This window comes from Tinamus guttatus, unplaced genomic scaffold (genome assembly GCF_059628265.1).
Source record: "Tinamus guttatus ecotype Peru unplaced genomic scaffold, ASM5962826v1 Tinamus_guttatus_pri_ptg000058l, whole genome shotgun sequence".
NCBI lineage: Eukaryota > Metazoa > Chordata > Aves > Tinamiformes > Tinamidae > Tinamus > Tinamus guttatus.
This window is the reverse complement of record NW_028288592.1, coordinates 4237650-4526007: the sequence shown is the minus strand read 5'-3', so window position 1 is coordinate 4526007 and position 288358 is coordinate 4237650. Positions and strand designations below refer to the sequence as shown.

General features: G+C 37.8%; 5 protein-coding genes across 5 annotated transcripts; 3 read left to right on the top strand and 2 right to left on the bottom strand.

Moving 5' to 3' along the window:
• Positions 1-100474: 100474 nt before the first annotated feature.
• Positions 100475-104882, bottom strand: MZT1 (mitotic spindle organizing protein 1). The gene is made up of 3 exons (XM_010219832.2): positions 104770-104882; positions 101958-102103; positions 100475-101040 (listed from the first exon to the last, which is right to left on the bottom strand). Exons 1-3 carry the CDS (start codon positions 104816-104818, stop codon positions 101017-101019), a joined length of 219 nt encoding a protein of 72 aa, XP_010218134.1. The 5' UTR covers positions 104819-104882; the 3' UTR covers positions 100475-101016.
• Positions 104883-105679: 797 nt separating this feature from the next.
• BORA (BORA aurora kinase A activator) lies at positions 105680-121693 on the top strand. Its single transcript, XM_088540304.1, has 12 exons — positions 105680-105848; positions 106654-106760; positions 108902-108947; positions 110481-110562; positions 111315-111380; positions 112104-112160; positions 115466-115683; positions 116789-116942; positions 117755-118332; positions 118695-118826; positions 119997-120174; positions 121324-121693. The coding sequence occupies exons 1-12, from the start codon at positions 105693-105695 to the stop codon at positions 121407-121409; spliced, it is 1860 nt and encodes a 619-aa protein (XP_088396430.1). The 5' UTR covers positions 105680-105692; the 3' UTR covers positions 121410-121693.
• Positions 121694-124631: 2938 nt separating this feature from the next.
• Positions 124632-143625, bottom strand: DIS3 (DIS3 exosome endoribonuclease and 3'-5' exoribonuclease). Its single transcript, XM_088540283.1, has 21 exons — positions 143367-143625; positions 141950-142107; positions 140398-140591; positions 140159-140232; positions 138846-139013; positions 137738-137902; positions 136522-136635; positions 136304-136441; positions 134988-135134; positions 133677-133793; positions 133252-133353; positions 132540-132604; positions 132372-132456; positions 131448-131575; positions 130909-130995; positions 129963-130119; positions 128157-128371; positions 126896-127064; positions 126320-126478; positions 125818-125940; positions 124632-124724 (listed from the first exon to the last, which is right to left on the bottom strand). The coding sequence occupies exons 1-21, from the start codon at positions 143598-143600 to the stop codon at positions 124635-124637; spliced, it is 2889 nt and encodes a 962-aa protein (XP_088396409.1). The 5' UTR covers positions 143601-143625; the 3' UTR covers positions 124632-124634.
• An 884-nt stretch (positions 143626-144509) lies between these two features.
• Positions 144510-246897, top strand: PIBF1 (progesterone immunomodulatory binding factor 1). Its single transcript, XM_088540284.1, has 17 exons — positions 144510-144887; positions 145735-145835; positions 147656-147854; positions 152155-152274; positions 160731-160864; positions 162854-162962; positions 163935-164116; positions 168036-168161; positions 171958-172056; positions 207684-207849; positions 209337-209487; positions 212484-212574; positions 215658-215760; positions 219482-219612; positions 226489-226573; positions 244598-244777; positions 246450-246897. The coding sequence occupies exons 1-17, from the start codon at positions 144636-144638 to the stop codon at positions 246504-246506; spliced, it is 2286 nt and encodes a 761-aa protein (XP_088396410.1). The 5' UTR covers positions 144510-144635; the 3' UTR covers positions 246507-246897.
• Positions 246898-267634: 20737 nt separating this feature from the next.
• KLF5 (KLF transcription factor 5) lies at positions 267635-286458 on the top strand. Its single transcript, XM_088540278.1, has 4 exons — positions 267635-267890; positions 269625-270495; positions 271637-271696; positions 284521-286458. The coding sequence occupies exons 1-4, from the start codon at positions 267666-267668 to the stop codon at positions 284697-284699; spliced, it is 1335 nt and encodes a 444-aa protein (XP_088396404.1). The 5' UTR covers positions 267635-267665; the 3' UTR covers positions 284700-286458.
• Positions 286459-288358: the final 1900 nt, after the last annotated feature.

The following is a 288358-nucleotide window of genomic DNA, read 5'->3' as shown; positions in this document are numbered from 1 at the left end:
AGCCTCTCAGTCCTTCAAATCTTCTCCAACTAGAGAGATAGCACCAAGCTATCTTTTGCCAATGACACGATGATAAAGTTTTATTATTATTGTATACTTTTCCAATTTAGGATGCTCTCGGAGTCATCTTTGTGTGCAACTTTATGCCAACTGTGCATGTACACACAGTATATGTGTAATTGTTTTGGATGATATAAGTTTCCATCAGAAAGCAGATAAGCAGAAATTACAAAATGCATTTTCATCAACGACCTCCTATTAGGCTCAAGAGTCACTGGGTTAAATGTCAATGATCTGATATCTACCCTGCAGCAAAGCAATCTCTTAATTCACAGAATATCTACCATTTTACTGAGTACAAATCAGAGCAGCCGTTTTTCCATTTATGAGATTTATACAGCCATTTAAAGAAATTTTTCTTGTGAAACCACTGATAATATCGTCCCAATAGTAAAGTGAATGGTTTGCATCAAATTTCCTCCAAGCTAGGCACCAGTCTTGTGGGTCAGCAGGAACTTCCAGAATATGCTGGCTAATAGAAATAAAGACAAATATAGGCATGTTAAACCTGTCTTTTTCCAAAGCATGATTCAAATCTCCAATAAAGATTTCAGGTTACCTTGGAGGAGGGAGAAAAAGGAATAGCTAAAGCAATCACAGCAGAATTGCAGAAGAACATTGTAATCCCTCTGCCCAGTTATCTGTTTTCAGAACTATTCTCACAAGTTCCCAAAGAAAAAAGAGGCAGTCAGGCCTCCCAGCAGCACACCACAGATGGTGAAATGGTTTGACTGGACAGCCAATGATTCCCATTCAATCCAGAGCCTGTTCCCTTCCTCCTGCTGATCACTGCCCCACAAGCATGAGACTCCTGCTGATTGTCACTCCTACCCTCCTATTTAGAAATAGAAAAATGTGCCCCGCCAGTGCCCTTTTGTACTTCTTCTGCCTTTGCTCACCTTCTAGTTGTGGTCTGTGTAGTGGTCTCAGTGACCCCAACTCTTTTGTTTGTTTTTCTTCATCTCTCTTTCAAAGATGTTATGAGAAACACAGAGCACCACATGCATCTGACGTCCTGAACTGCCTCTGCTCCTCTACCTTAAGGATCACATTGTCAAGCTGACAATGGCTCTGCTGGCCTCTCTTTTGCCCCCTGAGACACAGCCCCATTTGAATTTTTTGCATTCATAAGCTTCCTATTACTTGCTCTCCAAAGTTCATCACATACAAAACTCTTCCCATTCTCACTTTGGGAGATATTAATCTTGTTTCACAGAGCAAGTGAGTTCACCTATTACCATATAAAGTAATCCCTTTCCTGAGCACAGCAGATAAATATTCCCAACATTTCTGTTAAAGCTGACAATGAAAATACATTAGATCAGAGTCAACTAACACTCAACAGCACTCTCATTACAGCCTCAGAGTGGAGATGGAAGAGGATGCAGGAGAGGATGGCTAAAAAAACACGGACATTAATAATTAAAGGTCCCAGCTATGTCCCTTGTGCCATATAATGCTTTGTCACTCATTATGTTGTAATCAGAGGCGTGAGGAACATGCTAGCCTACACAAACTGGGATTACAGCCATGAGAGCACAAGGACTTTAATTAGCTCTGGTTCTAATTTTTAGCTATTGCTTTTACAATAATAGAAGGGTTCAATCAGATGTAAAGATATGTTTCCTCCTCCGCCCATTCTGTGTATCCTCAGCACACACGTGCTCGTGGTGTTTATTTCTTTACAGTTCCATTTTCAAATTGTTTTCCATTTGTTTCATTTTCTCTTGACATATCAGAAAGCATCAATCACCTAATTAAAAAAGAGCTGCAAAATAATGATTAATTACTATCCAGAGCAAAAAAATGTGAAAGCTTCACAACAATTGAATACATTCTGCGAAGAGGTGAATAACTCTCCAAGAAACAGGCATAACTGGTCATGCCAGCATCACCCATGTGGAAGGCTAGGTTTAGAGATTTATTTTTCTGATGATAAATTTAACTTCAGGGTTGAAAAGAGGAATCATGAAAATTCAGGAAATAAAAGCTTAAAAAAACTTTTTTGGCATGTTTGTTGTAATGTCTTTAATTATACAATTGCATAATATTTTTTCCATTAGAAAAATTGCCACATTTGTTTATACAAAAGGACAGTGTTTCACAAATGAGGCAGCTGTTCTGTGTTTCCTGTTAGGCTCCTTTTCCAGAACACAGTCCATGCCTCATTTACTGAGAATGAATGATTCAAGCCCAACCTCCAAAATAAGTTTTTTTTTTCCTTGATAGAATTTTATGACATCTAGAAGAGTCAGAAAATCTCACAAAAGTTAATGGAGGTATGCATGCTTACAACACTTTCAGAGACATCTACATTTTCCATTCTTGCTGCATAAAAACACCATGTCTGGTTTATTTCAGATGGTCTTTTTGATAGCAAGTGGAAGGAAGAACCCTCCTTCACAAGGCTGATGCTTCAAGCCCATGCATTTCAGTAGTGAAAGATAAGGTAGATCTTGTGGACCTCCCCAGGTACAGCTTGTGTTTTGAATAGCGAATTTTCAGGAAATCAGAGATCTGCTATAAAAAAAATAGTGGGGAAAAAAGAAAAAAAAAGAACAAAAAATTGTGTTTTGAAAATCCTAAAAAGCCACAAAACATGGCTCATTCATTTCTAAATGTCAGTTCCTACCATCACTTACTGATGTGAGACATTGGACTACACACTTAGATAAAGTACTTTTTCATTCTCTTCCTAAAGACACCTGAACTTACTACACCCCAACAATAAACAAACTTGCCTCTGGGCAAAGAACTAACTTAGCATATTCAAATATAGAAGTCTGATACTAATCAACTTCAAATTCTAAGTCAGATTTGGACCAACATGAAATGTGGAAATAACAGGATTTTCTGGAGTGAAGCATGGGATGTTTAATAATAATTTAATAAAATTTTTGTCTATGGACAAAAGGACTAAGGACTTCTCTAAGGCATTTGGTTTCTGCAAAAGTATGTGAAACTGTTCTCTGAACAGACTTCTTTACAAACTTCAGCCACATACACAGGTCTAGTTACATTAAAATACAAAATCTTAAGAACTGAACTAAGAAGTAGCAGATCCATAGCATAATGAATCTTGCCTCATCCCACAGTCCACAGTGCCTCATTAATTAGTATTTTCAGTCCACTGCCCTTGACTACGCTGTTAATTTTACAGGCTTCTGAGTAACATCCCTGCATCAGTTGTGGACGGCAATGTATCTTCTGAAGAGACACCAGGGTAAAAACCTTGTGTAACCCGGAGTTTCTAAAAGAACCCAGTGCTCTCGGATCAGAAGACAAGTTGTCGTTTGCTCTTCTAAACAAGACTGGGTATTCAAATGACGGGACTAAAGTACTGAGGCTTTCACTGTCTGCTGAAACGACTGTGGTAGTTCAGAGTAGGAAAAAGCTGCTCTCTATTCTACAACCCAAAAGTCAACAACTGACTTGATCTTACAGGAGACTTAAAGGGATGGCCATAAGAAAGGGGACGAGTGAATGGGTATTTGTTTAGGACATCAAAATTATTTGCTATGCTTCTAGATATGATTCCATAAGGAAGTCTTGATTTTCATATAATCCCAACAGCAACTAAGGACAAAATACCTAACTAAATTCCTCAGTGATCTGCACTATCACTATAACCCTTCTTTTAAACTCAATTTACATATAGTATATAAAACATCACCCTGAAGCATATCCTAATTAATTAACACAGCTTTAACTCTACCTGAGCATTGGTATTCCAACTGACAAAATACTCTGTGCCTTAATTTTCATAAATCATCTATAGTTGATTGTCCTCTAGAGTAGTTTTATCAGATCTGAAGTCACCAATTTTGAAATGTCATTTTACATAGTCGTCGTCATCTGTTCCAGACAATCTCATTAAGCTCCAAGGGTTTGTCATACTGGACCCATGTTATACTTAGATTTTAGCTATAGTACAAATGCCATTTTGGTAGAAAATGGCAACATTTCTTTCTTGTGTTTGAACAACTCATACGATTAAAAAAAAAAGCAACCTTCAACCCAAGCAACTCCTTAAAAGCACACTGTGTAGGTTCTCTTACAGTTATACTATAGAAATGAACAATAGAAGATATTCACATATCATTAAAACACGTTGTATCAAAATTCATTGTTTCATTATATTTTAACCTATTTTTTATATTCCCATAGATATTTTAAGGTAATACTGAAAATCAAAGACTAGATACCTAATCTGAATTTATTATAAGGTGTTATTCTTAAATGTATGCAAATGTTAATGTGTTCTGTACATTTCTAAGTGGGGCCTAAATAAATGATAATATAACTAAATTACTTCATTTCATTTATACAATGAGCTCATTGGTTTGTTACGCTATGCAGTTGCAATAGTACTGTATGATATTGTATTAGCCAACTAACCTGACTTTTTTAATCTTTGTGGACTGCATTAAAATTTGCATGTAAACAGTAGAGTCTAATTGTGAGATCTGAGTCTGATATTAGTGTTGTAAATTTGAGGTAATCATTTGAATGACAGTGAAGTTTAAGTGTTTAATGGAGTAACCAATATGGTTGTAAGAAAAAGCCCAATTAAAATAATGAGAAATACGATATAAGTAAAACATGATAAGAACTGGGAAAAGTCCAGCTGCTTAAAGCCCATTTCTCTTCTCCACAGTATTGTTAGAAAAATCTGAGAGTTAATTCCAAAATTTTATCTCACACATCAACTATCTGACTAAAATATATATACGGGCCTTGACAGTTGACTCAAATAAGGCTATTCTTGTACCCTCATGCAGGGAACACAAGCTCCATGGGGGTGCATGTCTAAAATAGAATGGGAAATGAAGTGATCCATCAGTACACGGGCATGGTGCAAGGATGGATAGCCTAATATGAAAGGGTCACGATAACTCCAAAAGTCCTATGTGGATCTATGCAATGAGAGACATGATACATGCCATTAAATAGGGCAGCATTTAAAAGAATACACTGCACAGGGTTCCTCATTATTCATTAGGGCTGAATCCCCATTCAGCCTCCTTTTTAAGCCATCCTGAATCTGCCCTACAGAGTCTTTTACAGAGAAATAACAATAAACTCTCTTATCAACAGCTTGTTGTAACAGATACAATACATGGGGTACTGAGATCAAAAAGAGCATGAAAAGCATTTCTGCCAACATTGTACAAAATATTGAACATCTGCTATATCTGGGATCCTGGGAGCTGTAATTATAATTTTTGAAATCCGCACACAAGAGTTATAAATATTAGAACTGTAGCCTGTGAAAGCCATGAAATATTTAAGTTGTTTGGCAGGCTTAAGAAAAACTCATAAACTTAATTTAAGCAGCCAAACACTGTATTTTTACAGATTTTACATCTTTCATGTCATTAGTCATATAAATTAAAGCAACCATGGAGCAGTGCAGAAGATGCACCAGCAAGTCCTATGGGTAAAAAAAAAAAGGTCAGCCTGTGATTTAAGAGTTTCACCAACATTTCACCCTTCTACTTAGACTGTATTTCAATCCTCGTATTAAATTTGTCATAGATATTTTTAAAGCATCCATTATTCTATTGTCTATTAAGTCCCAAAAGTGTGCTTCATGCTGTACACAAGTATAAAGATAGTGTGCCAGCTTCACCAGGTTTTGACTTCAGCCTAGCAATGCAAAGTAGTCCTTAACCCATCTTATTTATCCTGTTCAGTGAGGTTAACAACTGTTTTGAGCTACGAGTGGGACACTCAGACTCTTGTCCACCATTCCTGCTCTGAGGAACAGAGAAGGAAGGTGTGCAACATCCAAAGGGTGATTTAAATTTAAGGCAGGGCTTACAAACTTACAAAGATCGGTGATGAAAGGCATTGAGGAAGGAGCCTAGGTAGTTTGGCAGGAGACAAGAAAAACACACCACACCTAAAAGTGTATCATGAATAGAAACAAGAGAGGAGGAGGAATAGGAAGAGGAAAGGAATAAAAAGTGGCTCATGGGGACTTTTCAGCTTGCTACAGTCTTCTAAACTTGTTCAGACATATCAGAAATATGCTGGATGAAGATGAATAAAATAACAACTGAGTAAGTGTAGTAAGTGTAACAGCCAAATTCACAGAAGCAAAGTATGAAAAGACCCAAAGGCAAATTCTCACTCCTAGTGTCTCCACCTGTTAGATATCCATATGCTACTAGTGAAAATGTAGCTCAACAAATGGATTCAAGGATTGCTAAGTACACCACCAAGAGTGAAGCAAGAAGTTAACTTGAAAAGAAACACTGAAAACAACCTAAGGATGAGGGGCCAAATTTTCTCCTGTAACATCACAGATGTTGCAGAGGATTAGTGTAGGGGTAACAAAGGAGAGCGTGTGTCAAGGAGCACAAATTTATACAACACATGCACGGAACTTCTCCTTTGAACTACTGAACTATGAGTAAACAAATACAACCCCACCTTTGACTTACCTAATAAAAAATGCATCTAAGTACCCAATGCCATGTTTCTATGAGCTGTTAGGTTAGCTATTAGTTAAGTTAATGAACCTAATTATGATCTCATTTATACATATTTTACACTAGCATAATAACATTACATTCAGTAAAGTCATTCATGAGCTACACCTTTGTGCTGCAGAGCCAGCAGACGCTCTTTGCAAAGGTACTACATCTAGACTGCAATAGGTATACTGTAAGTATTAGAGAGATCACTGTGGCTTAGAAGCTATCATGAAAAGCTTTTTCCTAGTCGCCATTTTATGACCTGAGGAAAAAGGATGTGCCTTGAAATTTCCCCATGCTGCAAAGTTCCAGGCTTCTTGTTTTCAGGCTGATGATTTTGGTAGGGATACTCCTATTATTTAACTTGAGAAACCTAAGTTAGGAGCCTAACTTCTTTTTTAACCGGAGTGGTTCAGAAGTGAGGTAGCTTGAAATGCTCTCTGGAATGCCTATCTTCTACTGATTAACAGGAAACCTGGTGTCTGATTAAGATTCAGAATTTAGTGCAACTTTGTCTTCCACTCCATGAGCAGCCCCAGTTTGCACAGTGTGACTACAAATCCGAACTCCCATTCTCTCTCCAGGATATTCACATGCTGTACAGCAGCCAATATATTAAAGACCACAGTGTGACTAAGCCACACACAAAGTATTTTGCAAGAATTTTGTTGAAACTCACTAATTCAAACCCTTAATTTAAACAAGTGTCATTATCATCTGCTTCATTTTTCATAGTCGTGTTTAACATGTTTTTCTTTGCATTACAGAATACAGAACAAGAATCTTCCATCATTCTAATTTCCATTATGTAAGATGGAAAGAAGTTTTCCTGACATTCTCAGCACGGACAATTTTATGAATAATCATATGGCTGGTATATAACTGTTTAGGAGAACAGGCATGCCCCTGACACACACACATATGTACATCCAAGCAGTGATGAAAGTCACAGTAAGAAGTAATTCATCTTTACCATCATCATTCTCATTCGTTCTTCTTAAGTCCTTTCTCCAATAACTTTCTCCCATTCCAGTTGCAGCTTAGCTGAGAGGGAATGTATGAGAAGAAGAATGCACTTTGCATTTTGTTCTTTCCTACTTTTTCCTCTCTTTTTCTGAGATCTACAACAAAGAGAAATCAAGAGCTGGAAAAGAGAGATACTAACAAAGAGAAGAATGTATAGAGGAATCTAAAAGAACTAGGAGTAATTACAAGGTCTTCGTAGTTCCATATCTCTCTTTCTTGCTTAATTAAGGTTTTCTAAATTAAAAGGTCTCTAGCCATTCTGTGAAGTGGTAGGGAGACAAAGCCATTTAAGACTAAATGTCAAACCAGTATGTCGTATCATTGCATCTGCATAAACATGGACCACTACTGATTTTTACCTTGGCTTTTGTGCTGACCAATGTCTTCAACAAAATTTTGAATAAAAACTAAGATAAAAAATCATATCTCCATTAGATGGGTGGGTTTGAAAGCTGGCAAGGCTGCTGGGCCCAAAGGCTAGTGATCAATGGTGGAACATATTTCTGGCAGGCTGTAACAAGCGAAGTACTCCAAAGGGCAATATTAGGGCCCATATTTTTCAACGTCCTTATTAAAGACCCAGATGATGACACAGATTGCACCCTCAGCAAATATGCAGGTGACACTAAATTTAGAGAAAGTGCCTGACATGATGAAAGGCTGAACTTTAACTCACAGGAACTTTTAGAAACTTGAAGACTGGACCAACCTAAAGCTAATGAAGTAAGGAAAACTGCAAGGTTCTACACGGAGTGGAACAACCACATGCATCAACAGAGGCCAAGATAGAACTGGCTGATGGACAGTCCTGCTGAAGACAGAGAGGGACTTAACTTTTGCAGTAGACACCACTCATACAAGCCGACAGCAAAGTCTCATTGTGAATAAAGCCAATCACGCTCTCAGCTCCTTTTGGAGGAGTGTGCCTGCAGTGTTCCTCTCTGCGGAGCTCCGAGATAGAGATACTACAAAGATTGGTAAATGGGCTTGTTCAATCTGATGAAGAGGAGACCAAGGGGTAATCTAACAGCAGCATGCAATTTCCTGAAAATCAGCTACAAGACAGTAGAGCCAAATACTTTTTGTCAGTGGTTGACTAACAAAGACCAACAGCCACAGACTGTGTCTTGGGAGATTCAAGATGGACATTAGGGAAAGAGAGTACATGTTCTCCAGAGCAGCTGTGGCATCTCCATCAGGATTCAGTCACACAAAGCCACATCTATCCTGTTCCAGCACTGGTGATATAGTCCCATGTTGAGCAGGAGGTTGCACTAGATGACCTCCAGAGCCCCTTTCCAAACGTTTTTATGATTCTGTGACTGTCACAGTTGCTCTTGTGACTGTTGAAAGTGTATATCAGAGGTGAAGATTGCAAACACTCTAAAGAACTTGGTGACAACAACTTCTTAATCTATCCTTAGTTATTAAACACAGAAATGTCAGTTAGAGCTGAGGGAGGTAGGAACAAGAACAGAATGCATTTTCTTCCACGAGCAGGTCCAGATAAAATAATTGTTTATATACTCTGTACCAATAACTTGGAGTCTCTGCAAAGACCATGAGCATATGCACAACATGTCTTTATGCCAGAGATCTCATACTGTAATTCATAGAGACAGACTCTTAGTCATGACACGGCCTCAGGAGTTCAAAATGATCAATCTAGGTAGGACACTGAAGGAGAGAGACAGCAAGTTGAGACGGAAAATTGTTTACACACCCAAGTCTCCTCAAAAGAGCCATTTGTGGCACACAGGAAGCAAAAAAAAACCAACAACAAAAAACACAGGCAAATGCATATGTGACCTTCTGTATGACCAGAAGAGATTGAACAAAGGAAATGGTTTTAAGTGCCCAAACTGCGGGAATCCACAGGGTGCCATCAAAAGCATTTTCGTTTTTATCCAAATCTATGTGACCATTTTTTTTTTCTGTAAAAATCAATATGGAAAATAGAAGCAAGGGTAGGTGGAGATGCAGTTACTTATTTTTGAACCATCACAACAGAGAATTAATGTAGGAACTTCAGATTATTGGCTTCAGCAGCTAAAACATGTCCAAAGACACCCTGCAGATATGCAATATTGAGAACAGATAGAGAAAAACTCTGTTGCTCCATATGGATTAAAACACTGATGTTTCATTTAATTTTATTTATAAACTTTGTTTTCCTCAGCCTTGTATCTAAGTGCCTAATTTCCAGTTTTACCAAATAAATCTTTACTTCATGTTCTCTACCTGCTATTAGACAACAAAGTCACCCTAAGTTAATGTTCAGTGAGACTCTATTCTCTAAGCCCATAAACAGTGAAGCACTTGTTTCCAGACTGCAAAGAGCTAGTGTGAAAGCTTATGTGGCAAAGTTTGGGGAAGGAAGTAGCTGCAGAAAACAGAAAGCTGCTGCACACCCTGCAGACTCACGGATTGATGGAAACACACTCTCAAAATCCATTTTTAAAATATCTTTTCCAAGACATTTGTCTTTGAACAACCTGACCTTCTAATATTTATAGTAGATCTCCTAAGTTAGTCCTCCAGAAAATCCACGTTCTCCATATTGATTTTTTTAGAAAATATTTTAAATCTTTTGGAGAAGAAATCTTGTTGGCACGGGGGTCTCAGACACCACGGACACGATCAATGTGATCAAGCAGTGCCAGTTTATTCAAGCTTCCAAGCGCGCTTATATGCAGTGCCTCCGTGACCATGCGAGTGCTTTACAATTGGTTAAGACCCCGCGTCCACACGTCTAACTATACAGCGCGATAGGCTAACTGGCAATGTCCACACGTCCTTACATTTAATGACTGTCCCCCTCTACTTGTTTATCCCAGCTCTCTTACTTCCTCTGACCTTGGCCCACTTCCCTATCACTTAGCTGGCAGTCCTTCTGTTCCTTCTCTGGGGTCTGGCTCGTCCACAACATTGCAGACGTGCTCTGGCTTGCTCATAACATGGCCACTGGCCTTCAGTAATCCTGCAAAATCTGTATCACCTTCCCTTTGCTAAGGGCTTCCCCTGTGATTTCCAGGAGTCCTCAGTAGAATGAAGATAGATTTACCAAGAACTATCTAGGATCTATAGCTTTCCCCCAGGAAAACTTGCCAATGAAATATACATCCCTAGATAACACCACATAGACACAGCAGTACAGCTACAAAATACCTACAGCTAAATGGGAGCAGTATCAATCCTTTTAAGAAACCCAGTTTGGCTCAATTAAAAGGCAGATTCTTTTTTTCCCATTATAGTAGTAGATCCTCATGGTATTTTTAACAAATTTCAGAGAATCACAGAATCACAGAATGATTAAGATTGGAAGGGACCTCTAGAGATCATCTAGTCCAACTCTCCTGCTCAAGCAAGGACACCTAGAGCACGTGGCACAGGGTGGCATCCAGTCAGGTTTGGAAGATCTCCAGAGAAGGAGACTCTACAACCTCTCTGGGCAGCCTGTTCCAAGGCTCTGTCACCCTCACAGGAAAGAAGTTCTTCCTCATATTGAGATTAAGCTTCCTGTGTTTAAACTTACACCCATTACCCCTCAACCTGTCACCGGCCTCCGCAGAGAAGAGCCTGGCCCCATCCTCCCTACCATCACCCCTCAGGTACCTGAACATGTTAATCAAATCTCCTCTCAGCCTTCTCTTCTCCAGACTAAACAGGCCCAGCTCTCTCAGTCTTTCCTCATAAGATAGATGCTCCAGTCCCTTAATCATCTTTCTGGCTCTGTGCTGGACCCCCTCTAGAAGCTCAATGTCCTTCTTGTAGTGAGGAGCCCAGAACTGCCCACGATACTCCAGGTGTGGCCTCACCAGAGCTGAGGAGAGGGGCGGGATCATCTCCCTTAACTTGCTGGCAACACTCCTCCTGATGCAGGCCAGAGTCCCATTGGCCTTCTTGGCCACGAGGGCACATTGCTGACTCATGGTTAACTTGTTGTCGACCAGGACTCCCAAATCGCTCTATGCGGACCTGCTTTCCTAATCTGTCCTGGTGCCTGGGGTTACTCCTCGCCAGGTGCAGGACCCTGCCCTTCTGCCTGTTGAACCTCCCAAGGTTCCTCTCTGCCCAACTCTCCATCCTGTCTAGGTCCCTCTGAATGGCAGCACAGCTCCTGGGAGTGTCGGCCACTCCTCCTAGTTTTGTGTTATCTGCAAACTTGCTCAGGGTGCACTCTGCACCCTTGTCCAGGTCATTGATGAACAAGGTGAAGAACACCGGCCCACTACTGGCCCTTGTGGGACACCACTGTCCACAGGCTCCAACTAGACTCGGCCGCATTCATCACCTCCCTCTGAGCTCTGCCATGCAGCCAGTCCTCAATCCACTTCACAGTCCACACTTCCAGAGCTTTCCTATGAGGATGTTATGGGAGACTGTGTCGCAAGCCTTGCTGAAATCAAGGCGGACAACACCCATGGCTCTGCAGAGCCCATTCAGCCCTTCCATTCCTGTCCATTCAGACAGTAACCTCATCGTAGAAGGCTATTAGGTTCATCAGACACGGCTTCCCCTTGGTGAATCCATGCTGACTACTCCTGATCACCTTCTTTTCCTTGATATGCCTAGAAGTGGTCTCTAGGATGAGCTGCTCAAATGACTGACTCCGAATATATACCAAAAGATTCAAATCATAAGAAATTTTCCTGTCACATCCCAATGATTCTGAATTGAAATATTCACATGATTTTAGGTTGAGATGCCCAGAAGCAAGTGTGAAAAACAGTTTTCACCATCACTGTCTTGTAGATGATTCAGAAAAGCTTGCTGCAATTTACCTTGTGTCTGACTTTTTGGATGAACTATTGAAATTCTCCAGATAACTTCCCCATTAGCAGGCTGGTGTTGCAAATCTATGTATCTGAATAAGACTATTCAAGAAGCACCACTTTTTGATAACAAAATCCTTTGTGATTATTACCTAATAGCCAGAATTTGTTCAAACACTTTTAATAGACTCTTTTTATCACATGCAAAAAGAATTTCAGTGCTAGTTCAGTCTCCTGTTTCATTCTGTCATGAATCACTTTGTAGAGACATTTAGAAGTCAATAATCCACTGTAGCTTTGATGACAGGTGATTAATTTCTACATTTTAGAGACATAATAAGATTTAGCAATAAAAAGGCCTTGAAGTAACCTACCAAACAGCTTTAATCTCAGCCTTGGGACTGTTGCTAAATATGAATGCTTGTACACAAATGTGGATGATATAAGTTAGTAGGTTTTATTGCAGACTTCTTGCCTTTTCATATTAATCTTGCTTTACAATCAGGCTATCTATACAATCAGTTTATGCTGAATATTGTTTCCAACACAATACTTGGGGGAGGAGAGTCAAATTATGTACCCACAAGGGGTATATTCTACTGAAAACTCGTTTTACATGCTTTCTATTATGTGGCTTACCAACGCTCTCTGCGCAGCAAGATGAGGTGGGTAAAAAAAAATAAACGAGCAGACACAGTTACACAACTAGACAGTACCTGACTGCACAACCACGCAGAGCCCTAAGGGCTTAATCCATCACACAGTGAAACTAGTGGGAGTATTTTGTTGACTTCAGTTGGCAGATCAGTATAACAGACATTCTTGAATAAAAGAAGAAATTCCAACCTCTCCAACCATGTTTTGGGGGAAACTAGCTATATAGTTCCTGATCCAGCTTTCCTGAGCTCTCCAAAATATTGTCTGGATTCTTTTGTTTCTGAAATAGCTTTACACTGAAAATAGTACCCAAGAAAACAGAAATAAAATATACCTTTTAAAATGTCAGCCTCATAATTTTTCTTTATTCATTTTCAGGAATGCTTCATTTTTCTCCTCCAAATACTGCATTCTGTTTTTTTGTGTGTTTGTTTTTTTGATTGTTTGGCCTTTCTTTTCTTTTATCTATAAGGCATTAAATCTTCACTGAAATTCTCTTAGGCAGAAATCTCAAGATAAATTCACAGAACAGTTTATAAGCTATTTCCCTCAGGGAGCAGAAAGGACAAAGCTGCTACAAGTGACTTAGAAAACCCATTTGCTAGTGCTTAATTGTAAAGACTTTCCTAGAGTACATGGGACCCTAAGTTGCCTAGTCTAAATTACTCTTTGCTGGTGATCATATACTTTCCTGTGGGAAAAAAAAAATAAAGCAAACTAAGCAAACTAATAGCACAGCAACTCTGTTAGCTGGGAACACAAATCAAGTCGGGGGCTCTATTGTCCTTGCTTTTTGCCAGCTTTGAAGGGATCAGCACCTGCACTGATAGATGGCAGCGGAAGAACTGATTTTCTCGTATCTGTGGGCAGCATTAAAATATCCAAGAATACTATAAGTATTGCACTGCTGCTCCTGCTGTATACTTTAGGAATGCCAAAACACTATTGAGAATGAATAGGTTCTTCTCAGAGGAAGCCAGCAATCTCTCTTTTTCTCTCTCAACACCTGAAGATGTAAATGGGTAGATCTTCCAGCCTCTGAAAATGCCCCTCTTCAAATACTATTCAGGAAAGTCCTAAAGTTGAAAAAAAAAGAAAAAAGAGAGAGAGAAAAGGAAAAGAGAAAAGACAGCAACAGCACCTCACTCCTATCAGAAGTCTTCAGGAAGGAGGAACAGGAGCGTTAGCAATAATGACAAATGATGTTTTATCAAAGACAAATGGTGGCAATATTGCTGTTCAACAGCATCTATTAAGCAGCTATTTGAATTTTAAACTCATTTAATGTAAAGGAGTTTTCAATGTCAGGACATGTGTGTGAAGGTGCTTAGGACAAGTGCTAGATGTGAGGGCAATTGGTGGGATGGGTGATAGGCATCTGTGGTGATAAGGAAGACAGAAGGAAATCTATGTGGTCATAATCTGGGGCTAAATATAAAATGGCAGATCCAGGAGCACTTCCATGCTTCAATCACATTTCAGCCCTATACAAGGATAAGCCATGAGTACTTACATTTTCTGCTCCCTTTCCCCATGAACCTTTGTCTGTGTTGAAAGGTCACTCAGACACCTTAGTTGGAAGGAGTGCAATATGCTCTGAAATTGTCCCCAATCTAGAGGAGCAGGAGCTAGGACAAAGGTCTAAACAAATGTTTAAATACACCTCCCAAATTTCTCCATAGACTTTCTGGTTTATAAATTATTTTAGTTGTAGTTTTTGGCTTCCCTCTGTACCCATAGCCATTGAAAAAATAGTCTTTAATTTTCTTGCATTTTTCTTTTTAAAAGGAATGAAAACTAAAATCTGCTCATACATGTACAAATACAAGAAACTGATCCTTAAGAAAAGCACATATAGGTTGTGCTAAAAGTTTTTTTTTCCCTTTAAGTTCACTCTTTCGAAACATAATTTTGCAGCACAGGTTTTCCAGTATTTTATGTCAGCAGGGGAAAGAGCTTCTTCTCTATGTAAAGTAGCAAAATTGTGTGTGAGGACAAACACATAGTAAGGAAATGAATCATAGCAAGGGACTGGACAGTTGAGGCAGATTAGACACATCAGACAGCGAATGGCAGGGTGAGGTACTGCAGTGAAGCTGCCAGCGTTACCAAGCACTGGAAGAGTTATGACGTTTATGCATTTTCATTTCTACAGGTGGGGACCTCAAATCATTCCGTATGTTAGGCTTTTCATATCTCTAATCTAGTCTTGCTGAAGCACAGTTGATATACTTCTGACTTGTCAAAAAGAGGCACCAGGCACACTTAAATCTATTCATGCTCCTAACATGAGACATTAAGTAACTACTTGTGAAGCCAACAGTTACTTCAGAATATGTTATGTCCCAAGCAACACATTGTATTTTCAGCTTCCAAAATGAACTTCTCTATATAAACTATGCTCTTTACTTGTTTTGTGTATTTCTTATGTAGAGCTCCAGTATGAAATAGATTATTTGAATTACTGTGAAAGAGTCTTCCTTATCGATTACTCTTCTGAATCAGGTGATTCATGACAAAATTGCCCAAACATTCATTTTTTTTTAGATCTAAGAGATTAAAATCTGTCTTTTGCTCAAGTAAAAAGAGAAAGAAAATATTTTTCTTAGCTGCTAGAAATAGAACATGTCTCATACCACTCTAAGATCTTTCTCTTTTTTTCTTTTTTTTTTCTTCTTTTCCATGCAAAAAGACTAACCATGCAAAATAAACCAACAACCTATTAGTTCATTTTCCCAGGACTTGCAGCGGTTTCTGGAATTCCAACCAGAACCTTAATGCAGATACTCACACCTCAAAGGAACAGACTCTGCTCACTGTCATAGCTCTCTCTCATACCTTCTGCAACCAAATCTGCAGCAGGATCATCAATCTAGTTAAGTTTTTAGAGAATTCTTAGTAAAATAGCGAAACAGCCTTTGCTCAAGCCCTCATAGAAAAATAAGCAGCCAGAAAATAGGTTTCAAAAGATGAAGTGTTAGAGACTGGTCAGCAGCTCAGTTTCCAAAGTCAGCACAAAGGTGTTATCCTCACTGATGTGTTAATTAAGAATACTTGATATCTGGGCTACGAAAACATTGTTAAATACCTGTGTCATCTTAAATAGTTATTTCTACTGAACATTGTCCCTACTAGCCATGCCTCATTGCTGAGCTCAGCACAGCCATTCTGGACTATTTCTGCTATGGACAGCTAGACCACATGCCGTAAGGTCTCAGTACCTCTAATATAGGGACTATGGTATAAACGATTACCTGGTATCTTTGAGGGAAAACAGTGAAATTTACTAATGTACTCGCTCTGTTTTCTTTGACAGAAAAATAAATACAGAATCATCTTTCCTCAGTACTTTTTCAACCCAAATAGGTAAATAATATCAGTTCAGGTATGCTTTGGCATGATGAACAAACTTGGCTTTACCTATGTTATCAGACGTGATAAGGCATGTCGTGTTCCAAGACCGTTGGCGATCTTGCTCTTTCTAATAGAAAATGTCCCAAAATATTTTGAAGCATATGCATTTAAAAAAAGCGTATTTAGGCGTCCCCATTCCACCCCCGGTTACATCTATGTAGTCAGCAAAAGAAAATGACAGTACATTCCTAGTCCTGCAAGCCTGCATTCCTGTTAAGTTTTCAGGGAAACATCATCCTGAGACTTTTCCATCTTCAGACCTAAAGCAATTAGGCTTGCATTTTAAAAGATGCTGCCTAGATAAGAGGCCAAATTCATCCACTGGATCTCAAAAAGATGCATTTTCATTATCTTGTCTTTACCATAAATTACTCTAAGAATATTTTTCGTAATAAAAGGTTACATCACCATAGGAACTTCTGCCTGACTAAATCTTTTTTTACAGAAAATTATTTTTCAGGAAAATTTCCAATCATCTGCATTGCAAAATGTGACTTCTGTTTTGAGAATCATGCAAGCAAGTCCACCCTTGAGGTTGTGCCTTTTCTCTGACACCTTGCATGGAAGAGCTGGGTGTTGCGCAGACGGCGCACTGATCCTGCAGGGCAATTCCATCACTAATAGCTCTATATATGCTCACAAATCAGATGGTATGTCAAGCAGTCCTGCAGCATGCTGATGGCACATCTATCTGGGGAACAAAGCCTAGCTGTGCAGGGCCTTGTTGCTCAGAACAGCACAGGGATGTTCATGCAGCTTCTATATGGCAAAGTAAGTGGCATGCGGAAAGAGGACCAGAAAAAGGCTTCATGGTCATCATGAAGCACACTGCAGTCAGCACGTTGACTTACCAGCCAACTTTTGGGGCAGAACATGAGGTAAATCCCATTTCCGTGAAGAGAAACCCCAAGTCCTCCTTTAGGGGAAGCACAAAGGTGAACCAGCAGACAGGTTTGTGCTTCAGCTGGTGCTGCAAATACTATGGTAGAAAGTACAGATCATAAAAAGGTCAGTGCGGTCCTGACAACTACTATGTTTGGCATATCCGAACTTACTGCCCTGTCACCCATGACAATATGAATCACAAGTACAGAGACCTTATGTTTCTAAACATTCAATTAATACATCAATACTACAGAATGAATGAAGTGACTGAAACAAGAGCTGAAGTGAAATAAGGTACTGCTTACAGAATAACCTATTTTATTTTAGAGTGGATTCTGTAACAAAGGTATTTATGCATGCAACATATCAACCTGCCCATATTAACAAGGTTTTTCAAACAACAACTCCATACTTAATTTATTGCTGCCTGCCTATCCTGGGTCTCCTTGAGTATTATTTGCCAGAGGCAAGTAATGAAAATGAGCTGGTTAAACGGCAAATCTCCAGCAGAATCCAGAATTCTCAGGATTTTATCCAAATCAATTACCCTATCAATTTTCTTATTCTTATTTCTTTTTATCTTTTAATCCAATTTTTCCAAAATGAATTTTATTTAATTTCTGCTGATACTTAAACTACTGTAAGATTCTTAGACTTTGTGTTGGGTAAATATACATATTTTCATAAGGCATCTCAATTTATTATTGTTTGTGGAATTTGTGCATTTTCACACTTTCAGAAGCACCAGAAGTCAAAGGTAAAGGATTTTCTTTTATGGAATATAGTTTATATTCCTTATATTCCTTACAGGAGCTACTATAGCTCATATATGCATTTCACTTGTGAATTACAACCAACAACTAGTTATTAAAAGCTGGATTTCTAGAAGGATATAGTAAAAGAATTTTAAGAATTTCAAAGTTTTTTTTTCAGTTAGATAATAGATTTAGGCTGTCACTAGATCACCTAGAAGAATATAACTTTTGTATGCTGAGATATTGCTTTATGAAGAAACATAATATGTACAACTGCTGCTGATGTAAAAAACAGTAGTTTCTCTGCAGGCCAAGTACAGAAAAGCTAATCTGAGCAAGATGTGCAAGACTAAGTAACAGGCACCAGGGTCATGCATCTTATTAAAATCAGTATTTTAAAAATTGCTTGCTTAAAACATTTACCTTGACACAGTAAATTATCTTTAATACCAAGCCAGCTATTATTCAGGCGACCTCTATTTCAAGCAGCTAAATCCCAGATACATGATTGATTTTTGGTCTTCCTTTTTCAAAGAAAAATATGAGGCAAAAATAAAGTTTCAATATATATAAAATTTATGCTTGCAGAGATAGACTATGGTGAAATTCAGCCAGCTTCATTTTGTCCTGATGTAGAGCAGAAGATTGGTCAGGATATGTTTTGAAGGGACCTTCACCAGCAGATAGCCTGTCTAGATGTAATTAGTGATTTGCTCCCATTTCAGTTTTGCTTACCGCAACTCACAGCTTTAGGGTTATTTCTGACTTATGACAGCATTTAATGCAATACTATTTTCTGTACTTCCTACCTTTGAGATATAGCTATGTTCTAACGTTTTTTTATCAAAGTTAACAATCACAAACAGAGAATATAAGATTCTTGTAGATATCTGTTAATTTAGTAATAAGAATTAGTGATATGAAAATACCTGGATTTCAAATTTTTGGTCACATACTATCTCATTTTTTTCTTAATGAATACAAATGTAATGTAATGAATACAAAACATGCTGTCCCCATCCTAAACCATTTACAATTAATAAGATTCAGAGACCAAAATATGGCTCCCTAAAGTCAGGGAAAGTTTTCATCATGATTTCAATAGTCAAAACAGTACCCCGATTTGGGGCATGCTAGAAACTTAAAAGAAAAATACAGATATTACATAGCCATTACAAAAGAGTATATGTTTAAGAAATGTAGCTGCCCTGAATATTATGTGATAATACAACAACAAAAAATACTCAATTATAACCAAAACAGAACAAAAATTCATCAGCCATGACAGTTACTTGGAAAGGCCAGTTACTTTCCCTTTCCACCCAGGACAAATGATTTAAGTTAAAAAAAAAATCGTGAGAACAAAAGATAGGTGAGCAATCTAAGAATCATTGTATATTTGTCTATTCTAAAAATGTTTATTTTTTTCTCTGGTTGTTAGTTAGTATTGTTCACTAATAAAACTTCAGTAATATCAGCACTAAAGTTTCATTTTACCTGTCAGCGGATAAGTAACAGTTTAGTAATGCCTCAGGGTGATTGATGGCAAGGTAGCAAAAAAATAACTAGTCCTATAAACCCTATTTACAACATCTAAGAAGAACCTTGAAAAGATAATACTATGGATTACCTTTGTGTTATTTTCTATACTCGTTATAAAATTTGTCACAGGGTCTTTAATTGTCTCATTTTCCATTTTTTATGGTCTTTGTCATGACAATAAGTTATCACATAATTCAGCATCTGCTAGATAGCTTCAAACTCTGCAGCATAAGTCCGAATACTTTAGAGGTGCTGTAACAGGATCGTCAGACTCTTCAACCCTTGCTTGCTTAGTGATAAAATTTGTGAAAGAGGAGCTACCGAAGGTTTTACGCCCCCCCAGATGAGCACCCTTTCCCTATTTGCTATTTCCCTATTTGCTATATATACTCAGCCAGGTCTGAGTATCCCCTTTTGTGGCAAGCATGACCCCAACATTTTTTAGAGTAGCCTCCTAAACAGGGATTTTCTCACTAATCAAGTGGATCATAAAGTAATCCCCTTCCTCTTTAATGAAATCTCAGCCCCTTAAAGGAAGCTAAAGAATGGGGAATCACAAAAGAACCTAGAGGCTCGGAAAGACAAGAATTTTTTTTTTTCATCTGTATCATCATTTTTAAGTCAGTTCTGTGTTGTTTTGGGGTCTCTGTTTGATTCATAATTTTTTAATGTCTATGGCTGGCAATGTGGATGATGATTGAAAAGGGTTGATGCTCAAAATCTTGTATTCTGGGGAAGACATTCACGGCTGCTAGTGCAGCCTCAGGGAAGCTTCCTTAGAGCCTGTCTGGCAAAGCTCATCAAAAATGCTTTCTGTCTTCTCCAGCTGGCTCAGTGACTCCGCTTCGTCCCAGAAAATTGTGACTTGCCTCAGCTACTCACATTTGTCACATTTTGCCTACACGATAGCAATGTGCTACTTGGATATAAAATCATTAGTGCTTAAGAAAGTCTAAATGATACATAACAACATACCACATTACTTATACTGATGACTACAAACACATTTAGTTGTTCTGCTTCTTCCTTCCATAGTCAACCAGACATAGACAATCTGGAGTATCACATAAAGCACAAGAATGAAGGAAATTTTGCTCTTTGGCACAATCAAACTTTCCTCAGTACAAGTAAAATTTCAATCAAACTTTCCTCAGTACAAGTAAAATTTGGATTTTCAGGAATCTTGAGGCTCTCACAAAAGCACAAAATGACTTCTACGGAAAGAAGAATCACTACAAGTCTCACTTCTTTTTTCAGTCAGGTGCAAGTTTTTTCCACTAACTTCATTTTTCTGACGTAGACACACTTATAAAATACACAATGAGTATATATGAGTAAAACACACAAACCTTGCAGAACAAAATGTTCCCTTACCTTGACTTCTTATAACAAAAGAGACATATGGTAGCTATTAGTCAGTACCAATTATTGTGCTGAATACTGCAATAAAGAACCTGGACTGAGAACATACCTACAGTAGATTTGCTAATCACTGAAAAAGAAGCCAGTTAAAATAGTGTCTGAAATGATATGTAGAATTATTCCCCAGGAAATCTGGCTGCTGGGTGGAGATTTTCACTAACTGATAGCGTCAATGTTTCTGGTAGGTAGACAATAGGAACAATACTGCAAAGAGAATAAACTCTGGATAAGGCTCTTTTCCTTCCCACTCTATGTCTTCTCCTATGTTTTCGGAGTCAAAGTAAATGGTTGAAATAGATATAATTATTGTGCAAATTCCACTGCTTCTATTATCTCAAGTCACGGAGGCACCACACACATTCTTTGCCTCAGTTTCCAAGATCTTACATGGAAGAAAGCCAGAGGAGAAATTGCAGCTGTGCAGTGAAGTCACAAAATCCATTCCTTTGGAAAAGGCCGAAGACACAAGAACAAGTTGCATTAGCAGACAGAGGTACTTTACTATTCAGTGTAGTGTGTGGCCAACCCACTTGTTAGCCCTTGTATAAATTAAAGTATCAGAGTTCCCACTTTTGAGGAAAAAATTCAAAGAGAGTATGAAAACAAGAAAGTAACATCTCCAGCAATGAAGCACTTCTGTGCTTTATGCACTATTTTCAGCTTAATATGAATATTCCTATGGATATTATGGTAACGATAATAAAATAATATTGCCAAAAAAGAAAGAAAGAAAGAAAGAAAGAAAGAAAGAAAGAAAGAAAGAAAGAAAGAAAGAAAGAAAGAAAGAAAGAAAGAAAGAAAGAAAGAAAGAAAGAAAGAAAGAAAGAAAGAAAGAAGGAAAGAAAGGAAAGAAAGAAAGAAAGAAAGAAAGAAAGAAAGAAAGAAAGAAAGAAAGAAAGAAAGAAAGAAAGAAAGAAAGAAGGAAAGAAGGAAAGAAAGAAAGAAGGAAAGAAGGAAAGAAGGAAAGAAGGAAGGAAAGAAAGAAGGAAAGAAAGAAAGAAAGAAGGAAAGAAGGAAAGAAGGAAAGAAGGAAAGAAAGAAGGAAAGAAGGAAAGAAGGAAAGAAAGAAGGAAAGAAAGAAAGAAGGAAAGAAGGAAAGAAGGAAAGAAGGAAAGAAGGAAAGAAGGAAAGAAAGAAAGAAAGAAGGAAAGAAAGAAGAAGGAAAGAAGGAAAGAAAGAAAGAAAGAAAGAAAGAAAGAAAGAAGAAAGAAAGAAAGAAAGAAAGAAAGAAAGAAAGAAAGAAAGAAAGAAAGAAAGAAAGAAAGAAAGAAAGAAAGAAAGAAAGAAAGAAAGAAAGAAAGAAAGAAAGAAAGAAAGAAAGAAGAAAAAAGAAAGAAAGAAAGAAAGAAAGAAAGATGTGTACCTGACTTTTGCTGCGCATTTTTGTTGCTTGCTAATAGCATAAGTAGAAAGCCCAGTGATGGAATGGATGAAAAGTAAGCCTTTAACAGGAAATATTTTATGTCTCATTTTCATGATCCACTACTTGTATCAAAGTACAGCCAGCTCTTTAAGACACTTACAAGACAGTAGAATAATGTATAAAGTGCACTTTAAATTTTAATTTAAAAGAACCATGAATACTCAGTAAATACACTTTCATGGTATAAATGAGTCAATGAGGTCAATGGGAAATAAGAATGATAAGTCCCCTGAGCAATCAAATAATCATAATTAATATTTTGGATTCCATTTTAATCATTTGTTTTAGTTCCACAATAGAAAGACACTAAATGGCTTTTCTCATTTCCCTCAGCTTACAAATATGAATATGGAGACAGCAAATAACAGCTGTGGCATCACTCTGTTATTAAAGGATGAAGCAGATAAGAAAATATGTTGTTAACTTTGTTTGCATTATGCTGTCTCTTGCATTTCAAGAATATGTGCTTCAGTACAACATGTGCAGCCTGATATACAAATGCTGAAGCCTCAGGAAAAGTCCATAGGGATCTAAGAATCATGCAGTATTTTCAAGGAATATTACTATAAATATAATAAACTCAGAGAATTTGTGAGGATACATCTTGAAAATTAAAATAAACCAAGAATCTCTGTGCTTATCTATCTTCCTATTTATATTACTAGAAGGAAGCAGAAATATAGAGTTATATTGTTATAAAAATAATGTGTATATGGGACGAGAGTCTTATGTACATGTTGATTAAGATGAAGATTGAGAGATGACGATGATATCCACGAGCTATATATACCAAAGAGCACCTGTATTTGTTTTTTTTTTTTGCCAAAATAAAGCAGAAATGTCATGATCTTAAGTCAGCATCTGCTAACAAAAAACTCTGTGAAGGAATTTGTGAAATAGAAAGGAAATGTACAATATTTGGTTGCCAAGAGAAGATAAGAAAACTCCTTCAAAAGGAGGAAGAAGGGGAAGGCTCCTCATCTTTTATTTTTACTCTGTGTTTCCAAATGTTTGCATACTAAACTTGGAAGTTACAAAGATGACAGAAGTCCTTACTCTGACAAGCAACAAAGTACATGAATTTTCTTTCCCAGGAGCTGACTTTAAGAAAAGTTGTGTTGTCTATTTCTTGTCTATCATTACTGTAGAAACTGCACTTGGAATGTCCCCAGATAAAAGGTAAGAAACAATTCAGAAAGACTAATAAAATATTAAAAAAAAAAGGAAAAGAAAAACCTGCAGATAATGAAGTACATATATGCACGTGTCTTGTTCTGAAGTATTAGAAAGCAAATTAAAAAAATAATTACATAGCTTTGTTTTAGTTTATATTTGACATTGTTAGTTTTTTTCTTAGCGATATGCATTCAGCAGTAGTTTATCAAGGCAATTATTCAGCACGCTAATGCCTTATCTTGAGCAGTGCCTCGACTTCTTAGTTCATTATTTTGTTTCCAGAAATAAGGTAGGAGTTTTAGTTCATTGTACATTTTACATTAGCAGGCTTTTACCACACAGTAATAGGTCTGTTTAGCACTGAATGTTTAAGGGAGAAAAAAAAAAAAGAAGGAAAAAAAAACCCCACAATGAAAATGTATTTAAAGTGGTACAATGAAGCATTGTTCTTTTAGTGTCATTGAACATGGGCCAACTATACCAATACAGAGCTCTGACATTTAACTCTGATATTACAGAACGATGTTTCCAGAGTCACATGTTCAGTAACTGCATCACATTTACAATTGTCTTTGAAGTTTTAATCTCAGTTCTTGCTACTAAAGCACCATGAAGGTTTAAAAGCACCATGAAGGTTTATTTTTAACTTGTTATATAAAGTGTTTTTAAAAAAATTCAAGGAAACATCTCTGAGTATGAAATATGTCAAACTGAAAGCTGCTAATTGTATAACTTCAGTATACTGATTTTTAAAATTGGCTTTTTGAAGTTTTATCCAAGAAAGAAATGTTTCTTTTTCCAGCCGTTTTCAGATTTTATTTTTAAATTGTGTTAAAGGAAGTAGGAATTTTAAGTATATCTATTGTGAAATATAAATAAGACTAGAATAGATGGTCCCACAAAGCATAATTTTCCCAATAAAATTCTGAAAAAAAAATATAGTGACATTATAAACATAATGGATAATGTACTATCCTCAAAATTTCTAACACATCCTAGTATCACAGAATATGGTTTAAAAAAATTTGTTTTCCTTAGCAGCATATATGTCTTAGCCCGATGAATTTCACTTTGTTTGCTGTGGGAGCATAGTCTAAACAGAACAAAACCAGTTGCAACCTGACAAGGCTTACTGCGTGTTGCTACTCAAACTTGACCACATCTAACACTTCAATTGAACTGCTTACTGTGTAGTCACCAGTATCACTGCTACTTACTCTTAATTTCTCCCTCCTAATAAAAAAGCCTCCCACTCCTCTCTGCCTGGTGTGGCTTTCTGCTTTCATCTCTGACATCACCAAACAGCATTTACAGTCACCACCTTTTCTTCCAAACCCATGTTAGACCTCTAAATTGCTCTCTGCTGAAACTCTCTCCCCATGCCCTCCCTTTTCTCCTGGCCAAAATTCAGACTCATCCTTTCTTCAACCTTCTTCACACAGTCATGTTTTCTCTTGATCACACATACACTTTCTTCTCCTCATCCTCATTCTTCTTCATCTCTACTATCTGATTTTCAGCATCTTTCACTTTTGAGCTAGAGAAGGGTTATACTGGTACTTGGCCCCTTTTACCAAATTCTATGATGATTCCATACACAGTTCATTTACAGATCTACATCTTGCCAGCAAAACTCCATCTTTTTAATACTGTTTCCTAAATGTCTTGCTGTCAGCTCTGTTCAGCAGTTTTAATCTTTTACTAGTAAAACTAGTAGTTTTACTACTCCTTTTGCAATCTCTCAGAACAGAAATCCAGTCTAAACTCCAAATATCATATTTGTCCCTCAGGTGAAAGTTTTAAGTAAAATTTAGCAGATTTCTGTGCAAATCCTCTCTCTATTCACACATCTGTCAATATTTCCTGATGGACTCACCCTGACAAGCTTTGCATATTGCAGCAGCCCCTTTCCTTCAGAAATGTTAGCCTGCTTAGGCTGTGTTCACTCACAGTGCAAATATCCCTTTTCTAGCCTGTTGTTTTTACCATATCACCTCTTTTTCAAAATCCCTGCCTGAATTCTTTCCTCTCAGACCTGCACTATGATTTCGCTAGCCAGGCCCTTCATGGTCCTAGGCCCCATCTTATTATTTCCCACTCAGTTGCAGAACGTCACCTCCCCGTTCCAGCCAGCAAGCAATGCCCATGCCCATCACTCATTTGTTGCATCCTCAAATGCTTTTTTTTTGTGCTACCCTTCATGGTTGGTAGCTCTCTGTAAACATCCACCTTCAAATCCATTTGCTCCAAGGCCTATGAGAGACCTGACAGCAGTTATGTTGGTAGTGCTGGCAATACTTATCATCATCGTGACTTATTGTTTCCTTCTACTCCCTCATCTGTCTATATCAATCTGTTGTTTTTTCCCTTTGATTCAGAACTTGTTGTACCACTGACGAACTTTCTGTTCTGATTTTGCACAGCACCTAGTGCACCTGGGACATGGCTCACAGCAAGGATTTTAATGCACTACTGTAATTCAAATAATGCTTTTTCACACCTATGGGAATGAGTTTCAGTTTTAATTCTTACGTTGTCTATGAGATTATAAGCATGCTATTTTCAAATTACAAAAGAGACACACTACCATCTCCGTGCAGGAAAACAGATTAAAATATCTCTCTCTCAGTATAACGTTCTATCTTGGCAGACCATCCTACTTGTTAAATCGGTAGGATTGCTAGTGAAAGTTGTGACATACCAAATGGTGCTGATTTAGATGAACAAGTATATCAGTCACTAAGGAATGGGCTCACTGATCTTTATCTCAACATAATTATTTAGTCACAGTATGTTATATAACATATACTGTTAAATGGTTTCCACTGAGCTTGGTGGCAAAACGGATTCTGTGGAAATAGTTTTTCCTGAAACAAATTATGTGCAAGAGCACCACCTAAAGCGGAATTATCAGATTTATTTCACAGTTGATTAGGTCACACTCTCTTAATGGAAATGAGCATCAGTGGGTCATAATGAAAGAACAAATTTTTAAATTTCAAAGATGATAATAGGAGTATTCCTTCTCAATAGTAATGTTAACATGACGGTACACATGCTGCAATATTAACTTGACAATAGACATGCCAGAAACATGGATCCAGGTATGAAAATAAATACTGACTCAGCTCTGTGGAGAGCAATATATTTGAGTTCAGAAATTTGCTGAAGGTCTCCCAAGAAAAAAAGAAAAGTACATGTGTTCCCAGTGTTGACAGGTTCAGAGGAAAAAACAAAGGATTTACTTGACTCATTAAATCATTCAGATTTAATATTTATTTTCACGTAGATTGAGTTGTTATCTTTTCATTAATTCAACATAAGAAACTCCATGGAGGGATGGTCAGGCCCAGGGGCAGGGATCATTTATTCACACAGGACGAAGAAAGAAAAAGCAGCATATTGTCCACACTATTTATATAGAACAAATGTATTAGGATACTTTATTTTTATGAAGAGAGCCCTAACAACATTAAAGTTAACTGTAGTTTCCCAAAGATTTTGATCAGAACTACAGCATTAATATTTTCTCATTTTTTGCCTATAATCTAATAGTGATTTACTATTAGAGGATGTATATGAACAAAACTAATTATATTCCTAATTTTTATTAACATGCATTTACTCTGAAGCATGAGGAGGTGAAGTCTTAGATTTACTTTTTCCAAGTGTGTGATGTATATGAAAATTAAAACAAATGAATGGAAGAAAGGCATTTTCCATTTGAACTTTCTATATTAAAAATTATCAAAAGGAAGCACGTCCAAGGAAATGGTTAATAAAAGTACTGTTACCACAGTATTTTCATTCAGGAGCTCATATCCTGCAGAAAGGTAGACCTAAATAGCAGTAAATCTGACAAGGAAGTTAATTATGAAGGAAAAGGGCCAAAAAGTGAAAAGGAGAAGAAGAAATATCATTGGTTTGACAACGATGGCTGCCAGAAACAGGTTGCAAATCATGGAACTATGCAGGGACGAAAAGTTGACTCTAAATTATGGTGAGACTAGGTCTCTAAATCACTGGGAAGCAAAATGATTTCAGGAGACCTTTAATTTTCAGTTATTGAAAGTCAACATCATGGCAAGAAGCTGCAATGTTTTACAGCAGATCATCATGAAAGTATTTTATTTTTTCATTTCCCAAAAATGTATGAAATTTTCAAACACAAGTGGAAATCAATCATCTCACCAATCATACCAAAAGCAGCTCCCTTCCCAAGTGAGCTATGGGTTAGCAGGATAATGAAGGAGATGCACAAACTTCTCAACACAGAGTATCTTGCACTTCTGTTGCACCTTCTTTTTTAGGCACTCCCCAGTGTTGGGCTGGTCATTAATCCTGGATGATTTAGCAAAGCCAGGAGCAGAATCATAGCAAGCTAAGATTAATTAAAACAAGTGAGCAAGCAAGCAAGCAAGTCTATAAATGCAGGATCACCTTCATAGTCAAGTAAGTACCAACTTTTGCAGTAGAACAAGCAATAGCCACTTGATTAATTCTATATTCTTGCAAGATTTCCCTGTCATAGTCAACAGTAAAAGAGCTGAAGACAGCAGGGCTGTCCATCTTCAAGATCAGCTTGATCCCTGAAATTGTAATTATATCAGTAAATAAAGTATAGCTAACATAAAGGCTATATCCACATGATTTTCAATTTTGTCTGTTACCATACTCCCTGGCAAAGTTCTAGCCTACACCAACTATCTGTCTCCCAGATAAAATGTATGAATAAGAAGCATTTCCTAAGAAGCATTTCCGAAAGTATTTTGGATATGTTCAGCCTTTTTATTCTGAGGCAGAGGAGAAAGGAGAGAAGATGTTAAATGACTTTAATCTTTTGGGATGTTGTATATGGCACTAAAATATAAAAGTTAGATTTAGACAGTAAATCTTGCCGGTCTTGTTCATGTTAACCTGCCAAAATACTCTGCTGGTTTGCTTTAAAAGGACCTTTCAAGCCAAGCTGAAATATAAGCCTTTGTATTCACACAGTCTTTGTCCAGATTGGTTGACCAGATTGGTACAAGAGAATTTTGGAGTCAAATATGCTGCCCAGATTGGAAAACAAACAAACAAACAAACAACAAAAAAAAAAAAAAAAAAAAAAAACAGTGACCTTCTGATGTCTTTGATCATGTCTTTTTTAAATATAAAAACAATTTCTAACAAACACCAAATAGGTTCTAGATTTTGACTTGTGAATAGAGCTGTGTGAGTGATAGTTTTGCTTATGGGTTCAGGCCCTAAGTTTTTACTCTCCTAGTTTTCTTTCTTTTAACTTTTTGTTTGAAGTATTTTCAAAATTGTAAGCAAGTTTTTATTCTAAAAATTTGAAATGTAAAATGATTTATAATAAAGAGCAAAATTTGTTTACGTTTTCTCTTTTAAAAAAAAATTCACATTTTCTCTATTTTTTAGTTTTATTCAACAAATTTAGAAATAAGCTTTGGTTCCTCAAGAAAAATGTATTACTGACTGAAAATTTTGGTTTACTTTTGCATATCCATAGATATACAAGTCCTCTTCTCTCTATATATCTCCAATCACATTCTGATATGGGCATTTGTTGTACTACTGGCAATTAGGCATTGAACACAAAAGGTCTGCTGACAGTTGTCAGTTACTTTCAATGCAATGAGCTTAATTTCTTTACATTATAATTTTCAGTTACACTGAGGGAGAGATTAAATATCTGGTTTTCTGAAAATAATCCTGCATGCAAATATTCAGAAAGGGTGGCAGAAATTCAATATAAAATTCAGCATCTGAATACATAAATAACGATTCTTCTTCTAAATGTGTGTGGGAACCTATAGTCAGGGAAACACATTTACACAATCTGTAGCCTGTGTTTTTTTCTATCAATCAAATCAGAATAGTAGAGTATATTAAAGGGCACAGGTTAATCTCTGTCCAGTTTTAACTTAAATTATAGAGATCTGAACATTTTTTTTTTAGGAATCCTAAAAAATGTGCTAAAGGAATTCAGTAAACCTAAAGAAGGTGAAAAATGACCAAATAAGATATCTAAAATAAAAGCAAAGGCATTACAAGCAAAACTTTTTGTGATTTACCAACTCCCTTCTGTAAAGTGAAACTATAGCAGTCTAATTCCCTCCCTAATTTATCTATAATTATGAAGGACGGATCGCCTTAACAAAATCATTCTTTCAGATTCTTTATCCCTCCACCGGATGTAAGGGCGCTTCAAAGAGGATAACCCTAATGCAAAATGAGGTAATTCTGGATTCAGTTCAAGGGACTGAGATAAGCACAATTAGGACCATAAGGCTGCATCTACAGAACATCTTGTTCAAGCAATATTAGAAATATTAAGTCAGGAAGACACAATATGTACAAGAAAATAAAAGCACAGTGTTTTTAGGGAAGCTAACACTGATGGGAATGAAGTGTAACACAACCTATTGATTTCAATTCCATAACTGTGTTTTGGATGTGCATAATAAAATTTCACAAGTTAAATCCACTTCCTCAGATTTGGAAATCTCTATGAAAGTGACAAAATCCATACTGGAAAAAAAAATCCAGGTAATATTGAAGTTTCCCATAATTTGCAAAAAAATCTTAATATATTCTTTTTAAAATTAACCAATTTAAAAGGGTAAATGTTTAAGGTAAATTAAGAATATTATACATAATAAATGAAGTTTTTATTAGGTTGCATAACTTTGGATATGTCCTTGACAGGATTTATCATAAATAGTGTAATTTGCAAGAAGCCACAGTAGAAAAGATCCCCATTTGCCCTAGTTCACAGTGATGTTCACAGTGTCAAAAGCTAGAGAACATATCTATAAGAAGGCTCCAAATTTACCTAGTAGGAAACTGAGTAAATAATTGGAATTATTTGGTTTTTAAAAAAATGAATTCTTATTTCAGACTAAATGAGTGGCAATTACAACAACTCAGAGACTGACAAAGAAAAATTTAAAGATAAGTTAAATCAAAAGTGTCTCATGTTAATTATGGAAAAAGGTGGGTGTAACACATGTAAAAGGACACTTAGGAGAGACAACAGTCCATACAGCATCCCAGGAAGGATGCTTCTCACCTAACTTTTTCTATGTAGGCATGTAGGCTGGACCTATAATCTGTGCAGAGAAACATCTCAAGAGGACAATTTCTCCTATGCTCAGGTGGCTACAACATGCAGATGGACTCTTCCCTGGGAAGTGTCTTGTTTTCTCCACAGACCCTTAGGCTGGGAAAGTTAGCTCAGATGATCTCACACTCTGCAATCTCTAATTTTTGATATATATGCCCTTTTCACTATGCCTTTTTCTCATCTGAAATTTTACCCATATATCTTATTACCTATAATTTCTGGCCTTTACAGAATCACAGAATCACAGAATGGTTAAGGTTGGAAGGACCTCTAGAGATCATCTAGTCCAACCCCCATGCTCCAGCAGGGTCACCTAGAGCACTTGCCACAGGCAGATTTTGAAGATCTCCAGAGGAGAGCTCTCCACAACCTCTCTGGGCAGCCTGTTTCAGGGCTCTGTCTCCCTCACAGGAAAGAAGTTTTTCCTCATATGGAGATGGAACTTCCTGTGTTTCAATTTATACCCATTACTACTTGTCCTATCGCTGGCCACCACCGAGTTTGGCCCTGTCTTCCTACATTCTCCCTTCAGGTATATCAATATCATATACAGATCTCCTCTCAGTCTTTTCTTCTCTAGGCTATACAGGCCCAGCTCGCTTATTCTTCCCTCATACGATAGATGCTCCAGTCCCTTAATCATCTTTGTGGCTCTACGCTGGACCCTCTCTAGAAGTTCTGTGTCCCTCTCGTACTGAGGAGTCCAGAACTGCACCCAGTACTCCAGGTGCGGCCTCACCAGAGCTGAGCAGAGGGGCAGGATCCCCTCCCTCAACCTGCTGGCAAAGCTCCTCCTGATGCAGGCCAGGATCCCATTGGCCTTCTTGGCCACGAGGGCACATCGCTGACTAACGGTTAACTTAGTGTCAACCAAGACTCCCAAATCCCTCTCCATGGAGGGATTTCCAGCAGGTCAACCCCTTATCTGTACTGGTCCCCAGGTTCAGATCCCTGCACTTCTTGGACCTCCTGAAGTTCCTCTCTGCCCAACTCTCCAACCAGTCTAGGTCCCTCTGAATGGCAGCACAGCCCTCTGAAGAGTCGGTCACTCCACCCGGTTTGGTGTTGTCCGCAAACTTGCTCAGGGTGCACTCTGACCCCTTGTCCAAATCATTGATGAACAAGTTGAACAGCACTGTACTGGGCCCAATATTGATTTACAGATTTACTCATTTACTGATTAACTGATTTAGTGATTTACAGTTACTTTACAGCTCTAATATATCATATATTATACACTGTATATATATACAAACAACAATCCTTATATTGAAACTACCAGAACCTGCGCTTTTATGTATCTTCCTTCAATTTTTACAAATGATACTGTGTCAACATATATATTTTCATGAAGTAAACCTATTAAAAATTAACCTATTGAATGAAAATATTTTCTACATTAAATGTTTAAATAGCCAGTGAAATGAAGTTTAACATTTATGCCAAGATGTTTTTAAAGCTTCAAAGACAAATAATCATAATAAAAAATGTTCTTGTTTAATCTACAAAATAAGTACGTTTGATTTTAATCATCTGGATAATGACCAAGTAAGTACATCAGGCAGATCCCTTCCAAGAGATAATGAAAGGCACAAAGGAGCAAACAATATCCCTGAGAATAGACCAACATATTTTGACTCTAAAGATGACTCCAGTAATGAAATTCTGTCTTTTGCAAATGACTCATCTTCTGAGGACTGCACTGAAGATGTTGAAATTCAGGATGATGCATGTGAAAATAAAATTATCAATATGAAGATGAGGAACAGCAGTCTATCACTAAAGAGCTGTTTGATAATAATGAAACTGAGGAAACAGCTAGCGGTACTGAAAGAAATGGAAGCAGAGGAAATGTCAATGAATCAGTAACTATTTCTCTAAGTGAAAGAGGAAGAGATAGTAGACAGAGAGGAAATACACCAGACAGTGATGTTTCTGACTCACTCATGAAAGGACTAAAAACTAAAAAGATTAAATAATAAATAAAGAAAGAACAAAATAAACTGAAAAAAAATTGCTTATGAACAACTGTTAACACACTATGCTCAGATCCCAGTAACTGTTTATTGGTATTACTACTATACCAACATCATGAGAGAAGCAGAAGAGGATGAGTGGATGGGAGGTGTAGGTGTTTAGAGCCTCCTGGGATTTGGCTCTTCATCTTTCCTAAAATTAAGATTCATGCTGACTATACGAGGAAATAATCTTCTGCTTATCTTAATCTTCACATTAGCTGATGATGCTAGCAGCAGCCCTGATGAAAATGTGCCTGATGTAACACCACCACAGGAAACTAATGATCGTAATGAATCCACTTGCTGCTGAAGTGCAAAGAGGCAAACACATAAATCTGTTTACAAAACAAAAACAAACAAAGAAAAACTAGAGAATAATGAGTTATCAGCTCAAACAAGTGTTTGTGTTATCCTTGTCTTCATACTTCATACATTTATGAAGTGTATGTGGCTTTTTTCCCTTCTCTAAATAAATCAAAATCTTCATAAATTATCTTTAATTTTTTTCAGCTGTTTATGCTCCTTACTGTCATGCCTCCACAGAGATCTCCAGAGATGCACAGTTTCTACTAGCACTGTGCAATTTTCATTGTGCAATTGCAGATTAATCTCTTCCTTTCCATTCTGTCTAAAGATAGTCAGTGGTTAACTGGTATATTATATCAGTTCCTGCAGCAGTTAGTGTTCCGTCACACTTATTTTTAGAATTTTATAAAATGACCATCTCTAACTCGGTTTTTCACTGAAAATATTATTTATAATATTCAAGTCAAGAATTTCAGAACAAAATATCACCCCAATGTATCACTGAACTTTCTAACAAAATGTACCTCATAATTTCAAAGGAACATTTGCCAATTCGTCTGGCAAGGTTTAATCACAGTGCTGAAGCATTGGGGCATTTAAATGTTCAAATATCAGTTTAGTTTGTTTTCAAATGCAATAAATCCAATAAAACATAAATAAATAAGGAATTATTCATTCACACAACACTTAAATTGTGAAAATCACTGATCACCTTGGATATTACAGAAGCCCCAGATTAAAGGGATTTTAAAAGCAATTACATAAAATCATGTAGGAAATGTATTTCAGTATTGTTAAACATTAATGTTGCAAATAAAACTACCAACTCAAGCCCCAGAGCTATCCATTACTTGAAGCCAGGAAGGCTTCTGTTATCCTATACACTTTATTCTCACACTTTTTGCTTTTCTCTAAGGATCTGCAGTAGGTCACTGTCAAGGGAAGGACAGTGATCTAGATGGACACATACTTAGACCCAGGTAGCCACTCTTATGCTCATTTTCATTGTTGTTTCAGAAATCTCCATACTATTGTATGAATTGTACTAATTGTACTAATACTAATTTAATTACTAATACTAATTTAAAATGAACCTTATTTTTTTGATATTTCTTCTGGTATTCAGTACTGGTTGCCAAAAGATACCTCTACTGTGCAAACTAGAGGACAGAGCCCTAGTGTGAGAGGAAACTGCAGACTATTGAATTAAAGTTGCTAGTAATGACTGCAGACAAATTTTTACTGACATTACAATTTCTTCTGTTGGAAGCATGGTTTGGTTGTGTATGATTAATATATTTACATTCCCTCTCACAGAGCCATTGTTTTACCAAAAATTAATTGGCTACTTCTTTATTATCTACTCAAGAGAAGCTAATCACTAATCTTCCAGCTGCAGACCTCAAGAAATGCATTAGGTTTGTCTGTGCCCTGGAAGGAAGCACAGAAGCACTTAGAAAGGGAAAAAAAAAAAAAAAAAAAAGGCATCAGAGCAATATTAGCTTGATACAAGGCAAAACAAAAGGAAGAGAATGACAGGCAAGTAAGGAGGCAAATAATCTAATCCCTAACCTCAGATGACTAGGACACTGAGACAACAGTATCTAGTAGGATGCACTGAAACTGAAAAGGTACCAAAGAGAATTGCAAAGGCAAATTAAAACACTTAAAGATTACTGCTATATCAAGAATTTTATCTGTATGTCAAAAGAGGTTGATCGGGTTGATTATTTTTGTGAAAGGAAAGAGTAGAATTAAAGACTTGAATATTTTAATGTGTTTTGGATACAGAAGTCAAGGATAGGTCTCAGGTTATGCATACAATGAACTAGCAATTTAGAAAGCCAAGAAAGGCCAAGAGTTCTGAAATTACAGATGAGAATGCGGCCAACAATGGTTGAAGCAGCAAAGACGTCCAAGGGTATGAGAGCAGCATAGGAGTTAGTTAAAACTGTAGAGACCATCACAAAAACATGTGCCAAGCTTTATAACTGAAGGCAAAAGCAACGTTACTGGGAGAATCGCATAATGCAAGGAGGACAGAGAAGTAAGGTAGTAGTTCCAAATGTGGTGTTCAACAAGTGTGGCTGTGGAGAAAGGAGAGAGGTGTGCATGTAGTGGATATCAGAAACTTACCTTTCTCCAGTAAAATGAGAGTAAGAGAAAGTAATGGAAATGGTTAATGGACATCATACAAAATTGCTAGAGATGCTGAGAAATGCAGGAAGACAGCCAGCAAAGACACGACCAGGGATTGTAAAGACTGGGAATAAGAATTATAAAAGATGATGGAGAAAGGTAAAAAACACTGCATAAATAAATAAATATATATATTATATACATATATATATATATATATGTATATAAGAAGGGAGAACCTGGAAGGGCTACTGTAGAAACAGAGAAGTGTAGTACCAAAATCTGGAGAGAAAACATCAGACCCATGGTGAAAGAACTGACTGCCTTTGTTCCTCTTCCCGCCCCTCTATATAATAAAAACTTTTATGATAATTATCAACTTCTTTACTCTGTTGTTGGAGGTTTTCAAGGAGGAAAAACATCATATGAAGGCCTTTTTTTCCATTTCCTTAAAAATATCTAGGAACACAAGGAGTCAGGAAAAAAATCTCAGTTAAGTTTTTCAAAATCTGTATGCATTGTGTGAGAATGCAAAAAAATTAAGGCTTAGTGTTTCCTGAGAAGCAAAGAATTAGAGGCATGTGGTCCTTTAAAAAAAAAAAAGAGAGAGAGAAACTTGAACGATCATATGTAACAAAAGCAGTGATGAAAACTGATGCTACCTCATAGCCACATTGAAAAGTTCACTGTACTTGCAAGTATTATCTGTATTTCAGTTCAGGTCAAAACATTTTTAAGGGATCTTCTGTGATTCTTGGACAAACTTAGATGAATAAAGAATGAACTGAGTAGTTTTTGATACTACAGATGTGTAAAAAAATCAAAGGAAAAAAGCTTCTATCCACTCCTTTGAGCTGCTAAAATGCCTCTAGGACTTTCCATTAGAAGACAGATGTCCCTTAGAAGGATCAGAAAACAATATTCCGCTGGGAGTAATTTGATATCTGTATAGAATTGCCCCTTTTTAAAAAAAGTGCTGAGGAACAAGTTTAATATAAAAATGCATAAGATAAAAAGACCATTTGAGATCTATCAGCTTTGCAAAGTCAAGCGCACAGGAATTATGTTTTATTTGAAATGTGGCAAATTATCTTACATTATCTAACCATCTTGGCTGTGTAATCAGGCACTTCCAGGGTTTCCAGGGTTTGTTTGACTATTCCAGGTGGTAAAAAAGAACACAGGAATGGTTACAGCTGCTTTACAGTTTTACAAAAGTACAAACAAGCAAAAAATATTCAGGATGAACTGATGAACACTGCTATTCAAAGTCCTCTCTAACATACAGAAGACTCAAGTCACAACTGCAAAGTGATAAACCTTACGCAAATATAACGTATATTCATATAAATATATATATGTATCAGGAAAGATGCATCAATTCAATGTTCTCAATGATATACATATATTTGTGTGCATAGATATGTATACTTATATATATATATGTATATGTTTAGGAGCAAAGGGCAAGAAGGGACCAGGTGGGTCATCAAGGCCAGACACCTGCAGCTGTGTGCAGCAGATGTTGGGTTCAGAGAGGTCTGCTGAGCATCTGCTCCAGAAGCCACCGCACCCAAAGGGCCATAGAACAGTTCCCTACCCCATGGCATAAACTGCAAAGCTAAAGTGAAATCACAGTTATAATGTGTCACAGAAAGAGGATGAGATCCATGTGTTTCAGCTCTCTCCAGATAGCAAGGACACAGATGATTTAAAAACCTACATGCTCCTAGAAAGTTTGCTATGATACTTGCTAGACAAAAAGACATGAAATGCTGCATTTCTCCCTGAAAAAAAAATATATATATACATATACATATATATTCATGACCAAAAAATAGCATCTAGTAGATCTGAAATCTAGTAGTTGGTTTAGTCCTGAACATTTAAACAAAGCAGTCCAAGCACGGAAGGTATTTTAAAAGTATGAGAACAAGTTTACCCTGCCCAAAAGCTGTGGTAACATTTTTAGAGGTACCAACATTTTTAAATTTGAAGTTTAATTTTTTAAAAAGCATCTCTTTACAATCTCCTGTGATTGTTTATCAGCGGTATCACAGGTACATGAGAAGATGAGTGTCTTCAGGGAGAAGAAGGAAGACCTCACTCCAATTCCTCAGCAGACACATTGCTGTCACTATTTCACCGTCTTTCTTTTCTTCCTTTTCTTCTTTCCTTCCTTTCCTTCACAGCAGTGGCACTTTGCTGATCCGTCTAAGAAAAGTTGTCTCAGCACTACAACTTTGCCTCTCCAGGCTTCCAACTCTTAGAAAGATTTATCCTGGCAAAATTCAGCAATCTAAAAATTAAATATTTAGCCTGAGGTAACCATCCAGAGTCTTCTCATTAGATGTAAAGAAGAAAAGCACCTTCAGAGGGCAAATCATACTAAAATGAATCATAGGACAGGTCAGGCAGGGGAACCCCTGAAAATACCTAATTCTTGCTCCAACCGTAGATAGAGTTCACATTGCTTTCTTAAGTGATCTTATTGTAAGTGTTGTTAGATACAGGCCTCGTTCAAAATATTTCAATATCTGATAAGTGAAATAAAAGCCCCTTACCAAGAAATGGAACCCAAAGCAGATTTCCTGAGTAAAATTAACTTTGTCTAGTATATTTTTTAAGGAAATCATTTCGAGGACCAAATTATTGGCCATTTACTTGATCCTGCTAGTCACTGCCAAATTTGGGGAGAGTGGGGAGATGAGTGATCCAGAGTCCTCTTCTGGAGGGCATGTGGTTTTTTTATGTGCACACACATGCACATACACACGTAGATGCAGTATCCCTGAACGCAGAGGGTAGCTAGTTGCAGTATCTACAGTGCAACAAGCAAATACAAGAGTGCAGACATGTTGGGCCATGTTTTTTGTTCAGCATGGGAGAGGGGGCAATAGGAAGAATTGCTCTAACTGCATTTTACTGGAATTAACAGCTGTCTGTCAAACACCTTTGAAAAGTTGCACAGTCCTCTGAATTTCAGTGAGACAGTATTTACCCCTTCCTCTTCCCTCACATAACAAAAACATTCCACCTTCCCACTCACGGCCTAAGGCCAACGGCTCTTTTTGCCTTCCATGGCATCATGAAATTTGGCATCACGTGGCCAAGAAGCTGCATTGGAGCTCCCTCATTCAGGGCCACTGAAACAGGATTGGAAGGGAAACAGGAATTGCCCTCCAAAGCCTTGCATTAGCAATCCTGCCACCACAGCACTTTAAAGGGAAGCTCTTCCTTCCCCTGCCAGGCCAGAGTCCACCCCCAGCAATACTATGGAGCAGCTGGGCTGATTAAAGGTTTCCCTGAAAGTACAGGAAAGTGCAAAAAGAACCAAATCATGCACTTTATTTATGTATTTTGATGCATGAATTAAAGAATATAGTAATAAGTCTGGTAGATAAGCCAGGCCATGTGAGGAAAAAGAAGCCAGCAAATATTTCCCAGGGAAAGCTGAATGTCCTTTTAGTTCTCCAGATAACAGCTCTTATATTTCGCACCTTCTCTAAAACCTACTTCACAACAGATTCAAGCTAATTTAGATCAAAGCAAAGCTACAAAGAGGAAACTCCTTATAGAGAGGAGCCCAAACCCTTTTTAAAACAACAGGGTTCCACAATTGGACACAAGGCCAACAAAAGAATGCTGCCTCTTTAGACAGCAATTTTAACACGTTCCTCTCTATTTTTTCATGTAAATTAAATTCTACAAGTGTAGAAAAGTTCATAAAAGTTGTACTTATTCATCTTGGAGGGAGATGTGGCATATGAATAGTGTCCATAACCTCAGAAGGTGAAATGTAGAAAATATCACAGGCAACTCCCACTTCAAGTTAACTGAACCAAAAAAAAAAGGGAGAATCCTGATGTGAAGGAGACTTGAAGGAGATCCTCCCTAATTGCCTCTTAATAGACTCATGGCTTTGACACAGGAAACAAATCAGGAAGGCAGAGGACACGCAATTGTTAATCACCTACATTTGCTATCAAATTCAGTAAGATCATAGAAGCACAGAAAATGAGCTTGATCATAGTAGAAAATAAGGTTCATTGCTAAGAATATCTACAGAAGTCTATAATATTCTAGAGCTCCAGACACGGCAAATCCATTGTGCTTCCATAGTTATTTATTTGTCTCCAAAGAAGAGAGGGGAAAAAAATCATTATCAGCCGTAATCAATATATTTCATAAGCAATTTTTTTTTTCTGTAGGATTTAGCAATGCTAGATTTATAGTTCTAACCTGTTCAAAATACTTATTAGATTTTCAAAAGATGAAATGGACCGAGCTTCACTGGGAAAAATAAAAAAAAAGAGAAATGAGAAAGAAAATGAACGAGTAGCCCTTACCACACCACCACACTGTGTGACACAATGAACATTGTGTCAGACTGACATTGCAACTTGGAAAATTGAAGTTTAAAATTTCTTCATATTTTCTCTCCTAGAAAGGAACAATGGAGTTTGCAAACAGGGTAATAGAAGGCAGCAAGAATGTCTGTGAAATAAGCCACATAATTTGATACAAAAATAGCTAAGAGAATGAGGGAAACTCTACTAAGACTAATTAGGAAGGTGTTTATCCACTGCCAAACCAACAGACCCATGCATACCTCCTTTTCCTTAAACCTTTCTGTCCAGGGGCCTGAAAAAACGCTACACTTGGATTTTCTGTGCCCAGAAAATCTGCACTAATAGACACGGTACAAGCCCTCATGAGGTTTCCAGGACATATATGGTTTGCTTTTTTATTCCACTAAGCTTTCCAGTATAAAGGAATGCTGACAAAAGAGTACTTTATCCAGTAAAACTTCTTAAATCAACTCCTCAAACAGAAGCTCGACCGACACAATCGATTTTTCTCCTTGCTGGCATCACTGCCTCTACCCTTTACTTTCTGTTAGAATAGAAATATCATGAAAAGCAAAATCACATTCTCACCAGTGTAAAATACATTCTAGTATAGTACCCACCCTAGTCTGAATACACACTAGTGATACGTGCTCATGTTAATACACATTAGTAATATGTAATTCACTAAAGGGAATTGCAATCAGAATATATCCATATATGCATGTGTGTACCAGCACACTTTAGTTCTTGACAGAATGGAAAGAGGCTACCATGTTATACATATATGTGTCACATTATATATTTTTATATATACTATTTATACACATTCCGTACATGCACGCACACACACACACATAAACCATATGTGTAATTGCATCCATACTTAGACTGCATTGATGTAATTATGTCAGCACGAAGTAAAAAATGACCCTCCACCAAATAACAGAGCTAAACAGATTTTCAGTAGATGTGGAACCTAGTACGACACCAGAATTACAATGTTAGGCAGAGATGAAGGTTCCCAGAAAGAGCTTTACCCTATAATTGGGCCAGTTACTGGTTCCTCTTCAGTGAGTTTCCTGACAGGAGCCCCTATCCTCCAAAGGTTTGTGCTCACAATTGCCTGCTTCAGCCTCTCCCTTCGTCTAATTGCCAGCTTTCTTGCGTTGCAGATGGAAAGGCTGATTGCCAGGTGTGAGGCACGGCAAGGACTTTTCCCATACCATCCAACAGTTGCAGGTTTTCTACCTTTTCTCTACCTGCTACTCGGTGTGCAGCAGGTCTGGTTTTGTTGCTATTTAAATGAACATTGCTGCAACTTTCACTATTTCTACTGTGATGGAGAGGAGAAGGGCTCCGAACACACCATGGCCCAGACTTGCAGGTGAATCCTGAATGTATTTATTATGAGATGAGGAAAACCTCTCTATATCCAGAACTGTTTACGTCTCATTTTGCCTCTTGTCTCAGCACCCCATGGGACAGATCAGCAAAAGTACAGCTGCCACTAAATGCCACATTACAGGTGGTTATTGCCAGGTGACGTTCAGCTTTGCCAGCTACCTTAGCTGGTTTTACACTAGGGACATTGACAGCTGTTGAATGAAGTCACAGCATCCTCTCTTCACCAAGCAGCCACGTGCACACTCAGGGCTGATTCTGCTCACTTCATTGCAATCTTATTCTGAACTGTCAGAGGACAGCAAAGATTTTGTTTCAGTGGCATTGCCATTCTCAGCTAATTTCTAGAAGTTTTATTTAGTTTTTCAGCTTTTAGAAGCAACAAGATATTTCTTCTGCATATGCAGACATAGAGTTCATACAGTAGCATAACCCCCTATGGAGTTCATGTGCTTGTTACTCTGGGGAATCTAGCAGAAACTTGTAAAAAAACTCAGAAGCTTGTTAGTGAAATGCATAAATTCCCTTCCCCATGCTTGATACATTTAACAGACTATTTCAAATTCTTTCAAAATTGAGTTAAATATATCAAGCAGTACCCAAATTAACACAACATACTTTCCCTACGCATAGCTAAGCAGTAAGTCTGAAAGGTCAGCAGTGAAGAAAAGAATTTTCTAACAGTAAAATAATAAAGTATGCCTAATGTGACATATAGTTAACTGCAAAGCTTCACAAAATTTTCTCCAAATATGCTATACATGGTTTCTATTGCATGGATTTATTCTAACATGGTTAGAAGAGACATCAAAACTGGCCTTGCAGCTCAAAGCTAGGAGCAAACTTAACTATGAGAAGACTAGCGTCTCCCCATAATTAGCCCATCAAACAGGGAATACACTTGTCAGCCACCAAATGCATATACAATTATTCAGCAATGTTTAAAGGAGTAAAGGAATAAACATGATCAAAGAGCATCCAAGAATTAGGGATATATCATTTTAATCTCTGAAAATTGCACTACACATCAAATGCATGACAAATAGAATAAATAACAGACAAATTTGATTTATAAAGTTTGAATACCACCTAGGGGTTATGGTGACATCATGCAGCAGAAAAGAACCAGAATTTAAGATTAAATTTCACCTTCACAATTCAGCAATTTTGTTTTCTAGACTGCTGGAAAGTAAATTGAAACAGATCTCAAAAACATGTCTTTTACAGACCTATATTTCATGTCTGTGTTTTCTGTAATATTTCAAATCCCACAGTATGGCTTTTTAAATTCTTACAGGAAGCCATACTCTACCCTTGTAATTACAATGATTTGGTTATCTTCACACTTCTTCATGCGTATTTTTGGTGAATATTAAAGCTAGATATTCTTCCTTCCTGCTGACACTTAGCAACAGCTAACAAAGCTTTTCCTGGAGAATTTAAATACATGCAAATAAAAAGTGTGAATGTTTTCTGTTATGCGCTCCATCATCTGCAGTAAGCAGTTCTTACATGTCCCACTCATCATCTGCTCCAAGTGGCCATCCCTCTCTGCAGGCGGGATGAGCGGGGCAATATCTAAGTGGGCTTCACTATCAGCTTAGAAGTATCAGCTGTATCTATGTGGGTATGGAAGCCTCAGGATGGCTGTCCTTGCTCTCAGGGGTTTGCACCTTGAGCTCTTTGGTTGCCTTAGATCCACTGTGGTATAATCACATCAGCCAGGCATGCTTGTATTTGGTTATTTTTCTGAGTCACAGAAGTCTACGTAGAACAAAGGGAGACATTCTAGACACAATCCAGTTCAGAAGCAGAAACCTGGCACACACTGTCTGCTTGTTGTTACCTGTAAGCTAAAATATAAAGCCAGCAGGAGGAAGCAAGCCTGGGCACTGTCTGGATTTTCTCTCTCGAGCTAAGATGAGAATGGCCCCTTTTCCCAGTCACACAGGGTGACCTGCTTGGAAGAGGCTGGTGCTGCATAGCTCTGGGTGGTAGTAGGAAGGCACGTGCATCTTCAAAAAAGCAAGCCAATGCAGCAAGGAAAGCAATGTGGACAGGGCAGTAGGATGGGACATTAGACACAGTGCCATTAACACAGTTTCACAGGGAACGTTATGGACTGGCATATCCTGTATGAAGCTGCTATAAACTCTGCCGAAAGACTGTGAGGATAAAGGTCTGTCATCAAAAAGGCAACAAACTGCTTGGTAAAGGATGTCTGCTCCCCCTAATTAATGCAGCCATGTAGCAAAACCCCATGTCAGTCAGCACCAGGACCTTCCTAAGACCAAGACCGAAAAACAGAAAGGCTTTTATAGTCTGAAGACAGGCTTTGGAATAAAAACAGCAAAAATGACACAGAACAAAAATTAAATGGCTGCTAAGCTCCCTCCTTCATGCTCACCAGCAGGATGGTTGATTTTCTTCAGGCTTGTTCTTGGGCTAGCAGTCTACGGCAGAAAACTCCCTGTGTCTTTCTAGGTCCTTCATCAAGTTTTGGGGCCCCTTCACAAAGCCCTGCTGCCAGGGGCACCCGTGGGCTCCCTCCCAGCACCACCTCCGGCTCCCTGCCGGCCGCGGGGCCGCAGCCGGGCCGGCCGCGCTCCCTCCGCTCCTCACACCATCTCCCACAGCTCCTGCAACGCTGCCTGCCAAAATCCAGGAAAGAAAAGCTGCCTTTTTGGCCGTTTATAAAAGGAAGATGGAACAAGCTGATGAAAAAACAGCAAGCAAACGTGTGCACCAGATGTCATCTATCACTGGTCTCCCCGTCCGCAAGCAAATGACACTTCAGCTTTACTCCCGCTCCTCTCTGTAGCTCATGGTGTGCCTCGGAGCTCTCTGAAAACAGCTATCGATCCAAGGCACTTCTTGGATAGAGCCTTTTGAGCAGCTCTGCGCCATCATTTTTCCTGAAGATCAGAAAATACACAAAGCCAATACACAACAATACACAGCGCTCAGGGGAACTCGGGACTTAACCCCAGTCAGAAGCAGCGCTGGCAATCTCTGCTTGAGCTGAATAAAACCGAATGTACCTTGTGCAGATTCGCTGGCATAAGCCATTTGCTCTGTTAAAAGGTATATTTTTTATTGCCCAGCTCCTCTCAGCTAGAATAAGATTTTTTTATTACCTTCATCGTCTTAGTATCTGTCACTTTCAATTTTACCAACTCATATTTAAGAATAATGCTAATTATTTTAATGCGTTTGCTCTTAACCTAGCCTGTGCTAACAGCTTCAATGCAAATCATTTATGACCTGAAACCTGAATTATATATATAAAAAAAAGTTTTGTGTTTTTTGTATTGTCGTAGTAGGTCTGTGTTATTGTTTCAGACTTCTCTTCTGAAGATGTGCAACATTAAAGGGCAAGAGATAGGAAAAAGAAAAACATCAACAAGAAACAGTATAAATAATTTTCAGAATCTTGTTCTGTTCTAGATAAGTATATGTAATGGAGGACTAAATTTATGATATTGACTCAGCTTTGATGTGCAGGGGCAGAAGCAGCAGATAACATTTCAGAAAATTCAAAGCTATTGAATTTAGAAAATAATTTATTCAATCCTCTTCAGATTTTCAAAAAAGATCTTAATTTAGGCTTAAATTCAGTTTTCAATGTTAAATATATACTAGAAAAAAAGTTCTTTTAATGCATGAAAACTGAAAAAAAAGTGTAGTCAACAAGAAATAGGTGATTATCAGGATTTTGTTATCCCCTGCAAAATTAAAAACAAGGCACAGATAGCACAGCAATACTACTTTGCTTCCATATCCACTTGAGGACCTCAAATCTATGACTTAGTTCACAGCCTGGATTCTTGTTCTTGCTGTGTTCACTTTATTATTCATTCTGTTTTAAAGAGTCTTTAGAAAAAGCTGATAGTCAGTGACAGAACCGGCCTTCAGTCTTCCGAGACTACTCTACAGTCTACTAACTATTAAACTAGAGAGATAAGTTGCCTCACTATAGCTCTCATGAATACAACATCATTTGCTGCAAATTTCAGTTGGAGGGCAGTAGACAATCCCTGCCCTAGAGCATGAATGCTGAGGGTGAGTGCATATATCTGGCTATTTTATTTGGTCAAAAGATAGTAAAAGCATTTAATTCATCATCTCAGGCTTAGAAAGTGCTGAACCCAAAACTACCATTTCCTGGGCAAGTCTACCCTTAACTAACAGAGCGGCAACCAGGCCTGTGTTCTTACAATAAGATTCAATGACAAATGTAACTGAAACCAAGACCCTGATCCTCAATCTTTGTGCCAGGAAAATAGAAAATAAGTAACCCTTTGATCTGTAAAGCAATAACACAGTGTTTATTTGTCATAATTACCGAGGGACATATGTCTGGACAGAACATGCTTCTGTATGGCTGGGCAGGCTTCTGTATGGCTGCGTTATCATTTCTAAGCATGTGTGATCTGTTGGGGTGGAAACAATATACAGGGAACTCTTTTCTTCTTTTTCCTTTTTTTTTTTTTTCTGTTTTTCTTAGAAGCATCTAAGAAATATTTTGTATTAACAGTCTTCTAAGTGGAAGAAATGGTACATCACACACAGACCTGCATCTTTCATTGTATGTAAGGCACCTCATACACTGCCATCAAGAATTCAAAAGTCATTTTATTTTTGGTAAAGTGTCTTTTAAAACCATTCAAATATTCATTTAAAAATATATGTTATAGCTTACCGTTTCATTTTGCACTTATGGCCCCAAATCAGTAAGGCAATCCCTATGTCATTTTTAAGTATATTTGATAAAGAAATATCAAATAAAAACCAATTATGGAGACCTTAAATGGAGAAGTTCCAAGAGATATATCTTGAATATTAGCTTCACCTGTCTGGACTTACTTCATGGGACAAGTCTCTTCACAAGGTTTACCTAGCACCTTTCCTATTCATGGCAGTGAAAAATTATAAATACTATAGCTGCTTCAGAAAAGTTGCTGACTGGTCTTAGAAGTTCTCAATTCAGCTTTAGGAGAGAAGAAGAGAGAACATTTTTCAGCCTCCTGAGAATACTTGCCTGTGGACTTGCCCAGCAGTGTGTTCATCTAGATATCTCCTAAACACTTCCTGTCCAGCAGGCTAAGACTAGAGAAGGGGCTGATATGTGTTCCAAGTAGCACACTTTGCACCTCACTGTGCTCATAACTCATTTTCAATGGTCACATGCATTTTAAAAAACTTGGGTTCCAGTCACATAAGTATGTATCATTTCTGTTTTGGTCTTCACTTGCAATTCAGTTTAAAACTTATATTACTAATTTGAAAGCAAGGGAGAGGTTTCCTGATGCTGAGCCCTCATTGAGCTCAGTTTTCACAGAACTTTTCTATCCTCTTTCTTCCTTCTTTACTGTCTTTTCTGTCTGTTTCCACTAACTCATCCATTCTAGAGTATATACGGATTGCTACTTGCACGATACTTTTCCTCCTCCTTTTCTTTATTTGCCTCACAGCCAATCAGCCTGTGGAACTAATTCTGCCCCTAGACCTATACAAAATTACCGGAGTAATTAATCTAGTTTCCAATTTTGGCTATCCGTACAGAATCTCAAAAGATAGACGCTTAAAATTCTTTGAGAATGCCTATGGAAAAACACTGATCATACAGCTATTTGCATACTTTCTGCATTAAATACAGAGAAGGGAGCTTTGAAAATTCTGGCATAGATTTCAATACTTTCTGAAGTAATCATCTTAGGTAAAATGCATTGTGCATGTGTTTCAAAACCCCACTTCAAACACTTGTGCCAGTGAAATGCTGCCATTTTAATTCTGAGCAAACAGTTGATCACCTGCTGAGCCCAGTGTTAGGTCTAAAGTTTCCTGTCATTTAAAAGCAGTCTTCTGACTTAAATATAAAATCAGTGGCTTACACAGTGAATCATTATAAATCTCTTACAAGCTTTTAAATCAATCAGTCAAGCTTAGAAAGCAGTGATTTGGAGAATCATAGCTCTGAGGCTTTGGGGCTTTTCTGTGCAAGGGTAATAAATGTAAATGATTCTGTAGCTTGTCAGAAGAGTGGTTAGTTTATTTTTACCTCCCTAGGAGCACTCAGGTTTGGCTAAGGAAGTTTACCACAATATTTGAAAAAAAAAATCCATAGTGCTGTATTATTTTCAAACTTTAGAAGAGAAGATGACACAAGAAAGCACATTTAACTATAAACCACAGATTAACCATAAACCACATCTTAACCATAAACCATAACTTAATCATAAAACTTGATTTAAAATAATTATTTACTCAGAAGATAATTTATTTTCTGGCTAATAATGAAGACTGGAAATTAAAAGATGCTTTTCAATGAGAAGGCAGCTAGAAAAATGTTATACAAAAAGAAAAAAGAGAAGTCACCTAGAAGCACAGTTGCTTAGCATTTTCCATAAATAAGAAACTGTTTCTGGCTTCTCATAAGCTTGCCAAAGCTAAATCATCAGGACTATAATTTTCTATACCAGCTACTTGCCTCTATCTGTTTATAGCTTGTTTGTTAGAGAAGAAACAGCATTTTGGCAATGGACTTCAGAAGTCTGTCAGAATAAAAGTAGAGGTTTTTTAAATTATTTTTATTCATAAAAAAACCTACTTGACTCCACTCATCTTCCGCAGATTTTCCCACTCAAGCTGGGGTTGTTTGCCAAGAATTGTTCTCTTCAGCTATCTTCATAGCTCCTAGTTTTGGATAGGTAACAGCATCCCTATGAGAACTGATATAATGTTCTCTTTGCTCTGTCCCTGTTTACTTTTGTGTGCATATATGTATGTGTTTATGGATGCATTAAACATATATGTGTGCCTATAGAAAGACTATGGGAGAGAGGTAAAGCTTGCTGTCCAGGCAGCAAGTAGGGGGGTGCCTGTTCATTTTGTCCTGGCTTCTCCAATGTGGGTGAATTGAAACCTCTAGAGATAGAAGCATCTGCTCCTTTTCTGAGAATTACTGAGATTTCTCTCTTGGGAAGCTTCTGAAGTGCAGGAAAAAGAGAAGGAAACAGGCAGTAATGGGTACATGCAGCAGGAGGGCAGACTCCTGGAAGCAGCATGGACTGGATTGCAGCAGGAGGGGCAGGGAGGGAAGCCCACAGTCAAATCTTAGAGGTGATAGGAAGCAGGAGATTTTAACTGCGACTGCAGGGATTGCATGGTGTTTGTGCAAGGAAATTGAAGTCAGCCCTCTGGAAAGCAAAAAAAGGGGAGGGAGTTGAGGGGGAGGAAGGAAGGATGAGGTATAAACCTGGAAAGATGCACTGTGGAGAAAGAAATCTACTTTTAGGTCTTTTATTTGGCATAGTGGTACTCAAAATACATCAAATTCTCTGTGAGAAGAGAATTTGAATCTTTAATCCAGATTACTTTTACACTATCCGTCTTTGAAGTGTGTAAGCCCTGGCATGCGTTTTGGCATGCTCACTACTGTCCTGGCCCTAGGGTCTGAGCAAAGCAAGGTCCTACTACATTCCACATCCACCAGCCTGAATGCTTGCTTTGATCTGAGATCTTTTTCCGTGGCTTCGGCTATTTGCAGAGATCTCTGCCATAGCTACCTCAGCTTGGATAAGAATTGTCCAGCTGCATCTCTGTAATACAAAACAAACAGGAGAAAGATTTTAGGGGATCCATAAGTCATTTTTCTCCTCTAAACCCCTTGACTATAGACCTTGAGGACCATATTCTGTGCTGCATTCCTAACCAAGCACTATGCTTCAGAAGGAAAAGAAGCATCAAGAATAAGAAACGTCAGATACTTGTTTGTAGTCACAGACACTTTTCTTGATGTGGTGTTTGCAATGGTGTGAGGAAACCTGGGACCAGCCCATTGTTACAACACAGGAAAAGTCATGCTGACTCAGAGCGATATTTCATGTGTTTTAGTGATCTGTCTTTGATAGCATCTGCTGCTGGCTGAATCAAGACATAAGAAATGCAATAGTGCACAGTTACAAAATTTCCTCTGGAAAACAAGTTTTTCTGCCATCTCAGGCAATGTATGCTTTAAACTACAAAATGGATATGTACACACACTCTAAAACAAGTATGTTTTCCTATCAAACACGTATATGCATTCATTTCAGGCAAATGTGCTTTTAACTTTTTTTTTTTCAACTAACACCAAGCTCTTGGCCCCAGCAATCTCTTGTGCTAATGAGTTTCACATATTAATTATGCATTGTGGAACAGAATATTTCCTTTGATCCATTTTAAATGTTGCTCTTTGCCTCAGTTGAAAGCTCCTTTGTTCTTGCACAGTGAGAGGGTTAATAGCAGGCAGCTACTCACCTGCACTTCTGTGGGCTTCAGTGGCATTAGGAGGTGCTCAGTCCTCCTGGAAAACAGGCTCATGCTGTGGATTTAGGAGTCCCCAAGCAAATATCCTGGGTGAAAACAATTATGCAATTACACATAATCAGTCATTTTATTTTGTGATGATCGAGTCCTGCCTACTTGCACACACAAGGGTCAGAGGCTATTCTTGCCCTTATTTCTAATAGTGCTTAATTTATGCATAAAGTTATCATGTCAAATTATATCCTCCCCCCCCCCCCACAAGACAAAGACTAGGTAGTCAAAGCAAAGAATATTTCTGGTATTGGTATTGGAAATTTGATCATTTTCAGACGGCCAAGGTCCTTTTGTTCCTAACATACACTCTTCTGCTCCAGCAAATTTTACCTAGAGTTCCCTGAGCTTTGTGCCTTTCTGCCTAGGGTAGTGCATTAACATTTTTTATTGAATTATATTTTTCATTCATGTTAAGCAAAAAAAAAATTAAGAGCTTGCAGCAAACTAAATTCAGGTAGATATAACATCATAAGAGCAGTGTTTGAATAGAAACATGAATCAGGTAATAAATAGCTCTCTTTGATCATTGTTTTTAAAATCTCTTGAACCATACTTTGATTAGTTCTATTTAATATTTAACATCTGGTTAGTCAATTCCAATCTGCAAGGCGCACTGCTGGAAAAATTCTATGCTGACTAAATACATTTATAATACTACAAAGCTGACATGTAATTGATTTTAGTTCCCATAAAAGGATTATAGTAACTTTTCTTAATCCATATATTAGGGTCTCACGAAGTCCAGTGAACTCACACCAGGGATACTGTGTTTATTCCTTATCCATATTTAATGTAAAATGATAGCATTATATTTTAGCCTAAGTACTGAACTAACACTAGTTTTTCCACTCAAAAATATAGCTAAAATGCAAAAAAATATTACAGTGCTGCCATGCCACTAATACAATAAAGGACTACACAGTATTTTCAGTTTTAATATTAGCCGTGTAAAACCATATTATATTGAAATCTGGACTGACTGTAAACTACTGAGGAATTTTGTTAGATAGCATTACCAATTACCTGAGATAATCTTGAACAATTCGATATCACCAGCTCTAACAGCAACTGGCAATTTTCAGAACTTGCTAAATCTGTGTTGGTTTAAAAAGCTGTGTTTCTTGAATTCAGCTTTTAACCAGGTTATAATCTGATACTTTATGTTGACTCTAAATTATGAAAGTAAATTTTTAAAAGTATATCACATACTCTTTTAACAGAAGGAAAGTGTCCATTGCTGTTGGAGCTGGTAATACCTAATTCGTCAAGATTATCTCAGGTAATTGGTAATGCTATCTAACAAAATAATTGCTACTTTAATAACAAGAATAATATCCTTATGCGCCTAAAACAAATAAAAAACTAATAAAAGATAAAATTGAAATCTTTGTCTGTCTGAGGAGACTATTTTATGAGAATTTCCCTATGTAGTTGATTGAGACCATGTGCAGTGCTAAATGTAACTATGAAAAACAGAATTATGAAGTCAGGCAATGCTAAGTGCCAGGGACTATGCAAGCCTTTAGCCATTGTAAACCCTCCTCTAATCTGGAGCAGTAGGTCAAAAAGACTTTGATTCAACCACCAGTCCAAAAATGAGGAAAGGAAGTAACATTCATACCACTAAATAATATATGGCCAGGGACAATTCTTTTGCTTTAAGACCACTTATGCCACACTCCTGCAAATCTTAGAGAGGAGCTGATCATGTGGTGAGGGGCAAGACAGCAATGAAGTGGTGTAAACCATCCATAGGCCAGTGCTCAAAGTAATTCCCTGGCCGTCTTCATTCTAGCAGCATCTGTATCCTGAGAGAAAAGGCCAGGCATGAAGAGAGTACTCGTTTGAGAGTACTCTCAAAAAAAGCTGAGTGATAGGAATGAATTCTAACAAGAAATTTAGAAGACAAAATGAAAACCATCTGGTGCAGGAAGCTCTGTAGAAGGTAATAATGGACAGAGATATCAGCATGGGATGAAATCTTGGTCATACTCAAATGAAGAGCAAAATTCTCACAAACCTTCAAGAGAAAGGGATCAAAAAGAGTGTATATAAAGTGTGGTGCCACACAGGAGCTCCACCGGAGAGAGGTTTAGCAAAGCACACCATTTCTAAAAAGCATCATGGTGGTAACACAGAATAAAATAATCCTGAGAAACAAAATAACCCATGGACATAGTCTTTTCATTTTAGGCCATCTGATTATAAGGCAGGTCAGCAAAGATCTTCTGAAACTATTTTTTATTGTCTATATATATGCTTTATTATTTTTCTGGGGCAGTGGTTTCTGTAAACTTTATAGTCTTCTTCCGTAGACCCTAAAGTCTTCTTTGGCCACACTCACATGAAATCAGGATACATATAGAGCAGATGTAATCATATAATTTTGAGAAATGATGGTAACTTTTCGTTCTGTTATGTGAATTTTACATTATCCTTACTGCCATCATAACACTAAATACCTCATAGCAAAGAAAAAAAATTATTTGCTCAAGATTATAACGACTTTGCTAGTTCTGGGAATAAACAAAATTATAGCCTTTTTTACTCTGAATCCTTTATTTATGAAGAACGCAGGCACTCAGTTCAGACAAAATGGTAGTATACTTGGCCCTTAGGAAGTAAAAGTGCCTAGGTGACTTTATTGGTAAGAAATTAGGTACATATGGAATTTCAAGCCATAGATAGCGGTCTTGTGCTTCATTCTCTTGGATTTAGCTGCCTGTATTCCACCAGAATCCTTTAAAGGGACTCTTCAGTTTTTCTGCATCTTTTCCTGTAAGATGTACATGGAAGAACTGGGCCTCAGGTATCAATCAAGAAATGAATTTCTAAGTAAGAAAATGATTAAGTAATAAAACAATCAAAAAATAGTGCCCTGAAACAGTGGTATATCCTATTTTATGTTTCCATAAATAGCTCTTTTATCTGTTCTTTTATCTTCACTGGAGCACGTATTTACATCACAGTAATGGTATTTACAGCAAGTAGTAGACAACTGCACTTTAATCTACTTGTTCTTGTAAGTCTTCCCTTCCTCTCACCTCACTTGTACTAACAAAACAGGATGGCTTTTTCACTTTAATTGGGCCGAAGCATCCAGAAGATCCCTCTGGCTCTATACCTAAGCAACCATTTACTCATTTGAGCCACATTTGAGTCATGAGTGTTTTACAAGGAAAAGACCCAAATGTCAATTCTACGATGCCAACTTTGATACACAAAATTTGCTTTTTTCACAGTACTAAGAACACCTGAGAAACAGCAAGACATTCATTTTGGAACTGAGACCCTGCAGCCATCATAATATTGGATAATAGTGGAAAGAGTTTTACTACTTAGCAGCTATGCTATGTTGTTAACACTGAACAGTTCTGTTTGAAAGGTAACATGTGGCATGTAAATAATATATAACTTCAGGGTGTATTTCCATAAAAAAATATATATTCCAGCCTTCATTCTGCCTATGAAAGATCCTGAATCATCATCCCATTATATGCTTATATAATTAAAATATAAATATATGGTTACATGCCTCTGAACATTGTCCATCTACTAATAGCAGCCACCTAACAAGTCTGCCATACTGCCAGGACAAATTTCTTTGTTCTGTGCATTTTACAGAATTCCTCTAAACAACTACTCAGAACAGACCCGATATTGTTATTGTGCAAGGTCAGATACGGCAGCAAACCTAACAGTAAATGTCCTTCACCAGTTAGGGTGGAAAAACTGACCCTAGTCTTGTCAGTAAAACCCTAGGTGGGATATTTAAGTCTTAAGTAAGTGGTCAGTTAAGTGCTTGCAGAAGTAAAAGGACAGATAGCATATTTGGTATGCTAATAGAAACCTATTTACTGAAGGAAATGACAAAAACATCAATCAAATCAGAAAGGGCTATTAAGAACTGTTAACTCCCTTTCAGATGAGCAATGATTTCCATTGGGAAGTAAATAAATATTCATGACAAGGACCAGTGACAGAAATTTCACCAAAATTACACTCTAGCAAGGATTCTACACCAGACAAATCCTTAGAAGAGGCAGGTGGACTGAGATTTGGAAGACAATTGAATATTTACAGGACTCTACACTAAAATCCCAGAAAATTCTATTTCTGTGTTCTGCTGCAGACGTTGTATTGCAATATTTTCTGGTTAGTTACTCAAAATTGAAGATTTTAAGGATTTAAAGATCATTTCAATAGATGCTCCTATTCACTCAGATTTATTTTGGTATTTTTTTACAAACTTACTATTTTTTTTTCTTTTGCCCTATTACAGCAAATCTTGGAAAAAAATAATTGTTGATTCTGATATCTGTGGAGGTTATATTATATCTCTTGAAAACAAAGTTTATTTTTTTAACTGGAAAGTCTGTCTACAGCTTTCTAAATATATCAATAATACAGAGTAAAAAAGGGCATTGCGTATTTACAGTGTCCCAGAACTAGATTCTAAAATGAATCCTTGCTGTCTTTTCTTTTATTTCCATATGAAAGAAATAACTCTCTATTCTCTGAGGTTATTTCCTCCTTTAAGTTGGCACACTGAAGGGCAAAATCTAACTTCATCCCCTTCCCACCTGTTAAGGAAAAGAACATTTTTGTCCTTTTTAAGAAGAAAAAAAATCAATGCAGGTTAATAAATATAACAGCTCACAATGCATTAGTGTATTAGTAATGTAACCTAAAATTAAATAACCTACTTACAAATACAGCAGCTTTCCATGCCAAGTTTCAGCCTGAAGCCAATTTTTATAGCTCAGTTATGAACCTCTAAAATACTGACATGTCCTTAATAAACTATGTTAACTGCCTCCATCCTTATCATTTACTTCTTTTTGATACAAATTAAGGGATAGTTTTCAGAGAGCTTTGCAGATTGGTTACTTGCATGAAGTCAGTTAGTGAAAATACATTCTTATGATTTATCTCAGTGTATGGAAGAGCATGTTTTTGCCCAGAGAGGTAGAAGAGTTTGCCTAAAACTTCAGTGAAAAGAGAAAAACCTTGTCCTGGTTCATTTACATGAAAGCCTTCTCCTTTTGCATTGCATGCAAAAAATCATGGGAGGAAGAGATTTCCTCATTTCTCTCTGAAGGAGAGGTGAGCAATTTGGGGAATAGAGAAGGGGTTTTTTTGAAGATTAATTGTTCTTGTAAAGGGTTTGGGGGATTTTTGTGTGTGTGTGTGTTTTCCCTTCCTAGAAGGATCTTAGTGATCCAGATGTAGAACACTTACATTAGAACCTAAGAGGGGAATATATCCTATGAAATTTCATTTCAGCTTGTCCCTGCTTTACAGCATAGGCCAGAAACTCCTAGAGGGCAAACGCAAAGTTTAGGAGAGAAGTGGTGATCCTCATACACCGAGGGAAAAACGCTTTTAACACCATGGCCAGAATTAAGTCAGTCAAGCAGAGGAATCAAGAGTCACCAGAGATGCCCCTAGCTATCTAAGACGTCCTTATAAAGCTTCCAGATAAAACACACAACGTTATGGCCTGGATTGGCAGTCAAAGGCAGAGCAGGAACCCAGGGTATGAGAGTATCATACTCAGGCAGTCAAATTCTCCTTGCAGAAGCAAATTCTACTTGATAGCTTGAGACTAGATCTTCTGTTCATAATTGTATGTGTAGGTATCTCCATCTAAGCTAGGAGCTTGGTTCAGGTCTATCTAAACATCTTTGCCCAGTGACACTTGAAGTGTCTCAGGGAAAGAAGGGGCTGCTGCTCCAGAGGTGCTCAGGTCTCCCTCAGGTCTTGTGCTAGTTCTTTCAGCTCCGTGTACATGCCCAGAGCACCTCGAATGGCACAAGGCACCTATTTTTAGACAGCTGAATCCTGTCATCTCTCTTTATAGTCCTCAATACACCTCTTTGCAGTCAATCCAGACAGAGTTAACAGAAACTCAGAGATCCTTGGTTTTCTTTAAGAAGACACACTAGATGAAATTCATTTCATTAAACAAAAGCATTGTCAAATAAAAGATCGTCAAATACCCCTCTCGCTTTTTCTTTTTTTTAATAGGCTCTCATTTTACCCCTAATAATAAGGGCAAGGTATGAGCATGAGGACCTGTTCTTAAGAGAGAAGGAGAATCATCTTGAATACTGTGGTGTAACATGATGGCATCAGGGGTTCAAGAAAATTCTTGCTTCTCAAGTGTGGACGTAAAGATATATTTATCATAGTGGTTATAGTAAAGTTAAAAATTCTAATTGCATCCACCTACTTTAAAACTTAAACCTCAAGTTTGTGTTTCATTTTTGGTCTGTCTTAAGACAATAATCTGCATGTGCATGGGGATATGCATTCAAATTCGGCCATAGCAAATCTAATTTGGATGACAATCTAACCCAAGTTGTGCTGCAATTTCCCACAAAATATCACCACACATAGCAACAAACTGCACCATGTATGCAGTCCCTCAAGGCAAAAACCAAAGCACATGCATTTACATGCCGTGATACAATAAACTCTGCCCCTAAAACTGGCATTCTTTCCAAATTGAGCCTCAATTTGCTGTTCATTAGCAACATCATAGCCTCAGTATAGTTACCACATACGTCATGTGTCTGTGTTTAATTACATTACAGTAGTTCATCTTATCATAATGGACATACAGGCAATCACACAATTCAGGAATGACACATTATCTCTTTTGTATCCATTTCTATTTTGTAGAAGCATGTTGTATAGGACATTGCGTAACTACTAAGTCATTACTTGGAGGAAGGCACCTAGTCTCATGTCTGTTTATTGTCCTTATCGATGTTTGCTTTCAGAAAAAGGATAGAGTTGCTTGATGTCAGCCAAACATCAATACCATGCCACAAAACAGTATTTCTAATTATGGCACTGCATTAGACTAGCACAAGAAGTTTCACACATTTCTTTAGTGTATTACAAAATCTTTCAATAGTGCAATGGCATTTTATGACATCACCAGTCATCTACAATTTCTTCATTCTCAACTGTTAAAATATGAGCTTCAAGGAATGGGAACTGGTGTCATTGCTGACTCTGAGGGTTGTGTATAGCAGTTGTGGTTGCCAAATATCTCTCTTCTTTCTACACTGACAGGCTACATCAAGACAAGAGCTGACTCATTGGTCAAAGTCAGGCACCTGTGCCCCCTGACCAATATAAAGTTCATCAACTCTTTTTATTATAAAGGATGCGATTAGAGTGGTTCTTTCTCATGATATAAATAAAAATGTATGTTTATCAAAACCCTTCATCTTTATTCAAAGGTCTGAAAAAATACAGTTTCTGTCAGTTTTTAATAACATAGCTTTCTAGACCTTTTCTTTGCAAATATGTAGATTTGAAATTATAAAGAAATGTACACCAGCATATCAAGGTGGAAGTTTATCTCAGGTCCTACAGATATGACATTAGACTTGCAAACTGTACTTGCTTTTTAAGACCATCATTTTCAGAACCTTTGTAAAATTAAAAGAAAAAGTGCTTGATGTAAAACGACAATAAGCTATCACCAGAATTAGAGACATAAAAGTTAAATACGTGATACTGTAATAAAATCAACAGGCAGAAACCTGGTCAGCAAATGTAACAAAATAACAGCAAAAAAATAGTAATTCTTACCTATTTCATCATGTCCAAATGTAGCTAAAACAACCGGTACAGATGGAACCATTTGCACAGGTAAATCAATAAATTAGTACTTCTTGCATCACTGCAACAGTGCTGCGTGAAAGTACCTTTAGGCACCCACAAAATGTGAACCTTCCACCAGTTTCCATCTAGAATCTTTTTTGTCTTTTAAACAGAAGGATTGCTCCCTACCTATAGTTAGCACAACCCAGAATAAATCTAATCTTTCCTAAGGATTGATTAGCAGGAATTATATTTCCAATGTAACTTCAAATGCCACCTCCAAATCTTTCTGTTTTGGCTTAAGGGAACACTTTGTGAGTTGGAACTGTTCATCTACCAATATTAACAAAACTAACAAAATATTAATGTATTTGCTAAAATATAAAGCGAGGGTCTTTTTTGTAAATTCAATAAACATAGCTTTCCAAGCTGTAGTGAATATAGCACCTTTTTTACCTTCTCTAGGAACCTCATAGTGAGTTCTGTTGCTCAGGTCATCTGGTGCTGTCTTCACTGCTCATGTGCCCTCTGAGCTGCTGAGGCCAGCCTCAGCTGCAGGTTTCTGAGCAGGAATGTACAGGCATCATCAGAGCTCACCTTGATCAGCCCACCTGCCTCAACACTTCAGCACTTGCCACAAACCAGAGAGGAAATATCCTACAGGATGGACTGGGTGACCTTGAGAACCAGAATGAAAGAAATGGAGTGAATGGTCGGGGACTAGTAACAAGAATTTGAGTTATATGTTGGGAGCTAATAAATTGGCAATGGCAGAGCAGGAGAAAGAACTGGCTGTGTTAGTCAGGCATAGAATACTTATGAGTAACTGTGTTTCAGCCACAAAAAGAACATATCAGGTAAGTTACATCCAGTAGAGATATGAAGAAGTGTCATCACATAAGGCACAATTCACAAGTCATCTGTAATACCATATGAAGTTCTGCTTATTCAGTAAAGATGAATTCAGCCTGAAAAGAAAAAGTCTAGAGGAATGAAGAGCAGGCAGCAAAAGGAGGACACTTCAGCTATGGTCAAATGTCTTCTCCTAGACACATGCCATTCCTGACAACATATCATCCAGTTGGAGGATGAGGCATCCTGCCATCTTCACTGCATGAGAATTCACCCAGGAAGAAGAATAGGGTTAGAATGTGGAAGAATAGGATTAGAAAGAACAAAAATGGATGAAAATTGTCCATGATTTCATTTAGGGTCCAAATTTAAAGATATTTTCTACCCTTCTCAACAGTGAGATGTTGGAGCTACCTTCTTATAGCAGAGTGGGACAAAATCTTTGTTGGTATCCTCAGGGAGCATGATAGGCCATGATAGGTTAACAGCTAATATTATATGGCACAGTTCCCTTAAAATCTGGGGGGATGGATGAGGACTGCCAATATGCCTTCCAGTACCATATTCTGGTGTTCTTGTTTCTGTGTATATGAACGAATGTAGAGATTTATGTCATTTTTTATTTTCACTGCATAAAAAGAAATATAACATTAGAGACCTGGAAGAGAAATATTCCTCCAAAGGAAGAATGGATTCATAAAGCTTGGCAAATTACAGTCATTGACAAATTAACTCTCTCTCTGAGAGATCAATATCAAGATTGTGCTGTACCTTGGGCTCCATTCCATGTGTCCCACAAAAGGGCAAAACCTCTGCTAAACCAGCCATTTTTATTGTCATTTTGAATTGATGAATGACAATTTTATCTTTCAGAGGAGTGAGGAATGGCTAAGTGATGTTTAGATCTCTCTTTTTGTACCTTACCTTGAACACATAGACATGCATGTATGTATGTGCTTGTGTGAGAGAATGAACAAGTATAAAGTTGAATTAATGTATTATTTTAATGAGAATAATCACCTCAGTGCACAATTTCTGCACTACTGAAAGAGTAATTGCTGAGTATGAGCTTATTTAAGAAATTTCTGTGGCCATATCTATCAAGGCAATGTAGAAAAAAAAAAACTTTTACATTTCTAGGAAAATGTAGAAAAAGTTTCAAAGATTTGTAGACTATTACTACAAATTTGGCCTTGAATTCATTTCGTTAGACTCATCCCCAAATGCCAGAAGATGCTATTCTTGTCCATATCAGAGTTCCTGGCTAGCTGACCTGTAGCATATACATTCTCTAGAATACATACATATGGGACAACAATTTTTTACATGAGTTTTCTTCCAGTGTTCCATTTTACCAATAAAATATTTTACTACCATTGGAACAATTTCCATCACTAGACATGCAAAACTCCCCACAGATATGTCAGCAGAAAGAAAAAAACACACCACAAAATCTACACTCTCCAGGTCAGCAAAGCACTTAGAAAAGAAGAGCCATATTAGATAGTAGGCTTCAGATGCTTTGGATAGCTGGTAATTTAAGCCAGTCATAAACTCAGCCTCACTAGCCTGTTAAAGAGGGATATGTCTGCTTTGCAACACCGAAGCAGTGCAAAATGGATAGAGCACATCGGTGAAAATGGTCCCAGATGTCTTAAATAATAAAATAATATACTAAATGCTTTGCAGTGCTAATGTGCCTTGTGCACACAGATCTCAAGGCACCTTACAGACATTAATGAATTAAGCCCTGTAAAGTGGGTAAGTATTATCTGTATTATGCCCAAGGGGAAAGTGAGAAACAAAGATGTAAGATGATGGTCCAGGAAGCCTGTGACAGACGTGGGAATAGAACCCGGGTCTCCTGGTCCCCATTCCTGTGCTGGAGCAACAAAACTCTCTGTAAATTCATCTGTCAGTTATTTTTTTAAGTAAATTTAGTGCTTATGAAATTGACAGCCCCAGAGACTGAAGTGAGCTATTAAACCACAAAACAGGTACATCACAAGCAGTGGCTTGTGCAGATTTTTCCCATGCTGTCTCAATAACATGCTTCAAATGCATTTGTTTGGAGACCAAGAGGGTTATTTTTTCTTCTTCCTGCCCATTCAACCTTTAGATTTCTCGGTAGAGATGATCGAGATACACACCAGCTGGAGCCTGTTTTAATGCAAGAAGATAACAATAATGGGTAACAAACACTTTGTGTTATTCTAACTGTAGACTAGGAGTGAGTAATTCAAGACCTGTTGCCACTTTGGTCCATTATTCAGTCTGTTTTCGCCAGGATAGTGGGTTCTCAAAGAAAAGCACTTTTCCCTCCTTTGTAACAGATCCAGGAGGCATCACCTTATCCTGCATCTGTATTAAGTTGTCTCCAACACTCTCCAGAAACCTCCTGGACTGAAATGCCCTGCTTGTTACTTGTTAAAGTGATTGAGGTTCCTGGTATAAGACTTTCACATTTTAAAGACACACAGAAGTCAAGGCATCTACAGCTCCAAACTAACAGTATAGACCAAAGCCAGGTGGTGAGTCTGTGTTGTGCAAGCTGAATTATAGCTCTCTGTCTTATGACAAATTCCTATTAGAAACAAGGTGATTTTTCAAAATGAAAGTAATTAACTAATGGCATCGTTTCTTTAGAGATGTTGCTGACACACTATCACTTGAAAGTTTTACATTTAAATTACATATCTTCTAAAAAGTCATAATAATGTCATAATTTTGACACAGAAGCCACTTGAAAATTTCTTAAGGCATCCACTGTGCAAGACAGACCTGCTTCTGACTAGCTGATTATTTGTTTCTGTCCAAGTATTTGTGAACCAAATTCAACTTACACATAAGCCAGAAAACGGTCATAAAAAATGCTCTTTGCTGAGCTGCACTGGATTGAAATCAGTGACCTATAGGTTTTATACCCGTACATTGTTAGTGATTCCCTAAGGCAGCCCAGTAAGTGCTAGTGCTACGCCTTCTAGAATAAAGCTTGTTTTCTGGAAAAAAAATAAGCTTATTAATTCAAGTTTTGACCTTTATTGAGCACTCAGGCAAGGTTGTCCAGCCTCTGGACATAAAGGCAAAATCTCCTACAGTTTCAGACATATTCTATGATAAAGCATGCCAACATGTTTCTGGAGGACTGGCTGCCATTAACTGGTAAATGAGTATAGCAAAATTGTTAGCTAGCTTCATAAATATATTTTGCAGCTAATTTTGCAAGATCTTTGTATTGTGTTTGTGTATGTAGGCACACAAAAATATTTTTGCAGTCATAGAAGGTTGCATTTTCAGTCTTCATAGACCTTTTACACCTCGGCCGTATGGATAACTAAGAACAGCATCATTCTGCTATGGCTTCAGGCACAAGAAATATTCCCATGGTCTGGAACTTGGTTCTTTATGTTGCCGAATTTTTCAAAATGATTTTTGCTGTGGTTTTGGCTGAGGCCAAATAACTTTCTCCCAGATGTTTCTAGGTGTGATTCAGGAGGTAACAAGAGACAAGGATGATGACCGATTTCCATGTGACTATCCTGTTCTGGGGGGTGAAGAATTTAATGGCATAGATATCAGCTGTTCCATGTCAACCACAGACTTAGGGCTAGAGAATAGTCCTAAAAATATTTAAAAATCATCCTTTTAGATATGAGCTTAGAAAGGCACAACACACACTTCTATTTTCAGGTTGCGAGAGTATCTGAAAGTGAGCAGAATGAACACTGCATTTTTGTGCTTTTCTTTGGAAAATTATTAAGGACCAAGGATAGGACAAGAGGAAATGGCCTCAAGTTGCGCCAGGGAAGTTTCAGATTAAACTTTAAGAAGAATTTCTACATGGAAAGAGTGACCAAGCATTGGAACAGGCTGCCTAGGAAAGTGGTGGAGTCCCTGTCCCTGGCAGTGTTCAAGAATCGTGTGGGTGAGGCTTCTAGGGATATGGTTTAGCAGGCAGAGTGGTGAAAGGTTTACGGTTGGACTCAATGATCTTGAAGGTCTTTTACAACCATAATGATTCTATGATTACAAACAGCATAGGCAAGATTGACCTTCTGCCAGAACAGGACCTGGACTTTTGAATTTAAAATCATAAGGACTCAGAATGTCCTATAATTTCTCTAAGCATCACTTGAATCAAGTATTCACTCTGTTAACAAAATCTACACAGACATTGCACTACAAAGAGGCATCATTTGGTTTGCACTTTTCAAAATGCTGCACAGTAAATGACATTTGGGTCTGCTGCACTACGAGACACCTTCTTTTTCTAGTTTTAATTGAGAGATACCATCAAGTTTTTATTTTTCTTATTTGGCAAATGGGTGAAAATGGTTACATAGAGAGCTTTTTAATAATAAAGATTATGGAGGAGATGGAAATTAGTGAAAAAAAAAAAAGATCTTGGCTTGGAGCTCACAGCAAGTTCTAATCTTGGGTGCAAGCTAAGGGATAAGAAAGAGGCTTTTCCCTCCAGAATCAATTATCACAAATGCTCCCACAGTCATGGCCAAAATCACATTACTTGCAATAAATTCATAATGCCTGGCAATTATTTTTAAGAAGTGCTTAATTTTTCAGATTTAGAAAGAAAAAAAAAAAGATTTAAAGTTTAATATAGGTAAGAAAGATTCCAGCTTACAACATCCTCCACCATACTGTGCTACAGACTTATGTTCCTGTTTCCCATAGGGGTTTCTATGCCCATTTCGGTGGCTCTGCACCTTACATGTTTTCTGTTTTCTCCCTTTTGTGCCCTTCTGTTCTCTCACCATTTCTCGTCTTTTTTTTGTCTCACTTCCTAGACACTTAGACCAAGAATAGAAAGGTGATATTCATCATTCTTGTCCTTTTACCTCAAAACAATGTATATTTATTTACACACACTAAGAAATAGGTCTCATAACTTTATCTATGTTCCTGTTTGTCTCTCCTTTGAGATTAGATACCACATATTGCAAGTGAAACTTGAGGAAGTCAACTTGCACTAGTAAAGCTGAGGTGTAGTCAATGAAACTGCTCTTGGACAAGGAGATAACTTCTGACATAGTTAGCACATGCTGCCCGCAGCTTCCTAATACATAACCGGTTGTAGAAGCCAACCACTGAAATAATTCTGTGAATATTTGCAAAATTATAAATAGCATGAATTTGTTTTCTATAGAAACATACTTATTACAAGTATAATATGTTATACTTATTACATATTCAAGAATCCAAATACTACAGAGATTATTCTCTGTAGCAGTTATGTGTCAGGAACCATAGACTGGTAAATGCAGAACTATTAGAATGGTAAGTGTTTACCAGTAAAAACACAATGATTGCTTTTACATAATATGATACAACTTAAAACGAGTGATCAGTGTCTACACAAATCTCTACCAGTACTTTTCACCAGTGTCATAAAACAGTATAACGTTATCATTCAGCGCTGGGCACATGCATTCACAAGCAATGGCTTTGTGATAAAAGTGCATCATATTTTAATTCTAAACTGAAACACTAATTTTTAGTGGACTATTTTCTTGTAAGATTGACACTCTGACCAAGATTATAGCAAGGCCGAAACAGGAAAGTGTTTGAAGTTTCTAATATTGCATGCTTCATGATTCAAAAACCTAGTGAATTTTTAAGTCATTTTTTTGTTTCTAGGACATACCAATAAAATAAATAAATAAATAAAAGAGAGAGAGAAAGAAAGGGGGAAGGGGAAGGAAAGGGAAGGGAAGGGAAGGGAAGGGAAGGGAAGGGAAGGGAAGGGAAGGGAAGGGAGGGGAGGGGAAGGGAAGGGAAGGGAAGGGAAGGGAAGGGAAGGGAAGGGAAGGGAAGGGAAGGGAAGGGAAGGGAGGGGAAGGGAGGGGAAGGGAAGGGAAGGGAAGGGAAGGGAAGGGAAGGGAAGGGAAGGGAAGGGAAGGGAAGGGAAGGGAAGGGAAGGGAAGGAAAGGAAAGGAAAGGAAAGGAAAGGAAAGGAAAGGAAAGGAAAGGAAAGGAAAGGAAAGGAAAGGAAAGGAAAGGAAAGGAAAGGAAAGGAAAGGAAAGGAAAGGAAAGGAAAGGAAAGGAAAGGAAAGGAAAGGAAAGGAAAGGAAAGGGGAAGGGGAAGGGGAAGGGGAAGGAAAGGAAAGGAAAGGAAAGGAAAGGAAAGGAAAGGAAAGGGGAAGGGGAAGCAAAGGAAAGGGGAAGGGGAAGCAAAGGAAAGGGGAAGTAAAGGAAAATAGAAGGGAAGGGGAAAAGCCAGATGAACTACTTGGTCAATGTGTGCCATCCAACCCAATTTGATTTTGAGGTTTAATCACACCCAAATAATTTTCTAGTTGATCCACTAAGACTTTTTAAATCACTAGGAATATGCAAGTGAGTTTGATATCAGCAAACTGAAAAAAGAGCACATTTGAAGAAACCACAATCTAAATATTCCACGAGAAGAAAATGAAGCAATGCCCATAAAGAAAATGAGTTGCTGGAAGCCATGAGCTTAATTCTGGGTAAGATTTTCTTTGTTAGTTCATATACCACAGGGTAGGTAAGCAATGATGATGATACATGCAGGATTTCTGCTTTCAGTAAGAAAATATCCCTATATCATCTCATTTAGCTAAGAAATAAAAGAGACCTTTTATTCAGACCTTGTTATTTCACTGGGATAAGGAAAGTTGTTTTTCCTATAGCTCTGAGGCAGAAAGGACAGGAGGCAACAGTAAGGCAACTGTTCTCTGATCCTTATGTACATCAATTACATGCAATAAATTCCCTGCTGTTTGAGCACAGACAGAATCTCAAATGCACATATACTTTGGCTATTAGAAAGTATAAACCAAATAGTGATAAACAGTGACTATTTGTTGTTTAGATTTATTTTCTGAGTAATATAACTGGGTGAAAAAAACAACCTAGTATTGAAGGATGTATCATTTTTAATCTTAGTGCTTTGGCTACTGCCAACATCAGGTAGACTGTCATATCGCAATAATTCAAAGACCTCTCTATTAGTTTCTCAAAGCCTTTAAAGTAAATGAAGCTGTTACAACAGGAAATGTTAGACACATTCTCTAATTCTCCTTAGGTCTTAGACCTACATTTATTTTAAGGAAGAATTCAAGCTAAACTTCATTTTACCTAAACGCATTAGTCTTTTTAACCGTTATTGCTGGATACACTATCCAAGCATTTTTTCTTTCCAACACTTGTAATGAAATTGCAGTTGCTCCCTTTCACAGTTCAGAAGTGTTCGCAGCAGCATATTAAGATTGTGAACTGCTACTTAATATTTCCAACTTCGGGAAGCAATATTCGGTAATTACTTACATGCAGTACTTAAATATACCCTGTGCTTAGAAAGGGTTAAGCAGCTGAATCAGCTGGAACAGCGTTTCCTAAAGAACAATAGAAAAATCATTAGTCTGTTAAGTGAAACAATACCGTACTTTTCTCTCTATTGTTTAACCTTTTGTGCACATTACAAATATCTCAATGTAGTTCTTATCTTTGACCTTGAGGGACTGTAGCTTTATCAGAGCTTCCTTTTAGATCACAGATGACCTTCAGCTGATATCATTGAGCCCTGACCTGCCTCAGTGATCTGCTCACACAGAATACATATGCTGAACAGTGCTGGTGTGTGCAGTAGGGGTAAGTGAATTATTTACAAAAATTTGAGTTGACACCTTTTATCAAATGTGGAAAGATGAAGACAAAACAGCTGCTATTGCTGTCGTAAGCAATCTGCTGGTGATTGAATAAAAGTGTCAAGAAAATGGCTGCTTGATGGCCTTTTGTTCTCTCTCATCCAGCTTGATGTTAGTTTGAGCTGTCAGTTAGGAATCACGGCACAGTGATTTATCAATAGGCTGAGTGACCTTCTGCTTTAGCGAGCGCTACGGCGAGAAGAGAGCACCCTCTACTGAGGGCAGGCAGCCTTTCCAGGGCAGAGCTATCCCTCCCATACCCAGTTAGCACTTCCCAGCAGGAACATGAATGCAAAACAACATTCCCCCCTATTTTTTTTTCTTTTCTTCTTTTTTTTTTTCTTTTGCCTTTGTTATATTTTTATCGAAGCTGCAATGCTAAAAGCTGGGGAAGCTGGTAGCTTTTCCTTACTGCAGTACAGATTCACAAGCTTCCCCACAAAAGGGAAAATAATAAGCAAATCAATCACTGCTCCTCAGTAGAAGAAAACAAACTTGCCACAATTAGACAGCAGAGCGTGGAAACGCTGGGGCTGCGCAACAAGGCCGCTTTGTGGCTGGGATTCGAAACACTGCTGTTATCTCCAAGCAGATAATTCACACATTACTTCTATTTATTCCACAGTGCCGATTTTTTTTTCCATCTGCCTTTTCCCTCAAATATTCTCGCATAGTAAACTACTGTCTCCCGTGAAGTTTTGATGAACTTTTGGGGAGTAAATAAGCCCTCGGGGTGCTTAGCACGCAGCGTGTGTCTTCTCTAAGGAACTGATCCTCTTCCAGCACACCAGCTAAAAGCAAAATTTCTGCTCTCACTGACTTTCCAATTGCTCCCAGCAGAGGTTTTGGACTTTGTCTCTTCAGACTACACTTTCTGTTTCTCCATATGTGATCTTTCTGCCTGTCTCCATCCTAAACCCAGTAAGGGCCAACGGCAGTGTGATTTTGGGGAAAGGTAGCCTGCAAGGAGCCAGACCACACTCTTCCTTCCCTTACACTTTCACCAGGTGCTCCTGCCCCAAGATGGGAAGGACTCAAGGTTAGGTACCATGGTGGCATGTTTCACACCTCAGCATTAGCAGCTTTCAAAGACATTTCCATCAAAAGTTACTTTCTGGATCAATTCCTACCTCTTCAGTTTCTCTTTATAGGTTTCAATTACATTTCAATTTTACCCAGATGTTCTTTCCTTTTTAATAGACTTCTTTTCTCATGGTTTGTGGGACCAGCATTCCTGCACCAGAGTGAGACAGTGCAAGACACTTCCTTTGTGTCTGGAGTAGCAGAGATCTTTATGGCTGTTATCAGATGGAACTGGTATTTGTTGATACTATTAAACTTTTATTTTTGCTAAGGTTCAAGTGAGAAGTGATTTTTCTCCTGCCCTTTTTTCCGTTTCTCTCTCTCTTTTTTCAGACTTAGTTGCCAACTTTACACACACACACACACACACACACACACAGTCTGCCTGTTTTTGCGACAGTAGAGGAGAAAAAAGGGAGCCATGACTCAAAAGAGATAGTATTATTTCCTCTGTACAAGTACGACTTAAAAGTAATTCAGTGAAAATAGTTTTTCTTACAAACTGATGTGATACGTGACATTTAAAATCCACTGCAGAGAAACAAGTTTTTAACTATCCTTCTTTTTGTTAATTTTGCACATCAGAGCAGTTCTTGTGTATTTATTTGTTTCTTATTTTTTTTACATCTTAGAGCCCACAAATTAAACATGTTCATAGCTACGGAGTCTGGCTCAACACCCACCTACCTATGCTGTTTCTAATCATAGATGATTCACAGGAAAGCAAGTGCACACTGGGCAACACAACAAGCACAAGCAGACAGAGGACATCAGAAAAAGAGTCAGGGGTAACTTACACCTGGCAATTACCTGACACTGCTATGGCCTGGATAATTCTGTGAAGGGATTACAGTGAAGCCAAGGAAGTTTTGTGCATACTCATCCATAGCAGATCCCATAACTAGAGACTTCCATTGACCCATAGACCTGGATTCCAAGGCCAGTTCCATTCTTGTCTTTTGGTCCTAGGAAAGAGGACCTTTGGTGGGACCCAGTTCCTCAGCTCTGTGGGGCTGGGCCTAATTAGGGAATCCAGACTCAAGGGTACTCTTGGAAACACATTGAGTATCCCAAGCTGACTTGGTACTAGAATCACAAGAAATATTTTCCTTACAAAGGAAAATGGATTTCTAGGACTCTGTCCTAGCCATAATGCTAAAGGCAAGAGTATCCAGCAGTTGAATAAGGGATTTGTATTCATGTTATTTTATTCATACATTTCTCTTTTATTTACCCCCTTATTCCTTTGTACTAACTTCCTTCTCTCTTTCCTTCTCTTGGTTTCACAAGAAATTCTCTTTCCTCTCTCAGCTTCTCCCTTTTCTTCTCTCAGTTTCTTTCCTTCATCAGTTTCATGATTTTTCCTTTCTATTTCTATCGAGTCAGAGCCAATGATCTGAATGCTCTGCAAGCACACAGCTAAGCTGGTGCTAGCGTGACAGAAATGAAATCAAACAACGGCCCAGACTTTCTAGGGAGACAAGTGTTCTAGCTGAAACAATCCTTTTGCTCACGAGATGGCTTACCAGCTCAATACCCAGAAACACCTTGCTGACTCGTTTGAAGGTTACTGAATTGCAAGCTGTGCATAGGTCTTAAAAGCAAACTTCTTTAGATCATGAGAGTCTGTAATAGGACATAAATGGACATTTCATCTATGAAATGTCTGCTTATACACTGTCCTCACACCACAGCTAATGCATCAAAACCTGAAATGGATTCTATGCGACAATTTATTCCCCTGGTTACAGAAAATAATGTCTTGTATTATCAATAGATTTTCTATAGTACTTGCATGTTCTGCTAAGATGTCTTGCAGACTTGTACTGTGAGCTTTATTACCCATTTATATTATTTCAATAAAAAGTGTTATAATTTTATATATTTTTCTTGTGTTTAAATAGTCTTTCATTTAATTTCCTTGTTGTTTAAGTGCTCACTTTATTTCTCACATGCTTATGAAACTATAATAGCTGAAAAAAAAATGTGTTGAACGCTCTAGCTGCAAAGGTCAGCAAAAGTATAAAGGGCACGTATCTCTCTATGTTGTTTGAGACCATTTTGATGGGTATAATGTTCATATGTTTAAACAGTGATATTGATTATTTGCATAAAACATACAGAGTAGCTTTCATTGAAGGATCTGAAGTCATTATAAAAGTATTGATTACAAGCACAACTCCCTAAGGAGCTTAGAAACCTACCTCAAATGTAGATACCTACACAGAAGACAAAAGCACTCAAGTGAACTGAAACACTCCCTGATCAACAATACTGTGGTGTCTGCATTGAACCAGCCTGTACCTCGTCGTGCTTAGAAACCTGCTGCTGGACAGAGGCAACATGTAGATGGTAGGAGCTCGATTTGAATGCAAGGTGGGCAAGACTTGTCTGTTGCAGAATAGAGAGGAGAAGCTTTAATTCTGAGTGAGTTACAAGGAGGATCCAGTTTATAGAATGGCCACAGACTGGCAACGGGAATGGGGAGAGGAAAATGGGTCTGGTCACAAGAGAAATCAGCAACAGGTTCACATTGATGCTTCAGGGTAGCTGGGCGTAGAATCAAGCACCACCTAGAAACATAGTACTGAAGATGAGGAGAGACTGGGTGTGGGTGTTGAGCAGAGACTAGTAGCGATGGAGTAAGGAGACTGAACCTAAGGCTTGTGACTAAGGAAAAAGAAGTTAGAGGAGAAGGAGATGGCTCTGATAAGGGATAGCTGACTAGGCAAGAAGGCTGAGCCAGGAAATGGGAGCGCAGAAAAGAACCAAGAAAACAAATGGAATAAGGAACATGTTAAAAGAAACTGCTAGGGGAAATTATTGAAGCTGTACCTAGGCATGCTGTGCAGGCAACATGGGGGAAGAGTTTGGACAAGAGATTGGAAGATGGAGAAACTGGGATTCACTGAGCAAGAAAATTATAGAGTAAGTGCTGAGTGGCAGAAGTAGGTGGAGGTAGCTGCCAAAGAAACTGAAGATCTTGCTGAAAACCTGCTGTTGAAAAGCCTGAGGGGAAGAGACTGAGCATGATTTCTTAGAAAGTGGGGAGATGTAGGAGGAATATGAGTTAAAGTTACGTAGAGAAGGGCAACTTAGAGGAGGAGGATAATAAAAGTCCAGACTGAGGATGAAGACAAGCGTAGTTAGTGCCAAAAAGTACACTCCTCTTAGACAGTGGAAGAAAATCCAATACTCCTAGGTACACTGTGAGCCAGTATTTAGGAAATCTGCCACATTGCCCTCACAGGACACATGCATTATGAAACTGTCTTTATTCATATGTTCCACAAAACTCTTGCTGTATTCAGCTAAGAGGGTGAACCTGCTGAGCTAACAAGACAAACAGACAATAATCTAGTATTGCTACTCATTAGTTCAAGTGGGTAATGTTTCTGTGATCGATGTCTACCATTCAGAAACTTGTACTGATGATCATTCATATGACACAAAATGACATTTCTGGGTTGCAAGTTTTACTTTTTTGAGTTTGCTGTCTTAGAACCGTGCTAAAATAACTTAATTAAGGGTGGAAAGTCCCTCATAGATTATGAAACATTAAAATTAAGGTTATCTCTGAAGACTCAAATCTACCTCCACATGTACTTTAAGAAGTCTTCACTTTCTATTTTTTTTTCTCTTTGCTTAATTCAGTGTATATTGAGGCTAATTCTCAAGTAATGATCTTCAACATTTTGTTGCTTCCTCAATGTCCAGTGTAAATCTAAGGTCTTACTGCACTCCACTCAAATGCTGTTCTGAATAGAGAATTATTAACTCTCTCATAGACTTCTTTCCAAAACTTTCCAAAATATTTCCTAAATAACAGTGAGTTGCCATTTATCTTCTGGGGGGACGAGTGCCATTCCAATTTTAGAGTGGGGAATAACGGCATAAAGAGTGTAGGGCCCAAAGTATTCAGTAGTTTGGGATGTTCAGCTTAAGAACAACAGGACCAAGTATGTATGATTATGTAGCATTCTACAATAAAATTACAATTTAATTTCAATTTCAGTTGTGAGTGCTTATCACTCTGTAAATCAGACTCCAGACACCCATAACAGAAGAAACACACAATTATTGACCACCTGTTCAATGACTTTCCAAGCATCCCACAGGAATTCCTTGACAGATGCACAGATAGAGTAAAATTCCCTATGGTTGCATTCAGCTCTCTTAACCATGACACCTTCTTTTCTTTTTTTTTCTTTTTTTTGCAGTCTCTTATCTTGACTGCTATGCATGGGATTATTCCATCAAACCTGGGCCACCTAGAAGCTGGCCCCAAGGTGGGGGCTTGTCATATCTCTCTGTTGACAGTAGCGGATCACTTAACCTCTGTAAAAGAATAAGGAGATGGAAGAGCAGGTGCCCGTCTTTTCTTACTGAGTAAGAGAGATCCCACACTGTTTTAGAATAGACATCTAGCATTCAGAAGACTGACTTCTGGTAAAATAAATCTTTCCCAGAATAACTTTTGTTTTCTTAACATAAATAGCATAACAAAAACACAATGAATTCCCAGTGCAGGTTCACTCTATTAATCAAGTACAGTATGATCATTTGGATCATACAAACAAAAACAGTTTCATGATATGTGTGTCCAGTGGAGGTAAACTAAGCCATAATAACAGCCTTAGTGTATGCAGTTTCTGCAATTAATTTAGTCACATTCTTTAAACACAGATTTTGTAAGTGAAGCCCTGTTTGAGTCAGAAAGGGCATGCCCTTGTCTCAGTTTTTTCTGTCATGTGTATTACTGCCTATATTGTCACATTTTGTGAAAATAATAAAGATATCCACATTCAGCATCATTATAGAGGCTGTAATTTTCAATCCACAGATAATCAGTGCAAAGTCAAAGGCCCAGATCCTTTGCATGATCAATAACACATACATTGGACAATCCACAGAATGGCTAGATCCAAATTTCAAGGGTACAGGAAACCAGTCATAACATAAGTGTCAAAGTTCTCTCTCTAGCTTGAAGAGAGAAAAAAGATGGTTTAGAAGACTGCTCCAGAGGACAATTCTGACCATATAAATCCAGGAATCTGGATCTTACTCTACAGCTGGAGGCTTGAGTCTGATCATTAGAATAAAATAAATAAATAAACAAATAAATAAATAAATAAATGAGTGCTTGACCTGCCTTCTCTAAGTGAAAATCACACTGCATATATTATTGATACAGCATTCAAATCTGCTGCTATATTCTGGTGCTTTGGAAAAAGCCATCTCAAAATGATATAAATGCTGGCAAAGTGAATGGCACAAAATAGATAGAGAAGCCAGCATAGCCCTCTGAAGAGATGACACTTGAATGTTTGGAATGAAAGAGATATCCAGCTTCATACAAAAATAAATGTGTGCTGGCCATTTCTCACTACCTCTCCTATATGTGGCTTTGCAGCTTGGACAGTTCACAGTCAAGTGTCCTAGCCAATGCCAGGCGTTGCCTTTGTACTTTAACTGGTATATAATGATGTAGTGTGCTCTCCAACAGCAAGATCTTAGAACATTGGCACAGATGTAGCGTAAAAGTAAACTAAATTATGCTGGTCTGAACATCTGTTGCACCTCGAAATATCCACAACTGACTGCACAACAACCAGGTGTGCAATATCAGCTGTGCAACTGAGGCATATCATCTGCATAAAGTGATAGGCTAGTGGGGCAGGCTATCTCCTGTGGCAAAGAATATGTGCTTATGTCCCCCAAATCAGGAAAATACAGCACAGCACAAAAGGTAGGAGAGCTGGTAAAATGTTCATAGTGGGTTCCAGCTGAGCATCTGCAAACACAAGGAACTAAAGATCCATCAGTTTTTTGCCAATGAAATCCCCCAAGCTGACTCTTCATATATCAAAACAGTGGAAGACTTCATCAAACCCAGAAGCAGAGACAGGTAGGCCTTGTCAGGATTTACAAAAGACTCCAGAATGCAACCCATATCCAATACAACATTGTCTCCGCGTGCTCCATTTATTTTCTCTAAGACTCTGTGCAAAAGAGTTGCAGCCAGAGTAATCCATTTCATGGGTTAAAAAAGTGAATCTTTTCCAACCTACAATATTTTTTATTTCACAATGTCTTCAATCTCTTCATGTGCAGGGCTACTTTTCTGTCTTAAATCTCATGTACTTAGGCATCATGACTTCTTCATAAAAGGACTGTTGAATAATATGTAAATTTTATGTTGTAATGAATTGGGTCCTGAGATCTTTAAAGGTCAGACACCTGATATAATACATCATGCTCTTTAATATCAACTACAAAATAACTGTAATAAATTTTGCCTCTACCATATCCTCACACGCTGTTACCCACAAAGAAGCACCAAAAGAAATGTATCATTTGTCAAAACATGTAGGAAAACTGACACGTGTACAAGTAATTTGCAAAGTATTGCTAAGGTTAGGCGCAGGTATGCAAGATACAAGGTTAACTTTAGAGGGAAGTAACACATTGCCAAGTCTATTGCCCAATTCCCTAGAAGAGTCATAAAGTCACAGGGCTTTTAAAGACAAGACTCACATCTAATGAAATGCCAGTGAATTAGGACTTGCTAGCACAACCTAGACACGTGGCAAATTGAGATTACTGAGATGTGGAGTAAACAAAGCAAGAGGCTGTAACCAGAAAAACAGTTCACACAGGCACAAATTCAGTAAAGCCTTTAAGAACTCACTTTAAGCCTAGAAGTTTAAACATGTGCTCAAATACCTGACTGAACAGGAAAGGCATAGGCATATGTTTCAATTTAAGCACATGTTTAAATATTTAATATAAGAGGTATCAAACAGTTTAGGTTCAATATGCATTTCCTTTGTGGAAATAACACTTATCTACCATAATGTGCACAGCAGGAGAGGTGAAAAATGTGAACTATACACCATAATTTGCATACTTGGGCACACTGCAGCACCACCTGTATTTTATACTCTGCAATCACACAAGAATCACCAAAAGGGATAAAATAATCATTAAAAAAGTTTGTGGCTCACTGGCAAAATTTGGCAAAGATGATATATGAGACAATTCCATGCGTCTTCCCAAATTGCTCAGGCATGTAGCAAAGACAAGAGTAAGCTTGTGGCTTTACTTTGCAGACCAATTTGTATTTTCAATTCCTGTCTTAAAAATATGAAGGCAGTGAACCAGTAACAAGGTATGCGAGTAGCAAAAACACCAAACTATACTTTATAGATATGATAAAAAATAGGAAGAACCCATGAAGCTTTTGAAGAAGGGAAAAGGGAATTCAGGAAAGGACTGGATCTTTGCAGCACAAGAGAAGATGTGTACCATCATGCACCACCAATATGGTTTTCACACTCAAGAGAATGTATTCCTAAGACAATAAATGCCTTGTTTTTCTAAAACGAACAGCATAGAAAAAAAAAAAAGGGGGGGGGGGGGGATCTAAAAATCTGGACATCCTCTTTGTATGGCTGGTCCTCCTTATGATGATAATTTGAGAAGGTGTTTGCTCCAAATTCATTCACATAAGTTGAAATGCAACTGATATAGGTATATGCGTGAGGGCTGGGCATCCAAGTTACATTTCTAGTCAGCAGAAAGATCAGCGTCTCAAATTAAGTCGCAAACACAGCATTTTCTAGCACCACCAGAGCTGCTCTAGAGCGTTTAGTGGTCCTCCTACTCCTCTCCATGAGGTCTAACCTGAAAAAGAGCTAGGCAGGCAAACAGAGGCAGCTCAACAGGGTGAGGGACTACAATGGGAGCTTAATCACCCATCTCACAGATGGATACAGCCATGTACATTTAGCTATCAGTCTGATGGAGAATCCCACACTTTCACTTCAGTAAAACCTAATTAAACTATATCAAATGCTAAATAACAGCCTCCAACTAAACTGTCTTGCTGAGAATATCCTGAACTCCACACTTCAGGGATGGTGAATGATCAGAATCACAGAAGGGTTGAGGTTGGAAGGGATCTCTAGAGACCATCTAGTCCAACCCCCCTGCTCCAGCAGGGACACCTAGAGCATGTGGCACAGAGTCACAGGTTTTTAGTATATCCAAAGAATGAGAGTCCACAACCTCTCTGGGCAGCCTCTTCCAGGACTCTGCCACCCACACAGGAAAGAAGTTCTTCCTCACGTGGAGGCGGAACTTCCTGTGTTTCAATTTGTACCTATTACCCCTTGTCCTGTCACTGGCCTCTTTACATTTTCCCCTCAGGTAGTTGCACGTGTTGATAAGGTCCCCTCTCAATCTTCTCTTCTCCAGGTTAAACAGGCCCAGCTCGCTTAGTCTTTCCTCATAAGATTGATGCTTCAGTCCCTTAATCATCTTCGTGGCTCTACACTGGACTCTCTCTAGAAGTTCCATGACCCTCTTGAACTGGGGAGGCTCTGCGTAAGTCTGAATGAATCAGTGCTTCCTCATTAACTGTGGAAGAAGCCATAATGACTTGTGCTTGGACAGGTGAAGTCAGGAGGAATGAAATGGATGATGAATTTCAGGCACTTCTTTGTCGCCAGTCCTAGTATATTAGTATAATTTTATGTTCCTGATTCTATGGAGTAATAATCACAGACAAACAGCCCTAGAACAGAACATCGCTTTGAACAGAAAATGGAGAAGTCCCCTCAGCCTTCTAGCGGTGAGACCAGAAATGCCTCAATAAAATTAGCATGAAAAACAGGCAAAATCAATGAGATTTCTCAGTCTGTATATTAGAGAGGTTATACTTGCTTACCTTGGAAGCCTTGTAAATATTAATTGCTTTAAGTTTGTTCATCCCTTTACAGAAAATGAAATCTGTGAAGTACTGCTTTTACAGCACTGCTTCTCCCTTAGATAGAGGCTTATAGCTATTAAAGAAAGAAGAGTTTCCCCATTAGTGTAAAACAGATGTATAATATGGGGTTAGCACCTGAAGAATATGATTCTAATTTTGCCGTTTCATAAAGAAGCCCTAATTCATAAATGTTAATAACACTGGGGAGTAACAGTCTTTTCCCTGGAGAGAGATTAGACCTTATACCATATTGTATATTCTTGGACACAGTTAAATCTGTCTTTTATTATCATGTATGTTTGATGATTTTTAAAGTAGATTCTATTCCGCGAATGGAAAATATTTTCACTAACATGCAAAGTTGGGACTTTAATATATGTACAAGGATAATTTCTTAATCGTGAACATTCTTGTTATTTTCTTGAAGGCTCTGCAGCTCACCATCAAAGAGCATATATTTATGGCAAGTGTCTTCACGCACACCATAGTGATGTTTACCACAATGTGTGGTGCACAATTTTCTAAAACATTTTTCAACATTTTAAATTAATTTTAATATAGGTTTATCAGTTCCTTGTTATGGTGCAGAACTTATATTAAATTCTGTGATCCATAAAACCTTTTTTTGAATGACACATAGTTTAGTTTTTCATTTAGAGGCTATAAAAGTGTTCACAAAAGTTATGTTGGAAAAAAAAATGATTGAAAGTGCTAAAACACTGTACAGAATATAAAATCCTTTCATAGACTTTTTATGACACATGAAACATGAGTCTTAAAGGTTTAATGTTACTGACTTTTATACAAGGCTTTTTAATTCTTGATTCCAGTTATGGTTCTGCAAATGAACTGTGACATTAAAAAGAATCAGGCTGGAACTGCCTTAGCTCTCTCGCTAGATGAGTTTCTCCTGGCCATGAAGGGTTCACATAATCTGCCCCACCCTGCCCACGTCTGCTTAGATCTAACTTGCCTCAGACGCGGCCAAGTGTAAATCCTGAACGGCATTAAATCTGCTTAGCACATCGCGCCCTACTCAGATTCATCATTAAGGTTAGGTGGGCTTGTAAATTATTAAGAAGGGTGAAGTGTTACTTAATTTCCCTTTCTCTTAATATTTAATAGTGTGCTACAACAATTGGGCGCCCGATTTAATTGACTGGATACAGAACCAACACTGATACATGCTGCAAATAAAGGGAGTCAAAAACGGCTATTCTATTACGTTTGTAGGAGCAAAGAAACTTGCGCTATTGGGACCAGTGGAGGAACAGATGATCACACTCTGCAGCAGCTAAGAGAAGCTGAGTATTCGCACATGTCTATACAAAATCAGTCTCACAGCTCAGCAGATTTTCTGGACTGTCCACAGGAGTCATTTCGCACAATTTCTGGGCCTTGTGTGGGTGGAAGTGTCACTAGATGGTAACTGCATGTCACATGTCAAGGGATGTGGAGCTTCTGGAGAGAGTCCAGCGCAGGGCCACAAGGATGATCAGGGGCCTGGAACATCTGCCCTATGCGGAGAGACTGAGGGAGCTGCGCCTGTTCAGCCTGGAGAAGAGAAGGCTGAGAGGGGATCTAATCAATGTCTATAAGTACCTGAAGGGAGGGAGTGCAGAGGATGGTGCTGGCCTCTTTTCCCTGGTGGCCACTGGCAGAACTAGAGGTAATGGCCACAAACCGAAACACCAAAAGTTCCACAGGAACTTAAGGAAACATTTCTTGACAGTGAGGGTGACAGAGCACTGGAACAGGCTGCCCAGAGAGGTTGTGGAGTCTCCTTCTCTGGAGATCTGCAAAACCCGCTTGGACGCAGTCCTGTGCCACGTGCTCTAGGTGACCCTGTGTGTGCAGGGGTTTGGACTAGATGATCTCAGAGGTCCCTTCCAGTCTTAAGCATTTTATGATTCTATGATTCTATGCTTAAGGTGAAAGGCTGCAAAGGACCAGGCTGGCGCATGGTGCCCAGCACATCAAGTGACCTGAGGAATATATGTTCCTTAAGGGCTTCTACTTGGGGAAAAGGCTGATGTCTTAGCCTCCCTAGACCCATGTCCTCATAGGTGCTTTGGATAATTTTGTTTTCCTAAAAAGATGGTCTTTTTCATTGGCCCAAGGGTCTCTGAGAGTAGACTTTGTTTGACCTGGACATTTGCAGCTGGCTTTTTCAACATCTGTATCTGAGCAAGTTGACTATATAACGAATGGGGTGAAGTAGGGTGTGATTCATTCCATCCTAAAACCTGAGGTCATTAGCAGTGTCTGTTTCTCCCCAGTTGGTACACAAGGAGCTGGGATGATGAGGTCAAGTGTCGCCATCTAGGGCGACACTTGAGAACAGCCCTGGGCTCCCGGAGAAATGTGCAGGGCATATCCTTAAGTGGTATGGTCCCTTGGTCACATAGCTGGGCAGTAGGAACAACTCTGGACAATGCTTAAACCTAAACCTCAGATCCACTCAGTTTACTTACATAGCCACAGTCAGAGCTTCCAGGTGGAGAGAGATAAGGATATTCCAAGTTCTAACCTCAAAAATGCCTATAAAATTCTTGCTGCATGTCCACACAAAACAGATCATTGATTGAGATTGAATATTTGAGAACAGGGACAGTTTTTCACTGGTGCACTTTATTAAATAATGTTGCATTACTGGAAAACAGGCCACCACTAAATTGCTATAATTTCTATTACTACAGTACAGAGGACTCCATTCATAGTTCAGATTTACATTGTACTAGGCAATGTGCAAAAAAGAATTAGAGGCTTTTCAAAAGGTCTTTGCATCAGATAAGCCACAAGTACACAATACCTTTTATAAGTTTACATTCAAAATGCTGTTGTTTGATTTTTTTTTACCTTAGAAGACACAAAAGCAATTTAAAAAAAAAAAAAGAAAAGAAAAGGTTTCTTTATTTTTGTATGCTTGTCAGAGAAGTAAATCTAGACTTCTCTTATGCCGTAGGATACCTGGATTAGAATACAGGTACTTCTGGCATTTTAGACGAATACTGCAACCACTATTCTGTTTTTCACGTTTCACAAACCTGGCCAAAAAGCAATAATAGGAAAAAATCACAGATATTTCACTGAAATATTTTCACTTCTTTTGCCTAAGATGCTCTTTTTGTGCATATGTCTAGTTCTACTATTCCATATTACACAATAAAATCTATTTCAGTGTCTTCTACAAAAAGCAATTGGCAAAGAGATTTTCACAATATCACTATTGTGATATCACATGGTTGCTACTAAAACTCTCTATACACTGTTAACTATGTCACAACGAAAGGGAATGTCTACCCATCCAAGTGCACCAGCATCCTGCTGGTCCTTTGCCATGGCATATGCCTTTAGCTTGTTGCTTGGTGCAATGGCAATATTATCCGTAGATGGCATGACTGACTGGGATTCTGATTTTCATTTGGGCATGATGGAATCCAAATATCCATTGTAGATTCTCATGCTTGTTTTATACCTCATTATAAAATTATTATAGCTGTAGCTACGCACACTTAGCGAATGTCAAGTTAGGCTGTGCTATACACTAGCAGAAGGGAATCTTACTATCCACTATGAGGTTCAAAAACCTCAAAACTTGTTTGCTTTTTTTAAAAAAAAAATCCAATTACCAAGTAGCACAAACACATTTACAGCAAAAGTTAATAGTGCATGATTGTGAAGCATGTCTAGTTCATGAGCAAAGTGTCCAGCAAACACTTTGGCAATGTGATTCAGCTGCTGATGAAGAAAAATCAACTGCCATTACTACAGTACATTGATCTATTCCAAACCAGTTCTGTAATTCCCAAATTTGCATCATTTTCTCTATGCCCTTTAAGGGCATACGGGACAGAGACAATTTTTGTTAACACTAAAAACTATTCTTTATCTTCGATTTGCTTTTTAAGGTTTTTAATTTAGCCTTGGTGTGCAGAGTGTGCTAGAGCTGTGTTTGTAGGAAGAAATATTATTTTCACAGTGTGAAGGAGAAGAAAAAATGAAAAAGCTGTAAAGTGTCAAGAAAAGCCGTCTGAAACAAGGGCAATATTTCTTTCTGGACGGAAAAGCTCCATGTTCTTTTTCCAAAACCCCTCACTAAACTCTGAAGCATTGATCCAGACATTTCTATTGCTTCCTTTCTCCACAGGTTGATTACAAACCTCATAAACACTCAGAGATGTTGTAAATTTTTCAAACAAGAGAAAGTGTATAATTTATCCATGCATAATGTGCAGTAGAACAGCATTTTAACTTACCTCCTACCTTGCCCATTCACCATTCCCAGGTGGAAATTAGGAGAGATTAAAATGAAAAAACACAGAACTTTAGGACAGAAAAGACTGCCTAGTTTAGGACAGAAAAGACTGCCTATTACTGCCTATTTTGGATAGAAATAAGAAAGTTAATTCCTTGCCAAAATTCAATAAAGGTGCCTGATCTGCCTGAGTGTTTAAAATAAACCATATCAAGTGTCACATATGTGTAATGAATTACAGGTGAGAAATATGAGGGGGAAAAAAAAAAGTAGAAATACTAGCATTAGGTAGGAACACAGAACTAAAAGGAATCATCTGGGTTGTTAAGCCCCCTCTTCTTCTGTCCCAAAGGATGAATAGCTTGCTGCATAACCCCTTTCAGAAAGGCTCACTTCGTTCAATCTCGTTGCATAACCCTGATATGTTATCTCTTTTTTTCTTCTGTTTTTTTTTTCCTGTCTTTATTCATACTTCCCTCCACATATGCTTTAAATTCAAACTATTCTAAAATTCCTTCAAATTTAAGTTTATTTACAGTATTGGAAAGGCAAACCATTGGGTCTGTGGCTGCTTGAATCTTTCTTTCCCACACATCTCTCTCAAATTTAGGCACTATGTTTGCTGTTGTTCTGCTACTGCTATATGGTATCATTCCTAATTCAGGAGACTGATTTAAAGCTATTGCTGCTGGGAATATGTTTCCTATGTTTTCAGAATTCAATTTAGATCGTGCTTCCTTCTTTGAAAATTCTTTTTATCTATCATTCACAGTTTCTGCTTGTTCCTAAAATTCTTTTCAAGATATCTAATCTCTCCTGTCAGATTGGGATATTTTCCTACATGTCTTCCTGTGTTCTTTGCATACAAACTCCAGATAATTTCTGTATTTTTAACTAAAGAAAATTCCAAGTCTCCTGTAGATTTGAGTGTCTGAGTCCACGTGTAGTTGGCTTTATTAACTAGTTACTTGAGTTTATTCAGGTTTATATATATATATTATTTAAGAAACTCAGCTACACATACACTTTAGCTTATTCTTCCATGAAATTTAATTATTTGAACTAATCTGCGATTGCTTGACCAAGACCAGTTCTTCTATGATGTTTTAATTTCTTATTGAAACCAAGTCTAGGCTAGCACCATTTTTCATAACTTCAGAACGAAATGGTTAATACAAATACTGTTAGCACAGCAATAAGTATCTAAATCCAGTACTACAGCAATGAAAGCATCATTTCATGCTCATAGAAATATAATGTTAGAAATTATTAATGGCACTGTTCTGGTCATGATCTGGTTTTGTATGCAGAGGTAATAACTTAGCCTACCTAGTGTGGCTGGAAAAAGGAGACGAGATTTGGGGCATATAAGTTGTAAAATGAAAAGAACAAAACAGAAACAGAAAATAGAATCGCTGTGAAGACACTACTGTGCACATAACCTGAGCAGCACATGTAGCTCTGAACCCCCAGACTCCAAAAAGTATAGCAAAACCAAAAAAAAATTGAGAAGAGTGACCAGGATAACAACAACACAGAGAAGAGTTTATATGAGAAGATCTGGTTCAACTACACTTCTTAAGCATTGAAAAGATAGGTGAGAGATGTAATAAAGATCTATAAATCCTGAGTGATGTGGAGAAAATATTTTCCATAAGCAGAACAGAATCTTCTTTAAAAATTATCAAACATACCTGATTGATAATAAAAAATAGATTTAACTGTATGTGTTGCGTGTTAATCCTCCCAGGAAGAGGCTCAGAGGGTCTAACACGAAACTAGCAGATCATGCTGTCAAACAGAGGATGTTTTTTTCCTATACTACGTAACTATATTGCATAACACACAGCCATATCCATCCATGGAATTGTGTGGATGCTTAACGGTCCTTGGGTTCAAAAATCAAATGGACAAAAAAACCCCTAAAAATCAGTCAAAGTCCATCAAGCACAAACACGTGATGTTTGCCCCTCTCAGTCCCGGGTCTGCAGGTGTCACCATGTGTGCCTCTCTAGGCACTTGTTGTTTTCTGTGTTCAAGCATGGGGCTAACTGGATGCCTGCTTCAATGCAATACAGCCATTCTTATATTACTATTACTGCCTCCAAATTTTAGTACAATTTGACTTTGGGAAAAGAAACTCATAACTTTTAAAAGCTAAATGTATGAGAGGACTACACATTTTGAAACATGATGAAATGTGATTATCGGAGACTCCTGATTCTGCACCAGATCTTCCTTAATCATCTTTCGTAAGGTTTTGGATCAGATTCCGTCTTTCCTTCAGAGAAGATCAGATAAATGCTTCACGTGGGCAGGTACACGCTGAAGATTATAGTTTTAGGAGCTAACTAACAGAGCTCTGAATTTCCTTCTTCTGACTCTGCACCACTTGCTACGCTTCTCAATATTAATCTTTTCCTGATAATATTGTAGCCTGTATGCATCATTTTAAATATTGAAGAAACACACAAATTCGTATAAACACAGAGCCTGATGAAAGATTGCTGTTGACTATTAGGATTGGAGTGTTTCCCATGGTGCTGGTCTATTTTGCTTGCAAAAGAAACTGAGTTAATGTGAAAATTTTCAGGCCTATTCCAAGACACATCTACATTCACAAAATGGAAAGCACATTGGTTCTTGCAATAGTGGCATTGAGCTGACTAAAATAATATCCTTTTCACTGCCATTATACTAACACAATATAATTGGGGAATTGCTAGAGTCCCTATATTTAATTTTAGTGCCTCGGCAAATGATCCTAATAGCCTAATGGCTAGATGCTGGTGGTGCTAATGCTGTTCAATTGACTAGGTTTCAAAGTGTATCAATGAGTCTTTTAAGTATCCACTAGAGCTGTAAGGTTTCAGATTGCAGCTCTTAAACTATATGTGATCTCTAATGAAAAAAGGAGAAAAAAAAGGAATTGATAAAGCAAGCTAAGGCAGCAAAGTCAGCAAAAATTGTGCATGCGATCTAGCTTCACTCTATAACAGGGTGAGAACATAAATTACATTTGGTCAGTAACTAATACACCTGGGAAAGTAAGCAACAATGCAAATAATAATCCATTTTTTTAATAATTAAATCTTAGCTAGGTTCTCATTCAGTCACAATGATGATTTTTTTATAGAACCATAAATATGATCATGGGATTTGTAAAAAAAAAAAAAATTGCCTTGTAGCATTTTATGAAAATTAACGCATATCCAGTATTGATCCTGATTTGTGCATGTTAAAACAAGCTTCCTTGGGTAAAATATTCTTAAAGTCAATAATATACTGTAATCTCATGTGACACTAATAAAATAACGCAAATAACAATTCATTTTTGTTTACTTGTCTCCTCTTTAATGGATTGACAAATTTTGTTAAAAAAAAAAGAAAACCAGATTTTGGTGCATAGTAGGCATGTTTATAAAGCAGTTCTGATTGATTTGGGGGGTCATTTCTGAAGAAACAATCAATCTCTAGAATTCCTACTTGAACATATTTTAATGGCTTTTGCTGTATGTCGTGCCTACCACAGTCACCCAAGACGCAGCGCTGAGGGTCCGAACCCAGCAAACACTTCACGCTCGCTTCCTCCAAGCATCCAAATATTTCCACCAAATTCAGCGAGATGCAGCAGATTTCACGCATGTCAAACTGAGCACGCGTTTATAGAGTCTAGCCTAAAAGGAGCTGAGATACTACAGAAAACAATTCCATCATAATCAGAGTTTATCCAGGTATAATGCTAGGTCTATCTACGCTAAAGTGTCTCAAATTAAGGCTATGGCTATTACCACTCTTCAGGTAATGATATTTTGTCGTATCTTGGGAATATAAAAGGAAAGGGTGCAAGTGGTGCTCAAAACTGCATGAGACAAACCGAGCAACCTTGAGCCACTTCTTCTGCCAAAGACAACATTGCATCTCCTTGGTTATGGGGAAGAGAGATAAAAAATAATTTAATTTACTCAACCTGTACAAACTGCTAAGGGGGAGTATTGTTCAAGATGCTGAAGTGCTTTTGAGTTTCGTTAGTTAGGTCAAGTATTTTCACAAGAATAATTACTGGTCTCAGTTGATATTTTTGGTGTTCACATGACAGAACTAAGAGCTCCACAAGTGGTAAACAAATTAAAGTCTGAATAGAGTAACGGTACCAACTTGTCTTTTGAGAGCGGAGGCAGGTTTGGAACAGCGTGCACCGAGCACTCACAAAACAGTAGTTCTGCAAGCAGCACAACCAAAATTTTTTATTTACATTACGAGAATGAGTGTTCTGATTGCTCATAGCGAAGGTTCACCGCAGCTGAAAAGTTGCTGCAGTGGGCACATTAACACACACTTCTTTGCCCGGATTCAGACATTCCTTGGGCAGGGAAAATCTTCACACACACCCGTGATGACATAATTTCTTTAGGGGGGGAAAAAAAAAAAGCCTTTTCTGGACCAGATTGTAAAGCACCATTGAGTTCAATAGAAATGTTCACAGCCCCAGTCAGTGGGTAAACTGGCTACCCCTTTGCACTGACTAATGTCCAGACAGCCAGTTTCCTATGACATTGTATTCAGGTATCCCTTATCCTACAGTTCCTGAGATTCAGAAGTGACCCAACAATGCTAAAGAGAAAACAAAACAAAGCAAAGTTGTTTCCTATTCTAGACACAGCCTCCTCATTCTTCTTTCTTTAAGCTTTCAGTTTTCTAAGGACTGCCTTCACAGATTTTGTACAGCAGGCAGGATATCGTCAATGCCTCATAAATTATTAATAAAAATATATAGTGATTGCTACAAATGAACAAATTCATAGCAAATTCACAGTGCCACTACTCCTGAACTATCCAGAAATTTATTTTTTAACTGATAAAATGATGGAAAGTATTCTATGAGTAGACCACATTGGTTCAACAAATCCCATGCCATGTAAATTCCAGTTTAAACTGGTGAAGTTCTTGGGCTAAACAAGCTTTTGGCACTGCTCCTCCATAGCAGAAAGAGTTCACTCCGGAGACGGATTAACCTACCCATGTCCTGATACCTGCAGGTATGCATTCACTGCAATAACCTTCACCTTCTTCCCGAGGCAGTTTAATAACACAGATTATTTGAATTAACATTACCCAATGAGTCCCTTGCTTTGTTTTTGCCCTAAACAGCCCCACGTCTCGGCTTAAGCTCCTAAAATTCCAGCCGGATCTCCAGCGTTCATTAAAACAAACACTGCCGATTTTATTATTTGCAGTTCTGACATCTCTCCCCTGAAACACAAGGGGAGATTGTCTGCTACAAGAGGCACCTGGAAGGTGCACGGAGTACAAAGGCCAGAACTCAAAAGAGTTCTCAGTGTATTCAACAAGCAATTACTCCTGCCTGCGATAGGAGACTGTCAGCTTCAAACACGAGGCATTCTTTGGGAAGATTAGTCCAAATTACATTTTATTATGTTGGCCCGCTTGGATGGCCTAAACTTCATCTCGTTCCTATTCTAATGGAATTCAATCAAGGGCATTAATATATTGTTTATGACATGTTTGGAGTTCTTGTGTTATCAGCCTGCATTCATGAGAGGAGCTTCAAACAGTATCAGATAACAGCGAGCTGGATGTTGGATGTTGTACAGCACAGGGGATTTTATCATCTTGTTGAACCAGTGGCAATGATTAAATTAAACTGTCTGAACAAAGCTTTTGCATGTCAGGCTGTTGAATGGCAAAATGAAAGAGTGACACACTTCAAAGATCAAGGAGAGAGCGAGCTGGAAAACCATAGTTATGTAACTTCTGACTTGCGATACTGAATAACTGAACCATTGGCTGCCTGGGCTTTTGCTAGCAGATAATCAGAAGAAAGCATTTTGTGCATTCTGCCATTAATTTGCTACATCTGAAAGGCAAAACGCACACCAAGGTCTGAAGCTGCTGCTATTTATCTCAGGGGCATCATGCTGGATCTTATTAGCTTTTCCCTATGTATTTTAGTCCGCTTCCTATCATGTTTTGTAAAATTTCCAGAAAGTCTAACTTATATTACTTTCCCTTGTACTTTCTTTTTCATATTTTTTTGAAATCTGAAGGCATGATTTTTACATCTGTACTAAAATGGACAACATGAACATTCATAACTTCATAGACACCAAGCACCATTGTTTGTGAGAATAAAAATCATTCATGCAAGTTGGGGCCAAAATACCCAGGCCTGGAACTCATGAAATGCAAAATGATTAATAACTTACCTTACTTTTTAATAAAAAATAAAAATGTTCTAATATAGAAAGACTGACCGAAAGAAAGGGAGAAAAATGACATATGTGCCTTTCTTCCAGAGTGTGTGGTTTCTGAAAATAACTACTTTGGGCAAATTTCACTCGGATATGTAAGTGTTTTTGAAGTGTACAGCATGATTTACAGTACAGCATACTACCTGTTAATGTTTTTGGCAGGAACCTAGATATCTTCTTTCTACCAAATCTTACATAAACAAATACTGCTACCATTTCATCTATTACACTGCAATCTCCATAAAAAATGGCTTTATTCTAAAATCACAAATGAGAGCGCCCTAGATGTAAAACAAATAGGCTGAACCCAGAATGCAATTTCTATTACTTAGTTCAGTAAGGCTTAGTTCAATCTTCATTGAGGATGGATTATTGGCTAGGTATTCATTTTTTTCTATATTCATTACTATCATAAGTCAACTTTTAAGAAACAGCAGAATGTTTTTTCTTTCATTTTATGCAGAACCCAGAATAGATCTTGACCTTGTTCAGGGTGTTAGCATAATACAAATTATCATTTCTTATCAATAATAATTTCATTCCATTACTTTACTTTGCACACTTAACCATGCTTTACTATGCTTTCTGCATAAATAAATATTTTCCTTCATATATACAGCACGATTAATTTGTTTTCATGCATAAAAAAAGAAAGCATCCTCATTTTTATCAGTGCTGTGACTTAAAAAGCATCTTCTTCAAAACTTGTAGTGTTCTTATTTGATAGTAATATTCTTCCTTCTTGTAGAGCCATAGTGCAATGACATCCATTAACATTCAGAACTAGAGAATGCTTTCGAATTCAAATCCACTTGAGATGGTACAGTAGCAGAAATAGAGCCTGAGGGAAGGAATTCTGAGAATAAACAGAGGACCAACCCATTAGAATATTCCACTGTGTATATCAGTTTTTATAATTGGTGATATGTATGTGTGCTTACATGTTTGTATTTTTTTGCAGCTCTGTGAATAAATCAAAATTTAATATTCATGGCAAAGAGTGCAAATTGTACATGTTTTGTGCAATAGTCTTCATACAATAGCACACAGCTGTCTAATCATTGATTTATGTTTGAACATATTTATATATGTGTGTGTGCGCTTACGTAAGAAAAAATATACAACTTCCCAGAGATAGCTGTCCATGTTAGCTGTTCCATGAATTTCCAGATGTGATTCATTTTTTGTATATGCTCTATTTTTTTCAGTCTTTCCCTGTTTTCATCATTAAATGGCACTATAGATGAAGCAATAGCCATGCAACACAAGATGTATTCTTTTTAGAAAAAGTAATTGTTAAATTTTCTTTGCAAAAAGGAAATATTACTCATTCGCTGAATGGAAGAATCAGAGGCAATCTAATCAAATAATGTAACTGCTTTACTAAATAGCAAGTCTATTTTTCCTATTTTTCAAAACTATAGTTCATGTTAATTTTTCAAATAATTATATCTAAAATAACCATAAAAGTTCTATTTTTAGTATTTTTCCAGTTTCTAGAGTATGCTGAGATGAACAATATTTTAGCAGAAGGAACGAAAGACTCTTCAATTTTAGTTCTGCTACCAGAGAAGGCCAAAAAGCAGGTCTCATTATTTATGCACATATTTATGTAAGACAAGGAGAATGTGACCCATGTTGTATATCAAGTTACTAAATCACTCTGTGTTGCAGGATTTTTTATCTCTAATATAGAACAGAAATACATAGTACTTTGTACTGTGTATTTTTACTTTGTATATGCATATGTACGTATGCAATTAGCTTTGGGGTTTTATACTTTTGCTTGCCTAATATAGGTCTAAGTGAGAAGGATAAAGAGTCAACTAGTTAAGAGAGACTAATAGTAGTTCAGTATTTCTGCTGGTGTCTTATGTAGGATGTGACCTACAGACACTTCCTAAAATAGATAAGAGTTTCAGAAGTTTGTGGTAGTCCTCAGCCTATGAATATATATACATATAACCAATCCTTCTGCACTTAGCAAAAATGGAAAACCATGAACAAGGGTAGTTGAATCTGTGAGGATAGAACTAATCTGATCAATATCTACCTTAACCTAGACAATTAGCAGAGGAATATGATTTGAGTTATCCAAAATAGTAGTCCAGAACAGGTCAGTCTATGCCTGAAAAACACATCTCTCCACCCACAATCAAGCCTGCCTATGGCAACTAGCACAGTAGTAGACCTTACTATGGTAAATGGAAAGTCAGGTAGGATTAATTTCCAAGATAAATATCTACAAAGATGGGTTCTAGCAAGAGGAAAATGTCTCTCCATCCTGTACAATTCAAATGTATGGGAATTTTTCTGTAGCTCACAGGGGGAAATTAAGTATATTCTAAAGAAGGGAGAAGAAAAATGCTTTCATGGGCTATATATGCATAAAATAATCCATTAATGCTCTTTGAGGCATTCGTTCCTTATCACAATCCTTTTATAAACAAGTTTGCTTCCAATAATAATAGATTAATAATGATTTTCTAAAAAGCAGCTCCCAAATAAATATGTTTTCCTGCATATATAAAAAAGAAACAGTGTTGTACTTCAGTGATACTACTCATCATAAAAAAATACTTCAGTTTCAGGGAAAATCATATTTGGGCTTCTTTCCCTGCATTACTAAGGACTTGCAAATGCTGGGTAAGAGTCTATGGAACGCTGCTAGTGGACTTCCTTTCCCCATCATATTATTCCATACAAAGCCATGCAGACACAGGAATCAAAAACGTCATATTTGCTACCAGGTAATTCATTTATTTAAACCAGAGTCTTCATGCTTCAAACTAGTATCAAGAGAATGGATTGTCTAGTAAAAGTCTCATTCTAAAAAACGCCCTAAAACACAACTTCCTCCAGCAAAAGGATACATTTCCTCAGCTACATCATCTGAGGAGTCCACTCCCATTCCTATCTTCCAGGAATGTATTAATTATTGTTACGAGTGGTTATGTGATATTTTCTCGTCTAAAGCCTCTGCTCACGTTAACGGTTGTGGTCAGGATCCGTCCCCCTGCATGGACACGCGCAGGTTGCGTGGGAAGGAGGCCCAGCTCCAACCGGCAGCCTTAGCGCGGATGAAACTAGCGAAGCACTGTGCTGATTTGGTTTAAGATGAATAAGCATGTCACCCACAGCGCTTTATGCAGAGCAGAAATTGTGAAGTTTTGCAATCGGGTAGACACCAGGAAGGAATTACAATAATCCACTTTGGAGGTGACAGAAGTACTATACGGATTAGCATTTCAGCTGCGGCCTGAAAAAGTGTTATCCTCCAGCTAGCACCAGCAAACACATACATGACTGAAAAACACAGTGAGGATGGCATGTAAATGACTGCTAAAGAGCACAGAGAGTGAGGTGACCCGATTAGCTCTGACTAAGGCTATGGGATACCAACGTGGCTGCAAGGAACATGGGGAACCCACTGAAACACTTATATGTGACTTTCACCTCAGTAGTATCTGAAACACCTGTATTTGAAGGCCCTTGCTCATCAATGCGATTCAACTGGCAATTTGAGATATATCCAGGAGAGCTACAGGGACTTCCACACCTCATAGCACAGAGGTGCGAGAAATACTGGCTCTTAAAGTGCTCTGGAATGCATAGGTCCCAAAAGATGTTATTCCCACTATATTTGTTCCTGCCATGAACATTTTTTTTCTCTTTCACATATATTTTGGAGATACTATATAACAACACTTCTTACCTCTGTATACACAGACTACCATTTACACAAAAAGATGCAGTGAGCCCACAAATACTGTAGTCTCATGATATGGCAACCCACTTAAACCCACTTAAAAAGGCAAATGGAGAGCAGAGCAAGCCAGCAAGCCTGGATTTGCAAGGTCTGCAATAAAGCTTCTAGTAGTAATTAAAATCTATGTTTCACATTCCATTTTAAACATTTTCACTCTAGCAAATGCTTCTACAAACCTGGCAGTTTGGTTAGAACTCTTTCTTCAAGTGAGATAAACTGTAGCCTGTGCTGCTTACAGGGCAATTATTCTGGGCTTGGCCATAAAACCTGAAGCTTATGTTAAATATATATATTAACGTTCTCATGCTTCATTCTGTATGAACAAGGATTTACTGAAGTGTCGACATACCAAATAATATTTCCTCAGGGAATTAGGTTAGACATGGTGCACTTCTAACTCACACCATTAAAGGACTGTAACAGAAAAAAATACTAAGATTAGGCATTTTGATAAAATAATTTATTTTTGCTTCAGTGGGATAGGTTATACCCACACAGGTGTTTTACAAGGACATTCCCCAAGAAGCTGATTATCCCAATGCTAGTCAATATCAACAGGTTTTTTAATTGAGAAAGTATTATTGTGCATTGAAAGTATTATCGCACATTCGCTGTCAAGTAGTTTAATGATGTTTAACCAGGTGCTAAATAAGTGTCAAATACTAAACTCTATGCTTACAATATGCAGGCTGGAAAATAAAGATTAAGCAGGTATATTTCACATGGTACATAGCCAGGCACATTCCCTGTACTGACTACCAAAGAAATAAATGTATAAGCCTTAAATGTACTAGACCCAAACTTGTGGAGCTAGTTTCATAGCTTTGCTAATATGGGAAAATCATTTCACAGGAAATATGCAATACAAACCCCAGCAAAGTAGGAGGTATTAGTTTCAGTGGTGTTCAATATATTCTGACAAAGTTTAGGTTTTATATTAAATGACAGTGAGCAGTTCAATAACGCTGCTGGTGTGAAAGCTGCAGGAGCTTCATTACCCAGCCATGTCATTTTACTGACACTGTCTTTGTCAATCCTCTCTGCCTTCCTACTCCACTCCATGTGTCATATCCAAAATTGGCTTGCAAACTTTTTCCAACGGAAGCTGCACTGCATTAAAATAACTTTATTGCTCCCTTTCTCTCTTCTTGGTTAAGATGAGGAAACATTATAAACCCCTCCCTTTCTGTCTGACTCAGATCAGCAAATAATAGCAGCATTTTCTCCCTCAGATTTTTGGATTTTGGAAGTCTTTAAATATTGCTAGGTTGTATGAGAGTTGCTTAAACTTTCCGCCCTCCAGAGAATGACCTTTACTTTCCAAATGCATTCTGGGCAATTGAAACGCAGAACGTCAAAATCCTATTTGCTATTTATGCTGCTTGGTACTTGTAACGTTTGCAATCTGAATGACATGTATAGCTGGTTAGCAGGCAAAAACTTTGCATTTGTGTGATACCTGTGGGAAAAAAAAATGCTCAGTTTGCGATAGATTTGGACAAGGGACAGGGTATACTACTGGCAGGGAAAATATTAAATGAATAACAAGTATATCTTTCAAGATCTAATTTAATATATTTTACCCTAGACAAAAGAAGTATTTTTTTTGCAATAGTGCCACCTGGTGACTTTCAATAATGTGACAATTCAGTCCCATACAATCAGTAGTAAAATAGGATTTGTTTTCAAATGTTAAAAGTGACAAGTTTGTAGCAAAAAGATACCATAAATAATTAGAAATCATCCTCCTTTTAATTTTAACTAATATGAATTAGTATATTGGATATTGATTGTTGGTTTGGGGTCAGGGAAATGCTCCGATTTCATTCTGTATTTACAAATAATATTCAAAAGAGTAAAATACACAAAATTATCTAAAATAATGATACCAAAAAAGAATACATCATATATACTTGCACACAGACACACATATGTATGCTTGGAACTTCCAAATGGCTATTTTGGTAAAGTTAAGGAAAATAATAGTTTAAAGCAAAACTTAGGCATGAAATAGCTAGTCCAGTGATCTGTATTACAAATATTCTTGGGAAATAAGAGACATTTTGAATTAGTGCATTTCTTCAAAAGGGGAATTGTGATGACCCAAGTACCTTAAGGCCAGTAAGCATCACATAAACCGATGGAAAATTAATGGAAAAGCTAATAAGCAGATCTGGATTCAATTAATACAAAATTAAAAGAATGAACATGATTAATGATGGTCAACACAGTTTTGTAGAAAATTGGTCTTGTTAAACAAAGCTTACTTCATTCTTTGATAGGAATATCAGTTTGGTTTGTAAAGAGGACATCACACAATGGACTTTTCATAGGATGTTTTGACTTCAGGCTGCCTGATACCCTGATTTGAAAAAAAAAAAGTCCTATGTGATTTTCATAAAAGCTCTTTTCATAGGATTAGGAAATAGCTATATCATTCAAAATCCTGTTTCCAGAAGGAAAGAAATTATCAAGGGTAAATCTAAATAAAGACAGGTCGTGTGCATAAGCACACAGTGATGGCCATATCACATAATGCAAGAGCACACGCTTGCAAGAGCGCTTAACTCTCTTAGTAGGGTGCTGCAAGGTTCAGTAGTTGACCCAATATTGTTTCATGTCTTCATTGATTATTTGGGACTAAGTTTTTGCTGCTCCTGTTTGTAGATTACACAAAGGCAGCACAAAGTCTGGCAGAGTGGTGAAGGCAAAGACAAGACAGAAAGAAGGATTTTTGAACCAATCCCTAAGGTGGGCCAGTTCAAATAAAATACATTTTAATGTAGCCACATGAAAAGTTAAACAACTAGGAACAAGCTGGGTCTGCTTGAGACACAGAGGACCGTGTTCTGCAAAACGGTAACTCCAGAACGGACTTAAGGGATCACTGCAAGCAGATCATTCAGTGGGCGCATGTGATACCAGAGTAAAACAGCGAATACAACAGAGAGATCTTATCTCTGCACACAGTGTTAGTGAAACTGCTGTGAGATAAAAGGGAAGTCAAAAATAAGACAGGCAAAAAGAAGACCAGAATGAGAGTGGAAGAAAAACACTTTACAGAAAGGAAAATCCCTTCAGCTTATCAAAAAGATAGAGTGATGACTTGATTATGAGAGCTCCCTCGAGAGAAAATCCCACATACTAAAGGGTTCTTCAGTTAAGAAGGGACAAGCATAACAAACAGATGTGCACTGAGACCAACATAGATGAATTAAAATAAGAAATAAGGCACATGGATTTTAAAATTGGAGATGATTAACTGCAAAACAAACCAACAAAGGAAGCGGTGGACAGACTATCTCTATTAATGTCTTCAACTCAAGAATAAATGTCTTTTTGGATATGCTTTATCTAAACATAAGTCATTGAACTCAATAGAGAGGCTGCTGGGTGAAATTCAAAGGCTTGTGAAATACAGGAAGTCAGAGCAGATGATCTAATGGGAATATTTGCAAAGACTAATCTTAGCCTCAGGATACTAGTCTCCTTGGGTTACCTCTTCAGTCAACAGAGAGTTCCCTTTAGAGAGCAATTCGGAGAGAGAATAACTTCAGTGCTATGATTTGCTCCATGCCACTAAAAACTTGCCTCTTTCCACTGACTAGAGTGAAAATCACTCTGTAATGTTTGAAAATCTATGGTTTTCACTAAAAGGCCACTCCTTCAAAATCCTAATAATTATAGCACTTCAATATTACTAAATATTTGGGGAAGGGTTTAGTGTGTGACTAGGCAGGGGGAGGAAGGGAGAACTCTCTTGATTAACCCTTGATTAACCTGATTACCCTGGGAGCGACAAATTACCCCAGAGAAAATCCTGCCTATCGGGTAGCAGCTGGAGATGATCACGATGCTTCTTTTCCATTCCCTTAACCATCATCCTTTTGGAGAACTGCATCCTTCTTCCATCCTTGTCTTATAATGGAGACCGTGGTCAAGCAACAGCACTGATGCTACAACATTTGGTGGAGAGAGGAAAGAGCTTGTGGCCAGACGGCAGCAGGATGATTCAAGCTGCCTCTCCTTCCTTTCCCTTGCCACTGCTGATACTGGCACTGATAGTTCCCTTCAATAGGTATTTTAAAGGTTTCAGTAGGTGTTTTAAAATTGTAATGCGATTGTGGTATCAGCACAAAAACATCCTTACCAGTGAGACATATTTTCCTAGGCTAGAGCAAACTAGTTTTTTCACCTTCCTGTCTTTCATTGTTCATTCTAGTCTTAAATGCTGTGAATTGCTAAGTAACTGCCAAAAAGAACCCCATAAATGCAGAAAGGAAAAAGCTAATGCGGTTAGGAACTGCAGAAGGATGCAGAACTTCCTTTGGTGCCGTTTGTAAGACACCTTATGCAACATTTATTATTCTGAATGAATAGAAAGATGATTTGCCTTTCATGCTGAAAACTCTCCTTGTTGTAGCTTGTTGAGTACTAGCAAATCCCATTCTAGTGAAAGTTACTCATAAAAGTCAAACTTGTAGGTACCTAAACCTCCATTTTCTCTTTTGTGAGCCAAAGTCATGTAACCAGTGGCATGCTTTTCTTTATTCTTCCTTCTAGGTTTAAAATGTTTCCAAAACTAAATCAAATCTTTCATTAAATTGAGAAATGGATCCTAAAATACTATTTATTAAAATGCAACCAAAACTACTAGAGGGATACAGGAAACATTGAGGGTTTGGTTCCTGACTCCATGATAAAAGCAAAATTACAATGAAGTAAGCCACATGAACATTGGTTTCCCAGCGCATATAAGTTATGTTTACACATAACAGTCTATGAAGTGTGCAACAGCATTATGTTTAAAAAAACAATGTACATACCTTCTAATTTAGAAGTATCTTATTGCTAAAAAAAAAAAAAAAAAAGACATCATATGAGCCTTCAGCAGGCCATAATCTTTCACCCATGGAGGGTCTTGCCTCCATGCTGGCGGCTGCCGACAGATCAGGGGGTGGATGCTGAAGGCAGGGGTGGCCATGACAATTCCTTAAAACAAAACCACAAGGAAGTTTGCTGCACCGATGGGCTCTTCCTTGCACGAAGGATTTCTCTGTCGCATGCAACGCTGTTTAACACTGTTTTGCCCACAACAGGCCTTTCAAGAGCAGGGTAGATCCTTGCAAACCCTGGAACTGTCTTGTCAGCTGAGTTTCTGTAATATCCTAAGTCCCTTGTTGCTATTTCTGTCACCAGGAGTAGGTTCCATCCCAAAGAACCCCTTTCTTTGCTCAGCCATAAGGTGAAATTCCTCATCCATTAACGTTTTATCATTGATGCCACAATTCAGTCACACCTTCAGGCTCAGACTGATTACAGGTCATAGAACCATAGAATCATAGAATGCTTAAGGTTTGAAGGGACCTCTAGAGGTCATCTAGTCCAACCCCCCTGCACACGCAGGGTCACCTAGAGCATGTGGCGCAGGGTGGCATCCAAGCGGGTTTTGAAGATCTCCAGAGAAGGAGACTCCACAACCTCTCTGGGCAGCCTGTTCCAGTGCTCTGTCACCCTCACTGTTAAGAAATTTTTCCTTAAGTTCCTGTGGAACTTTTGGTGCTTCAGTTTGTGGCCATTACCTCTAGTTCTGCCAGTGGCCACCACTGAAAAGAGGCCAGCACCATCCTCCTCACTGCCTCCCTTGAGGTACTTATAGACACTGATTAGATCCCTTCTCAGTGTGAAAAAGTTTCAAATATTGCGAGAATTACCAAAATGTGACCCAGAGACACAAAGTGAGCATGTGCTGGGGGAAAAATGGCACTGACAGATGTGCTTGACTCAGGGTTGCCACAAACCTTCAATTTATAAAAAAAAAATGCAGTAGGTGCGAAGCTCAAGAAAGCGAAGTACAATGAAATGAGGTGTACCTGCGTGCTTCAGAGGATTGGCATTGTAAATGTTTGCCTGCCATCTAGTGGAATACGTAACAGTTTTTAAAAACATTTATTCTCCTGCTTTGTGTTTTACAAGTTTAAAATTAAAATGAGCAGATAAATAAGCATGAAAGGCATCAGCAGCAACAGTTTGCTCCTTATGAAATTCCAAGGCAACTAACTCGAATTGCTTCAAAGACAAAACAGTCAAATACATAGTAAAAAAAATTCTTGTGATATAAATTAGGCTGTTATTAGATACAAAAGAATAATTTGAAAAGCAGAACAAAGTTCTGGTTTTCATTTTAGTTTTATTTTTCTGCCTGAGATATCCACTAAGATTTTTTGGTCAAACCTATAAACAGAGGCCAAATATGATGCAGATACCTAGAATATGACACACCACAGCACAGTAATAATGAAAAAAGAAAAATGAAAGATATGAAAGATATCACTGGTATTTTTTGATAGGGCTCCACACAAGATGAGCACCTATATGACAGTTTGTGCACGCTGTAATGCTCTACAGACACCTGAGAGGTGTATAAGCACAGAACAGGTTTGGTGATGCAGAGTACTGTGCAACTCCCCTTGCAGAAAAGTATTTACTGAAAAGTGCCAGGTTATTATAGGGAAATACCATAGAAACTACTGGAAACTTGAAAACAGTGAACTGCAAACCATGGAGCCCCTCTAATGAGAGACAACGAGGGGGAGAGGAGGGAGGAAAATGGTAAGTTGTGGCACATGTTGTTGGCAGAAAACATAGGTCACAGAAGAGGAATGGCAGCACAGCATGAATGAATGAGTGAATTTGGTTCAGCATGCCCAAACTGAGAGCCGTAACTGAAATGCCATCTAGCTAGAGCAGCCAGCCAGCCTCCAGCTGCCCAGGTTTGGCAGGTTTGCAGCTAATGCTGATCTCCCACTGAAAGGCACAGTCCTTCCATCAACTTAAAAACACAGGCCAGGTTACCAGGCGATGTATGTGCCACAGATATTTCTCTGCCTCCTGTGTGAATCCAGATAATCCAATACAATCAAACTGGGATGCTTTTCAGCATCCCTGACTGTTATTCCTCCCGGTAGGCTGCCCCCCTCCTCCTCCTCAGGTCAGAGGCCTCCCTAACGGCCTCCCTTGTAAACCACAGTATGTCCAGTTTGGGTATTCTCTGTCTTCTTCATAAAAATTATTTACAAGAATTACACACCCATTCAACTGCATAATGATGTCTTTGGATTCTTGCAATAACTTTCAAAGATTTTCGTGAATTGTTTTTTATCATACGTAAGAACTGGAAGTAGGAAAAAATGAATATTTATGCAGTGATAATAAAAGTGCTCAGACTTGATACAGTTGAGATGCCAGTTTAGATTATTAGTATTTTTTTATCAGGTAATGTTTAAATGTCCCAGAAACTAGACTTCCATTTATCTTTCTGACAGAAACATCCCTAATATTTATCCTAAATATTCCTATTTTCATCATGTTACTTTTGCTTGGATTTTACACTCCCCTTCAGATACTCTGAAGTCAGAAGAACTGCTATGAACTGCTGTATAAAGATGCAATAGACTTTTTTCCAGACACTGAATTAAACTACGCTCGTAAAAATAAAGGCAGATTGTGAATCACACGGAACGGCTGAGGTTGGAAGGGACCTCTAGAGATCATCTAGTCCAACTCCCCTGCTCCAGCAGGGACACCCAGAGCACGTGGCACAGGGTGGCAGCCAGGCGGGTTTGGAAGATCTCCAGAGAGGAGACCCCACAACCTCTCTGGGCAGCCTGTTCCAGGGCTCTGTCACCCTCACAGGAAAGAAGTTCTACCTCCCATGCAGGTGAAACTTGCTGTGTTCCAGTTTGTACCCATTACCACTTGTCCTTCAACTGGCCACCACCGAGAAGAGTTTGCCCCCATCCTCCCTCATTATCCCCTCAGGTATTTATACATATTGATAAGATCCCCTCTCAGTCTTCTCCAGGCTAAAGAGGCCCAGCTCAATTAGTCTTTCCTCATACGACAGATGCTCCAGTCCCTTAATCATCTTTGTGGCTCTCTGCCAGACCCTCTCTAGAAGCTCAATGTCCCTCTTGTACTGGGGAGCCCAGAACTGCACACAATACTCCAGGTGTGGCCTCCCCAGAGCTGAGGAGAGGGGCAGGATTCCCTCTCTCGACCTGCTGGCAACACTCCTCCCATGCAGACCAGGATCCCATTGGCCTTCTTGGCCACAAGGGCACATTCCTGACTCATAAAGAACTGCAGAAAGACACACAAGACTGAGTGACTAAGAAATAAAATGCCAGATAATGTTCATGGGGAGAAACAGCCACAACTTCTCCTATTAAACAAGAGCCTTTGAGTTTATCATCACCACTCAAGAGTTAGACCCTGTGTTTATGACAGAAAATTCCATGGAATCAGCTCAATGCAAACTAAAAGCAAAGTATTAGGAATTGCTAAAAAGGAAACAATGAACAAAAGACTAAAGGCCAGTAAATAACTGCAAGGGTCTGTCACACTTTGAATACTACATGCAGTTTCAGGTCCATTTTTTCAGAAAATAATGTATCAGATCCAGAAAAGTTTCAAAGTAAAAGAAATACAAAAGGTCTGTGATGCTCTGGATTAGCCAAGGAACATTTGAACTAACGTATTTCAGTCTGGAAAAGAAGTTAAAGGAGAATATGGTATGTAACTACAGAATCATGATGAGCATAAATATGACAGGTAAGGATTTACCATGCAGCAAATACTAAATCAAGGAAAATTCATGTTCAAAATAAACAAGTGTTTCTTTATGCAATGTGTATAGATTGATAAAGGCTGCTTTTATTCGGGAAGCATTTTTGGGTAAGAGAAACTGGAAAATGCAACATTGGGGACTGCTAAATAGACAAGTATTTTGAAGGGCCTAGGATTGAAGAAATTCTGCAAGCTGGGAGGAAAATTAACAAGTATGCTTGCACTGTTCTTGTCATACCTTAAACACCTTCTTTTTGAATACAGACGGCAGTCAGTTTGGCTGACTCCTTTGGTCAGGACCTGTATAGCTATTTTAGTACTTATCTTTGCAAGACTTCCACCTGGGGATGCTTGTATGTTAGAAAAGGTGTGTAAGTTAAGGTGCAAATGCCATTTTCTTGACTTCTTAAGAGTTAAACGTAGTGTAAGGATGGGTGTGTTACAAATGCAACATAAGGCTTCTCAGCCACCAATGCTAAGCTTGAGTTCACGTATACTGAGAGAAGATGCTAACAAAGCTACAAACTTTGTTTTTATAGCACTGAAGTGTTTCTAGTACGAAACTCCCTACCATAGGAATTTTTCTTCCCAGGGAGAAAAATGTCTAAAGTACCTCAAAGCAATATCAACCTGAGGTTCTGTTACACAAGTCCTTAGAAACATTTGTTCTGCTCAGTATATTGAAAATAATTTTGCAAGTGCTGAGGCACTTCCCAGGCAACCAGTGATCTATCAGCCTGAAGAAACCATTCTCTGCCTTGAGCCCAAATATTTAAGCACTCAACTTTAAAAGCTTTGCATTTGATTTTATAAATATGAAATATTAAGTCAAAACAATGTTACCATTTAGGTCCACTTAATAATGAAAATATGATGTATTTTTTTGCTTTACATCTGCCACAGTGGGTTTTTAAAACATACTGTGCTCTGTAACTTTGTGAAACAGCTCTACATAGTATATAAAAATAGTAAGCTTATAGATGGAAAACAGCAGGTACAACTGGCTCTGACAGACACAAGAATTAAATGTAATCTTTTTTTCTCATATTGCATTTGTAAGTTGGTGTTAAACATTAAAGGACACAATCTGATTTCAAGCTTTCCCTAAACATAATGAAAGTTAAAAATACTACTGGAAACATAAATGTAAAATCTTCAAGACAGTCATCTCAAGGGAGGTCATCAAGAAATAGTTTACCACTCAAACGTGGTGATGAAGGAAGAGGGGAGAAGCACTAAAAATAATATGCCCTTTAATATGATTGCAGAATGATTGAACGTATTTGCTAGTTTACAGAAAGTTTTCAGAGCTGTTTCATAAATGACTAAATGATACTACTTATAAAACCCACAGGCTGGTTAATGAGCAGCTCTATCCTGTGCTATCCTATGCTTCCAGAGCCATCTTTCTGTAATGATGTTACTGGAAATACCAGTAAATGATGCAGTGCAGTATAAATATTTTTCTAATCTCTTTGCCAGCAATATGAAGTATTTGGCCTGCTTAATCAGCTTTTGTGGAGCTGTGACCTCCCTAGAGTTCATAAAATGTAAACTCAAGAGTACAAACCTCCTTTTTTTCTTCTCCTTTAATAAAAAAAAGTTTTGGCTTAACTAATATTCCATGTTCATTTCCATTCGCGCTCCACCCTTTAATCTCAGAGGTTACTTTGGATCCCATTAACATACTACACTTACTGGTTACCCATGAAGATACTGATATCAACAAAAAAAAATTTTTTTTGAACAACAGTTGAGAGAAAATATAAGAAAATAGCTCTTATTAAAAAGTCAAATTTTCAGATGCAAGGATATTGCCCTGCATGGCAACATGATAAACAGTCTACTGTATATACTAAAACCACTTACTATCAGCAACGATTCTTACTGCTGAATGAGTGCGTCTTCCTATATCATATGACTGAGATCTCGTCAACCAGATGTGACTGCTCTCATGTGTGCTCTGACTTAATACAGCCTTAATATTTTAGGCTATATTTCAGTATTTTTAGTATGCAGAACACAAGTATAAACCAAGTAGTTTTAAAAATACTGTGTACTCTAGAACCCACATTTACGACACATCTCAGCTTGTACTGAGTCTTCTTTCCGATCCAAGTTAAAAGTACTTTTCTCAACAGTGTAAATTTAAAGGAGAATTCATTATCTTCATTATCAAAAGTGCTTTATTTCTTGTTTTCAAATGGAGACTTAAGTCACTGCATTATTTCTCACACTCTAATTAAAATCAAGCAAGGAGGGTCTTCATTTGTATCTTGTCCATAAAGAAAAGCTAAAGCTGTATATGTAGTTTCACATCAATGCAAAAGATAAAACTGGGATATATTAGCACTTCTAAAGGATGCATTAACAAGCGCTACTCATTATAACTATGTCTGTGGCTATACACTAGTAAGCTCAGTGAGCATGCAGTATTTTACATAGTTTAAAAATACTGGATGTGGAAGAAAAACATTAGCACTATATTTACACATGGTTCACAGAAACACCAAGTAATAAAGTGTAATGAGATTACTGGCAGGTTTATCTTATTAAAATTTTACAATAAAATTATTCTGTACATCATCCTTTTCAAGAAGATTACAGAAACATTCTGAAACCTTCACACATACAACTTCATTTTGTATTTCTGAATAGAAAATCTTCCAACTCTTCTTGAATATCATCTTCAAATCCTCTGTTAATTCTACAGTTTAACATTCATCTCAAGAAGAAATCTCTCTTGTCAGCTTGTCATATTTTCAGCAGCCTAGAAACAGAAACACTATTTATTGCAAACAAGCCATAAAAAGTAGACACCATGTAGATAAAATAGCACACAGAGTCTTTCCTTACAGCTATTTGACCTAGAGTACTTAAAGTCTAATACCTATTTATAATTTTGTAAGATGTGCTCTATTGTTTCGCAATGAATATTTCTGTATGTTTTAAATATACAGTTGCTAACTCCCATTAGCCTTTACTAACACACACATTACCTGTTTTGCCCGTGTTAAATTTTGTGTATATCGTATCTGAATATCCTGCATCTTGGATGTTTTGCTCTAATGCATTCGAAAAGTACTCAAAAAGTACTTTATTCTCTTCGGAGTTTAATTCTTCATGCAATCAATAACAAACAGTACTCCCATTCACAGATAAATTTACACCATTTTTTTAGAAAAGAATGACATTAACCACACTGCATAACTGCCATTTACTCCCTCACAGTTGGCAGTCAGTATTTCTGTAATGGTGTTACTCTAAACCCCCAACCAGGTACATTAACAATGTTGTAGACAGACAAATGTAAATTTTTAGCCAATTATGAGACAAACAGGCAATGGAGAGCAATGCGAGTGAGAAACTAGGAAAGAGGAAGAAACAAAATAGCTCTCACATTTACTTACGTTCACAGAGTTAAACGGGCATATGGACACCTTTAAGCATGTACATTAACATAAAATACGTATAAACAAGAGCTTAGATTTATTTTTAAAAAGTATACTTTTCTTACATCATGTTATGTTCAATCATATTAATTGCCCTTAAGGATAACAGTTCATTTTGTTGTTTTAAAAAGAAATCTTAGATCCTACATGTCGAAGTGTAGCAAATTGAACACAGATCTGACTTTTTTTTTTGAAAGCAAGTTTTATGCAGAAGACTGTTAAACAACAGAATTACCTTTAGAGCTTCTGTAGCCTTACGCAGTTCTTTAATAACAGATGATAATGCTTCTGGATTTATCCCCTGTTCACAAAGCCGTACACAAATGGACAAGGTCTCCATATCCAAGCCAGTGTTTAACAATCTTGAAATCTCAAACAGAACTGTGACACAAAAAGCAGAAACACAGTTTAATCCCTACAGACCTTAAAGCTTAAATGCTCAAAAGTCCTATTCACCAACATCTAACTTCTAGAGTGGAATCTGATTAAGGCAATTAGCAGAAAGCCTTTGCAGTTTAACTCCCAAGAAGAAACATTTACGAGCAGCTTCACAGTGTAAGCTGGACACCACAGCTTCTGAAGTAAATATCACAGTTGTGTGGTTCAGAGCTTAATCCTTGATTTTTTCTTTTAAGTCTCTCTCTCAAAAAAAGTGAAAAATTCAACAAAGGGCTTGACAACAATGCTTTACAGTCTACCTTCTATGTAGTATGTGCTTTTGAACTCTGGATACTCGCTCAGAGTACTACGTAACTGGACTGAACGACCATTCTTAAACCTAAAAGAACATCAGGAACTTTCTTGCTCTTCTCCTTCAATACGTGCTTTACCTCTAACACTAACAATGAGCAAAAGTAAACTATAATATCATAGCAAGTGCTATGGAAAAAGCCTCTGACTTCCACTAAATAAGTATGATAATGCCCCCCAGAAGTAGTTTGGATTAAGAAACACGCGCATTTAAGACATGAAAGCCATTTGTCAAACCAAACACAGTAAGGGACATTACACAAAGCTTCTTTCTCCCCAGGATGGCTTGAAACACACTGGCTTGAAACCTTCTCCCCAGGATGGCTTGAAACCCTACCTTTACAAATATTACACATGCACCTGTCCGCATCATACTGTCCTAAGCAAGAATCTATTGAATTTGTAATAAAATAACACTGAACATTAAGTGCTAAAGAACAGACAAAGTTTTATTACAAAATTTACTAGGAATATACTGCGTAAACATTAGCTTCCAATAGGAAATATCTTTAGATGTTGAAGCAGCACCTTTGGCAGCATATCAGTTTCCTTGAGGAAAAAATCTGAGCTTTTGACAACCTGCAGATAACAGCTAGATATTTATATCTAACATTCCAGATGATTAAGCATTTTACATATTTAACTGCTTACATTATAAAAGAACTTTTCTTTTTTAATACACTTGCTTCCACTGTATGCTCTTTCTTATATACTTTTCTTATAGACTTTTGAGCAGCATAAAGATCCTCAAGATAATTTAAGGGTTGATTTTCCAATTGAGTGCAGTAGGAGTTCAACCATGGTTATTTTTGAAACTCCCTTAAAGTACATATTTAAATATCAGATATAACCTATGCTTAAAGAAACTGAAAATAATTTTCCTCCTGAAACACTTGACCTCAGAAGGAGATTAAGTTGGGAATGTCCACCCTAAATAAAGTGTACATGCTACACAGGAAGCCTGGGCTCCCAGATCTAAAGGCCAGTAACCTTGCACATCTTATTTTGTCTCCAGTTCTGCACGCTGTCACTATCACCTAAAATATCCCCGCAGAAGCAGAGAAAGGGCAGGTACAAAGCACAGGCAGGAAACTTCACTAACATCATCCTTCACAAATAAACCTCTTCAGTGTCACTGAACAGTCTCATCTTCCTGAACATCAGTAAAGCAGCTAGTCCTTCCTTGGCTCCAGTAGCAGGAACATGAGCTGGTAGCTCAGAAGCTGAGCTGTGTTTTCACACCAGTACACAACTCAGAGGTCTTTGCTGAGAAATCTTTATGGAACAGTAGTCATAACTGGATAACAAGAGATTTTTTAAATGATACCTCCCTCGAACACCTTCCCTAAACATTCATGCTCTCCTGAAAGCATTTCTAGAGTCTTTGTAACAACTCTCAGAGGATTTCTTGCTCATAAACTTTCTGCCCAACCTAAAGCACATGTAATTTTTCAGCATCTGTTCCAAAGAATTCCAGTTTTATGATTCATTAAGAAGCGCAACCTGCACATGCCACCTCCCGGCTTTCATACCCCACAGTAGGGCTGGAAGAGACACTAACAACTGATTATCAGCTGAATCTTACAGATCTCTGCATAATCCCTCACTGTTCCAAGGACCATTTTGCTCTTCACCCAGGAGAGTCAACCTCTTTGCTTCAGAAGCTACTCCACAACCCTGCCTGCCCTCAAAACCTTTCACAGCAAAGCTTTAAGCGCTGCATATTGATCTCACTGCTTAATACAAGGGCATAAAGACACTCTCCCTTTAGACCTGTGTGATTTTCCCCCCACTGCATATAATTTGCATTTCTGAGGGAAAACAAACAAACAAACAAACAAAAATCAGTTAGCCATCATGTCTCACAGAAACACAACATTAGGGTTAAGATCAGGTCAGAGGCTGCCACACACAACCCATAAGGGGAGGTTTTTCTGTTCCCTTCCCCACAATCTCCTCCCCTCAATTCAAAAAGATGCACAGAGACAGATACTATAGCTCTTACTAATTATACCATGGGACAAGCAGAGAAATAGAGAATATATTTTCTAAGAAAAAAAAATGTGCCTGATAAAACGCCTAGCAGGTAAAAACACCCTCGCGAGGTCCCAGAACGCTACGATGGTGCTTAATGCGTTTCACGAAGTGAAAGGAGAAGCACCGTTTGCATGCCCTAAACCTCCTCACGGAGGAGGCAGCCGCTTCCGTTAACGGGCAGATAACGGCCCCACGGCCCCTCCCAGGGGCGGTGCAGGCGGCAGCGCCGCAGCCGCGCGGGGGCCGCCCCAGGCACGCACCGTCCATGGTCTCCCGCACGGCGTTGAGGCTGGCGGCGTTGCTCGCCATGGCACCGCATCCCCGCCGGAAGCGGAAAATGACGCCCCCTCTCCCAAAATGCTCTAACGGCCCCTTCGCCGCTTCCGGTCCAGGCCCCGCCCCCTCCGCGCCGCACGTGACCCTTCCAACCGCCCTCGTCGCCGCCGCGGCCGGACGGGCCGGGGGAGGGGGCGGGGCGCTCGTTCGAATTCGCCGAGCGGATCCCCCGCGTTGATTGGTTGGTTCGAGAGCCGGGCGGAGCGCTGCCATTGGCCTGGCGGGCGCGGCCGCGCGCCGCCATTGGGCGGCGGGGCCGAAGGGGCGGGGGTAGTTAAAGGGCCTCCCGCGAGGGGCGGCCGCGCGCAGCTTCGATGTGAGGAGAGCGCGAGCGGCGGCAATAGCGGCAGCGGCACCGGGTACCGAGCGCCGGGCACCGGGCACCGCGACCTCGCCTCCCTCCGCCTCACCCGCACCGGGGTTGGGCGGCGGCGAGACGCCCCCTTCCCGTTTCATCTTTCCTTTTTCCAGCCGCAGGTCCCGTGGCCGTGGCCGTTGCGGGCAGGTGGCGGCGCCCGCCGCCTTGTGCCGGGCTCCGAGGCGCTCTGAGCTCCCTCCCCCGCGGTTTCGGGACCTCCCGCTCCCCTCCGCGATCCGGGGTGGAAGCGGGGAAGGGGTTCCTCTGTATGGCTTTTAAAATTACATTGTTTCTATATTTATATATTTTTTTCCGTTTTAGCCTCGCTTGTCAGCTTCTCACAGTTCAGTAGCAATCAACTAAAACTGATTTCGGTTTTATTACTGGTCATTTTTTTCTCTTCCCCTACCCCTCCCCCCCTCAGTTTTCTTGCTCTGAAGTCAGATTTGTAACTGCTTCTTTTCTCCCTTCCAGGAGCAGCTCTGTGTTATGGGGGACATGAAAGAAACAAAAATGCAGATAACGCCGGAAACCCCGGGACGAGTCACCATCCTCAACCCCTTTGAGAGCCCAAGCGATTATTACACCCTCCAGGAACAGATCGTCTCCAGCCCTTCAGTCTTTAAGTCAACAAAATCCTCATCAGTAAGAGCTAGTCTTCAGCTCTGTGACTGTACACATACCATGCTAATAACTTGAAATGCATTGAAAAGCTATGTTTGTTCATTTTTTTTTTTTTCACAGACTTCCACCAAAAAGTTTTGGTGGCATTAAAAAAAAAAGCCACGGCACTAGTATGATTGCAATAGTATGTTTCTTTTAATACTAGAGGTTTTTTTTTTTTTTTTAACATTAAGGCTATCATTCAGTCTTCTAACTTACTGATAATGCTGTTTTTTTTTTTTTTCTTTATCTGTTCTTTAGTCTTCATTTTTACTATTTGATAAGCAGGAAAGGCAATGCTGTGTAAAATAGGCTAAGGACATGTTTGGAAGATAAAATACTGTTTTTCAAAGTTATGTATGACCAGTATTTTCTAGGTTTTGATATTAAGCAAAGAGGTGAAGCAACTTTATTTCCAAGTCTGAATTGACTTTTGTTCCGAGTTAGGCATTTTGCATTGCCCCAAAGTGGATATGCCTATGCCTGCAACAAATTGAGGAAAAAAAAAAAAAAGTGCACCTCAGTTTGTAAATATCAGCTCTAGTCCTCCATCTTATAATCTTGTAAATCATTTTAATACTCCTACCCTGAACAGGAGGCCTAATTGAATAGCTCATTTTTATTTTATTAAGTAGGTCATTTCAACAGATTGAGATTTGTATGATTATCTTTGGAAAAAAATATGGAAGCTATGGTTGCATTATTCCAAAGAGATTTGTGCCATGTGGTTTTATTTTTTTTATCTTTTTGGACAGGAAAGCGTTAAGATATCCATTTCTTTTTTTAGACACCAGGAAAATTTAGGTGGTCCATTGATCAGCTAGCTCTAATAAATCCTGTGGAGATTGATTCGGAAGATGTTCGACGCCAAGCAATGTATTTGAGTCACACTAGGTAACTACCACCTGTCTTTATGCAGTTAGCAAACTTGAGTGCTGTAGTACTAGTCTTTTGTTTTATTGACGTTTCATACAACATGAAAGACCTCTTATTGACTTGTTTCTTTTTTTGATTTTTTTTTTTAATGTTTAGGTGAGGCTGCCTCTGTTTTAGTCTCTTTTTTTTTTTTTTTCTGATGTTAAATCCTCAGATCCCCTTTGAAGTTTGAAAATAGGCTGGGTATAGAAGTTGGTGGAAGCAAGAAAAATGCCTTGTCAATACCTATTACCTCTCCTGCTGCCTCTCCTGCTTCTTGTCTTCTCAGAATATCTTCCTGTATTGAGAGCTGTGAAAAGCAGTTCCGTGGTCTCTGGGACTCCTGCAGAAGGGTAGTGTTTCTGGGAATGTCCTTCTAAGAATATAACTTCTGTAGGGAAAGTAACTGAGTGATTAAAACAGGCCAGGCATATTGAGCTTGTGTCTCAGGATAGTGGTACATGACAACATTGCAGAATGGTGTGGGAGTGAGGGTAGAGGAAGGCAACTATTCCCATACATCTCTTTGTGCAAGTCCATATCTGAGAATTACATACCATGGAATGGAGAACCACAGTAACAGAATTATAAAACACTCCTTTATCCAATATGTGCCTACACTTTCAGTTCTGTATGTGAAGAAGAATCTGCTGAATATGCTTATTTTAATAACCATTTGTTTGAGTCATTGTCTCTTCTTTTGAACGTAAAGATGTATAAGAGGAGATAAGAATTTCTTGCTAGAGTGGAGGTATGAGAAGAATGTAAGTGTCCTCAGTCGTATCTGTGGATCACCATATTTTAATGTCATAATATTTTTTGTAATGTTTGTGTGGATTACCTGGCTGTCCTCTAGCAGTTAGTTGGTTTGTGATGCTAAAGCTTCTTATAGGTTACAAAGCTTTGTATGTTTAGGCAGTTGCACTGATGAACTCATACAAGCAAATTTAGATTTCTTACCTAAGCCATTTGCATTAAATGGTGATCAGCAGCATGGCTAGTATATATGAACATTCATTGTGCTAGTGGGCCCTTTGTCTGCCCCATCATTTCATACTCACTGTGCTGCTTATGTGATATGAAAGAGGCTAATTTGTGTATGATTAGATTTGCTGTGGCTGTTTTTGCTTCTTTCAGTGTAGATATAGGCTAATGTGGTTTGATACTTAGTTATTTCTTAGTTACAGGTCATACACATTTAAGTGTATGTATATATATGTATAAAATTGCAAATTACATTATGCAAATTACATTTTTTCTCTCTTAAATACTACGGTTTTTGTGGAAATAAAAACATCACGAATACAGCCTATGGTGATCAAAGTTCCTGATAAAATAACTGACTTGCTGAAGCCTGTGCCTGCTGTTGTGCAAGCTATATAGTGTATTTTGCTAATGCTTGGTAACATATTATTTTCCTTAAACATTTACAAGGAACCACTGTAAACAAAAGAAGACTATAAGTGTTTCAAGCTCTTAATTCTCTGTTAATTTAAAAAAGGAGAAAAAAAAAAAAAAGAAAAGGAAGAAAGGTTTGAGTGCAGTCCGATGTGAAAGGTCATGGGGTACCCATGCATAATCTTGAATGCCTCAAATGGAGACTGAGTTCTGGGCAGTACTAACATTTCCTTGAAATAGGCATCAGAGCAATGTGCAGTGTTTTTTACTATTTATAAATAATTAGGAAAACTTTCTGGCATGCTTTATTGCTGACAATGGAAATGAATTTTGCAAACATGTCAACCTCGTCCATAAACTTTCCTCATTTTATTTAGCTTATACTGGTAGAAATCAAGTGTAAAGCCGAATGTTATGCTTCTCTCTATCATTTTTTTTTTAAAGAATCTGCACTGTGGTTTGCTTACTTTGTGGCTTGATTCTTTTGGTACAACATCCGCATTTTTTTTTCCTGAATTCTACTTTAATTCTCTCAGTGCTTGTGTATTTGTCAATTTACAACAGTATTTTATATGTATAACTTTGTACTATAAGGCTTATTATAATTTAGTATATTTTCATATATTATATTTCAATTAATCTGTAGTAGATATGGATGTACTTTACTTTTTTTGTGTGTGTGATGGTTTAGATAACTCATTTTTTTCATTTGCTTTCCTTAGAATTGATAAGGAGATGGAAGACAGAAGACAAAAAGCCATTGAGGAGGTAATACTTTTTTATACAATCAAATGTTGACCTGCATTAGGCACTTACATTAAACATGGATTTTTTTTGTTGTTATTACAGAATTTCAAAATTCAGGACTATTTTTAGTGGTATTGTATTTTACTGGCAAGCAAAAAAAGAATTTGACATCCTCATCCATTGCAGTTATAGTTGGGATCCATGCTCTCCCTTGCTCTCTATGTCTTTTCATATGCCTCTTGGTGTTATGTGGTTTACATTCTCTTTTTTGTCACACCCTTGAAAATAAATCAATCTTTCTGATTTTTGTTTGTTTGTTCCAACATCTGTTTAGATGCAGACAAGAATTTTGTCATGGAGGATACCACCTCACATTCTTGTTAATTTTAACTTTTATCTATTACCAACCACTTGTTTAGGAGAGACTGAAAAGCATTTGAAGATAGAGGCATTTGATGGTTTCAAATATTCACTCTAGAAATCCTTCATATTACTTCAATTTCAACTTAAACAATAGGGCTTTGAAAAGCAAGTTTTCCTCAGTGTTTTATTAACCAGTTCATATTATAACATGCTGGTATATGTTTTTGTGCATATAAACAAAGTTTTTATATTTATATAAAGATGTTGTGTAGATGGCTTGCAGCTAAGATATTTTGTTGTTTTAAAGCTGCTTTTAAAAATGGTATTTCTTTATGAAGCATAAATTAATAAAATTTGTAGCTGAACATCCTGAAACCGCGTCTCTGATGGATAAGTTATGCCTTTATTAGCTGGATATTTTAAGCTTTTAGTGCGAAAACAGGATTTGCCATGAGTTTTTTAAAGCTGGGTAATAATGTTCATCTCCTTAACTTCTGGTTGCTGCTTCCGGATGTGTTAGCTGAAGTGGTTTTGATTCCAAAAAAAAAAAAAAGGAAAAAAATCGAGTGTAGGTGCCAGGACTCATAACTATTTCACTGCTACACTGCTAAAAGCTCTAGCCAGATCTACCAATTATATCACCAAATATTGCCTTGGTAGTCCATGTTTTTTTGTTGCTGCAGTGACTCTCTTAACACTTCTTCAAAACAGCTCAATTGTCAAACACAACAATTTGGCAAACTGAAGGTTTGAAAAGAATTATGCTAAATTAGTGTGCAATAATTATATCGACAGAACTTTAAGGACAAAGTTCAATTTTATGGTCAAGTAATTATGGACAAGCTAATTGAAACTGCTCTATAACTCTCACTCTGCAAGCTTTTAAGTTCTTAGGTGTGGTATATGACCCACCACATGGAGATACTTTGCAAAGCAAGTTATTCCTCCTTAATAACTTGAAATACTTAAGTGTGTTTTTGGTGCAAGTGATAGCTTTCTTTTTTATACACACACACACACGTGTGTGTGTATATATGTATATTTGAGATAGAAGAGTTCTTAAATCTCTAAATAACAAAAGGTATGACTGAAGTTTGTCTTGTTTAGGATAACAATCTAAATTTGAGTCCCTTTTTTCTTTTTGCTTAATTTTATTTAATGCTAATACAGATTCTTTCTATTCTACTCCAGTTTTTTACTAAAAGACTCATAGTTCCTTCTCCTTGGACTGAACATGAAGGGAAACAAGTTTCTCAGTTTAATTCAACTAAATGTAAGTGGTTTTTTTTTAACCTTGAATTCTCTAGTGTTTTAAAAATAATGAAGCAGAATTTTTCAATCTCAATCTAAATTTTGAGAAGAGTGATAAAAGATGACACAGCTGATGGGTTTCTAGCTATTCTCTAAGTGCTTGTTTGATAGAAAATTCTTAAATAAGTACTCAGATTTCTGGAGTACTGGAAAGAGACTTAAAACTTAACACTTTGTATCAACAGGATAAAATTTGTGGATAAATCAAAGATAAGTTTCAATGTGAATGATCATATAAAGTAATTAGAAAACTTTTTGACAGCGTTTCGTTTAAAATTTTGCTTTTCTAAATGTTCAAATTTAATAAGTTCTTCTAAAGGAAAAAAAAACAGAACACGATGCTAGAGCTGGATTTTTTTTTTGTAGCCCTGTACTAAAATGGGCTAGTTCTTTAACTGTATAAAAAGGAGATGGAGTGGTAGTTTCTTCATCTTGTCTTTAAGTCAAGACTGCATGATTTTCTGGAAATGCATTTTAGCTAGAGACAAACTGGGTGCATTTTAGATCTCTTTTTATAGAGAGGTCAAAGCAGACCGTGTAGAATTGGGAAGAACCGGTGCTACTTCACTAAACCTTTTTCAATAAAAAGATGCTGCAACTCTTAATCACCTATAACTGTAACCTTTCTGTATTACTTTATTCTGATTTACCACTGTTACATTTCAAAACTCTATATGCAGTGCATGCTTCAATTCAAGTTTATCTGTTTTACAGGCATAGATCTAAATAACATTTCTCCAATTGGAAGGCAGCTACCTTTGCAACCTGGAAAAAGCAATGGTTGGTTAAAAGCAATCTCTGAAACTTGAGGTTTTCTTTGAAGGCAAATATCTCTGTGTGCTTTGTGGTATTTTGTTCCAAGAAGATATTTAATTTTCTGTAGAAATGTTTTCTCCTAGTATTCCTTGTGGTAATATTAGTCTACTATTTTTCCCATCTTCTTTAGAAGTAAAGAGCAAAGGTCTCTGTAGACAGCAGACTGCTTCCCCCCACTTCCAACTCAACATATGCATTTTTCAGAAATGAAAAATAATGAATATGAGCATTATTTAGGTTTATGGGCAAATTACCATTTAGAGAAGGAGGAGAAAAAAAAAAACCCAAACAAACAAAACCTGTTTAGAGAATCTTTTTCTCCCCCAAATAAATAGCTGAAATCTTAAGACTTCATGCTTGTTTTACTTAAATATATTTTTTTCCTCTAAGATATTCTGATCTTTCTCCCAGTTCGTTTTGAAACACTTGTATCCTCAGAAGCCTCACTCTTCAGTTAAGAATCTCTCTCTAGGGGATGGTCTGTTGCAACCCTTTTTATCTGTAAAACTGAGCAGCTTGCATCAAGTGTTGCCAGATCAGAATCCCAACCCTAATTTAATCTGTTCTTTATTGCAACTGTAACTTTTAAGTAGCTCAATTGCAGTGCATTTTAAAAGTGAATTTTTGGTTCTGTGGCTTTACTAAAATGTCAATATAAGCTAATTGTGTTGCTTTTATTCTTTGCAGCTGCTTGTCAGACAGTATTGTCTTTGCCTGTGGATTTTAATCTAGAGAAAATACTAGGTATGTCTTATGCTGTCTAAATTTCATTATTATAAATAGAAAGATTGTTTTATTGTTGCCTTTTGTTAGAAGTGAAAGTTCTAGTAAAATATTGGAAACGTTATATGTGAATCATAGTTCGAGTGTGTGTGTGTGTTCTAAATGGAGAGTTACTGCTTTTGGCATTGCATAATTGGCTTAAAATTGATATCAATAAATTGAGACAACATAAAGGCAAAAAAATGTGGAGTGCAAGAGAAATTAAGTACTACGAATGCAAAAAAAAGTTAATAAGCAAAAGGGGAGTTTTTTTTTTTTTTTTCTTAATAAATTAACTGCTAACTTAGAGCTGTTGTGCTTGCAGATTGTTGCTGGCGGAGTTCATAGCTTAGCCTTACCTTGAGCAAAGCTGTCCTTTATTTCCATGCCTTTAAGTTAAGCTTTGGTGGTTGCTGTAGGCTGGGTGGTGGTGGTTGCAGGGGGGAAAGGCCCTGGCAGAGTGGGGGAAGGAATGGGGAAAGGCAAATTCCAAAATTAACTGTCTGATTGCAACTGCTACATGCAGGAATTGCTATCACCTTCTCAGACAAGAGCCCTGGAAAAACCTCATATGGTCCAAATATGTGAATAATATCATGGGCAGCTGAAGAATTTTCTGATTGCTGGCTTCTATTTCAGGGTTTAAATTTTCAACCCTGACAGTGCTGGTTAAACTGGGAGCTTGGGCTTGACTCAGTGAACCAAATTAAAACAAACAGGAAACTGGAACCATGTTTACTGATTTGATTTTTGGCCTAAATGAATGTTGTCATCAATGAGTAGTTTATAAATTCATGGATTAATAACTTTGTTCATGTAGTAGAAATCTATTAGAATAGAGAAAATAATTTGTCACCTTAACCACAAAGTATGTGGAAGACCTGAAAGAGTCTTGTCTTGCTTAATAACATAAATCCTTTTTAACACTCAAAGTAAGGATACAATTTTGGAAAAATGCTAGTAAGTATGTACTAATCAATATGAAATTCTCAAAGAAAGCAATGAACTTCAATATTAGAGCATGACAGGCAGAAGTAGGACCTTGTTGGATTTAGGATAGAAGTAATATATGAAGTGGGTGCCTAGCTTAGAGTTGCTTGTTGCATTTTGTAAATTGGATAAAATATTTTCACTTATTTGTGAGTGCCTGCTTAGTGAAAGGTTCATTGTTTTCTATTATTCTGAATTCCCATCTATAAATTTCACCCAGTGTCTTTTATCCACTGATCCATGGATACAGTGTTGACTTAGAACTGTTGTAAATAATTCTAATAATTTCAGATATACAGGAATCAAAACTTCTGACCCCATTTCAGAGCCTTTATAATGAAGAGAAAGGAAAGAGTGAATATATTGAGTATAATGACCTTGAAGCTAAGAAGAGATTGATTATATGTCCCTGGAAAGCGATAACTAGACCTTGCAAAGAGATCACTTGTGCTTTTAAAATAACCATTTTAAATATCGTTTTCTAGGGAGACTGTCTCTGTTTACCCAAAACCTTTCTGAAGCAATTTTATTATATTCCATTTACAAACAACAGAGAAATACATCTCACTGCAGATGGGGAGTCTAGGAACTTTTTCAGATGTTCACAGCTATTCTATAGATTTTCAAAGGTGCCAGAAGTGTTCCCATTCCAGAAATAACAGTGGCAACACACACCCAGCAATGGAAAAGACATCTGTGTTCTCTGTAAACAGGGTAGCCAAGGAGAATTCATAGGGTAACTTAAATTAAAGGGACCTCTTGTCCAGCCCCTGGCTCAAAGCACATCCTGCTTTGAAGTTTCATTTGGTAATAAATATTTTCAGCAGGTTTAGTTGGGATTAATGCTGACCCTGGAGCAGTGCTTCTAGTGAAAAGCAGACTTCTCAGCCAGGGATGTACATAGAGCTATGTGTACTAATGGTTTCCGTAAGCAGACACAACATATTATTCGGGTCAGGTCTGTAGCTGGAAAATTAATGCCAGAAGTCTGTTTAGTTTCTACATTGACATTGTCATGTTTTTTTTATTATTATTATAATTTTTATTTATGTTATTTGGGGAAGGGATGAGGGATGATGGGCACTGCACAGCTGGATATGTGGTTTCCTCAAGTACATATGAGGGGAGAGTCATTGTCTATGTACGTAGGCTGAGCTATCTAAAATAGACCTTTTGCAAGAAGATCAAAATGTGCTGTAAAATGGCACTAGGAAAGCAGTAACTCATACACTATCTGGAAGGTAGAATTCATTACAATTTTATCTTCTGTTTGCTCTATGAATGATACAACTATAGAGGCAGCCATTGGCCAAAGGTGCTTTGTAGCACAAAATGTCTCAGCTTTATAAAGCAGGATAGTTGCTTTATAAATAGCAGTTTTTAACATAATCCATGTCAAAGTGACAACCTGTCTTTCTAGGAAATACTTCCAAACAAGAAAAGTATTTATTTTTTAAGTAGTAACATGTGAAATATTTCTTTCAGCTTGGCTAGTGGTGCTAGTAAGCTACACTGTAGCTGAATAACAGGAATATGTTAAAAGGGCATCAAAAAAAGTTGCTTGTTCTTACTGAAATTTTCATTTGGTTTATTTTTGTTTGCAAAATTACACTGTTCAGGGAGGATTTTCCCTTTCTACCCTCTTTAGAGAGGAAAAAACTGCTACTCTGTAGCTACTCTTTAGCTATTCTTTATTGCTAATTTAAATCAGGAATGCTTAAATTTTGATTACAGGTCAGCATCACATAATAAAAGTGATGTTAGATTTTTTTACCATCCCTATTTATCTGGTATCTTTTTGCCAATGTCATTTTTTGGGGGGAAAAAAAGGCTGTGTTAGATCATTCCTATTCAATCCATGTCAAAATGTAGTGAGGAATGGAGAGGATGTTGGCATGTACTCGGACCATAAAAATACTTTTCCACTTTCAGAACTGCAGTTTGACAGCAAACTACAAACTACTAGGAAGTTTGTTACAGCCCTGTTAAGTGCTGCCATACTTGAACTGCTTGATATTTGTTATAATGTCTGTGGTCAGGAGAAATGTTCAGATATTTTTTTTTCTGGGGAAATGTATTAGTTTTTTGTTTTATAATATTTTCTGTCCTTTCCAATATTGAATGTAGCAAAAGCTACTGTTTTTTTAATTTTAAATGGTTAACTGTATGCAAGAATTAGTTCTTCTTGACCCTTCCTTTGGCCTCAGATTCAGCACTCACTCACTGTAGAAGAGAGCAGGGCTCTCACTTTCTCATCTCACTTGGAAACAACCTTTTTCCTCTCCCAACACTTTTAGGTGAATATTTTAGAACTGACGAATTTGCAGATCAGTCTCAGGAAAATCTGAGCAGCTCTTCACTCAGAAGAAAGCTGTTTTTAGAGGAGAATGGAAATGTATCTGAGTGCTTGTCCCCTTCTCTGCAAAGCCCGTGCGGTATCCAGCCCCTTGGGGTGCTCTGTTCAATAGATATATCTCCAGTCCGGTGCAGAAGCCCTCTGGAAACGTCCGGTTCAGTAAGTAGCCTTTTTGGGGGATGGAGGGCAGGACAGGCTTGGTTGACTTAGCAGGCACAAGAGCAGCACTGATGTCAGGCTTGTTGAACCAATTCTGTGTTCCAGTAGGCCTCATGGAATGGCTTGCCATGGCCTTAGTAAGTTACAACTGCTTGATGTGAGAATAGGCAGTATATTCAAGTTTCCTCAAATTCCAATTTGAGAACAGTTATGCGAATGGAAAATGTCTTGAATGGAAAAAAGCACCGTACATGCATATGTCATTGGTTCTCTATTTGTCACACACCAGATTATTATGTTGTGCTGCTGCTACGTGTGCTGTGCTGAAAATGGGAAGTGATTCACAATGCATCTTAAATCATCTGGAATCCATTTTTTTTTACAATTTTCTATATACATTTAGAGTTGCTGAGAATGTGTAGAAGATTGTTTCTTCATAAAATGTGTATATCAAAACACCCATTTAAATCCATGAGTTACTATGTACAATAACAGCTGACAGGAAACAACCAATATAATTGTTTCCCCCTATAGTTTGTAGACTCTCTTGTGATGGAAGAAGTGGCTCTGGATAACAGAGCATGCCTCTCTGAAGGGCATGGAAATACAGGACAAGTATCTCCGTGTCTTTCTAGTCCTTATGTGGGAGTGCTGAACTCCGATGTTTTGTAGATGTGGAATTGCTGGCGATGGTTGGAATTCTTAGCACTTTGGGCGTTCACGCTTTAAGGATACCTGAGCTTGTCCCCTGCGGAGGGAAGGGGCAATATAAGTAGATAAAGTGCTGGATGCACTCTTTTCTTTCCACTGACCAGAGAATATGAATTAATTGATTACACTGCTCATAGGTTTTAAAAATACAGTAGAAAATATAGTTTTATTTGATATCATGTGACAGTTACATATGTGGATTGGTCTTTCCTATGCTGAGTTGTAAAGCGCAAGGAAAAATTGCAGCTGGAGTATTTAAACTAATGGTATTGTCCATGGCTAGCTATTCTTGGTATTGCCATATTAAGCATTTTAATCAAGAAAATGTTTATATGTTAATCTAAGATTATATGTTTATAGATTACAGCAGATTTTTTTATTTATTTTTATGAAGGGTCAGTTTTCCTCCAGCCCTATTCAAGGAGGAGCACGGGCTTACAGCCTGGGAAGCATAACCAGCCCCACATTTCCAGAGGGCTCCCCTGCACATAATGGTTCTCCTACCTTCTCGCCAATTGCTTTCCATATAAGAAAGACACCCATGTCAGGTATGGCTTAAATGTTTGTGCATTTTTCTTTCTAGATTAGTCTGTGCTGACTTTGATAAAGTGTGGTTTAACTCATCACTGGTACCCTTTTTTACACTGTTCAGAGGCAAGGTAGGGGCTCTGGCAAACCAGCAGGCTTGTTCTGTATGCTGCACTTACTGGTTAGCAGCAAAATCATACTTATTTGAAACAATTAAGTGTACAAGCTTTTTGAAAAGGAATTGAGATCTCGTAAGAATGAACAAAATAGAAATGATGAATCCTGGTCTGGAGAGTTTTAAAGCGAGATGTCAAATCCTCAGTGGGTCACACTTCTGGTGTAGTCCCATCTAAAGTAAAGTAAAGATTTTGTTCTGATGAACCCTGTGGTATTTCAATACAACTGCTCATAGAGACTGAGTAGGTGTTCTCCTATTTGCTCAGTTTTCTTGGAAACTTTATGGCTACTCAAAAATTAGTGAATATGTATGGCATATATATGCTCATGCTGAAAAGCACCACAGAACCAGCCTGCATCTGTTTGGTGGTTCTGCAAGAACAGAGGGATACTGCTATTTGAAAATGCCTTTGACACAGCAAATGAAGTCATAGGAAACAAATCTGGTAGCAAAAGTAAGATTAGAACTTGCCTTTGATAGGCTAAATGTGGTGTGTTTTTTAAGACATCTTTGGAGCTGGGAGGCAATGCAATACTGTGTACTGGCTTTGATTATTCTAAAGACCTGTAGCTGCTGGAGCACTTCAGAATTCTGAAAGCCCTATATCTAATATCTAATTGAATACATCTCTTTTTGTTTTTTTCCTATGAGCAGACCAAAGAAAATTTACGTTCTGTTCTCCAGACATTCCCTCTGCTTCAAAGAGAATGACACCCCCAAGTACCAGAAGTCCTTACATCGATGGCTGTTCTCCGATTAAGAATTGTTCTCCCATGAGGCTTGGAGCGTGCCGAGGACCTGGCCAGTATCAGGCCTCTCTCATCAGAATCCCGTTCGCCGTAGAAAGCCACGGCGAGGAGGAGGCCGACAAGGAAAACCTGTATCCAGGAGAATCCCGCTTCCCGGAAGCGGCTGACGGCACGAGCCTGCGCCGCCCCGACGGCGACGCCTTCGCTCGCGGAGCCCACGTGGTGGTTGCGACCGTGTCCATCGCGGCGGAGCGCCCGGACGCGCGCGAGCAGCGGCTGCCGGCGCTGCCGGGCGCGGGCGGCCCCGGGGACGTGGCCGAGGAGGCGGCGGGCGCGTGGGCCGAGGGGGCGGCCGGCGGCGGCGGCAGCGCGCCCGCGAGCGGCCTGGCGGCGGGCGGCGCCTTCAGCATGGACAGCTCCCGCATGTGCGTGTCGCCCCTCGCCGAGAGCAGCGCCCTGCCCGCCGACAGCAGCAGCCTCCAGGTAGGACCAGGACGGCCGCGCTGGCTCCTCGCCCGCCACGCTGGCGCGCTCAGCCCTCCCAGCCGTCGTTGCCCCGTCCCTCCTGCTCCGCGGGGCACGCTGGCTGCATGTTGGCGCTCTTGGCAGCCTTTCCTTGCCCCAGTGGGATTGGCATAGCAATCATAGTAAATGATTTCTGTGCTACTACATGCAGTGCTAGATTGGACTTAATCCGAACTACTTTTTGCTACCACCAGATACAACTAGTTGGTTTGCGTGGTTAAATTGTGTTAATGAAACGCATATCTTTTCACCTATGGAATTTGAAGACTTTATTAGCAATGAGTTCCTATGTGTTTTAAAGCTCTGATTCTTGCTTTTAGGTGGACAGTGGCTATAATACACAGACAGGTGGAAGCAGCATGATGGATATTGCTGGGGCTGAGAACAGTTGCAGAGAAAATGATGTGAATACACATGTGTTTCAGAATAAATCTCAGCTTCTCAGGATGAAGGTAGGAGTTGCACTATGAAACAAAAGTGGTACCTTTACCATCTACAGCTTCTGTGCCCTTATTTTCTTCCATTTGGAGAGGTTTGAGATAAACTATCAGGCCAAAGAAGAGCTGTACACACATTTATTCAGTTGCATTTCAGGCCTTATGCAGAAAACAAGGAATAAATGCAGGACAAATAGAAAATGGCCTACAAAGTAAATATGTTGTATGACAGTGACAAAGGCAGCTTCAGGGGTAACCGAGGAAAGCACATGAAGAGTAAGTTGTGAAGTTGCTTATGCCTTTTGATGCATGGTAGCTGCCCTTATTTTTGCTTCTGTTGTTTTTCTGTTGCCAGATTATAGAAAGATTGAGACAAGAACAACAAACCCCTTCAGTACTGATTTCATTTTTGTATCTTGGGATGTTAATAACCACTTCCCTCCTACCATCATCCTGTGCAAAGGTGCTTCATGGTAGAGAGTGGATTGAAGATGTCTCATAGATTGATAACATCAAAATTTGACTCTGCCTAGGAATTTGGTTAGGATAGTTCTGCCCTTACAGGAAGAATAGGTCCATACATTTTTTTAATAACTTCTGACTGAAAATACATAATGTCTCCTGAAACAGATATATGTGGTGTTGGACCTAGGGTCCATAGGTGAGTGCATCCATCAGAGTCCAACCCCTTGTACCAGACCTGCCCTAGAGGCTCCCCAATGCTATGCAACTTTCCACACTTCTGAATCTTTAGAATACAGTGTTGATGTGTCATCTTTGGCCTGTTCTCTTCAGCTGATGTTGGTCTTTCAATTGTTACATCCTGATTAAGATCAACTTTACAATATGGATGAGGTATTTAGTGCTTCTTGCAACTCTCACAACAGGAACTCGCAGTGAATACCAAGAAAAATCTGTATTTTGCTAGCCAGAAGTATCTACTTTGGCTCATTCAGAGCATACGTGTGCTAAAAATATTTGTGTGTTTAAAAAATTCAGGGAGAAAAAAAACGCCCTTCATTTCTTTTCTTATTTTGCAGTGGAGAGTGAGGCTTAGACTAACTGCGAATCAAAATTTGCAGATCTTAGGTTTGGCTCTTGTTCTATTGAGATCTATCTATCTTATCTCTATTTGAGATACTTCTATGAAAACAGTGTTAAACAAGCTTCTCCTTATCAACCTAGGAGTGTTCTGCTTTAAACCATAAGGACAATCAGTTGCTGAGAGCAAAATCTCCAGAGAAGCAATCCTGTTTCCATAATGCAAAAAAGCATAATATAGTGTTCGGTCAAAATGCAACTTGCAACATTTCTACCTGGCAACATAACAGTGAGAATCAAATACAGGGATTTCACAGAAATGGTACGTAGTTTTGTGACTGGGAACTTCAATTGTGTTGTGCTGTATAATAGTTGCATGTTGTATTTTATCTTGGTTACCTGGATTGCTCATGTTCTTTTCCTTTCTTAGTACAGGTATGATGAGTTGCCTGACACGTATTCGGGGAATTTATAACTCAGGGGTTTTTTTTTTTTTTTGGTTGCAGGTTGCATTAACCTTATTTATTGATATTTGTTAGTGATATCACTAAGTGATCCATTTTGAAAACAAAGTGGCTAGACTTGCTCAGCATAAAGAAATTGTATTTTTTTTCTCTCACCATTTCTTATGTGATTAGACAAATTCTTTGAGGAGACACCTCATTTTAAAATATATTGTTTTAAAAGTTTGGCTGTAACTTCAGCTTCAAGAGAAAAACACTGGATCTGGTCATTTGTAACTTGTCTAGGAGCTGATGTAACCATCTCTGAACACTTGTCACTGAATGGATGCTTTGGTTCACAAAAGCACAGCCAGAGACACAGTGCAGCATTAGGGAAAGTGTGTGGCCTTTCCTCTATTAAGTAAACAGTTACATATATATATTTTTTTATTTCACTCTAGCATCAAAGTCCTAATATTACTATTAATGCTTTTACAGAAATTGTTAGTGTTTCTAGCTAATCAATTACAAAAAAAGGTTTTCAATGCCAGTTAAATAGATAAAGAAGATACTGATAGCTTCAACAAAACTCTCAATGAGCAGAAGTCATGGAGTGAGGGGGTCTGGAAGCCCCAAACTCCTAATCAAATCAGGTTGGTTTAAAATATGGTTGTATCTGCTCAAAAGAACCTTTCAGATTTAGAGGGGAATGGGAAAACAATCACAGAATGGTTAAGGGACCTCTAGAGATGATTTGGTCCAACTCCTGCACCAGCTGGGACACCTACAGCACGTGGCACAGGGTCGCAGCCAGGTGGGTTTGGAAGATCTCCAGAGAAGGATCAAATGAAAAGCATTTGTTTTCTAGCCCCCCTAAGTCACAGTGGAAGGAAATAGAGAAGGAAAATATTAAAATTTCCCAATTACACATTTGCACGTCTCTGAAGTAAGCTTTGCTGGATTAATCAGTAAGAAAAGTCCATTCTGCTAATTGCTCTTGTTGAAATGGTCTTCCTCTTTTTTCACAGCAAGGATCTCCAATCCCAGGATACTGGATGGAAATTCTGTCTCCTATTCTATTCAACAGCCCACAGAAGTGCCAGGATCCAAGTGATTTGAGCAGGGCTGGCGAGCAGCTCTTGTGCATTAAGCCTGGAGCAGAATCAGTCACATCCACATTTGGAGGCAACTGACAGCATTTTATAGAAACTTCAAGAGAAGTGTGAAATATGAAAGTATGAACAGAATTTTGTGGCATTAAAAAGCAATATCAGAACAGAGACTTGTGTGCAAATATTGTATGAATAGAACAGTTCTTCAAAAATTTTCATCAATACCTCTCAGCAGTAATGGCTTTGGGAACAGGAAACCTCACTAACCTGGGAAACACCATCAATATAGTGTCTTTTAGTCTTAGTTCTAACATTGGAGAAAAAAATCATTTAATTTTAACCAACAAACCTGAGGGATTATATTACTTCCAAGCCATTTTAATCAATATTTCTGTAATATGTGTTTGAGTAATCCAGGGATTGATAATTAAACCTAATGTCCTCATGAATCATCTACATTTGATCTTGATACTGTGCCTACTAAAACCTGGAACTACACAGGTAAAGTTAGAGAATTAATGTTGCAAACCAGTTTGGGTAGAGAAGAAACTTATACTTCTGAAAGAATGAACGAGTTGGACAGGGCATCCAAAATACTCTTAGCTTTAGCTTATAAGGTTTGTGGTTCAAAGGCAAGACAATTTCTTGTCAGAGAGTTCAAGTTATTTGTCACCTTGTTCCTTTTGTTACCCGTGGTAATTTGCTTAAGACCTGATCAATATAATGATAAACTTCCCAAATGTGCAAAGGATTAATTTTTTGCCAGCAAGAATTTTGAATACTAATACCTGCAAGTGTAAAGGGGCAGATGTATCTGCAGGCTAGTCCCCATTATGACCCAACTCTGAGCTGCTCTGTGTCATATGAGTGCTGAAAATACAGTTTTATTTTTTAATTAAGCCTTCTGATTCTTTGTAGTGCTAAGTTGGATGATTGAAGGTTTTCCAGATGGTTTCAAATAAAGCAATCACTAAAACATTTATTTGCACCCTTCATGAGCCTCTGCTTAATGGCAAGGGAGGGTTACCTCACAAACGGGTGAGTGAGAAGCAAGACCCTTCTCCTCCCCCATAAACTCTGTCTCCACTTTTACAGTCTCCAGATAGATTGTAGAAAGTTGAAATTGGAATTATTTATTTTAGGAAGACTTGCATATTTTTATTAAGTTTATGTAATTGTCTACAGGAAATCTACTGTACAAATTATTGTGGAATCATTTGAGCTTGTTACTCTAGTTTTACTCAGTGTGTTGGCTCGCACGTATTGCACAAATGGTCATTGTTTACATTAACTTCAGTAGTTTAACAACTGTCTTATACTATGGATAATTGTAAATTGAGTGATGAAAGAATAAAAACCTGGTGCTCTTACATACCTAGGTTGTTTGTAATTGGTGTGGTGCTAATTTGCAGCAGCCTTAGTTTTTCTGTTGCTCTAGTGTGTGTGTGTGTGTGTGTGTGTGTGTGTGTGAGTGATGGGAACAAGGGGACAGCCCCTGGAACTGTAGGCAGAAGGAGCTCCAACATCAGGAGGCTTTTACTCCTGTATAAACTACTCAGTAGTGATTTGAAATTCTTGTCAAGACACACCCAAGATACTTTTTTTTTTTTTTCTAAAATTTTTAAATGTCAGAAAAACTTTGTGGGATTACTGTGCCAGGACTCAGATGTGTCAGTCAGAGGATATGTTTTTTCTATTGCAATCTGTTAAATGTGATAATTGTTTCTTTATGATACCTGTATAAATACCTGCTTTGGAGATCTGATAATCTTTGAGCTATTGATTAAAAATAAAAATTAAATCTCTGAGAAGGAGTGAGTTACTATTGCAGATGCTGCTGAGCTGTAGATTAAGATTTTGGGGATAATCTTGTCCATCTCTGGGATTGCTGTTTCTTGGTACTGGGAGCTAGGAGTTGGCACTAGCAGGTGCTGCTGAAGCTAGACCTGAAAGCTGCTGTACTGCTAAACACTGGGAGCAGAGGCAGCTGAAAGGAACTTTCACAACTCTGAAGAGCTGCTGCCTTGGAGAAACCTTGGGCAAAGTGACAGTGCTGGAAGCTGAGTGCTGAGTCTAGGAGCACTCTTGACTTCCTTTGGGCCTCACCTCACAGCAGGAAAATGTTTCAGTTGTGATTAATTAGTCCCCTGATACAGCCCCCTTACGCAGAGGAGAGCGTGTTAACGGTGTGAGAAACCCAGTGGCCTCCTCTGTGCCTGCTCAGGTACCTGTACTTACACTTCTTCATGGACTTGCTTTTGAAGAACATAACTGGGGTTGTTTCTTGCTGCTAAGCTTTATAGGCAACCTTTAAAGTTACCTTTAAAAATCTATCATTTTACAGTTAACTTTGACTAGCACTCTTTTTTTTTAATAGCTTTCTCTCCATCTTCTGTTTATACAGTTTTTTTTTTTTTCTGTGCTTGGTGACAGGAAGGCAAAGTTAGCTATTGCAAGATTATTTTTGTCAGCTATTGACCATAGGAGTATGTATGAAAGTGAATGCCTCATGAACATCTCCTAGAAGAAGAACACAAGAATATCCTTGCTAACTTTCAGGCAGCTTCCTCAATAAATTGGGACCAATGCAGTATAGCCAATGAGGGACCAAAAAGAAAGGGGGAAGGGGGTGAACAAGGGCTGGAGAAGCGAGAGACTGAACGTTCTGGGGACTGGAGGGACTGGTTTCTTTTCAAGAACTGGATCTTACCCTGCGAGGGTGCTGGCACAACATGAACAGCAAAGACTCGGGACCTGCAGCCTTCCTCTATGGGGAAGACTGTTGCTTTCAGCCTCTTTCTGGAAAGTCAAGTCTAGGTGTTGCTCCCACAAAGTAACACTGGCATCAGGAATAATTTTACAGCAAAATCATCCCACTGACAGCAGTAAACTGATTCTTGAAGGTTCTTTCACAAGTCATGGAAGCTTCTATGAAACTGATGTTGAGAAACAACAAATAAAGAGCAACCAATCAAAAAAACCATCCTGCAATTATTCTTTCACTTTCCAGAAGTATTTATTTTCACCTGTAAGACTTGATTTGAAAACAACTGTGCTCTTACGTACATCTACTTGTAAAAAAAAAATTAAAAATGCACGGTTTTACAAGTTATTAAAATACGTATTTAAAAGTAAACATAAAATGTCTGTAGCAGTTTGTCCATAAGGAAAACATGTAAATACAAACAATTCATTACGTGTGTGTGTGTGTTTTATTAACTCTTCCATTATTCTTGTGATTTCTTTTTCTTTTTTTCAGGTTCATTGCTGATACTTGTCTCTGTAGGTGCATCTGCAGGCACATCTTTTCTTAGTATCTACAGTGAAATAGAATGAAGAGTCAGAAAAGACTTAGGTCAAAGTTTTAGCTTATATTTTATATATATATAATTTTTAAAATAATGTTATATTGATAAAATGTATATGCGTGTAGAAGTAAAGTCAAACAATTTGCTAATATTGATAGTCTTACAGTCGGTACCCAGAATGGGTCTGCTGTCTTAAAACTATCACACCTCGAACCCTAAATGGAAGTAAAACCTGGGGGAAAAATGAGGATAGATTTCTGTACAACCACAAGCACCCTCCTTGTTAATGTATTGCCCCTGCTGCTTTTGTAGGGAGCAGGAGGTAGGAGTGCCCAGTTTTCAGGTGTTTGGTGGTGCCTTTATATGTGCGAGGAAGGGGGAGCAGTGGAATGAGAGGTGAAAGCGAGCCTGGAACCATGCAGGAGCCTGGAACCAGGGGCCTCCACTGGGGCCTTTCAACGTCATCACACAGAGTAATACGCAGTTGAGGACAAGACAGAGGAAAAAGGGATGTAAAGTAAGTAGAAACTGGAAAATGTTAGTGGAAAACAGACTCTACTAGCACTAAGAAGAAGCTCGAATCTAAACCAGTTAACACCAGAGAGAAAATAGTATTTGGATGCTATAGTTCTTATACTGTTAGTGAGGGATACTTTCATATGATAGAAGTTTTAGGAAAGGGCTGACATTCATACACCTCCTCCTGCTGTTCCTCCAAGAACCAGCCCTTACACAGACTTCCCTGGCTGCCCTCAGAAATAAGAGTTACTCTCACCATTGCACAGTCATTTACTGGAACTAAAAGAAGGCTCCTACTGAGTTATTACAGTTTTTTTTTTTTTTTTTTAAAAAAGGTAGCAGAACTGTGAAATTCAAGAGAGATCTTCAGCAACCCCTCATCTTCCTCATCACTCAAAATAGAGGCCAAGAAGGCAAGTTTAGTTTAGAGCCAATTCTTTTCTAAAGCGAGTGAAGTGAAAGAAGAGGTGTGTTTTGTTGAGAGCAGATATGTAGCAATTGCTCCACTCTGCTGCTAAATGTATTGAAGTTAAATCTCCAGTTGTGCCTCAGTAAATACTACAGTGCGAAACCTGTGCCTTACCTTTGGTTCTACCAATATCATGCGGATCTTCTGATGCTGGATGTTAGAAGCATCTAACACAATGTTCACTCTAACTTTGTCAAATATATGGAGCGTTGTGTCTTCCACAGTAAGTGATGGCACCTGAAAGTTCAAACTTGTAAATACTTGCTGCTTATAGTGTATCTTATATTTTTATACAAGTAAGTATTTTTATGCAAAATTTGTAATGCTACTAAATACTACATGCTACTAAAAATTAAGAGAGATTATGGTCATGAATGCCCACTGTAACATGATTTTGCAGTATTTATTCAGGTAGGTATCAAAACAAAACCGCCCCTCTTCCTTCAGAACCCTTTCATCTAAGCTTTTATAAGGGTTACCAGTTAAGATTTTTTTTTTATTTATCTACTGAAGCCTCCACTACCCTTCAAAGCCAAGCAGAAGAAACTTTAGTCATTCTGACCAGTTACCAATTCAAAAAATAAAGGTAATTAAGAACAGAAGTTATAAAACATACCTCACTGTTGTAATCAAGTTTTGGGCTTGGTTTATCTTTTTCTTCAAAAAAGACCGTTCCTTCTAACCCATACCTGGGAATCAGGACCACAATTGCATTCTTTCTTACAAATAATATATACGCGTCTTCATTCACCACTCCCTTAGTTTTGAAGAACAGCTGTAAGAAAAGAAAAACATACATAAGAAAAATTCTATGGAATGCTGTTAATAGATTATAAGCATAAGCAAATACGAGTTGTATGTAGTGATCATTACAAAACACGTATTAAAGCAAGTTCAAATAATCCTGTTTTTTTTTTTAATACCCTTGTAGTATTGTTTATCATATTTATTAAAAAAAAATTAAAGGGAATACTCAAGATGCCATTATGCTGATTTTTCCAAAGCTATCACTGTCATTTTGACGCTTTTTTTCTCAAACATACAGCATTTTTCTTAATCATTTCTGCAGACTTAAGCAGTTAGTGCCACACACGTGCATTGTAAAGCAGTTGCTATGACTCAATATTGCCCGTTTTCCTTTACAAACACCGGAATCTTCCCCAGGAAATCCTCCCAGCTCAGCCCTCCTTACCTGTGTATGGAAGGCGACGGACGCTCTCTGGGCATATTGAGCCATCTTGTGTCGGTAATTGAGATTTTTGCAGAGCTCTGCTAGTTTGTGCTTATCTGTAAGGTCTGGGTAGGTGCTGTCTGCTCCTATAGCCACTGCCAGGAGGCGATGGACTATAATGTCAGCGTACCTGCAAAACACATTAAATAACTTCTGCTGCACCAAAAGGATTTCTTACAACATCTACAAAACCAAACATTATTTTGTCCCTACAGATGGTATAGACCAAAAAGTCGTTGTAAAATTGATAGTCTGCTGCTAACACTATGAATGCAAGATCACACTGTCTTTATTGACCAAAGATACTATCTGCTGAGGCAGAAGGGACTGCCAATATCAAAGATTTTCTGTGCTCTGCCACTAGAGCCTGTACTGTTTAAGGTTTACAAAATGACGCAAAGCTTGAATTTTGGATTCAAGAATGATGCTTAACCGCAGCAGCTTAAGTCATTCCCTCTCTCCTTTCACATGAAGTAGGCAAATTCAGTATAGAAAGGGTACTTCAGTACCACTGATTTTTCAAAGCACAACTGCATAAGTTTTTTATTCAAACTCGAGCCAGGATCTTTTCAACATGTCTGCAACTGAAGTTTATGATAAAAGTACTTAGAAACTCCCCAAATTATCCACACATCTTGCACAGGAATTTAATTCCACATAAGAGATTTCACTTGAAATGTTTCTAAGGAACAAAATACAAAGACAACTCTTTGATTTGAAGAGGCACCCTAATATGTATTTTTATAAGCAATTTCATTATAATGCCTCAAGGAAATAGCAAGTTTCCAATTAACATCATTTTTATCTTAATGCAAACTTGTAAGGCGATTGTATTTTACAGGTAGTAATACTATATAGAGTATTTTTCAACATGGCCAAAGAGTGCCTCGGTCTCTTGCTGACTTCTTTAATTCTGAGTGGTCCAAAATGCATTTTTATGCTAGAGAAATATGTGAGGTAGGTACTGCTCGTTCATTTTTAACGAGTGAGCCTTTATCAGTCATTTATCAGGAATCGTCTGCAATGAACCTAGGAGTGTGGAAGGAGTTAAATGAAGACAGGCCATGTAAGTCATTGTGTTTCCAATCCAAAGATGAAGAACTTGTGGAAAGTAACTGAACAGAGACAGGGTTTCTTTTCAAATGGGAAACAGTTTAAAATGGTATTTCTTAACATATAATATCACCTTCTCTTTTACAAAAGTTTCAGAGGACAGAAGTACCTTCTAATGGGCGAGGTGAAGTGTGTGTAAATGGGTGATGCCAGGCCGTAGTGATGGAAATCACTCTCCATGCCAGAGCAGAAGTACACGGCCTGCATCATGCAGCGCGTGGTCAAAATCCGCAGCAGCGTGTTCAGGTAGGGGAAAGCAGGAGCCTCCGCTTTGTCCAGAGACTCCGCCAGTGCCTTGGCCGAATCCGTCTTGATTTCCAAATTCTGCGGGGAAGAAGCCAGGCGTTACTGTCAAACAGTAACAGGGCATGAGCACGGATGCAACAGCGACATCCAGCTTGGTCGCAGCAGTCAGCACGGGTCTCACACCAGAAAATTCCGAAGCACAGATAACATAATGGAATGACAATTTAAAACTAAAAAAAAGCCAAGAAACACAAAATGCACCCCTGGCTCCCAAGCCCCTGTCCATACCTCTCCCTCACTTTCATTTCAATTTGTTATTATGGAGCTGTTATTTCCTCTAGCTTGTTTTTTCTGTCCCTGGACTGAACACTAAATCCAAAAGGATATGCGATAACCATGATAAATGGGATATACAGAGAAGCATTAAATAATAAAAGGGGGTGAGCCACAATTACATTTCATTTGTGCCATACTGAAAGATTTTCACTGAGGTACAATGCAAGCACTACTTGGTCGTCTTGTATTTCTACCACAGATGTCTTGAAGCAGGTACTCAGTAAAATGACCTGTAAAACTGCTGGTAAATGACACTAAGCTTGTTTCACTTGTGCCAGTGATCCTTGATAAAGTATAGACACAGTGAAAATACATTTTTAATCTTCAGTGCCACAAAGTCAGTTTTATCACAAGATCAGTAAAAAGTTCTTTCCTTCATGTGCACCGACAAGGAAACATTGACCTACAGATCAAAGCACGCCTTTATTATGGAAAAGGAACCGAACACTTACAAACAAAGCATAACAAAACACAGTATATACACCCCCTAATTGTTTTGGTTCTGTCACATAAGGTATAGTTAAATCAACTACTATTACAATGATCTTTTCCAGGCAGAGAAATTTAAGCTTCTGAGAAAAAATGTACTTTTAAAGTCAATATCAAATTAGAAATGAAATCATTTATTATCCCAAATATAAAGCAGGATAAAGTGAAACAGACTGGGTTTTGTTCATCTAAAATACTAAAACTTAGGAGTCGCTTGCATACCTTGGGAGGAAAAATAAAAGCAGCAGGAGTGGTGGGAGACAGAGTTTCAGGGAAAGGAATTTTTAATGATGATTGTTAACCTACTCAGAAAGTTTACCTCAAGTGAGGACCATAGGAAAACTCGTATAGAAACATCCCAAAATTGGAAAAACATTTTTCCATTTCAGGCTTTGTAGCGAAATTAGACTTTTTTTCAGGCTATAGCAACTTCTAGCTGATCTAAGGAGGGGATGGAAACTATAAACACATCTGAAGACAGTTTTTTACTCCCCGACTTTAACCGAGATGTTACTTGATGCGACTGACCCGTTTTTAAGAAGCTCAGAAGCGTATATGGAAGCAAAGCCAAAAATAGGTTTAGAAAGCCTGGAGAGGAGAAATGTTCAAAGTGCACAATAGTTGCAATACGAAAGATCTTGTACCATCTTTTCCAACGTAGAGTGTTTTGCCTCCTTTACATGAGAAAGGGTCTTCAAAGAGCAAGTAGTAGCAGTCTCCAAATATAGCAGATTACTCTTTAAAAATACTTTCCAGCACTTTTTCTTTGGAACATGGCTAATCAGAAAGAAAAATAGAGCTCTTCCTAATCTTAAGTTCCTTCATCAGCAGAGCAAAAACTCACCTTAGACTTTGCTGCCTTCACAAGAATGTCATAGTTTGAGGGGGGCGGCGCAGGATGTTTTCGGAGCAAGGCAAACTCAGAGAACTCATTGTAGATTTTTTGTGCTACAGAGATATTGGCGAGCAACATGAACTCTTCAACCATGGAATTTGTTTCCCTACCAACCAAAAACATTTTGTATCATTAGAAAAGCATTAAATCATGTATTGGCATTGAGTGCCTAATGAAAAAACATTCATTAGGCAGAATAAAAAAGGGAGAGGCAGAATAAAAAAAAATGCAAAGAAATATTTTTTTTAAAAATCACAAATTATATTTCTAAAAAGTGCACTTTAAAATGACATTGCTACCTCCAAAGTCATCATCAGCTAAACCCCCTTATTTCTGTGTGATTTAACAGTGTTGTTTCAATATGAAGCATATTAAGTTTAAAAGCATCATGTTGCACAGCATCAAGTTACAAAAGTACAGAAAACGGAGCATAGGTTTGGCCCAGAAACTGAGTAGTACTCAGCAAGAATAAGTGTCTAGCTTCAGAAGTTGGAATCGGTCACTCCCTTTCTAAAAGGGCCTCTGCATCACTCAGCACGTGGGCAGCAAGTGCTCTGCTGTTCTTACATTTCCAGGCTCCATGGTGTCACATTCTATCTGCTCTCCTGGGTTAGGAGTATTAGAAAAGCATCATAGACAACTCAGTGGGATAGTGAGAGTTCAGAACCTAGTGTTCCACTAAATCAGTAGTAAGGACTAGTAGTAGAGTACCTAAATGTGTTCCTACAGTTAAGGCTTGTGATACTGGATTTTATCAATTTTAGTGTAAAATACACCAGGATGGACTTTTTTAGGATTATTGTCCTGCACTCTTCCCTAAGCTGTGTACACCCTTAAAAACCCCTTTTCCTTCCCTGCCCCGAATGAAGCAGCTAAAGGAAACAAGGGGACCTACTTGAGCTCCTTGGTCTGCAGATCAATGGGATCGTGAGTTTCGCTGTCCATGTGGAAACGCACTTCCGGGGAGGCAAGTGTCAGAGCTCTGGAAGGCAGCAAGTGGAATCAGAGAATTACAACAAAGCAGAACCTGCTGGGCTGCAGGCTTGTGAACATCCTCAGGGGTTGAAACTGTAACTTTAAACTAGCAGAAATTGAAAATAAGTATTTAAAAATAGTGTCCAAATTAGCAGAAACTACAGTATTGACATGCATTAACTAAATGTTCAAATTTAAAATGCTACTCCTCTGCTTGTGTTTTTATGACTGCATGAGATCCATATTCCTGATTTATTTTTCCAGAGGGAGAAAAAGTTAGCATTCACAGTTTGTATTTTACAGGGGATGAAGATATCTATGTTTATGCAAATCAAAATGGCAAAAAAAAAAAATGCCGAATGTTACTTACTTGAAAATGGACACAGAAGAACATTGTAAAGTTTGACAGCAATAGCCAAAAAAGAATGGAAATGAAAAAGGAGACACTGAATACCTTACCCATTATCAATTCTTTTCTTCTTCAGGATTTTTGCTAACTTGTTCAGTCCACGTAGGCTTGTAGTAACATCATCGTTCAGGGCTGCTGAGTCAATTCTCATCTGGGCTTCTGCGTACGTGAGAGAGGCCTTGGAGGGAAGCAGAACAAAGGCAGCACGGTGCAGAGCTGAGTAAGGAGCAGCAGAACACTCCTGCCTCGCAGAAACTGCAGTGCCCTGTCCAAGTTGCTTCACTTGGCATGAGAATGCAAAGCATGAGGCTTTACATTCAACACCTAAGTATGTCACTCTCAAGAAGTAATGGTAAAAACAAGACAGATCACAGAATCACACAGAATGGTTGAGGTTGGAAGGGACCTCTAGAGATCATCTAGTCCAACCCCTCTGCTCCAGCAGGGACATCTAGAGCACGTGGCACAGGGTGGCATCCAGGCAGGTTTTGAAGATCTCCAGAGAAGGAGACTCCACAACCTCTCTGGGCAGCCTGTTCCAGGGCTCTCACCTTCACAGGAAAGAAGTTCTTCCTCACATGTGTTTCAGTTTGTACCCATTACCCCTTGTCCTGTCACTGGCCACCACCGAGAAGAGTTTGGCCCCATCCTCCCTACATTCTCCCCTCAGATATTTGTACATATTGAACAGATCCCCTCTCAGTCTTCTATTCTCCAGGATAAACAGGCCCAGCTTGTAATTTCATAGCAAAGTTAGTTCACAAAAACATGATAACCTTGAAGGTTCTGATCCTGTCCGTTCTTTGAATTGTCTACTATATTTTAGGATTTAACAGTCTTTTCCTAATTCTAAGAAAATGTAAATGAATCAATAAAGAGAAAAAAAAGCAAAGGAAACAAGCCTGTTGATGACTGCTTTTGTAAAAAGGTATCCAGTTTTTCTTTAGAAAGAAAATAATATTAGTACGACTAACCTTGGAATTAATAACACTCTTTGTAAATCTGGTTTTCAGAATTTCAGCCTTATGGTTCATCTCCCATATACATGAAAATGCAAGCCTATGACAGGAAAAAAAAATCTATTAAAACCTACATTTACACATTCAACATTTCCTATCAGGATCTAAGCAGGAATCATTTACCTGTCTACATTAGATCTCAAGGAACACAAGTTGGAGCTAAGTAACTCTGGAACCATATCAATTCTCTGCAAAATAAAGATTAAAAGTATGACATTTTAATTTCATGACACTTAACACAATAGAAGTAGGAAATATTTATTTTTTCCCGTAATGAAAACTAAGCTAAATACATTTTCAGATTTCCAAAAGAAAAAGAATGCTACTTCAAAGAAGACTCATTCCAGGATCATTTTTTTTTTCTTAAGTAAAGATACTCTCTTAGAGGAATTGTGGTCTGTGAGAAATAAGTTATTTTAAACAGGACAAAATGTACAGCTGAAATGTATACAACTCATAGGCAAAAGGAGAGATTTAGCTATTACAAACAAACAAACAAAAAAACCAGTAAAAACAGCAAACCCAGATCAATTTCATCTTCTTTAAAACAGAAGCAGTCCAGTTTCAGAACAATGTTATATATGCTTCAAACATAGGAGTTAAAAGGGATATTCTCTACTAAAGGGATATTCTCTACTTTGCTAAGGAGTCTGACTTTGAAAGCACATTTGTTTTAATAAAACAGTATGCAAATTAAGTGCAGCTCAAATGATTCTACTAATTTTAGGTTGCAGATAATGGGAATCTGTAGTGCCAAGACAGAAAAATAAAAGCAAGGAAAACCCCAAACCCTTTATTTTACAAAAAAAATGCTTTTATATTAAAAGACAATTACTTTTTCACAGAGATACACTGTTGTTCCTCTTTTTGCTGACTCCTCATCCAAAGCATTTCCTGGTCGAATGAAATGACTGACATCTGCAATATGTACGCCAACCTGAAACAAACAAACAAAAAGTATGACATTATGTACTTTATGGAACAGAAAAATATCACTCCCAATATGAAGGAAACTTTCTAAAACCTCTACAGTCCAATTTACCCATCTCCAATTACCTCCGTAAGTTCCTATTTTTAGCTATAGGAATATTTAAGTTACATTTGTCTAATGGCAGTTAACTCCCTTTATTCCTCTCTCACAGTTGTGCTAACACCATCAATTCCTTTTACAACTTAATCGGAGATTTGCTCAAGTTATCTCCTATTATCACTGCTATTATCACAATTAATGATTTGTTTGGTAAGAAAACAAAATACTACCTCCAGATTTCCATTTTCTAGTTCTCTACAATGCAATGCATCATCAATATCTGTACAGCCAGGAGGATCCACACTGCAAACACACAGCTGCCTTAGGTCCTCCCTGTACTTCATATCCTGAAATTAAAACAAAAAGGAAACAGGAAGCTTTAAGACCTGTCCCGATCCTACAAGACCATACAATAGATCAAAGTAAAAATTACCATTTGAGAAAGGCACATTGGATAAGGTTTTCCAAAGTAACTAAATAATTTACGTATGCTAACTTTCTAGTTTTAGGATAGATTTTATATTATTACTTATTTACAAGACCAAATTGGATAGTGATAGAAAAACTAAGAAAAATGTAAGATCTTGAGTACTGAAACTTGTTTTATTTAATAGTAAACAGGAAGAGAAATAGAATAAATCAGTAATTTCCTGGTCTTCAGTGGTATCAAGAACCAAGAAATTTTAAATGAAATTCTTAATCTGATGTTCAATTAGACAAATCATTCAGGATGCAATTCTCTCAATTAACTTTAGTCATCAATGGCTTGATGACTGAACCAGGTGAAAAGACCAGTACTTTAGAGATTTACCTTTGTACAAGAACAAAAAGATCTCAGATAGGTATCGTAGACTACACTACTAACTTCTACATAGCTAATATTAGAAGAGATAAATTCCTCCCACCAAAGTGGGATAATTTTTAATATTATCCCATTTTTAATATATTTCAAAGCAACCATTTTCCATATTTAATTTACTGAGGATAACTTGAAATTCATTCATAACACTTTAAACAAACTATTCTACAAAAAGCGATTTTTAACATACCCCAGCATTTTTGTAGTTTCTTTTGTTTGACTAAGTATCCTGGATTATCCTGGGATAACTTACCATCTTCTCAGAACATCTAGTGATAACATAGGGACATAACATTTGGGTAGGGAGGTTACTTAGCAAAATGAGAAACTCTTAAAGAGATGATCTTACAATGTGCTGATTTGTAGTCTCTCTCTTTTCCCAAACATCAAATTTTATGAAAACTGTAAGATGTTATCATCCTAAGAGGTCTATCGCCATCAAACACAGTTTAAGTCAGGAAACAAAACAAAACAAAGCCATCCAAAAAACCAAAAAAATAGAGACCTTGTTACCATAGGAAATCAGGCTAAAGCCTATCCTAAAGTGCAATGGTTTTGGACAGAACGTCTTTGTCATTTTATATCACACGGCATTCTCCAGGAATGTCACAAAATGCTAAACTTCTATTTGAGGAAGGTGGCATGCTAATTATTGCAATAATTTTAAAATGATTTTCATTACCTCTTCTGTGATGGTCCATGGCATTTTTGGTAGGAAACTAAGGACAGCCTGAGAGAAAGGTTGATGGGGAACATCATGTTCGAGTAGAAGAACCTCTGTCTCCGTCTCTTTATCTCCAGCATTTCCCAACTTCTTTACAAAATGACCCTGAGAAACAATATATATATACTTATATATATATATATATGCATATCAAGGCAATTTGTTTGACTGCTCAAAAATATTTCATTGTTTGAGACAACTACCTCATAGGTTATTACCGTATTAAACTAAAGAGCAGGAATCATCTTTCCTTCTTCAGCTACTTTCTCATCTTCATCATTTCACTGACTCGGTAAGTCAGTCGACTCGATCTCGAAGGTCTTTTCCAACCATAATGATTCTATGATTCTAAGTCTGAACTTTGTATTTTTCTCTCTAGAATACTGATTTTTTCCTGGAATAATATTAAATTCTCCACAGATAAGACTAAAAGAAATTGCAAAGGTGGCAATTCAGTTTTTTATGAAAAAAAAAAATCCCTAAGCAGCAGAACAAATAATGTCTAATTTTCTACGAATTTGTGTTGTCACACATTCTATTCCCAAATATTGCATTAATTCTAGTTCTTTCCTCATGTCTCTCATTCCCTGCAGCAATGCTGCATTCGCTTTAGCACTTTTTCCGTATATTCCAAGTTCCCTCCATATCTCTCAACACACAAGAGACACCTGTGCTCACATTCCTTATAAGCTATGCACTTATAGACTACCAATGGGTACCTTTCATGTTATTCTAACTATCATTCAACACAAACTAAAACTAGCATCCTTGTTTTCTCTTCCATCCTGCTGTTTATTTACACAAGACTTAAAATAATGTAATCATCTATAACTTTGCCCCACTGGCAATTTAACTGAATTTGGCCAGCATGTTTAAAATTACTTGCCAGGATGCTGATCAATGTGTGGGATGAGCAGACAGAGCCAGAGCAGAAGTCTCATTTCTAGGAATCCAGGCTAAAACAAGGCAGTGCCTAGTTTGTTTAAATAAAGTACCTTGGTTAGCACATAAATATTTATTGCAGAAGCTGAGGACCAAACTTTCTAAGTATGATAAAGCTGTTTTGAGGAGGGAGAGGGTATGGGAGAACTAAATTATTCAGGTATTTCCTTAATTTTCACCAAAGAATGGTAGTCAAATCAAAATTCACAACAAGACTTTTGAAGTTACTCAGTATTGTCAATAATAATAATCACCTTACAAAATCAGGTAAGTAGTAATTCACCAAAAACAAAAAACAAACCAACAAAAAAATAAAAAACTCAGAAACTTACATTAGGATACCTGGAATTCCGGGGCCAACCATCAATTGCAACAATTATTCTTTGTCCTTCCAACGTATCCACTTGCCTGGTTTCTATCCGAATGCGAGGAATTCTGCGATCAGCTGGTGTAAACAAATGTCGCCTTGCCTAGTAGTAGGCAGGGAAAAAAATCATTTCTAATTTAAAAAACCATGTTCTGCATTCATAATTACTTCATTACTGCCTACCTCTTTGATCGGTGATTTGGACAGCATGCCACAAAACGGTCTCCAGTTGCGCTTTATAATGCCCACTATCTTTCCTGTAGGCCTCAGCATGTTCTTGTTAACAGAAGCCTTCAGCTGGTAGAAGGGGTTAAAACACAAAACTACGTGAGCTCATTAAGTCAACATGTTTGCCTAGAGCAGATTCCACAAGCTGCACTGGTGACATTCTACATATCACTATAAGGCCATCAAGTATATTATGACTTCATAAGCAGAACTATGCCTCCCCACCCACTGTCCTTTGACTGTACAACCTGTAGTACTTGTTGTATGTATCTATTATCTTGCCTGAAAACAAAACAAACCCTTTGCATTTATGGACACAAGGAAAACAAAGAAGAAAAAGGCAGAAAAAGACTAAAGAAATGACATCATTTTGTACTGTCTCTGCTTATCCTCCAACTATCTCCATTTTTTTTTCCTCATTAACTCTTCCAGGAATTTTTTAAAAGCTTTTTCTATTTACGTTGCCTTTGCCTCTTGTTGCCTTTGCAACATAAATAAATACCTTTTTTTTTTGGACAGGATACACGTGAGTGTCCATGTGAGTGTCCATACACAGTAAGCATAATCACCGTATTAATTAAAGAAATTTTACAACGGGTTCCAAATACATATATTCACTTTAAAAGCAATTCTCACTGTGATACAACATCTGCTCCTGCCCCAGCAAAATCCAATCTGAAGATCAATATTTAGCTTTGCATTATTTGATTATTACTCAGTAACTTTGGGGTTCATGTAGCTTAAGAAAATATTTTAGTAATTTATGTAATGGATTAATCCTCCCTCCAAAATTACAAAGTGTATATTTTATGCAAAATCACATATTTAAATGTCTACTATAGTCCTACAATTTTACTAAGTTCTCATCTGAGGGAAAAAAAAAGACTGCTCACAAAAGCTTTTAGGAATCGGTATAAAAGAAGATGTATGAAACTAAGAACACTCTCGGAGTATCACAGATTTCATCACTCTTTCAACATAACAGTTGACTTAAAATAAACAAAAGGCTTATCTTTCTTCTTAAAATTACCAAGTTTGAAAGTTTTGAGCGAGCTCCACAGAATGTCTCTTTTCTGTGACAACGAATCTTACTCATACCACAAAGAAGAGAGACAATGGGGAAAGAAGGCATGGATGATATAGAATGAAAAACCTCTTGTTTATTTCATACAATGTTTTCTTTCTCCTCTTCGTTTTCAATGTCATCTTCATTTTGGTCATCATCTTGCAAGACCACTGAGGATGGTGCTACCCATTCATCCTTTGACAACAGCTCCACAGCTACAATATCTTCATGAACTGCTCGATTTAAATGTTTAAGTCCTTGTATAATTATCTGGATTATTTTTGAAAATAAACATAATGAGACAAAATATGCAATAAAATGCAAATATTCAAAGCAATCACAAAAAAGACACCAATCAAAGCAGTAGAATGGATGAGAACAGGCTATAGAACAGTTATGGCTATTTTACGGCATTTTTTCCTCTGTCTAGGTGTCTTTCAGTACTTATGATGTTATTTCAGCATTACAATTTTCTCTGTAAAAACAGTGGTTTTCCCCAGACATCTTCCTCCCAACTTTCCTTTTAATTTGGTTTTGCAGGTTAAGTACCTCCACAAACTTTGGGGATATGCAAATAAAAGAAACGGAAAGGCAGAGAAACCCCTCAGGGACCAAGAGTTTCAGCTCCCGCTGTGACCAGAAACAGGGAGGGAGGGAGAGAGGGAACAGACAAGTGCTACAGCCTGGAAACAGCGTCTGTGCGAGAGGACCAGCAGAGAACCCAGGAAACAGAAAGCAGGGTTAGCCTGCCTGGAGGGGAACAGTCCATCTACTTATCTCCAAGCTTTAAAATAGAAGGGAAAAAGATGTGAAAGAACCCTCCAGAGCTTTCCACAGTTCAGCTGACAATCTTGTTCCTACAACCTTGTTTCTCTGTCTTTCACAATACTGTTCAAAATGAATTTAAATTGAAGCAAACAGCGCTGTATCCAGGTCAATTGAAAAATATACAGCTTTAATTTATCAAACACTTTACTGAAAGAAGTACACCTTAAGTTAAAGTTTTCTCTTTTTGAAAGGGATATATTACATATTTCAATAGTCACTATCCAAACAAACAAAAACAGAGGAAACAAGTAATAACAAAAAAACATAGAAGAGGAATACTATAATACTCATTTTCAACAGTGTATGTCACCAAGAAAGAATTATGTTTAAGTCATTACTAAGGCTGCTTAAAGTTGACAGTGTGAAGTTAAAATGCAAAACTCACCTCTCTGTTTTCTTCAGCATCTCCATGAATCCAAACAGTAGCTTCAAGATAATTTTCTCTGCTTGCTCTATAGGATCCTTGGAGGTAAGCACCAGATTTTATTCCTTGCTGTAACTTGCTAAGAGGAAGATGTTCTGGAAAAATTATTTTTCCACTCTCTATTTCTTTCTTGAAATAAATAAATAAATGAATAAACAAGTTTGTCAGTTCATTGTACTTGTAGTTATTCCAAAACCGAGTTCATGAATGTGAAACTCAAGCTAGCAAACTTCATTTTTTTTTTTAACTATAGGTAGCAATGAACATCCACAATAATTAAAAATGACTGTTAAGTAGTAAGGTAATTTTTCTAATTAAGCATGAACGTACTAAGAACACAGAAGCATGACAATGCTGGGAACCCCTTTTCTGTTTGCTTGCAGCTCCTTAAAAACATCCTGCCTAAGTGACGGATGTTTTAATGCTTATTTGGATGTGCTGTCTACAAGCATACACTCAGCAAAGAAAGTATTAGCACGGTACTGCACAGTAAACAGTGTGGCACACAATATGGGCAGCCATATGGAACATTATAAACGACATCACCGTGACTAAACTGTGGAGGCAGTCAGACTATCAATCAAAGCTGAGCAAAGTTCAAGTAACCACCAAAAAGATTAGTGCAGCCGTCCACTTTCTTCCCACTCTTACATATTCCACTCCCTTTTGTTAGAATTTCCTCAGATGGAAAAAAGCTTTTTTTTTTTTTGCTTTTTTTTTTTTGGTTAGCGTTAGTTTCAGCTGTATCAGCGTTTCATGAAAATATAAACCTTAGCTATGAAAAGCAAATAGACAAGGAAGGAAACAATTTTTGCATAAGAGCCTGCACTTCTATCATATTAAGTGGCTATAAAAGTCGGAGCTTTTGATAGATAATACTTTTGAAAAACAGTAACTCAACACAAGCTTCAAAACAACACACCCAAAACAAATTCTCAATGGCTTGTAATCCAGATTTCTGTAGTTTTCATTTTAGTTCAATTGTTTCTAACACTTTTATACACTTGTATACTACTTTTATACTATTGCTAGTTTTTGCCCTCACATCAAAATTGTCTAAAGTACCTGTTATTTTGAAAATAACTAGTTGATAGCTCCTAATAGGTATATAAATAGGTGCAAGATTTCTCTTTCAGAATGTCAAACAGTTCAACTGTCAAACTAGTGATGAAATCTAGGGTCTTCACTTTCTAAGCTGATACTAGTAGATATCAATAGAGCTAATGCAAACCATTCGTGATTGATTTTATATATATATATATAAAAAAACATACCCCTTCATCAGATAGGCATGCAAGACGATCTACAAGATCAGGATGAGCTATCAAGCTTTTTATATATTCTTCACCTATAAAAGCACAAACACAAATATTTATGCAAGAGATGGACATGATTCAGATATGAAGATACTACAGTGATGATGCATCTCAGCAATTAAACAACCATACGATATGAAGATATTACAGTGATGATGTATCTCAGCAATTAAACAACCATACACTACTGTACTTACATGTATAAGTAGTTATCCCTTCCTCTAGAGCTTTCTCTTTATTATTCCTGTCATTTGTTAGAAGGATAACTTGGATCTCCTCCTCATTTTTCATTTTCTTCAAGTGTTCATTGTACCATTTTACTGCTACCCGAATGGCTCTGTCATTGCGGTCGTTAGAACTTTCTCCTTGCTCTTGCTCTATGTATGTTTCCCTTGAAAGACAGAAAAAAAAAATAAATAAAATGCCAACATATATCAGTTGCTAGAAAACAAATTTCAGACTGCACAAGACCAAGACGTGTCAAGAACCACTACTGCGCCAACTCTCATATGTCTAACATTCTACAGGCCAAGGAAGGGTGAATAAACAGGAGGGTCAGGAAAAATAATAATAAAGTATTCATTTCTAATAAAACCTTCTCACTGACAACTGAGGAGGCTGAAAGAAATTACAAATGAACAGTCAGTAGAACTGCAATATAACAGCAGTGAAAACTACTTGAGAGAACAAAGAAATTCAAAGAAATTGCTTCTTAATTCCTTAGAGCTTTCTGTCAAAAGATTTTTCAAATCTGTGACAGACTGAGTTGGCAAAGATAATAAAGTATTGGGATACGTCTAAAAGGGACAATAAAACAGACATTTTTTCCATCATTTAAGTTAACAATTTTGTCTGTAAACTTTACTCAGCATTTTGGTCTCCTTTCATAATATGCATGTAAAAGGAAAGGAGCTCAGAGCAGAACAAAATGCTCAACTGGAATGACTTGGAGATCTGCCTGGGAGCTCTCTTCTATTTCAACTTCTGTATAAATTTGAGCCAAAAAACTTTCTCACATATAACTCAAACTCAGCACTAAGGAGTATTTTCAGAAAAGCAGCTTACTAAGCTATACTACAGGTATAAAACTGCTAAAACCAATACTGATTATAAAGGTATGGGGCATAGACCTATGGCACCTAGATCAAATAATAATTAAAATTTTCTAATCAAGAAGGGCATGAGATGAATGCAAAGGTTCAAAACCTTACTTCCAACAAAAAATGTTACCATATTAACAGATGAATACAAGAACAAGGTTATAAATATTCAGGACTTATTAGCTAACCAGTGTACATTCACATCAAAAGTTTCCTATTGGTTATAATGCAGCATAACTGTTCCTATATATTTGAGACTGTAAGTGAGAAAACACTTTTTTTCCTCACTCAGAAAATGTATGGCCTGAATAACTGATATAATTACGCAGCTTAGAAATTTAACATTCCTATGAAATGGAAAAAAAAAAGCTCTAAAATATTTTTTGACAGCACTTAAAAAAGTGAAAAATAATTTGCAAAAGACATGCCCACAGTATTTTTTTCACTCTGGGATATTTTGTTTGTTTGTTTGCCCTTGATTGGGGCCATCATCTAGATGAGTTTTTGCAATTAAAAAGTATTTCCCCAAATGATTCCTTCAAAGTCTTTGTTTAATTTATTTACCTAATTTCACATTTTCCAGTTCTGTTTCCCATTTTCCTTTACTGGCCACTAGTACAGCTTAATTAGCCCATTCCACACCACCTACCGATGATGTTCGTTGGTGAAGGAATAGAAATGTTTTTCAGGGTTCGCAATCATGTCCCTAACTCGCTTGTACACTGGTGCACTCCGATTCCTGACTTCTTGTAAAACCGTCTGCAGCACGATGACATTTTTAATAACAGGGTCTTCAAGTATATCAATCTGAGGAACAAAATGGAAAATAACCAAAATAATTATTTATTTCCATCCAATAACTGCAGCTGGATTATAAAAACTAACATGAATATGAGATGCGTTGCTTCTCCCTGATGAGAAACTGAAGCATTAAGCAGCCTCCTCCTGCTTGTAAGCAAAACATGCAAGTGTGCAAACCAAGTTCAAGAAATCCAGCCTCCTGGTGACAGGAATTTCGCCAGAATGAGATGAGGACACGCTCCAACTCCCACAAATGCAGCCCCAGCATCTGCAAGACTACAGCTGAGTGTACTAAAGAGTGGTCTACACTAGAAATTTTAGCCAGGCCAAGCCTCTCTGCCTCTAATGTTCCAGAAGACAAAACTGTGACCTAGAAACATGTTCATACGGCAAGAAATTCAACGTTGCTCTGCGTACAAACTGAATGTCTGGGCCAAGTCTTACTGTTGCAACCCTGTTCCAAACTCTTGGTGAAATCTGTTCCCACTGTGACCGAGATTTCTTAATCCCTGCCACCCTGGTTCGTGGCCATGTTCCCTGGCACATTATAGCAGACTGCTTTATAGTACATACAGACTTTGCCGCCAAAAAACTAGATAAAAACAGGCTGAACTTGCTGTTTTGTGAAGAAAATCCTTACTTACAACTTTTGGGATGGGTCAGGACATGCAAGTGTCTGCACCTCTGCTAAGCAATCCATATGAGCATCAATTGCTTCCTGCCTTCCAATGCCTGCACATTCTACCCCCTACAGGTATATTCAGAAACTGTGGGAGAAAGAGAAACGTCCAATACAAAGCTTGGGAATTCACTGCCTCACAGCCTGGAGTTCTGTTGCCTGCACCCATGATGGATAGTGAAGAAATTAATACTCGTTATCGATGGATGGTGGCAAAAACCTCATCCATCACCCTGGAAGGCTCCCAAGCTGACAACCATCTCTGAAGAGAGAAGGTTTGCAAGAATGTTTAGGATGATGGAAGGAAGGGGAAAAGGCAGGAGGAAAAGGAGGGAAGAAGATGAAGATCGCTGCTTCCATCCATACATTCTCCGCCTGCCTTTCCACACCCACATGGGCAGGAGGGAAGTAGGGAAGGTTTTCCAGGTAACAGAGCCTGAATACCAGCACACAAGCCAGATCCAGGCCGCGCTAACAGCCGCCTAAGGCCCGCCCGAGCGACGGCCGGGCCCGTAAAGGCCGCGCCGCCTCCGGAGCCCGGGAGAGCCGAGGGGCCGCTCGCCCCCACACGCCGCGCGCCGCTCACCTGGTGCAGGAGGAGGTTGGTGTCGGGCAGCAGGTAGTGCGGGCCGGGACAGAGGCGGCTGGCGGCGCCGGCGGGCCGCGCCTCGAGGCAGGAGCCGGTGGCGGTGGCGGTGGCGGCGCAGAGGCGGCAGCCGTCGGCGCCGCAGGCGATGTCGTCGCGCAGGTAGTGCTCGCGCACCACCTTCAGCACGGCGCCCGCCCGCGTGCGCTTCAGGAACGTGCGCGAGGTCAGCATGGCGCCCGCCGCGCCGCACCGCGCTGCGCCGCCCGCCGCCGCGCCGGACTACAGCTCCCAGCGTGCCCCGCGGCCCAGCGCGGGAAAGGCGCCGCGGTCGCCGTGGTGACCGCGGGGTGGTGGGTGGCTGCGCATGCGCTCTGGCGGCCGCCAGTTGGGCGGGAGCTTGCGGAGCGGCCGTCGGTAACGGGAGGGGAAGGTAGGGAGGCGGCGGCTACGGAGCCGTTAACGGTCGTTCCGTGAATCCCCTGCGTGGAGGCGGGAGCAGCGGGCCCACGGGGTGGAACCGTTGCGGAAGGAGCGGGGAGGTGGCCCGGGTCTCCCGACACCCTTCAGAGCTGGCTGGGCTGCCCTCGGGTGTGGGGTGCCCTGCTCTGCAGGCCTGTAAACACGAGCTGCTCTGTGAAGTCTGTGGAAATAATAAAAGCGGTGTGCTGCACCAGGTGATGGTGAAAGTACGGGCTGCTGTTGGACGTCTCGCCAGCAGAGGTTTTAGAAGGTGTTCGAGCATCAGCCTGGCAGGGGTAATGTGAACTCCTTGTATAAACAAATGAAGGAGAGCATCAAAGTGTTCCTTCGTCATTTTCTATTTTGTTTTTAGCAAATACTGCCCTGTCCCGTGTTGGATGTTCTCTCACGTTGTTCTTCTGAAAGGCAGATGTACATCTAAATTTGACTGTAAAACCTTAGTAGTGAGCCTTTTTTGTGCCGGTGCCTAGCCTCTTGTAGCAAAGCTTTTGTTAGTGAAGTTATTTGGGCAGTGCCAGAAGTAAGAGTCCTCAGAAAAAGAACTGTTTGTGAGGCTAGAGGTTTGTGTTTCCTAGATTGATACAAGACAATTAACACAATGCTGGTAGGTTTTGCTTAATGGTCTTGTTTTAATCATTCAAGAATTTTCATAAAGCTTTAATTAAAGCTGCTATTTTTTCACTTAATTGTTTTGATTTTTGCAGTTCTGTGCTTAGGGGACTCATCTCAAAGTATAACAGCAACAAAAAGGAGGAAAAAAAAAACCTTTGCAAATAGTGAAAGAAAATGTCACATAAAAGCACTAAAGAAATCAGGAAGGTGAACATCTCTAGCTCCTTGGAGTCTGAAGACATTAGTTTAGAGACCACAGTACCAACTGATGATGTTTCCTCCTCGGAAGAGCGGGAAGGCACTGTTAAAATCACCAAGCAACTGATTGAACGGAAGGAGTTGCTTCATAATCTTCAGCTGTTTAAAATAGAGTTATCTCAGAAAAATTTGATGATTGACAACTTGAAAGTAGAATATTTGACTAAGGTAGGAAACACTATGCATCCTTCTTGACATAGTCTTTTTTTTGTGTGTGTGTCTGGTGTTTTTAAAGTGCTGTACAAGTGCAAACTTTATTTCTCAAAATAATATATTTTAATTGAATGAGCATCTTATTTCTAATTTCTAAATAAAAAACTCATGGAGGAAAAAAAAGACACAGAAAACTCTGGGGCCTTATCCAAGATCTTATAAATAGAAGAGGTGGGACTGAATAGAACTCTAGTCTCTATTTTCTTAAAACAAAGGAAAAAGACCTGCTTTCTTACTAAAATGATAAATGATTTTGGCCTCGATACACAAAACTTAATGGAGTGTTAAGCTGAACTTGAGAAACACTTGAAAAACCATCTGAATGCAATTTAGTGGTTTGTCAGTGGAGAAATGGCTAGAAGATAGTGTCATGCTAATAGTGGGAAACTGTAAATTTCAGTCCTATGCAATTTCAATTAAGATGTGAAAATACAAAAGATATGAAAGTATTGCCACAATTGTGTGCAGGCCACACTTACAACCCCCTGTATGTTAATCATGGTTAGAACTGGCCTGTTGCTCTAAATTTAAGCCTCATTTGAAATTGGTTGGACTAGTAATAGCCGTTTGGCTGAAAAATATCTAACTGTAGAGTGAAGGTTTTTTTATTATGAGTTCAATAGGGAAAAGTCCATATTGTGTTTTATGAAGCCTTAGTGTGTTTGAAGGTTTTGTTGAACAATAATGTTACTGTGTTTCTCTGGGAATTGAACTTTTTTTTTCCTTTCTTTTAAATTGCTCTTTTGTTGCTTTTATCAATATTATCTTGGTAACTTTTTTATTTCTATGTATATTTTTTTAGATAGAAGAGCTAGAGGAAAAGCTTAATGATGCAATCCATCAAAAGCAGCTCTTGTCTTTACGACTGGATAGCCAGCTGGCATTACAGCAAGAAGATGCGAGGTATGATGGAAGTAAAACAACAAAAAATGTCACCTTTAATATGTTATTGACATGAAATCATGTTAAATCACACTGTAAAATGTGATGATTATGAGCTGCTGAAATAGTATTACTTTTGCAGATTATATTGGCTTTTCCCTTCTAAACTTTGAGCTTATGGCATATAGCTAAATTTCAGTTCAGCACTCGCTGAAGTTTGTGGGTTCGTTGAGGGGCGGGAGAGGTGTTGTGTTTCTTCCCTTTTTTTAATTTTTTTTATTAACACCTGGATTCAAAATCTGTTTGAAACCTAGAGTAAGATTTTTCTTAAAAGTATTAAAGAGCACTAAGTAGGTGGAGGGGGAAGGCTCTCAGTTTAAACTGAGCTTTTAGTAGCCCTGCAGTCTAGTGGATAACTTGAGGAAAGGTAAACAGAAAATGTGTGTAACAGGCACTTTCCCTTCCGATGAGGGTTGTTTGTTGGTCAGATATGCTTTCAGTTGCTCAGGTAGAGACTGATTATTTTTCTTCATGTTCTGAAATATTTTGCAGTGGATCTTAACTGAAAATAGCCTGGCTAGCAGGCTCCTTCTAATTATTTCATTAATTAATTGTTTTAACTCTATAACAGGGTTATGGAGGGAGAGCACAGTAGTCTCTAATTACACTAAAGGACACACAACTTAAAGGATGTGACTAACTCAAAATCTTATTCTGTACTAAGCCTAGAATAGCTACAGACTGTGAAAGCAGAGATGAAATCAATTTTCATCTTTGAGTCTTTCAGCTAAGAGCAACAGACTGTCAGAGAAATGTCTCTAATTCTCTGTACTTAGTTGCACCAGGGTGAAATTTCATGTTTGTCTATTTTTGAATTATTTGGGTAGTGCTCAGCAAAAATCTACTATCTGATTAACTATTATTAAAATCGATAGGTATAAGAAGGTTGAACCAGTTTTCCAAATCCTTTTGTTAGTTGCTTGTCTGTTACTTCGATTTCAATCCCTGTCCAACAGAATCTTACACTATGTGCAGAAAATGCCCTTGTGTGATTGATTGCTTTGGTGACTTGTAGGCTTCTTTTTGTTTATTAAATAGTGAGGCAGGCAGGTATTGTTGTATAATACTAATAGAGTTAAATTTTTTGAGTATTACTTTTTAAGTAAGCTCTATGTTCTTTAGAGAAGCAAAAGCATCTAAATTTGAATAAATATTTTCGAGAGCTAGGGCTAAAAGAAAGTAACAAACAAACCCCTGTAAAATGTCTCTAAGTGAACATCTGTTTTCCCTTGCTGTGTAATACCTTGTCATAAAATATATATGACAAAAAATGCATTTTTTTAAAGGACCTCAACCTTATATGTTAAACAGAATAGAAGCTGAGAATGAAGAGCTGTGTGAGGACTAGACAGTAAAACGTGTATACTGAAACTTTAGTAGCAAGACAGAAATTGAGGTTAATATTGCTTTATTTGGCGATTTAACTAGTTGAGGGGGAGGGATTTGTATGGAAAGAAGATTAACCAGCAAGAAGATTAATCTCTTAATTTATAAATTAGTGTTTATTTATCCATTAAAATCAGCACTCTGGGGATTAATTGTCATTCCTTGGCTTCAGCTTGGTATTGTCAATGACTTGGGGCAGTAGTAAAGCCAAATTTGACTGTGAAGCTTTGGATACCTTATGCAGACTGTGTAACCCTGGTGGTTACATTCCTGAGCTCATCTGCCCCTGTAAATATTGTCCCAGTGTAAATGGCTCTCTTGTAAGGATGTTGTGAAGATTTGGCACTTGCATTAATTGCTACTTCCTGTCTTTTATTTTCAAAACAATCTTAAAGAAAACATCAGGCGCTAATGAAACAAGAAATGGAAACCATTCTATTGAGACAAAAACAACTCGAGGAGACAAATCATCAGTTAAGGGAGAGGGCAGGAGATATTCGTCGGAGCTTGCGAGACTTGGAATTAACAGATGATTGTTATGAGAAGCTGAAGTGTCTTCCTGAAGAACAACTTTCTATTCCTGAATATGTGTCTGTGAGTATTTATTTCTATGATGGTTTAAAGCATAACTGTATTTTTTTTTCTTAAAATTGAAGGGATGAACCTGTAGAAATCAATCCAAACTTTCAGAGCTGTTGTTCTTCCCCATTTGGGAGGATGTTTTTGCATGTATTCCTATGAATCATTCCTTTTGTGCCTAGATTCCAGTAAAGTGAAGAACCTTCCAGTTCCAGGAGCCAATGTCTTAGAGTAGAAGAATTGTTGATGTATTTTAAGATGATGAGACAAATAGGATGTTTCAGTTAAATGGTGGGCAGTGACACATTGATGAAGTGAAATACAGTCAACTGAAAATAGGATTTAAAAACTCAAGGTTTAACAGAACCACAAATTTAAATGGTTCTTGCAAAGATTCCCTCCTTTCTCTTGTGTTTTTTTTTTTTTGTCCCTTTCCTACTGCCAGCTACATACAAGGAATAAAGTGTGGCTTTGTTATTTCGTTGTGATTTTTAGAATCTTGTTAATTCCAGCTCATGGGAAGATTGGTGGGGGGAGGGCTGAACTTTCAGTAAAAAGGCAGTGCCCACACAGAATGCTTGGAACATCCTGGCTCACTTATGAGGAAAGAGAGAAGGATTTAGAGACTTGAAGATGCTTCAGTTCAACAGAGTATTAGTGCTGTCCTTATCTACACTGCTAGCTATTAAAGGAACTGTCATTAGTATGGTGTTCAAAGGCTTAGTGCATTTGTTGAGGTATAAATGTTATGAGTATCAGCGCTCTTTTGCTGGATGAAAGCCATGGTATATTGTACTCTAGATATGCACAAGAAAGTGAAATTTGTCATCCTTATCTAAAGGGAGAAATTCTTGGGAGCATCTTTTGAAAAAGTTTCAAGACTTGGATCTTGAAAGTGCTTGGAAACATTTAGGGCAGCATGATAAAACAGGAATGCCTAACTTGAGGCCTATTAGGTTATTACTCTGTAGCTGTCTACTCTCTGTCCTCTGCTTAGTTATTTGAGCTGTTCATCACTTATTCCTGCACCAGCACTATGGACAAAGCAGACTGGGCACAAACTGGAATCCATGAGAGCAAGTTGCAGCTGGTGTGGGGAAAGAGCTTTTGTTCTTCAGGGCTTGATCAGTGGGCAGTTCAGAAGCCTGAAGAGCAAGGCAGGATAGAGAACAGGGAACCTTGCCAGCTGCCCTAAGTGCAAGTGAAGCTGTTACAGTCCAGTTAGAGCGTTTAGACTGGATATGTGAGTAGAAAACAGTTTGAAAAACATGTTAAGCAGCAGGGATCTGCTTCTACATATAATGTAGCTTTCTTTCCAACTTGCGTTCAACAAGTCAGTGTTGCTTTTGTCTCTGAACCACACTGTGCTTTGTTATGCGTATGCTCAGTGATGCCCAAAAGATGTAAATGCCAGGTTATTCCTTTGAAGAAACCCCTTTCTGGCAATTCTTTTTTTTTTTTTTTTTTTTTTTTTTTTTTTTCTTCTCCAGGAGAAGAAAAGCTAGGGGTGGACTCTCTTCCCTCAGCTTCTTCTGGCAACAGGATTGGTATGAATATGGACCCTAGGAAGCTATAAAGCTGTTCTGCCTATCCTATCTATGCATCCACGTGGCTTTTGAATAGCAGGCAAAGAATTCTTAGGAAAAAACTGTGGGATTTTTTTGTTTTGTTTTTTCCTAATGCTGTTTTCAGCTTTGCTTTCCTAAGGAGGAAATTTGCATTTTTCAGGCACTGCTAATACTGGAATAAAGTTCTCTTCAACAAATAAGAGTTCTGTTTAGGGAATATTTGAGCAAGAAACTTCCAGACTTGAACATGAAAACTCTTTCCTCGCCTTCAATTTATCAGTGTTAAAATGCTGCCTTTTATCCTTCAATATAGAAGTGTACACATTTTACATTTTGAGAGCCAGCATACCAGACTAAGTGCAGGGAGTATTTTAATATATATTTTATATATTTGTGTATTTTTGTGAATATTGAAAGTTTAAAATTAAAACAAATGTGGGATGTTTTTCGGCTTTTCTTCCACAAAGGGGTGCTATGGTGACATGGTAGAGCAGAGACCAAGTAACATTTATGTGGATGATAATGATGAAAGAAAAATGATCTTTTAAATATTTTTCTCTAAAAATGTTTTAAATATTTAGATTTTTTAAAAAAAAATGTTTCTTTGCTCCCACTCTTCCTGCTTCGCTCTAATTTTCATCAAAATATGGTGGGTACATGCTAAGATTTTTTTTTTTTAGAATGCGTGATCGTCCTTTAAACACCACCTAAATATCTCTTTTTTCTTTATTGACTTGGCGAGTGGCAACATATGCTTAATCTACTGAGCTGTACATGTCAAATAACTGTTGAGACTTGAACCTATGCTACAGCCTCCCCCTCAGTTTCACATTAGTTTACATTTTTTTCTTGCCATGGATTGAGGTTTTCCCTGTCAATGCTACATGTATGTTTATTCTTCATGCCTGGATCCTCTCTGTTATCTAGTTAAGCTTTGGGGGCCTGTGGTACAAGTCAGGTGTCCTTAGAATAGGATTAAAAATACAAAAACTGTAGGGTAAAGCTATGTGTGGCTCACAAAAAAAAAAAAGGCATTATTAAAAATAACATTTTAGTAATATAGGTAATATACAGTTCACTTCTCAAAAAAATACCCATTATACTATCATTAAACAATAGTATCTGAGTGGAGTTTTTAATTTGTTATTTTCAGAACAGGAGCAAAAAATTATTTGCTCTTTTCTTGGTCCTTCTGTATTCTAGTTTCAAAAACCTGTCACTTATGTCCTTTTGTTCACTATATGTATGAACTTAATGTATGGAGTATCTCTTGTTTCTGTCTTATAGCTATCTTTAGTTATCTAATTTTAGGTTAGATAATTTTATCTTTTAATGAAGTTTAGTTATCTAACTTATCTACAAGTTATTCTTTTTTTGGTAAAGCTGACATTTTTTTTTCTTTGCAAGCTAGTTTATAAAAGTAAAAGGATATTCTATTTTAAATGCCCAATTGCCAGCTTTTCTTCTCTTCAAAATAAACAAAGCTACCAAACTAATAGGGAGTAGTAATCTGGAAGAGTGTAGACATTGGAAGAGTTCTCAATTCTTCTTTCTTTCTTTTCTTTTTCTTTCCTTTTTGTCTTTTACTGCTAACTTTTTACTGCCGCATTTCCTAATATTTACTCTTGCTTAGTAGAAATGTTCTGGAAAAGTTTCATGTATGATGTTTGGACTATACCTATGATTTTGGTGGAGGGGAAGGCAGAAAAGAGTGATTTTAGTATTAGTATTTATAGCTATATCTGTATAGTTGGGAGGATTTTTGCTTACAAAATGTGTTATGGAAGAGGCCTCCAAAGGTAATGGAAATGTAGGGGTCAGGTTCTGGAATGGGATCAAATCCACAGTCCCAAGCGCTAGTTTTAGATGCATCATAAGTTGCTTGAGTTTAGGTTGCAGCCAGCCTTTCAGCTGGGGGGATTCACCTCTTGGCATTGCAGCTAGCTTGATGTTTCAGTGAGCTGGTTTAGATACCTGGTTGGCCTTAAAACAGGCTCTTTTGAGGGCCTGTTGGGCGAGGTTTAGGTAGGGTATTCCCACGTAGGTACTGGTAGGGTGTTCCCATCTATCCTGCTGCGGTCCCAGAAAAGTGAGATCAAAGGTCTCAAATTGGGCGCCTTGGAGTGCGGTTCACAGCAACCAAATATTGTCAGCTTAGTTATGTGATGCAACTGAGCCCTTTTAACAACCTGTTGGATTTGAAGGATGGGGGGAAGTTACGGTGTTTCACTTCCTCCTGCCTGTAGTTATCTGTTTCCTTTGTTTACTTTGACATTTCTCTGGATGAAAAGGGAGCAGTTATTAGGAGCAACTGACAAAAAGAAAACTAATCTCTCACTATTGCTCATACCACTAAAATGCCTTTTGGTTGTAGGTGGGTTAGCAAGTTGTTTCAAATAGGCTCGAGAGTTAAAGCAAGGAAGAGGAAGGGACAATATAGATGATTATGCCAGTATTATTTTTATTATTCAGGCAATCTACCTGGAAGCTGCTGTAGTTAGATATGTGCATCTTTACCCTTTATTTCTCATTTTCATTAGTTGTTAAGCACAGATTAGTATTTCTTAGCTACTTTGTCAAAGGCTGAAGAAAGCTACTGTTTTTGCTTTAAACAATCCAAAAAAGGTTAGTAATATGCTGAATTACGAACTGAAGGTTGTAGATTATTGCAATAAAATACACTTGACTTGCTGGGCATTGTAGTAGTGCAACTTTTTTAGTCTTAACTTTGTATTTTGTTCTTTTAGATTCGATTCTACGAAGTAGTGCATTCACTAAGAAAAGAACTACATGATCTACAGGTGAAAAAGGAAAGCCTAACAGAAGAACTAAATGGATACAAGTCCCAGCTTAAGTGTCTGACAGAGGTTTGTGTGCTTTATTTCTCTCAACTAAAATAAATAAACATTTCTTCACAGAAATATATAGTCCAGATCATTACTGGATACATATAAGGTGGAGTGTTTTTATTTATTTATTTATTCATTTTGAAAAGAGAAACTAGAAGTTCTTTTGGGCTATGGGGCAGTCCGATATACAATATGTGCTACCTAGCATGACTTGCTCATGGCATTTCTGCTGTTTTAAGGTAGACTCGTTCCAGCCATATCTTGCTTTTTGGGAGCAAACTTCAGGGCAGAGAAGATGAAGCAGGAGATCTATATGAATAGTTGAAGACACAATGACTGGTGTGTTGGTGGTAATTTGGTATTGTTGATACCTTTTGTTTTAACAATACATAAATGCTTTTTTTGAATTCTTTTTTAATTTTCTTTTTCTTTTAGGGATTTTATCTAAATATATATATGTTTTTCAAAGAGTAAGGAAATTGAAAGAGATGCTATACTGGGAATTTTATTTATCTTTACCAATATTTATTCTACTCTAACTCATACAAAATACAGCTAGGATGTTGATTAGCTATTTAGATCAGTTCTACCTAAATCTAGAATTGGAATAAATACATCTGGACCCTCCAGTGCAAGAGGAACATGGAAGCTCTGGAGAGAGTCCGATGTGGAGCTACAAAGATGATAAGCAGACTTGAGCATCTGTCTTACGAGAAGAGGCTGAGAGAGCAAGGCTTGTTTAGCCTAAAGAAAAGAAGGCTGAGGGAGGATCTTATCAATGTGTATAAATACCTTAATGGAGACCCAAGAGAATGGGGCCAGGCTCTTCAGTGGTGGCCAGCAATATGACAAGAGGCAGTAGCTACAAACTGGAGCCCAGGAAGTTCCATCTGAAATTGAGGAAAAACTTCTTTACTGTGAGGGTGACAGAGCCCTGGAACGAGCTGTCTAAAGAGGTTGTGGAGTCTCTTTCTCTGGAGATCTTAAAAACTTGCCTGCACGTGATCCTGTGCAATGTGCCGTATGTGACCTTGTTTGTGCAGGGAGGTTGGACTAGATGATCTCCAGAGGTCCCTTCCAACCTTATTTACTGTATGATTCACTCTGTGATTCATTGTGAATAGTTGAAACCCTTACATAAAAAAAAAAATAGTTGACAAAGGCCTAGAAACCTCTGTCATTTTGCTATTTCTGTAATTATTATTCAGTTGCTACATCTCTTTTTTTTCCCCTTAAAATTTATTTATGGAATAATGAGCTGTAAAAGGTGATTCATTTCTACCAAGTTATCTTGTGAAATTCTTAGTATTTGCATTTCTTATTAAATTCAGCAAGTAATAGTTGTAAATAAAATAACATACCTTTATATTCTTCAGTATTCTCTGTTTTCCTCTTTGATCATAATTAAGCTTAACTTACTGATGCTAAATTTGATTTATCTAAGTATTTTCCTTCATTGTATCTCTACATACCGGTGCTCTGACTTAAAAGTCTACAAATCATCCTATAGAATTTTAAGATTGAGGTGACATCAGTGTTAATTTTTGCTGCAGCATTTTAGCTGGAGAGGAGGTAACAGATTCCATCACAGGATTAACTATTTTTTTGTACCTTGATGTTCCTTTCCTATTTGAATTTCAGTAGTGCTGTTCCTTCTTAACACATGGTGGCAGTATTCACCTTTCCAACTGAATTATTCTTAAAATCCCTAGGGATTTCAAACTTTGCTGTTGAAATTGATAATGACAAAACAGCAGAACTTTGCCCGTCCTGAACTGTTGTGGTCGTGTTTGTTATTCCATTTAAATAGTTCACTTAAATTGAGGGATTAGTGAGAATGAATATCACACTCTTTAAAAAAAAAAAAAAAAAAAAAAAAACAGATGTCGAAATGTCACAAGCATAAATGTCACAAGGGACTTAGAGTTAGTAATGAGATGTATCTTTAGAATTCTCAATTTTTAGATAATATGTATGTATGACTTGTTCATGTGCACTTTTCTAGTAAAACCCAACAAAATCTTCTCGTGTTTTTGTGTGGAGAGGTCATGTTTTGCGTGTTGAATATGATGTGACTCGATATGCCCTCTTTTGTGTATGGGCAGACTTTTGCATCTGTGTTTTTCTTCTAGCAATTTTACATTTGACCTAATGTCTTAATGAGTTTAGTGTTGCAAGGTACCACAGATTGTTTCTGATAATAAAGTAAAAGGAGCATCATCAATGAGTTCTTTAGCATCTTTAACATGCTAAAGCTGTTATAAACAAGCATATCTTGCAGTTAAAGGGGACATGATTTCGATTGTACTCTTGGAGAAATTAATTAATTTGAGCTGCTTTGGTAAGCTCAGACTTTCCTGTGAGGAAGATAATCAGTGTGAAGTAAAACTCAATTTCGTTCATAGTCTTATTGGAGCTCTGCTATCCTTCTATTGGTTTTGTGACATTTTAAACATTCTTTACTTCTGTCTCTACAGAACGTGGTTGCTGATGTCTCTTACTTGCCTGTAATTAACTAAATACCATGATCTTCGAATCCTTCCATGAGTTCCCCATCCAATATTTCATAAAATTTATGTTTTCTCTAATAGTATTTCTGTTCACAATATAACTTATCAATAAAATTTACTCTAGTTTTAAGGCTTTTTTAAATATTGCAAATGATTTATTCTTCTAATTATTTTCAACCTTTTTCCCTCTTTATAGGAACATGAAATAGAATTAAAATGCATGCGTGTTTTAAATCCTTCTATTAACTACTTATGTCTGGGAGGAGAGGAGCTTGATGGCTTTCCAGGTTTTCTGGCTTTTCTAGCAGACTGGGTTTGGATAAGATTTATACATGTAGATTTCCCCCCCTAGAAATAAAGGCATGAAAAATATGAGAATTATCCATAGGTCTAAGGAAGGCCTTACTGTCTGTCAAGCAAAGAGCTGAGAATATCTAAAGCAAAATCTCGAGTTCTCTAATATGTTAAGCCAACTTTAGGGAAAAAATAGAAGTAGAATGAATGTACTAAGTAGGATAACCATGGACTACCATTAGTTGTGTTATTTTGTGACAGATTGGCTGCAGTTCTTTACTTTGGTTAGAGAAAATGAGGTCTAATTTTACTGTTCTTGCAACCTTTGGTATTGGAGTGTGAATCCAAGACACTCATTTTAATTCTGTCGTAGTTTATTGTTGCTTGAAGCCATGAATTTCTTGTGATCCTGTATATGCATGTGGGAAAACAACGCAACCCAGTTCTGTTCTTTGGAAAGTATTATGGTGACCTGCTATGGCTAAGTATCAGTTACATAAAATCACCTCTGCAAACCTACTGAATCTTTTGCTACCTGCTGCCAATTTGTTTTCTTCAGAGAAAGAGCTCGTCGGCACTGTCCCTGGAAAGATGAGTTCTGGGGAGAGCGATGTTTATATAGCAGCTGCTCAGGCAGCATCCTGCTGCTCCAGCTAGGAAGCTTAGGTTTGTGAAGACTGAGGTGACACTGTAGCCCCGTGTAAGAACCGTCTTTATTAGTTTTGATAAAATCCTCCTATTCTTTAGGCAATTCATTAATTCATTTATGTAAAAATCTTTTTATTTCTGGCTTCAGCATGTAAAAGACATCTTTCAAATGTCTTGTCATGTGCATTTGTGCCCTCTGTAAAAATATCTGTTATATATATATGTATTATATAAAAATATTGGTTAGCAATCATTTAATTTGTCATATGGTGAGGTCTCTCAAACTTTGCAGCAGATATCTCCTGTTGATTCTCTGCTGCTGCTGAGTTAACACTTAATCAAAGCCTGCTGGATCTGAAACACAGACCCATGAGGAGCTGCTTCTGACAACTAGTAGCAAAGAACAGAGTGTGGAGGCTGCCCTCCTTCCTTGCCACCATCTTCAGAGCACCCTGTGATGAACGGTGATCAGTTCCTCTGATCCTAATTATATTAACAGCAGACTGAGAGGGGGTGGGGATGAGAACACTGGTGAAAGTCATGTTCTGTATTTCAGTGTTGGCTGATCTGTAACCAGACGTATAGTGCAGACTTGTTCCAGTCCTCTCTTTACAGCTCTCAGTCCTTCAAGTACAAATAACATTAGCACCACTCTTTTTCTTTAGAGATGCCTTACAGAACATCTGCATACTATTTTCAGAGTTACTTTGTTCAAAAGTAGTTAGACTTTCCCTCAGTGAGATACAACTTAGTATTTTTTGTCCCTCTCTGTCAAGATTGAGAGTCTAAGGAGGCCGCTCTGCATTCCTGCATAGGAGGCATGGTTCAAGATGAAGTACTACCTTATTCTGTCTGTGGGTTGCTTGCCAATATTTTTTTCCAGAATTCAGTTTTGATGAAGTTTGTCTTTTTTTTATTATTATTTTTTAGAGCTTCTTTAGTTACAAAGTGTTCCGTATGGTTGCCATCAGGACTTCCAATCTAATCTGTAGTTTGACAGTTACCTTGAGGCTATGGTGAATTTAAAGATAGACATTATGTAGGACAAAGATGTCTTCTAAGGCCTAGCCTCTGAATTAGGATTACAAACTGCTAGGTCTTGCGAGCTAAATCTCTTTTCTGAGATAAAGATTCCCATCTGAAGGAAAAACACATAGTTTTCAAGGAAAGCTCTTTGTCTGAAGAGCCTGTGGGCACTAGATGCATCCAACTGTTGCAAAAGTGAAACGACTATTGCCACTGTAGAAACACAACCCTCCTTAGGATTTCTTTAGAAGGTAGCATGTCTGCAACCTAACCCTGTACCAGAACCTCTTCCCAGTGTCCAAAAGCCTCCAAAATCATTTCAAGCAATATTTTAATTACTTTGCCTTTGAATCTCTCTGGAAGGTACAGCTGAGGCCTCAGGCTTAAGTGAGATATGTGCCTGCTTTCCTTTGCTGTCATTTATCTTTGCAGCTTTTTCTGAACAGTAGGCTACCAGCAACAGTTAACTCTGGGCAGCAGTCTGATATCTTCAAGAGTCACGGAAACTTAGGAATCTTCTGCTGCTCTCTATTGGAGAACTATCGGCTATTTGTAGATGATGTAAAGAAGTCGTGCTACTTCCATTTCATTGGATGCCAAATCTATTAATTTATGTTGTTTATCTTACCCATAAGAATTTTTTTGCAAGATCGGCTAATCCCTGTCAGATATTTTGTATGCAGAATTTACATGTGTGTTTCTTTCAGTGACTGCCAGAAGCTACTATGCAAGATGAAGGATAAAAGTGAAGCCTCATACAAAAAAAAATGAGGTCTGAAATTGGAATAGTTTCTGTACTCAGTTTGGAATTTAAATGGTGCCGAACCGGCAAACTCAGAATGTCCTCACTTGAAACATGCACTTAGCAGCAATACTGGAAAATCAAATGGAAGCCCTTCTTGGAAGGGACCTACAGAAACCTGTTTTACTGGGTGCTGTTGGGTGTCTTGGACAGCTCGGTTAACAATTTACTTAACCAACATTTGTCTACCCTTCTTAAAGGACAGATTCATTTGCTCTGACAGTCTCTCATCTGTCTGAGTTGACACTCTAGCAGTACAAGTTAGTAAGAAACTGAAGAAAATCCAAGCATTGCTGGCAAGGCTATCATGAATCATGTTCCTTATGAATGAGTACTCTATGTCCTTTTATTTTATTTTTTTTAAGATTTGTGGACTTATTAAGTTGGTTATTTTTATGTATTGTTATATTTTCCAAGACCTCATTCATGTCCTTGAATACACTATGTATTTTGATCCTTCTTAAAATTCCCATACTGTTTCAGTAGGACAAAGCAATTCATCAAAATTTCAAGCTCTCTTGAAGATAAATTGAGGTAAAACTGTTCCAGGACAGAGATATTAAAATCAGTTAAGAGTATGTGACTGTTATAAGCTAAATTAACTTCGTCCCTATCTAAATAACACTTACTCTTCCTACAGACAGCTTGATTGTGTATACTAAAGACTTGCACAGAATTCTATATTTCTATAGCCATATATGCTAACTGGAAATACGCATCTCATGGTTTCTTTTGTTGGCCTATAGACTGAATATTTATTCAGAGGCACTGTTACATTTGTCCTGTGATAAAAATGTCTCTATCTAAAAAAGATAAGGCAATTGGAAACTGGTGATCTATGAGGCGTACTTAGTATTCAGGAAGTATACTGAATCTAAATGTATTTTGTTTAATTAGATACTCAACAACTTGATACTTGAAATGTCTTTGTATTGCTTTTTAAAAGTAGAATTTAACTCCCTCCCTATCCTGTGGTATTATCATATCATTACAGGAAATTCATAACTGATTTATTGGATATAATTTAAATTTTATTTCAAGTCTCAACTGCTAGAAAAGACAAATCTTGTAGATGTTTAAATGTTCTGATAACTGGCCCCTTAAACTCTTTTTGTCAGATTTGTCCAGAGGCCTGCTTGGAGACACGTCCATCCTTCATCAGTTTCCATTTTATGGTTTAAGTAGCTGTCTTCTGGGTGCTTCTGTGAGAATTATTGTAAGAACTTCAATAATTCAGTCTTTCTGCAAAGGAAATGCCCATTCTAATAGGGGATTAACAGAATGTCAGCAGTGTTTGTAGCAGAATGGCATGGGATGTCACAGAGGAATTGTATGGGAACTTGTGCTTTATTTAAGTATCCTTACCAACATACCTTACTGAAAAATGAATTGTGCTTTTACTACCTAACAGGCTATGTGGATTCTTGCACCTTTGTATTACATGTTTTAAATTCTAACATCTTAAAACATCTGACAAAAGCTTTACCGATGAGGCAATGTCATCTTTAAAAGTGCAGGGTTATTAATGACTTTCGGGTATGATAAGGAGAAACAGTTTTCTGTAGTCTTAACTTGTTTAATGTACATCGTTAATTAGGATAAACCAATACAAATAAGCTATGTACCAGTGAATTTGGTTGAATGGAAACCATTTATTTAGATTAAATATTCTTACAGCTTTGCCATCCAGACTCCTCAAGAACACTTTGTGTGTTTTATAAAGATTTTATTGCTTTTGTACTTCTGAAATCTGATTTTCTGTTTGTCAGTGGAGTAGTTACAACATGATTTGTATTTGACTGAGATTCCCTGTCATGTCTTAAAAGCATTGTGGTGCTTTTTTGAGAAGATCTTCCGCCGATTTATGTATTTGTGAGGTCTGTGATTTCTGGTCCGTGTTCATTCTGTTTTTCCATCCCTAATGTAAGAGGAGCAAATATCAGGACAATAGAAGTCATGTTTAGGATTCACTTAGACATCTGTATAAATTATAGCTTTAATTGTATTTTGAAATATTAGGCACCTACACCATTGCTTACTTGCTGCACAATAAATCTATTGCAAGTGACTGGTTCTGTAGTCATGTCCGTTTGGGCAATGAGGAAAACTATTCAGCAGAGGTGAATGCAGAACCTGTCTGGGTGACATAACCAGGTGGAGTTACCATTACTTGTTAAACATCCACTCTCAGATGAGTGGAGTAAATATCTCATATTAAGGTACAGTAGTCTCCTGTTCCTATAGGATAAAAGAGTACAATAATAAGAACTTACTACTTTATCTTCAAAAGGAATGACCAATGTTTTAGGGAAAAAAAAAAAAAAAGCTTCTTGTGCATTCTCTTGCTCTGATCTTTTCTTATTGTTCTCCTTAGAGTCTCACAAGCTACATGGGAAGGAAAAGGAGAAAATGGATAATAATTAATACTGATAGATGTGGGAATAAGTGCTGTTTTCTTTCTTTCTTTCTTTCTTTCTTTCTTTCTTTCTTTCTTTCTTTCTTTCTTTCTTTCTTTCTTTCTTTCTTTTCTTTCTTTTCTTTCTTTCTTTCTTTTCTTTCTTTCTTTCTTTTCTTTCTTTTCTTTCTTTTCTTTCTTTCTTTCTTTTCTTTCTTTCTTTCTTTTCTTTCTTTTCTTTCTTTTCTTTCTTTTCTTTCTTTTCTTTCTTTTCTTTCTTTTCTTTCTTTTCTTTCTTTTCTTTCTTTTCTTTCTTTTCTTTCTTTCTTTTCTTTCTTTTCTTTCTTTCTTTTCTTTCTTTTCTTTCTTTCTTTTCTTTCTTTTCTTTCTTTCTTTTCTTTCTTTTCTTTCTTTTCTTTCTTTCTTTTCTTTCTTTTCTTTCTCTTAAATGTGCCGGAAAGTGTGCTCACAAGTGAACTTATTTGAAAGTATTGAAAAGGTGGCATGACTCTTGCACACGGTAAGACTAGCAGTAGGTTTGAAGGTCACTGCTGTTAGACTAATGGAGAAATGCATTACAAACAAAAGGTATGTTAGTCAACTATTTAGAATAAGATAAAGATAAGTTTTGTATTAGTATAGCTAATGCCTGCTAGATTTCTAAAAATTGAGAGAAACAAAATTATTACTACTTAAATGTGTAAGCAAGCTATACAATACTTGGCTTGTGACTGCTTTGGAGGGGTATGTTAAATATCAGCGTAGCTGTTGTCCTTCTAAAGTATGTGTTAACTTCTAGAGCTATGAAGATGAGAGGAGGATTCGGTCAGACGTGGAGGTTCGATGTCAGCGTTTGACACTGGAACTGGCTGATACAAAGCGGATGATTCAGCAGGGTGATTACAGACAAGAGAACTATGATAAAGTAAAATGGTAGGTGTCTCTAGGTCAGCGTATATATAAGTCTTAACAGAAAAGGCTTCTAGTTGAGTCAATCGAGGTTGAAGCATCATTTCATAATTTTTGAAATGCTTTTTCCTTCCTAGATCCACTTAACAGTTCAGTTATCCAAGGCTGGTATTCAGTTTTGTGGAATACCCCAGTCATAAGATGAGCAACACTGAAATCTGATGCATGCTTTTATCTTCTTAAAAGCTTGTATTTATGTACTTACTGGGTCTTCAGAGTGTACTCGTTTGGTTGCAACTTAAGCAGGAGCTACTGATGCCAAACATCTTGGAACAAACATTATTATTATTTATTTATTTTTACTAGTTTAATAGCTATCATTGAAGAAGCAGCCCTGTTGTCTACTATGCCGTACCTGCACAGTGACATAAAAGGGTAGGAGCTTGGGAATTAATATTAAACAAGTTACCTTTGTAAGCATTAGACTGAAAGGACTGTTATGAAAAACCTTTGTCAGAGAATCTTAGGTTAACTTCAGTGGCTTGATTTAATTGCCAGAATTTCCAGCAAGTCTCCTCATTTTTGAAATGTAAGTTTTAGAGTTCTGCCTATACTTTGAGTGCTGGCCTCATAAACAGCAACTGCAAAACAGTGAAAATGGGCTTCTTATAAATACACTCATGCACACATACTTCACAGTCCAGCTCCCAGATGGTCTTTGCCATGTGCTTGCAAGCTCAAGAAATCAGAGCTTTGGCAGATCTGTTCAGGAATGGCTCAGAATGAGGACTCTGAATAAAAAGCAGCTTGTTAACTCCCTAGCTGTTCATATTAAATGAGATCAGGCACATTTATTGATCTTTACTATGCCTCTAAGTCATTTAAAGGAGAGCCTGTCTTTTGGATAACTGTTCACAGCCATATGTGCTAAATAACCTTGAATCTATCTGGAAGCTTGAGGCAAATAGGATGGATGGATGCTATGGTTTGCTTCCCATGTGTAACTGCATCTAAGAAGTGGCTTGTAGTGACTTTTCCATGTGAATGGTTCCAGTGTTTAACAGAGTGTGTTAAAATAGTCTTGAGTTGAAAAAGGCATGAATAAACGTGCCAAAACTGTATTTGAGAGAGTAGGTTGCATTCATCAGGGTAGGCACAGATGAAGGGGAGAAGGCGGCGGCTATTGGCATGCCTATATGAGGAATATTTGGGAGCACTGCAAGAATTAATCACTTCCAGGTTTGTTTCTGACTAAAAATACATTTAAAATCCTTTGCAAACTATGCAAAATCTAGTTTTGGTAGACTACAAGGTATCCCATTTTTTGACACTAAATATAAAACTGGTTAGGTTTCTTTCAGACTGTAAGCTCCTACTGGATAATTCATTCTACTCTTCTGACAGGGTCAGAAACAGGCAGAGCTGCTGCCTTGTGCATGTGGAAACTGTTATTCAGGACACCAGCATAATTTTTGCAGCTGTCGTGTATGTTTTAAATATGAGAAGAATAGTGTAATTCCCTGTGGCATTAAGAGGCTGTATATAAAGGAGAGGAGCCCTTGAAAACAACTGTCCTTTGGTTTCTGTTTGATTAGGCTGATGGAAATGAAATCACTTCAGTTTTTCATCCAACTTTTAAGGTCTTCAAAAGATTCAAGAAAATGTTGGGGAGAGCATCTAAAGCTTGACAGATTTCTAAGGATGTGCAAAGGAATTTATGGTCTTTTGTGAAGAGGAGAAATATACAGCCCAAAACTGAACTAAAAAATGTTAAGAAGAGAATGCAATAATTTTAGGGTAGGAATTTAGGATTATTATGTTATAATTTAGGATTATTGCTTAGATACTTCAAATTTTCGCATATAATAAGGTGCTGTTGCAAGTGATGAGAACTTAAAAAGGTATTATCACTAGTTACCCTGTGAATAACTGGACAAAAGAGACAATGTCATGTTCAAGCCAAAGAAGGCTTACTAAATTACTTTTTTTTTTTCATTTTTTTCCTCTCCACAGTGAACGAGATATATTTGAACATGAGTTGTCAGAACTCAGAAGAAAATATGAAGTATTGGAATTGTCTCACAAAGCACAATCTAAAGAAAGAAGTGACTTATCAAAAGAGGTAAACTTGAAGTTCTTATTTCAGTAATACCTAAGGTCAAAAGTTAAATTATCTGAATGTTATCCTAATGAAAATTTTTGGGGATCACCTGAAAAATTGTGGAAAAATTCAGGCTAAAGGATTCAGGGAATCATCTGTTCTGACAGTCCCCTTCCCCCAGTTGAATTGTCTGTGGGTTTTTTTTTTTTTAATTTATTTATTTATTTCTATTTGGTCACCTTGTCTATCACAATCACGACATCCCTGAACCCCAGAGAGCAGTTTTTCCATTTCTTTATCGACCAGTAACAACTCTTGATGCTCCTAAACTTTCCACTATTTCTGAGAAATTTGTCCCCAGTGTGATGGCTACTTGGCCCCAAGACTCCTTATGTTTCATCTCTGATTCAGTACTATGTTTTGAGCCTAGTTCCTAATTTGACATTAAGGAAGATTAAGGGGTCCTTCCTCTTTTCAATTATTAATTATCAGAAATCATGAAAATCATAGTATTACAGCCTTTTTTTGAATAGTTTCATCTGCTTATAAGCATGATAAATGTAAGCGTGAGCTGTTGTAAGTGTAAGTTGCTTTTTAGCTCAAATGAGAGATGAGTGTTAAAATGAACAAGTAAATGTGTGAGTGATGGTTTAAATGCTTGTTTTAAAATTCCTGTTGAATAAACTCTTCTCAATGTTGGCCCATGATAGGACAAGGGGTAATGGGTACAAGCCAAAACACAGGAAATTCCATCTCCATGTGAGGAAAAACTTATTTACTGGGAGAGTGACAGAGCCCTGGAACAGGCTGCCCAGAGAGGTTGTGGAGTCTCCTCCTCTTGAGATCTTCCAAACCCACCTGGATGCCACCCTGTGCCACGTGCTCTAGGTGTCCCTACTGGAACAGGGGTGTTGGACTAGATGGTCTCTAGAGGTCCCTTCCAAACTCATCCTTTCTGTAATTCTATGATTATTCTTTTAACCCCTTTTATAGCTGGCAACCTTACAACAGTCCCTTAACTTGTTGCAAAAAGATAAAGATTATCTTAATCGCCAGAACATGGAGCTTAGTGTTCGCTGTGCACATGAAGAAGATCGCCTTGAAAGGCTTCAGGTTCAGCTAGAGGATGCCAAAAAAGCTAGAGAGGAGATGTATGAAAAATATGTTACATCCAGGTAAGATACTGTGTTAACTTCTATTAGTAGACAAATTATTATTTCCCTTGTTTCTTGGACAAATCCCATTTAAAAATTCCTGGGTGTTAGTCCCTGTCTGTGTAACCAGAAAGAGTAAGAAAGTTTTGTGAGGAAGGTTAAAAAAAAGAGTATGAAAGTGTGTGTGCTTATTTGGTTGCTTTAATGTGTGTTTCTATAGCAGAAAAAATGCCTTTTTTTAAAAAAAAAAAATCTTCCAAGTTTTGGTATACTACCATAGCAGTGAAGAAATCTGTATTGAGAGTTTATGGCAGCTGTATTCTTACATGTCTATGTGAATTTTCTGTGGTAGCTGGAAAAATATATTAAGCACATGAAGCACGTCCTGTACTTTTTTTAATGCGCTGTATTTAGAACAGGAGTATTAGAAAGATATACTCCATACTGTCTTTGGAGTGTAAAATATGTTTAATTTTCACAGATGCTTAAAGTAGGATGTGGTATGCAGTTTTAACTTTCATACCAGCTATTCAAGCAGTTCTGTTTGGCTTTTCATATCAAGTTCAATTGTGCTCTCCTTAATGTTAGCCATAACAAATCTTTAAGATATGGAGCAGAATATAATATCGTGTTCTGCTACATGTTTAGCTAAATACGTAGTGCTACACAACAGAATTTCCTGTGTTTCATATATAGACATTTTTATTTTATTCAAGTTATCTGGTTCATGTTATTTCCTGACACCTACATGCCAAAGATGTCATTTGGACATACATGCAAAAGTTACATCAAATATTTGTCTGTATGGATGCTGCTAATACATCCATCTTTTTAATTAGCGGTGTCCCTAGAAAAGCAGCTGTGCTTTGTGTGAATGTCCTCTGCAGCAGTGTGCAGGGGGCACAGATATACAGTGTTACTGCAGCTGCTGCCTTTTTTTTGAGTCAGCAAGATGGAAATGGAGACAACATCTGCATATTTTGTGTTGCAGCGTAACTAAGGTGAAATGTACAATATGTGACTCTTATGTAATACAATTAGAACAACAAAGTGTTATCTAAGTGGAAATATAAAAACTCTTTACTGAAGTTCTGAAGTCATTAGTTATGGAGCTCTGTCCCATATTGTGTATTAGAAATCTTTTTAATTTTAAATATTTTTTTTTCCTGCTGTACTTTTTAAAATTTACCTTGTGTGGATTTATCTTAGAACAGTGTTCAAGCTAGAGATTTATTTGGAACTTCATTTGGAACTTCTTAAGTAAATTCTGAATGCTTGATTTTAAATTGCTGAGACTGACATGATTCTTCAAACCTCAGTCTTGCTCTAAAAATGTACTTGCCATCTAGCTATGAGAGTCAAAGCTTGCTTTTTCTAGAAAGCCACTGTGCAACTTGTATCCTGTACCAATTAATGATGCAGAGGGGCTTTTGAAGAGCTCTGTCCCTTTGAGGAATGTAGGAAGATGTGAATGGAGCTCGACTAGCTCGTCTGAGGATACGATATAGGCCTCCTTGACTGTCCTCTGAAATCTGAGTGGCATCCTGGTCTTCCTCTCTCAGGTCCAATATAAGCTTCTTATTGCAGAGCTCTAAAGAACTCGATCTCCTTGTTGGAGAAATGAGAGACTGCAGCAGAGGGAGTGTCGGAGAAAGCTAATGTGTCCATCAGCTAATGGACACTCTTTAGAGCTACGTGGAGGAGATAACGGTTTGAGCCTTAAGTTTTTCATGACTGCCCTTTGGACATTTTGAGACATTTTAATGCTTACGCTACATCTGGTTCTCTTGTGGTCATTGTAGTTCATGAAGAAGTGTGAGGAAGAAAAACAAGCCCAAATTTTTAGGAACAGAGAATTCTTCACCTTCTGATGCCCTCAGATCTGCCCACATCGGGGCATATTTACCCTAGCTAGAAAATGTTACAATTTTGGGGAAACTGAGAGATTAATCTCCTTAACCTCTAAAAAGAAAGCTACAGATTTGGCTGAGATTGGGGCAAGATTAAAGCCAACAGCTCATAGCTACAATCCCTGGAAATCTTTGTGGAAGCACAGACCAACAACAGGAAAATTTCTCCCTTATTTTGAGTGCTTAAATTACAATCTGTACCTGCATTAAGGGATGCTCAGATCATGTTTAACTTGTTTGGAGTTTAAAGCATTATGGATAATAGACCTGGAAGGAAGGTCATAAAGTTTGGAAAAGAGTACAAAACACAACCTGATAAGGCAAAAAACCTCTTTAATTACTGCTCAAACAGATCATAAAGATTGGTCAGGAAAAAAAATGAAGGTCATTTGCTTTATAGTAGCTCAATTGGTGTTCATTAAAAGGCAGTCAAGCTGTGTATTCATAATATCCCCTTTTCTATGCCATTTATTTATGTTAGTCTTCATAAAGATAAGTGTGATGTTCAACTATCTGCTGGTGACAGCACTGTCAGTGTTAAAGACTTTCAGGTTCTTTTAACCTTCCTCAGTAAACTTTCCTGATTTTATAACAGCCTTGCAGCAAGAGAGGAGGTCCCTTGTATTTTCCACAATGATAGAAATTTCTCTTTGGTTAAGTAGCAATGGTAGAAGAAAGTCTTTGCTGTCTAAATAGCAAGAAAATGATAGTACTTTTGTATATAAGGGATTGTATCCCTAAGTCCTGAACTTCAGCATTCAGGTGTTTTTTTTCCTATGTAGTGAGCCATATAACGAAAAAAGAGCACAGAAAATTCTAATGGGGACCCCACATTTTTTCAGTGTTGTGTGTGTGGGTTGCTTATTTATTTAGATCATTGACTTCTTCACTGCATCAAAGATTTTTTCAAGTTACCTTGTTATGGATAAAGGAGAGGAGATAAATGTACCTTGACAACTCAAATGCAATTCAGTATATCAATAGAAAGCAAATGGGGCAAAAAATAGATAGCACTCATCTGACATACTTAGATATTTTAGGGCTTGTGGGTTACATGAAAGATGCTGGGTAACTACGGTATTCATAGAAAATGGGATACTGCACTCCAAGGGGATCTAAAAAACTTTACTTTTGAGAATGTACTTCTCTTCAAGCATATATCTTTGATTCCAAATGTGATTATTCTTGAACTCCAACTAAAGGATGTAAAATTCAGCGTGCCTCTGCCATTAAGTATTTGCAACACAACTTTGTGGGTTTTTCTTTGTTGGGAGATGGAAGGAAAAGAGGGGAATAGTTCTGTGGGAGAAACTCTTTATGGGATTCCTTGTAACTCCAGGTTTGTTGGCTGCCAAAGTCAGAAACTTTGTCAGTATTAATAAAAAGTAACACTTTTTTTTGTGCAGGAATCTTCTGATACTTGTTGTTTTAAAAACTTAAACAGATATTTTAAGCAAATTATTTTGTTACATTGACAATACAGATATCCAGATATCATCTTTGATTTCACAAATCTCTATAGCTTATCATCCTCAGTATCATGTGTTCCCCTCAACCCCCATCCAGGTGTGGTGAAAAGAGCATACAACAAAATCTTGTAGCATGGCATTTTTGTAAGTTAATTTAACATTACCAAAAGAGAAGCTCGAACACTGCAGAGGGAGGACTTTTGTTTTTTTCTTTTTTTTCTTTTCTTTTTTTTTTTTAAATGCTTAATTAATATGAACGCTCCTGTACAGGCTGACAAAGAATTTTGCAAGTGTATTAAGTGTAATGCTGCATGATGATTCAGTGTCAAATTACTTTAATAAAATAAACCCTAAGCAGTATGCCATGAAAATTTTAACTTATTCATGCTTAAGTTTACAGTCTTGGTTATAAGCTAATATGTATTCTAATCAGATGAGGGGTAAATGAGTGCAAGTTATAATAAAATCTAAAACCCAGGACCTGGATATTTTAATATTGGAGTTTTGATTTTTTGGCCCATGCTGTTCATAAGAAATTCCTATTTTCTTACTCATTTCCAGAGACCATTATAAAACAGAGTATGAAAACAAACTGCAGGAGGAACTGGAACAAATAAGACTGAAAACAAATCAAGAGATTGAGCAACTTCGAAGCACCTCAAAGGAGATGTATGAACGTGAAAACAGGTAGATAAAATGCAGGAAGTCTAATTAGGACAGAAATATCAAAATAATCCCTTTTTATTTATTTATTTTTAGGTAGAAAGTGATTGACCGACCGTTGAAGGGATGATCAAAATGTAGGAATTTAATTTTAAAACCGCAAACTTTATAAAAACTAATACAAAATTATATTGGTACAGACTGTGATGTTTCTCTTGAAATAATCCGTGATGTTTGACACTTTCTGTGAAAAGAATGATTTATTAAAACTCATCTTCTAGATAAAAATTAGTGTTTTTGAGCTGACTCAAGTTTAAGTCTCATTTGTTAGTTCATACAGAATATGTTGGTTTATCCTCTCATAAAGGATGGGCAATTGTTCTGAAACTTTAAGGCAACCAGAGAGGAAGGGGTTGATTCAGAAGGTAAAGCAGAAAAGTCAAGGAAAACCAGTCAGAGAGTTTTAAACCTTTGAAAAATAAATCTAGTTGAGATTGCTTACAGCATTAGGATTTACAACAGTACTGATTTTCCTCGAAGTTATTATAAAATTCTTCTTCAAGAAGATCCTAGTCCTGCAAAGAACCGCATACTAAACTTTGTGTGTATTCTTGTTGAGCTGCATGGAATTGTGCAGCGTTAGGCCTACCTGTTAGCCCATAGGGATCTAAGGGCTTTGGCTCTTGGTATTATAATTCTTTTCAAGGGGTTTTTTTTTTTTTGGTTGTTGTTTTTTTGGCTTTGTCATTGCATGTCCCTTTTATAATAGGAGGAGCACTTAGTGATTCATTATTAACTCATTGTAGGTCTTTAGAAAGTGACTTGTGTGGAGAAGGAAATGACTGTAGTAAAAAGGTATTTGTGGCATCAGCATCTCTTATAATAGGTAGCTTTGTTATTACTCTGAAGAAAGAAAAAGGAAGAACATGACTCCTCCTGTCTTCTGAAGGTTCAGTCAGCTGAAAGGTTCTAATTGGAAAAAAAATGTATCACTTTATAGCCTTGCAAGTGTGATATGTGTGTGTGCACACACATCTACACCACTTCCTATATACAAAACTATGTTAAATTATGAAGAATAACTTGATAGTTGGTAGAAGTCTGAAAAGTGTCTACATATTGGGGAATCTAAAGAAGAACACTTTGGAACCAATTTACAGAAGTTTTGTTCCTTGTTTTGAAATAATTATTTCTAAACTATAAATTCTTTAGATTTAACTTGATATTTTGTGGAAAATATAGCACTCTATAGAAGTACTAACAAGTGAAAGTACTGTAATGTTCTGCTTTGCAGTTTGAGGTGCACCTCAATCGTGACGCACATGCAACCTCAAAGCAGTTTGCAATGAAGGTGTGTGATGTGGTGAGACACTGGTTGACTGTAAAGATAAGATTTCAGTTTCATCTTCAAGCTCAAAGCACAGTGTGATGAGACAGCTGAACTAACATGACTGAATTTTCTTATTCCTTATCTCTTTGCCAAGCCTCTTAGGTCTGACATTTCCCTTGAATTGGTGACATTTTACCCTTGGATTAGCCAGTTTAGGAAGCTAAACGAGGGGGAATCCAACAAAAAGGTGATACTTAATTCAGTTTTATTTTATTTGGGATCAGTTTCACTTCTTTGGCTCTCAGCATTGGCTATGTCTCCATCAGCAAACATGAGGGCATTCACAGAGAAAATCTACATGGAATTTTACTTAGGACCAAGTAACAGCTAATCCAATGGGCTGAACACTATTTAGTAGTTTGAGCATGTCTGGTCTCTTGAGCACCTCTTCTGACTTCTGTCAATCTGGATAGGATTTGGTTTGTGTACTCTGGAAGTGTTCTGAGGGGCAACTGCTGAGGGGTTTGCTTCAAAAGGTGACGTAGATGACCTTGTACTTCTGCTCGTGATCCTCTTTCCTTTTGCCCACCTTTTCCCTTCCATACACACCCATAAACATGCAGACAGTAATCCCGCCCTATTTTAGGTGGTTGCACTCGCTTGTATGGCTTGCCAGACACCACACCACACTTGCTAATCCAGGTGACCTGCAGGTATACCTGTGAGATATGCTGTTCTTTACCTTTTAATATCAGAATGGTGTGTATTTTTCATAACATGTGGGTATCTGGCACAATATCATTCATGTCGGTGTTACCTTCATTGGAAATATATAAATAGATGGGTACCTGCGTTGTCCTCTTGTTGACTGAGTGCACCTCACTGTGCCTTTTATTCTTCAGTGTTTTCAGTTGGTAAGCTCTCCAGCCAACAAGGCTCTTTATTCTCTAAACATACTGTGACCCGACTATTCATACAGTGTAACTTTTGTACCATTTCTACTACTCTTCAAGATAGGCCATTTCATTCCTCTTCCACCTTAATGCCCTGCACTGCCCACATGTTTTCTCTTAGACACTTAACCATTATATAATTCTTAGGTTGAGTCTGATGAACTAATATTTTTTGATGCATGTGTATTACTTAACTGAGTCCAGCTAAGTAGGGTTGATGACATGTCCTTAGTCTAGAAAACAAAGTCCCTTATCCAGAAAACATGGTTAGTGTATGATTCAAATGATCTAGAAAAGCATTTTATATGGACTTAACAATATTTCTTTTACCTTCATATCTTTTCTTCAAAACTTGTCTTATATGTCCACAGCAAATTTATGTTAAAATAAAATCAGTCGGCTTTCCCCCCTCCCATGAAATCACTGTGCGGCCACAAGAGCAATGGAAGGAAAAAGCAACTGAAGTGGGCAGAGCTCGTTGTGTCTGCACTGATCCAGCTTAGATGAGAAATGTGATTTTGTAGTGGAGCTCTCAGTTACCACCCCTTTGCCCTGTTTTTGCTAACATCACAGCTTATACTTGGATTTGCACTCAGTTTCTTTTAGATGAAACTAAACTGAAAGCTGTCTGCAAGTGAGCAGCTAATACATCAGCGAGAGCAGTGTCAAGTCCTTTCAGGTGCTTATAGTGTAGGTGCCAGGCCTCAATAGCCACTGTTTGCTCTGCAAATCTGCTGCTCTACTGGTTAGTGGAGATGCAGCACATGAGCCCTAAGTGGTAGTTTTGGCTTATGAGCATGTTGCACTACAGACAGACTACGGAGTATCAGACTGTTACCTGTACTGCTTTTAACACAAGTGTTAAAGGTGTTACCCTTCATTCACATGATGCTACTCTGGCTTGTGTAAGTGAAATAGGAATAATATAGTTCCCGAGTCGTAACTGATTCAGGCTGCCCAGGGCAGCAGTGGAGTCACCTTAGGGACTTAGGGGCACGGTTTAGCAGGAGAATGGTGTTGAGGGGTTCACAATAAAAGACACCAGTGATATGCAATAACCTACATATGGTGATTAACTAGACAAATCAGTTATATGCTGAAATGTTGTTTTTATGCCTAGCTAATCTCCTCTGGCTCTATCATAAAATTTCTTAATCGCCTCAATTACTAGCAGGGCATCATTCTCCTATTTATTAGTGAAGTACCAAGTAAAAATATTGGAACCTATTAAGTTTGTGGGGGGGGGGGGAACTTTCTAATATTCTAATTTCTATTTCTAGTATTCTGACTTTTTCACATATTTTTACAAATAGATGGATGATTTGTGCACAGACCTCTATAATGGAGATATATGTGTGTGTGTGTATATATGTACATATATATATATATGTATATTTATGGACATGTCCCCTACTATTCTAACAGGATTGAAGAAAATAGATTTGAAGTCAAGATCAGTCAATAGTACTCCAGTCTTAGAAGTAAAATTAGGTTCTTCCCAACAGATTCTTGATAAGATTTTTTTTTTTCCCTTCAGAAATTTGAGAGAAGCAAGAGATAATGCTGTAGCTGAAAAGGAAAGAGCAGTTATTGCTGAAAAGGATGCTCTGGGAAAATATGATCAACTCTTAGAACAGTAAGTATCTCTTAAAATACCTACCATACTGAAGGGTTAATTTAATTTTTAACAGCAGAGTTTTAGGGAGGATGAATGACTGGTTGGGTTTTTTGGTTATAGAAAATAAACTGAATTACAGAAATTTTGTTTAAGTTAGAAAATTAATTTGCCAGTGCAGTGACAGTGTGAATGTTTTATCCTATAAAGACATGCAAACATTATTATAAAAACAGAAAATAGTTATTTTCCAGTGATCTCAATTAATACTTTTTTACTCTTTGTAAAATATAGCTAGAGAGCAGTTTTTCCTCTTTGAACTCTTTTTCTTGCTATCTGCTTTTGTTACTGTTGTCTCTACCCAGTCTTTCAAATCCTACATTTAAAGTGGGATGTCTGTAGAGTTTTATTTATGTATTTATATGGAGAAGGAAACTATGGTTGATCCTCTGCTGTCTAAGTAGTCTAATGTACTTTTTTGCAGTACTTTGGCTTCACTTTTTGTGAATTTAGAACTATTTTATTAACTATGATAACCTATGAGGTGATTGAGGCCTATGGACAGTAGTCGAGGCTGTTCAGAGTAAGCTTGTTGCATATCCTTAACTTTGGACTTGATCTATGTTTAAACAATATCTTTCTCAAAAATGGAAAGGTCAGTGCTTTAAGCAATAGTGCCACCTAGTCACCTACTCAAAGAAAGTAGGCGATGTGAATTTTCTTGTTTGGACATATTTTTAATTGCAGATAGTAATCTGTTAAAATGCTGTTAACTTAAGCATGAACATTAATTGTTTTTAGCCTTTAATTTTTTTTCTGCTGAATCCTGAATTGTCATAGAGGTATTACTGATGAATTAGCATCACCTCGGCATAGGCACAAAGAACTGAAAAAAGCCGATGCTAATTAGTCACCCAAAGCAATGAGCGTGGTTCTGGAGTAAAAAGAGTGGGTCAGAGTCCATGGTGTCCACGCTGCTCATTTCAGGGGGTTGCTGCAGATTCATTCTAGTTTTACAGGCTGTGGGCTGAGCGTCTGTTAGTGTTTAGAATATATTATAGGTGTTCTTGGACTCTCAAGAAGGAATTTACTTAGTAAATTCTGAAATGACTCCACAATGCAAAGCAAAGTATGCTGAGTGGAGACAGCCAGGACATTTGCATCAAAACACATCTCTTTAAAGCAAGCCATAGTGCTAATGGAAATGCAGCCGGGCTTTCCTTTGGATGAGACTCCTGGCTTTCACCATGGCTCCCACATACCGTAGTAAACTAGAAGTTCTGAAAAAGTAAATCTAGCCTATGGTAACAGTATGCACACTTCTTTGGATTTTATTGTTTATTATAGCAACTTTATAATTCTTATTGTATTTATTTTTAAAAATAAACACCATGTAGGAATTATCTTTTGGTTCTGTTGTATTTGCATTCCTACTATGTGTCCTGAGTGAGGAGGATTCCCTGCAGTTGAGAGCCACAGAAAAACATTTTGAAGATTTTAAGTAGCAAGCCTTATGGAATGAGCAGGTGGGAGACAGCCCGGAAATTTTATTAATATAAAATTTATTAATATACCATGTTGCTCCATGACTGAAACACTCAGGCCTTGGTCATCCTGTAACTTTTTGTATTGCTGAATTGTTCAGTTAGAATTACAGAGTTTTACTTAATGTGCTTTATACATTTTCTTGGGAATTCAGAAATGTAGATTCAGATTCAGCTTATGCATTTCTTTGTGATTCGATTGAAACAAGATTTGTTTCAAAGCTTAATGCTTTTGTATTTCAGTTCGGGGGCACCAAAAACTCATCCTTTGCTTTTGTTCTTAAATGTAGGTTCCCTGCTTTAAAACTCTCTTTTAACTATAGTACAGGTATCAAGGCTGCCTTTTTTTTTTTTTTTTTTTTTTTTCCCGCATGCCAAATGTGCTTAATTTAAGTAAATAAAATTCAGGGCAACAAACTGACTTGATGAAATGGAATAAATATCTTAATATTAAAGATCCCCAAACCTAAGGTTACTACGGACTGCAGTGTGGCTCTGTGGAACAAAATCTTTCCTAATACAGGCAAAACCCCCTAAGAGAAAAGTGAAGGTATCCCCTGTGAAGGGAATACCCATGTTGTCCAATTCCGGACTTAAGTGATTGTAGCAGCTAGTTCTACTGTATTGAAAACAGGGTGGCTCATCGTCGTTACCGCTGGTATCATAATGTGTATAAACAAACATGTTTGAAAGCCTCAGAAGTACCTGGAATGTTGACTGGCCTGAATGGTGGTTAAGTAAAGCCCCTGGCAGCTCTTGTGATCAGGAGTGTAACTAATACCCAATTTTCTAGTCAAATGCAATTATTATCATTTTTCTCACTGATGTTTTTAAGATGACTTTTTGTAAACAACTGTTTACAAATGCCAGTCAAATACTGAAGTGATAATGCTTGTGTTATATTTAAAAAAGAATCTGCTGTTACAGCCTTCAAGTAGATTACTGTATGACATGAAGATAGCAACAATTTTTGTTGCTTTCTGGCGTCTGGAGCTATCGATTCTGTGTGAGGAGGCACGTTTCATTTACCCGTGGCAGCACAAGAATTTACTGACTTTCTATTTGGAGTTAAACCATGGAGTGTATGTCACACTTGTGTTATAGAAAATTGATGTCCAGATGGAAACATTTCCAGTTCATTTTAAATTGTTGGTAGTGTGATTATGACTTATAGCTGGTTTTTAGAAGCTATATTGACTCAATTAAATGTGCTGAATCAGGCACACAGTTCTGTAATGGTTTGATCTTCTACTGTACCATGATATATTATGACACTAAATATGTGCTAGTTTTCAAAATGCTGATGCTGACTGTTAATCTCTTACTCATTTCTCCTTTCAAAAAAGATAATTGAAAAGTGGAAGAAATGCAACCTGGTTTCATATTGCTTTTTAGTAGTGGTTAAATTTTCTAGTTTCCAATAATGTGTAAAGTCAAATTGATTTGTTTCATATGATGGGGTATTCAAATTGCACTCTAATGTCTAATACGGGATGAACTCACAGGAGAGCGTGTTGCCTCAGGGGATACCTACAAGAGCCATTTCTTGTCTTTGATTGCTCACTTCCTTAAACTTTAAAGAAACATCATTTCCTTTTCTAGGACTTCACTGCTCTATGAGTAAAAACTGGCTAATGATTTCCAAAATTACAAGGAACAAAATGGGCACTTTGGAGCACTTACAGTGGGTGCTATAATTTTAGAAAATCTCAATTTTATTAGGAAAAAGAATCTATTGGGATTTAAAATTCCTGTCTTTCCTGTCTATTGGGAGTCAAGATTTATTTCTAATTTGTGGGATTACTCTATTTTTACTTACTTGAATATCTGCAAGTGTTCAAAGGACACTTTTTCAAAACTACATTTTTTAGAGTTTTGAGAATTGCCAAAAACCATTGGATTGAGTAAAGTCAAAGCGATGGCAACAAAAACGACTTTGAGGTTTATTGTTCAACGATTTCAAAAGACCTTGAATTACTGTGTCACCATTTCTGGCTTAATATATAGCTTAGCTATTTAGAACTAGTATATGGGCAATGGATAACCTGCAAAAGGTTAAAAAAAAATAGGAGTAGTTTTATTGGTTCTATTCAGAAGTATCTTTCCCAAAACAGAAGAATGAAAGTCGTAGACATTTGTTGACAGCAGATGTGTTTATGGTTTGCAGGTTGGGAGAGAGGGTGTGCTAGTGTTACCTACTTCATGTTTTGCTCTTCAATCAGCTGCAAACCATTTACATATTTTGGGGACCTCTAAGTGATCCATGAATTCTTATTACTTGGATTCTTTTTTCATATTTTTTTGTTCTTCATACATATACTATATGTTTTTAGGATTCACTTGAAAGTGAGTCAACTTCATCTACTTACCTAAGTCATCTGTCTTAAATCTTTTTGACTGATTCTAGAGGATTGTTTTAGATGAGAAGTTAATTGTAAATGCTGAAGAGCACATATTTATTCAGTAAATTTATCCAATCTCTTAGTGTGCAGGAATCTCGTGATTAGATCAGCACTTATTGCATTATACATTCATTTTTAAAAGACACATTATTTATTTGCCTTTCATTAATGTGTTTTTATAATCCTGATGTTGCTGACTGCAATCACAGGATTATAACCGTAACTTTTATTATATATTCACTTTTATTATATTTCAGCGCTGCACTTGCTGCTATTGTCTAAATAAGGACCTATTTTCTTTTCAAGAATGTTTGTAAAATGAGTTTTTAAGTAAAAAGATATACACTCAAATTTCTGGCCAAAATGTTTCTCATTGCTTCAGCTGCTTTAACCTTATCTAAAACTGACTGCCGCAGCTCTGTACTCCCTGGGCACATCAAGATTTTTCATGGCTGCTACTTGTGTGCATGAAAAGCTTTGGAATCCCTTGAATTGAAACACTGTGTGTGGCTCTTGAAAATTGCCAGCACTCAGGACCTTTGGTTTGAATTAACTTCATTAGTATTTTATAAAATACTTTGCTGCTGTTTTATTCATTGTGAATTCTATAGTATGATTTGTATATGCAACTTTGATGCCTAGGATTCCTATCAGAACAAAGCTGAACCTGTTCCTGTCACTGTCAGACCTTAAGAACCTTACCTAGATTTCTACCATAATCAGTTTAATTACAGGTTTCCAGTGGAAAAAACCATAATGATCTCTTCTCAGTGGTGACCAGTGACAGGACAAGGGGTAATGGGTACAAACTGAAACACAGGAAGTTCTACCTCCATGTGAGGAAGACCGTCTTTCCAGTGAGGTTGACAGAGCACTGGAACAGGCTGTCCAGAGAGGTTGTGGAGCCTCCTTCTCTGGAGTTCTTCCAAACCCGCCTGGATGCCACCCTGTGCCATGTGCTCTAGGTGTCCCTGCTGGAGCAGGGGGGTTGGACTGGATGATCTCTAGAGGTCCCTTCCAACCTCAACCCTTCTGTGATTCTGTGAGCTCTTTCTTCTGACGATACAGCTAAAATGGTACAATGTAGATAACGTAGAAACTACTGAAAGACAGGCACCCAGTTGGAAACTCGGAATCAATACAAAACAGGCAATGTAATGATGAGTAGTAGTATGATGAAGAATAAATGTTCATTTCCAGAGATTGATGCTTCTGATTCATTTCCAAGCTGTTGAAGAAGCATTGAAATGTTGAAGAAGCATTGAAATCCATAAAAGAAACAATTCTGTGCATCAGTGACTGCTGCAGAGATGGTTAGGAAGGCTTTTTCCTTTTTTTCTAAGTATACATTTACTAAGACTTTATATCTTAATGGATCGTTTTAAGCTATGTTTCTGCATAAAAGTCTGTCATATCTCAAAGACTACTTCAGATTGCATTAGAATGGGAATTGTCTGCTCAATTTTCTTCCCAAAGATTTTCTCTTTGCATGTATTACTTAAGTGCTTTACCTCTTCTGACTTCATAAGAACCTAAAGATTCAAATTAAAAGTAAAATACATTAAGCATTAAAAATTTGAATATTTGAATTTGGAAGGCCTAAAAAACTAACTTTTTTCCCCTTTGAGTTAGAGTTTACTATCCTGGAGACTAACACACTGACTGCAATTTTGACACCAAAAAGTCATCATATATAGTCATCAAAAATGAGTTTTTTTTTTTTTTTTTCAAATGGTATATAGGGGAATCTTTCTGGTGAGCAGATGGCATCTGAACAAATTCTAACTGGAACTTGATGTCCAGGTATCTGTACAAATAATTTTTTCCTCTTGGTTAACATTTTGGTAGGATCAGTACAGTATTAACTATATCCTCCTTGTAGACTGTAGTTATCATTATATTGGTAGCTGACAAAGTCTTGACTTGAACTGCATAGGTATTTACATTTTAAAACTTGGAATTCGTGACTTCTTAGGGTGTTTGTGGTGATGTGTGGTATTTTTTTCATTGTTTGTTTTGTTTTGTTTCTTATTAGAAGTAACAGAAGTAATGAAAAATACTCCCCTGGAAAAGAAGAGAGAAGAATATTAAAAATGGAGAGATGAGCTTAAGTTTTTTCTAGTTTCTCTTTGTGGAATGCAGTTTGGATATTCTAACCAAAACCTCTTCAAGATAGACTTAAGGCCTCAGTGTCTTCATCTAAACCAAGAATACTTAGCACTTTGGAGACTGATGACTATATTTTTCTCAAGTCATTTGAATGCACTTGAAATACCAAGCAAAAGGAGAAAATTTAGTTAGCTGGTCTGATCATATATGTTGTAGTAGTTTTAAGAAGCCTGCATGCTTGCTAGGGCATACGTAGTGGTCTTTGGTTGGTCAGTAATAAGGATTTCAGATTTTGAAGATAGCATTTCTCCAGAATGAACAGCTTAAGTACTGTAACCAGTTACCTCTTAACTGTTACTGTCTTGAATAGTGTGTTCTAGACAGAGAATTATTCATGCCAAGACTCTTAAGAGTGATATATTAGGGTGATGGCTGGCCTTTCTAAGCTTCATTACACCTGGAACTCAGAGTTGAAGTTTTTTCCATTAAACTGGAAGATATAACAGATATATATACAGCTCTAGAAATATTCTAATTTAAGTTTCTGTGCCCCATTTCCTAGGAAATAATTCTAACAAAATAAGATCTGAAGGATGCTTTGGGAAGGTTATAACACTAACGCATCCTCATATCATAAAGGGGCTTGTTAAGCTGGTAAAATAATGTATTTTCGTTTTACTGGCTTATTTCTTTCTGAGTGAATTCCTTTACCTTAAGATTTGAAGGTAAGTAAAGGCAAAATTTTAAAGTTCTGTAATGACTATAATGCTGAGTACCTAAAATAGCAAAGAGTTTCTTAAGTCTCTAGGATTTTTGCAAGTGTGGGAAGTTAGAAAATGTACTATTGTCTTTTAAGAACAGCTTCCAAAGTGGTTATAAGCTCCTCAAAAGAGACATTTTCTGATTCAAGGGAGCTGCTGCTTGGTTTTCATTCATCTCTTGAATTAGAGGGGAGAGACTTCCATGGCAGTCTGTGGTCGTGCTGTGGCTGGTAGCGTCCCTCACACACACGCGTGCTCTTGTGATTCCCTGCCCGCAGCTTTGGGGATGTGTCCCGACAGGATGAGTGAGCCGGTAGCCTCGCGGAACTCCTCGCAAGTGATGTTTGGGATGCCAGATGTTTACACGGGTTCAGAGGGAGAACGAACAACATCCAAGATCAATTTGAGAATTGCTTAACACGTAGCAGTCATAGCCAACTCAGGAAATTCTTGAACTAAAAACAGTTAGATTGTAATGGGAGAGGATTAGGAAGAAATGTGTGCAGGCACTTTTTCTTGCTCTTCTTGAAACATGGACTTTCAGCCACTGTTAAAGACAAGATTATCGGACTATTTGGGCTTTTGGTGTGAATCGTTACAGTATTTCACATAGGACTGCAGCTGTAAAACAAAGAGAATTTTCTAAACTTAGGTAGCTACTGTCTACTGTCAGTTTTAAAAGTCTACACTGGATGTAATGATACACGATGTAAATAAAAGTAGTTACGTGAAGGTGAATTAAGGTGAATTTCATGTGGGAGTTTTTTTTTTTTAATTCTTATCTATTAGTTTGGGTTATGTATGCAAATAACTTTTCTAGAGTGCTTCTAAACTATCTGTGTTTGAGGAATTAAATTTATATGGGAAGCCTCTAGCAACATTAGGCAGCTAAAAACAGTAACCCTTCATTGGCAAATGCAGATAGAAGCTGCTGATAGGAAATGCCAAGTACACAGCTCTTAGAATAGCAGGAAAACAAGTCATGAATAGCCATATGACCATAGTAAAAGCAATGATTATTAGTTGCATATGTCTAGTAAAATGAAATGCTATAATTTCTACTCAGAAGCTGACTTTTAAAAGCCAGGAATCTTGTATTTTCTGTATTTTTTTTGTATTTTCTGTGAATATTTTCATATTCACATGAAGTCTGTTTACTGTCATTATGTTTCAACTTAATGTCTTCCTTTAATAGACTATTGTAAATAAGATAACATACCATAAACAGCACAGCTGAAAATGCAAATCACGGAGCAAGTGTTGATGTAGGGGGAGGTGACTTTATTTAGCTTGATATGTATCTGACACAAAAATAGGCACAAAAATATGCATATGTGTTTAAATATACATACATGCATGTATATAACATGCATGCATATATATACACACATATACACACACACACAAAGAAATCAGTTGTCTCGGGTTACTGTGATTTTTCAGTCACTTGTTTAATGCTTATAATTTTTTAGCATTTCATCAAATGACTGGGATTATGAATGTTCTGTTGTATAATTTGATGACTTTCACTTCCTTATTGCATTAAATGATCCACAGCCTTTTTATTACCCATTTTGTCAGTGTTTTGTCTTTTTTAGTGTGTCGGGGGAGTAGGGTGTATTTTTTTATGTTTTTGGCTTGCATTCTTTTCAGAATTGACGTTCTGTTTGTGTAATATCTGGCATCACTGCCAGTCTTTAGGCAGTCGCTCCATCTCCTGTATTCTGTTGTTGGATGTGTAAAATGCAAACATTATAGGCTAGAAGTTATAAAGCAAAATAGTAGTAAAAAAGTATATGTTATAATTCCTAAGTTATGAATGGGAGGTCTTGTGTAAATGGTGTTTTATATGCATGTTTTCAACGTGTTTATTTTAGTTAAAAAAAAAAAAAAAGTCAAGGCATTTTGATAAAAGAGTAAATACAGTTAAGAACAAGCTAAACCATTGCCAGCATAGACTTCTACAGTTGTGCTGCCTCAATACCATGGGTTTCATAAGTATTCTTAAATATTCTTAAGTATTTTGTTAAGTATTCTTAAGCAAAGGACCCCCATAGTTGTTTTTATAACCATACTCCCAAAACACTGTGCATCGGTGAACCAAGGTAGTTTAGGCTGTAAATTACAGGGAGCTGTTTGCCTTTGGCCTTAGTCCATCCAGTATTGAATACTCCTAATTATACTTAATCACACTGAGGGACTGTAGGACATTTAGGTGTAGAGCTAACGACTTGTTTAACCACTCCTTCTGTCCTTGCTGAGCGGAAAGGATGGATCACTTCCCTTGGCTTGCTGGCAGTGATCTGCCCAATGCACTCGGGGGGTACCACTGACCTTCTTTGCCTTTCAACAAGGACACGCTGCTGGCTCATGGTCAATGTGGTGTCCAGCAGGACCCCCAGGTCCTTCTGTGCAGAGCTGCTTTCCTGCACTTGGACCCCCAGCCTGTGCTGGCGCATGGTCATGGATCCCTAGCTGCAAGGCTCTGCCTTTCCTTTCGTTGAACTTGGTGAAGCTCCCCTGATAGTAAACACTTGCAACACTGTCAGTCATCAGCCCTTTCCTTGCACTCCCTATTCAGCCTGTTGTGCACTCCTAGACCCAGATCCGTACATTCCAGCTGCTCTTTTACACAAAGGCCGATACTCCTTCTCCCTTTCCTGGCCTGTCCTCCCTGAAGAGCCTGTCTACATCCACCGCAGCATTCCAGTCATGTGAGCTATCCCACCATGGCGCTGGGAAACCACCAGAGTGAATTTGGAGTCTGTGTTCACGGCCTGCTCGACCAGGGTGACGGAGCTCGCTAAAACATCCCTGGGATGTGGATACCTGAGACATAGTCGTGTGGCACCTTAGCTGCATTTCTGTCACGGAGCCCCAGTGGCACATTTGGGACATAGGGACGCTGAAAGGATTCTAGTACTTTGAGACATTTGTGATATCAGTGAGTGTACAGGGGCATACTCTTACATAGAGAAACAATTATTGACAAAGACAATTTTAGCAAGACCTAAATGAGAGGGAACGTGGTGGGAGTTCTTGGTGGGAGTGAGAGGGCAGTGCTCTATGAAAGCAGATATGCTGGGTAGCTGGTGATAATTTGTAAGAAATAGGATTTGTACATCCAGGGCAGGAGAAGCGTGGTGGGAGTGCTTCGCCTATGAACTTCATATGAACTCTCTCTGTCCATCCCTTTCTTGTAGTCCTTGTGTGCTAGTAAGCTTTTTATTTACTTGAAAGAAATCTGAAGATGATTTTGCATGGCCAATCCTGCAGAGTCCCTTTATGAAGCACAAAGGTAGGATTCATGTGTATACGTGCCCTAAAAGCACTCCATAAGCAAAAAATTACCACAATTTAAAGCAGCTTCACAATCACACAATAGGTATTCACATGGGCAGCATAACTCAAGGAACAACTAACTGCAGGTAGATAACCTCTTTTTCCATCAAGTGGCAGTATAGTTGTAGAAATAAGCATAACCATATAACCCAGGCCCCTTTGAGGTGAGGCAGGCATTATGTAAGGTAGTGCACATTTTGGTCACTTTAGTCTTTTCATAGAGCTGAATTTCTTAGTAAATGTGCATATTTGCACATGTAAATCTATTTTTATGTCTTCCAAATTATACTAGATTTTGTGTATACTTGATATATACTAGGTAGTGTCAACATGCTACCATGCTTAACCAATACTTTAAAAGAAACACAACAGTGTATATACATCTATATATTCTATCTTAAGCTTTGATGTGGAATTTGTCATCTAGAATGGTTCTTATGGATATTCTGTTTGCATAGTGGTAGATTCTCATTGCCATGGGCAAGCATATATAAAATGCATTGATTCATCCTTTTGAAAAAATTGTTGAATATTCTCTCTGATTTCTCCCAAGATCTTAACATGCCTTCTTTCAAGAATGTAATCTAGACCATAGTTCCAAAAAGTCCGTGCTCCTATTTTACCTTGAATGTGTTGCAGATGTCACCAGAATTGGTTTTGTGGTGGAGGGATTTGTCCTGTTTGGATCCCTATGGAGAGGCAAGGAAGTCTTGCTAGTGCAAAATAGTGTTGTAAGTAGATGAATTTACCTATGAGCCCTAGTTCTTCTCTTGGATTCACCTCTCCAAACTTCAAGCTGCTCTTAAGAGTGTGCTGTAATATTTGCTGTTTCTGCTCACAGTAAGGAAGAACAGTGTGAATGACCTAAAACTCTTGTACACCTATGAAATGCCCAAAATTATGTGCAGTAAAGCATTTTACCTTAATTCTAAGACCTTTACAGTTGAAACTATATGAGAAAGTATTTTATCTTTTGATCTGATGCATGTTCATCTAGGACATTTGTTTTCACAGGTAGTGTACTTTCTGGAAGCCTGTGAGGCTATATCCTTTATTACATTCTGTTCCCAGTTTGCAAGTTGTGAAATCTGGGTCTAATTTCTGTTTATGTCAAAATTCTGCATTTTTTTTCCCAAGTGTTCTATCTGCATAGATAGAGTAAGCTGGTTAAATTTTGGGTTTATTTTCCTGGAGCCAGTCAACTACCTCTTTTCAATATGAGAACATCTTAAAGTAGCGTATTTGCTACAGGGTATTTGCATTACAAGAGTATATAGCTGAGCAGAAGGTAGCTTATGGTTTTCAGGTTAGAAAAGAGCTATTTTATGGTAATTTGTTTGCTGGCCATATGCCCCTTCTCCCCCCTTGTTTTTTTTTATAAATAATCAAACGCTGCTTTTGTACCTCATCTCAAATAGTTATCTGTTTAGACAGAACTGTATTAAACAGTTTTGTTTTATCCATTAAAGTAAGCAAAAATGATAATTGCAACCCTTTTTACTGCTAAATTGCTATCTCTTGTCAAAATTGATTTGTGAATCATTTTAAAATATACTCTTTACATTTATCTTTGTGTCTTTTGTAATGCCAGCTGTCTAAATCTGTTCATAAACTTCAGTTAAAAGAAACATATTTTCCATTATTATTTTAAAATATAATGTTTACTGGAAGGGAAGTCTAGTGAATCCCCACAGATGAAGTGTGAGTGCATTTCTCCCACTTGTAAATGAGTTCTTATTTCCTACAGCACATATTCTGGTACCACAATGACTCATTTTCAACATGTTTTAGTTTAGCTCCTAAAACATTTAAAAACTTGGCAGATACATGTAAATGAATGATACATCCAGTGTTAGAAACTGCTTCCAAGTAATGTTCTACTAATATGTTCATTGTGACTAGAACTTGCAGAATGCAGAAGTGTCCTTTGTGATAAGCCTAGAAGTATTTGCTCTGTTTTTTTTTTTTAAGAAAAAAAATCAGTAGTCAACCTTAGTGTATTTCATTTTAACCGTTCTGTAAAATAAGGAGAATATTTTTGTAAAGTATTCTAAGGCTTATAAACAAAAGTGTTATAAGTGCCATATATTAGCCAGGCAAGTGATGGATTTCTTTTCATATATGAACTTAATTTTGCAGTTTCATTTTATCTTAGTTTACAAGTAAATACCTGCATTTGAATGGTATTTTTATGGTTATATGTTCTGTGCTACAGTTCAATACATTCCCTAATATGCTACCTTGATGATACAAATACCAAAACTTAAGATGAAGTAGTTAATATGATGAAAAGGTACTTAAGAAAAATAGGAGTGGGATGGGAGGAAGACAAGGCCACCAGTGAATGGCAACACTGAACACATTCAAATAAAACAATGCAATCATCAAGGTTTCATTTGTGCGAAAGTGTGGGGGTTTTATTATTTAAAACACATTTTTAAAGTTTTTTCTATCCTGGCTTGTGGAATGTGGAATCAACGTTTTCAGCCCATCTTCAGAGTAGATGTCTCTGTGTGGCTGGTTGAATAGCTCAACTGGGTCCATAACCAGAACCCTGTTAACTTCAATGGGGGCTTGGCTACCTTGCTCACATGTTGATACCTGTGCCTTAGACATGCTCATACACTTCTGCACTCTGGGTTTGAACTTCACCCTACATTTTCTAGAATTCTTGACAGCATTTGTTTTGTATAATGTAATATGCACAAGAGGGATTTCTTTGCAAGTCTGCGATTATTCTCTGTCCCAACTTTAACTATCTGCGTGTTGTCTGTAGTGAAAAGCCATGTTATCAAGTCACTGTAATGACCAGCATTAAAGATCTCCTTTTTATTAGACTCAGAAGAAGATGAGAAAGATATTTAAAATATTTAAAACTTGGATAGGATTTTCACGTTAAAAGTTTTTTTTAAATTTATTTTCATTTTAAAAGTTTCCTGGAATCTCTTTTCCCTTAGCTGTATGGAGTAACATATTCAGGGAACTTAACTTCACAATCCTTCCCTTCCCTCCCTGCCCCCCTCTCCCCCAGCATTGGTCTTAAATATATTTAACTTCCTTTCAAGGATAAAAAGAGAGGGAGAGGCTATAGTTGCAGGATCAAAAGTCTTATTTTGTTAGACCAAGCACAATACAGCCTCCTCCTTCCATTGTGTGTAAGTTTAGTCAGACTTTCAGAAGGCTGATGATAAGAAAGGCAAAGGTAATAAGGAAGATGGTGGAGTAGGGAAAGATATAATATGAAGAAAAATGGTACAAGAGATAGCAGACGCAAAAATTTTTCTTAGTGGGATTCATCTGGAGGTAGAATATGCTGTTAATGCACCTCCTTTTTGGAGACTAAACCAAGCAGATAAAGAGTGAAGTTACGTGAAGCGATTGCATGGGAGGAGTGGGTTGGCTGATGGTGGTAGAAAGTGTTTCTTTTTCTGCACTTCCACTTGCTTCTGTATAGCCATTGCATTTAACTAATTTATATGCATATTGGCTACTACAAACTTCTTCCAGTTTTAATGTTTTCCAGATCATTGTTTGGCTAATACTTTACCACAGCTATTGAAAAGCCCTTCTCAGAGTCCTGAGTTTGTGCCACTGTTGCAGTCGTCTTCTTTCTGAAGTAACTTTATAGGTAATAGTCTAATAGATATTTTATTACTTTGGATGATTTCAAGCATGAATTTCTGAGAAAAAGCAGGTAAAAGCAAGGTGTATTTGAGTACAACTTTTGCTGTGGCTGGCATCAGTCTTGTCTAAAGACACCTACATTATAAAAATCTGAAGCTAGATGAGGGGTATCCTGTCTGTCCTTATTGAGTTCAGCATATCCTGGTTTCTTAGTTTCCCTTTTTGGCACTTTTATACTTATCATCTTATTGAGCCTTCTTCCCATTTTGAAGTTTCTACACATAAGCATGTATCAGATGATGAGCATAAAACTGAATGATTTTGTTGTGCAGTATGATAAGCTTTGTGATTGAACCTTGCTATTTTCCATGATGAGGAAGGATAAAAAAGTTCATATAGATTACGCATATTTTCTACAGTTACTACAGTAGAAAGTCTACAGTTATGAATACACTCCTCAATGAAACCATGGAATATCAGAAGACAACGTGCTCCTTTAAAACTTCCAATCACAGCTGTCTTGTAGATACTCTTAGAAAGTTCACACCTAAATGTATTAGCCTAAAAAAGGGCAGTGAGGACAGAAAACAAAGGATGATAATACTGTTTTTGTAATATAGAACACATGCAAGTCTCTTTGGGTCTAAATGTCAGACAACACTATTAAAATATTTCATAACTCTCCTTAAAATGGAATTCATTATTGATCGGTGCAGACTTTGCACATGACAAGTATTTTCCAACAGTTTCTCATACTGATACCTAGAGGCAACTTTCCACATGACTATGTTCCACTGAAGCCTTAGCAATATCCCCTGTTCCCAAGCACCACCTAACCTTGGAGACACTTGAAATTAGTTTGTGCTCCAAGTTGGAGTGCCTCTAAATAGAGGTCCCCGTGCCTGCTCGGAAGTCTCTGATTTGGAAAGTTAAATGCTTATTTTGATACAAGTAGGGAGTTGCCTGAACTGTGCTCAAGTCCCTGAAGGGCCTGTTTTTATTAGATCATGGCTAACTCAGTCAAAAGGGTTGAGTTCACTCCAGAACACCGTTGCAAGAGGAGGTAATGGCTGGGCCTGCCCCTCTGGTGACTGCTCAGTGCTTTCGCCACTCATCCTGCAATTTCAGGCCTGAGGTCTTTTCCCTCCTCGGGCTCCTGAATTACTGTAAACATGTTTTGGTGTTACTTGTTAAGTCCATCTGCAGAGATTAGTTGGCAGAATTATTACCAGTAAATGTTGATGCATCTAATGCGTGTTTTAAGCAAAGTATCAGAGGAGAAAAAAAAATAGTTTTTTTTTGGTCAGGTCCTTTGTTTTCAGATCTATAAAGATGAAATGGGAAATAGGAAAAAGAAATGGGAAAATGAATACTTTTAAAAAAAAAAGTTTTCTCACATGCTAGTGCTTAGTCGGTCTAAAAGGGTTTTTTTTCTGTATTCAAACAGAACCCCCCTATTTTCTTGAGTAAAGATTAATGAAAATAGTCATGGACAAGGAGGGATGTCTATGACTTTGTGCATCTGGATGATACACTCTGGATGTAAGAGGAGAGATGTTTTAAATGACTCACAAAGTTAAATAACCAGCCACAATCATCATTATTGATTTTCCGATAACCCTGTTGCCTTGGTTCTTTCATTTCATTCATGCTACAGCATCTGCTGCATTGCAAGCTTTTCAAGATTTCCAAACCAAACCTTGGTAAGAATGACACTACCACATCAATCACAAGCCCTGGCTGGCTATAAAATTACAAACCACTCAAGCCATCTGTGTAATTAAACTCAAGCCAAAGCAATCAAGCACATGTTAAAGAAAATATCTTCATATTGTAAACTTTATAGGTATAGGCACATATCTGGTGTCTCTAATTGAGAAAGTCTGTGTCTTCGATAGATTCGCTTTATTATTGCTTTGCACTGTTTTAAATAGCCGGTAAATGCAGAAATATCAGTCTGTGCTGTGTAGAGTTCCCAATAAAATCCCAGTGTGGAAGGATCCAGGAGAGGAGGTGCAGGACAGGAGCGAGGTGGCTGCCGTGGTGCCTGGGCGGGCTTCCCTTCACCAGGCTGCTGCTTTGGACGTGGCTCCGTAATTCTCCCTAGCTGCTCACATGCCCTGTCCGACAGGGCAGTTTCTTGGAGGCTTTTGGAAGACAGGAGTGAAGCTCTGGATCAAGGTTAATTGCAAAGCTTGTGTGACGTTGCTGTGCCAGATTCAGTGTTGCAAACCTCAGGAGGGGCCGAGCGGCAAGCGTAGCACCGAGAGCCGGGACAAGGCAACCTCAAGTCTCCCCTTGCTTCTTTCCCCACGTAGGCTGCGTTTGGAGCTAAGCAGCTCATGGTAGGTCACAGCACTCCCGAAAGTGGCTCTATTTTATGAGATTATACCAGTCTTGTTGCTCTTCCTAGTGCTGTGTGCATTCTCTTTTGCATTGACAATAAGTTAACCATGAGGTAGCAATGTGCCTTCATGGCCAAGCAGACCAATGGGATCCTGGCCTGCATAAGGAGGAGCGTTGACAGCAGGTCGAGGGAAGGGATCCTGCCCCTCTGCTCAGTTCTGGTGAGGCCACACCTGGAGTAGTATGTGCAGTTCTGGGCTCCCCAGGGCAAGAAGGTCATAGAGCTTCTAGAGAGGGTCCAGCGGAGAGCCACAAAGATGATTAAGGGACTGGAGCATCTGTCGTAGGAGGAAAGACTAATTGAGCTGGGCCTGTTTAGCCTGGAGAAGAGGAGATTGAGAGGCAATCTGATCAATATGTATAAGTACCTGAGGGGAGAACATAGGGAGGCTGGGGCCAGGCTCTTCTCCATGGTGGCCAGTGACAGGACAAGGGGTAATGGGTGTAAGTTGAAACACAGGAAGTTCCACTTCCATATGAGGAAGAACTTCTTTCCTGTAAGGGTGACAGAGCACTGGAACGGGCTGTCCAGAGAGGCTGTGGAGTCTCCTTTGGAGATCTTCCAAACCCTGGATGCCACCCTGTGCCACGTGCTCTAGGTGACCCTGCTGGAGCAGGGGGGTTGGACTAGATGGTCTCTAGAGGTCCCTTCCAACCTTAAGCATTCTATGATTCTGTGCGTTTGTTTTCGAGAGAACTAGTCACACAGGTACATGTATCATGAAAACAAAATTAGAGCAGCACTTTTAGAAAGAGCTTTTTTGGCTCTTTCAATTACCTTTTTGTATTTATTTTTCCATTGCAAAAATAAATTCTACAAATGAGAGCAGTGGCAATAAAAAGTTAAATGCAAGGCTTATAAGCATATTTCTGAGAGAGAGCCTTCAGGACCAGTGATTGTTTTGCCATCACATGTAACAATCTTCATAAATTAAGCTCTGTGATAGAAGCTGTTCTTGGATAGAATTTTAATATCCGCTCTAAATATGTTTTTTCCTGATATATAACCAAGTAGTCCTGATGCCAATAAGTCTTTAAATATCTGTTGTTCTCTTTCTCATCATTTCACTGCTAATCACATCTTAGTCTGCCTTTATTTTCCTAGATCACCCTTATGGCTTATCACCCTTTTTATGGGATAGGTTCTTTGTTGTCTTGAACATCCAAGTGGCACTTGCTGGCATCTGTCTTAATCCTGATCTCATCTTCCTTCAGCACAACTAGCTATAATTCTGAACAATGCTCTGTAGAGCTTCTTCCTGCAGTACCTTGTACGATACCCTCGTTTCCACTAGGTGTAGTTTATGCTTCCTGGAAACCTATTTGCTTTTTGCTTAGCTAGATTATGTTGCCAGTGTATTGCTTGCAGTGATCATGTAGTGCATCTAGATTCTTTTCCTTAGTATCTTCTGCCTTCCAAGCTTCTGGATGCTGGACAGAAAGAGCCAGCACTTCAGGTTTCCTAGGCCTGCCCCGAGTCCTTGTTTTATATATGTGTTCTTTGGCTTTGTGAATATGCTGTTAATGTGGATTCTTACACACTGCTCAGTAAGTCATCATTCCGTAAGATGTGTAAGGTCGTTGCCTCCAAATACTGAATATGAGGTGCAGCTGACCTCAAAATACGGAGTGTTTACTACAGTTGAAAGAATAAATAGTTCTATGGCGGTATAATAAAAGATGATGTCACATGAATGTCAGGAAATCTCAAGTCCTACAGAAATTTCATAAAGGAAGCATTTGAAACATTTTAAAATTGGATTTAGAAAATTTGGTGGAGGTAAAATAGTTATTTTATGTAACCAAGGTAAGTGTAGAGTGTCTGGAAGGTTTTGTCAGTGATGCATATAAATGTTCCTAGATTTTTGTGAAAATTTTGAGTTCTAGCCCTGCCACACAATTTTGCTCAAGACGTTTTCCTTCCATTTTGCTTTTGTCCTTTCTTTTCCACTGCAATACAGTTTTCAGAGATTTGTTGTGTATATCACTAATTGCAGTAAAGAATTAATAATACTTCTAGAAGACTTTGAGAAAATAATCTTTTATCCAATTCGGAAAGAAGACACTCACATTTATTATTTGAATGGTGAAAAACGGCAACATGTTTTCTCCATCGTAGAGAGTGGGGAAAAAAATACACTTTAGGTATGGGAGAGTACTGTAGAAAAACTCATTTTCTCTCCTTGAGCCATTTCAACACATTAGTTTTCCAGTGGTCTCACTTTTTTGGAGTACTGTTCTGCTCTTTGGTATTTTTGGAATGGTCCCAGTTTCTGTCTTTTCTTTTTCTCTCTCTCTTTTTTTTTTTTTTCCATTTTCACTTTTACCCCCTTTTTTATCTCTTCCCCCCCCCCTTTTTTTTTATTTATATGTGGGTGTGATTTTTATGTCAGTGAGAAATGTAGAATAGGAATTACAAATGCCATTAGAGTCCTGGAAACTTTTGTTCAGAGGAAGAGTGGTAACAGAGTACTGAGAGTTGCTTAGTTTTCTTGTTTGTAATTCAAAGTGTAAAGTCTGATTAAAAATGTTTGCAATAGCAGTAGATTTTTTACAAAATAAATGCATATACAAGTTATAATTCTCCTTTTGAATCATCCATTTTATTTTATTTCCTCTCTACAAAGTCCGTGGTCCTATTTTTTTGTCTTAATGAGAGTATCAAGTACTTCAGTAGATTGTTTATTAATCTCATTGCATGCCTTATTTGATCATGATACGAGAGATGCACTGAATTTCTTTAAACACATGCTTTAGATTCCTATAGATCTGTAGTGCAGTTGTTGAACATACTCTGCATTTTTAAAGAAGCAAAAAAAAATTGCTCGCATTCATAAAAGAGCTGGCTTCCAAGCCAAGAATGACAGATGCTGTTACAGCTGAGAAATGGAGTGCTTTAGGAAATCACTCAAATGGTAGGTAGCTTGGGTCAAAGCGAAAAAGTGAATTTAAGATGCCTTATGTAGTTTGGAGGTAGGGATATTTGAGGTGCTAATGCTGGTTGTACAAACTGTTAAGTATTATATTCCCGTTCAGTAAATCTGCAATATCTGAATAAAAAAAATCTGTCTGTTTTCTGCTTTTGTTCATTTCAGATGCATCTAATTTCTTGTATTCCTCATTTTAAGAAAGTATACTTGCTAGAAGTCTTTAATTGTTTGTATTTTCATGTTGTAGAGTGTGTGTAAATGATAGTATACCAAGGAATGGTGAAAAGGAGAGTTGTCTCTACGTAACCCAAACTTTTGTGGCAGGGCTTTGACTGTCCTGTGCCAAAGCAACATATTTGTCCTATTTTAATGTTGACATGATCAGCTAGAGGCTTAAAATTCATTCCATATGCTGGAGAGGATTCACAAGAAAGACTGTCATTCTTAGCAAAAATAAAAGCTACAGAGTAAACAGAAATTTGAAATGTAAGGAAAATTATTAAATGTTTTGAAAAGGAGGAAAATTAAGAGTAAGACTAAAGTACTGAATTATATAACGTGGCGTATAGCAATGTTGTATCCAGCATTAATATACAATGCTATAGAAATAAAAGAGATATAGTAGCACAGATTCAACAATATAGCACTTAATGTACCCAGAATTTTGGCACACACTACTGAGCTTAGATGATTGTTTCGGTTTCTGAAATATTCACAGTGGTGTGGATGGATTTTCTTACATAAAAAGTAGTTGTTTGGAGGATGAGAGTGGGAAGCCTAGGGCATGAAAACACGTACTTCTCAAATCTGCCAAAATTGGTGTCCTCAGAAACCAACAAGAAAGTAGAGTATGATTCTGAAGCTTCAATTTTTCATTAAGATAAATATTGTGTGTTACCGCAAGGGGCAAATAACGACTAATTCATTTGAGAGGAGATTTGCCTCTCTGTGTAAACAAGCAGGGCCTGCTGAAGTGTATGTTCTGTGATTAGGGAGCAGACTAATAGGGCATATTTCTATTTTGGGAATCAATTTTCAGATGTGGGAAAGTACTAAATATTTGTATCTTTCCAGTGTTGGTGTTGCAGGCAGGTTTAAATTAAAATGTTATTTTCACATTACTGTGAAAGGGTGAATTTCTCTTCAAAGTTCAAAGAAACTTGTTTGAACAGTTTAAACCACAGGCCAACTGAAAATAATTCTTATTTAGATTCTGACATGCATCTCAAATACGTTTTCTCTCAAAGCAGATGTCCCTCTTACCTATATATCATTTTAGTTTAAGCACAGATTAATTCAGGAAAGTCTAGTGTGCCATGTGGGTCAAATTAACTGGCCTCAGTGGTTACTTTTGTCTATATCTGAGGCGCTCTCTCTCTCTCTCTCTATATATATATATATCCATACTTAATTGTGTTTTTGAATGTATCTAATGAAGCGTTAAACTAGTCGGTTCATATACTATTACTGATTTCAACCCAAAACTCAGGGAAGACTAACTCACTGTTCTTCTTAGCTTGTTGGTTGACTGGAGTCTTGGAAGATGTTCTTTGTTACTGAAAGCCCAGACTCCTTTTGAAAAGTGACTGTGGCTGAAAGAAATGCAAAATTTCATCCAAAAGTAACCATTTTAAAATGAAATACTGATTCCCTTAAGTATTTGTCTCTATACATGTATATTCATGCACTGAAGTATAATATTTCCTTTGCTCCTGAGTACTCACACAGGTCACCTATTACCAACAGTCCTGCATTTCATACTCAATATCTTTTGACATCTCTCTGAGGATGAGGAGCGTGTTGTCCAGAGCCATCCTCTTTCTTCTGCTTTCCTTCACATCTCTTGTGATGTTACCTCTGCTTTTTCTTTGCAGATAGCTTCCTGAATATTGGCAATCATTGTTTTTTTTCTGCTTTCTCTTTTGAAGAGGGAAAATACAGTTCATAGAAAGCCCCAAAAAACATCGACAGGCTTCTGGGATTACTTTCTGAAATAATCTATAAGCTCATTAACAAAAATGGGCAGCATGGAAGGAGGTTCTGCGTTCGCTCAAAAGGGACTTTTGGTGTTTGCTTCCTAGATTACTTCTAATGACAGAGGCCTTTCACCTCACCCAGGGTGAGGTAAACAGCCGACTTCATTCCAGTAGTCTGCTGATGGGAGGACAGTTTACATTTCAATATACCAACACTGGACTAGTGAAAAATATTGACCAAGTCTTCTAGTTAGTTGAGAGTAATTACATGGGTGATGATGGATAATGCTGTTTTCATATCACTTACTAAGACAAGGCAAAATGAGATCTCCTCACCTGGAAATAACTGATCTAATGAAATTGGTTCACCCACTTACAACTCTTTGAACACAGTAGATAGAATTAGCTGTTTCCAGCTAAATGATAATGAAAAGAAAATGGAGTAAGTTAAGAGCTATTTTTGAAAAACTTGGAGATAACACAGCACTGAGCATTGATTGTCTTACCATAGACACCATCAGAAAGTGTAAAACTTTTCAAATTTGGGCCAATCAGGAATCAGTTTAAGAAGAATATATATCTTCCCCTGGGAAAGCTGCTGTATGCCTTTTTTTTTTTTTTCCTGTGTAGTTTTTGTGATCTGTACAGTATATCCCCAACGTTGTGGTCGGGGGGGCCGTTCTTCTAATGCCAATATGAAATAACTCCTGACAGGAGGAAGTTATTCATTAATGTACATACATGGCTGAGTCGGTCTGGTCCTTGACTTACTTTATAGCTAGTTTCATGACCTCTCTTGAGGTCACTCACCAGTACTTCATACACACTGTGGTGTAAAACGTTTGGCCCTATAACTTTGCCAGATTGCAGCAAGAAAAGTGCTTTTTTCAGTCATTTTTCTGCAGGGAAGTTCAGCACCTTGTATAGCTGCCATACTCTCACTTTATGTTAGACACCTTGCTAAGTGTGGCAGACTTCCTAGGGAAACTTGATGTGTCAAACCTTACTCACTGCTAATTGAAGTGTAGCACACCCACTGTCACGAGGGTTTTCCTAACAAAACAAGTTCACCCCTGGGAATTGCAGTGCTGCCTTTCTAACTCCTGAACCCCCTGGCTTCGTGTTGCTTTCAGGATGACTGTCCTGCTGTTCCTACTGCACATCCCCTGCCTGTATGTGTGGTGTTTTTGTGAGGAGAATGGCCTGCAGTCCCTAGCAGTGTAGATGAATATGTAAAAAAGCCCTTGAAAAGAGAAATACAACTTACCTATAACTATTCTTTACAGCATGTTGACTGTAGGCATGTTCACAGCTGATATTCATGGCTTGCTGTTGAATATCTTTTAAAGGTTTTCAGCAATTCTGAGTTTGGGAAAAGCTGAGGGCAAAACTGACCCTTTTTAAAAGAGCAGTAAAAGTATTTGACTGTACCCATGAGTGCTGCTGAGACAAACATACTTTAGTGTCATATGCCTCTAAATGCTCCCTCCTCAAAAGCAATTGGTGGCAAGCAGTCTTTCTTGTTTTCTAGAAACCTGGCTCCATCTTGAATTAAGCCAAGCTGAACTATTAGCCTAATAAGTGGTTTAGGTTGAGCTGTAGTGTCTGCTTCCAACCTGGTTCAGGCTTTAGTAGTAATAAGAATGGAATGCTAAGAATGAAGCGGAGAGTGGAATAAAGTTAAAAATAGTATGAAAAAATATTAAACACCTCCATCTATTTAAACCAATTTTGAAGTGCCCATGTAATAAAGGCAAAAGAATTGCATATCACACAAAAAGTAAGGTTAACTGAAGTACAGTAGTAACTAGACTTGTGGCCTAAGTGTTCACACACAATTGACAACTACTATGATCAGCCTGAATTGCAACAGTTTGTTCCTTCAACAAAAATGAACTTTTTCTATCTGTAAGTCTTTCATGTAAACCGTAAGAAAACAAATGACTAAAGCCATATTTTAAGGTGCTATTCAGTGAATGGATCAGTGGAGATTATCGAAGGAATTAATGTTAGGAGTATGGCAGCGTTAGCAACTTCTTGGCTTTTGTTCAGAGAGTGCAAGTATTGGATCTTCATTAGTTGCTTCATTGATACAGCCCTGTTCTGGGGCTCCTAGCAAAAAGATAGTTCATGACAGGAATAGAATAATACAAGTACTGAACACACAAAGGAAAAGGAGGTTTCTCTTTCTATCCCATGATGATAAAAACAAGTCCAGTTTGATATACCATGGTGAAAAAGTTAAAAAGAGAAGATTATTTGATGATCTGTATGTATTCAAGTGGGATAGAGAATATTTGAATATCTTGTCTACTTAATCCCATTAGGAAAAAACACATGAGAAGAGATCTGTTTTTAAGTGCCCCCCAAAGAAGAAGGATAATGACTCTTCTCAGATGTACCTATTGTAAGTATTAGACTGTATTAGATAAGTTGGAGAAATAATTTTGTAAAAAAAAAAGAAGAGAATGGAAAAAATCAGAGATAAAATATGTAAATTAATACAAAAGTACATCAGAAGGAAAAGTGCTGGGTATCATTAGAGAAAACAGCTAGACAAGTCTAAGAATTATATGCACTAAAATATTTTTATTGGTTTCTTAGAAAAGCAGCAGTGATATTTATGAGTCTTCTTGACATGTATGCTTCAAATTTCTCTTGCAAAACTTGTTAGAATCCACCAAACCCATAAATTCTGATTTCCTATTTTCTTTTTCCAATATAGATTTTGTTTTTACATTTAAATTGCTTCCTACAATAATGTTCCCCTCAAATGAATAGCTTTCTGTAATGCTGTGTTGAAGTGAAGTTCTGTCTATACATTTTTTGTTAGACTTGTCAGTTGTCTGACAAAATATGTGTATAAGTATATATACAAGTATATATATAAAGTATAATCTCTTGAAAAACGGAGACAGGTTGGAGTTCATCTTTAAAACTCATTTTTTTTTAAAGAGTTGCTTAATTTTTAAAGTAACTTATATTTTCATTTTACACACCTTAGGAGTTACTTAGGACTAATTAGGCATAATTTGATAACTAAAGAGTTTCTATATAAGAAAGTTTGCTATACAGAAAATTTGCCTTCATTAGACTTTTTTCTATATAGAAATCAAGATGAAGGAGATTGTTTTAATCATGAACAACAAGGTGATGTTCAGGTTTCATTTACACTCAACTTGAAGCTTTTAAGGGTGTGCAAAATGTCAATATTTGTACCTTTTGTGACTGTGCTGCTTTCTTTTAGGCTGAAAGAATGCATTCCATGTTTCCTTAGGTTATTGAGGATATTATCCAAGCATATTTCATATTCTTTGATGATATCTTCAAAAGATTCTTATTTAAAGAAATTGAATTGAGGAAAATAATTTTTAGAAGCAATATATGTTTCATATCTGCATAATGACATACGTACCCCTCTACAACTTAAAGAATAGTAATAAACCAGCATGTGCGCAGTATTTTATTGTTTCATATTTGTCTCTAAACCTGACATGTAGTTGATGGAAGCCTTATCCTGTCTACCTTATTTTGCCAGTTGATGGTAAGGTTAGTGTGGTTCCAGTCACTGTCCCTATCTAGGATAGGATGTTTCACATACCTTTGGGCTAGAAGAAAAATGATACAGTAATGCTCTGCTAGCTGTTGTTCATTTGTTTGTCCGTCTGTCACTTTGATGTCCTTTGATCACGTAATTCTCTGCTCTGGTGACTTTTACCGTTATCCCGTCTTTCCATCCTTTTCTCTTCCACCACAGACCTTCCTGAGCTGCCCAGTTGTATTGAAGCATGACTGATGACCTCCATTTTGGTTAACTGAGCTTCCATGAGACTCATGAAAATCTATATATTTGTGGACTTTTTCCTCAGTATAGTATTTATGTTAAAATAACTGCTGGGCACACAAATAGTGTGTAGTCTACAGTACACATATTTTTTAATATTTTTAATATTTTAGCAACTTTTATGTAGCATCCAAATGCTAACAAAATTACACAGAGCATTTTGCGTTTGGAGACACGTCATCCCTGTGGTCTTCGTCTTCCCACTTTGAAGGAAGTGGGAAGGTCTGCTTTGAGGGAAGTGGTTCTTCCTTACTCAGCACTCTGAGACTGCACGTGCAGCCCTGTCCTCTTTTGGGTCACTCGGTACGAGGAACAGGCTGATCCACCAGGGTGATGGGGGCTGATTAAGCACTTGCCCTGTGAGGAGAAACCGAGGAACAGGCACTTGCTCAGCCTGGAGAAGAGATGGCTGCAGAGGACCTAACCACAGCCCCAGTAGCCAAGGGCGGTCAGCAAGAAGATGGAGCGAGGCTTTTCACTGCCGTGTAGACAGTGGGCATCAGCTGGGACAGGAAAGGTTCCAGCTTGGTATAGGGAAATTTTTTCACCACCAGAGTAGTCCAGCATCTCCCGGAGAATTTGTTGTCCTTTTCCTTGTGGGTTTTCAATACCTGTCTGGATAAATGCCTGAGAAACCTGCTCTGATAGCAGGCCCTGCTGTGAGCAGGATGTTGGACTAGCTCCCTCCTGCTGACCCTTCCAACTTGAATTATTCAGCTACTCTGTTTTGCATATGCATTACTCAGACAGTGTTTTTATGGGTAATGTTATTGGGAAATAAATCGAAAATTATGCTTCAGGATACTGACCTCAAGTATTTAAATTCCATGTATTTCTTAAGACTATGCAAATACCCCTTTCTATTACATTAAATCTCATGAGGAAAATTGCTTTGCTATCCATGAGATTGCTAACTGTGCTGCACTAGGGAACACATCCTTGCCAGATAACAAGCTATGCCTGTACTTTGAACTCTGCTTATCATGGAATGAAACCTGTTATGTGTGATATAAAGGACATACCAATCACTTGCTAAATGATGGCAGTTTGAACCTAACCTTCTGACCTATTCCACCACTCTTTCTGTGAGGAAGACGGTGGGAGCAGCACTCTCTGATGCAGTAGTTACATGCATCTTTTTTCTCTTAGATGTCAAAGGAGCTTTGTTGATGGTTTCCCAGTTTTGCCCCATCTCAAACAATTGTCCCTGCTTCCTCATTTCTCTCCTTGCCCTTTCCTTTGGGGCTTCAAAGATGACGTTCCCTCTTTTCTTTTTCTTCCTGCTGATCATCTGAAAACCTCCTCTCTCTCTCTCTCTTTTTTTTTTTTTTTTTTTGGTAATCGTTTAGATTATAATTTTAGTTTTGATTTTATTATGTACAGTATTTATGTTGGATATGAAAACCTTAAAGATCTGCATGTTCGTTTCTGGTGGTGTTTTTAGGTGCATGGCATTCCATTCATTCTTCTTCTGTTTGTAGCTGTCTGGGTTTTCAGCGCTTTTAGCATTTTATTTCTCAAAAGGGCAGAGACCTTTCAGTACTGCTCTTGTCACTTATCTAACTGTGTCTTGATCTGTTTATGGCTTAGATTAGACAAATATATAAGTTTTCAGTAACTTATTTTTCAGGCTCCACAGAATTTTAAAGTTTGTGTCTTAAGATATATTTTAAAATATCAGTCAACAATCTAGCAGCTAGAGCAACAAGAGTTTTATGAGTCCTTTAGGAGCTTGTTTTTTGTGTGCATATGTATATTTAAGCATGTGTGCACATGCATATTTGGATGCAGTGTGCTCTTTTTCACAGTGACAATATGAGTGTGGATTGATTAAAGAAAAGGAATAAAGGCTATTCCCTGAAGAGCTTTTAACAGTATACTGGAAATTCTGATTATTTATCCCAAAAATTCTCTTTACGTAAATTTGGTGGTGTAAGTAAAGTTATATCAAATTTCCTTCATTATCTATCTTACATTTGTTTCAGCTAGTATCTTGAAAAACTACAGCACTAGAGTATTCAACAAAAGGAATATTTGCAAATATGATAAGGGTGAGCTGAGAGGGTCTATAATGCTATGTCAAAACATATTTGATCCATTTAAGAGTTTAAATACATGCATATATTGACAGTCTGACACCTCCCTCAATACCAAATTAGCCTAGTGAGTAATAACGGTTCCACACAAAAATACAAGGAAGACCTGAAAATATTAATGAACTGAATAGCTGATGAAAAATAAGTTTTGCGACTAATGGGAGAGGAGAGTTTAAAAATATATCTTTCAATATATTTTGACCAAGAGGATAAAATAAACAAGAGTCTTTGCATAACTGTTGATTTTGATTGTTCACCTGGTTGAGCTGCAAGGAATAATGTTTGTGACGCAGTAATAAAAATGTAATGGACAGCTTTTTTAATTTCCTAAATCCACAAGTTTTTTTTGAGATATATTTAATCCACTACAACAGCCATTTATTGTAGCTATATTCCAGAATTACTAATATTGCTATTATGAAAAAAAATATTTATTTTAGTAGTAGTAGCAGCAGTAGTTGTGGAAAAGCTAATAAGTGTTATTATTCCATAATAAATATTATTAACTCTGAATTTCTATTGAAATTTCACAGTAGCTTAAAATAATAATTTTCAAAGGCAGAAAAAATTACCAAGACAGACAATTCTAAATGTAAGCTATAAATTTCAAATTTAGTATCAAGTAGGATTGAAAGTTGATGATGGCTTTTTTTTTGTACCTGTTCAGATTTTCCATATCAAAACCTCTTGCAGTTACAGTTCAAACTGATTATTTTATGCAACAATCTATATACATTTTTAGGGAATGCTACTATTTCTTGCCTTTTTGATTTAGTACAAAGTTTAGCTTTACTAATATGGCAGTTTTTACAAGCATTGAAGTAAATAATGAACTAAAGTTATCAATTTTAAAAAATGCTAATTGTGGTGCAATGAAAACTTGAAGAATAGTGTGCATAGAAAATCTGACTGAAGACATAAAGAGATTGTAATAAATATAATTTATATTTTTGTGCTTTTGGATTAGAATGTGTGTGATGGACAAAACCATACAGCAAGTAAGGAATCTTTTTCAGTCTGTCACTTCAAAGCGAAGTTCAAAAATTGAAATATGAGAGACCTAGCTCTGGCATAACTGTTTAGGCAGTAAGAAATCCAGCTTTGCTTATGTGCAGATGCATGTTGCAGTTCAGCAAGTTTCAGATACTGTGGAGACCTTTGCCATTTTATGTGCTAGAGCACCCAGATGCAACTGATAACTTTGCGCAGTGTGTCCGAGCTGGGCGAGAATCAACGGGGCTGTTTCGCTTCTTACAGACACTCAGAGCTTGAGGTAGAGCTGCTGGTGTCTGCATTCCCAGTGTTACTCTTGAGGCTGTGGCGTGGTGCAGAATGGATTCTAAATTTCACAGAGGCAATGAATAAGAGGGGGTATGATTGTGGAATACACAGATGAGGAATTAAACATCAATTTCAGCGCCAATCATCCTGGACAAGCAGCTATATTTGAATCGTGCATTTTTTCTGGTCATGTTAATTTTTAATTTTTGAAGAGATGGAACATGGATCTTACTAGTGAGATTTGTATGGGTTTCCTCTTGAGCGGAATAAACAGAAAGATGAGCAGTGAAGGAGGTTAGTTAGATGCCCAGTAATTCAGACTTTAATCCAAAACACACAACCTTTCAACCGCACTCCTTGCCAGTCCTGCTGTAGTTTCATGAGGAGAAGAACTGTGGAGCAGCTCATCCGTTCCTATCCTGACGTAAGGTACAGGAATACTTGGAAGTCTGCATGTTTTCACTGAGCATTGTGGGCAAAAGGGTCCAGTCTAGTGTAAACTGGGGCCTTGCTAGGTGAGAAACAAAATAGGGTTCTACATAACAAAGATCTCTAGTTATTGCACACATAAATGTGGGCTTAGCTGCCCTGAGATAATTGGTAATGTAAAACATGCATTTATCTTGCTGAATCTAGATCTTTAGAAGTAGCATTTTCTACAAACTACAAGGTACTATGTAGAAAAGTTGCCTTCGAGGAAGTTGTTTCAACAGAGTGAGGATCAGAGGCCATTTGAGTGCTGCAAAACTGAAAAATCTGCTTTGAAGCAAGCAGCTTTAAACAAAGCTCCTAAGCTTTCTTTCTCAAACAGATTTTGCTAAACCACATGCAAAAGTACTGTATGTTTAATTACTTGATACGAAGCAAATGTAACATCTGGCAAGAACTTGCATGTTAAATCTTGTTTACCCTTTAACATTTAAGCCATACATTTCTGGAGTTTTTTTAATAGCAATCTAAAACAAGAATGCTGTCCTGGAAAAAAAAAAAAAAGTACTGAGTGTTATTTGGGGAAAATAAATTTTAAATGAGAATAGGATTTTTTCATTGTTTAAACCAGTTGTAGCTGATGGGCTTCATCTTCTGTTTCACCGTTGTACTCTGAGATTTCTTTCTTTTGTTGGAGATTTCTTGGTACTACGTGTGTTGTTTTAATCCACACTAAAAGTAATATAATTGATGGAAATTATTGAAAGAATTAATAAGTGGTATGAAAGACTGGCATGTAGCTATCGCCACAAAAATTCTCACAGAATCACAGCATGGTTGAGATTGGAAGGGACCTCTAGAGATCATCCAGTCCAACCCGCCCGGCTCAAGCAAGGACACCTAGAGCACAGGGTCACATACTTGTATTTAAATGAATAATGCATATATATTATTTACCCGGAATATGGTAAATATTAACATTGGCATTCATTTTGTGAAACTAGCCGGATATATGATGCATCAGATTCATATCCAGTGAGCAATAAGAGCATTTAAAAGTAGGGATCCCTTTTTCAGTTACATGGTGGGTAGCACATGAACTCAATTCATGGAAAACTCTTAGTTGTTCAGAAACATCCCTGCCGATTTTCAGTGCCAAGGATCAAAAAAAGGGAGTGAAAACAAGATCCCTCAAGTAGCCCTGTTTAAACTGATGTCTCAGTTTCCCGTGTGTATGGACAGCAGATGTGCAGTCTAATAGACAACCTTAATTATTTTAGATGCTGACCAATCTCTAAACTCCTTCCGTGACTCCACGGAGCAAAATGAAGTGTGAGGAAAGCTCTCTGTGCTGCACTTTCATACAGTGCTTTGGGCTCTGTACTTTCATACAGTGCTTTGGGCTCTTTGGAAGTGAGGAATCCAGACCCTATTGCAGAAGATGAGAAAGTTAAACTGGAACCTTGGCTCTGATGGTGAAAAAAGTAAGGTCAGACTTGAGGAAAGATGCCAAGCTGTGAAGGTGGTACAGGGTAGAGAGAAAGTAGAGAGGGTAGGCATGGATATAAAGATAGGAAATGAAACTACATAGGATGAGAACTAAGTAAGAGGAAAAACAAACAAACAAGCCAGATTGTCCTCCCTAGGAGGAATGTGAGTAGACCTGGAAATCAGAAGGAATCTGGGCTGGAATTGAGACAGAGAGGGAAGAGGGCAGGAGCACTGGCAGACGTGTTGGGGCTGGAAGCAAGAGGTTTGCAATAGCAGAGGTCAGGGAGGAGTAGTGCAGTATTTAAGTTTCTCTACAAATTTGGCACTGTACCAGAGTACAGGGATTTGTACAAATAGGAGAGCATATAGTAATTACTCTAAAGATCTTAGACCTGGAACTGACCCATCTGTGGAGTCAAGATGATTTCACAACTTAGGGTTTCTTTATTTTTTTTTCTTTTTTAAACTTGAAAAATATGTCTAAAATACCTGCTTAAGAGCTGTAGGGTGGGTATAATATATGATAAGTTTGCAAAGTTAGAAAGAGTTGCTGCTGAGTTTTGTGTAGTCTTCACAGGACTTCTTTTGGAGGAAGTACTATGATGTAGTCTTTACTTGGCTTGGCATTCTCTTCTGTGAATCAGCTTAATACTCGAATTTGTTACTTTTGGAATGGCTAACCTTGTAAATGTTATTGTGTTCTAATGTACTTTATTTTTCAATTATATCCCCTATTGAGGAATACTGCTGAACATCTCAGCTTTTGTGTATGGTAGCTGATTGTAAAAGAGACACAAACCTATTTTTGCTAGGTAGAAAATCAATTAGATTGCTATCTTAGTCCTTACAGAATGCTTATAAGAATTTGGCAATGCTGTTCTGTTCTCTCAATATATATGCCTAAGTGGGAGCAGTCTTTGAATAGCAGTGGCCGCGGGGTCGGGCTGTGCTGGTTGTGTCCTCTGTTTCCCCGTCGATACAACAGTTGGATGCTACGTGGCTCTCACTGTGTGCAGCAGTAAGGCAAACAAACATATATGTGTTTATATGTGTGCGTCACTGTATAAACATATATTCTATATTTCTCTGTCCAAGTTTGTATGTCCCAAAGAATTCTGTTTATATTTTATTTATGTAAATTTTATTATAGCCTTGAAGTATGACATTTGCTGTTTCAGGCAGCTGGGCGTTTATAATAAATCAGGGTGAACTAGAGTAATTATTAGAATTATAAAGTATTAAAATGAAAGCAATAGCAGGAAATATTTTATCAAAATAGTAATAAATTCCAAATCAGTGAAAACCATTTTGTTAGTAATTATTTATTCCCTCCAGTATAATCAGCATCAAAATGGCTTGATAAGTTACTATCTGTACTTCCTTACACCAGGCCATAGCCTTAATCCTATCTTGCACATTTACAGTGCCACTAGTTATATTTCACTAGTGCCCATTTCACAGTGGAGAAGAGTTGGTGTGTTTTATGTCAACCACTAAATGTGCTTCCTACCATTCTGTGTTCTGTTAGCACAGTTACTTCAGAGAATGGGAGTATTTGGAGGCGTGCTTTTTTCTTCATAATATGAAGAAAATATGTGGGCATATACATATGAACACACATGAAGGTCAATTTTGTGAAGATTTTACAATGAAATCCTTCAGCTTATACTCTTAGTATGATGACTTCCGAAAGTTATTACATCATTATGCACCAGCTGCAAAAATAAAAATTCACCTTTCATAGAAGAATCAAAAAACCATCCTTACAAACCAAACAGAGCTCAAATTCTGAATATTCTCCCTTCTACTTTACTCCCAAAATACTCCTCACTCTAAAAATAACTTTTTGATAGTCAACCTTTTTGGTAACCATTCTGCCAGTCTCCTATAGCAAACTTCAGCTTTCTTTTCTGGTCATCATAATGGCACAGAAATACATTGAAGTTTGGACCTCATTCCTTGTGTTCCTCATTCTTACATGTTTTTGCACTTTTTCATTGGCTCAATTTGTAGTTTGACCCCTGTCCTTTTGTGAGATGAAAGCTTCTCTTTCAGTATATTAAATTTGCTAAAATTCGTTAAAGCAAAAATGCCATGTGCTTTAATTTTACTATTATGAGACAAAAGTGGCTGGAATATAGGTATAACAAATTTTTTGACATCGTTTTTGCCTAGAGATCACCTTGGCAAACTGAGGCATGTGTTTTTTTGCCTTTGTGCTGCAGAACTTCGTGTGTGCACGTGCCCATACACATGTATGCTGAAATAGCAGCCGGTAAGTTAGAGGTGCTTGTACGTTTGCTGGCCTAGTAATAGTAAATGTGGCAAAGAGAGTCTGACCACGCTACACAAGAGAGTTACCAGAGAGGTCAAAAGAAAACTGACTTGGCTTACAACATTTTTTTTCTCTGCCAGCTCCATGAAAGTGGCAAACGTCATTAAAGGAAGTAGTTTTCCATATTACAAGCAAAAATGAATATAATTATGTGTTGCTGAGGGGGCATACTAAAGCTGTTGTACGTCAGTCACATCATCACAGACTGCATCGTCAATGCACTTGTTTCTAACTCATTGCTGGTGTAATGCACGTAAGAAAATTGGTCTTCGTAACATCACTAGTGCAATATGAATCATGCACTTGAAGGCTACTTAAAATTTGCAGTACCCTACATTTCTGAAGTCCTGTTCATGGCTGTGCTGATAAGCGTGCTCTGGAAGCCCCCAGCTCACCGAGTTACAGAAACAGCAGGATGGCGGCTGCATTATCTGTGTTTATGCCTGTGTTTGCAGCATGTAAGCTCTGCACGGAACAGATCATTAAACCTCAGGCCATCTTCGGCTCAGAAGCAGCCAACAGAAAGGCATCATGTATGGAAAGGCAGCATCATTTGTTTTCCGATACAAAGCATGGATTTGTTATTGCTAGTAAATAAATACGACTGCGTATTGCGTTGTACATCAGATGACTGGGTAACATGCATTTTTGTGGAGAGAGGCTCATCTTGTAGCAGAACGGTCTTGCCAGCACTGTGACCATGTGAGTGGTAGAACTGATTTGCTGTCATGTCTGCAGCCTGTCTTGTGCAAACCACAGAGAGTGTTAAAGTGCTGGAGCTGTTCTCGTGAGATAAAATGAAAATAGGAGCATACAGTCAGGGAGAAATGATGAAATGCATAGAGCTTCAGCACTTGAAAAGCAGCCTCAAGCAATGCAGAAGTGACAGCAATAGGTGATACTAGATAGATAGCTGCCATTTAGCAGTTTGAGTGCAGTACTTCCTCTTGAGAAGAAATGTCATGCTTATATTGATGAAAATACATATTATTTTGACAAGAGCCATGTCTGAGCTCAGTAGTAGGTAGAACATATAATCTCTGTGCATGCAGCCTGTGTGGGTAGAGTCTGTGGCTTGTGCACGGAACCACATTGCATTATTTACTCATATACAAATGTCTGCAGACTACAAAGAACATCATCAGGACACCTTCCTGTTCCGTCAGGTTAATTCCAGTGAAAACTGCTTCCTCTGTGTGCTTTAGAAACAATCCTACATCTGAAATTCTCAGGGGAAATATTTGGAGTAATCTCCTTGTTTTGATTAAACAGTATCAATCTTACCTAATAAAGACATGGTGCTTAATAGAGTAGACTTGTGTTGCAACTGCTGTTTAGCGAATGACAGTTAACGTAACGGCCACACTGGCTTAGAGTTAAGGTTGATCTCTCATTCTAACAATTTGTTGTTACATGACTTGGTGTGAGATGTACTGGCTCGCATTTAGTGGTTTGCAAAGGGTTTATTTTCGGTGAGTTTGTTCACTAGGTTTGACTGTTGATTTCCATCATCCACAGCATCCCATGGCAAGGAATTTCACAGCTTTCGTGATATACTCAGTGAAGAGTGACTTCTCTGTTTACATCCAGCATCTGCTAGCTTCCTTAGGTGTCTCCTCATTTGTCTATTCAAAGAGTACAGTGAATAACCAATTCCACTTCTCAGTATCCTCGCCACTCGTGATGGTACATGACTAATATTTCTCCCTTTTCCCTAGGCCATCTCTTTTCCCAGCTGTAGGGCCTGAGTTACGTAATTTGTTCCGCACAGTGCCACTGTATAATTGCATGGTGTTGCCAGTTGTCAACATAATCCTTGTTACCTTTCTCTGACCCTTTACCAGTTCTGTTATTTCTTTGTATTTCTTTTATTTCTTTTATTGATTTCTTTTTGAGGTGAGGTGCTAGAACTGTACTCAGCATTCAGAATACAAAAAACATCATGGAATTGTGAAGCAACACAAGGATTTTTATGTTTTCTCTATTCCTGTCATAGTAATTCCTCAAAAGTTGTGTTTGGTCAACTGAACTGCAAACTGAACTGTTTTTTTCATGCACTTAATACCTGTCATTCCATGATCACGTTCCTGACTGGTAATCGTCAGCTAGGAGCTCATCATTTTATGTATATAGTTACAATTACAAATAGGACAGTTTTTCTCCCTGTGATTTATTGCATTTATATACTTTGAATTTAGTATGTCATTTAATGCTCTGTTTTATAAGGTTCTCCTGATCTTCACATGAGCCCTGTTTTCACTGTCTAGTAACTGAGTATTCCATGAGGAAACTTTTACTCCCCTTTTCCTGAGGTTGCTTGTGAATACGAGCAGTACAGTTGAAATCCACTTCTTAGAGGTGGAGCATTATTTATCTGTCACCTATAATTACTTTACAGGCATATAGTCAAGAATATACGTATAGTAATCAGTGTTTTATCAATATGGATCACACTTCGTTTCTGCCTTTGAGAGTCCTCATACCTGTGGTTCTGATTGATTATGGGAATATTGTGGTCTGATGTTTCTTAATAGAGATATTAAGAGTAGGGGAAAAAGCAATGTAGAGATATCCATAGTATCCCAGAAGATATATGCAGCCTTGGTAACACTGAGGACTGATACCACTTTTCCCTGTTGTGTACAGCAAGTGCTGGTGAAGACAGGAGACCCAGATCTCCCTGGTATCTCATAGTGAATCTCCTCTATGTTCTCTAAAAGATTTCAGTGTTGTATATATGCAGTGTATGTGCTGGTGTACACATGTAACAGTCTATAAAAATAAGGCATACATAAGGTAATTTTTATTTGGTTCTGAGTTAACCACATACTCAGCAAAGCCAGGGACTTAGTTTTTCACTTTTCTGTCCTTTATTGTTATTATAGTATTAAAAGTTTTGGATGAAGTTTCCAAATATAGGCAGCAATACTGACATATATTAATATATATTAAACTCTTAAAAATACCGTATTCATTTTTGAAATCTATAGACTGTGGTGAACAGAACTAACTTAATATGATCTACATATATTCTAGATTTTTTTCAATATTTGAATCGTATTTTTTTTTCTCTTTCAGATATAGACAAATGCAGCTTGGCACAGAAAGCAAAGTAGCTGAACTTCTTCATCAAAGTAAGTTAAAGTCCTTTGAAAGTGAACATGTTCAACTCATGCAGCAAGAAACAGCTAAGAATCTTTCACAGTGCCAGATAGAATGTGAGAAATATCAGAGAAAGCTGGAGGTATGTTATAAAAATACACTTTACTGGGTATTATGTACTCCTTTTCAGTTAGAGTTTAAAAATGAGGAAAATCTTGATGAGAAAGCGACGGAGAACAAAGATATTTCCAGATATTTCCACCAAGTTCTATGGAAGCAAAACCTAATGACCATGCTTATGGAGCTTGACAGATTCAATGGAAAACAAGATTGAGGGAAGAGGAAGAAGACAGTTTTTACCTTCACTCCTTTTTGACTGAATTACTATTTTTTAATTTCCTTTTAAAAATATCATAGCAATATACTAAGACCTTTTTTTCTTATCCTTTCTTCTTACAAGGTGTTAAGTTTAGTAGTGTTGTGTTCACTAGTATATTGTGAGTCAACTACAGCTACTTCATGAACAAAATCTTGCTTTTATTTGAGTTTCAGCGTAGTGTACTTTCTCTTCTTATGTGTGCTAAAGGCAAGAATCAGCTATTTTTTATTGCCAAATTTCGTTCTATAAACTTTTTCTAGTAAGACAGCCGATTAATGTTTTCATTTCGTCTTTTTGTATTTGCGTTGCTTCTTTCTCTAAGCATTGTGCATTCTTTAGTGGTTTTAACAGTTATTATGGTACTATTGCTGTATACACTTCTGTATCCCGAGATTTAAATTCAACTGTCATCTCCCATATTCAGAATTTATATTTGAAAAGTTGATATTGAACTACAGCTACAGTACTACTGGATTATTACTTTAATCTTTTTTTTGTACAACATATAGATAATGACATTACTAATGAAGTAGGTTAAATAATCAATAACCAGTTGGTTTTATAATACTTATTTTGTCAATGTTATTTTCTATTTCAGGCACCATATTTAACTTTCCTTTTAAGGTTTTTTACAGACCTTTATAACTTCTACTTTCAAATATGTGCATATCTTACTTATATTTAACGAGTTAACTATTCACATTAGTGTTGATTATTAGCAGGTGTTACCTCTCAGTAATAAGTAATTTATGTGATTTTAAGTAATAAATAATAAGAACCTGGTATATCTTAGATACTGAATTTTGATAATTATGCCTTTATTAACCTCTGTAAAGGAACCTTGTTTTCTTTTTGTTTGGTAAGTGAATGTAAAACCATTTAAACAACTGCAATAACTGCATTTTTTGTTAATTATTGCATATTACATCTTTTTAGCTGTTGTCTTGCTTTTCTAACTATCCTTTCAAGGTGTTGTAGGTTTTTCAGAGATAAATTCATAGAATTACTAGGGCCTTAGTGGACTAGCATTGACTGTCACGTGACCTGACAGTTTAATCTGTGCTAGAAAATATAGTTGAAAAAAACCCCACTTTTTAAAGTATTTTACCTCTTCCTGTGCAAAAGTCAGATCAAATATAATGCATTATTGTTATGTAGTATCGATGAACCTGTTGAATATCTACTTTTACCTTTTTCATAAAGAGCTATAAATCCTGAGCTCCTGACATGTTCCTTATTCACTCTCACAGGTCCTTACTAAGGAATTTTATAGTCTTCAATCTTCTAGTGAAACACGCATTATGGAACTTCAAACACAGAATGCTGAGTTTCAGGCAAGGCTAGATACTTACGAAAAACTTGAAAAAGAGCTTGATGAGATAATAATTCAAACAGCAGAAAGTAAGTTCTGACCCAGTTTATTTTGTGCTTTATGGTGTTTCTGACAGTCTGACAGGATGTGTTACTTTTCACGGAACTTGGAAATTATCACACAATATCTGGCATTTTCCATCCTCCTGCCCAACAATGAAGATGCATTCAGTAAAGATTGTAATAGAAAATATTAATGATATATTTCTGAAAGTAGTTTTAAAACATAGCAAGTGGGATGCATGAATATTAAAAATAATCTCACTGTTTCTGCATAGATGCAATAATTTCTTAGGATAGATCAATATGTTCTGCATATTAAACCATGACTTAAACTCAAGTTTGACAACATTAAAGTCTTTTGGACTGTTCTTGAAAACTGTTGTCTCTGGTTGGCAAAAAAAAAAGGGCAAAAAGTCTGTCCTCAAACATATCAAAATTCCTGTGAAATCATTTCTTTTTGGAGAATTCTGTGGATTATATTCATATCCTAAATGAATCCACAAAGCAAGTCCCTTCTGATTAGAAACTAAGACTCTAATCGGGAAGTCTTCGAGCCTGTGTGTAAACAGAATAATCCTTTTTAAGATTTCAGAATTCATTACATGAATTTAAGAATTCATTTTGTCATCTTGCCCTTCTCTCTTAACTTCTCCAGAAAAAGAACCATTTATAAATAATGCTTTTCAGGTACAGTAAAAGAATGTGGTATTAGCTTTATATATAAATAATAGTATATAGCAGACTATATGATTATTATGTGATGGCTGGATATATCTTCATAACTGGGTTGTGTATATTTTATTAATTTTGTAAACTCCAGCTTGTACTTGTTAGAATGGCATGACCACCCAAAGGTTCCAGTATGACCATAAGCATATTTGTATATACTTGCTTACATTTTAGTCAGTAACGTGGTTTTTGAAAACTGTGTGCTATCTTATCCAAAGAGTATTTATGTATTATTTGAAAATGTTTGGATTTCATTGTCATTTTGTTCAAAGAAAATCAAGTTCAAAATGCTATTTTGTAGTTACACAAGCTTTGCATTTTCTCAGGCATCAGTAAAGATTTTATTCATGCAGAACTAGATTACTCTTAACTTTTTGCTAAATGTTGTAAAGTATTTTATTTACTACTTGTGTGCTACAGAATATCACTGAAAGTAGTGAAAGTTTACAAAGGATCTTTGGTCTGTGAAAATATAGTGGCAGTTCCTTTTTAAGTTCTGTTGGAGGAAGCATGAGTTACAGTACAATATTATTTCAATATATCTTCTATTTAGTAACTCACATTGTTTTTCCTTACCATTATTACAGTCTTTGACAGTAGAAGTTATGATTAATATTAATGAAGGCTGAATTCCAGTTGAATTACATTAAAAATGAAAGCAATTTTTCTTGAGGAAAAAATCTTTTCTTCCTTGCGGAGGATGTGCATGTAGAAGATATTACTGAATTGGAACTTTTAGTCCCTCCTCATTATGTCTCACTTTAATATTGAAATAACAGGGATTGGAAATTCCAGAATCTACCTAGAAGAATGTATGTAGATCCTCCTTGCAGCATCTGAGTGGCTTCCACATGAGATGAATAACAAAAGTAAATTTTCTCAGTATCTGTCTCCTCCTTTTCAGGAAGTAAAATCTTTCAGAAGTATAATCTCACTTTTTCTTCTTGTAGACTGAATGATTTTATTGCTTCTTTCTTCTTGGAATCTTAAAAAAAAAAAAAAGGAATCTTTTTTCCCCCTAAATAGTTTTAAATAGTTTAAAGATAGGAGTTAAAAAAAACTCCTTCCTAACTTCTGAGATGCTACTAACAAATAAGGATTTAGATTGCAGGATATTACTGGCCTGTTTTTGGAAAAATTCAACACTGAACTTGTGGTTGAAAAGAAGGATTATTACTGAGGCAGCTGCAACGATATTTATGTTTTTCTGAACCTGTGGTATTACAGGAGCTGAAGAATTCGCTTTCACAAAATCTGCCTTTAAAATGGGAATTTCTTGTGCCTTCAAAGTTCAGCATCAGTAAACTTGATCTTTCATACTTGCTGCAAATTCTTTGTTGTTTTGCGTGTACCTAGACGTATAGCTAGCACAGGAACTCTACTCTGAAAAAACTTTTCATAAATGTGTTTTAAGAATTCCTCTTTAAAATAGCATTAACGGGGCAGTAGAGAAAGGAGGAAATCTGTTACGTACAGTTTTGCAAGTTTTTTGGGGGGATAATTTATTTCTTATTTCAAGCAATAGAACTTTGCTTATTTCAAGCAGAGAAGAATAGAGAGGAAAAAAAATGAGTCAGATAGGACTTTCACACCATTTATTAAATTTCTTTGACCTGTTGTCAACTCCCTGATTCACCAAAGCTGCTGTGTGGTACCTGGGCTGGTGTCCACTTACCAGAAATTTCTCCTGATGGCCACAGTCTTTCAAAGAGGATGGAAAGCAGCTTCTCAGTGTCATCAGCTGGTTCCTTCAGTGACCATCATGTACCGTGACTTGTATTTAAGTCCAGTCAAGTGTGTGACTGTACTTAGTCCAGCTGACAAGTACTCCCTAACTTCATCTTCCTCCCCTTCCTTATGAATGCTCAGACTGAACTATTTAGGAAAAAAGAGAACAAGCTAACCCTGTACTACTGAATTTATCTTACACTTTTAGCATATATATTTTGTGACCACATAAATAATAATGTTCAAGGACATTGAACTCTTTTCCTATGGTTTCACAATTCATAAGTTTTATGTTTATTGGAAAAATAAAAAGTGAGAAGCCTGATGGTGTCATAAGAAGCAAAGATAGAGCCTGGCCACTGTTTGTGAATTAACATTGTGAATTCCATTGCATTCCAGAAGGGTATGCCAGTTTACACCAGTTGAAAATCTAGCTTCTAGAAAAATGCTTGTGCACATGTAGAATTATAAATAGAATTTCTTAGAAGTTTGTAAGTTCTTGCATGCTAAATATATTTTTCAAATGACAGCTTATTAACAGCACCTTTCTGGAATATTTTTTTCAGTGGAAAATGAAGCTGAAGCTGAAAGGGTTCTCTTTTCATACGGATATGGTGCCAATGTTCCTACGACAGCCAAAAGACGACTAAAGCAAAGGTGAAAAGTGCCTCCTGTATTTACTTGCTGAAGATGGAGTAAATTAAGATGTTTGTTTTGTTCAATCTGAGAAAAAATATTAACTAACTTAGAGATTTTTAACTGCTGTCACATGCAAAGAAATAAGATAAAGAACAAGACATCTTTATGTGATAAACACATAGCACCTATATAAACATATAACTTATACATGAATACATAACACAGTTAAGTGTTCCATTATCTGGGGTAGGTTAAGAAAAAAGAATCTATTACAAACATGGAAAATATTCTTCTTGAAGTCTACTACCTGCTCTTTAATTTCAAGCTCCTGGTACCCTACCTGAAGAACTCGGGCAAGTTTATAGCAAGTGCTTGAGTATCTGATTAAAACTCTATGCTAAACCACCCTCAAAGGGATAGTGTGTGATACAACACTTGTTGACCTAGGTGCTAGAAAAAAAGAAACTGCTTTGTGACTTTTGACGTAGAGATCATGCCTGTATCAGTAATTTAAACTTGCCTGTAAAGACTTTCAAGCACTGAGGCCAATACAGCAGTACACTTCCGTAGTACTGTATTCTCAGTATGTGTTTGCTGCATGTAAGCTACATATTGGCCATGGGTGCTGATTTGGGACCTATTTGGGAGAGTGTTGATTGGCACATGCCAAAACACTGTCAGGGTCACTAGTGGTTTGGTAGATAAATAATCACAGTCTTGTGCACTGCTTAATTTCCTAGGATGGATGTAACCGTAGTTTTCCAGAATTATCTGCTTTTATAGATAGCTCCCTTTATCCCTTTGCTTCTTCTGCATTTAAACTGGTCAAAAAAACAATAAACCTACATGAAATGTATAGTTGTGACTCTCATTAAATACTTGCAAATTCATGTCAAGTTCACTGAGCAGTTTCAGATGGAGAAAATATCATGGGCTGCATTTCCAAAGTTGGCATGGTAAGATACCACCGTTTCCCCTGTCCTCCAGTAGCTGATGTATAAGAGCCCTCGTTTGAGGTACTGGCAAAGTGGTTCATTGCTCCGTTCTCCAGAGGGGATCATACCTTACATCTATCTCCTAATAAAAACCCTAGTCACTATTCTGGAGAATTATTTTCTCTTTTCCTCAGTTAATGTCTTCATAAAGTTTGAGGATCTTTATAGGAGGAACTGGGAGAGAGTAGCCTCAAATTACCCTTTGTCCAACTGTCCAAATTATGTGTAGGATGTGGTGTTATGTGGTATTATGTGGTATTATACTCTCTGGTATTCCTACTGAAAGATTATGTGTGCTTAACATTAAATTAAAGGTATATTCTGACTCTTCTGAGATCTGTGTTACCACTTAGTAAGTGTAATTGAGAATGTCAGGACCTTCCTGGCATGCAAAATGAAAGTAAGAGATCATCTATTTGAAAGGATAGGTTTATACAGCGTGACACAGGTGAGGAGTGTTAATGTCTTCTGCCCAGTATCATAGTGCATTCCGTTTTGTTGAGGAGAAGGTGCTAACTATGACTGGTCAAATTTTCAGTAAAAATAAATACACTCATTTAGCCTTGCATATCCTAAGCCTCAGCTTAATGGTAAATAAAGCTCCATGTCATTCTCCTTTAGACAGCTTATGCTCTTATAGTTTGAATATCAAGGTCAGGAATTGGATAACACTTTGCTGTCTATTGTTTGTAGATTTACAGTCTTACATTTTCAATTTATGGACAGTATCTGCTGAGAGTCTAAAGTCTGACCTGGAGAGGCTCCTCTCTTCTATATGTACATTTTTGAAAATTGTTACGTATTTGACTGGAAGGATAGATTTTGTACCTAAAGCCTAAAGTTCAGTGATTAGAACACACTAAACGGAGATAAAAAGAGGTGTTAACCCCATACATCTTAATTACAGAGCTTTGAATTTCCCATCTCATATTTGTATAATAAGTTGGTGGCTAGAATTCCTAAACCAGAAGGGTACAGTCATGTCTTTTCCAAATAAGTTTTTCACTGAAAGTTTCCAAGCTGCTGAATATATCAAATATATTATGAATGTATAAGATGTATATACTTAGAATCCTGGTTTAACATGGGACATCCAACTGCTTTATAATCAATGTGGATCTAATCATTACAGCCAGTGAAGCTGGGAGTATCTTTAAGCCTGTCAGCTAGGTGTCCATTTTAGGGAAAGCTGTGCAGGCTCTACTGACTACCTTGAGGAGGACTGAACTGATGATAACAACAGCTTAAGCCCAACAGCTATGTTAGATAAAAGCCTCCATTTCGGCTATTCAATTGCAAACTGAATCTTTCCATAGCTATCCAGGGAATAACGCAAGTGAATTGATGGCAAATTTTGATTTTGAACACAAAACATGAGAGGTTGGGTTGGACATGAAACATGTGAGAGATTGAGGATCTGTTTATTTTTATATTATACTTTTTTTTTTTTGCCCAGAGCATTTAGGTAGCTGAATAATCCCATCTCTTCGTTTATAAGTTCTGGAAAACTATAAGTATCCTTTTTATCTGGGAAAGAGTTTATTTTTAAAAAAATATGGCAGTTGCATATTAGAGTTACATGTTACATCTAGGATGCTTAAGGTTGAATAAGGTAATTTCATCTCTGTTTGAAAAATAAGGATTATATTGTTCACTGTTACTCTGCAAAATGTACATTAAAGTGAATAGATGTATATTTTTAAGGGGAGGCTGTTTATAATGATTCTGTAAAGTTTTTAGAAAGCAATTATTCCCGTATAATCAGTTGAAATATTCTGATATGATTTTTGACACTATGTAATGTCGAATGATTTAGGTGTTGTCAAATGATGTCGTAAATGATTTAGGTAATTACTTTATGAAAAAAAATGCTACAGTGGCATAACTGTAGGAATGCTATTTCAGTGCTGTTAAATTTGTTATATTTTTATTGTTGTTACAACTTTGATCATTCTGCATGGTTTCTCTGCATAGTTTATGCGTTAATAATTAAGCACTAGTGATATTAAGTCTGTCATGTTCCGAAGTGTATATATATATGTATTAGAATTTGTTTGCATATTTTGAAAAAAAAAACAATACTGAGCTTGCTTTTTATTGGCACAGCGTTCACTTGGCAAGAAGGTTATTGCAGCTAGAAAAGCAAAACTCACTGCTTGTAAAAGATCTGGAACATCAGAAGGAACAAGTAACACAGATTTCACAAGAGGTAAGTTATTGCCACAAAAAATCAAATATGTAGAAACTGTAAATATTGCAGAACAGCTGTGCATAAAATGAAATATTTTCTAAACACTACTTACTGTGTATTTCATGTCACAAAATGGCCTCATAACTAACCAAAACGTTATAGTGAAGTTTTTCAAATAAATTTGTATTGTATTTTCAAACAAATATGAGAAGAGGGGTTATTTTACAGGCTATGCCAGAACGTGGACTAGACAAAGTTCCAATTTCTGAACAGAAGATCCAGCTGGACAAGCTAGTTTGTCCACTAATTAATTATTCAGTGAATACCTCATTACTTTTTGCACAGCTCTGGTCTGAAATCACTTTTGAAAATATTTCTGTCTTTTGATTCTGTAAGTCTAGGGAATATTTAATATAATCTGCTAAAAAGAATCTAAATTTATTTTTTAACTATTTCATAACAAGTTTAATTTTATGATTATTTTAAAGTCTATATGTAATAGCTGAAAATACCCATTGTGTTCATATGGAGAATAATTGCTAAATAAGAATCAACTAGAAATAATTATTGGAAATGTTTTGAGATTTTCTTTCAAGTGTGTCTTAGGAACCAGAGAACTTCTAGGTTTGCTGTAGATGTTGCCAACATGTGGAATTCCTAGGATGGCTGTTTAAGGAATGAAGCTAACAGTTTGACCTTTTAAAGCTATGGTAATTAATAGTTACGATAACTATACCAAAGTACTTTACAACGCAAATTCTTGCATTTTCTGCATATTTTAAAAAATAGTTGAATGATTCTGTAGTGAAATCTTGTAGAGAGTTTATTTTAACCAATGCTAAATTTTGTTACGGAGTTTTTCCTAGGTGTATGTTAGAAATTTGTATTTGACAAAACTATAACTTTCAAATGTTCTTGACTTGAAAGCATGGGGAGGCTCAATCCAACGTTAGCCATGCTTTCACTATCACCAGTAAAACATAACACTTTGTTTCCCTTTGAGTCTCTCTGATTTCCACTTCCATACGTTCCCTCTTAACCTGCAGTAGGTTTATATTTGCTTCTGGATCAGCGGTGAAAGATTTACTAAACCCACCTTAGTTCAGATCCCTAAAACACTCCACTAGAAGCTCTTCACCTCATTTTATTCCCGCATGGTCTTGTAGCCCTTTTTTTCATGTGTTAGTAGGCACTCTTTAGATCATGCAATTGTTGAGTTTGAATCAGAATGTCACCCAGTAGTACCTTCAGTGTCTTGTAGATAGCTAACCCACAGATACCCTCTTTGAACTCTTAAATAAAATGTGTGTTTTCTACTGAATATTCTTCTGGTATTCAAGTCTGAATGCTTAATCGGATTTTTTTTTTTGGCCTATGATTATAGATCACTTAATTTGACATCGATTAGTTCAGCCATTCTGCAATAAGCACACAAAGATTTTTCACTTATTACTAATGTGTTGGAAACACTTCGTTCTCCTGTTACACCAACCGATGGTCTGACTTCTTTTGAAACAGGGAACAGAAATATTAGTAGATCGGTTTATTGCTTCTAATACTCACTTTATGTTAATTGTAGTTTAAGTAAATAGAAGGCTATGGATCAGCGCCTTCAAAGTAGTGATCTACACTAAATTTGTGAGCCAAACTAAATTTGGGGAATAATTAATCAGTTGACTTTGTAGAGGCTTTTACCAACTGTGCCAGAATTGAAAGGTGACAGTTTCTTGTGTCTAGGAGGCTGCCAGGTCTTTGGGAGGCTTAACAAGTGAATACGGAATCAGCATAGGGTAAAAGTTACACCCTAAATTAAAAAAAAAAAGAAAGCACTAAGCCAGTACATCTGCCTTGCTGCCGAGTGACTTTTGTGACTTTCTCTGTGATGTTGTTTATGGGCTTTTGTATGTCTCAGGTGAAATGTTTTTACAGGAAAATATGTTTACAACTCACTCTGGAACAGAATATAAATCAAGATGAATAATGCTGAATACCTTGACCTTGATAGTAGTGTATGTGGAGGCATATGTAGTTAATGTCCCATTGCAAAGGATTAGGTTTAGCATTTAAAGAAAAAGACAGGAATACCTAAGAACTCTTATTGTTAGTTCAGAAAGAAAATAAAGTTACTTACAAAGAAACTCCCACTTTGCTGAGGGATGATGCTTCATACATTCATACATATGCATATGCATATTCAATGAGTGCGGGTATATACACCTGTATTTAGTCACATATGTAAATCAGTAAAATTGACTAAAATACATTTATTGTTTAATATATTTTAATGATTATTTCTTTTAAGTTTGTAGAAAACAATGGGCAGCAAAGCAGCACCATTGTGAGGAAAGAAACAGCCTTTTTTTCCTTTTTTTTCTTTTTTTTAATAACAGTGACTTGTATTTTAATGAAAAAAATTTGCAAGACAAGAAATGAGGTAGCAGCATCAAACCAAGAGTATAATTCTGCACCTGTCTTTCCCAGCAAAGCACTCTATTCTTATCAGTGAGAACGATGAGAAACTTCACAGTGACAACACCCCTTTAATGTTCTTACACTATCAGGAACAGGTTTCCAAGCACCATGAGTTGGATTCATTTTCTTTCTCTTGCCGCAAGTTTCTATGTACCATTTTTGGGACATCCTAGAGATTAGTATTCCATTTCTCAAAAGGACTTGTGTGTTTCACGCATAGTAAAGGCACTATTTATCCTCTCTCTCTGAAAGATCTTCCTGATAATTTCTGTTCTCAGAAAACTAATAGCTTAATTTCTTATGCATATGGATTTATTGAAGTTAATAAGTCTCTTAAAGAAAATGATTACCCTCTTTATATTTTCTCACAGTGAATCTGGAATTCTGTGGAATAGAATATTTTATGAATTAATACATTTAAATAACATTTATGATTTTTTATCGGTTCAGAGAATTATATTGTGATTTTCTCTTTTTATCACTTCTAAAATCTAGGATGGAGTGTATTGCGCTTTTAATAAAGTCATTAAGGTGAACAAGCAAGTCATTACACCTGTCTGTAAACATTAAAAGATTTTAATTTATTTTAAATAATATAGTTGATATTCTTGACTTCTGTGTACTCCAGCTGCTGAAACTACTAAATATGAACTTTGGTCTTCAGTCCACACATTTTTAGAGAATGATCCTTTTGCTGCTCAAGATGAAAGCCATATCAGTTAATATTTGACATTGAATTTTAATCCTATTGATAATGATTATATAGAGATGTAGGAATGAAAAATACATAGGTATGAAAGTTCCTTTATGCAAGTCTGGCAAACATGCTGTTTGTTTTCTTAGTTTCTATATAGTAACTGATTAAATGAGAAGGTTCTTTCTCTCCATGACTATTGTGTGTGTGTTTAGGTTCAGTTTCAGAACTAAAAAAATGTATTGGAAGAGTATAATATTGAAAAATCTCACTTATGATCAAGAAGGTTAACAAGGAGAGAGGCCTTCTCAATGCTTATTTGCTCATTAATAGAAGCTGAACCTTAAAACTAAAAAATGCAGATTCAGCAAAGTGTAGAGATCAGCACCAGGACTGCAGTGAAAATATGGCACAATTAGAGCAAAAAACTAAGGGGATAGTAACTAGCACTAGACAGTACTAGTTTATTGTAATTTTTGTGAGATAACAGGTTTATTTGTATATTATTATAACGAGTAACTGTGCTTTATAAATTATAAAATTTATAGCAGTAACACTTTATGTTTTTGTCAGCTTGACAGAGCAAATTCTTTGTTGAATCAAGTGCAACAGCCGTACAAATACCTGATTGAAACAGTGCAACAGAGAGATTCTCAAATAAGTCTACAGAAAGAACATATTGCACAACTTGAAAAAGATGTCAGGTAATTAAAATCACTGTGTTTTTGTTTCAAAATGTAAATGAAATCATTTCTATTTTTATCGTTGGTAAACAGTATCCAACTGGTCATAAAAACGTAGACACTGTATCAATGACTAAGTGCAGGAACTTAAGCATCTGTTATTTTTCTCATAATCTTAAAAAGAATGATTAGGCCTAGAGAAGCAGCAATGACAGTCAATTTTTAAGGGAAATTTGCAGTTGCAAAGAATTATAAGGAAATGGAGAAAATTCAAATGCATGAAAGGAAAAAACACATGAGATATGCAAAATTAAAAGTAAAGAAATAAAGCCAGAGAAAAATAATAGACCAGTGCACTAGCAAAGGGTGATGTGTACTTTGTTCGTAAGGACAGCAGACCTCACCAAGTGTAAACTCTCTGATTTGCTGTTAGGTCCAGCTGCTAGAAACCTCTGGCCACTTCCCGCCATCCCAGAGCTTTATAAACTGTGTTTGCCATCTGGTTCTCAAATAAACTGTTATAAAATAATCTGTCCCTTGTTTGCCAAAAAGGAGGATAGCTGTGTTCCAGTGCACTGGTTCAGAAAAAAAAAAAAATGTGTTTAACTGTTAGGTATCTTGATTTAGGAAATGCAGCAGTACTCAACTATAGCAAGTGACTGCCTTACCAGCAGTCAGTCCCTAATTTTGATCTTCTTAACTCTAGACTTAAAAAGACATCCTAGGATTTACCCGAGTGTCCCTTGAGTGCAGGGGAAAACATTATCTGGTATAAAGTTGATTATGTTGTTCCTGTGCTTCCCAAAAACATACTTGGCATCAAGGTTAGAGAAAGGGATTTCTAACTAGAGGAGCACATTGTAGCCAGTCATTTGCTATGGGGTAGCAATTTGGAAACTGCTGATGACAGATTTAAATTAAAATATCCTTTAGGTGATTTCAGATTATGTTGTGAACCAGTCTAGCTCCCAGCTAGCCCCAAACTGGCCAGTGGATCAGATTAAGTAAATTAATGATTATCCCCACCAAATAAATGCCAAGTAAAGCTCTGCTGGATCAAAAGATTTAGACCAGTGTTCCTGTCAGTCTTTCTTAGCTTATTAAACAGCATTTTCTTGGTTTATATGTGGAATATTTTTGAGAGAATGAGTTCAGAGAATTAAAGCTTCTCAAAGATAGCTCTAAATTTTTGTAGTTAACATGCATATAGAAAAGTAAGAGTGAAAACACTAAACACGGTTTATGTAGCCTGTTTTCTCCTTATCTCAGAGCTGAGGCAACAGTTAATATCTGTAAATTGTTATACAATTATACAAAGTACATGAGTACAGTGAGTGATTTTACGTACAATATATGCATTCATTTATGTCTAGAAAACAATTTTGCAAAAAAACAGCCAGTGCAAAAATAATGTTAAAAGTCATGTTCTCCAGTTGACTTTTAAAATAGTAGTTTGGGATCTTTTGCTTAGAAATCTTTTAAAATGTCATCTTTGAATACCAAAATATAGGTAGATAATGCAGCATTATTCCTGTGCCCTGACATTCAAGACTAGATGTCTTGTTTTATCCTCACACGTACCTATTGCTTGGTCATGGTTTTCCTTCTTGTGTGTTTTGCGTGCAGAATCTGTGGTGGCAAATTGTTCCTTCACCCCATCAAAAGTGGTGGCAGAGACTTGCAAAGCCATTGAGCTTGACAGGGCTTTTGATACCAACTCAAAATTTAGGAGTTTGGCTCACACCGACTAAGGAATGATTCTTGTTGCCATCCTACCCACTGCTGCTAACAAGGGTACACTTTTATTGTACTGGCTTCTCAAGCACCAACAGAAATCAGCCCCAACTACTCTGCCTATTCTGCTGAGTATTTCATTAGCAATAAAATCAGCCATACAGCTTCAGAGTGTTCACAGAACTGCTATCACTTGTTCTAGCCATGGGGCGTCTCAAGTGCAAACCCTTCATCCCTGCTATGGGAATTTAGCACTTGGACTTGCCACCCTTCATAAGACGTAGATATGATGGTTAAATCCACTCTTGGGCTGCTGTTCAGGCCTAATTACTTCATCCTCTCAGAGATGTAGGTAGTGGTCTATCACTTAATGTTGCTGAGTGCAACATTAAGTGCTGTTTGCACTAGATATGTTGTAGTATCAGAATCCGATTGCTTCACCTTTTGTCGCATTGTAGCTCTGTGTCTGCATGACTAGGTCATGGATTCCTTAGGTATTCATTGTCATATCTGTGTAGTCACTACCAGCATTCTTTACCAGCTCTTCCTCAACTTCAGTTTGGAGGGATTGCAAAGATTGGACTGGGGATGTGCTTGTGTCACACATTCGATTCTTTCCAAAATTGCTTATAATGGTTTATAGTGTAGTGCCCTTGACAGGCAGCAAGGAATGTGTTCAGGGTTCTCCACGCTGCATCATTCTATGAAAGTGTCATTTCTGACAGCAATTTATTTCCACAAGAAGAATGGGAGAGATTAAAGCCCAGCCTTTTGATAAAAGATCCTTTGAGTTGTCCTGCTGGTCCATCACAAGTTTCTTTCCAGTGTCAGCTTTAAAGTGGACTTTAACCAGATCGACTTACCGGTCATCTTCTATAAACCTTGTACCTCCTTAGCTAGGACTGTCTTTCAACTTCCCCCAGTCGCAGTGCATGTCTCTTTATATGGAAGTGACTAACCTATTCAAATAGTTCTCAGGGATAACCTGTGTGAATATCTATTAAATTAGGAGGAAAGGAATAAGCAGGCGGGTACTTGCCTGAATCAGTGCCTGCAAGTAGCATACTCTACCCGAGCTGGAACTATCTCGGTGGCCTTGATGGGAGTGTTTCTGTTCTGGATGTCCTCGACACAGCCTTGTGGATCTTCAGCCCTATCTTCATAAGACCTATGAGAGCTGTTGTAGCTGAGGTAGATGCATAGTTGTCATGTCTGTCAGCTTTTCTGCTTGAACACCTTAGAGACCCAGCTCTGGTTATTACAGATGTAGGAGATTACTGTTTAGGCTTAGGTGTGAAGTTGCATGTGTTATCACTCTAAGGTAAAGGGAGAGGTTACGAGGTATAATCAAAGCTCTTTCAGTTGTAATCCACATGTTCCCCATCCACCCTGCTTCCCACCACCCTTTGAATTCTTCCTGTGCTGGCTTTTTGGACAGGACTGAGGTGGCCATGGGAAGATCTAGTGTGTCTGCTTGCGCACGGAGCTGACTATCTCGAGACACGCTTGGGATAAAAAATCTCTGGTCTCGAACGATGAGACATCTACAGGCTCAGTTTAAGGTGGTCCACACATCTCAAAACATACTCTATTTACTGTTAAAGAAGCTTTCATTTATGTTGGTTCAAACAGTACTCAAATTCATAAAAAAGTGAAGATCGGTGCTAGATATGAACCGTTGCATCTATAGGGATGCCTTCTACCTTAGCCCTGTTGTGAAGAAATTTCTCTAATATCTAGTTCTTTTAACCAGAAATGAAAACACCACAAAGTCTATGAATTTCATTCTTGTGTGTGCAGTGATATAATTGTAGTCTTGCTACATAGTTTTCTCTAAAAAACATGTAGGTATATAAATAACTGGAGACATTAAACAGGACTTCATTCATAAAGAGCAGGTATTTATTTTAAATGTAGTTACTCAGATTTCCCAATACTACTGGCTGATTTTAAAAGTGTTTGGCTTATCCAAAAGCACTTCTCAAAAGCCTGACTGTGTAGTAGATCTAGAAGCAGTGCAAGGATTTTGCTCACTAGAAAGCTATGTACTGAAATATTCCTTAGTTAACATTTTGGGTTCTTTAATTGACGTGCAAACATTCTCAAGTTCAGCATACAGTGTCAGCTATTTTTTTCTCATTGCAGAATTCTGGCAATGAGATTTTTATGAGAATATTACTTTCTTTTTGGAAATACACTTTATCTATTCAAACGCATTGCAATTTACTTGGAAATGCTCCAAGCAGAATTTGTACAAATGTATTTGACTTTTTTTTCTACAAATGTGTCTTTTCTGAGCTGTATTTCAACTTATAAAACTCCTGCACTTTGTAATTCAGACACTTCACAGGCCAGAGTTTTTAAACCAGTTGAAGCACTCCAGTTGCAATCATGGAGCAAAAGTTTTATAGATGCCATTATAAATCTGATATGGGGTTATTCAGCTGCACTGTGAGGGATCACCCATTTTTCATGCTAGTCTCTGTTCTGAACAACTTCCATTTAATTAAAACTTTCAACATTAACTGCCTGTTCTGAGCCTATAAAAGGGGTTCATTTATCTCTAATTGTCAGAGAAGGGACGGTTATGTGTATGTAATATCCATTCACATTATCTACCTGCATTGTAGGTTCAGTTTTATGTACAAAACCTTCATATGTACCATTTTTAGGTTTTTAGATTTGATTTTTTGATGGTAATATTTGGATGTTACCACAAAATGTAGGAAGTAACTCAAGATTGGACTTAAGCTTTCAAATTCTTCATGCTTTAACATGAAAGTAACAGAAAGACATATTCCTTACTACTTAGATCATCTGGGAAATGCAGTTTTTTGAAAAAGGAGTATTTTTGGCAAGCTAAACCAGAAATAATAAAAAAAGAGTGATGCATAAAACCATTTATTTGTATTTATTTAGTGTGTTCAGCATAAACATTACTTAGAACATCTAATGCTAGAATCTTTTTAATAGGATAGTAGCTAGTACATTCAGGATAAAGTTTTTAAAAAATGGCCTAATTGCCCAAATTCAAAAGGCTTTAAAATCTGAGGTTAGGAAATGCTAGTTTGCAGAAATCAAATCACCCACGAGTATCTTTCTTATGATATCCAAGAACCTTGGCTTTAGATCCCAAAGAAAGCAAAATGAAAGGAAGCAGTGATTTCGTAAGGAATGTCTATGCATATGACAAGTGTATTCCATAGTAAGTCCTATGGGTCATTCCTGGACCCTGGATTCATCCCTGGTTAGGTCTTAAAAGCGTGGTGGAATGAAACTGCACGTGCTCCCAAGCATCCAGGTTTCTTCTGCATGGAAACCAAGGCACTAGGAAGTTAAGTTGCTGCACGGCTTTTCAGTAATTCTCCATCCTAGAGATGTTGGAGCATGTCATGGGCTTCTCTTCCATCCATATATTAGCCTCATTCCTGTATTTACCCACAAATAAGAATATTAGGACAGTACATGGATCAGTCCTGTCATATTGATTCAGAAGGGGAAGAGTCATTATGTGGAATAGGTTCTGCTCCATAGAAGAAACTGAACCTTGAAAGGAAACTTCTGGTTAGTGATAAACGTGAATGTATGTGCTTGTTAAGCACACTTTTTAAGGCATACAAGAATTTTTGTTATTGCTTCTATTGTAAGTTTGTAAGTCATGCTCTGAAAGGATTAGTTTCTGCTGTTAGGAAAATACATAAAAGCCAAGAAAAAATGGAAATACCAGTAGCTTACAACACATGAATTCAGGAAAAAATAGTACAACAATTTCATTATGATTCAAAGTGGCACCGGTGATAAGAATTGTGGAAAAAAAAATCTCTGTAATGTTTCACAAATGTTACTACTTTCATTTTAAATAACTTTCAGTAATGCAGCTTAAGCAACTTGGTCAAACTATAAAATTTTCCTGAGAATTAAGAATTAATGAATGCCTAGAAGGAATTGACAGCCATAGTATACAGTACAGAGCTTGTAAAGAGCTGGAAATCCTCAAGGCAAAGAATGACATTGCTTATTTAAAATAAGCTGATGATACACAGACAATTAAAAAAAAAGTCAATCATTTCTGGGAAGTAAATACAAGGAATATTAAAGAATCTGTGTTTGTAACATATATAATTGTTCCATATTTTAATAAGCATTTGAATCTCATGACCTATATTCAGTACTGCCTATTTGCAGTCCACTTGCTAAGTTGCTTTTTGGTGATTTGTTTATTTATCTTATACTTTTTGTTTTGTAGTTGAGTTGTTGTAGCGGACAAAATTGATCTCCCAAAAAAAAACCTTTACAGCTCTTATAACAAAATCGATAAAACATAGGCTTTATGAGTGCATTAATCTGAAGTTTATGTTTGGAATTTGATGTTGGGGATGAAGGTGAAAATACATTTAATTATATTAGAAATACATTTAATTATTTAATTGCTGCTGAGGCTTAGGATGTGTGTGCTGAACATTTCAAATGTTCCTATTCCATAGCTAATAAAACAAAGGGCAGTTAACAGCTTGTGCTACAAAAGCAGGCTTTTACGCTAAAGCTGTTTTCATAACTTTGTTCACAAAACAGACTCGATGCCCTTGATTCTCTTGTTGTGTTGAATAATAAATGTTTAAGAAAAAAGAGAGATTTACAAGTTCTGCGAAGACTACTGAGCTTGAAGAGTTGGAGCATGTTCTTCCTTGTATTTGCTACTTAAAAATTTCTGTAGACAGTGTTATTAAAGCAGATAGTTTTGAGGGAAGCGTGTGTTGCTAACAGTGATTCATTAAAAATAAAGGAATTAGAGTCATTTCGAAATGAATGTGTAAGTATAGGAAGCCTTACTTCTATATATAAAATAAGCCCATTTTACCTCAAAGAAACCAGTAGATTATAATAAAATATTCTGAAAATATTTTTAAATTATCCTTTGGAGATACAGAGTATTCAATGATTTTGAATAAAGTGAGATTTTGTATGTATCCGTGCATTCAGACCCATTTATGAAAAAGAGGATCCAATGCTTGAACACATAGAAGGATCATTTGCTATATTTACTTGAGCAGATTTTCATTGTTGCCAGTATTTAGCTTTAGAAAATGCATGTTTCAACCAGAATACAAGATTAAAGGAGATTATGTGTTGCTATTACTGTATTGCCTATCCTCTTTCTACCAGCCTTTTAAATAAAGAAAAGACAGCTTTGCTGCGTGTCAAGAATCAAATGGCTGCAGATTTGGAGAAACTTCTAAATCATCGTGAGGTAATCTTCCTATTTTAGCATTACTACCATAAATATTTTCTCTCTCTGCCCTGTTAAATCATGGGGAAAAATGGTTAATTCTGCTTTGTTGTTTTCTTTTGTCGCTGTAGTTTTTCAAAGCGTAAGTGATAGTGCCCGTCAGGTACCCAGGAGGTTCTGGGTTGTGTCTGAGCTGCTGATTTCTCTCTCTCGTACTCCGGCCAGTGGCTCTAGTCTCACTGTCCTTTCTTTTTCTTAGGCGTATAACAGATACGTCTCGCAGTCTTTAAGTAAGGTTTCCTTCAGCAAGGATTTAAGTAGCTAGGGAAAGGTCGTGTATTGATACGTAGCAATGCTTACGATCTGCAAGGCCACAGCTTGTCCAGAGTCTCCCGCGGCTCCCCAGTCACTGAGACCGGAATCCTGGATGCAGCGCCGCGCAGTTGGCTTCCAGCACATGCACCAGGGTTTCTCCTCACCTCCAGGATGGGCCTGGGGGAGAGCAGACAGGATGGCAGGAGCCCAAATTTCATCCTGGCAAAGGTTTGAGTTTCATCCAGGCAAGGAGTCAGGGTGCTTCTGCAAAACGTTCTCCGGCCTAAAAGTGGGGAGTATGTGAAGTCTTGCATGTAAGTTCGCTTTATGGGAATTCCCAGAGGCTTTTGTCAAGATCCTTCTCTAAGCAATCTTAAGAGACTAAACCGTCACGGGATTTGAGAGAAGGTTCTTGTGCAGATTGTCTGAGATGCAGATGTCTGAATAAAGGATAGAAGTAACTGAAGTTCACCAACGGAGTCCCACAGATAAAATGATCTGAAAAGGAGTAACTAATGATACGAAAGTTTGATGATGCTACAAAATACTCAGGATATGAAAAAAAAGGAGCTGTTAAATGATCTCTTAGAACTGTGAGTAATTCATCAAGGAGAAAATATAATGTTAGTGTTTCTAAAATGATGAGTGTGATGAAGAACAGCACTGGCTGTATGTACATTGCGATGGGATCTGTTACCTGTTCCTTTGGAAAGAGAAGATACTGACATTATATGAATAGTTCTGTGAAAACAGCCTTTCAGTTTCCGGTCTTGGAAGTGCAGAGATGGGGATATGCCTTCCAAGGGAAGTCACTTAAATTATTCTTTCTGTGTTTGAGTTATCACTCCTTATAATGCTATTATTTCTGTAGAAACCTGACTATCCAGGTCTCCTCACTCACACCTCCAAAACTGTTCTCCTTCATCTCCTTCCTTGCTATTCCCCCAAATTCTCTTCTCAGATCAGTTCACCAATATTATCATGAAATGGTCCAAACCAGTTTGTTCGTGCTGACTCCTTACAGAACCATTTTCTATAAAAACCAAACCAAAATGATCTCACTGACAGCTGAGCTTGTGAGCCTCAACCTAAATGAAAACTGTACTCATTCTGTTCTCTGAGTGCAGACCTCAAGTAAGAAAGGATCGACTCAAATAAAAGTGAAAAAAGAACACAAGTTTTTAGCTTGTTTACTCTCTCTGCTGAATCACCCTGGGTGGCCGTCTGATGCAATTTCCTCCTGGAATAGTTTTTGCATTTAACACTCCGAATTTATTGTAGTGCTTGTGAAAAGTTCCATGCATTGAGATTAAAATAGTCTAATTGCAGAACAGAGTGTAATTGAACATGCTTCTCTGTAATACTGGTGTCACTGCAGGTGTCACTGACCTGGCAGGATCATCTGTAGGTCTATCAGAAGTGATCATTTGCTACCTGTTACTTCTGATGTCTGAATCCACCCCTTATAAGCAATAACTTACCTTAACGCAAACTGACTTTTATGTAAAATTCAGCTTATTTTTTTTAATTACAATGTTATTATAAAATCGCTTTAGAGGGGAAAAAATCAAAGTCTAAGACTTCCTTTATATTTTCCTAAGCCTACAATCAATAAATAATTAGAAAAAAATCCAGTGTGCTATTGTATATGAAGATCCTGGTGATCAGATGACTTCCATCTTAGGTGAATCACACAGTAAATATTGGAATATAATTTCTTGTAGCCAAGCAATCATTTGCTCTTGTTATTATAAAGTAGTAGTTTTCTCAACTCAGTTATTTTTAAAGATGTTCAGTTATTATTCCAAGTCTTTTCTTAACATGATTTGGTAACTTTGATGTGGCTGTGAAACTGTGTGTACTGTTGGAGGACACATGTGAGATAATAGGTAGGATTCACTTCCTAATCTCATCACTTCTAGGAAAACTTTTCAATCAATGCAGATATACCAAAAAACTGTTTTGTTTTAATTGCTGTTATGAAGCAATATTTTCTTAAAAAATGAAAAACAGCTTTTTTATTTTAAGTAAGGAATGGTTGCACACTTAATCACATGTGCTTTTTTTTTTTTTGCTATTTTTTGACAAATACAAAAAGGACAAAAGATGCGCAATGTCTAATCATTCTTTGGCACAACAGTGACACAGTTTTGGCAGGCATGTAAGTGGGTGACCTTGTTCCTGGACAGCTTTCAGATGATTCCAGCCCTGGGTTCTTTTTCTTTTCCTTGCAGTGGAGCAAGCAATATTACAAAGTATAGAAAATTAATTTAAGTTCTATACACAAAATGCTATTTATTAATATTGTAGAAAAAAAAGCATTTTTCAGATAATGGATTTACAAGTTTGTTATTATGTGAATGTTATGAAATGAGAAGACTAATGATGTAGTTGTGTGTTTATATATTATGCAATTTTCTGAATTTTCAGTATTGTAGGCAGTTGGCTAAAAGGCTGATTTCAAATTTCATTCTTTCTTTCTTTCGTTTCTACCACTTCTTTCCAGACAGTCCCCTCCCAGCAGCAATGGCTTGCGTGCCTAGTTTTAGGATTGTTCCATCAACCAACGTGCATTGCAGCTGATTAAAGACAGTATTAAGTGATGAATAAAGAAATAAAATAAGGAAAAAAAATAAGGAAAGGTCTTAGCAATGCTTTGTAATGAAACACCAAAGTTTCTACTCTACAACTATTCAACATCCTTATATCCACATAGCCTTAGTCCCTATATAATGACTACCTATATAAACTATTCCTGATATGGAGATTTTTCTGCTTCGTGTCATTTCGCCACTTAAATTTTTCAAATTGCAGCCAGCAGTGCAAGCAAGTCTGAATGATGTAAGCCTTATAAAAAAGAAAGCAAATGCTTGAGCCTGAAAAAGGCTTCATGAGGAACTTTGCTCTTGTCCTTGATGTTAAAAAAAGGAGCAAATATTTCCAAAATGCTTACAGTTTTGTCTAATTTCTTTGTATAGGTGTTAAAGATAGTCTTTAGTAGTCATAACAACGTTTTAACCTGACAAGATCTGACAAGTCATATATTTAGGAAAGGATAGTTACTGAAAAGTATCATTAGAAGTAGCCTGATTGGGGAAAGAAAACTGTGAAATGATAGTACTACGGAAAAGACCAAGAAGGATAGACAAATCATTTTAGGCATAAGCAAAAATCATTTTTAGGAAGATAGGTGAAAATAACAAGTAGCATTCCCTTTAATGTGATTTTGTGTTTATCTTTCCTCATTTCTGATGATTCCTGATGCAGCCTTTTGTTTTTTCACTTTAGTGCAGACCTCTTACAGCAGTCTCACTTTTTAAAATTTCCCTGAAAGGCACTTAAATATCTCATGTATTGTAATCTTTTTACATGATAGGACAGCTTAGTTTATAGTGAATTAGTGAGTTAGTCTTCATGTAGATTTCTTTACCACCCAGCCATTATACAAATCCATTCTGTTACTTAAAAAAAAAAAAAAAAAAAAAAGTTGCGTTAATTAAAATTTACTTTGTTTAGACAGGGTGTGCATTTTAAAATATAAGTCTACAGTCTCTAACTACTGAATTACAAAATCTGATAAAAATATTCATTATGGTTTAAAATATTTTGTGCATGCTATCATATACCGTAATAACTATCAATCCTTTTTTTTTTTGTTTAGTTATCCCTCATGCTATATTTCATTTCTTTCTAGGAATTACCCTATTTCCCTTAAGTTTGCAAGAACATTTGAATTCATAGAATGTCTAAACCCAAGATATTCTGAGATATTCATAGTTAAGATAAACTGAAGTATAAGTGTGTTAAAATTACAAGTAAAATGCCAAAACAACCTTATGCTGCCTTAAATGACAGTTGCAGTAACTGTATGGTTTTGATTTAAGGTATTTCAACCTGTGTGGTCTTGGATTATATTAACTCTTTTTAATGAAATGTTAGGGTTTGAGGGGTTTTTTTTTCAGTTTTATCTCCATATGATATCAGTTGGATTTATACTGCTTTCTTTGGAGTTAATTATAGCATTTATGTACATTTGTTTGTATAAAGAAATATTTACATGTGTGCTTAATCTTACTTTCCTTTTCACGTATCTTAAATTTGAGAAAGAAAAGTTAAATATTTAAGTTCTAAACTATAGAAGAGTTAATACAGGGCTTCTATGTGAGCTCTTTTATTAAAGAAGAAACGGCACTTGATATTTTTTCCTGTAATGAAATAATTTGTTATTTTTAAATAATGTGGACAGAACGAAGGTAATTTGGTGATGATTATGTTTACTGCAGAAAATTAAAGTGAAAAGCAGTCACCTGAGTATATGTTCTCATAAAATAGAGGGTCCCTTCATATGAGAGAGATGAATCTTTTCTTGAACTTTGGGCCAAATTCTTGATTTTTTTCATCGCCTTCTCTTTTCGTCGTGACTTAATGAATAGATGCATGTCGAAATCTTTTTAATCTTCTCATTTATATCATTGAGTATCTGCTCAAAGTAGTAAAAACTGCTTTGTTCTTCGGATGGGCAAGTTGTGCTCTTGGGGCAGTTCTCCGAGCCACACGCAAGGGCCCGTGCGTGAAGGCCGGAGCCGCCCGCTGGGCACGCTGAGGCGGCGCTGGGCTGCGCACCGCCGCCCTGCTGCCCACGCAGCCCTCACTGCAAGGCAGCAGGCGCCCGCACTAGCACACCCACATTTTCAAGACGGTTGAAGACCGTGAGAAATTGTATATGTATCGTCAAGAAGGACAGTAGTGGTTTTCATTGTTTTTCCAGATCCATCAGAGGCTTAAGATATTACTTGTAAGAGCAAGGGATCCCTACTTAATACCCTTCTAGTAAACAGTGGTCATTTCAAAATAATGTTTCAAACCCCGGTGTGTTTTTGCATTAGTATTTGTAGTTTGTGATTTCTTTCTAATTCATTCACACTTTTGACTGCTCAGCTGTAGGTGAGCAAACTGCACAGACTCGTGGTCTTGATTCATCTCCCTCTGCTTTAAGCATTTACCTTATACCTGTAAGTGAGGACTTGTGTTGCCCTAATATCTCTGTATAATCAGAGAGGCATGAGAGGAAAGGATGTCTTTCAGAGAATAAACCAGGATGAAATTACACCGTACGGCTGATTTGACCCAGTAACTAACAAGGCCTCACGTCTTTCTTAATAGATTCTTCTCTGCCCACATATTGCACCAGCTCTGGCCCTTCTCTAATGCTGCACCAAGACCATTCAGATAACAAAACAGAAATCTGACACAGCCAAAACAAACCAAAAACAAAATGGAATTGCCATATGTTAGAGTAGCAGGTTGAATCAATCTTTGGAAAGGGTCCAGCAAGCAAAAGAGCAAGTAAAAATATTTATATGTCAATATTACTGGGTAAGGGGGAAAGGCATTTTGCGTGCAGACCTGCAGAACACCCTGGGCCTCTGTGCCATCCTTCAAAACTTTATCGTCTATTAAGTGCTAAAAGTTAGGTGGGATGAATCCCTAGGTCTTTTTTTGCTGTAGCTCTTGATGCATAATTCTGTTTATCTGTTTGAGTTTTTTGGTTTGTTTGTTTCTTTCTTTTTACTAACACTCAGCCTTTGAGTAAAAGAAATACTTACCATGAGTTCTGTGATCTTGGCATTTCCATTGGCTTTAATGCTTGGTACTGTTGTTAATATTTTGGAACATCAGAAGTGCAATTTTAAGCTTTATCCATTGGCTTCCAAGCTTCTGATAAAAACTTGGAAGAACAGTGTGTCAGCACTCAAATGTTTGGCAAGAAGCTTTAGTAATCCTTTTCTGAGGTTACATACAAGAGGTTATAAATTCGCTATGCCTCAATATACGGCGTTGTACTATTTCTTCAAATATTTAAGATGCAGACTTATCATTGTAAACTAAAGCAATAATGTGTAAAATCAAAAGTAATTAACATTTCTAATTCCAAATACAAAGTAGAGAAATTGATTTCTAAATCTTCCTGAAATCAATCTGAAGTAAATAAACTGCTGTGATGTGGAGTTGGTAATCTATTATTTCTTTGAAAAAAGCAGAGCAAGTTTAACAAATGATAATTTTATTTATATTTTTAAAATATAAATAGTCTAGAAGGCATGAAAAGAAACAAAAATGAGACAGTGATGTAAAAGATACCAGCAGAAGGTTATTAAATAGGTCATCTACTAAGCTTTAAGAACAGTTTCAGTTTGCTTAAATATGAGGGTTTTAATCTTAGTTTACGCTAAACTGCTTCCTGAAACGGCAGTCTCATTAAGTCTGTCAGCACAGTACATTTTAGTCTGTAAAATTAAAACTAACTGTGAAACTATTGTATTAAGGAATGAAAGGCTAACATTTATCGCATGAACAACAGAAATGAAGGTTGTTTGTAATATTCAATGCATTCCTATAATGCAGTTGTTTATGCAGATACGATTATTTATCAGCACACAAATGGCTGGCAACCTGGCAAAAATATATATAAATTGGCTGAGGTTTTATGTCCTTTCCAGATCTGGGCACTTGGGGCCTTCTAGGCGCTGTGCTCGCGAGTGCCGGTGCAAGATTGCTCAGTAGTCGCCTGCTCTAGTGACCCAGTGAGGTAGGTGTTGCGGGGCCAGAGCTCTTGTAGGGAAGGCAGGAGCCAGAAATCAGGCCCTGGCTGCCTGCTGCGAGAAGGAGTAGCAACTTGTAGCAGTAGTTTGAATAATCTGAATGATTTGATATCATTCAGTTGAACAGAGGCAAACACATGGGGTTGGGTCGCTGTCAGGAAAGTTTAGCTTATGTCAGTGTGTTGTTGGTTCACTCTAACAGAAGTGAGGGCTAAATCTGTATTAATATCTGTGCCTGAATTGGTACAAATTTTAAATTAGGATAAATTAAAATAGCCATTGAGAGCCCCCATTGTTTTTGAATTATATAGAACTATAAAAAGTTGCTGTTTACCTCATTTTGGTGAGGATAGTCTACCTAAGTTCGTATTAAAATTTTGATTGCCTAAGTATGTTGAATTTATATTCTAATTAGTAGGTCAGGAGCTTTCTAAATTAAATATGTAACTCACCCTTTATGAGTAAAGATCATCCTTTTCTTTTCCTTCCATGTGTCTCTTTCCAGATTTTTAGAGTTTCTTAACAATACATCAAAATAATCCCTTTTAATAACTGAATTTATCTGGCTTTCTTAACTGTAACTATACACCTCACAAATATTACAGCTTAGTGCAGAAGAGTATTATTAGCCCTGTTTTATAGAAGCCGCTATTGAAAGAAATGGTTATTTGCTTAAAACTTTGTGGACTATGTGGTATTGAATTAATCCAACAATCTCATGTGTCTCTTAGCCACAGCCGTTCCTCTTTACATTTTTGAGAGGTTAAAAGCCTGAAAATAAAATCTTGTTAGCATTTATTCATATGCGTAGTCGATGGCTCTAAGACTTCTCCAGAAGTTCCTATAACAACCTAAGGATGCAGAGGATTTCTATAAATCTTGAATGCTAAAGCCTAAAGTGTTGCCATATGAATTATCAGAAGCATCTGATAATTCAGTGACTTTTTTCAGAAATTATAATAATTTCAGAATACAGAGACAACTTCTCTTTCATTCTTGTGTTGTTTCTCTGATTTTCCGTCTTCTAAGATGAAGGATCTGGGAGTCCGTATGCTTGTGTGTAGGCATCTCACACCACGATCTCACACCTGAACAAAACCCCATTAACTTCTTGATTACCATCTCTTTATCCAACCAGTAATGAAAGGATGGGATGTTTTTATTCTTCTTTCTCTTCTGAGGAGATGCAAAGTCTCCTGAGGTGCCTGTGCTTCACCTCACTTTGACCAGTTGCTGTAATATTCACATTTATCTTTCTTACCTGTGTATTCTCCCTAGTGAACGTCCTCTGCTGCTGAATTTCCTACACCCACAGTTTCATTCCAACTCAGGAATGACCCTGAAGATTCCAGATGACTTTTCAGTATTTCATTATTAGTCATACTTTAAAGTGTGGCTAATACTATCCTAAGCTGTAATTAAATTATGCTGAAGAAGATTGACTGGAAATAGCTTAGGTCAGAAAGCCAATGTATTGGTTTTAGGAACTTGGAGAGCAGTAGCAGCTGCCATCTGCAAAACCAGAGGTAGAGAGAAGTTCAGAGGCTCATAAAAGGCCGTGGGGGCAGCAAGGGGAAGGACGGAACGTGTTTAATGAGCGATGGAGGCTTAGTGGATAAAAGGAGCAAACTGCTTTGTTGGAGGTGGTGGGGGGTGTTATGGAAGGGGGGTATTGGCAGGGGTTGGGAAGATGTGGCTGGAAAGAAGTGATTGGTAACAGGTGCCTTCGAACAATCTCTAGCTCTGCTTCTTTCCCCTCTTTCTGTTCAAAAGATTGTACACGATAATGTCAAAATTATTTGTGTTTCCAAAGTGAATGACTTCCTGCTCATCTATGTGCCGCAACTTGTTTTATATAAAAAAACTGCTGATGTACAATGCTTAGCTCTCTTTTTAAATGTTAAGCCAGAGTAATTATCATTTTTCTTACGCTACGTTTATGTTCCCAGATTCTAGTTTCTATTAATGTTCTGCATGTTTTCTAAGTAGATTACAGGGACATTTCTGCATCACAAGTAAGCCCTGGGGCTATTCTCAGCTTAAAGCTTGGAGAAACAAAGTGACATTTACATTGCTAAATGAGTGTAGAGAAGTTTCTAGCTCATATTTTACAAGAAAAAATATGCTTCTAAGCAGTATTTCTCATTTTGTTATCTATTCTGTTAATGTCAAGCTTTAATTAAACTCGAATTCCAAATAGTACTGAATTTAGGAAGAAGGATTTAACAGTGAGGTACATACTTTTTTCTTTTTTTCTTTTCTTGGAGCTCTGCCATTCAGAATATTTTACCATTTTTTATATATTCTTTAAAGAATTATCTTTCCAGTTGCAGTTATCATACTCAATGGCTGTGTGCTAAATGTGCTTTCTACTAGGAGTTTGTTATTTATTTGCTATCTTAAAAACATGATAATAAGCCAAGGCTTAATAATGTCAGTTAATATAAATATAACGTGAATATATTTTTGCTCTCTTAATAATAGATATCTTTGTAGGCAAAATAAAACTCATTTATTAAGGGATTGTCATGTGTATTTTAAATGATAGGGAGGGTCAGTTGACATGATAGACATTTAATCAAGAAATTATTCTCAGTAGGATTTCCTAAATACTTAATGCTTGGTTTCCTTCATTTTTCCTCTGTTGTCTATGAATCTAAAAATCATATTCTACTAGTTATCTAGCTGTGTAAAACTTTTCTTCAATTTATGGTAGTATTTTAACAGTATCAAATGAAAATGGAATTTAAATGTAAGAAATACAAAAACCAGAGAGAATCAAACTAATTGTGTTATCCTGCTCAAAAAGACAAGGACATCTGCATAATTTGTGTTAATAGGATGTTTTGACATATTAGTACTTTCAGCTTCTCTTTTAAGTAGTACATACTAGAAAGCATACTTGTTATTTAACTTGAATATGAGTAATAGCTCAAATAAAAAAGAGAGAATTAGTCCTACTTAAAATTGCAAATGTATTTCCGAACTTTACTAATACAGAAAGTGGGGAAAATAATCAAAATTTATCACACAGATTCTGAGTTATGAGACAGATTAGTTCCTGTTTTTTTCCTATGAGATTAGAAAGATTTAACTGCTGCAAACAACGTGCAACACATAGTTGAGTAGACAGAGATTTCTATGCATCCAAAAAGATAAAAGCTGTCTCTCCGATGACCAGCCCATTTTATTGTTGCTACAGTTCTAATGCATTTACTTCTACAACTAGAAGTGATTTGTAGATCTATATATTCGTAGATTTATCTGTTCACTTTAAGGTTGTATGTGTATGGGGATATAGGGAACTCCTGAAGTAACTGTGCAGTGCAGAGAAGCTCTATCATCCTGCATATGGTCTGGCATCTTGCCATTAGCTGGCTACCAGATTCATTAGTTTGATCAGGACATTTCGTATGGTCGAGTTTCCAGTTTTTCAGTGTATATCAGTGTGCCTAAGGTGACCATATGTTCAAGTCACACCAGAATTCTTGCTGACTTCTGATATTTGCAGTGCAGCTGCAGCTGGGGATGCAGCTACATCAAATGTGCTCTGCCCTATGTGAAGGATTAAACCATGACTTTTTGTGAGGTTTTCTAAAGTGCATGGGTGGATGTTAAATTCTAATTTGAGATCTTTCATCCTGTGCGTTTTAAGAGACGTGAAGCCAGAGAGTTCTGCTGTTGAAGCTGAATTAGCGTCACTGATGCCCCTGCATCCTACCCGTCTGCGTAAACAGTGGACTGGACTGACTTAGTTTGCCTCATTTTGCTCTCTACCACATCTTTTTCCTCTTTCACATTATGTCATCGTTAATAATAATGTCTAGCATAGGTGACTGTGTGCTAATGGTGGATGTTGTCTCCAAAAATGGAGACAAATAATCCTTTTTTTTAGGCTAGAGCCCTTCTTTAGCTGTCTGGTGGAAATAAAGCCTATGAAGAACAGTTCTAAAACAGTTCCTTGTGTGAATCATCAGTACTTCTTAAGAGCAGATACTCTCAGTAGTACTTTTACTTAAGAGAGTCTCATTCCTAAAAAATGATACATACATGTCTCCTTTCTCTAAGTGCACTCAAAAGTTGGAGTACTGTACTTAAACCTTTTCTTCACAAATGCTATATGCAAGGCATAGCAGATGTTGATGGGTGGGACCAGGTTGTATTTCAGTCCTCTCATCTGTTTTCTTCTGAAATATGTCAGTGACTTGATGTTCTGTGCCAAAAGACTGTGAAGGAGACTCAGTTTTTCTACCTCCTTTTTAGCTGGTGAATTTTTATGGTATTAAAGTGTATCACCAGCGTAAAGACGATCTGAGATACAGCTTGACAAGTCGAAGGACAAAGTAGAAGATACTGATACTCACCTAATTTTAAAAATCTACATTGTAGATTTTCACATCTGAAAGTCATACAGGGCTTTGTACTCCTAAAATAAATATAGGCCTATGAAGGGTGTGACTTATCCTCGTTTCCTCAAAAATCTGCCAAATGAACTGTAACCTGTGAATTTCTCAACAGTAGCTATAGTGAGGAGCTAGACAAGCTAGTTAGCTTGTGTTTAAATAGTATTACTGAAGATGGCTAAAGTTCAGTGTGGTGAAGTCCACCCAAGTGTTTGGTCACATGCTGCAAAGCTGAATTGCAGCCAAAATTCTCAAAGGGATCCCTATCCATTTTAATATCAGCTGTTAAGTGATATGAGTTTATTTTTAACACCCCCTCACTCGCACAGAATATCACAATAGGAATTGAGGACAGATTCAAGTAAGAAAACACCGAGTTTTCATAGAGAACACGGTCCTTCGTATTTTCTCTATCACCAGCTTATAAATCCCTCAAGTTGACCGTACCGAACAGCGAGGCAGAGAGCTGTGAAGCCAGTTCTTCCGAACCACGCTGCCACCGCACCCATTTCCCCATTTAGATCCGTTTCGTTCCAGACGGATACGTAGAAAGTAGAAAATGTGGGGTTTTTGAGTCTTCCAAGGGACATTTGGGTATTGAACAAGAGCTTTCAAATCTTGAGAAGCTGAGAAATTAATCGTGAAATACACCCCTTGCAAAACACTAGCAAATATACAACATTCTTAAAAATTATTTTGTCTTAGGTTTCTCAGATCAGTATTTCTTCATGTACTTCTGATCTCTTTTTTGATCTCTGCTTTTCCCTGCGTTGACCTGTTGTTTGAAAACAACAACAAATGCCTAAATTGCAGAATACGTAGAGCATGCAGACCTACCATGTTTTTCATCCTAGGACAGTTGTCTTTCCTCATTTACATGTACTATTATTATTATCATCATCATTACTATTATTATAGAAGTTAGCGTAATCAGAATGGTCACCAGACTGCTTAAGTCAGACCTGCTTTAGGCCAAGTCCAGTCACGTATGCAAGCTGCCGTGTCTTGAGACCCTTTTTGTGTGGGCCCTGCCACTCAAGGGGGACTCTACCCTCCAGCTCCTCCGGGTCCCAAAGACAGTGCTGGAATCTCTCAAGCTTCTCCACACTGGAGGCATATTTTTATTTTAAGTTACAATTTTAACCACGTGGGGACCATATGGCAGTTAAAGCGAAGAACAGAAGCTTTCCAAAAGCTGCTCCTTAACATACAGACTTTACTCCTAATGGTACACAAAACCTGCAGATTTGGGAGGAACATCTTTGTGCTTTGCCCACAAATATGGAGAGTTTTAAAGTTTTGATTAGCATGGATGCAGTCCTGTGCCACGTGCTCTAGGTGACCCTGCGTGTGGAGGAGGGTTGGACTAGATGACCTCTAGAGGTCCCTTCCAACCTTAAGCATTCTATTCTATAATATATATATAAGTTTCTGAGGACGACAAACTTCTATTGTCGTAACTCCATTTTTTGTTTGTTTTTGTCAGTCAAATTGGTTCTCTTGTTTAAAGATCATATCACTTGACACCTATTTTGTGTTTCCATTCCTCTGCTGGGGTTTTTTGCTCTTTGCTTCTTTGGAACACTTGTCAGTTCAAAATTCAATGTTTTTGCCAGAATCATATTAATTTTCTAGGATAGGCATTTTTTGATAAGTTCATTCTCTGATTCAAAAGAGAATCCAGAGTTAAGTTTGCAGTGATAAATTCTATTTGTAAAACCAAAAGTAGAATAGCATTTGACATGGCAAAGGTTCAGTCAATTGTTTGTGCCTTTGTTAGTCACTTCTTTTTTAAAGTATACATATCTGAGTGTGCGAACCACATGCTTTACTGTATGAAAAAGGAAGGCCCGGACATTCACTGACTGCCCTTGTGATGATATTCGTCCTATGAAAAGACATTAAAATTACCATCAGAAGGAATTATCTTTCAAACAGAAAGGTAGATATCTCCTCCTACTGAGAACATTTTCAACTGTTCAGTTTACCCCATGCAAAATATCTTTCTAAGATACTTGGTTGAAGAATGATTGAAGGTACAAGACACTCCTGCCATAAGATCATGACCAGTTACATTTATGTAATTGATTTCTGTACATCAGTTGCTTTTTCTTAACATTATTTTGCGTCTGCTTCCAAGGCATGATATATAAATGTATATCATTTTAACTGCTTATATAAATCTATATTACATACTGTATTTATTTTAATTATGCACACACACACACACATCATATTAAGTGCCTTTGCAAGCTGAGTGCACGGAGATGCTTCTTTTGATTATGATTCTATGACAGAGACAGTAAGAAAAATGTTCATTCTTGTTGACAATCCACTGAAGAGAAATGAAATTTCTTGATAAATACCCATTGTGCTTAATGTAGGCAAAGTTTTCATATTCTTCATCAGTTATTTACTTGATAAGACAGCATTCCCTTTTATGCCTCAATCATTTTCTTTATTTGGCAGTCCTTCTGTATTTTGTTTGGATTATGTAAAATTTTTTCGATGATCACATTTAATATTAAACTAGTCTTGAAGTTTTGCAATAATGATCAGGAAAATGTAAGAAACTTTTTTTGGTACATGTATGTTTAAAGTTGTATCAAGTAAAAAACAAGTTGCTGTCCTTTTATAGAATGCATAAATCTAAATACATTTATATTTTATGATGCTGCCACCTATTTTCACATTTGGTCTTCTCTAGCCTCTAATTACATAGATAGTTGATTTAGTTGAAGGCATCACATTTTATCCTTGTTATTCCTGAACTTCTCTTCGGTCTCTGTTTTTCTAGATACCATTTCAATTATGCATAATAAACAGGTAAAAACAGTTTTTAATAAAATATGACTTATGTTTGTTTGCTTCAAGATCAAATATCATTATTTACTCAAATACTGAAATGTTACTGAATACTGAGTGCAGGCAGCATTCATCTATTTTGCTTTCTTTACCTCACATGTTGAAAATGTGTCACACATTTTTGGTTCATTTCCTTTAGGCCTGTTAAAAAGCTCTATGTTTTTGATACGATGTAGAGTTTTTGCAAGCAGCAAGAGTTCCACAACCATCCCACTGAGAGCATTCAGCCACGTAGATTACTGAGGTAGAATTAAAAAACCCCAAATAGAAAACATTTTAATAAAAGAACACCATGGAAAATATTGGTGCCTATTCCTTTGCTTATCCTAAATACATCCTTTCCTTTTTCTTTAAGAAAAAAAAATAAAAAGAACTATTTGTATTTTGGCATGCAAAAAAATCCTTTAGTATTTTGACTTAAGTGTTGCTGGATATCATAGTACAAACATAAATGGAAGTAAGCAAATACGTTTTTCCGAAGCTGTTTGCAAGGTAATACATCCTACCGTTTTTCACCTGCAACTGTGGCTCTTTTACTGACCTCAGTCGATCATCGCAGCCCCGAAATCGGGGCGTGCGCCCGCAGGTACCTCCCGGAGCTGCGCACCGTGTTCCCTCCCTCTCCACGGAGCGGGGCAGCCCCTCTGAGGGGCAGCTGGCTGAGGGTGGCATCGCTGCTCAGGGATGTGCAGTGGTGCCCGCTCTGGATGAGGAGAACTCTGCCCGTAATGGAAGCTAGGTACCCAGCTCCTGTGCAAATGCATGTGTTTAGACACCTACATGGGGCTGTTACAAGCTTGAGCCAAGTCCCGCTTAATGTGTCACACAGCTTGTTACTTCAGCGCTTGGCATTTGTGTTGGCAGGCAGGACAGCCGAGGATTCGTAGTAAAATTTGTCAACTTTCTGCAGAGGGCCTTTTGGAACATTTAATAAGGATGGTTTCTGCCTGATGCTTGTTTGCCTGAGTGCATTCGCTGTCTGTGAGTAGCATTGGGGTCCCAGCAGCAGATTTTTATCCTGAACTTTTTCCATCTTAACCTGCGTTTTTTTTTCTGCATCTCCGTTGCCTCATCCCAGCAGGATAGTGCGTAACTGGGGAGTGGGTGCTTGTGTTCCCAGTCTCCTGGGCGGTGAGACAGGCCAGGGTGGAGAGGGCCTGTGTGAATCCACTCGGAGGTATCCGTACTTGCAGTTCTCCCAAGGAGAATTACGTTTTTCGCTCTCCAAAGCCGTCAAGTTTTCAGGTCCTGGCGCAGGGATACCCAGCTACCCTGGCATGTCATTTCTGTGTGTCCAAGAGCCACCACGGCACACAGAGTAACCAAAGTGAATGCTCTAAGTTTTACATCAGCGCCTTCCTATAGACCTGTGGAGTTCACACAGTAAAAATTTATAAAAACTTTAACCATCCATTTTTTGCTCACGTCTTCCCTACTTATTTCATCCAGAAACCGACGCTGCAGAGCTGCTTTCACCCTGCTAACTTTCTAGACCAATGTGCCACCCTTTGGACTAGAAAATTCCATTAAATTATAGCAGCGTGTCCTCGGTACCAGCTAGTGCTAATGACTCTTTGTTCAGAATTTAGAAGTGAAGACTTAGATGTAAGAATTAAGATTCTGGGAAGAAAAAAAAAAAGGAATCTAAAGAGACAAGATTAAAATTACTGAAGTTCAAAGCAAAACTTTTTTTTCAGTGTTTTCTTAGTAGAAATCAGAAAGTTTTGAAATGTTTTGAGCCCATTTTCTATATGGATTTAGCAGTATACATAAGAATAATTCTGTTGAATTCCTATTCCTAATTCTGTTGAAGTTTCCTACAAGGTTTCACCAATCTTTTTAAGGTCTTTTTGAATAAATATGAGAGGTTTTTAGGACAAACATGAAGGCAACTTTAGCTAAAATCTCATGGTAAATGTGACTGTGATGCTAAATAAATTTGTCCATGGTGGGACAAGCTGCCTTCCCCACTCCCCGTCCTTCCTTCTCCGTTCTTTCCACCTGGGAACTGCCCGGTCCCAGTGGCCCCTCGCCGGGGAGTCGATTCCCTGCGGCCTGTTCCAGTCCTGGCCGGACACAGGGCTGTCAAGTATGAGGCAGGCCCCGCGAAGCACAGAGGGCCCTAGGTTGCTGAGTGGATCTTGACGTGGGAGAATTTGACCCTGCACATACAGGTTTCGGCTCTGTTTCTGAAATAAATCTGCGTGACAGTTTTTTTTGCGCTTTGCGCTGTTCAAACATGCAGCTATTTGGTTCACAGAGTAACCAAGTTTAACTATAGGAACAGCACTTGTTAATGTCAAAACATTGTTTGGATACAGCTTAATCTCCTGTGATGGTGTACTTATTTGTTATATGCCTGCTTGAGTTATTTTCATCAAGAAATTCTGTCTATGTGTCGCTTTGGCAACATCTTTGCAGAGTTTACAGCTTTGAAAAACATGTTGGCATCAACTATGCAGTCCTCCTAAACAGCTGCGCTGCAGTCATGCTGTTTTAACATGCCACCACACATGGCTGAATTATGCAAATAGTTAATATTAAATGACTGAGATACAAGAACAATTTGTACACTTGATAAAGCTGGTCTGTGGAGTGTAACATCCATGCACATAACTGAGTTAGTGTGGGACTAATTAAAGACAGCGATAGACAAACAGAAGGTATATGTCAAAATCGTTTCAGAAGACTGAATGTTGTTAAATTAGTTTTTAATAATGCAAGAAAAATAGAATACGTGTCAATTTTCCGGTAAGAGTTAAAAAGTAGGATAAAGCAAATGTTTGTTATTTAGCTATAATTATGAGTTATACTGTTCTAGTTGAGAAATAAAACAATGTTAATTCTTTGAATGCTAATAATTTAGCAGTACTGGGTGTTTTTTGAAGACCACAGCAATTATAAAGAGCAAGGAAGCAAAAACATTAAGAGTTAAAAATTGTTTTAAACTTAACTTTGAAAGGCTCTCTACTGACTTGGCTGTTCTAGCTCTCCAATAATAAATTGTTAATTACAAGGTGGAGGTACAGTAACAGATGAAACACACTGAATTCTGTAGCTTGTTTTATCCTAATTACTTCCGTTAAATATGGGGAAGGAAAATGTTAGGCACTATGAGGTGCAAGGAGGAAAAGGAAGATAGCCTATGAAATCAAACCTTTTTTTTCCTTTCTTACTGAACATTTTGAATAATCTGCTTTTCTTCAGCTAAAGAATAATGAAAAATATTTTCTAATGAATCTAAATCGTTTACAAAGTAAATTATTACAACATCCAAAAATGTATGCACTTCTGTACCCTTCCTTCTTTCTTTTTCCATGTTGAAATTTTCTTTTTTCTTTCTTTCTCACTCTGCTTTTTCTTTTTTTCTCCTTTCTTACCTTTTTTTTCCCTATTGGTCCTACAAAGCTTTTTCATTAATAGACTTTTTTTCCTGATCTAGATATAAATATATTTATAAATATTTCTAGTAATGTATTTATAAGACTTCTGCTAAAGACCTAATCCTCAAAAAGTAGAGAAGATCTATTTTACATTAAATGGAAGCATAAATTAAAAGGACATAGTGGGTTCCTTAATGCATAATGAATATTATTTTTTACAGTATTTAAGCTTTACAGAATTGAAGTGGTATTAATCTCATCTGCCTTTTTTACTATGCTTTTACTAGTATCTAATTAGTAATCATTAACAGCAGCAAGCAAATGATTTTCTTTTTACAGTTACAGTAAAGTTGCAGTTTACAGTGATCCATTTAGTACTTTGTTTGAATATAAATTCATTACTAACAAGTAATCGTTTTAATAGGCTCAGATATAATTTTACTAAATAACTTAGCATTGCTTTTTATCGTTTTACAGGAACTAGCAGTAATGAAGCAGATTTTAATTAGACTACAAGGTAAAAGCTATGAACAAAATTTACTTCAGTCTCATACTGATATAAAAAGTATGACTACAAAAAGCAAATCAAGCCCTTTGGTAAAACTGCTGCCAGAACATGAAGAAGAAAATGTGTTTACACCTAAGCCAACATTATTTGTAAGTACAATAATTAAAGAAAATGCCATAAGCCTTTTTTTTTTCCCACTTTCTAAAAAGAAACAAAATGGGTTCGTAGTTCAAGGAGGTACATAATTCACTTTTTTTTTTTCTCTCATTATGGTAATGGTCAATGTTAAGGAGATAAATGCTATGTTTAGGATCCTATTTTGCTGTTCAACTGTTTGTACATGTTAAGTTCACAATAAGATTTTTTTTTAAATACAATTCTTATAAAATTGTGAGTGCAAAAAATATGTTGCCATATTGAATATTTTAACAGGTAAAGGGATACAATTTTGACTCTACCATGAGATGTATAAGTAGTGTATAAGTAGAGCATTTATTTATATATATCTGATATATACATTACATTAGAAATGAAGATGCTTCTTCTGCATATTAATTTTTACATACATGCCCAGGATTCATGTCACCTCTGTTATTAAGGATGTCTGATTAAATGCTAAAAAAAAATCTTTTATACCCTTAAAAACTAAATGTTTGGATTTCAATACCTCAAGTTTTCTGCTTTTAGTATGCATTATATTAGCTTATTAGTGCCTTCAATATTCTTAGTAACATAAAAGCTTCAGAAAAATTGAAGTTTTTTTCAGTATAGCTGTCCTAAAATGCTAAATTTAAGAGCGAACAGGACCAGTGCTGTGACCACATCGTGACTTGAGCTCACACTGCTCGAGGCTGCTCTGTTCCACAGCAGGCTAAACTGTATCCCCACGGCAGAGCATTTGCCCCGACTTTTCCCCACATATGGTGCTACTCTGTTTCAGAAATATTATTTTTTATGCAGAAAACTTTTTAAATTCCAAAGTGTCTTAAATAATGAGAGATGAGGAACCCCAAAAATAAGATCCAGCAGACTAAAGTAGATGGAACATTGCCTGGTGTACAGTCTTTAAGGAAAAGGAAGAACAGAGAGCAGATAGAAGACAGCACTAAAAAGAGACAACAATTCAGAAGCAACAGGCAGAAGAGACATTACACATTAAAGTAAGAGATTATACTCAACCTGGAGAGCAGAATCCTCCTTATGTTGTTCCTCCTTCACTATTTTATTTCTCTGTATAAACATCCACTAAAACTGCCACTAGAGTGTTACGCAGTCCTGACTGTCGCAGTGTCCCGTAGGATTTTGAAGACATCGAGAAGTTACTCATGAATAGTTCTAATAGTTCTCTACAATTAAAATGTTCTGCACTATCAGAAAAAAATGCAGAATTCTTTTATTTTGAATTTTATCTTTTTTTAGTACTATATTGTTGCATGAAGTGTTGGTCAGTTATGGTATACCTAAGATCTTAAGGTCTCTTTTCCAGCGTCCGTTCCATTTACAATGGCATGGTGTAATTTAGAATTAAAGCTATTTATGGTACAGTTCCTGCATGTTTTCACTGTGGTAGATATTTTAAAACAATTCATTTAGTTCTTACTGCACAATCTGCTTTTCGTAACCTGGAAATAGGGAAGTTTTAGTGCAGATACATAGTAATAATAATTTCAAATGCACGTATTTATTTTTAGTTTATTTGAGTTTAAGTAAAGCTCTCAGTTATCAATGTGAACTACATAAGAAGAGATTTCAGTGTAGGTGTCCTGTTTTTATCCTGGCTTTCACTCCATCTCACAATTTAAATATTCTTTTACTTCACAGACGAATAAGGAGGCACCTATCTGGTACAGGAAACTGCAACAGAAAACCTCATCTTAGCACTTTTGCAAAAATATTCAAGATAACTTTTGGGGAAAATGTTCTTTGAAGATATTTTCACCATAATCATGTTTTTGTTGCCATGATGACAAAAAACAGTTTTGTTTTCAACTATACTTTTATACATGTGAAACAGTTTTACAGTTCTTAAAATAACTTTGAGTGTCATGTGTGTGTGGAAATAATGCATGCAGTGATTTTACTAATATGTATTTGAATTTTTAAAAGATAAATATTTATAACATGGGCTATTAAAGGGCTTCTTATTCAGGGTGTTCAAATGAATGCATGTTTCAGCTTTTTTATATTGTTTTTCTTTGACACTGTGTTTCATTCCAAATTCCTTGCAACTCTTCTGTCTTATGGAAGTTTAAGAAATATACATGAGTTAAGCATCGGACTGCATCTGACTTTCAAGAAAGAAAATTTATGTCAGGTGAGGAAAATAAAAAATTCCTAATCAATCCTGTAGTTTTGTCTTTTTTATTATTATTTTTTAACTCAATAGTCATTAATAGTCATTGCTTCTGAAAGAGCAATAAAATACAGGCTGATTATCAGCTCTAACATTTTATGGGCTAGATAGACTTGCTCTAGTCTAGTAAGAACAGTGTTAGAATGATAATAGGACTCAAATGTCTGTGCCATAGTTATGCAAAGGCAAAATAGGTAATTTGTCATTTTTAATTGTATCAGAATAAGCACCATCTTCCAAGAATGCAGCCCATTTATTCATTCCATTGTAGTGCATTTAGACTGTAGCAAAAGTCTCTCATAACACAGACCATTTTAAAGCACCTCTGATTGCTTACACCATGTTTTATATATAACATAAATAGATGGTTTTGTTCAAAGTGACTGTACACTGAAAATCCTGCTCAGATTTCCACGAAAGAGGAAGCTCCCTTTTTCATTTCCCTCTTTTCCTGACGCCATCTCTGCAACTGATTCATTGCTCCTTGCTGGACGTGAACGGTAACTACTTGCTATACATAAATGCTGAGCAGTGTCAACCCTGTATTTCTTAGATATGCTTTTCTCCTTTTTTCAAACAGCAGTGTGAAGCAAAGCAATACTTCTATTCCAGGTGACCTTCGATTTCTTTTTATTTTTCCCTAATCCTAGGCAAATGGCATAAAAGCACCAGCACTGTATACTGCATAGCTGTAGTTTAATAGTTGTTAGTTTAATAACAGATAGTGGGCAGGTAACTTCTGATACTGATTCAGAAAGATAAAGAGCTGATAAACTAAATATTATTTACTCCCCAAAATAAACAACCAAAAAGTTATGAATATTCAGGTCTAATTAGTATATACAAAAAGTGCAGAGTACACTTGTATCCTGCTTCATCTTTTGATCAAAATCGGGTATGCATAGGGAAAAAATATATTCCTGAAGTGATAAATATTTTGAATGCCGAACAGGTTAATGTGCTAAAGCATATCACAGGATTAAATTTTTGATGCTCTGCATAAGGCAAAGTATGCAGGCAGAAGTAATGCCTTATTAGACTTAACAGGTATTCACTGGAAAAAAATGCACAGATCTGGATAAACCTTGGTATGATGAAGTCTAGGTTTTCATTGAATTTATATATTTTTTACAGTAATTAAATCATTAAACATTTTTGTCTTTCAAGTGAAACATCCCAGATTGCAGATACAAATTTTGTCATTTTGTAATAAATACTTCTTACAATCCATTGTCCCTAGCTTCACTTCTCAGGCCGTCCTGTTTGTCTGTTATCACCATAAATTGTATTATCCAGAGGGATTGTGATCTGCTTTGCATAAGAGACATACTTGGAGTCATATTTGTTCTCCCACAGTGTAGCCAAATTGATGGCATATGGACTATAAGGTGGATAGGAAAGTGGCTGAAGTGCTAGGCTAAGAGAATTGTCATCAGCAATGCAAAGTCCAGCTGGTAGCACCCTGCTATAACCTACTAGCATCCCATGGCATTGGAGAATCCCAGAGAAGTTCAAAGACAGTGCCAGATTTGGGGAGAACAGTCCATACGGTGGGGACAAGGATGCTGTTTAGAGGGACTTTGGAGGAACTGGCTGTAAAAATAGGTATACAAGCACCTCAAGAAAAACAGAGAGTCCCACATCTGGGGTGGAATAACCTGGTGTTGCTTGGGGAGCAGCCGGCTGTAAATAGGTTGGCAGAAAAAGACCTCAGGTTCCTGGTGGGCAAAAGGTTGAAAAAGAGCTACCAATGCAGCCTTGGAGCAGGTAAAGCCAACCACAGCTTGGGCTGCGTGAAGAAGAAGGTCAAGGGAAGTAAATACCCGCTCTGTTTGGCACCTGTGAGACCACGCGTGGAGCGACAGGGACATTGACGTATTGGAGCAGGTCCAGCAGAAGTCGATCTACATGGTCAGGGCTGTAGCAAATGAGAGACTGAAGGAACTAGGCTTCTTCAGCCTTAAATGAGAGGGCTGCGGGGGGATCTTTACCTACCTACAGGGACAGTAGAGAGACCACAGAGCCAGGCTCTTCTCAGAAGAGCATAGGGATAGAACAGGAAGCAACACGCATTGAGTTGGAGCACAGGAAATTCCAACAGGCTATTACAAAAAAATGTTTTTACCGTGAGGGAAGGTGGTCAGACACTGGTGTGCGTTGGATACATTTGAGAGACGTGGTGGAATCTTCATCCTTGGAGATACTCAACACTCAACAAAGTCCTGAACAACCTGATCCGGCTGGACCTTGTTGATCAGAGGGTTGACCTAGATGACTGCCGTTCAGAATTCTCTTCCAATCATCTAAATTACTCCATGATAATATTTTTATCAATTTCCGACTGTGATATTAATTTACTTGGCCACATGCAGCAGACACAAAATTTGAAACTCTTCCATAGAAATACAATAAACAAGAATATTTTGATGTTTACAGAATGAAATATGCTTTGTGAAAAATACTGTGTCCTCCAAGCAACCCGACTTTCTAGGAAAACTGACTGAAAATTAGTCTGGTATCTGGTGATTCCTGGTGTCAAATTTTATTGACATGCAAGCAGTTCTTCAGATGACAAGTAAATTACTCTAGCAGAAAAAAAAAAGTTTTTTTTTTTTTCCCCCAGAAAATTTCCCCCCAATTGGAAATTCAGAAACATGTAAGTCAAGGTCATTTACATATATATATATATATATAGCACATACTTCTGTCAGTAGATTCTTCTAACCCATGTAGTCCTTGTGCAAATCTGCTCAATGATATGGTTTGGTTTTTTTGTTTGTTTGTTTATTTGTTTTTCTGCAGTGGAAGACTTTGTCTCTTCATTAAACTCTCAGGCTATAGCTAATTATCTAGGAGGAGACCTTCTAACCTTTTCATGTGAAAGCTAAAATGTCACTTAAATACAGCTATTCAAATATGAAATGCCCTACAGCAAAAATTAATGAACCTTCTTGCTCTTTAAGTAATGAAAAGGTTCAGTTGCATTACCTGTATAGCGTTTTTATTGATGTTATTTCCCACAAACATAGTTGTCAGATAAATTATTCCAGAATTCTTCTTTGTTAAATGGTCTTTACAGTTCCCCATTGCAGAAGGTCTTATGTCGATGATCTATGAGTCAAAAATAACGAGGTAAAGAGACATTTCTAAGGGTAGTCATGCACACAAGCAACTTGTGACTGAAGTGCCCAACCCACATAATCATCCAAAGTTCCTCTTTTTTAACCCAAAGAGGGCAAAGAGAAAAAATGTCCATCCTGTATTACATTTCTTAATACATTAAGTTGGTGTTACTTAAGTGTTAGGTTTCATAAGTACATGGGTTGAATTAGAAAGAGGGAAGAACAGTCAATTTAGAGCAGGTTAGGGTTTTTTTCTTTTTACAGTGTAATTGTTCACCCTCATTTCCATCTTTTGCTAGAAGCAAAGCAGCTTCCAAATCACCAAGGAAATGGTCTTACTTGGAGAAAAAAAAAAAAAAAAAGGAAAAGAAAAAAGAAAATATGAAATTGCTTTCTCTAGTAGGAACCTACATTCTCTTAAGTCTTGTTTGCTGAATCCTGTGGTCAAATTTCATTGGTGGTGTTGTTTCTAAATATCTTTTGTGCAAATAAATGCTATGCAATTGGGCTTTGCAGCCCTCCCTCCCTTGAATGCAGGCTGTAGAAAAGAGTGATGAAACCTTGGAAAAGATGAACAGTTGTAAATTTAAGTCTTAGTTGTCTGAGTATTTGTCAGTATCTTTTGGATAGAACTTGCTGCCTTCCTGCTTTCACTGTTATTTTCAGTTTCATTTATCTTTTTGTGTGACCTCTAGTTCCAGCAAAAGGGAAGACTAGCTCTGTTAAGCCTCTCACATCTGCAAGACAGTCAGTATTTTTCTGTCCCTGGTTTGTGTCCATCATCTTCCACATCTTCGTAGGAGCACTTTTGGTAGGAGACTAGAAAGCTTGAATTTCTAGAAACAAGTTAGTACGTTTTGAAGAGGTAATTTAGATTGTGAATTTCGGTGCTTCAATTTTTAACCTGTTCCATATTTTTTACAAGAAAACAAATTTATACACAGCACTTTGTCTGCAACATTCTCTTACATCTTTCATACTCCTTATTCTCATTGGGGAGGTCTATTGAGGGAAAAATTAATCCCCCTGTCACCATTAACGTTTACTAGAACACATGCCAGACTTTACTGAGTCAAAGAAATGCATCCCTGGTATTTTCTTAGACCAAATAATATAGAGGATCTGTGTTCATTCTTGACCTTTGAAAATGAAACAAGTACCTCCAGAAGATCAAGTTTTGCTTAGTGTCTTTGGAAAATATTATCCCCTTCTTAAAATTCCCAGGATTGATTGGAACTCCTGACCTTTAAAATGCATGCTTCCAGAGCTCAATGAGGCACTCGCACTTAGGGCGTTTCAGAGTGAAGCTGGGCAGCAATCAGCAGCACTACCAGGTGCTAACTCGTGGTGGGACAGCATTGCCGGAGGACGTGGGCTACACTTGGGAATTATGGAAGAGCCGGAGGAGACGATAGATACTGCAGAAGTTCCCAGGGTAGCGGGTGCTCTTCTCAGATGCTGAGACCCTATGGTCTCCTCTGCAGAAGGGTCAGCTTTGTCCGCAAAGGTCATTTTGTAGAGTTCCTTGGGGCTTCTTTCCTGTGTGATAAAGTTTTTCACAACAGGAATAGATCTCAGTTGGCTGAAAATACCTGGGGTGGGGGGAGGGGGAAAGGGGGTTTCTCTTTTTTTTTTTTTTCCCTTGAGACTCCTTTTTGTGAAGACTTTGGAACTGTATTCAAATAAATGGTGACTTAATAAGTTTCATTTTAAAGGATGAAAGAGGCAAAAAAAAATCATCACTGTGAAAGTGGGAAATGGCGGAATTAAATATAAAGACTGAAAAGGACTGATCATGGAAGTAGCTTTTACTTGGAAACTTCCATGTTTTCATAGACTGTGAGCCCCTTTTGAAGATACTGCAGAAATAACCACTGTAAAAGAGAATGCGGCTTTGACTGAAGCAATAGAATCAACTTTGTTTGACCATGAATAATTGAAGTCTTTGTGTTAATGCTTCTTTTAAGGAGTAGTGGATCAGTAAATGTAACTTAATTGCAGGAAAAGTCTTATGGATGGAATTTATGACTGCATTTCAATGAAAGTCTTTTCATTTTTCCTTCTTGGTTAAATAGAAGAAGGATTACTTAGATGATTCAGTGCTGCAGCTGAAACTGTTAGCAATTCCCAGTGTTCTCTTTTATCGTGATTCTAGAGATACGCACTGCAGCGTGCAAGACTTTCTCTTTTGCTTCCTTACCCAGAAGAATTTGTTTCTCTGCGCATCATTACTGGGCACAGCCTAGCAGTGCTGTGCTTGACTTGTGGGAGGAAGTTCTCGTCAGGAACTTAGACGTGGATTTTAACGGGATTGTTCCCTCACTGCAGAGGCCCTCTTTCAAAGAAAGAGTCGAAGTTTTCCCACAGAGTTCCCTATGGGACCTGGACGGACAGTGATTTCTGTGCCCATGCTTCCTCACGCTCCCCGCCACTGGAATAGTGCTGAGCCTACCGGAGACTTGTCGCTCCGCATTGAGATTTTGGAGCACACAGTTGCTGGAACTCCAGGGCAGCCCGGTACATGGAGACTCACAGGCTGTCATCTGGAGCTGTATTGGGCATGTTCACACGTCATTGATAGCTCTCCTCTTTTCTGTGATCCTGTGGAAAGCATAAGAAAAAACTGCAATGCTTAGTGCAGCCTGTTCCTCCCGTTTCTCACCTCCCTCCTTTGTGGGAGTTAGATGATTTTGGTGTATTAATAAATCTCTGTTTTATCTTCATCCTTGGATACTTGAAAGTAAACATTTTGCAAGTCCTGCAGGAGGCTTAAATCCTTTCTTTTTGATATGTCTTCAGAGACCTTCGGGCATTGATCAGGCAACATTTAAAAAAAATTATTAAGGACCTCTGCTTACACATTAATCTTTATTTTATTAACTCACTGTTTAAGTAGTAAGTCTCAAAAATCCACTAAGTATTTATGAGGATAGTGCTACGTGCTTGAAAGTGGCAGCAAGCAGTAAAGAGAATAATGTGTCAGTGACTGGAGTCTTACTGAATTAGCACATTCTTTGTCATTTTGGGTTGTTTCCTTCATTATTGCAGTAATTAGCTTTGCAGAATTGCATTTGTTCCATTCACCAGGGAACGGAGAACAATAATAGTGTTTACCAAGAGCAGGAGGGAGCTTACCTGCCTTTCCCAACTCCCTAAAATCTAATCCCCGTGTGCAGCTAGGCTGCCCCCCTGACACAATGGAGACCTAAATCAGCTGTGATAAGATCTGTGGTAAATGAAAAGAGAATGCCCAATCCTATGAAATATAGCGTTTTTTCCTTCTGCCACTTCAAATCCATAGCAGCTGAAACCTTTGTCAAACATTTTCACACTTTGATAACAATTCTCGTGTAGTTGGATGAGCTGAAAAGAAGCACAGGGTTTTCTCAATCCATCACAACGGCGCAATTGCGAGGAAACAAGTGAGATAAAATGCTCATGTTTCTAGCTGTGACATCAAGAAACTTCCAGGACAATTTGTTATTGTTATTTTGTACTGTAAAGCAAAATACTATATATATGATGTATTAATTTTAAACATAAATTTAAGGGAATTTAATTTTTACAGAGCATTTTTCTGTGAGTAACATCTAACTTTTTTAAGGAAATGAAATTAAGGTCTCTTAAAATAAATTTTAATGAAAAAATATATTAGGTTGCTATACTGCATCATCTTTGTGGGTTTATCTCATCCACTCTCCTGTCTTGGAGAGGTGACCGGTTCATGACAGAAAGGTGCAATCTCCCTGTGGTCCAACAGTAGACAATGTTGTATTTCTGATCTAAACGGTAGTCCTAATTTGTATATAAATTATAAATAAACCTCGGCTATGTTTTTTGTTGTTTTTATTCACATGTTCTTTCACTTATTTTTCACATTTATTATTTATTATTCTTCACATTTTACTCTTGAAGACAGAAAGATATTCTTAAATAAAGTTCTTAGAACTGCTTTGCTGCCACTCATCCACGGAGGTACCAGGAGTTCGGATATGCCAACGCTCTCGCTGGACACCTAGAGCTGTCATGACACGTCGTGACAAGCACAAGTCCTATTACTAGGCTGTAGGTAGCAGACGACAGTAGCAACAGGTTTAACTCTGCATGAAATACATGGGGTTTGGCAATAGGAACAAGTGTAAACCTCAATATGTCTCAGTGTTTACTGGGCCAGAAGCTGGAACCCAGGGCTTCTTCACAATCACTAGTCTCAGCACTAAATGATAGTTTATGTTCACCTCTTCCTTTACACGGGATACCTAAATACACAGTGTAACAGTCTAAACAGAAGGAACTAGAAAAGATCTGGGCTCCACAGTGCTCTCCCTCCAGGGGCTGTGCTGGCTGTGGGACACGTTTCTCCAGCTCCCTGCAACCCCAGTCGTTTCCCTTAAGTGTTCTCAGAACTTAACTCGTGGACAAAACAGCGATGGAAGCATTTCTGAAGAAAGGAGAGACTTCAGCTTTGGAAAGAAACAGCCATGACAAAATTTAGAGTTTTCAGTCTATTAGGCTGAGGTGCCCTCCTGCAGGCTGTGTGAAGCACTAAGTACTGGGAGAGTACTAAATTTAATATATGTCTCTTCCTTCATTTCCTATTGTCTACTTTAACCATATAAGTTTTCTAGTTTTTATTTATCCCATTCTTAGGCACCTAACTTTATGAAATATCTAAGGAACCTTGAACACATCTTACAAGATGTGGATACCAGGACTTGAACACACAACTCCCGCAGAGCTTAGCACTTGCCATTTTTCGGCAAAATATATTTTTCGGGTGCCAGTAAGAGCAGATTTAATCCAATTCAGTGAATTATGGACCCATAGCAATTGAGAAAGGGTGGATATTTAAAAATAAAGTGGAGTAATGTTTAAAAGGCATTTGTAAAGAGGAATTCCTTAAGTTGTGTAACTCGGTGTGAATGAGCAACTTCTTTGGCCACTTTGATGATTACGTAGCTTTCTATTAGTGGTGTTATTACTCCTGCATTCAAAGCAGAGGAAAACAGGCATTGCATCATACTATCTTTCCATGCAATATTTTTGCAAGAAACACTGACATGAAGCCAGTTTAATAGTACCACAGTGTCCTTGGCTTGAAAAACACAGAGCTTTTTTTGTTCTTCTTAACCCAGATCCCAGGAAAGCCTATTGCCACTGTTCCGTACTGCGTATGCTGTCACCTGGATTGTCACCTGCAAAGGATCACTGCAAAATGCTGCTGCCGATACAGCGCTGTGGACCAAGCTCAGCAGTGGTGCAGCTCTGCTGTGAGTAGCAATCATCTCACAGGGGATTTTCCCTGTTAAACCCATGATGTGTTTAACAAGAGATTCAAAATAGCAGGGATGGATACAGATGTGTATTGATGATCTGAAGTTCGGAAAATTGCAACACTACGTGGCAAAGCACTGGAAAATAAAACATACAGAACGAGGTGTAATCACACTTGTTTATCCTGTTCCTGCCAATACAGGCATTTTGTATGAGTTTGTTTCTCCCGTGCAATAAAATGGCAGATTTTTTTTTCTTTCCGCAGATTACATATCTTATGACACTTTGTACCCAATCCTGTCTGCCAGATTTATAAATCATTAGGCCTTATCCTTTAATTGCACAGAAGCAAGGTTTTCTAATCACTAATAAAAAGCTTTGTATTTTGTTACTCTATCAAGTTATCGATATGCAATCTAGAAGGAAAGAAGCCTTGTGTTAAAAGATTGAATGAACTCCTCCTCTCCTTTATCTTATTCATGTCTTTCAAGGAGCACGATGATTGAGCCCCGTGTGGTTAAAGTCTTGCCTCATCCAACTTGCCACATTATTTATGTGTTTAAGCATCAGCTGGCTCTAGAGCTTAACTGAGCATGTTATAAACCAGTCAGGTAAACACTATTTGCAATGCACTATGCATTCATGAACTGCAGCTTTCCATGCATACATGCACCCACCCACCCACACATGAGACCTAGACGTAAGCATTTTGATCTAGAGCAGCTCCTGTAAAAAAATCTTCAGCCAAATATTGTTAAAATGGGGAAAACTTTTCCATCTGGTCCCTTGTTCTCAGAGAAAAAAACTTTTTTTTTTCTTTTTTAATACAACAACGACAAAAAAAAAGTGTTTTCAGGAAGAAAGAAATGATGAAAAAGTGAACTTTTTAAGAGTGAGTAATATATTACAAGTGGAAATTCCAGCTGTGCTGGTTGTAACGTAGATGACTGCAATTTAAATCTCTCATTTTGGAAAACATTTTTAAACTTTAAATATAACTGGATAAATATTCTTAAAATAATACTGTAATAAAGCTGGATTTAGAATTTTACCATATATTGTTTTTCTATGTTTTCCCAACATGATGTGTAGAAAGTAATCTGAATAATACTTGAAGTTGCAAGTGTTGATATTTTTAACAGTTTAATGTTTTTCTCATTGAAAAAATACTTCTGTGAATCAGGCTCTAAACATTTCTAGAAAGGCAGAAATTCATGAAAAAGCAACCCAGAGTTGCATAAATTATACCTATGTTGCATATTGTTTAACATAATATACTATTCAGCCTAAGTCTGGGAAGTTAAATAAAAACATTTTAAAGAAATGTGAAACAGAATGCATCTTCAACTTATGGGAATAATATGGTCAGCTAAACTAAGACGAGAGCTATAAGTATCCTGCCTACATCACTGGAGATTTTAGCTTCTATATCATTTGATTTGACTTAAATGATGGGATATATTAAGATTACTGATGTTGCTTTTTGTGTGTGTGTGTGTGTGTGTGAAGAATATTTGTGTGTGTGTGCATTGCTCTAAAGCCCTATTGTGCACAAGAATATGAGTCATCACTGATAATCACAGTCATGTTTCCCCTGTCATCTTGTGTCTAGATAGTTCCAGTGTTGGCAAATTGGTTGTTTTCTGACTGTGCCTTACCTAACTAAATGAAACTAGTGGAACCGTGTGAAGCCATGGGAAGAGTTCATCACGAGGCAAACAGAAACCATGAAGGAGGATGCAGCTGAGGCTTTTCATTACAATACATAATAACAGAAATTCCCCCATCCAGTGAACTGAGTGTAATCCTCTTCTCTGTAAGCCCCCAAATGAACAGGAGATAGGATGATTTTTGCATACAGGTTGTATTGTATAGCCACGTTGTATCAGGGCTGAGTAGGTTTCTCGCAGTGGAGGCCTGGGATCTCTGAGGTTGGGAGCAGCTGGTTCATGTAACCTCTGTGTGAGTCAGCTAAGACCTTGTGATGGGCACTAAAAGGGAGCGGTAGTTCTAGCGAGAGTTTGACTTCAGTGCTAAGTCCAAATACACTCTGATTTTGGAGCTCTGACTAAGATCAGGATTTTAAACACTCTTGTCACACAGTGACATTCCTCTTCCATGGTGTAACTGGAATGAAAACTCAGTATACCTCCAAAAGCTTCCATGGGAAACACCTATGAAACATTTGACTCTCCCTCCTACTACAGCATGGGGTAGGCTTTTGTGATCTGTGCCTGATAATTGACATTCAGTTGTTCAGTCCATTATTGAAAAAGATGTTCACTGTGTCCTCAGTGGAGTTCAAAGAGGATTGTGGCAGCCACATGGAAAATCAATTCTTGCTGTGGATATTTTTTGGAAATTACTTTCTGAATCCTGAACTTCCACTTTCTAAAAAGTGTCAATCAAGCCGTTGAAAACGGAATGGTCATCTGAGTTACAACCCTTATTATTAAGCAAGAACAAACTCTGTTGTAATTCTAATATCCTCTGACTGACTGAAAATCCCACTGCTGCTGCTCCTGATACGAAGAGGTCTGGTTCCTTCCCACTGTTATTTTCCTCCCTGGGGCATCCTGTTAAATGGACAAGAGGTGCTGCCTAGGTCTTTGCTCCTTTGAGTTGGGAATGGCTCCCCTGAATCGATCATGGAACTGAGATGCCCAACAGCAAAAATAAAGCAACAAAATCATGTTACCAGGTTATTGCTAAATCTTACTGACAAGCCATTTTTTGAGAATTTCTCAAAGCCCAGCTAAAAGAGATGCTCATTCTCCCCTCCCCCATCAGTGACATGCACTTTAGAAGATCAGGTTAGGACTGAAAATATCTAGGTTTAGCTCTAGCCATTCAACTTGCAGCTTCAATACATCATTATCTGATAGCTCAAAAAATTGATTCCTATAGTTTTTGCTCCACGTAAGCATCTACATCACATATAATTTTAAAGTTGCTATTGATAAAAATAAACAACAAACTTCTAAAACTGCAGCTATCAGTCTGGGAGCATGTGGTTATGAACTACTAGGAGTCCTGAAGAGATCACTAAGAAAAGCAAGCCTACTGGTGGTAAAATTAAATCCATTATATACACTTTTGTATCTAATAAAGAAAATGGGGCTGTAAACAAAGACTGAAAACTGAATTCATAAAATGAGTACCTAGGTTTATGGCAAGATATTAAGGCCTTTGAAAGGAATTAGTAGTTGTCTAGATCTGGATGCCTATCCCTCTTCACTGATTATATACAGAGTTCAGGAATACATAAAATCATAGAATCATTTTAGTTGGAAAAGGCCTCTGAGATCAACGACTCCAACTATAAGCCCTTCACCACCCTGCCTGCCAAACCATGTCCCTAAGTGCCTCATCTACACGTTTCTTGAACGCTGCCAGGGACGGTGACTCCACCACTTCTCCTGGCAGCCTGTTCCAAGGCTTCACGACTCCTTCCGTGTAGGACTCCTTCCTAATGTCTAACCTGAACCTTCCCTGGCGCAACTTGAGGCCGTTTCCTCTTGTCCTATTGGTAGTTATTCTGGAGAAGAGGTCAACCCCCATCTCACTACAACCTCCCTTCAGGTAGCTGTAGAGAGCAATAAGGTCTCCCCTGAGCCTCCTCTTCTCCAGACCAAATAACACGGCTCCCTCAGCCGCTCCTTGTAAGGCCTGCGCTGCAGCCCCTTCACCAGCTTCGATGCCCTCCTCTGGACACACTCCAGCACCTCAGTGTCTTTCTTGCAGCGAGAGGCCCAAACCTGAACACAGTATTTGAGCTGCGGCCTCACCAGTGACGAGTACGGGGGCAGATCACCTCCCTGGTCCTGCTGGCTGCACTGTTCCGGATACCAGCCAGGAGGCCCTTGGCCTTCTTGGCCCCCTGGCCACACTGCTGGCTCATGTTCAGCGGGTTGTTGACCCGCACTCGCAGATCCTTTTCCGCTGTGCAGCTCTCCAGCCACTCTGCCCCAAGCCATGGGGTTGTTGTGACCAAAGTGCAGGAGCTGGCACTTGGCCTTGTTGAACCTCATACAGTTGGTCTCAGTCCATCAATCCGGCCTGTCCAGATTCCTCAGTAGACCCTTCCTACCCTCAAGCAGATCTACCCTTCCTACCAGCTTGGTGTCATCTGCAAATTTGCCAAGGGTGCACTCAATCCCCTCATCCAGATCATCGATAAAGATATTAAAGAGGACCGGCCTCAACACTTACATCTTCAACAGACTTTCACTACATGCTTAAAAGTAGGTGTAGGCTCTATGACAAAACAAATTCTATCAGCAATTATGCTTTCTTTTACACCTTCAAAAAAGTAATTCGCTTGTTATTAAGAAGCTATCCCCACAAGACCTTATTAGAAATACAACAAGTGGACAATGTTCTATTTGAAAAAAAAAAAAGAGTTGAGACTTGTCATTTAGCATGTTTAGTCAAAACTCTTGAGCTGAATCAAATGATCTACTTAACAGAAATGTGCTACATAAACACTGTTACCTTTTAGGACAATCTCTTGGTCCTAAAAGCTGTTTTGGTCCAAAGCTATTTTCAGAAGGCCTTGTCAAAGCATACACTCACTGGCATAAATTTCATTATCCTCCTATATCAATAAATCCCCGCTTGGCTATAATCATTAAGTTGCTCAGAATTCACGTCACAATGCAAACTACCACCATCGTTTCATTTACACTTTGTTTTAAATTTTGGTCCAACTCTAGCTTTCTTACTGTCTTCTGGAACGTGTCTGCTGTTCTAACAATTGCTAAGTATTAATCTTGAAAGCTCACTGTCCATTTTTTTTTAATTCTTGGTGTGAAGCTATCCAGAAATACCAATCTAAGAACATTAATATTAGCTTTTTAATATACTCTTAAATTACTGCTGAAATGGAAAATATTTTGTCATTATCACATGATAGAAATACATTACCTACTCTTTTATTAAATATAGCATAGGAGTATTTAGCCCTTTTCTGCATGCTTATCAGCAATTCTAACTCTTATCTAACAGCAGACAGTTGTAAGAATTCTTAGTGCATTTTAAAAGAGTCTTTTTAGATGTTCTTTTCTATGCAGGTCACTGACTTCTTTTGTGTCTCTTTTTTTCCTCTTTATTATTTTTCCATAATCATTATTGTCAAGGTTATATTCATCATTACTAGCTTTTTGTTTGTTTGTTTCTCTGTCTATTTTACAACTGCCTAACAAAATCCCCTCTAAAGAGGCTGAAATAAAGAGGTTGTTAAGAAAGGGTGTTTTAACTTACCCATGTTTTCCGATCTGTGTAGGCTTTGAGGCCCCTCCTCAGCACACTTAGACTCAATCTAGTTATTCATTTACCACTGTTTTAGTCTGCTTTTTCTTTTGGCTTTGTAAAATTGTTCCCCTAAAACCACCAAGTCTATAACTTTGCATTTTACACTTTTATGTTGTTACAAGCAGTACGATTAAATAATCTCTTCCATGATGCGCACCAAAAAATCCTATTTTTTTAGAATTGTTTTTCAGATCTGATGGTTATGAACTTGTCCAGTCTACCAGTATGAACGTGCAGGATTCTTCTATGCTGGATGAAAGGGTGTTTGAGTAAAGAGTTTACCACTAATTTTAGAAATTCTGAAGACACAAGTTCTGGTAGGATCAGCTCTCCTGCTTCCTCACCAAGGGTATAGCTATATGACACACCAAAATACAGATTTCTGCTCTAGCTCTGATTAAGCTACCCAGCTATCACCCAGAGCACATACACAGGTCATTAGTTTCTCCACATAGTGAAAGTGGTCAGTCAGAATCCCTTTAGTGCTGCTCGTAAATGCTACTCACATTGTACCATGAGGCTCTGAAGTCTCCAGGATCTTCTTTCGGCACATTGTCGTCAGTTGATTAAGGGCAAGATCCTTTCATTCCCTACTTGAAGGAACACAGCATAGGCAGTGAAGGACTTTTTCTGACCTCATCCCTCAGTTATTTTTATTCTCAACATCAGAGGTTAGCTCCAAATGAGTATTCATTGCCCTACCTTATTATGCTAAGGGATTCTTACACAAGCGTTCAGCCAGACTATTCTTCTGCTGTGTCAGAAAGTCTGTAAAGGCTCCATCTCCCATGTGGTGGACCAGCATTTCACAAAACCCAAACCATTCTATGTTATTTTTCTAATCAGGAGACTTCAGCCAAAATATGCAGTTATGCTGATTTTACGGTGTTAGCATTTGTTAACAAATTTTTTAGCATAAACATTCTGAGGCCAAAAATGCTCTCTTTAATAGGGAAGAATGTGATTTTACCTCATATATTCTAGCAGTGAAAAACCAGGGCAGGACCACCCATTGCTAGCAAATGTTGCCAACGGCATCTGATCTCGAAAAACAGGTAGCTTCAGTGTTTCACAGGTGAGGCAGGAAAAAAAAAAAAAAAAAAAGAGAGTAGTGGTAATTTCTACCAAAATCCCCAGTGACAGAAAAAGCAGTTAGATGTGTTTTTCCAAGTATACAGTTTAATTAATCTTGTGAAATTACACTGTGTATAGATGTCCATCTGTACTAATAGTACATAAACGATTAAATGACAGTGCTGCGAAGCTGTATGACAACTGATGAAAATAGAGGAGACACTAATGTCTTGAAGATGAGTCAGTGACTTGTTGTTCTCAGAAAGCCCTGTTGTAATAAATTCTCTGAAGTTCATATATATATAAAACATTTAAAAGTCAAAAAAAATGGACTGGAAACAATAAAAGCTCTTTATGTACTTGCTTTTCTCAGATGGGCTGAAAATATTCAATACATACCTAGAACCATGAGACATGAGGCTATTGCTTAAAGTTATTAAGACGTAAAATCTGAGTAAAGATTTGTTTCAGCTACTGAGTAAGTTGTCTTGTTTCCTCCAGACAGGTTGATGATTCTTAATCCAAGAATTCAAGTAATGAGCAGTTGAAGTTTCCATCTTGAAGCATCTGTTCCGCCAAGTCAGCACGGGCCTTGATAAATAGCAAATCAGACTGATGCATGCAAGTGTATACACACATGCTCAAGTTAAACTTAACAAGGAAAAATACTTGAACAGATCCTTGCATAGACAGATTTATATAATTAATCTGCAATTAGGCTGTACCTGGTGCAGATTGACTCAAGTCAAAACACTGAAAAAACAGACACGGCAGGATCTTTACCTGTTGGTGCAATGATTTTTTTCAGAGCTTACTTGTGGGTAGGTTTACATGCCTTCATTTAGATGTCACAAACCGTCACTGCTAGTCTAACTTACTCACTTTACACTGAAAGAAAAATATGTTTAGCTAAAGGAGAAAAACAAACCACAAGTACAACCACACCTGGGTGCTTTTACTAATCTTAGTAATTTTCAAACATAGTTTTTAAAGTTTTTGTTTTATCTTTAACTGAGTAAAAGAGAAGCTTGCATACAACGCTTGTTTTATATTGTGTCTTTGTTCAGCTTTGCATTAGTGAGTCTCCTTTAACCTGTAATAGAAAGGAACTGGTTGTTTTGCAAGGTTTATATTGTTATATTCTAAAAAGCTATCAAGACCAGTTCTCTGATACTGGAGGGGTCACTATAATCGGGAGGTTTCTGTCCGACATGTTCTGTGAATTGCGGCAATTTAAAAAAAAAAAAAAAAAGGTCAGAAGAAAAACATGATTTTCACTCCTGTGACATGACAAAGATTTCCTGAAACATTCTACTGGGAAGAGGCTTTTGCTTAATTGTCCTACGGTATCCAGGGGGATTGGGAAATTTAAACACATTTTCTGTACATGTTCCATAATGAAGCCTTGACCAAGAGCAAGTGGAGGTATTTTTCTGACTGTGAGGCTTTGCACACTGCAACAGAGAGGTGGAACTGCAAGGCTAACGGATTAATCAGAGGGGAAAAGGTCAAGATGTAGTTTTTGGGGGGGTTGTTTTTACCTAGAATGTCAGGCTGCATTAATTAAGAAGTGTCATTTGTTATTTCAGGAGAATATCCTTTCTTCTCTAGGCTCTGTTCACAGTGTTTTTGGTAAAGTGCAATGAAAAATGCCGACCAGGCTTTGCTTTGCGGGAGAAAAGGGAACACCTACGTAAGCTAATCCTGAAATATAAAGGTACACAGCAGCAGACTATCATTTTATCATTTTCCACATTCGCTTAAACAGAAAGTCACCCTGCTACATTCCTCATTGTGGTGGTGCTGTATTATGTAGCATGAGTGACATTCTCAAAGCCTGTCATGAGCTAAGATGGCACCTTGCAGCTAGTGCAATCTTGTTTTCAGTGGAAAGTTAGAATGAGAAAAGGATCCTGCTGTCTTATGGAAAACAGAAAGTAGGAAGGGAATCATTTCGTGCCTTGAGGAGACGTAGTCTAATGACTGGTCAAAAGTGCAGATGACTTCTGATTTTGCAAGTGGAGTACTTATTTCCACTTCTCTAGTTAGTTTACGTGAAAAAAAAAAATGAAGTAGATATTGCTGCTTCAGGACAGACCTCCGAATGTGCTAACTCTTAAAATTATTCTCAGACGTCTCAGTAAGTCTGGAAGTGCAGCTTATCCAGCAGTCCAGCAAAGCTTATCCAGTCCACCAACGGGCGAAACCATTTATCCATGTCTTTCCGATCCTTCCGTCTCTCTCCAAGCAGTGCACATGTCTAAGTCCCCTTAAATTCTCACACTTCCCTCCTCATGAGGACAGTGCCTGGCCTTCCCTCAAGTTACATCTTGTGTCGCTGACAAATTAGGGGAAAAAAAGAGGTCTTGTCTGCTCCTCCTCCCCGATCCAGCCAGCCTGAGCCCTCTTGCTCCCGAGCCCGCTCCCACAAGGCAGCGCTGGGATGCGCCACTGCCAAGCTCCCAACCGCCTGGAACTTGACATTTGTTCTTGTTTTCTCCTGTCTTCCCTAATGGGTACAGCACTACTAAGCGAAGAGGAATGCAGAGAACAAGAGAGTTCAAAGCAATTGAGGCTACATTCACTCAGAATGCCTGGATCCCTGCCCACCCCGAACCTGGAGCATTTAAATAGTTTCAGAAAATTTAACCCTTTTTTATTAAATCTAGTAGTGCTTTTTCGAGTGCAGCGTGTCACGTTTCTCCTCAGCGACTAAATACGTGGAAGGTGTTTTTCATGCTTGCTCAGCTACAGGTGCTTGCCTTTAAACCTTTTGTTTCCTTGTTTCGCTTGGTTGGAGAATAATCTTCATGTTTTTATCTTGTATAGCATATGTCTTACGTTGTATAATATATATTACATACGTATACATTCTATGTATATTGCACATATATACTATATAATCATATTTTATGAGATGCTCAGAGAGCTGTGTTACAGAGCAAGGATTACTTACAGTCATTCCCAAATACTTCTGCCGAAACTCATACTTACATTAACAGAACTATGCTTGGTTCAAAATCTCTCATTTGGCTTTTCTGCTGCAAGTGTGTCTAACTGTTAACGTATAAACTTACTTCTAACTCTGTCTGCAAAATCAGCGAAGAAACTGAAATATTCTAAAGCAATTATAAATGTAAACTTGTATTTTTCTGATGTTTAATTATGAACTCCTGTATTAACTAAATCTTAATTTAGGAGACACTCCTAGTTGGCAGTTTATTTATGATTTTCAATTTGTTAAAAAAAAAAGGCATAAAACCTAGTAAGAATGGAAACTATGAAAGTGTGATATCAAATCATTTTTGACTGGATCTAAACATTCTTTTAGAATGTAGTGCAAACAGTGCAGCATTGTGTAGGTCACACAGAACAGTGAATCTTAGTAGGTACAGCAGTTAACCTGACTTGTCTGGTTAAATGTCAGCGACAACAGAAATATTAAAAAGTACCCCTTTAAAAATAGTATATTCTTTAGTAACCTTCCATTGACTGCTGCTTGACTAAAGACTATAGCATTGGGCCCGTGATTAGCCAAAAGCATGGAGAAGGGATTAGATTTGTTTACTTGATGTTCAGATTTAATTATGTCCTTTTAAAAAAATTAAATGCACGCAGAGCCGCTTCTGTAAACATTAAGCATATACAGAGCAGTGCTCAGTGATACTGTTCTAATTAAGCTGCCAAAGCGTTTGCCAGAGTGAGCCCTCTATAAATGTACATATATAAAACAAAGCAAAACAAAAAAACAATCCTGAAACTATCTGTTTATCATTCATTTAATCAAATGGACATAAAACATGTAATTAAAGCATGTGAGTCTCCGATACATTTCAGTTACTACAGCTGTACAATTTACATAAATATCTGAAAGTTACTTATAGATGTGCTATAGGAGGTGCTGCCTAGCCCTGTATTCCTTCTGGACTGAAAGTACTGAAGAACTGGGTAGCACAGTACAGGATTATTAGTTTCACATTTTTAAAGTTGTTAAGAGGGCACTTTATTTCGAATTTGTCATTTCAGAGGGGGTCACAATCATCATTCAAAGTTTCTTTAGGTTTAAACTCCTTAGGTTTAAAAAAGTCTGTGTGAAGGGCATTTGCACAGAAAAGCACAAAGCAAGGTTTTAAAATCTGTTTATTAACAAACACACCTGTTTTTAAGATGGATTAAAAAAAAATATCAGTGAGCAGTCTTTAGAAAAAAAAGATACAAAGGGATACAAAAATTATTTATTGTATGAATCTGAATATGTATTAGAGCTGGATTGAAATTAGTCCGCATTATTTTAAATGCTACGCTAAAGGCAGTAGCCAGATCTGCATTAGTAATAAGAAGCATCAGGTGGCTACATATGGCTAAACAGTTTGTGTAAAGAAATGTTATGCTAAACTCTTTCCTGGTTCAGTAATTGCTTTCTGTGCTCCAACTCGGAAACATCCCACTTGCCACGGAGCTCCAGACAAAAAGCGGAGGGCAGGGAAAAGCTGACCAGAAAAATGCTTTTTGTATTTACACACAGGTCTTGCCCGAAATGACAAGGGGTAAACGTGCAGAGGGAAAAGTTTCTAACATTTCTGCAAATTCACAGATTCTCCCTATACACACCGTGAGTTCAGAGCTCACACAGAAGATGAAAGGAGGAAACTTTTTTCTCTTCCCAGGCTCCACTGTGAGCTGTACTTGTCTCATTTAAACCTTGTCCCGTACTTGTCTCCTGTGAAACCTTGATATTTGTAGAGAAGGACAGTGTCTCTCCTTCAGCTAAATATGAGGCAAGGCAACTCACTGCCCAATGCCTACAATGAAATATGGTTTGTGTCGAAACCACACCTCAGAAACGTAAATAGACCAGAAACTTGCCTCCTCTGACAGGCAAAAAGGAGAAAGAAAAAAAAAAAGGCGAGAGAAACGAACAATTGTCCCTATCTCTCTTCCTCTCCCCGTCTTCCTTCTCCTCTGATCTATTTTTACTATAGCATTTTCACAGTAATATGGTGGAGATGTACATTATAATGCTGAAAATTTATTAGCAGGAGGTTTTGCCTCCGGGACAAAAAATAATAAATTTGAATGACTGGTTTTAAAGCCTTTTGAAGATGAAAGGTATGAAAGACGGTTATTTTAAAACGTCTACTTCAGAAACGCTTCCTTAAAAAGACTATAAATAATGTTCAGATATTGAAAGGGGGGCCTCGCCAGAGGGCTTAAACCGCGGCGCTTTCAGAGCCATCGCCCACTTCGCCAGAGACGTTCCCGCGCCGCGGCTGGATGCCTTCGTACGCATAAAAATATAAAGGCAGAAAACATCGGCGTTTGTGAAGCGCCGGGCCCAGGCGGGACTTCTGGCGTTTGAAAATAGCGGCCGGACGCCCCGCCAGCTCCGCCGCTCTTCCCCGCTGAGCGACTCGAGTCACACGCGGCTTCACGCTGCTCCCCGGCCGTTACCGCCGCGCGCTCAACGGCCACACGCCCAACGGCCGCGCCGCGCGCTCAACGGTCGCCGCGCGCCCAACGGCCGCGCCGCCCACTCAACGGCCGCGCTCCCAACGGCCGCTCCGCGCCGTGCCGAGCTGTGCCGTGCCGTGCCGTGCCGTGCCGCCCGTCGGTGCTGCGCCGCCCGTGGCCGCCTGGGCGCGGGGAGGAGCCGCCCGCGCTGCCCGTAGGCAGGGCGGCGCGCAGGGCCGGCCCCTTTCGGCGGGCCGCGCGGGGTGGGCCGGCGGTGGGCTGGGTGAAATAGAGGCGGGCGAGAAGTGTCAGCGGGTAGACACGGCGCGCCAGGTAGAGGCGGCCGCACTGAGGACGCCGCGGCCGATGCGCTCGCGGCGCGGGGCTCGAGGGGAGTGAGCGCCGCGCACTTTGCCCGCGCCCGTGCCCGCCCGCCAGCCCGCCCGCCCGATGGCCACCAGAGTGCTGAGCATGAGCGCCCGCCTGGGTGCCATGCAGCAGCCCGAGGAGCCGGTGTTCGCGCAGCTCAAGCCCGTGCTGGGCGCCAGGGAGGCAGCGATCTTCCCCGGAGAGGAGCTCAAGCAGCCGCCACCGCAGCAGCCGCCGCCGCCACAGCAGCAACAGCAGCAGCACCCGGGCGGCGGGGCGGCCCTGCCGGCCGAGGAGATGGTGCAGGTGGGCACGGAGCGCGGCTCGGGGCTGCGGGGCCGCCGCCTTCCCGCCCGCCGGGCCGGAGCGGCGCGGGGCGCGGCCGGGGCCGAGGCGGGGCGCGGGCTCCGGGCACGGAGCCGGGACGGTACCGCGACGGGACGGGGGGGAGCCGGGCTGCCCCTGCGAGTGTGTTGAAAGCTACAGCTGCTGCCTTCGCACTTGCCCGGCAGCAGAATTAGAGCAGCCGCCTGTCTCCCTCGCCCACGCACAGAGTCATGTTCAATTGGGGAAAGGGTGCGGGGGGGGGGGAGACTCGCAAAGCCGGGGCGGGGGGGAGGACTTCCCGGGACTTTCTGCCCGTCCCAGAAAACACTTTGGAAACGGATCCACATGCAAACAGCTGGAGGAGCTAAAAGCAGAGCGCGCCGGCCGCAACCTGCTTTTAGCAGCCGGGCGGGTTTCGCTCGAGCCTCCCGTTCGCTCGCGGAGCGGGGCGCGCACGCCGCGCGGATGCGGCGGGGCCGGGGCGCCCCCCTCGCCGCCCTGCTGTCCTCCTCCCTTCCCGGCGCTACCCGCCCCGCGCCCAGGGCAGCGGCGTTTCGGCCGCCGCGTTTCGGCGGGATGTGCCCAAAGACTCAGTAACTTCTGGCTTCAAAGCCCCGTGGCTTGTAAACAAGGGCTAGGAAAAGCAGCCTGGCATGTTGGGGCAGATCGAGATCAAAGGACGGGGAATGCTGCGTTGTTTGTTTGTTTTGTTTACTGGGGGGCTTTGAAGGAAGGTCTTAAAATCCACTTGGGAGCGGGCTTGCTCTTTGTCAGCCGCTTTCTCCTTCAGGGTGCTAAAGGAACGCGCCGTGAGCACGCTCTTTACAGGGCAAGGGGGAATGTAGCATTTGCCCACTGGAGAGAGCATGGTGAATGTTTTGCTGATGACTGTACCCGTAATGGATCAGGCTGTAGCCACCCACGGATTCTCTAGCACCACGACACTAAGGGAATGATTTCCCAGTAATTAAAGAGCTCTCCTAGGACTGAGACATGAATAGGGACATGTTTGGCACGTTATTAACCAATTATACGCTGCATAGATATTTTAAAAGTGTTAGTGTCGTCCCAGAAACACTTTAAACAAAGGAAGCACTAATGTAGTCAACCTGTCTTCTCTTTATTTTGTATTATTCATAACTTTACACTTTGGCGTCACATTTATAACTTTCTTCCAAGCATGAAAAGTCCTAGAAGTATAAAATCCCATATACACACACGCACATATATATCTGTATATATATAAACATAGTTTGAAGTATTAGCATTCAAATAGCCAGCTGAGGATGTGGCTTTTGGAGTTAGCATTTCAAAGAGCAGTGCGTGAAACAGGCAGTGATCTTGTTAGAGCAGTGAATTCCAGAGTGCAAGATCTGCAGATTAGTCACACAGCCTATCATTTCTGTATGTAGTGTTCTCTTTAGACATAAAAGACGAGAAGTGTCGCATCCTAAAACATTAGCTCCATCCTAGTATTTGTCCTGCATTAACAACTTGCGCCATCGTTTTATCTTCTGGATGTTTTTGATCAGCATGCCAATTATAAAAGACAGTTTTTCATTAGTGTGAATTGTTTAAAATTTCCTCTCTGGGTGACTAGCAGTTGGCTAAACAATATTGTTTGTTATATTCAGAGCCTCATGCGTGACTTGTGTGCCGGCTTGTTTGCTAGGTGATAGCAAATCATGTGGATTGTCTGTTTTGTTTTTATAGACAAGATGTGAAATGGAGAAATATCTGGCACCTCAGCTCCCACCCGTTCCTGTCATCCCTGAACATAAAAAATACAGAAGAGACAGTGCCTCAGTGGTAGACCAGTTTTTCACTGACAGTGAAGGGTTGCCTTACAGTATCAACATGAATGTCTTCCTCCCTGACATTAGTCACCTGAGAACTGGCCTGTACAAATCGCAGCGACCGTGTGTGACCCACATCAAGACAGAACCAGTCACGATCTTCAGCCACCAGAGTGAAACTACTGCCCCTACCCCTGCCCCTACTCAGGCCCTCCCTGAGTTTACCAGCATCTTCAGCTCTCACCAAACTCCTGACGTGAACAACATTTTTATCAAGCAGGAGCTTCCTACTCCAGATGTTCACCTTTCTGTCGCGCCCCAGCAGGGCCAGTTATATCAGCTCTTGAGCTCACCGGATCTAGATATGCCCAACACTACTCCTCAGGCAGCCGTAATGGACTCCCTTAACAGTGTCTCCATGCCCTCCACCATGGCAGGCCTTAACACGCTCTCCTCGGCGCTTCCACAGACTGCAATGAAACAGTTCCAGGGCATCCCCCCATGCACCTACACGATGCCAAACCAGTTTCTTCAACAGCAGGCTACCTACTTCCCACCTTCACCCCCAAGCTCAGAGCCTGGAAGTCCAGACAGACAAGCAGAGATGTTACAGAATTTAACCCCTCCACCCTCATACGCCGCAACCATAGCTTCCAAGCTGGCAATTCACAATCCGAACATACCAGCAACGCTGCCAATAACTACCCCAAACATACAACCGGTCAGATACAACAGAAGAAGTAACCCAGACTTGGAGAAAAGACGTATCCACTACTGTGACTATCCCGGTAAGCCGGTGTTTCAGAAAAGCATGCAGGCCCAGCTCTTGTAATGAAAAAGTGTGAATAAGCATAGACTAGCTATAAATTGTTCTATTTTCCTGTAGTCTTTCTGGAGATAACAGTTCCTTTTCTGTTAAAATAAGATTTCTTCTCTTCAATGTCAGATTTCTGAGATGTTCTTTCAGATTCTTTACCTATATTGTACTTGATATTGTACATCAAGTTATTCCTCCTTGTCCTTTCTCACTTTCTTAAACTGCTAAGCTCATTTTCACCTGTTAAAAAACTTAAACTGTATAGGAGAAAAAAAAATGCAGCCTTCTCTAATTTAAATCAATGTCCACCTGATTTAAGATCCCCTCACTTTTCTAGTACCAGTGAAGGACCAGCAGCTCAATTTTTACAAAGTGATTCAGCTTAGTTTGGGTCCGTCGACGCTAAAAGAATCATTTCAGTTCCTGGCAGATGAGGTCACGGCCGTATCTACCCCGCTATGAATAGGGAATTCAGCTGCCTAGATAAATCCATTAAAGCTGCCTTTGAAAATTGTCTACGGATAAATTCCCTTAAAGCCTATCTTTTTCTTATACTGAACTGGAAGAGAAATCTGATTCTATCAACTGTTCCTTCAAGTAATATGTGATCCCAGATAAAAGCCGTTAACACTGTTCTGAAACATCTAGAAAGTGCTGCATTTAGCTGATGTCTCCCTTAATAAATATGATTCATGGGTGATATATCAGCCAAATGCCTAATGCAAAAGTTATGTACAGTCATGAATAACTACGGTTATGACTTGTGCATTTTTTTTAGGAAATTTTGAAAAATAAAGTCTTGAGTTGTAAGGTGGACAATTTATGTAACAAGTGTTACTGTGTGTGGATTAGCTGTTGGTTTATACTACATTACAAGGTAATTTTTACCATTTTTTTTTCTATGTAAAGCAACATATTTTTCCTAAGTAAGCAACATCTCCCTAAGAGCTTTGTATATTAAATTATACTTTTAAATGATTATGCTGCCAGAAGGTTGCAAACTTAAATATTTCCAGGTAGTACCTCAGCACTGAATGAGGAAGTTTATTCTGGAGCGTTCCTGTTCTCGATACTGATGTGTTTGCCCTCCTTTTTATTTTCTTTTGTTTTAGGCTGCACAAAAGTTTATACAAAGTCTTCTCACTTAAAAGCGCACCTGAGAACTCACACTGGTATGTACCCACTCTCTCAGTGCTCAGAAATAGCTTTTCTAGCTTTTGAAAAAGTGTGTTGTTTGATTTGCTGTCTTCTCCCTGTCTCTTACGGAGTGGTGGGGGCTCAGGCTGGTGGTTCAGTTAAAGCTTTCTGGGTTAGTCCATTAAAAGTAAAATTTACTTTTAAGGCACTTTTGTTAAGGCTTTTGCAGTACAAAATTTAAAATGATTAAGAACTGGTGAAATTTTCAATCTTAAAATGCTTTCAAGTTTTAAAAAAAATATCAATCTCCCTGCAAATACTGAAATAAACATAGTAAATGTTACGATTTTCAAGATCTATCAAAATAAGTAGAATTTTCTTTTTGGGGCTTTCATATTGACCTGTTAGAATTACTTAATCTTAAATTTTTTCTCCAGTTATTTTGTCCTTAGCATTAATTTTTTTTTTACAGTAAGGTGTTTTGTATTTTAAAAAAATCAATTTCTAGTTGATGAAAGATATTAAAATGGAGGAAAGGAAAATGAACAGTTAGCGTGTTACATTTGTTTTTGTGTCTTGATCAAATTCTGCCTGCAGCCATAGAAACCAGCCCGGTTCACGGGCCTGTATTGGACCTAACTCAGGACAGAGCTTTGCTTATGCATGAATGCAGTGCCCATATCCTCGAAGGCCACCTGTAAGAAGGGGAACCAGTCTGTTCAAAATTGTAGATCTGCTTTGGCAGAAGGAATGAAAACAGAAGGGGATCTGGGAGAAATCCGTAACCCCCCAACACCACACTGTTAAATTGTTAGGATGGTTCTTTGCTGGGATCTTAGCACAAAATCTGTTCCGCTAAATCTTTACAGTAAAAAGAACATGACATTTTTCTTGAGAAGTAATCAAACAAGAAGCCTACTATTCTTGTTTTTAAAATTGAGTTTGAAGTCAAACTCCTTTTATATGTGAGCCTCAGTTCTAAGCAGCACAAGAGTTGCATTTCAAGCAATTCACTTATTGAAATAGACTGTCAGCACTGTGGTGGTGCTGATCAAGTAGTGGAGTTTTACCTAAGTTTAAACCAGAAGTTAAAACAAATCTTAACATGAGCTATGATTTGCCAAAATGTGTTTCACCATTTCTATGGAAACTTGTGAATGGATGGTTGGATTATTGGAAAGAAATTTGCCGGCTAAGTGTTACTATGGAAATTTTGTTTTGATAAATGAAAGTTATCTCTGTTGCTGCCACAGTAAAAAATAAAAGCAACTGTATGAAGATTATTACTTTACATTAGCAACAGACTGAAAAAAATGCTGCTATAAATATTTTTTGATATATTTAATCATTCATTATCAACCAGCTTAATAGGAATGGAATATTTTCACGAGGCTGTAAACCCGACTGACATCAGAGAATGTAACACTTTAATAAATAATCTGTAAGGTGATGTGAGTGCAATTTCCATTTATTTGTTTTAGTCAGCAATTAAATATCAGTTTAAAATATCTTCCTTGCTATTACGCAATGAGGGTAGGAAGTGAGATGATTAAAAAGAAAAGCTTTCCTCTAAAAATGAACCTTACTTAGTCATTGTTTGAAATCCATGCTGTTACTTTTTTATCAGTTTGTACCTGTTTTCTATCTTGAATAGAAATGTCTATAAGGTTTATAAAATTACTACTTACGTGCACAGAAATATGATTCCCATCACTAATATAGATTGCTTAGGGTCGATAGTGTTTACTGTTTTTACCTATAGATATTTGACCTTAGAAACGTGCTTAATGTGCAGAGGTCAGAGAAGCTGATGTATTCATGGAAACAAGAATGTTGTTTTAGATAAAAATCTAGTGAACTTAAGCAAGTCTGTAATACAAAGGGTCTTCTGGGGAGGTGAATGAAGGGATAAACTGTCTAAAGCTTTAACATGCAAGAATGTGAGTCCATATCCTGTTACCTGCATTATTTCAGAGTTCAGACTAGTTTAACTCTGCTGTATATTCATTTAATACTTGAGGATTCCCAGTGCGCTTTAAAATCTTTGTCTTTACATACAGCTGAAATGTGGCTTAGTACAAATAAGATTGCTCACATACCCACTACTACATAAATCAATTAACTGAGTGTTAACGTGAATGGACACAATCCCAGGGAAACCTGTGAATTTACACTGGGGGGCCTAGTTTCTTCAGAAGTGAACAGGAATTTTACTATTGATCTAAAAAGAGAAGGACTTGATACTGAGGGCTAAATGTGTGTGTTTTTGTCTGTATAAAGTCTGCACTTTGTTCACCCTACTTCCCAGAACTATGAATTCATACAGCACTATTGAGCTTTGATTCCTAAAAAAAAAAAAAAAAAAAGAAAGAAATCTTATGAAACCTGCACCTTCAAAGTCTGAAGTGTCACGTAATCCATTTTAATAAAGCTGTGTGTGATATTCTTTCAAATCCCTTCAGGGATTGTAGACCTGTTTATCTGGCTAAACCCGTTCTTTAGTAATCATGGACCACTGAAGTTGTTTTCTCCTTATTCTTAGTTTCTTAACAATACCTTTTAAAATTGGCTCTAGTCTCTCTCTCATCCCAACCAGTCCCCGCCCTTCTCAGCAATCTGTCATCTTAAAATAAAAGAGCCTGCAGCAAAGTTTGTCTGCCATTAAAAGTCAAGGCAGACCTTATGGTTTTCCTTTTGTATTGGAAAATCTCAGCCTTTATACAGTATTTATTTAGCAGTCTTTCTCTTCTGAATGCCTTTGACTGAGTTTAATAGATGTTCTTTGAGAACAAACTTAAGGGAAATGTTGTTTTTGAAAGATGGAATGTAGGCTATAGCCTTTTTCCAAATTCAAATACGAACACCTTGGCAAACTTTATAAGTTACATTTAAAAGAAACAGTAAGAAAAAGACAAGAGGCAAATGCCTTGCATTTGTCTTCTTAGATGTCTTTGAGGTGTTTACCTGACATCAGATCAGACGGTTTGAGCTGGTTTTGTCCTAATGGAATTATGCCTGCTTCACATATTCATGGTTTTACTGTTGATTTAGAATTCAGTACTCACTAAAAAAACACTAAGGCAGGTTACTGTATCTGTGCTAGTCCCTGAAGGAGGAACCCATTTTATTTTCTCAGGAAATTACTTTAGTGTTTTTAAATTATGAAGGAAATTTCAATTGTTAATAAGCTGGTAATCTAAAAATTTAACACAAACTACCAATCTGCTGCTGTGAAGGTGCATGCCGTTTTATATCCTTGTCTCTCAGCTCTGGATGAGATACACAGTACATTTGGTAATATGGTAATACCTTTTAAAACACTTACGTATGGTATTTTCACGGGTGATAAGTTATTCCTGAAACAGGTAAAATGATATTCAGTATTCTGAAGTGTCAGAACATCTTTCAAAGTAGATTGAAGTTTTTCTTTTACCTCTTGTTCCAGGGATTTTTTTTTAATAAATTGTTATCTATTAATCACAGAACTAGTTCATTTTTAAAATGTGCACTGTGCAGCTAGTGTATATCATGTGTAGAGTTTTTAGGCATCCATTGCAGGCTACTTGACAGTGAAATTACCTTAAAGCACAGACGTAACTACTTTGTGTACAACTTGATAAACATGTCAAATGTCAGTGAAATACAGTAGATTGTGTGACGTAGATACACACCTTTAGCTTCCTTTTGTGAAATCTGAACATATACTTATAGGTCAAGTAATCGGCTAGAGACAGCAGTCCTGTATCTTCTCCTGTTATACTTCTTCATACGTAAAAGTTTTGGACTGTTAAAGTGGAGTCTTTATATGTAAGCACCTGGAATAGCCTACCTGGAAAATACAGAAGAGTGGTTGGCTCCAGGGTATTTTTTTTTCCTGTGAACAGCTGCACACTTCAGAATTGTGTTTGGTTTTAAGAAGAAAACCTATCATTGTTTAGAACACATCAAGGCACACGCACTGAGAACATTTTCCAGCTGCATATTAGTTTTCCATGTACAGAGTCTTTGTAGAGGCATGTTCTCTGATCACGTGGTCGGTTTGCCATTAATAGTTTCTAACATTAACTGCAGAACTATTTCATCTCTATCTATAGATCTAGTTAGTATTTGGTGATGGGAAGTGGAAGCCGAGATAACTCCAGAGAAATGGCATTTCTCTAAATGAGATGCGCTCAAAATACTTCCACCATCCCTAATTATTTCATATGTTCATGAAGACAGCATGAGGCAGCTGCTAACCCGTGCAGCTCCTCAAGGTGTTAACATTTTATTTTAATTTAGATATCTGTCTCAATAAATCCAGAATTAGACTATGATGGTCGATCAGAATTAGAACCAGTTGTGTGCAATAGATTTTAGCGTACGCACATATATATGTATGCGTGTAGATATATGTATGTTTTATATATATATATATATATATATATAACAGGTGGTTCCAAATACACTTGCCTAGGAACTCAGAATTCCTATTATATACCTGTTATGCAGAAGGAAAGAAAAGTGAGAATGGACTCCTACCAAAGAAAAAGCACTTCACAAAAAGAACATACATTAGTTAAGTCATCCCGGAGAATTAAGGATTTTGCTCATGTTGTACTAAGGGGGAACTGAGCCTCCAGAAGATTTCTCCTTGCTCATTTTTGCAGATTTCTGTGCATGTAGCAAACATGATCCTGGAAAATTCTTTGGATCATGAAAATAGCTGTTAAGTAATGTTTCCCTAAAGGTTTGATTTCTTTAACCTGTTAAATGAGTCAGCTCTACAGATTCTGCCTTAAGGAGATGTCAGTAAATGCCATCATTGATACACTAAAATAAGGAAAAATGGAGTAGAGTTAAATAAAATTGTTGTGAAAGTGCATTAAAGTGCAGTGTTGCTAGACTGCTGGAGAATATGCTGGTATCTTTTATTTATGAATTCTGCTAATCCATTAGTCGCCTTTGTGAGAAATGGAAGTACATTATTTTTCGTTGCAAAAGGCTGTTTGAGGGAAAATAATGCATTTTCAAACCCTTCATGAATGATTGCAGACCTTTGGATTAATTGATTTGCTTCTTTAGCTCTAGCCATTGCCCAAATGAAACAAGTTTGAATGTGTTGTGCTTCTTTGGATGAATTCTTAGCTGTATAGGCATACATTTTAATCAAATGTTACTTCATGGCAGCGTCTGCTGTTCGGTTTTTGTAAAACATTAATTAAATTCCAAGGTGTCAGGTGGGGAATAGTCTTGTTAGATTTTAGATACTTAGAAGCCTGATATCCTGATATTTCCCTTTTTTGATTAAAAGCCTAGAAAGTCTCTCTAAGCATGAAAGCTTAAAAAACTGGTTTTTTTCCTGTCAATTGCTCCCTGAGAGGATTAAACTTCAGTTCAGGATATTTGATTCCTGATAAGGAAACTGTTGACCTAAGAGACTGGCTTTAAATATAGTTCATTTTGAGACTGCCCTACATACACTTAATATAGTCCAAGATTCACAGCAATTGCCAGTGATTAAAACTTTCCATTATTTGATTAGACGTTCTGTATTGTAATTAATTTCTGAGCTCCTCTTGGACAATTGACTCTCTGCTGGTTTCACGGAATATACTGCAAGTAGACTGCAGTTTGTTGTTTGTTAGATGACCTGCACCTCCCATTGGTGAAAGATTAGAAACATTTAAGTAATGTCCTAGTTTAGTCTGAGTATCTTGGTAGCAGCATTCCTATTCTGTCAGACTGCATTATTTATATTCGGTGATCTCTAACAACTCAGATTAAGGACATATTAAAACCTTTAATTTTGGCAAGTGTACAGTGCTTTGCTTTTAGTTCAGGCAGACTTTAATGTACTGCTTTTTGTATTTTGCATTCATACAGTAGATGGAAATCTTTAAGTCTGCAGTACATGTTTAATAAATTCCATTTTAAGAGCACCTCTTATCTAACTGTACAAGAGCCAGTGTTATTGGTATGAAAGCTAAAGAGCTGTTCTTGCACCACAGGCATAAAGGAGGAAATGTTCTTTAATGTAGAACTTGTAGGCACATCCATGCACCCCAGATGGCAGGGAATTCTTATAAATCTACTTAAAAAGAAAAAAAAAATTCCTTTCCTCTTTGTTTGCATATCTCCTCGAAGAAAGACCACCTCTGTTAAGACAGAATCTTATGCCAGAAAGAAAATAAACCATTTCACAGGCCAGTCAAGATTCCCCCGTAATCCTTGACCTGCGTAAGACAACACTTAGCGAAGTAGGAGTGCGTGAAGTACTGGCGGGAGCTCTGAGAAGATAACGCCTGTGCATTACTGCTCACTCACAAAGTGAGCAATGCCTGACATTTTGACTGCCCTCTTTGCTTTCCAAAGCGTCATTTCTTTTTTCCTTGTTCACACTTATACCTTTGTTCACACACAGAAAGAGATCAACTACTACTTAATTTATCAGTGACTGGGTATACAAATTGCAGCGCTCTGTTGGAGGATTCCTCAAAATGCTGTTTGTGAAATCATACTTAGTAGTCACCTTTTAGTCAGCGCTACACTAGGGACAGACTTCATTTTATCTTTTACACAGTATGTGTTATGCATTCATATCACTGGTAGACTTGATATTCAATGACTAAATTTATTTCTTCACAAAATAAACTTGATTTATTTAGACCTCTTCTTGCACTCTTGGCCATTTAATCCAGCCCCATCTTGGACAACATAGAAATTCCAGTGTACCTAACAGCTTTTAAGCAGCTGAGGGGCTTATTATTTTAAAATCTCAATTTTCCATTCTTTCTCTAAAAAAAAACACCTTGTCCTAAAAAAGGAGAAAAAAATGCACTACTCTTAACAATGACTAGAATAGTTAGTCAGTGACAGAATGGAGACCTAATACCATTAGGTAAACCTGCGGAGCTAAAAGCTTCTTTTGAACGAGTTAGGCATATGCTCAAACAACTATTTTCAGTTCCTGTCAAGCTGGAAGTGATTGAAGTTTAAAACCGTGATGCTATAACCCAGAGGAAAGCTATTTCAGGCAAACTAGAACAGGGATTTTTTTTTTCCCAAATCTTTGAGATTATAACATGGCAGGGACCTAAGACTTTAACTTAAGGTTTTAAGATGTGAAAAATTCAAAAGTGAATACGCTGAAAACTTTTAGAGAATATGAATGTTTCTAATGATCTCTTTTACTGTACCTACCGTAGGTAACCACTGCTAAGGTTACTGTAGTGCAGTAACTTCTGTTTATCTTCTCGGTTTTCTATCACACCTAGCTGAATTTTCAAGGCCAAACACTTGTCACTAGTGAAATAATTCCACAGAAGCAAACCGTTTAATGTTTGTGTGTTGATTTGTTCAAACTTTCCTGAGAAGCCAAGCTGGGTTGCCAACCTCCGGCTTTGACTACCGTTACTGATAAGCTGGACTTCCTTTGAGACTGGCTTTCTGGAGTTGTGAGATTTGCCATCTTTTAGCTCCTGAAAAGGTAGATGCCAGACAAGGATAATGTAATGATATGGCAAGAGCAAACCAAAGCATGTTGTCTCTGTTAGTGGAGCAAAAATGGCATGCATGCTTCTGTACAGAACCCCAGAATGGATTCTTTTTCCGCCCCTTTCTCCTCAGGTAAAAAACCTTTCCAACAAAACAAGAATGAAAAAATAGTTTATAGCCAATTATGGTACATACTGACTCTTTTTCCTTTTTTCCCTATTACTTGTCATGTCTGATGATAAATTTTAAATGTGGGAGCTTGGTGAAATTTTGGTCACTTCTTCAGTCACTTTGCAGTCATCATACCTGTACTGCAAGACCTTTGGAATACTTTTAACATTCCCGTTTATTTCCGTTCAACAAGGACCTGTGTACTTTACTCACAGTTGCCAATGTTTAAAAAGCTCTTTTATGCTCTTTAAAGTGTGTGGCCTTAGGTTATTTGCATATAGTGAATACAAGTGATATTGCTTGAGCTGGGGGGGTTGGACTAGGTGATCTCTAGAGCTCCCTTCCAACCTCAACTGTTCTGTGATTCTGTGTGAAGTCATGGAAAGAATGAGGGGGAGCCTCATTTCTGCTCTCGGAAGTTGTAATCAGATGTTCCCTTTTCGAAGTCTGAAAATGGTGCTTCTTTTTCTTCTTCAAGGAAGGTCCAGACTCAAAACTTTCATAGAAATCAAGAGAACCTGCAGGTGCTGGCAGTAACCTGACTTGGTTATACCCATGTTTGGATTTCTGCATGAGTACAGTTGAATACTTCAGGCTTGAAAACCTGTCCCTCTCTGTTTGCAGCTTTATACTTAAAGAAGCATAAAGTATCCACTCCAGTAGTGAACTGCAGAAGTAAAGTCACACCACTCTTTGGTGAAGTTAGGCACCTTGTTTTCCTGTTAACTGGGAAATTCATCACTAATCTAGAGGTTTTTAATGACTGTTTTTCTCTGAACATAACTTTAAATAGATTTTTTTTTTTTTGAGCAAGGACTACAGTTACGGAAGATGTCTTTAAAAAGACGATCAGCCACCACATTGGTGGCTCAGTACCGTATCCAGATGACTATGGCAATGACTGTCAGAGGAGAGGATTAATATTAGACAATCTGGGTATTTTTAAATGATTCAATCCCACAAATATATATTAAAGTGAGAAGAGCCAACATTCTGTGGCTCACTAGTCCACATAATTCTTCTGTGGTAGCAGCATGCATCCCAAACCTTGGGATCTGCCTTGGGATCCAAAGTTTATCAACTGAAGTGGCTAATTAGCTTAGCGTGTTACATGGCTCTTCTCTTACAGACATCCAATATCTTTTTGATATCCTGGCAATCTTCCGGCTTTGTTATTTCTTTAATAGATGAACAAACTACAAGAAAAACAGTCTTGTTTCAGGTTAAATTTCCTTATCTCTTGCTACGTGCTTTCTGTCAAAGAAATTCCAAACTAAACATTAGTACTTGGGACTTCTGTGCTCAAGTGCAAACCTGTTTCTCATCTGCTACAAATGTTTAAAGGAAAAAAAAATGGAGAATGGATATATATTAGCAATTCAAGAACTTAAAATACATTTTGTGATCTATAAGCCCAGCAAAATATTTAAATCAGTGATATTGGAAGGAGGTTATGCAAAAATCCAATTAAACTTATGAAATCGCTATCCCGTTGAAGTATAATTTAAAGGAAAGCAGTTCTGTTTCCCAGAAGTGCTGTGTATAATATTTCTGGCTTGGGAAGAAAGGGTTGGAGTGTGCTATTTGGCTAGAAATCGGTACCAGCTTCCTCCACGGTGTTTTACTTGAACAGTGTTGACATTCTAACAAATCCCGTGGAAGCTCCCCTCAAGTGGAGGAGTTAGCTGTTTTTTTGCTTTTACAGTGAAATATCTGTTTGATACAGTGATCATGTTCCAGCAACCGCGCTATACTACATTCGCATGGGATGACCAGTGGCATTCTTGGTTTAACACCCTATAGAAGTTCTCAGTTGCTGGAGGAAACCCAAATATTTTGGAAATTTTACAGCTACTGTATTTCACACAATCATTAAAGTAAATAAATCATACATTACTGTGTAGCCAATGAAAATAGTGGATAAAGGGTTCAGTGTCCCTTGTTGTGTGTAGTTCTTTTTAAAATAAATCCTTGAACCTAGATTTCTCAGTGCTTTAAAGTCAGTGTAGCAAAGAGGTGGAATCACTTTAAAAAAAATGTAACATGAGACTTTTTTTTCCTTGCCACAGGAACTTAGACCAAATTCTTATTTCTGCTAAGCGACAAAAAGCATGTGTATGGCGTGTGAGAGAGAAAATACTACTGGCTAGTTGTTCTTCTGCCTTCTTTAAACGAATGAAAATAATCTCCACCTTCTTTTTCTTGCCCCCCTTCCCTCCTTGCCCAAAAGGAAAACATTTGAAATTGCTTCAGTTCTTAAATAGAACTTTCCAACGGAAACTAGCATTACAAACATAGATATTCAGTATTTTACCCCTAGGATTTATTCAAAATAATCTGGGCCTCTATATTGACGCTAAAAATACATTTTCCAGTTCTCACTGTTAGCCAAAGCAGGGGTTAAAAGCAGCATTTTGGCTTTAATTTCTCGCGTATAAAAGTAACACTGTTAAAACAATCTGTGCAAGGCCCGGGTTCATTCCCCTCGGTGCATCCCCTGAGCACTGTTGAGTTTAGCTCAGACAGAACCGAGCTGGACAGAACCAAGAGCCACATCCAGTGTCACAGTGCAGAGCCTGGCAGAGAGCAGCACTGGCGCCTCTCAGGATTCGTAACTGTGGCAGTGACAGGAGTGAGGCGACAGCGAAAGTGGGAGAAGCTACTACAGTTTCCAGATAGGCCTCTGGAAACCTGGGTGCCCAGAGGTTGGGTAGAGGTCTTGCCATTGAACTCAACAGGGTTTGAATTTTACCATATTTTATTTTATCACTGCAGGGCTGCTGCTCTCAAAATAAAGTTAGAATAGGAGCACATCTGGTTTGCTTACTACGTGAACAGGGTCAGATATTATCTATGCAGGACAATTGTTGAAGTTTTTTTTTTTTTTTTCACTGCAATGTAGTGCAAATCCTGGTGAAATCACAAACACTCTGTAACTCCAGACACCAAGTTTAGAAACTGATTTAAATCTCATGGGCTCTGTTTCCCTCTACACATTCCTGGTCTTTCTCTTGGTTAGTGTTATTGGTCTGCCCTCTTTACCATTCCTCTCATTCCCTATCTAATTCTGCAAAAATGTTAAACAAGTATTTGGAGTACACAGAGCCTCCCAACATATTTGCTCTCTTTGGGCAGTTAGGAAGGGGAGATCAGAAAACTGGGTTTAAAGCCAGTGTGGAAGAAAAAGACATACCCTAGCTTTAAGTTAGATGTTTTGAATGCAAGAGTAGCCCTTTTGTGCAACATGTGCATGTGTTTTAACATAGAGCATTTTCAGCAGATTTCTCTAGTGTTGTGTGTATGGATCAGCACTGCAGTTTTCTGCAGACTTCATTATAGCTAGACCAAATTTCAGTACATTAAGGATGACAAAAGATCTTCTGCTGAATAAATATCTTGCATGTCATTTTGACATCAAGACCAAATATGTTATCTCAACTGATTTCTCTTATATTAAATAGGCTTGATACATTGTGAAGTCTTTAACCTACAGTAGGCTTTTTGTGGAGCAAAAAAACCCCATATATAATAGATCCATCTTCAGTCATCATCTGACAGAGTAAATTCAACAATGACAGAAATTTCTATCAAATTCTGGTCTGGTTTACCATAAATCAAGTAATTTTAGACTCTGTGACAGGTGATCTGAGATCCTACGTTTGTTTTTCTTTAAGGATGATGTTTCCCCACTGTGATTTCATTAAATCCTGGTTGCCGTGTACGCAGAGGGGTGGTTGTTTGCCTGCTTGTTTGTTTTTTCTTCTGAAAATCTCAGTCCAGTTGTGGATGTGCTGCCAATGTGAAGTCACTTCCCCATTGTGCGCAGGGGACTGGTTCTGCTTTTAGTCATGCGTGGAAAGTTACTAGTTAGTTGATCAGAGAAAGCAGTAGAGACAGACAAAACCAGCTTTATAATAATGTAGAGTTTCTGAAGTGCTTTACTGAAGGTTCTCTAACAGTGTTCTGTGTGCAGCCAGTGTAGGACAAGCAATCTCATTGCAGGCTACAGGTTTCTCTCTTTTTTTTTCTTTTTTCTTTTTTTCTTTGCTGATCTGATGGTAAAAAAATGGAAAAGCAGCTACTCTGGGGCACTGTAGGCTTGAGAGTGTGAAAGCAAGGGTCTGTGACCAAGTGAAGAGGGAGAACATGTAACGCACGTTGGAGAGAATCTGCAGTAAGCTCGGCCTTGGCCCGATTCTGCTGCAGATAAAGGCACTGCTGAGCACTTTGCTAAGGTCCATTTGCTTTCTCTTTTTAACTAAGTGGGTCAAATTAATACACAGCATGTAGATAGTAATGGGATATACCAATTTAAAGATGGTTTTGTCAACCAAGAGCCTTTAAATAGGTTATTTAAGCCTATTCGTGTACATGAAGTTTGTTTTTAGGGTGACACCCGCTCCTGAGCAGGTGTATATGCACATGTGAAGTTCTGTTTTCACACAGAAGTCATCTTGACTTTCTGGCTTCCATTTCAACAAACAAATCTATAAATTATAGACATACCTAAAATAACACATTTACTGTTCTAAAATGGATGAATGCAAATATTTTGGGTGCTTGTGCCAATACATTCAAGTCTAGCTGGATACTTCAAAGCTGTATTCAGAGCTTCCTTAAAGTAGCAGGTTTACAGAAGTGCCTCCCTTCCCTTATGTCAGTAGAGACCAAGGCGAACAGCAAACACTTGGCACCTCTAAAAATATGTCTAGTTAAGTACCTAATTTGAGATATTCAGTTCTGAAAACTGAAGCTTTGGGCTTTAAAACACTTTCTTCTATATATAGCTAGCCCACACCAGAATGCCACAAGATTTTATTACCCCTGGCATTTTTGAAAATATTATCCTAGTTGTGTTTGTCACACAGTATGCAACTTTATTTACACGTCAGAAGCTCTTAAACAGATCCATGCACTATAAGGAGTCTTTATAGTAGCCTTTCCTCCTATTTCATGCTTAAAAAAACTTCCGTATATCATGATTTAGCCATTCTTGAAAGTGTAAGTTGAGGGCTAGTCTGGATTGTTCTGTGCAACTACTGTCTTCTCCACTCCCTTCCATCTTGGGAGGAATGTAGGGGGGTGTACTTCAGTCTCGTGGATGTCCTTTGCTGTTTGATCGTTGTCCCTCCGTATGTGTACCGCGTCACACGGGTTTTCTTGCAAGGCGTGGTGGCCGGAGCCTCATTTCCGTGCGCTGTGTGTGTTCCAGGAGAGAAGCCGTACAAATGCACTTGGGAAGGCTGCGACTGGAGGTTCGCCCGCTCCGACGAGCTCACGCGCCACTACCGGAAGCACACGGGGGCGAAGCCCTTCCAGTGCGCCGTGTGTAACCGCAGCTTCTCCCGCTCCGACCACCTCGCGCTCCACATGAAGAGGCACCAGAACTGAGGCCGCGCTCGGCACCGAGGCCGTTCCCTATCTATGCAATTTCCTAAGGACTCTCGACTCGCGGCTAAAGCTAGTTTAATTTTTGACGATGGGTTATCCATTTGAATGAAATCTCGAAAGAAACTGGAAATGTATATTTTGTATATTTATGCAGAAAAAGGGAAGACACTGAATCACAATACCAGAGTGTTCACTTGTTTGTTTGCTCTCATGATGTGTATGGCTTTAGTCAGCAGGTTTCATCTCTTTACAAGTATTATGTCTTGACACATTGCAGCATTACACATTTTTTCTGTTGCAGTGTTTTGACCAAAGCACTATCATTATTGTGACAATGTTTAGTAAATGAGTTAATGAGAGGCTGCAGGTGAATGAACAGTGGAAAAGCCATGAATTGTAACCCGTCGGGTTTTTACTGGACATATTTAGTACTTGTGGTTTTTTTAAAAATGTTAAGTCGTTCTGTGGAAATAAAATACATAGAAAAATTCATAAACAGCCATAGAACAAAACTTTTTGTTCTGTATGTTGCATGTTTGCTATGACAAAGATTTTGTAAATATGCAAATCAGCTTTTTTGGGTTTAATACAAAAGTTTTCTAAAAATCATCTGAAAAAAGGAGTTGCTTTACATTTGATACCACGGCACATTTGCAAACAAATTTATTTAAATACCTCTCTAAGCAGTACCAACTTAGCTTTATTTTTCTGGAGAGAAATGAGCTAAGCATTCAGATGTTTTGTACCTGTTAACACAAACGGTGTGCACTGAATATTCAAAGCAGGATTTTGTTTTCAAATTGCTTAAAAGGGCAAGGCATTTAGAATGAGCTGTAAAGTAAACGTTGGAAGCTTAAATAATGGGGATAGTTACAATATTCAGAATGTTAAACCTCTTACTATAAGCTAAACTTAGTATCAGTTTAAAAAGAAGGATTTAGGATGCAATTTTCATACATGGACATGTTAAGCTGGTTCAGCACCAGTATGATCCAGTTTCACGTGGATATTGCATGTAATTTACTAGACGGCAAAAGATACAGTAATTTTATTTAAAATTACAGTGCAGTTTAGTTAATCCACTGTTCAGACTGACACGCAGTCACACAGGGCAAAATTGACTGTGACATCCGTAGTTGAAACTCTGCTGAAGTCGATGAAGTCCTTTTGTGCCAGCAGTGACTTCGATCCGCAGTGTTCCCCTTGGAAATAGTAAGTGAAGGTCCAAAGATGAGGTTATACTGTGTAGGATTTGGCCGGGCTACAGGATAAAACCAAACAAACCTAGAAAGTGTCTGGAATTCATAAGCCGTAATACTGAGCTGTCAACCAAAGGGTAGATTAAGAATCAAAATACCAAAAAAGGGTCTTGCAGGAAAACCTAGTTTTGTTAAAACTGTCGTTCGTCTTTATTTATTTGTGGTATACAATAGACTCTTTTTTTAAGACAATTTTACATATACTTGATAAATTATAGTTTTGTTTGTTATAGTTAGAAATGTTGCTCTTAATGTAAATAGTTGACAAATGATGTAAATAATTTTGTAAGGCTTCAAATGTTTATACGTGGAAACACATGCATAAATTGGTTGCTGTTTTGCTTCTTTTGCCTCCCTTCGACCTTATTTTTGTATTGTGGTATTTCCTATGCAAATGATGGAGCAAACAGCTGTATAGTTGTAGAATGTTTTGAGAGAGAATGAAATGGTTTATATATAAAAGACATTTTTTTTTTTGCAAAATAAAACAAAGTGCCTAATGTGTGTGTGCGTGTGCTCTGTGGCTCCTGAATGATCTCTGGTTTCGCATTACGAGCTGGAAGTGTCTGCAATATTAAGCTAAGCCTGTGTGCTCTCCATGGCAGGGAGTGTCCCTTTGGAAAGCACCTAGCACTTTTGCTTCCTGCCCTGATGAAAATAATGAGTGCGGAGTGATGAGCATTACTTTAAGGTGCTTTTCTGCCATCAAAACATTAAAAGAAGTATGTGGTAAGTCTGGAAGCAATAGAGCATCCCCAGTAGTGTGGTAGTAAATGAAAAGTGCTCGCTGGGTGCACAACGAGCAGCACACAGACCCCTGCCCACAAAGTGGATAAAAGCTGTTGCACCCAACCACGCAGCGCTGGCAGAATTTTCTCCAACCCCAAAACATTTCTCTGCCATGACCTGTAAACCAAAAATCTCTTGTAGAAGCAGAGCACAGAGCTCTCCACAGCATCATCTCCCTTTGAGCATTCGTCCCTCAGAAGAGAGAAGTGCGGTGCAGTTTAAAAATTCAAGCTGATGTGTCCTCTCAGATCTGGGCTTACATAAGTGTCCTTGCTCTTTCCTTCAAGCTTAAAGCTTGAACAGACAGAGGATGTTTTTTTAAATCAAATTACAACCAATAAACATTTCATTTTAAATTTCATTTCAATTTGCTAAGTTTTAAAAAATCAACTGCCAATTCATTCAAAATTTTCTCTAAAAAATTTAAATTCTGACTTCTTAATCAGTTCTTAAAATTTTCAGTTTCTTTGCCATAATCAGTTTTTCCTCAGTTGATTTTTCTGTCTTAGTTATTCCCTTTTATACCACATAAAATTGGTTCCACACATCACCTCCTCATTCCTTTTAGAAAAAAACTAAGATAGTGTTAATAAATCCAACAGGAGTCCTAGTTAATTACCAAGAAACTTTGCCTCCATCTGACATAACTGTGTACAACCACAAATATGAGCGAGACGTTTTGGAGAAGATGAAGCAGTCATTCCTAAAAGCATTACTGTAGCATTAGCCCCCTTTTAGATGCAGCAATTAGAACAAGTGTGGCGTTCCCTGGGAGCGTTTCTGTTAGCAGGGAAAATCGGCGATGAAATCAGTAACCGTTTCCGTGCTGCTGCTGTAAGACACGTTACCAGGGCTTATCTTCCCGAATGCGGGATGGAGCAGCGATGCGCCAGGGCACGCGGCGAGAAGGCCTCTTTTGCTCAGCCTGGAGGTGGTTTTAGTAGCTACTTCTGGTCTTTTAGAGTGACTCTTGCCCTGTGTTTTGTCTCAAGTTCATAGATGGAAGTCCGTTCTAGTTTCTGGATTTCTCATGTTTTTAGACCACAAGAAGCCCTTGATTGCACAGCCTGGCCTCCTGCATTGCCTCATACTTGTTTTAGATCTTTCTGTTGCTCAGCTACTTGGTTGCGTAAACCCCCTTAATGGCACCTTCATTTGAATCCTGAATGAAAGGCCATAATTAGACCCATCTATTTCAGCAACGTGTAACCTAATATAAACAGAAACATACACAGTAGACCTGTGTACAATATAAAACTGAAGGTAGAGAAGCTTTCTCTACTGGCAACTGCAATAACTGGTATTAATGCAAAAGTCCAACATCATGGCTTAAATATTTTAAAATCTGCAAGAAAATTAGTGTCAGCATAGTGGGCACACAGTTCATCTAAAGCACTTAATGCAAATTTCCCCAAGATATTGAGGCAATTGTCAAATTCTGCGCTCAGATTCTCATTCGGTGCTCAAAATACCATTCCACATGAAGAGGGAAAACGCAGTTGGCTTTTCCAGGGACTGCGTGAACACACTGTTGTCCTCCTTCCTGGGCGCCAAGTTTCTTCCTGTGGTTTCCATATGAGCTTGAGGCCAGCTCCTCCATGATTGTCCCCA

Excerpts from the sequence above, each read along its gene's own strand:
- MZT1 (XM_010219832.2), bottom strand. The coding sequence starts at position 104,818 with ATGGCGAGCAACGCCGCCAGCCTCAACGCCGTGCGGGAGACCATGGAC. Across the intron at positions 102,104-104,769 it reads CGTGCGGGAGACCATGGACG|TTCTGTTTGAGATTTCAAGA; the intron begins GTGCGTGCCTGG and ends TTTGTGTCACAG. Across the intron at positions 101,041-101,957 it reads AGGCTACAGAAGCTCTAAAG|GCTGCTGAAAATATGACAAG; the intron begins GTAATTCTGTTG and ends TTCTGTTTCTAG.
- BORA (XM_088540304.1), top strand. The coding sequence starts at position 105,693 with ATGGGGGACATGAAAGAAACAAAAATGCAGATAACGCCGGAAACCCCG. Across the intron at positions 106,761-108,901 it reads ATGTATTTGAGTCACACTAG|AATTGATAAGGAGATGGAAG; the intron begins GTAACTACCACC and ends TGCTTTCCTTAG. Across the intron at positions 118,333-118,694 it reads CCGACAGCAGCAGCCTCCAG|GTGGACAGTGGCTATAATAC; the intron begins GTAGGACCAGGA and ends TCTTGCTTTTAG.
- DIS3 (XM_088540283.1), bottom strand. The coding sequence starts at position 143,600 with ATGCTGACCTCGCGCACGTTCCTGAAGCGCACGCGGGCGGGCGCCGTG. Across the intron at positions 137,903-138,845 it reads ATGCTGAAGAAAACAGAGAG|ATAATTATACAAGGACTTAA; the intron begins GTGAGTTTTGCA and ends AAAATAATCCAG. Across the intron at positions 136,442-136,521 it reads CCAAATCACCGATCAAAGAG|GCAAGGCGACATTTGTTTAC; the intron begins GTAGGCAGTAAT and ends GCCTACTACTAG.
- PIBF1 (XM_088540284.1), top strand. The coding sequence starts at position 144,636 with ATGTCACATAAAAGCACTAAAGAAATCAGGAAGGTGAACATCTCTAGC. Across the intron at positions 144,888-145,734 it reads AAGTAGAATATTTGACTAAG|ATAGAAGAGCTAGAGGAAAA; the intron begins GTAGGAAACACT and ends ATATTTTTTTAG. Across the intron at positions 244,778-246,449 it reads CACCTAAGCCAACATTATTT|ACGAATAAGGAGGCACCTAT; the intron begins GTAAGTACAATA and ends TTTACTTCACAG.
- KLF5 (XM_088540278.1), top strand. The coding sequence starts at position 267,666 with ATGGCCACCAGAGTGCTGAGCATGAGCGCCCGCCTGGGTGCCATGCAG. Across the intron at positions 267,891-269,624 it reads CGGCCGAGGAGATGGTGCAG|ACAAGATGTGAAATGGAGAA; the intron begins GTGGGCACGGAG and ends TTGTTTTTATAG. Across the intron at positions 271,697-284,520 it reads GCACCTGAGAACTCACACTG|GAGAGAAGCCGTACAAATGC; the intron begins GTATGTACCCAC and ends TGTGTGTTCCAG.